This window comes from Pogoniulus pusillus, chromosome 4 (genome assembly GCF_015220805.1).
Source record: "Pogoniulus pusillus isolate bPogPus1 chromosome 4, bPogPus1.pri, whole genome shotgun sequence".
Lineage (NCBI taxonomy): Eukaryota > Metazoa > Chordata > Aves > Piciformes > Lybiidae > Pogoniulus > Pogoniulus pusillus.
The window spans coordinates 16890150-17155232 of record NC_087267.1 but is presented as its reverse complement, the minus strand read 5'-3'; the positions used below and the strand labels follow the sequence as shown (position 1 = coordinate 17155232).

General features: G+C 43.9%; 3 protein-coding genes and 1 long non-coding RNA gene across 14 annotated transcripts; 3 read left to right on the top strand and 1 right to left on the bottom strand.

The window, feature by feature from the left end:
• Window positions 1-64317: 64317 nt before the first annotated feature.
• On the top strand, window positions 64318-217102 carry FAR2 (fatty acyl-CoA reductase 2). Of its 9 annotated transcripts, none has more exons than XM_064142263.1 (13): window positions 64318-64516; window positions 65163-65219; window positions 127591-127814; window positions 171173-171348; window positions 174544-174723; window positions 180721-180898; window positions 182239-182283; window positions 187553-187671; window positions 190874-190941; window positions 198288-198459; window positions 207131-207260; window positions 210096-210223; window positions 211760-217102. In XM_064142263.1, the coding sequence occupies exons 3-13, from the start codon at window positions 127626-127628 to the stop codon at window positions 211920-211922; spliced, it is 1548 nt and encodes a 515-aa protein (XP_063998333.1). In that variant the 5' UTR covers window positions 64318-64516; window positions 65163-65219; window positions 127591-127625; the 3' UTR covers window positions 211923-217102. The 9 variants fall into 9 exon arrangements, with proteins under 9 accessions (XP_063998333.1, XP_063998332.1, XP_063998336.1 ...); XM_064142262.1 differs by having other exon boundaries at window positions 65148-65219; XM_064142264.1 differs by lacking the exon at window positions 64318-64516 and adding an exon at window positions 64581-64596.
• Window positions 217103-220454: 3352 nt separating this feature from the next.
• Window positions 220455-231070, top strand: LOC135175039 (uncharacterized). Its single transcript, XM_064142867.1, has 6 exons — window positions 220455-220915; window positions 221913-222010; window positions 223499-223619; window positions 227033-227224; window positions 227347-227450; window positions 229602-231070. The coding sequence occupies exons 1-4, from the start codon at window positions 220455-220457 to the stop codon at window positions 227079-227081; spliced, it is 729 nt and encodes a 242-aa protein (XP_063998937.1). The 3' UTR covers window positions 227082-227224; window positions 227347-227450; window positions 229602-231070.
• Window positions 228908-261328, bottom strand: TBK1 (TANK binding kinase 1). Of its 3 annotated transcripts, XM_064142260.1 has the most exons (21): window positions 261272-261328; window positions 257430-257550; window positions 255606-255746; window positions 254701-254830; window positions 253900-254081; window positions 252880-253040; window positions 250976-251086; window positions 249092-249271; window positions 247259-247455; window positions 246038-246096; window positions 242927-243018; window positions 241453-241554; window positions 238349-238427; window positions 236819-236940; window positions 236616-236692; window positions 236236-236275; window positions 233976-234077; window positions 233783-233879; window positions 232651-232757; window positions 232242-232313; window positions 228908-231451 (listed from the first exon to the last, which is right to left on the bottom strand). In XM_064142260.1, exons 2-21 carry the CDS (start codon window positions 257514-257516, stop codon window positions 231397-231399), a joined length of 2193 nt encoding a protein of 730 aa, XP_063998330.1. In that variant the 5' UTR covers window positions 257517-257550; window positions 261272-261328; the 3' UTR covers window positions 228908-231396. The 3 variants fall into 3 exon arrangements, with proteins under 3 accessions (XP_063998330.1, XP_063998328.1, XP_063998329.1); XM_064142258.1 differs by lacking the exon at window positions 228908-231451 and having other exon boundaries at window positions 232109-232313; XM_064142259.1 differs by lacking the exons at window positions 228908-231451; window positions 261272-261328 and adding an exon at window positions 260797-261205 and having other exon boundaries at window positions 232109-232313.
• Window positions 234063-237656, top strand: LOC135174743 (uncharacterized). Its single transcript, XR_010302069.1, has 2 exons — window positions 234063-234879; window positions 236428-237656. It is a non-coding gene; the product is annotated as an uncharacterized LOC135174743 (long non-coding RNA).
• Window positions 261329-265083: the final 3755 nt, after the last annotated feature.

Genomic DNA, 265083 nt, shown 5'->3' with positions numbered 1-265083 from the left:
CAGCCTGATGGATTCAGGATTAGTCATGATGATTCACCTCATAAATAGCAGTTCTGGTTATCGTAAACTTCCTATATCTAGGTATCCAGTTTCCTTCAGGGAACCTATAGTTAGTTGAAAACAGAACAAATCTAGGGCCTCAGCCTTCATATTTGAGGCTTGATATTGAGTGACAGTTTGTGGCCTCTTACTGGCCAAGGATCTGTAACTTACTTTCTGTGGGAAGTCCAACAAGTCCCTTCTGACTGTGACAACCGTTAATTTTCACAGCCCTCTATTGTTCTGCATTCCCACCAGGCACAGAGCACTGTGGTCAGGATAAGTTCTGTGCTGGTAAAGAGGACTGCAGAGTTGTTGTTTGATAGGATTTTAGTTCCTCTCCTAACATGTATGGTTTTCAGCATGCAGCCTCTTTTTGTTTCAGCCCTAGGGTTGGGTTTTCTTTCAGGCATTAGTTGCTTGATTCAGTCGTCTCCATTTCTCCTATACTTTATGATACAGTTGCCTGCATCAAAGGGAGTTGGGTTTCCTTCATGGTATGTTTCTAATGTGGGATTGCTTTCATAGTATATTTTTAAATGTTTATCGACTTTGACTTCTTGTTCTTTAGAGTGGTTTGAAAAATGTATTTGGTGCTCATGAAAGGTACCAGACCGTGACAGTACTGGAGACAGAAATCTTCTCTTTCTGCTACCTTTAGAGTACCTATTTGAATCCTGCAGCAACAGGCACTTCTATAAAGTTCTGCATCTTCACAGCTACCTCAAACTCTGTTTATTCCTCTACATGTTAAGAAAAGGCTGGTATCTTTTACCTTCATGAGCAAACCGTGTGGAGGTAATTAAGAGTCAACTATTATAAAACAGCCAAAGTCTGTGCATAATCCAAGTTTTCCAACTATTCAGAAAAGAAAGAATTTTAATAGTGAATTATTTTCTGACAGCAAGTAGCCACAAATGCATCCCAAACATCTATCTTGTCTTCTGTGGTAAGCATAGAGGACAGGACTAAATGTCTTTTGCCTAGTAAATTGCTCTTCCCATTACTATGTGTGAAGCTTGGAAGAAAGTCCCCATTTTTCTTTGCTCCAGTAAGTCTTTAAAGCCTAAATTACAGAGGTCTGAGAATAGTCTGAGAGAACTCAAGGAGAAAACAGAGGAAGGAGTTATGATAAGTGTAGCATAGTATGCTTCTGTTTGGAGACCCTGTGTTACGACACAAGCCAACATGTGTGCCATGGACCTCGTGTGTCATTTCTCAGTAGAAAGAGTCTTCCTTTCAGGGGGCTGGGACCACCCAGGCGAAAGGGAAAGCACCTTGGGATATATGGTCACTTCAGACAGGCTTGCTGAATAGCATTTTCCCTGCTGCTGCTGAGAATTGAATTCATATTCATAAAAGGCTCTCAAGACAGGAGATCTGGACACCCAAGCTGGAGGAGGTGCCCTTTCCAGGAGTTTCTTAGGACTCACTTGTGTAATTCAAGTTTCTGCTTACATACCACCAGTGAGAGTAAAGAGCAGCTGTTAATTTTTTTCCCCCCTGTGTGTGAGTAATAAAAACTCCTGGTTTACCTGGAAGCCCCTCTAGCTGACTCCCTAACACTGCCAGTGAATCCTATATAATCCTGCACTCTGCCTGCTGGGAAGTCAGCCGTGGAGTCAAGCACTGCAGGGCTTTCCAAGTCTCTGCGGTCACCCTATTCATTACTCATGAAAGAGACAGCGAAAGACCTAGATCTCAGGGGATCCTCTCATCTTTGCTTTACTCTCTTTGTTTGTTTGTTTATTTTGCCACAACACAAGCAGTAGCCCAGGTGGTCTCAAGGGATACCACTGCTCTTAAGACCAGGTTTTCTAGAAAGAACATTCAACTTTTGGGTTGCCACCGGCCTTGTTTTTGAAGTAGCTCATCCAGGATTTTCCTCCCCTCCACCACCTCTCCTTTCTTTGTGTGAAATCTAGTAGAAGTGAAGTAAAAGTATCATAATTTATTTGTTTAATACTTAAAAATAATAATAACACTGTACATAAATGAAAAGGAAAGGTACTTCCTGTAAATTTCTGCAAGCTTCTGAAAATAGTCCTAGGAGTCAGCCAACATTAATACTGCTGTGCAGCCAGAGTTTCCATGAAAGCATCTGTACCTGGGTGTCTGGACAAGTAAAATTGTGCAAATAACTACAGCTTCTTTTCTGGCCAAAATTCTGCTACATCTCAACAAATGAACTCTCCTTTTTTTTCTTGCTGGAAAAATGGCAACAACCTCTTTTTTTTCCCCTTCACTTTTCCCCAAACCAGCTCTGATAGAAAGAAACAATTTGTTGGTTCATTAAGACTGTTGTTGCCATCATGCTGTACTCGGGGCAGTAGCCAGCTGCCACCACTTGGTTATTCAAGGCATAGACTCATGTGCACTGATGGCCATCTGGTAGGGTTTGTTGCCAAGCAGAGGGAGTGGACACATGTCCATGCTCATTTCTGTGTCTTCAAAAACATATAAGTGCAAGTTTTCCTTCTCCAATAGGGTAATAGGTGAAGATGATGTGAAGCAAGAATTTTCAATCCACTCTTTTACCTCTGCCACAGAGCAGCGTTGCCCATGGGAGAAGCAGCATCTCAAACTGCCAGAGCTCACACATAGAAGACTTCTCTGTCAGTGTCCAGAAACAGATGGGTTGTTAAAACCCATGAAATGAACTGTCCAGAGGCACAAGCAGAGCCTGTGGCACCCAGAATACTGACAAAGGGGTAGCACAGTACTGCACATGGTGATGTGCTGCTCTAGAAAGATTTGTGTTGAGAAGCCATGGCAGAAACTTTCTCTACAGCCATTCCCCTCCACTTTCTGAACTACCAAGGTCCCTCACTTGACATCAGATACAGGCTGTACCATCAGCTCTCTGATGTTTTGCTGTGCATTCTCAGTGGTGGTACTGCTGCTACTGTTGCTACACACTGGTCTCTGACAGAATATTTTTGACAACTTCTGTTACCAGAGGATGAGTTTGATTTTTATTTTTGCCCCATTTGTACTTACTTTAATAAACATGAGCAAATAAATATAGATAACTCCCTAGGCAAATAGAAACTCTTCCTCCTAGCTGTTTTCATTAAAAGTTGAGTAACCAAATGGGCATCCTGGCACATCTGAAGTGGGTCCTTTGTCCTATTGCAGGCAATAGCTCTCTAGGTCATCCAGTCATGATTCACATCCTTCATGTACAGAGGACAATACTTCAGCTAAGTCTCTAGGTAGCCCTGACATCACAAACAGTTGGCTCAAAACCAGAGGCTGGGCTAACTACTTACTCTCCTGCTGTACTTGCAGATTTACATTTGGGAGCCCCTCCTCAGCTTCCCTATATATTGTCCATGTCAGGCACATCTGGCAACATTCACTCTCTGGGAAGAAGGAGCTCCATAGTGATCAATGACAGTGACTGCTCCTTCCCAGCTGAGAGATCAACAGCTTCTTGTGCAATGCTGTCTTTCTCTTTACTGTGCAGGAAGAAAGAAAAAAAACACAGACAAATATGTTTAAGAATCTTTTGTGAAGATCAGCCCTCTTGTGACAGACTCTTTGAGAGGGTATGAGGTGAAGGAAGGTGCCATGTCACAGCATATCCTTTCCTTGCACTTTTTCATCTGATGCTGGATGAGAGGACACAGACACTGGTGCTGGTGCTTTCCTGCTTGAAGAACCTCATTGGGGCCAGGCAAACATCTTGCAAAACCCTACTAATTAGCATGGGATGCTTTGGTCAGAATCTGAAGGATGGGGAAGGGTGTGCTGTGTATAGCATACTGTTTGAAAGGAACAGAAAATCATGGTGGTTTTCCTACCCTCTGACAGGAGGTTTTTTGTTTATTTGTTGGCAGCTTATTATTTCTTCCTTGGAACACATCTTTAGCATGGAGTGGTTGGGCAACAGAAAGGGGAACTGCCTCTTCTCGTTGTCCTGACCACTGGACAAGAAATAAAGTGGGAAGGTTAGCCATTCCCTGAAAGTATCTGAAGCAATATATGCTGGGACAGGGAGATTGTGAGCATCAGCTCTGAGAGGGGTTGAAAATGTTAAGAGCAGGAAGCAGACACAGAGCCAGGTCTTGCCAGGTGATGGAAAGAAAGGGATTGTTCCCAGGGACCTAGAGAAGCCTCTGCAGAGATGCTGTATCCTGTGAAGCAGAGGTTGCACATGAAAATGATATTGTGCTATGAGAAAACCTGAGAAAAATGGTCACCTTGCACATCCAGAATGGAGAATTCCTGTCAAATTCCTTTACTTTTATTCAATTTAAGCTGAAGATCTTATTTCTCTACTTTGTAAAAAGATCCTTACTTCAGTTTAGGTTCTCATAAATCCCAGCTTCAGGAAAATAAACACACGAGACTCCCTCAAATGTCTGGCTGATTGAGGGTCCTGTCATAAGCAGTTCAATCCTAGCTTTGGCCAGGTCTAAGTCTAAAGTAAAAGATTGTTGTGGTTTTTGCTAAAAGAGTGGTGAGAAATTGCTACCCTCCAAAAACACGTTGAGAAAATATCTAGCACTGTAAAGAACTCGATCTTGCTTTGAATTCCTTCTCTTTGTAGCAATGCTGACTTGAGAATCTGCTTCTCTAATTACTCAAATAAAAGTCTCCAGTATAGGCCATTCCTGAAGGTGGCAAAAAGCCTTCTACAAAGACATACTAGAAGCTGAAGTTAGAACTTCTTTCATTTAATCTGTAGAACTTGAAACTGGTGTGAGTGAAATAAGTGCTTAATAACAACACCCAAAAACAAAGGAGGGGGGGGGGGAACTGACAAAAAAAGTGTGCTGCTGCTGCTGCCTTAAATATAGACCAAACAAACACTCAAAAACTAAGCAAATAAAAACGAACCACATCGCCCCCACCCCAAGGATTTGGTAGCTATGACAGCAAGAAAATGAGACTGGACAAAATGGTCTCTTAGTCCCAGGCTCTTCTTTCTGGCACTGGGCACTTATGGAATCATAGAATCAACCAGGTTGGAAGAGACCTCCAGAGAGGAAGCTCAGGAGTGATCTCATTGTAGTCTACAACTATCTGAAGGGAGGCTCTAGCCAGGTGGGCATTGGTCTCTTCTCCCAGGCAACCGGCAATAGAACAAGGGGACACAGTCTCAAGTTGTGCTGGGGGAGGTCTAGGCTGGATATTAGGTGGAAGTTCTTGACAGAGAGAGTGATTTGCTATTGGAATGGGCTGCCCAGGGAGGTGGTGGAGTCGCCATCCCTGGAGGTGTTGAAGAAAAGCCTGTCTGAGGCACTTAGTGCCATGGTCTAGTTGACTGGCTAGGGCTGGGTGCTAGGTTGGACTGGATGATCTTGGAGGTCTCTTCCAGTCTGGTTGATTCTATGGGCATCCAGGACATTGATTCAGAAGGACATCCAGAACATTCACTCAGAAGGACATTCATTTGTGTTCAGAAGGGCATCCAGAACATGTATTCAGAAGGAGGAGCAGAACATTCGTTCAAAAGGATGTTCACAAGTTATGTTCAGAAGGATGTTCAGAATGTTCACTCAGAAGGACATGCCACACAGAAGGAAAAGTCTTTATCACAAAGACAGTGCCAGAAGACTGTTGTAAAGGTTTGACCTTCAGCCGTTCCCTTACTGTAGATGCACAGCTGCAACCTGACTTGCCAAGGTTTTGGTTGTAGTTTGAATGGTAGATTGCAAACAGGACACTGAAATATGCCAACCTGGAGAATCAGTGAGCTATAACTATCTTCTGAGAGGAAATTTTCATTTGGCAGGAAAGCCTGTGACAACTGGAAAAGATTTCTGGAGTGTCATAAAGTTAAAAACTGTTCCCCAAATTCCTTGGGAACTAGGAAATATGCTTTGAATGGAGGAACAGCAGCTCTTGGGCAAGGGGAATTCACTTGACAGCATTTAGTGGCTATGCTGCAGAAAATATAGCACACTCCCATGATGAAACTGGAGAGAAAAAGGATAATTTCTTATTTAGTTTCCTTCTTCTGGCCTCTGTTTGCTCAGGAGGAGTGATGGGACCTTCTGGGGACTTAGCTTAAAAAATAAATGATGCCCTTTTTTTGGCATTGTTCTTCAAAAGTTATTAAGCACAAAGTCAAAAAGTTCTCCTTGTTATCTCTCATTGAACTGGACCACTGTGAGTGTTGTCAGAATATCAGCAGAAAGGTGCTGAAGCAGACTGCAGCTTGCAGGCTCTTTCTCTGCCCACTGGTGAAAGGAGGTGATAGGGCTCTATCAAGCAAATGTTTCTTATTTTTCTTCTTTCTGTTGTCTTTGTGACTAGGAGGAAGGGGAGAAAGGGGCTGATGTTTCAGATGGACTCAAACAAGGAAATACTGAGTGCAGAAGGCAGGCACCCCCAGGTGCAAGTAGAACAGAGCCCCCTTCTGCTTCTCTGCCAGTGTGCCAGTGTGAGGTCCTAGACTGGCAAGCCCAGGGACTGGGGTCTCCTGCTTAGCCACAGAAACATGACACTGAGGGGTAGCTTGCTGGTTTAAAGTAAAAGAACCACAACACTAGAAATACTTCAAATGAAGATGAGGGACAGAAGAGTGGAGAAGAAGGAATTGTACTGAAAGATTAAATCAGGTACAAAGCAGTGGGAACCAACGGAGGCAGGAGCAATCCTGTGCAACATCCTCAGTGGCGAGCTGAGAAACAGGAGCAGCTCTACCATGTTCACCAAGACATGGCGCAGACAGGAAGGCAATGCAGGTGGCCAAGAACGCTGCAGGGAGGGCAGGGTGGGCTGTGGGATGAGGAGCTGCCCAGGAACACGTGATTCAGCGCCACCCAGAGCAAAGCATTGGGCAGACAGGTGAGAGAGTCACGGAGGTTCGCAGGAGTCAGCGTGGTTCCACCCGGTGTGTGGGAGAGCAAGGCAAAGCCAGGTTTCTCCATGCCCTCCCCGAGTGCTGCACTTTCTCAGCCTGCTTGACAGAAAGGAGCAGTTACACGGGAGGCAGGCTAGTCCTTGGAGCAGAGCTACAGATGATTAATTGTATCAAGAAAAAGAAACAGTGTCTCCTTGCTGAGCTTTGTAACAGGCTTCATATAAATTTGCGTGAAATATTATGTGGGATTACTGCAACCAGCCAGGAGTTTGGCTGCAGGAGCCAAGAGCAGGATGGGAGCCTGGCCAACAGGAGAAGCAGGAGATGAAGTGGATCCTGTTTGCCAAGGCTAGGAGGAGAGCCAAACCATAGCTACAGTAGCATAGTAATGAGAAATGGGAATTGCATTCAGCATCAGTTCTTCTTATCAGGATCATTGTTGCTCTCAATGTTATTGTCCTGCCCTTTTCCCCACCCTTGCTGCAGGGCATAGCAGAATGTAAGATTAGCAGCAGAAGGTAGAGAAAACAGCATCAAAAACAGTTCAAACACAATCCTGCTGCAGCCAACGGCTGGTGTGCATGGAACCATTTACCCACCCATAAGTGCAGATTAGACTGCTGTAAGACATGCTTCCTGGCCCAAGAGGGTTGTAGGGATGGGACTAGTGGGAGAAGGAATAGGGGTGACACCAGCTGTCATTTTCCGGGTAGATGCTCACCATGGCACGTTAAGAACCATGAGGGAGAATCAGGACTTCAGGACCTTGTTGGACCCTCCTGCTTCTTCCCACTTATGCACGTTTAGTGCTCATTTGCTTTCCTATCTTGCTTCCTATTCATGCCCAAAGTAGCTCCTGCCCTTCAAGGCTAGAGAGGGCTGCAAAGGAAGCTGGACTGCTGACTGTTGTCCTGTCCCTGCACCTGAGGAGTCCCGGGTTGATTTAAGCAGAGAGGTCTCGCTTGGATCTCCACATCTAGGTGTGGCAAAGTATGAGGTGCATATCTCACCCTTATTTCCTTTGAGGAACAGATTGCAGTCCCAGAATCCTTCCCAGGAAGCTTCCTCTGGATCCAGACTTGCCATCCTCAGCCTGTAATGGCCTGATACCAGCCATTTACCCCAGAAACAGTTCAGATCCTAGAAAGCTTTGTGCTTTAGAACTCTTTCTAGGATATCTGGTTCTGCGAGGAACACCTTGGTCTTCATGGAACTAACAAGGGGTGAGAAAAGCCCCAGCCAGACTTTAGAAATGTGCAAATTGTCACAGCTGAGCTGCACACTGGAGGTGCTCTACAGGCAGCAGCCCCTCTTGGCAAGCTCAAGGGGAACTTCAGCCAGTGGTGCCAGTGGAGTGGCACCAAGCCTACCCTAGATAAGTATCACACTTTGCCTGTGTCTGAGACCTTCGTGCTGCAGGATGTGCTGCTTTCAGCTGGGCCTGAGCCTGTCTCAGCAAGGGTGGGCAGCGGGGCATGCTGGAACCAGTGTGAAAGATGCTACAGTCCCAGCCTGTGTGCACAGACACCCTCCAGCCTGGCTAAGAGAAGGGTGTTTTTTCTCTCTCTTTTCCCCTCCAGCTGGAATGAAATGTGAAATCTTCTCATAAACCCACACTGAGAGATTCTTGTTTTCTCGAAGGACACAGGGCAAAGGCTTGAATTTCTGCTCACAGCCAACACTGAGGGAGTTTCCCTCCTGGAGGGAGGGTGCTTGCCAGCCTCGTGGGGTGTCAAGAGTGCCTGGAAAGGGCAGCACTAACTGCTGCGTCCCACTGCCTGGGGTATTCATCTCCTTGCTCTCCAGCGGTACCTCTGCACCACCTTGGTCTCCCATCATATGCCCTGGGCTGTGTGGTTCCTCTCTCACCCTTTTCAGGAATAAAGGCACAGCTTTTCTGGTGCGCCAGCTCTAGGCTTTATTTGAGATCACCACTGTCCAGGGAAGCTCAGAAGAGATCACACACTGCTTTCATGGCATGTTTCTGGAACTGTTGTATATCCACGTGCACAGAAATGTGCATTAATAAATTGGCCTGCAGCACATGTGTAGTCTCACTAGGGACAGAAATGAAACTGTGAATATGTAGGAGAAAAATCTGCCACTAAAGTAGCTCCTCTTCAAAAAAAAAAAAAAAAAAAAAAGTTTATTTGAAAATTGACTGGTTTGAGGTTAATGAAAAAGATTCCTTGTAGTAGACATCCTGAAAGGCTAGGATATGCATGGGTGGGATGTGGCTCTTGTTTCATTTTCATTTCCTTTTGCAGTCATTTTGCATTTTAAGAAGTTAATTTGGGTACTGCAAGCCAGAGTCATGTGTGTATCCGTGTTCACCAGAGTATCCAGGGCTCTCCCCATGCACAAGTCAGATCAAAAGCAAAGCTGGAGATGGGGAGGTTCAGACTGGACCTGAGGAGGAAGTTTTTCACCATGTGGTGAGACCCTGGAATGGGTTGCCCAGAGAGGTGGTTGAGGTCTCATCCCTGGAGGTGTTTAAGGCCAGGATGGAAAAGGCTCTGGCCAGCCTGATCTGGGGTAGGGTGTCCCTGCCCGTGGCAGGGGTGTTGGAACTAGATGATATTTGTGGCCACTTCCAACCCTGACTGATTCTACAATTCAATACCAAGGTGCATAGAACCACCCAGGCTCTGGTAGTGGTGATTCTGTTATGTTCATTGTGTTCTACCCCTTTCAGGAGAGTGAGTTTCTTAAGTCACTCTGAACTGAGACAGAGCAAAAAGTAAATTGTTTGCTCTTTCACTTGAGGCTGAGCCCAGAGTTTTGTTTGCTGAAAGTCTTCAAACGAGCTTCAGGTTTGGCGATGTGGCCAAATACCATGATCTCTATTTCTGTTTAACAAAAGAGAATTCTCTTCCACTCCCTGAATCTCTTGCCCCTGCTCAAGGTAAATAGATGTGTTTCTGTCCATCAGCTAGCAAACAGTAAACTTTGTTTCCATTTCCCTGAGCGCCTTACCAGCAGCCATCTAGCCTTCCTCTCTTTCTTCTTTTTGTTTGACAGCCATGTGGGTGGGATTTCCAAAGCCAGCACCTCTAGGTAGCTCAGGTCCTTTTCTGCACATCACAGAAAGGTTTAGATTGGAATCATGATGGAATACAAGTAGCAAAAATCAACTCTGTCTTCAAAGTATCTCCTTGCCCTTCTAGCTTTGCCCAAGAAGCAAAAGTCTTCCCTTTTGCCTGTGCAACCCATCAGAGAGGAGTGTCTCTACTGCTGGCAGGCAGCAGCTTGATACAAGCTGATCTGAGCTACAGATAATCAGAGTTGAAAGTTGAGTAAGAAACTCATTTGTCTGGGCTCCTCCATAAGTGAGCTGCTGCTGTGACACAGTTGCAGCCTAATGGCGCTTGAAGGGGTTAACACACCTGGAAAGTGAGTTTTCAAATTAATTCCTTTTCCTCTTGGCCTCAACATAAGGCAGTGCTCTATTAGACTTGACCTTTCAGTGGAACAGGATCCAGAAATCAGAGTCGCTTTCCTTCTCATCCATGCATTAATCTAACAAAAGTGAAAAGGTGTCAGGAAGGCTAAGAATAACTGAACAGATCTTGTTCCAATGCAGAATAAAATACAGGACCCTCCAGAAGTGGAAGTAATGTGGTTACTTCTCAATTCAAGGTATGGCAAGCGTACAGAAAAACCCCAAAACACAGGCATGGATGGATTGAGGTACTGAATTTAACTCTTTTTAAAAGTAATTTTTGTTTATTAATTAGCTCATCATTTTGGTAAGACAGACGAGAGGCAATAACAAAGTATCTCTCTGGAGTATACATTATATGTTTTCCCTCCTGAAACAGGTTTGCTCAGTGACTTTAATATGTAAAAGTGTCCCCCTGCCCTATTTCCACTACTGTCTTGGGAGGGTTTCCACCTCCATTCCCCTTGCTCAAATATGTTTCATCAATCTTGTCACCTTGGTCCTACCCTGTCTCATGAGGTAATGGATGGAGCCCAAGTAGACATGAGGATGTGCCATCCAGGAAACCAGACCAAAACTGGTATGTTTGAAAAGGTGTTTGAAGAGAGCACAGGATGGCTGAGGAGGGAGAGGGAGCGAAGGATGTTTTTCAGCCAATGCTTTCCTTCCCCCCTTCTCCTCACAGACGCTTGCTGTTGTCCAGCAGCCCAGAGAAAGCAATGTGTGTATGTCTGTATATATATATATATATATGTGTGTGTGTGTATGTGTGTATTTCTTCTATGGTGGGGGGTGGGAAGGAGGAATGATAACCAGATCCTCATGGCACATCTGTCTTTGGGTCCTCATGGGAGCCACAGCTGTGCAAGGAGGGGAGAGTGAGAGGAAAGGGGTGGGAGAAGCGGTGTCCAACTTCAACTTTCTAGAGATGGAGTTATTTTAAGCAATATCTGGGAAACAAGAAAACATGTGTTCTCCCTGCTGCAGCGCGCCGGGCAAGGCTCAAACGCCAGCCTGGGTTGCCCAGGGTCGCAGGCCCCGCCAAAACAAACAGAGAGCTCTGAGGTGGGTCTGAGGCAAAGCCGGTCAGCAGCGAGGGGCGGCATCGCGGCAGCAGAGTGCCCGCTTGGCAAACAGGGGCCGCAGTGTTGGGCGCCCCCCGGCACACGCTGCCGCCGGCAAGCGCTCCGTGGGCTGTGGGTGAGGCATGAGTCTCGCCTGCTGAGCACCAGCTCGGTGTGCCCTGCGGGCTGGGACTCGCTGGGGTTTGTCTGCCAGGTTGTGGTCTGTCTGGGCTCAGCTGGGCGCTTGGACAGTGAGGGCAGTGGTGACACGTTGCACCCTGCTGTGGCGCCACACGGCCCTTCTGGCCTCTTTGTGACCACGTCCAGCTGCACCCTGCTTCCTGGGCTGGCAGTTCACACCATCACCTCTTGGTGCCTCTTCTGCACCCGTAAGAAATAGCTCACACACGCCCGGAGAGGAAGCGTTTAGCTGCAGGGCACAGGTCTGGGGGTTAGTTTCCTCGAAGGGAAGAGGTCATTCAGTTGTATCTCTGAAAGACAGGCGCTTCAATTGAGTTTTAAAGACAGTCTGGGCCAAGAGAGGCATTAAGCTTCACTGTCAGTAGAAATAAAGCAGTTTTTGCTGGGAAAGCAACAAATACCTGCCCCACAAGGGCAGCTGTTGTACTGTTTTTACCCAGGTAGAAAATAATGCTCACCCAGCACCTTGTGGAGGAGAACTAGTTTACATGGGAAGCATTCACATCCGCCGGTGGTTTCTGGAGTGCACTCACATGCTGCTGAAGCTCTTGGGACTGAAAGATGCATATAAGGGAGAAGAGGAGGCTGGAGATTGGAGAAAGCTGTGGCAAAATTCTCACCCTCTTTTCCTTCCTGGTGGCATTCTTGGAGCCACATAAGGACATTTTCATGTGTTGGGGGAGTAATCAGGAGAAAATAAATAATCCCTGCAAGTTTTGGTACTTTAAGCTACAGATCTCCAAGTATGGCATCTATCACACAGATAGACAGGTGGACAGATAGATAGAGCTGATAGGTGCAGCAGCAGTTGAGCTTCTTGTGATAAGGGTGTTTGCATTTCTGGAAATGTGCAGGCTGTGGAATAAGGCTACGTTCAGATGGGTTTTGTTCCCTACGTGGTTATTTTACATGTGAATTTGCTGAGTGCCCAAAACTCAGAGGCAGTGGGGAGCAAGGGGTACTCAGCATTCCTGAGAATTAGCCCCAGGATGTGTAAGTATTGCATTAAGTCTCCTTAGCATTTTACAGATTTGGCTGATTTTCAAGTTCTTTAAAGCATGACAACATCCATTTGTCCTATTTTCCCCTTTGGTGTGGGCGTGTGCCCATGATGGGAGTGTTGCTATAGGAATTTACCTCAGAAACAACCTTTAAATGCAGCCTCTTGTTTTCCCAGGGCTATTTGTTTACATGAAAGCCTTCGTTATGGCAGGAGGCACCAATGTGTTTGAAATACTGTCACACAGTAATTAATTTATCCTCATTGCACCAAGCTGTTAGATAGGTTAGCATTACCCCCATATTAAAGGGAGAGAGGTGAGGAACAGAAATTAACCCTTGAGGGGCCTGAGGAGACTGTAGGAGAGCCAGAAAAGGAACAGAAGTTCGCAGAATGAACAAGCCAATGTCTTAACCACATGAACGTCTTTCCTAGGGTTTTATTTGTGACCACATGTTCCAGTGAGTTCTTTGGGGGCCAGAGAATGCTCTCACAGATGGGTACCCCCCTCTGGGTACAGTTTCAACACTTTGTTATAGCTCGAATACTAAAAGCATAAAGAGAAAGCTACACTGGAGCTCAAATACTAAAATCATAGAGAGAAAGGTGTATGACAAGGAATACCAAGTAACTCTATTGATCAAAGAGCAGGTTACAGTCACCCTATCCAACTGACCAGCAAAACTCCTCAGATGCATAGATCACAGGGCTGGCAGGCACCTATCTTCTTAAGGTAGGCATCCCCACCAGGAACTGCACCATCGTGGTGGTAAGACTGGTGCCACTCCAACCCAGCTCCCTAGGCTCTTGGTATAGATGGGGTCAGAATTCTGTGACCTATGGCCAGGATGCCCCAGGAGGCTGAGCCAAGCAGAACCAAGCTCCTCTCTTATTTCACAGTTTATGTAATGACTTTCCCTGCTGCCCATGCACATTGTTGGCTTCGGTGGTTATGTGACCCCCTGGCAAAGGGAGCCTTCATTATTCTTCAGCTCCCTCTGCAGCTGGTTGTCCTCTGTGGAGCCTTTCAAGGTCAGTGCTGGCTCCACATACTGTTTAGCCAACACCACGTTCCAGCCTCTGATTACAGAGATGGTACTTGCAGGCCCTGTTTATCACTTGAGAGCTCGAAGACCCTGTAGTTCCCAGGTCTTATCTTCTGTTAACCTGGCAACAATTGGCCTGTTGACTACTTCTGATCAAACACATACCAACTCTTTTCTCTTACACCATATCCTTTTTCTGTCTGGTCACTTAGGGCAAAATTACCTGTATCTACATAACACTGGAACTAAGAATATTAATTCTGTTGTAGCATTGTAAGCATATAGCATGGCAACTTCTGAGAAAAAGACTTCTAGAGATCAAGAAGAAAACAGGTAAGAGACAAGTGTAGAGAAGGCAACAGCTGTGGAGGGAAGGAACTTTGGGAAGTATCTGCAAGATATCCAGCTAAAAATACTTCTAATTATTCAAGATTTTTCTTGCCACTTCCCTCCGTGCCCCTTGGAGCATTTGTTTTAATCCTCACCTATGATGCATGTACATGCAAAGATGTGCCATGCTATTTCTTTAGCAGGAATTCAGCCACCTAGTTGGAGAGGCATGGTCTAAAGGCTGCAGGAAGACAATCAGATCTTCTTTAGTTTTTTGGTTTTGCCTCAAAATGCAGCTTTGCTCTAATTTTCGAGTGACTGCAGAGCTGAAAAAAGCCTAAGGCTTGATGGTTTCTCTGTAGTCTTTGTAAGCGTGAAGAGTACAAGACTCTATACACCCTGCTGTCAACTCAGGCCAGTTTTGAAACCATTTCACAGTGACAGTTTCAGACCTGCCAAGTCTCACAGTCTCTGCTTGAAGATGCACTCAGCTGACTTATGGCTCCTGTCTCGCAGCCCCTTATTGCAGGGCTGCCACTTCACTTAGCATCATATCATAGCTCTCTGGTTCTGGCAACCTCTTATACTGGATGGAGTCAACTGGCCTGCCGACCATCCAGTCTGGGATCTGTGCTTCCAAACAAGAGTGATCCATTTTCCAAGACTGCATCCCTCTAGCTCTACTATCCCAGTCTCTTCCAAGGAATCTGCATAGAGAAAAACACCTTTTGTGTAGGATGCCTTTAGCTATAGCAAGAAAAGCCTGCCCTGCCCCTCTGTTTCTGTCATGCTTTCACTTTGCAGGAACCTGAGTTGTGTTTAGATGTCTTGTTATGCATTGCTCAGTGCCAGAGCCTGCAACTTTGAAATGAAGGCTGCAGAGAAGAGTGCATGCAAGCTAAAGTAACCTTCCTTAGAGAAAAAATAGGATCCAATTTATTTTGGGGTCCTGAGCTGTAATTTGCCTGAGAGCAATGGCTCCCAAAAGCATGCAGTTCTGGTTTCAGAATAGGTAGTGGCTGTCACATACATGCGTGAGCAAGGGGAGACAAGAACACATTAGCTCCTTGACAAATGCCTCCTCACATACTGCACACCCATTGCTCACCTGGTGGCCTGGCTCTGCTGTAAGGGTTTTCATAGCAGCCACAGAACAGCTGGTAGCATTCTGCAGTAGTGTAACTTGGGTGGAAATTTTGTACTAATCGTTTGATCTAAACCAAGCCAGGTGCTAGCTGAGATAAAGCCCTAGGTGCATGCTTCTTTGGGTAATCCAATGGACTCACTGTCTTCAGATCACCAGGATCCCTGTTTCAGCCTGCAAGTAACCGGCAGGGAGCACACCCAGCATAGCACCTGTGGGATGCAGCCCACTAATTCACTTGCAAAGTTTATCTTAGCATCTAACCACCAAATAAAACAGTTGTCTTTGCTTAGGAAAGTGTAGGGCTTAGAGGTAATTGCTGTGCTAGCAGCTCTGATGTCATGGATAAGAGTAGCTATAACACATTTCCTCTTGAAGCCAAGGTCCTAGACAAAGTATATGAAGAACTGAAATAAACCTAATTATAGGATTCAGCTAAGGCTTTTAATGGGTGTGTTTCCATTCATCATTAAACTCAAGCCTTTCTCTACCATACAGAAAGCAAATTTGTACAAAAGTGCCTAAATACATTATGGAAGAAGTTTAGTATCCTTTCATAGTCAGCACAAGGTTTGTTATAGACAGAAATGGTGGGAAAATCCTCAATATGGGGCTACCAGATTTTAGCCAAACTCATATGGCTGTGAGCAGCAAATCACTTGACTGTTATGTGTGAATGTTCCAAGATGTGGGAAAGATGAGCAGATCTCGTTTAGCCTGGAGAAGAGGTGGCTGAGGGGAGACCTCATTGCTGTCTACAATTACCTGAAGGAAGGCTGTAACCAGATAGGGGTTGGTCTCTTCTCCCAGGCAACCAGCAACAGAACGACAGGATACAGTCTCAAGTTGTGCCAGGGGAGGTCTAGGCTGGATGTTTGGAGGAAGTTCTTGACAGAGACAGTGATTGGCATTGGAAGCACCCAGGGAGTGGTGGAGTCGCCACCCCTGGAGGTGTTCAGGAAAAGACTGGATGGGGCACTTAGTGCTATGGTCTAGTTGATTGGCCAGGGCTGGGTGCTAGGTTGGACTAGATGAGCTTGAAGGTCTCTTCCAGCCTGGTTGATTCTATGAGCTGAGCCTTTTAAAGGTGAACCAGAAATCCACACATGTAGGTCCCTGGTCCTTTAGAAGACATCCAGTGAAACAACCTTCCATCCCATTGAAAACATCCCCCCTCCCCAAGCTCTGTGACTGGCAGCAAGCAATCTGGGGGCAGTAGATAATGCTGTCCTTCAGTAGGAACCATTCATGCATAGTTAGCAGGACTGGAAAAATAGAGCATAATGAGGGTTTTGTGTCTGGGTGGATAATGAATGCTTTTTTAATGTCTACAGGGCTTTTACAGGTGAAATTTGAGCCAGAAATTGGCATTATTCCAAACCCAGCTCGACTCCCCTCTCAAACTAGCTGCAAGGCACAATCATATTCTCTGTTCTTTCTCTCCCCTTTATCTCTTGAAAGGATAATTCCTGAAAATTCACATTAACTGGCAGACTTGGGCAGGGGAGTGGGTAGGGGGCTTGCTTGCTTACTTTCTGGAAACTGCTTAACTTGAGATCTTCTATCTCCTCTCAGGAGCTGTTTAGAACTCATTTACTTGACAAAAGGAGGTGGGAAACAAAATATTCTAATATTACTTGTTCTCTAATCTATCTAAACAGACTAGGGCAGAGCATCTCATTTCTTCCTCAGGATCTGTTTTGCAGAGCTCCCTTCACTGGCTTCTGAGAAGATGATACCATGGTCAGAGCTAGGAATGGAAGTGATGTGGAGAAAGAGGGATATTGCTTTCCAGTTTCACAGTTACAACTAGTGGGTATCATTGTAGGTACTCCTTGGCAAGGTCGTGTCATGTTGTTCAGGGCTCCTGTTGGACATGAAGCCTAGAAAAAAATTTCCTCCAGGGACAGAGGCTCAGAAGAGATTGCAGGCACATAGTCTTCATGTGAGGATGGTACATACCTACCTGGATGCATCTTGTTAGCTGCAATGGGCGTGGTGTTCAAATCAACACTTCAGATGTTCCCAAGGGCTTGCAGGCACCTTAAAGAACTGACCTGGCCAGAGTATGAGCCTGGAGCAGGTACTGCTTTGCTCTTTGATCTTCTGGTGGGGCATGCCTGGTGGTGTACAGGCTCCTAGAAAACCTCCCACTGCCAGTGCTTCGCAGTGAATGCTACCCACATTTTCCCTGGCACGGAAACTTAGCCAGCCTGGAAATGGGCATTATGACAGAAAAATAATGGCTTGGCATTTCTGCCTTGTTTCTGGTACAGTGGGTTTATTTTCAATGTGCCATGGGATGAGCAGGAGATGTAGGGCTGCTGAGCTGTGCTTTACACAGCGCAGTATCATAGGAAGGCTTCATGCCCTGTGGATGTGCCAGCTTGACAGAAGCAGCATGAGCTCTTCTGACGTGTGCTGCCAGACTGCTACTGACATCCATGTTCACGCCGTTGCTCAGAGTCTCTTCAGTACCTCTGCCCCTCCACAGCAGCAGCAGAGCAGCCGTGGCTGCCATTAGAAAAAGATAAGCAAGGGCTGCACAGTTTCCCTTTCTTCCTTCTGTACCAGCGGATCTGAGATTTGGAAGCCTCTGTCCCAGTATTCAACCTCAGTTAGTCTCACTGTTTTACCAGAGGATTTAGTCACTTCAAAGTCATGTTTTATGAGGTAGGTGGACTCTCCTGGGTTTTGGGGGAACTTCATTATAAATGTGACACAGAAGATGGCTGCTTCGAGACTGGTTCAATGCCGGGAACATGAGTAGAACTTCAACCTCAGATCGGAAAGTGGCAATAACTAAGTAGCTTTCTTTATAGCTCCTAGCAGGTTTGTGTGTTTCTGAGACATTAAACCATCTGGTAACCTCTGTGTAGGAAAGCTTGAGGCTTCAAACACCAGAAGAAAGCTTCTCATGTATTGTCAAGGTTGGTTGTATCTGTATGCAAACTGTCCCAGGCTCTTGCTGCTAATCCTACCCTTTCCTGTCCTAGCTAATAGAAATCAGGCGATCCCCATGCGTGTCCAGCTCTGGGCGGGGTGCTGCCTTTGTGGTCTGAAAGCCAGTCAGTTTGCTGTCTTGATATGGAAGGCATTCGACGTGGATGGAAACTCTGTTTCTGAACCATGTGTCTGGTTCAGGAAAAAGAATTAGCTTTTGAGCCACATCCCCCAAACAACATGAAAAGCAGCTCAGAGGTCACTGCCTTCTGAACTGTGTTAGAATGAATTCTTATTTGAGCTCTTTTGGCTTTGACTTCTGTGTCTCCCTACTTGCATCATAGGGAGTGAGGTTTTCTTTTGTCCCCAGGGTAACCTAGAGGTCTAGAGTAAATAAAGGAGCCAGCATACAGACAACAGAAGTATCTGCTAACCTATTAAATTTCAGCTGAAACTACTCAGCAATTGCAGTCACAGAAGCTTCACAGCAAGGAAGATTGCACTAGGAAAACAATTCTGGCTCCAACGTCTAGGCGTGTTCAGCTCAGTAGCTTTGTCCACATTGTTCTTACTGGGTTTGTTCCATTCTTGATGTTTGACAGCTAGATGCAGGTTTTTCTGTTTTGACATCGTTTTATTTCACATGAATTTAAACTGTTTTGTCATAGATGCTGACTTCTCTTTATACTTATGAGGTGGCCAACAGCTCAGCAGTTTTCCCATAGCTGTCCTGCCAGGATGCCCTAGGCCCGAGGACAGAATTAATTGCCTATCTCATTCATTCTCAAGCCACTAAGTCCACACAACTATTTCAGAGATCCTTACATTTTAAGGACCCAAAAAGGATTATGCTGTATATTTATTCTCACTATCTGCAGTGTAGGGTGTGAAACTATAAAAGTGATATGACCAGTAGTAACTTCTGCATGGGTTTTTCTGCCTCTTTCTCCACTCTCAATCCCAGGCAGCAACAACAATTACAGTATAATGTGGCAATGTAATGTAAACACTACTGAGAAACTGCATATAGACTTCAGTGGTCATTATGTAAATGGGCTTAATTTTCTCAGTGATAAAGCTATCATTATATACAGCAGTGATGGATACCTTTCCAGGTTTCCATTCATATCTTTGTCTCCAGGAAGAGGAAAGCTTCTTGGGCTGACAGCTTAGTCCAACAGGAAATACAGAGGGAAAGGCAAAGAAGCATTTGCAAGAGCTGTTGTTCAGAGGCATTTCAGGCACATGTTTCCTCTGTGCTGGCACTTCAAAGAGAAAGAATAGCCCATGAAGGAGACCTTGAAGGGCTACCTCCTTCCACCTGATCATGATAAGGCAAAATGAAGGAAAATTGGATATTCTTTAAAAGTCAGAAGTATTTCATAAGCAGAATGTCATAACCCTACAGAGCATCCATGGGACAGAATGTAGAAAGCTCTGGGTAGCTGAAGCTCATGAATGGGAGGAAATCTACCTTAAAAGATCCTCTGTCAAAAAGGAAAAGCCCTACACACCTGGGAACACCAGAAGGGTTGCTGTATAGCTAGTTGCTGACCTGCACGTATAAAGGTGCTAGAGAAGCACATTGGTGAAGCTGACATGTTTCTTTCAGGTCTGGCATAATAATCCTGACTTCAACCAAAAGACATCCCAAAATCTTTAAATGCAGAGATTACAGCAACCTAAGTAAGGAGTATGTCTGGCTCTGATGGACATTCAGGTTAGGCTGTAGGGCATTTAGCTTACACCTCTGCTGTGATAAAGAAAAGTGGTCTTGCCTTTAAGGGGCAAGGAGGGGAAACAGAAAAGTATGATCTGACTCTGTAATTCCCAGAGACATGGTTTCTTGTTTCTGTCAAGCAAGAATTCTACTGGCTACATTGTTCCTTTGCCATCCATCCAGGTTTTCTTCCCAGTCCCAGCCAGAAAGTACTTAAACTTATTCCTAGTTCTCCCATTTTAGGTTTGCCTTCTAGCTGGAAATAGTTGTTTCCTGAAAACAGATTTGCTCAAAACATCTATGCACTCCCATCCACAAAGGTGTTGTGAAACATTGTATTTACTACCTGTTGTATTGATACAGGCATGAGAAGATGTGTTGAAGGTGTATGGGTGTCATGCACAATTTCCAGTATTGCACCAAAGTGAGAAGTTATTGTCACTTACTTGCTTCTGAGCCTGGTGCTGGCGACCAAACACTGTATGGCTTAGGCTCTTGTGTGATAGACTGCACTCTGGTGACAGCAGATGACAGTGAGTGTTAGACACCCAATACAATCAGGTGTATTGAGCCCTGATAAAGGATCTTCTAGGAAGCAAAGCATCTCCAGGGTAAGATTACAGTCCAAATGGGTTTTATTATTAAAAATGCATGGTAAATTATAGGCCACATATGCTCCTGATTTCACTGATTTTAAAAATAGAAAGTGAAAGCTCCCAGCTGGGGGCACAGCTGCTGCTAAATGCTAGAAGTGTCACTTGGTAAGTGCAGCAGGCTACAAGTGAAGTGGTGGGAGAGTTTTGTTTCTCCTTAGTCTACAGCTGAATCTTGGAGGGAGGGGGTGTCTTCCGCAGTGCCTGAAGGGTCAGCTTCTCTGAGGCAGATGTAGACATGTTTAGCTGTAAGATTCTCCAACATTGGCAGTGCTTAGCCAAAACTGTACTTCCAGGAACCTGCTGTTACTGCTACTGACTTCTTTTAAAATGGTTCAGGTTTGAGCTTTTTAGAAAGTGCATCCATAAGGACTGTCAGGCTGGAGCTGGGCTGCAGACTTCATGACAGCAGGTGGTGTTGAGAAGAGGAAGGCCGACTGGTGGAGACAGTTGAGGGCAGTTTTAATGAGTTACAGAAACGGTGAAGGGAAGAATGGAGGTAAAGAGAGGAATAGAAAGAGGGTGTGTTGTGCCTTTTGTGCAAGTGCCAGCACCTTCCAGCAGCGATCTATGGGGTGAAGGCTGTCCCGTATAGGCTGTTGAGAGGGACAGCCTTGGAGATCAAGCATCTCCTTTTCCAGAAAAGAATAGCTTGCACTGAGTCACTGTAGAAAAACCTTTCCTCTGCTCACTTGCCCTTTGGTTGTGTTGTTTAAAATGCACCTATTTATAAAGGCTTACAAATACCAAATTCAGCTTCTTTCTGGTCTTCTGTACAAAGTGGGAGTCTTTTGTATAAATAGACTTTAAAATGCAAATGTAAACAGTCCTTTAGCCTTTTCCCTTTTAAAAGAGAGAAAGACTGAAACTGTGGAAAGTGTTTTCAGCCTGCTGGTGAGGCTCTGTGCAGGGTCTGTGAAATGAGAGACTCCAAGGAGAACAGCTGCTGCCTCTTGATCTTTCATGTCTGCAGTGCTCCTGACTTGTACAGCAGGGAAAATAAGTAATGCTATCTTGTTTAATCATGCTGTCTCCTACCTTGCTTAGCATTTAGCGACTGGACTGGACCACCTAACTCGAAGACCTTCTTTAAAGGCAAGTCTTTGATGGCAGACCCCGAGTGCGGGCATTTTTGAAGCAAGGGCACCCTCTGATGGAAACGGGAAGCAGAGAGCAGCCGAAAGCAGCTGCAGCAGGGAGCACATATATTTTTTCCCTCCGAGTACATACATATGCTAAGCTTTGTGCAAGAATCAATTCCTCTTCTGTCCTCAAAGGAATTGTTTGATGTTCAACAGTTTTTAATGTAAAACGGAAAACAGATTTTTTTTTCACTGTAGATCAAAGCTTACAAAAAACAACCACCTTCTGCTCAGAATTAAAAAAATCACTTCACCCTGAGAAGCTAAACAGCATCTTGGCATCTTCTGGTCCCGAGCTGCAAGCTAACACAGGAGCAGTCAGTTCCAAGGAGGCCAGAGCCCACCTTTAGGTTGGATGCTTTTCTTCCTGCAAACTGTATCAGTAGCAAATTGGCTTCTCCTGAGCTTCTGCTGGTGCTCGAAGAGAGCAGTAATTGTCACAAGACATGGGAGGACACAGTAGTTGCTACTCTGTGGGCACTTATTCTTGCATGATTAGTCTAAAGAGTTCTTTCATGTGAACCAGTGTAGGTGCTCAGTGTGATTTGCACTCAAATTGCTAAGGCTATGATGTGGCTACAGGGAGCTAAGAACTTTGAGAAACACATTTGGCCTTGGTTCGTATGTCCTTAGAGTATCAGAGGGCTATTGAAGAGTGCCACTGCACATGTTTCCATTTAATCATTAGCGATTCGATCTTGCCTTGAGTTCCCACAGGCCTGTGTGGCACAAAGGATATGCAAGCTCTCTGAAACCACATCAGACAGAAGCAGTGGGTGATGTCCAGGCATGCCGACTGCACCTACTGCATGGAACATGCTCCAGCATCTCCTAAAAAGGTCTGGTGAGTCAAATCAGGCCACAGCACATCCCAGCTGCCTGCATCTGCTATTTTTTTTCTGCTGCATTACTGATCAACAAAACAAGGAACACTGCCTCAGATTCAAACCCTACACATGTAAACAGATCAGTTCTGTGTCTGTAGCACAGCCTCCATGTGGATGCTGACGTAGTATTGTAGTTAAGACTGCAAAACAGGTTTTGCTCCAACTTCAGTGTTTTCCCTTGCTCCTGAGTTTCTGAAAGGTTCCACTTTCTAGGCTGAATTTTTCCATCACTGTGCTCAGTCAGTGGCTTTTGGGAGAAAGTCTGAGGAAAATCCATTTGACCATTCTGTGAAACTAGAAGATGAAACAAAGCTTCTCTGGAAAATCATTTATGAATATAGTGCACATCCAGTGAGGAAAGCAAGAGCAGAAAATGTGACTGGGCTTTGATTAGGGAGCTGATTAGAATGTTTCCAAGGGATGACTCCCTCTTCACTTGGATTTACCCTGATGTGTCTCTCCTGATTTCATTCTTGGCACATCCTGGTTTAGGTGACAGTGGAGTTTGATGCTGGTTTACCCTGGCATTAGAGTTTTCTGCTGGAATGTGCTGTGAGCACCAACATGTTGTTACTTAGAGGAATGTGAGTAAGCAACACAGACAGTCCTTAGCCTTTGGCCTGTGCCATGAGGTGTAGGAGCTGCCCTACTTCATGACACCACATATCTGCCAAAGAAATTGTCCTGTGGAAGTAGTCGTTCAAAGCCTGGAGATCCAGGGCAAAATTCCTTCTAGATGAATTATATCTAGTGCTGAGCTCTCATGTATGAGAAAGTAAGTATTATTTGGTATGTTCTTAATGTCTTAATGTTTTGTATACATGCTTATGTTATTGCTAGGTCATGAAGAGCAAGAGAGGCAAAGAGAAACTTCTACAGAACAATACTATTTTGTTCACATTCTACGTCTCAGTAACAGACACACACAGTGTCTTCTTTTCCTCTGTTTGTGATCCAAATCCAATATTCAGATGACCCTAAACAAAACCAGTGAGTTTCCCACACCTTGATTTTGGTCCTGGTACCTCTCGGGTCACCCATAGGTGGCTGTGGTATAATCCTTTGCTTCTGCAGACACTGTGGGTCAGGTCTGCAGTAAAGCTGGGCAGGGTAATGCTGACGAATTGCAGCAGCTGGGAGTCTGGCTTGCTGCTGTATTTCGGAACTGTGGTGACAGAGGTGACTAATGTGTTGTAGTGTTTCTCAAGCTCTGAGTCTGAACATCCTGAGGAAACTCTGATCTCAGAGCAAACCTGAAGGAAGTGCCTTGTGTATGTTGTGGGAGCGGAAAGCTAGGAGGATGGATGAGAAGGAAAGGATTTTTTAGGGGATTTCTAATGCTCAAGACTTGGCAAAACCAGATCTTGGGACAAGCTCACATTAATAAACAGAGCTTGTTTTGCTGAGTCTGGAGAAAAACTGACTTAGTGAGAAAGAAATCAAAAAGCTCTTCTCTTAGAAGTTTGAAGTTTTCATAAAGGAAATAATAAAACCAAACCAAAACAAAGAACTAAACAGGCAAAAGTTCACATTTCCACATCTCTTCTTTCGGCATTTTGTCTCCTAATCTATAAACAAATGAGCCTTTTCCAGAGAAGCTAGTTAGTATTTACATCTTGGGACCAGGAACTGTGTTATGAAATCACTCCATGGAGCTAACTCTTACTGTGTGGATCCTGGGCCAAGGCCTTTGGTGTGGCTGAGCTTTCTTATCCTGTGGACAAACTGAACAGACAAGTGGGCTGCAGGGGTTTTGGAACTCTTTCCTGCTTAGTTTGGCTCCTTCAAAGTACTCACCACAGTTAGTCCTATGCGACGGGGAGATAAGGTGAATAAAACACTGGCACTTGGTTTACCTGGGGCAGGGAAATTGCTTGGACCAGTGACTCAGGTAAACTCATTTTTCAGTCCTCTATTGCACTTTAAGAATAGCATCCGATTTATCTCCCAAGAGTTTCAAGCTTGGAAATGTCAGGAAATGCTATAGGTCAGGAGAAGATGGTGTGATGGAAAAGACATAAAGAGAAAGATTCACTGTTATCTAGCTCATAAATTGCCCACGGTAGCCACTATGATTGGCTCACAGGTCAGCAGTTCCCCCCTGAGCTGCGTGCTGAGGATGTAGCTGAAGGGCCGAGGCAGGCGAACGAAGCCCCTCACAGTTGAGCAGTGTCCCCCTGAGCTGCGTGCAGAGGATGTAGCTGAAGGGCAGAGTCAGGCAAACGAAGCCCCTCGCTGGTACCAACGAGCGGAGCGTTCCGCACCGGACCGCTGGGCCATAGGCGCCCTCCTGTGGCAGCTCTCTGGAAGGCTGATTTTCGCCTGCGTTAAACGGTCTCCAGTAGCATGTTGAAGTCCGAGCAGAAAGCAACACAGCTATGAAAGAAACGTGGCTCTTTGCACGGTGGGTGCTGAGTGTCCGTGTCTACACAGCTACTAAAAGCTAGCAAGCAAGCCAGCCGCACGTTGCTTGTGTTGGGCAGATAGTTAAATTTAGCCTGGCCAACCCCATGATAACTGCTGTCTACAGCTACCTGAGGGGTGGTTGTGGCCAGGAGGAGGTTGCTCTCTTCTCTCAGGTGGCCAGCACCAGAACGAGAGGACACAGCCTCAAGCTACACCAGGGGAAATTTAGGCTTGAGGTGAGGAGAAAGTTCTTCACTGAGAGAGTCATTGGACACTGGAATGGGCTGCCCAGGGAGGTGGTGGAGTCGCCGTCCCTGGGGCTGTTCAAGGCAAGGTTGGACGTGGCACTTGGTGCCGTGGTCTAGCCTTGAGCTCTGTGGTAAAGGGTTGGACTTGATGATCTGTGAGGTCTTTTCCAACCCTGATGATACTGTGATACTGTGATAGAAAGTTCTTCACTGAGAGAGTCATTGGACACTGGAATGGGCTGCCCGGGGAGGTGGTGGAGTCGCCGTCCCTGGAGCTGTTCAAGGCAGGATTGGACGTGGCACTTGGTGCCATGGTCTAGCCTTGAGCTCTGTGGTAAAGGGTTGGACTCGATGATCTATGAGGTCTCTTCCAACCTTGGTGATACTGTGATACTGCAACTCAGCACGTTGAGCTTAACCTCTTGTTTATGTGAGAGGTTTGAAGGCAAGGTATGCGCTCTTTGTGCCCAGAGTGTTGAGGTGAACCAGCCAGCAGAGGAAGGACGAATGCTGTATGTGAAGTTAGCCCTGAAAGGAAGTCTGACCCAAATCTGATGCGTGGCTTAGTCACGTTGATGGTGTGGTGAATTTGTGGACCATGTTGAGAAGTTGGGTGCCAACGCTCCCATTGGGTGTCAGTGTTGGTACTGCCAGGTGAGGCTCATATGGTCACACATGGCAAAGCACTGCAAATTAAGCCAAAGGAAAACTCTCTTCAGGGATTGGCACCCACCCACCAAGTTTGCTGAGTGCTAACAGGATTTACAGCTATGATAATAACTGTCAAGTGGCACAGAATGGCAGCATGGGGGGGCTGCTGGTGTCTTGTTCACAGTGTTTTGCAGGGTTTTGTCACAGCTTCTTGTGTTATGGACTGCCCCATGGGTTTTCACTGGAGATTACAGCTATGGCCATCCTGGGTGGATCGTATTTGTCAGCTGAGGGTACAGAAAAATAATCCCACCATAAATAGTGGTTTCTTGTATTAGTGAATAGAGAGAGGGCAGGACTGACCCCTTGAGGAGCATCACACATTTGAAAGCACAGAGGCTAGTCATGAATCCGTTTCATGTCTGCATTGTTACGCACAAACTACCGTGCTGGCTGTATCCTATTAACCGTAATGTGTTTTAACTGAGACAAACCTTTATTAATTAGGGTACTTCACTAAGAAGAAGATTCCCAAAGTGTCTCTCTGAAGTCAAGAGTTTTGGAATAGTGATGCCCAAAGTTTAAAAAAAAAAAACAAAGTGAAATTGGAATGAACAAACAAAAAGCCTTTTGAACAGTGGTGACATATATGGCCACATAGTGCAGATGTACACACTGGTTAACCAGCAGCCACTTTCATGCAGGTTCCAGACCATGTTCTGAAACCCACTTGGTTAAGCTAGAGCCTAAACAAACATCAGTTTGCTTATTCAGGGTGACAGCATCCAAAGGGCTGAACCTCAGTGTAATCATTGTGTAAGAGGCTGTGTCCAAGAATTCTAATGTAAGGGACCTGCTTTTACCTTAGGTGCTTGAAATAATAACATTGAGGTGCAACACTAAATGATGATGATGATCAAGTAGAATCATTTCTCAAATCTTAGATGCTGTATTAAAGAATATAAAATTTAGCTCGACCGTAAAGAAATGCTTGGGAAGATATTTTAACCTCTCTGGGTTAATAAGTTCAAGTCTTTGGTAAAGCTAAATGTGAAAATCAGTGAAGGTAAGATTCTGCCTGTTGTTGTGGATAAGCACATGAACAAATATGTACCTACAGACAGACAAAGAAAAATCTCTCCACTGCTGTTTCCTTTTAGCTACATTTTAATTTTTTCTTCCTTGCTCTTGTGCAAATATATCTTGAGGAGAAACTCATGCATGAGGAAATCATGGGATCATAGAATCAACCAGGTTGGAAGAGACCTCCAAGATCATCCAGTCCAACCTATCACCCTGCCCTATCCAATCAACTAGACCATGGCACTAAGTGCCTCATCCAGTCTTTTCTTGAAGACCCCCAGGGACAGTGCCTCCACCACCTCCCTGGGCAGCCCATTCCAATGGGAAATCACTCTCTCTGTGAAGAACTTCCTCCTAATATCCAGCCTATACCTACCCTGGCACAACTTGAGACTGTGTCCCCTTGTTCTATTGCTGGTTGCCTGGGAGAAGAGGCCACCCCCCACCTGGCTACAATGCCCCTTCAGGTAGTTGTAGACAGTAATAAGATCACCCCTGAGCCTCCTCTTCTCCAGGCTAAACAACCCCAGCTCCCTCAGCCTCTCCTCATAGGATTTGTGCTCCAGGCCCCTCATCAGCTTTGTTGCCCTTCTCTGGACATGTTCCAGCACCTCAACATCTTTCTTGAATTGAGGGACCCAGGACTGGACACAGTACTCAAGGTGTGGCCTGACCAGTGCTGAGTACAGGGGAAGAATAACCTCCCTTGTCCTACTGGCCACACTGTTCCTGATGTAGGCCAGGATGCCATTGGCTCTCTTGGCCACCTGGGCACACTGCTGGCTCATCTTCAGCTTACTATCTATCAGTACCCCCAGGTCCCTTTCCTCCTGGCTGCTCTCCAGCCACTCAGCCCCCAGCCTATAGCTCGGGGATCACTGATGGTTCGTTGTTAGGGGCTTCAGTGAAACTTAACTACCGCTCAATGCTGAGGGGTGAGTCTGACCTATAGTGAACTAACATGGCACGTCTTGGTATTTGGGGACTGGCAACAGCTGGCAAGTTAACAGTCACCTTCTGTGCAAGCCTAGGACGTTTTTTTTCCCGAGCAAAGTTTGACAGGGCTTCCTATTCTGAATTCACACATGCTAATAGCGCAATTACACGTCTTGTTTGCTGCCACTGCCTAATTATAAAATATAATTTTCCTCTCCTAACAGAGAAGAGGAAGTGTAAATATTTTTATAAACATAAATCCCGATTACGCAGATTGATGTTTACAAAATTAGGGCTGATGATGCTGTTGTGTAAGGACAACTTCCCATCACAAAAAAACCCCAGTGAATTTAAGTGGAAAACTGGAACGGGCTGTAGTATGCTGACAATAAAGGAAATCCTGCAGAGAGACTAATGGCTCTAAAGGGTTCAGCCAGGAGTGTTCCTCTTTCCCTTGTCCAGGCAAAATTCTTTCTGAAAGGGCTTTTTGATATATATTCCTCTCTAAAAAGTCTTCTAAAACTGTGCAATTTTGTGTCAAGATTTTGTGATTAAAAAAAAATAATAAAACAAAATTGAATTTAAAAATGAAAATGCCAAGGCCAAGTCTTAAGGTGTGAGCCAGTTTTCAGTTCCTTGCAGTGCTGCAGTGACTGACATTTGGCCCAGTCTTTTTGATATATGCAACATCATCTCCTTCACACCTTCTCTGGACAATTGTACAACGAAGATTTGACTTACAATGTTATTGGGGAATAATTACTGTGATCAGACGTGACCTTGTTAACTGCAGGATAAAGCCAGAAAAAGCCATTTGGCTTCCAAGAGAAGAAACTCTGTTGCTCATGCAAGTATCTTTAATAATATTTACTTAGAAATGTAACTTACTGGCAAAGAAAAATGTTAAATGTTTTCGTTTCTGCATGTTTGTCCCAGCATGAAAGTCCTTCTTTAATGACTTGCTACAGCTAACTCCCTGCCAAGAGAGGTGAGGAGGGTGGGGGAGCAGACATAGGAAGGAGATCTATTTTAGGAACTATGAAAAAGTTTGCAAGGCTCTTTTCCTATTGTTATTTTGCTGTGATTTTGCTTCTTGGGAGGTTCCAGGGCAGGATGGGCTCTTTGCCATTCTCTGTGAGCAAGGTATCGAGCATGTCTATGCTGCCAAGGAGAGCTCTCACCCTAGCTACAGCCTTGTGCTTCCTTCTCATTCTTTTTCACTGTGTGTTTCTGGAGACTTGAGAAAGCTCAGTGGCTGTTCTCCCACAGTCTGTGCTAACTTCAGAGACTCATAAAAATGAAAAGGTTTTTTTCTGTTGAAAAGCCCCCTGAGATCATTGAGTTCAGTCTAACACCATCTAACACCGTCATGGCCGTTAAACCATGCCCTGAAGTGCCATGTCCACACATTTCTTGAACACCTCCATGGATAGTAACTCCATCAGCTCACTGGGCAGCCTTTTCCAATCCTTGACCACTCTTGCAGTAAAGAAATGTTTCCTAATATCCAACCTAAACCTCCCCTGGTGTGACCTGAAATTGCTTCCTTTCATTATATCACTTGTTACTAGGGTGTAGAAACAGACCCCCAACTCTCTCCAGCCTCCTTCAGTGACTTGTAGAGGGCAGTGGGGTGTCCCCTCAGACTCCTTTTCTCCAGACTAAACAATCCTACTTCCTTCAGCCACTCCTCACCAGACCTGCTCTCTAGACCCTGAATTCACCAGCTTTGCTGTCCTTCTGTGGACATGCTTTGGCATCTCAGTGTCTTGTAGTGAGGGGCCTAGGACTGAACCCAGTATTCCAGGTGTGGCCTCACTGTTATTGAGTATTCTCCCTCTGTGGGCATGATGACTTCCCTACTTCTGCTGGCCACACTATTCCTGATCTAGACTAGGATGCTGCTGGCCTTGTTGGCCACCCGAGCACACAGCTGGCTCGTGTTCATCTGTCTGTCAACCAGTACCCCAGGTCCTTTCTGCCAGGCAGCTTTTCAGCCATTCTCCTCCAAGCCTGGAGCATTGCATGGGGTATTTGTGACTCCAAAAATTACCAAGGCTGAGCAGATGCTGCAAAGCCCCTCAGTGCCACCAAAACTGCAAGGCTGGAGCTCCTTAGCCCCTTGCTGAGTTTCAGCAATGCCAGCTCCCTTTACAGTGGTTTTTAACAGGCTGCATGTTTCTTCTTTTTGTACAACCTGTACTTTCAGAAGCAGTAATGTATTTGTGGGTGTCTGGCAAAGGGATCTCAAAGGCCCAGCCAGAATGTAAACAAAATACAGTTCTTCAATAAAATTCAATAAATATTGGCCAATATAAACCAGAGGGGGGAAAAAAAAAGTCAGGCTGTGCCATGCAACATTAAACCTTGTGAACTGATGAAATCCCTCACTTGAGCCCTTTTTCAAAGCACCAGAAGAAGCAGAGCCTGATGTACATGAACACACAGAGCCTGTGTTAGGATGGGGTGCAGAGACCAGTTAGTGTACTTGCTTCATTTTTCAGGGAGCAACTTTTTGAATCTGTCTGTGCACTTAGAAGGTGCAGTCTGTACATTCCAATTCTATTGTCAACTGCAATGTCTTTGGAAAATAAACTGCCCTGGCTGCCTCTGGGACTGCTCCCAAATTCAGCTTAGTGCTCACTTCCAGATAACTGCAGTAGAAAATTTAGACCAGCTAATGTAAACATTAGCATCTATGTCCATAGAGAGAAATTCTGTGTAATAGTAACGGGTGGGCATCACTCAAACACTTCAGTGATAGAATCTGGGGCTCTTTAGCTTGGAGGAGACTGAGGGTGACTTCATGAATATTTATATATATGTAAAGAGTGAGACTCAAGAGGATGGAGCTAGACTCTTCTCAGTGATGCCCAATGACAGGGGCAATGGGTGGAAGTTGAGGCATAGGAAATTTCATGTAGACATGAGGAGAATTTTTTTCCCTGTGAGGGTGACTGAAGACTGGAACAGGCTGCCCAGGGGGATTGTGGAGTCTCCTTCTCTGAAGATATTCAAGACCTAGCTGGATGCATTCCTGTGTGATCTGCTGTAGGAGATCCTGCTCTGGCAGAGGGCTTCAACTGGATGATCTTCCTAGGTCCCTTCCAGGCCCTGACATTCTGTGATTTCATTTACACAGCACTGAAAGGTGGCTTATCTGAAAAACCCAGCTCGACTTGGGGGGCAGCACTGCTCCACTGGCACTTGTCTAGGTCCAAAACGAAAGTTTGTTTTGCCCAGACCCCATGGAGGCCATTTAAATGTCATACATCCAAAATTCCTTTGGGAAAACTTGCACTTCTGATTATACACTAATTTTTTTTAAGAAGCAGCTTGTGTTGCAGAGGGAGAGTCCCCAGTTGGGGCAAGGTATATATAGTCAGGCAGAGCAGGAGCTGGAGACAGCAATCACTGCTTACTGATAGGGCTACTCATCAGAGAGTACAAAGATCTAACTGAGCAGCTTTGACTCCTGAACAGAAATGCATCTGGACAAACTCTCTCAAATCACTACTGAAAAAGCAGTGATGGAGCAATTTCTGCGCACAAGGAAGTGTTCAGTTGGAAACACTAAGGGAGAAAAATAAATAGAAATTAAATGTATAGGTTTCAGCTGACAGAACAAAGAGAAGTTCTTCCCTCAAGCAGCATCCTAACAATAAGCACAGCTATTGTTGTACAGTAGTGATTGCCGTTCTGTCCACATATCTGCCTCTGTGCTCATGATCTGCAAGGTGCAGCACGTGGGGGTTGCAGCAGAGTTGGGGAATGTGGCAATGTAGTGGAGAGATGGACATAAGTTCCTGGCTGCACTGTGGGAGCACAGAGCAATCTGCTTTAACCTGTGGCAAGGACAGCCCAAATCCTGGACCTAAGCTCCGTGGCCACTGGGTCATTTGCACTGTTTGTCTTTCTGCTTTAGCGATCCTGCACACCTTGCTATGGCTGCTCTCCATGGCTAAGTTTTGCAGGAAAAGCTGCACTTGTACTATGAGAAGGAAAGGCTGTGGTATCTGGCCATAGAATCATAGAGTCAACCAGGTTGGAAGAGACCTCCAAGAGCATCCAGTCCAACCTAGCACCCAGCCCTATCCAGTCAACCAGACCATGGCACTAAGTGCCTCAGCCAGGCTTTGCTTGAACACCTCCAGGGACGGCAACTCCACCACCTCCCTGGGCAGCCCATTCCAATGCCAATCACTCTCTCTGGGAAGAACTTCCTCCTAACATCCAGCCTATACTTCCCCCAGCACAACTTGAGACAGTGTCCCCTTGTTCTATTGCTGGTTGCCTGGGAGAAGAGGCCACCCCTCACCTGGCTACAACCTCCCTTCAGGTAGTTGTAGACAGCAATGAGATCACCCCTGAGCCTCCTCTTCTCTAGGCTAAACAACCCCAGCTCCCTCAGCCTCTCCTCACAGGGTTTGTGTTCCAGGCCTCTCACCAGCTTCATTGCCCTTCTCTGGACACGTTCCAGCACCTCAACATCTCTCTTGAATTGAGGAGCCCAGAACTGGACACAGTACTCAAGGTGTGGCCTGACCAGTGCTGAGTACAGGGGAAGAATAACCTCCCTTGTCCTACTGGCCACACTGTTCCTGATACAGGCCAGGATGCCATTGGCTCTCTTGGCCACCTGGGCACAATTGCATGATAGCTTTCCAGTTGTCATGAAAGAAAGGCTTCACACACGTGAATTGTATGGTAGCTGTACAGAAAAGGTTTCTTCAGCCTGGAGAAGCGGTAATGGGAAAGGAGCTGGAGGTGCTGCAGGACAAATATCTATCTAATGGTGGCAGGAAAGGAGCTAATTCAGAATTCATTATTTGCTACAAATTGAGATACTCCAGCTTTATTCTACTGAGGAAACTCTTAAAATATCTCCTGCTCTCAGCTGTAAAAGTTTGACAGAGTAATGGTTGCATCCATCCTTGCTCTGGTCTGAGACTATTTCCAAAGCATTAACTGTGGGACAATAGCAGAAACAGGACAGTGTACTGCCTGGACCTTTGGTGTCAGCACCACAGTTCATTTTCAAGGCAGATGGTAATTATTTGTATTTTCTTAACCCTCTAACATTTAGGTACAATTGGGAAAGAAAATTTTAAAGGCTTTTTTTTCATTATCTATTTATAACCAAACAGATGTTTCCTCTATTTTTTTTTCAAGGAAGACTCATAGAATCATTTAGGCTTTAAATAATCAGCTCTAAGCATTAACCTAACACTACCAAGTCTACTGCTGAGCCGTGTCACTAAACACAATGTCCATGTGTCTTTTAAAAGTCACCAGGAGTAATGACTCAACCACTTCCCTGGCCAACCTCTTTCAGTGCCTGACAGCCTTTTCAGTGAAGAAATATTTCCCTAGTGTCCAATTTAAACCTCCCCAGGCACAGCTTGAGGCCATTTCCTCTTGTCCTATCACTTGCTACTAGGGAGATAATGCCAGCACCCACCTGGCTCAAATCTCTTCTCAGATAGGTGTAGAGAGCAATGAGGTCTGAGAGCAATGAGGTCTCCCCTCAGCCTCCTTGTCTCCAGACTAAACAGCTCCAGTTCCCTCAGCCACCTCTCATACGACTTGTGCTGTAGACCCAGCACCAGCTTTGTTGCTCTTCTTTGGACAGCTTGAGCATCTTAATATTATTCTTCATGGACTACGGGGTGGGGGGGGAACAGGACACAGACAGTCTTCCTTGCTGTCTTCACAGGCTGCAGGTGGCTTCTTCCTCTCCTCCTTCACTGACCTTGGTGTCTCCATGGTTGTTTCTTTCACATATTCTCACTCCTATCTCCAGCTGCAATTTCTGCTCTGCAGCAATCTTTCAGCTTTCTTAAATACGTTATCACAGAGTTGCTACCACCATCTTTGATTGGCTTGGTCTTGGACAGCATCTTGGAGCCACATGGCATTGGCTCTGTCAGACACAGAGAAAGCTTCTAACATCTTCTCACAAGAACCACCCCTGTAGCCCTCCTGCTGCCAAAACCTTGGCACACAGAGCCATTAACATTTAGAACAAAAGCATCAGGTTTCTTTGGCAAATTGAGTGCTGCTGGTGAGTGCTTGGAGTCAGCTGGGTCTCTGCTCATGCTATCTTGAGAACGTGCCTCTACCCTTGATGCCTCTGGAAATGAAAGACAACTCTGGAATGAAGTCCTTCTCTCTGAGGAGGAGTCACTTGAATATTTGCAATAAATATAGATACAAGGATCTACTCTCCTTTTTCTCTCTCTTTTTTTTTTTTTTTTTGGTGGCTGATAGCATTACTCTTTTATTGACTCACCCAACACAATGCCTGGGTTTGATGTGAAGAAATGAAAAATCTCTGGCTGAGCATATGGTTTGCATAATTTTTTGTGGCATCTTGTTCTCTTTCCTCTTGTTTTCTTCCATGTCAAGGTTTTTTCCCCTGTTTTTCCCCAAGTGCCATTGCCAGACTATTAATTAACTACAGATGTCCTTGTTTATACAGATTCTGACTGCTACTTAACATTTATTCTTTCTCTAGCTCCTGAAGGTGTCAGGACTGTTCTCCCACTTGGATACACATCTAAGAAACAGCCTCTCACCCAATGACTGCATTTTGAGCAAGGGTATCTATATTTAGCCTGTATCTGGAGCTAAACTGCAGCAATTACTCTATCACCTAATGACTAAATTAGTTCAGTGAGCTTTTTGGGCCAGGGGACTGTCTGTATGGATAGAGATGTGTGTGTGTGTGTGTATGTATGTATTGAGAGACAGGAAAAGCTAAAACAGTGTGGTGATTTAGGTGTGATGTAAATGTTATGGCATAAGAAGTGGGATACTGTCCTGGTTTGGCTAGGATCGAATCCCAGGCCAGCCACAGGCTGCTGACCATCAGCCAGAACAGCTGACTTGAGTTGGCTACAGGTGTGTCCCAGACCATCACCATCACACTCAGTAAAAAGGAGAACTTGTGAAATAAGAGGAGTCTCCTACTACAGCCTCTTGCTTGGGCTTCCTGCCCTGGTCCTTGTTCTTTTCCTGCTCCTGAGGCCTGCTTTCCTGCTTAGGGTGAGTGTAGCACTTTGCTGGGCTGAGCATGGCTTTAACTGCTTTGTATTGCCTTCAATGCCAGATTGGCTATCTCACTGAGCCCATTTTCAGTTCAACCTGTGGGCACTCTCTCCTTTTCCTGATCCCCTTTCTCTGGTGGAGAGGGGTCATTTGGTGACAGTAACTGTTGGAGCTTAGCCCCAGATATGGGCTGAAGGCAGATAAGTACAAAGAGGGGAGTTATCATGTGTGAATTAGAATGTCTGGGTTTTTCACCCAGGAAATTGCAGTGTTGTTTAATTTGTGATGATTTAGGATGCAGCACACCAGTTAGTTACAGTCTTAAGGGATTTAATTTTCTGTTTGCATTTATAGGATTAGCATTTGAGTAAGTTGACTCTGATTGCCAATGACTGGGAAACACTGAGATTATTTTATGGATGCAAGGGATGACTGAAGCAGAAAAGTGGGTTTGCATCACACTCTGCTCTTTCAGCAGCATTTTGGTTGCTCCCACCTTCTTGTTTGGCTTTTCCCCGTTGTTTACCTCCCCTGGAGGTTCATCCAACCCTCATCACGTTTTCTTGTTCTTGCCCTGGCATTTGCATTACAGAACTACTTATTCCTTGTACGGGGAAGGTTGCTTCTGGGTACCTTGCCAATGAATTTCCTGTTGAAGCTATATTGAGAGCAGCTGACACTTCTGAGCTTTGGACTCTGTGTTATGGCTTGTCTAGCAGCATTCACAAGGGATGTGCAAGTTTGCACTGGTGTGACTGTGTTGGTTTCACTTACAGAGTGCTTTACAAGCGGTTACTGAAAGGTATGGTGGCTGTTACTGGTGTTCATCACCTGTTACATGGTGGGGTGTGGGAGTGCATTACTTAAAAGAAGAGATGTATCTGTCACTGATGTTTCATTACTTGTCTAGTTCCTCTCAATTAAAACTGAGGCTTGGCCTTTTAATAACAAATGTTAAGAATAATATCTCTTTGTTTGATGCACATCTTTTGCTGCATGGAAAGGTTTGTCTGCTCTACTAGCTTACACTATTTTCCATAAGCATGCAGGTAAAGAAAAGAACCTTCTAATTGCAGACTAATGAGTTCAAAACTCCATTTTATGCTCAACTATGCTTCTCCCTATACTACTCAGTAGCATAAGATTTTGTCATGTACTCTGTCTATAAACTTAACAGGAAGAGCTAATACAGCAAATGAGCCTACTGAATTTCATCCCCAAAACATATCTTTGGTTTATTGTGGCTCCAGTCTTAGCAGTTTTCTAAGAACGATGTTCATGTATGCTCACAGTCATGGAAGTGAGGGCTGGAGGTCTAATGAGATCTGATGGCAGAATGTGGTGGTTTGGGTGTACTTTAGATGGCCACCTTGATGTGACCTGATGCAGGAGTAAAGATGAAGAGATGATACATGGCTTGCAGAATGTAATTTCTTGTATGTCAGCTCTTCCTTCCACTTGTGTGGAGTCTGCTGCCCTGTGCTTCTTTCCTGCCTGTCATGAGGCAACTCCTGCTTGTTCAGTGTGTTTTTCTGTTTCTCTGAGGGCTTCTCTTGATCCTTCATAAGGCTTTTCTCTGTTTTTGGGGGCTGTATGTGTGTCATTTCATTGTTCCTCCTCTCATCCCCATCACACACATCCTTTAAAGAAACTCTTCATGTTTGGCTTTTCATATGCTGCAGGTACCAAGCTCAAATCAGGAAAATTAAAATCGGGGCTCTTAGGCTACATTCAGCAGCCTACCAAAATGCCTTGAGTCTCTTGTGGGTTATTGCTGGCCAGTGTGATACCAGACGTTTTGATGGTGGCAAGCATCCTCTTCTTGCAGTATGTCTCTGCTAATAAACAGAAGAGATAAGGTGAACCTCAGAATAAGAAAGTCCCTGAACACATCTTAATTAAAAACTAAAATAAAATGGGCAGCAGTTTCTACATCCCTTGGTAAAAAATCATCTTAACTCCTTCAGTGCCTGGGTAGAATGTCCCAAAAATGTTTGTCTTTGCTGCTATTCCAGGTGGCACACACACAACAGGCAATGGCAATGCAAGCAGCATGTGCTGTGTTGCTGTTGTGCTGCACATGACAGGCTAAGAGTTCTTGTTGGAGCAAAGGAATCTTCTGAACATCATTTAGAGAACTGGTGGTAGTCTGCACTACCCCTAGACAATGCCCTCACTCACCTGATCTGTTTGAGTCTTGCCTTCCTGTTGAAAGGTATTTACTTCTGGGAAAGCTAGCTACAGAGCCTGCATGTGAGAACAATCTGTCAGCTACCTCTAATCCATTGGGATTGTTAGTTGGGATGCAAGCCATACAACTTTTCTCACCACCTCTGCCCATCAAGTGCATTATGTGCCGACAGCTCAAGCTTTTAACCCCAGATTAAACAAGAATTGCCATATCACTGCCATTTAATGGCTAATTATCTAATACAAGCACCCCTGAGTGTTGGGGTATTTTTTTTCTTGGCGGTTGTTTGTTTTGTTTGCTTTGGTTTCTAAACAGCCACACTCTGAAACCCTGCATTTCGTTCACCCTCTTGTGTCCTCAGAATAAGCCACAGACATCAAGCAGGGTTGCTTTAGCATGTCCTGAGTGTTGCAAGGGAGGACAGATGTCTTGTGTGGGTTTTTTTCCCCTCAATGTATTTTGTCATGAATAGTTTAATTGAACCTTACTGCAGCAATTGGCTGGGCCAACTGTGTTGAAAGATGAGGGAGCTAGAAGGCTGGTGATCTGTTTGAGCTGGAACTGTTTAGTTGACACTGAGGGAGTTGCTATCACCTTTCTGTTGGGGAGGGGAAATTAACTGATGCAAGATGATATTTTCCAAAATGAATCTTGTTTATTAATTTTGCTATTCAGAACTCTCACCACCCCTGACCACTCATTTTAACAACATTTCAGATCTTACACAGTCATGGAGAAACATTCTGTGGATAATATCTACATCTAGTAATAACCAGCAAAACATAGAAACAGTAATTGAACTGGAAGAGAAGGTTCCCATGGTCAGATGCCTCTTGCGGTCAGTATGCTGCTTGCCCAGTAGATGGGCTCAAGGAGCTCTTTCTGCTCATGGCAGAAGACAATGGAGAATTACAAAGAGGCATTTAAGCATTTACTCACAGATTATCATTACCCACTCGTGGGGGCCAGCCACAGTCCAGACAGTGCTCAAATGCTCTCAGGTGACTCTGTCTTGTTGGACATTGAGGCTTGAATCTTCCCATCTTCTGGGGAAAGGACACAGACAATCTGTGACCTTGTCTCCTGGCTTCTCCTGGATGATCTGTATGTGTCCAGGAATTCTAGGCAGAACCTTCAGGTGCAGCAGGCAGATGTCATGCAGTCTCAGCACGATGTCACGCTGGCCACACAGGCTGATCACGTGAAGGCATCAGGGTAACTCGTGGCAGTGAAGTTTACCAGGCAAGCAATAAGGCAGTGTGCAATAGCAGCAGGGCTGGGCACAGCAGAGAGCAGGGAAGCAAAAGCAGGTTGTTCACCTGCATATCTCCTTTTATCAATATAGGCCGAGATTAATTGCCCTTTGGACACAGAACAGCCAATCAGGATGGCAGTTAGCCAAACCTTACCATGTTAGACAAAGCCACAGGCTCACTTTTCCCTAATTTGGGAAAAGCACAGGCCTTGCACTAGGCAGGCACAAGCTAAGTGTGTGTACCTTACACCACAGGACCCTGGGCAGGCCAGGCTCATCATCTCCCGGTTCTTTTGTGTCCGTTTCCCACGCTTTCCTCTCTGGTGGAGCAGAAAAGCATGCCTAGGCAAGGCAGGGCATGTATAAGCCTATTTTGGTCCTATCAGGCCTACCACAACACTTTCTCATCCTTCATTCACATTTCTTGAGTGCATCTCCAGAGCTATGTGATCCAGTAAGTAGTTCGTTGGTGAATCCTCTGCATGTGCTGTGGCTACACTCCTATGTGCTGATGAGTAAGATGAGTTACCTCTCCTATGTATGATCACTTGCATTTACAGCGCTACTCATTTGTGTCATTGAATCATTAAGGCTGGAAAAGATCTCCAAGATCAAGTCAAAAGAGCCATGAGGACGATTAGGGAACTTGAGCATCTCCCCTATGGAGACAGACTCAGACCTGGGGCTGTTTAGTTTGGAGAAGAAAAGATAAATATATGAGGAGTGGGTGTCAAATGGACGGCGCCAGTCCCTCTTTGGTGGTCCACAACAATATGAGAAGGAGCAGCAGCTACAAACTAGAACACAGAAGGTTTCACCTCAACATGAGGAGAAACTTCTTTACAGTGAGGGTGACAGAGCCCTGGAACAGGCTGCCCAGAGAAGTTGTGGAGTTTCCTTCTCTGGAGGCTTTCAAAACCCACATAAATGCATTCCTGTGTGGACTACTCTGGGTGATCCTATTCTGGCAGGGAGGTTGGACTTGATGATCTCTGGAGGTCCCTTCCAACCTCTGTGATCCTGTGAAGGTCCAACTGTCAACCCAACACTATCAAAACCACTAAATGACATCCTGGAGTGCCACATCTACACTTTTTAACAGCTCCAGGGATGGTGACTCAAATTCCCTGGGCAGCTTGTTCCAATGCTTGACCATTTTTTCAGTAAAGAAATTCTTCCTGATGTCAAATCTAAGCCCCCCCCGGTGCAACTTGACATCATTTCCTCTTGTCTTATTGCTGGTTACTTCAGAGAAGATGAGCCAGCAGTATGCCCAGGTAGCCAAGAGAGCCAATGGCATCCTGGCCTGTATCAGGAACAGTGTGGCCAATAGGATGAGGGAAGTTATTCTTCCTCTGTACTCAGCACTGGTCAGGCCACACCTTGAGTACTGTGTCCAGTTCTGGGCTTCTCAGTTCAAGAGAGATGTTGAGGTGCTGGAACATGTCCAGAGAAGGGCAACACAGCTGGTGAGGGGCCTGGAACACAAACCCTATGAGGAGAGGCTGAGGGAGCTGGGGGTGTGCAGCCTGGAGAAGAGGAGGCTCAGGGGTGACCTCCTTGCTGTCTACAACCACCTGAAGGAAGGTTGTAGCCAGGTGGGGGTTGGTCTCTTCTCCCAGGCAACCAGCAATAGAACAAGGGGACACAGTCTCAAGTTGTGCTGGGGGAAGTACAGGCTGGATGTTAGGAGGAAGTTGTTGCCAGAGAGAGTGATTGGCATTGGAATGGGCTGCCCAGGGAGGTGGTGGAGGCACCGTCAAGAAAAGCCTGGCTGAGGCACTTAGTGCCATGGACTACTTGATTGGACAGGGCTGGGTGCTAGGTTGGACTGGATGCTCTTGGAGGTCTCTTCCAACCTGGTTGATTCTATGATTCTAAGAGACCAACACCTACCTCACTACAACATCCTTTCAGGTAGCTGTAGAGAGCAGCAAGTTCTGTATTCAGCTATCTTGCATGTTCAAAGGAACCAGTACTGTAGCTCAGAGGAATATCCTCACCAGAAATTATTTGGGAGGTTTAAGCACTGAGCCTTCCACCTGTGATGAAATCTAAGCAAACAGCTTGTGGTGCAGCCTAGTGCACCTTGCTTTGAAAACATACAGCAAAAAAGAAAGTTTGGCTCCTCAAACCAAAACCATTTGTGAAGCAACTGTAAATTACCATAGGCTTCAAAGGTGGTGTGCCCTACTCCAGAGCTATCAAAACCTGCTTTTGATGATTTGTGCAGCAGCAGCATAGTCATCTCAATGTTCTGCTGAGGGAAATTTGGCTGTAATTAAAAAGAGTTCAAGAACAGAAGTAGGGAAAAAAGAAGAGGAAAGTATTTTGTGCCATTGCTTTGTACCTTTGCTGAGGTAAGACACTGCTGTTCTTTCTGAAGTGTTTTGCAGTGCTGTAACTGACTGTGTTGAGTACATGGAAGCAAACAATCCTTTTAAGAGAGGAAAATAAAAGGAGAGAGACAGTCTACCAGAGCATGGTAATCAGCTGAAAACACAGTATAAAAGAAGGATCTGGCAGATGAGAGCATCCTAGAAATCCTGTGCAAGGGAATCAGACCATGCAGTGCAGTGCAGGATCTATGCTGTCACCTAACAGAGGTATCTTGTATGTGTGCGTAGCTGTGAAAATGGAAAAGGGCCATAAGACTTTCACAGCAACTAACTTTGGACCTGCAAGGACAATCACTAGGGCAGTGTTCTGGTTTATGTGTTGGTTTTTTTCTTTCCCCAGTTTCTTTTGCTTGCAGTCCTTAATTTCTCACTGGAGGTGCAGAATGCTGTGAAAAGGCTTGCTGCTCTTTGGTACACCTTACAAGTATCTGCTACATGGTTGAGGAAGAAAAGAGGTCTGCTCTGTCTAAAGCTAACCATGGCAGGTGGGGAAGAGTCTAAGTAGACCATTATCCATCCTAACCATTCACTCTGCACCTGTTAATGCACAGACATGGGCACCACCACTGCTTGCACCCCTTGCCTTCCCTGAAAAGGAAAATGTTGCTCACAGGTTATCTACATGGAAATTTGGGTTTATCTGAACGACTGACAGAGGAGGGTTGTCCTACTTTGTTCTTCTAGGATTGTGTGTGTGTGTGTGTTTCACTTCTCAGAATAGAGGTCTCCATAATCCCTTGGATAAGACAGTCTCTTGAGTAATCATGCTTTGCAACAGTTTGGATATTCTCTGCATATGTGCAATTAAAGGTGACCTTGCTCTTTCCTCAGTGCTCTGTAGCACTGCTCAGAGCTTTGTAGCTTACCATACAAAGCCAGTATGGTAAGAGGCATAAAGAAGCTGAATAGAGATTCAGAGGTGAGATTAAGTGGCTGCAGGGAGACTTGTACGATTTCAAGGGCTCTTTCCCAAGGAACTTTCTGAATTAGTTCCTTAAATAGGCTGAAGTCTGCCCTTTGGAAGTCCAGTGTGGAGGTTTTGTTGATGCCCCTCCTGGTTTCTCCATGTATTGAAAACTCTATAATTTCATGGTCACTGGACCCCAGGCAGCCTCCAACCACCACATCTCCTACCAGCCCCTCTCTATTTGTGAGCAGCAGGTCAAGAAGGGCTGCCCCCCTGGGAGGCTCATGTAACAGCTGGGATAAGAAGCTGTCTTCCACACGCTCTAGAAACCTTCTAGACTGCCTCTTCTCTGCAATGTTTAAGTCCCAGCAGATGTCTGGTAGGTTAAAGTCGCCCACCAGAACAAGGGCAGGTGATCTTGAGGCAGCCTCCAGTTGTTTGAAGAGTAACAAATCAACCTCTTCCTCCTGATTGGGTGGTCTATAACAGACTCCAACCAGGATATCAGTTTTGTTGGCCTTCCCCTTAATTCTCACCCATAAAGACTCAACTCGGAGGTCTCTTCCAACCTGGTTGACTCTATGATCTTGGGTTATTACTTTTCTGCTTAGGAAGATGTATCAGGCAATTACTTGTGAGAATTTGGATGCAAATGCCATACACTTCAGCTGAGGAAACTTGCTGAGCCAGAACTGGGAGGAAAGAATCAAGAGTGAGCAAACCAGTTAAGAGGTGTACACTTCAAAAAAGCTGTCTTACAGAGATAATATTAAGTCCAGAAGTAGGTTTAATTTTTAATGCACAAGAGTTTTAGAGTTTTTCTGCTACAGTGAACTATTTGATCATTTCAGTGTCATCTTATGATATTTGACTATTTGAATTTGTACTAATTAACTACTGTAATGATCTTAAGAAGACAAATACTTTTCCCCTTCAAAATACCTACAGAGCTATGCTGTGTGTGATGGTTTGGGTGTTACTCATGCCCCCACACTTAGGAAAATCACCCAGACTAGACTCAGTCGATCTGGAAATTGAAGAATGAAGCTATATTTACAGCTTAGCACAATATACAAGCAGATAATTTACAATATATACAGCTATATATAGAAATATACCAGTTAAAAAGTAATACAGAAACACAACAGCCCTCCCAGAAACCAAAGTCCCCAGGACAGGGTCCCAATCACCCTTCCACCTTCTCCCCATCCCTCTACCTTACCCCAGACTTTGCCTTACGTTCCAGATGAGTTTGGAGGATTGGCCAGGGGAATCAGGAAGCAGATGGATTAGTCACACAGACAGCAGGTTAGTTTAGAGAGAGAAGATCATGCAGCCCCAGAGACAGAGACCCTGTTATCTATATTTCTGTTCCTGTTCTTATACATCTCAGCAAGCCTATGAGTGAAGTAGACATCACCATTGTTTCCTTTTCACAGCCTATCATCTAATTCTTCTCTTCAAAATATCCCATCTAGGCTCAAACTAGCACAGCCATAGTAGTACTAGTAACAAATGGTCTGATGGCCTAATATAGAATTACTTGGTTTAAAGAAGGTATTTTAGTCATGAGAAGACAACCACCTCTAATGTTTAAACTCTTCTACTCTTATTTCATGTGAAGTTAGATCATTGGCAGTACTTCTGGTCTAATGTTGCTTCTGTTACTAACCAAAAATCATTAATACCTTTTAAGATAATGTAGTGTTCTGGTTGACACCTCATAATTCAAACTGCACCTCTGAACATGGCACATTCCCTGAAGCAGTTTGCTTTAATGACAAACGATTTTTCACTCCAAATCTGAACAAAGCCAAACATAAAAATCTCATCAGAAAACAGAAATACAAATTTCTGTCAACTTTACTAACAAATCTCTCTGGAGCTCTCTATTATACAGCTTTATTATATGATCCCTTCCAGCTCTTTTTATACAGAAGAGCTGCAATAAACTTACCACTTGTGAAATGCCCTGAGATTTACACTGGGGTTTTGTGTGATGAGATAAGAAATACAACCCAACCTTTTAAAATTTATTGACAACCACAAGCTAGATAGAAATTGCCTTAAATACCTGAAAGTTTTATCACCCTTTCCCTTCCTGTAATTGAAATAACAGAGATTGCTAGGAGAGTGGCAGAGCTGAGTACAGAAAGCAGGTATCATGACTTCCAGATCTTTGTTTCTTGGTCCAGTGGTTAGATTACAGGCAGTAAAAATCAAATGGGCCACGAGGAAGCTTTAATTTAAACACAGTAGCTCAAGAAATAAATAGGAGTTGTATTCCAATTTGGTGAAGGTGCCTTGGAGTTAAATAGATTCAAAAGTGGTTCAGTTGAAATCTTTCTTCTTTGAAAAGATTTGTGTGGATAGTATTGAGCTTTTAACACTCATTATAGTGTTGGTAACTCCCTACTGGGATCCAAGCTTTAGTGATAAAAGTAATGCAGTGTTTAACACAGTGTCATGAAACTATTTGTTAGATGAATAAGGGAAAGAAAGAAAACTGTTTTATCAAGCAGAATTCAGTCTGGCATTTTAAACATAACTAACCAGTGCATTTTAGTTTTATATTCATGCCACTTCCTTTTCCTCTCACCATCTCCACTAAGAATGTACAAATGATTGAGTCACATAAAATGTCCTTCCTAGCAACCAGCAGAACAAGGAGGGGGAGGGGAAAAAGAAGTTAAAATATTAATCTAGAAAAGTGCCTTCCTTGGAGCCCTGTTCTTCCCTGTTCTCCAATTCTACTGCTGGAGCCACGTTCTTCCGTGTTCTCCAAGGGTAGAATTAGAGACTAGGGCAGAACAGGGCTTCATTGGAAGAATTGTTCATTGGAACATGTCACAGTTTGTGGGGAGTGGGTGCCTAAACACTGCCACTGATGCAACTATCTGAAAGGAAGTTGTAGACAGGTTAGGTTGGTCTCTTTTCCCAGGCAACCAGTGAAAGAACAAGGGGACACAGCCTCAAACTGTGCCAGGGGAGGTTTGGGCTGGATGTTAGGAAGAAGCTCTTCCCAGAAAGAGTGATTGGCATTGGAGTGGGCTGCCCAAGGAGGTGGTGGAGTCACCACCCCTGGATGTGACACTTAGTGCCATGGTTTAATGACAGGTAAATTAAGTGATAGGTAGATCTTGAAGGTCTTTTCCATCATGGTTAATTCTGTGATTCTGTCATAGCTGTTTATTTAACTTGCTCTGTTAATTGTTCTCTTGAAACCATGGCAAAAATTGAAAGGGCTTTTTTATCTGGCATTTCCTTTTGGGACTTGTTGTCAAGATAAGCATCTTTTCAAGCCTGTTTGTTTGTTACACATTTTCTAGTTTTCCTTAATGTATGGAGTGGTTTGTTTGGTTTTTTTATTAATCCATTTAGTTTTGACTTGTGTGGAGTAGTCTCCTTTTTCAAACTGCCAAATCTACCAGTGGGCAGGATTTTAAAGTCTTGTTTCTAAGAATCATGACCAAGGTTTTGGTCAATATTTTGTTAACATTTCCACTAAAATCACAGGAATTTTTTACTGATCTTTCCTTAAAACTCCGCTGGGACACATGCCCGTGTATGTTTGCTGTCCTCCCATGGAGGTCATAGTCAATGGAAACATAGAATCAACCAGGTTGGAAGAGACCTTCAGGATCATCCAATCCAACCTAGCACCCAGCTCTAGCCAATCAACTAGATCATGGCACTAAGTGCCTCGTCCAGGCTTTGCTTGAATTTCAGAATTATATAAGATATTTCCAGTAGTTTGCAAAAGCTGAAGTCTGGTAGCTTGGGCATATGGACAGATTTTACTTGGATGAAACAGAGGTAGTCTTGCTTATTAATAGCAAATTGTTTGTAAAAAGAAGTTAGGCTTTGATCCAACAGACCTCTAAATCCATGTGAACTTAAAGCTTGCTGCAGAGTTCTAGCTAATGCATTTGTCAGTACACTGCTCACAGTTGGGTGTTTGCCAGGAAGAGCAGAAGTAAGAAAAAATGCCTGCAAGCCTTCATGTATATTTTTAGGCCGTTCCTAAAGCGCTGTTGCTTTTAGTAAATACAGCTTAAGAAAATAAACTTCGAGGGACTATATTCACACTTGGAGAGTAATTTTAGAATTTTCCTCTGCTTCAAGCTATCTGTTCAGCTGGAGCAGCACATTTGAAAGTGGCAGGCAGCCACAGAAGAAAGGTTTCTGCTAAATGATCGCTGAAAAGTCCCATTCTTTTATCTGCCATTTGAGGGTTTTTGTAAAAGCAGCTTGATTAATCCTTCTGTCACATTTACAGGACTGGTATTTTAATGTAGTCATCTTATGGAGAAAGAAGCTGACATTTAAATAAAAGGAAGTGAGGGGAATCATAGGAGAGGTGCAACAGCCTTTGCCTCCCCACTCACCATATAAAAGGCTCTTCTGTGCTTGAGAATGATCTAAGCTTTGGCTGCCAGTCAGACAAGCTATAGGTTAGAAGCAATTCTTTGTGAGCACGCTAACCAAGGGCATATTTTCATCACAGCACAAAGATGTTATTGCTTTGCATCCCCAAATACTGACAGCTCATCAGTAGAGAGAGGTAGGAAATGCTGCTCTGGAAATGGCAGAAAGCTTGAAGTGAAGTGCATCTTTCCCAGCGGACTGACACCAGCAGGGCCCTTACTAAAGCTACTGAAGGCTGCATCATAATCTTGCAAACCACCGCTGTGTGTGCACTGCTGTGTAGCATGATGAAAAGTGCTCTTTTACATGCAGGAAGTTCTTACTTTTCTCTTGCACATGGCTTTGACCTTTGCAGTGATGAATAGAGAAGGCAGACATTTCCACTGCAGTTTCAAGTCATAGCAGGAGTGTTCTTATTTTCTCTACCTTCAGAAACCCTGGAAGCATTATGTGAAATTTTCCTTCCTCTCCTCCTTGGGACTGCAGCACTTCACAGATGTGCTCTGAACCCTCACATTTTTATTCAAGCAGTAGTGATGATAAGAATTTAGCACTGGTATCACTTCATGTGCATGAATTCCATTTTGGAAGTAGTATGAATGAAGAAAGGCTGCTATTAAGCATCTTAACTTATTTTTTTTTACATTGCCAACACAATCCTAATTCTCTACTGTTCCATATGAACATTTCAAGTGTAAGATGCTAGGACAATTTTGTAGCATACTTAGCTTTAAGTGGTAATCTAAGTAAATGAAGCTAGAAAAAATTACAGATTTTATATAGAAAATAGTTATCTTGGTTAATTTTTCTCCTTCCTTCCTCTACCTCAGAAGCTCAATTTTTGTATCTCGCCCTGCCCCCCCTCCCTCACCGTCAAGTTCCCTTTATGAAAAAAATCTTGTCAGTATTTGTAATGAGAGGAGGGAAAAAAGGCTACAGAAACCATATGAAATTCTGCTGAACTACCTGAAGGGAGGTTGTAGCCAGCTGGGGGTTGATGCCTTCTCCCAGGCAACCAGCAATAGAACAAGGGGACACAGTCTCAAGTTGTGCCAGGGGAGGTCTAGGCTGGATGTTAGGAGGAAGTTGTTGGCAGAGAGAGTGATTGGCATTGGAATGGGCTGCCCAGGGAGGTGGTGGAGTCGCTGTCCCCGGAGGTGTTGAAGCAAAGCCTGGCTGAGGCACTTAGTGCCATGGTCTAGATGACTGGATAGGGCTGGGTGCTAGGCTGTACTGGATGCTCTTGGAGGTCTTTTCCAACCTGGTTGATTCTGTGATTGTGCTATGAACACACTGAATAATGACGGCTTAATGTTTTAAAGCCCATGCCAAAAATGGCTGGTAGGGCTGAGGATTGTGAGGAGGCTGGGAAAAGAGAGGGGCTACTGTTGCCAAGTTATTTCCCCCTCACGGTAGAAAACTGTCATCCTGCTTCTGTTAAGACTTCCCTTCCTTTCTGCCTAATGATGATGAGCAGCCAAACAATTCTTCTCAATATTTTGGGGGTGCAGTAAATATAGAATGTCTGCAGGTGTCTGGAAGGCTTTTATTCCCTCTGCTTCATCTCACCATTACAGGAAAGGTTTAGATGATATTCAGTCCCTGGTGTGCAGAACCATCTTTTTCTTTTGCTTTATGCTTCAGTATTGCTGCCTTCAGATCCAAACAGCTCTCAGTGACAGAACAAGAAAGTTGAGTCATGCAATGTATTTTCCTTCTGAGGAGCAGGCAATTGTTTTCTTGTACTTCTTTTCAGAACTGGATGATAAATAACCCTTCTTTTTGCATCAGGCCCCATACCTTCAGGTGGGACAGCTCTAGGCCTTTTACATTGTGGATTTTAAGGAAATGATTTCTAAGCCACATTTTGCAAAGTTAGACCTAGCTGTGGTCTGAACTAGAAGAGATGGATGGAGCTGGGGTACTCTTGTCTTTATCAGATAATAAAAATCCATCAGTTATCCCAGGAGGGGTCTCAAAGCTTCTATGGGTTTTTTGCAGTGCACACACACACACACTCCCTAGTTAAGTCTGTATTGATCCCTTGATTCTTGTTCAATTCTGGCTTACATGTTGATCTTCAACAATCTTCTCCTTGGCCAATAGGCACAATAGAATTTTCTTTTGAAAGACTGAATCCAACTGTTTTGCTTTCCCAACTGAAACCTACTCACTGGCAGCTGTTGGATGTTCAGTGCTGAACTGGGAAGAAAGCTAAGGTTACTTTAGAAGCATAAGTTTAAACTCAAACTCTTTAAGACCATTGAAAATTTTGGAAGGCAGTAGTGAATGTTACTGGAAATCCTCCTAACAGCTTTTTTGTTTATGTTGTAATGGTATTTAAAAAAAAAAAGGTTAACAGAGGCACTGTATTACCTTAAATAGTTGATGATGGTGTACTTTAAATGAAGCAGTCACATCTGTTGCAAATGTTAAACTTCACTCCCGAAAGAACCTCTGTCCCAGTGCTAACTCCCCCACCCCCGGCCTCATGCCAGGACAGATTTGCTGTGCTGTGATGCTGGACTGCTTTCTACCTCTCTATTGAAAACACCTGAAAGACACAAAGTTAACCCTCTGTCAGCTGCCTTCTGCAGGGAGGTTTTCCAGCAAAGAGGAAGTAAGCTTGTCTCCCCTCTCTCAACAGAATCATAGAATCATTGTGGTTGGAAAAGACCTCTAGGTTCATAAGCTGTTAGCCCAACAGCACCGTGGCCACTGGGCTGCGCAATAGGATCTGTATGTGAGGTATGGGAAGGTTTACAGAAGCACTCAGCCTGGGTCTAAAACACACCAAGAGGACATGTGTGACTGACATAGTCTCCTGAGAAGGGTAACTTCAGATATGCATTCTGGAAGAGGTCTCAAAGAGATGTATGCTTACGGAGGTGGGACAAGCAAGGGCGCAGCACAGACAATGCTCTCACATTGAGCCAAGTGTGGCTGGAGCTAGAAATCAAGCTGATGCAAGAGAAAGTTAAATTCTTACTACCACCCCCACAAAGAGAAGAATGCCCCCATTCTGCAAGGTTTGAGCTCAGAGTAAGGGCAGGTAAATGACAGCAGAAAGGATGAGACATAAGTGCAGGCATGATGAAGGTTCCATGCTGTGTCCTTGTATGGCCACAGTTACAGGAGCCAGCTAGAACAGCCTGTCCAGCATGGGGCAGCCCTTGAGCTCTTCTCTTACAGAAGCCATCTCTGCAGTCCCTGCTGTTGCCTGTTTGCAGGTTTAGGTGCTGGGCTTTTCCTCTGGGCTGGGTGCTGCATGCTTGGGTGGGGGGAAGTGTTTTATTGCTGCCTTCTGCTGCTGCTTTTTGCTGTGCTTCTCTGCAAACAGGCTGAGGTAACCATGCAGTGCATCATTTGCAGTTAACTCCTTACGTCAACCCAGAGTGGTGTTTTGTGTTATTTTCCCTGCTGCTTGTGTGTGTGTGGACACTTCCTCGTTAAAGCAGATTGTGCTAACTCAGGACAATTAACTAGTTCAAATATAAATTAATCTTTAATACCAAGCACTAGATATTTCAGTAATTCCTAATGCCTAACCATGTTGTAGTAATTAAATAGAGCAGGTGAGAAGAGAATGAAGTAGCTAATGTGGAATGGAGCTATCACTGTATGCCATAGAATCAACCAGGTTGGAAGAGACCCCCAAGATCATCCAGTCCAACCTATCACCCAGTCCTATCCAGTCAAGTAGACCATGGCACTAAGTGCCTCCAGTGATGTTTTGTGAAGGCAAAAAAATGGTTTGTTGATAGGACACAAAACAGTGCTAGTAGACTAAGGAAAAAAATCAAACAAACCAAGAAATCTTAATATCTGTAGCTGTGATCTTGTTGAACTCAGAAGGCTGTGTCTGTGATGCAGTATGTGAGACTGAAATGCTCTTATAAATTCTTTCCCTCACTGCAGTGTCATTGAGTGATGACTTAAAAACAAATCAACTGAAAAACCCCTCCAGCTCACAAGTAACTCCAAGCTATCCAGTCATCTCTTCATCTTAGTCCAACTGTCCGAATTGCCACTGGTGTCTGAGCTTTTCTGATCTGTCTTAGTTGTTTGATTGAGTAGGATTCCCTCCTCTTGTCCAGGGCATCTTAATTTAATTTTCACAAGGTCAAAAGCAGAGCAGTTCAAAAGAGCTGAAATAGCTGAGAGGCCAATCTGGATTCTAGAAAACTGCAAACCAAACCCCTCTTAACCTCAACTGTATACCTAACAAATTATTTCCACAGTCCTGAATAATTAGCAATTTAAGCCTGCAGCTATCTTGGTTCAGCTCTGTTTGCTGTGATCTGTGCAAGGACTGGATATTTTACTGTAGCAAAAGCATTGAATGAAGGAAGTTCAGCTGCCTGAAAATCTGGCTTCTTAAGTTCAATCATGCTTAAAGGTTTTACTTAGCTAAATTCTTCAGGAAGCCTAAGAATTTGACTGTTGGGATGCAACTTAAGTTAGCAATTGTCATTGTCCCAGTAAAAGAAAATGATGAGCAGTGCTGCATTAGGGTGTCCCTTAAAACACACAAACACAGTTTTCCACTGATTTAGGTGACCTTTTTTTTTTTTCTTGTCAATAACAAAAGATAGTAATCTGCTTGAACATATCTATTCTTAGTAGCTGCCCAAGCTTACTCTTTAGTAAGGAGAAACATCTCCAGGGCCAAAGGGGCATCATAAATCTTCCTGAGAAGCATACAAGCCATTAAGCTATAAAACTAAAACAAAAGCTTCCACTTCTCAGTCCTTTATTCATCAAGCTTGTCACCATTTATGACCACAGGAAAGAACAAAAATTTGCTTCTCCTGCTGTAACCTTTTGCCAATCAATTGCTCTTATTTGAGCAACTTCTCATGTCCAGAGTCTCTGCAAGCAGCATTACACTTTCAGTTACACGTTCATCACTTATTGCCTAATATTGATAGTAGAGAGATAGACCAATGTAACAGTAGGCTAAACACCAGTACACCTGCCACTCCCCAGCAGGTGGGAGCTGGAGTTGTTTACCCTGGAGAAGAGGAGGCTCAGGGGTGATCTCATTGCTGTCTACAACTACCTAAAGGGAGGCTGTAGCCAGGTAGGGTTGGTCTCTTCTCCCAGGCAACCAGCAACAGAACAAGGGGACACAGTCTCAAGTTGTGCCAGGGGAGGTCTAAGCTGGATGTTAGGAGGAAGTTGTTGGCAGAGAGAGTGATTGGCATTGGAATGGGCTGCCCAGGAAGGTGGTGGAGTTGCTGTCCCTGGAGGTGTTCAAGCAAAGCCTGTCTGAGGCACTTAGTGCCATGGTCTGGTTGATTGGACGGGACTGGGTGGTCTTGGAGGTCTCTTCCAGCCTGGTTGATTCTATGAGTGCCAGCTGAACAGCTGACAGTCTGAAGGGAAACTGCTGGCCTGTGCTATTTATAGAGAATTTTCCCTCTTGCTGAGTTGCCTTCTGACTTCATGGTGTTTCGTCCTGAGATCTTACACTTTTCCATGTTGCTGTTTTTCCTCGAGTCCCTACCCCTGTCTCAGTTTCACTTTCAGTCTTTCTTGTCTTGCCTCACCTTGCCTGGGATGCTCTTTTACAGCTCCACAAAAAACTATTTTAACTTTTTTTTTGCAAAGCCAGCTGAGGTCACACAGCCTGTGCTGCTCAAAGGGGCCGCTGCTCAGGGGTAGGTGAGCCTCTGTACTGCAGGTCATGCAACAGTCCTCTCTTCTGGAAATTCATAGTGTGCTGGAGCCTGCTCATTAATAATATTTCCCAGATAATTGGTTTTAAATCTCACTTCTAGTGGTTTACTCTTTGTTACTCTTCAAATACTTTTGCTGAAATGCTGGACAGGCTGGATCAATGGACCAAGGCCAATTGCCTGAGATTCAACAAGGCTGGCTCTTGCACCTGGGTCACAACAACCCCAGGCAATGCTCCAGGCTTGGAGAATAGTGGCTGAAAAGTTGTCCAGCAGAGAGAAAAATCTGAGGATGTTGATCAACAGCCAGCTGAACATGAGCCAGCAATGTGTCCAGGTGGCCAAACAGATAAAGAGCATCCTGGCCTGGGTCAGGAATAGTGTGACCAGCAGTAATGGGGCAGTGATTGTTCCCCTGTACTGAGCACTGGTGAGGCCACACCAGGAGTATTGTACTCAGTTTTGGGCCCCTCACTACATGAAGGACATTGAGGTGCTGGAGCAGGTCCAGAGAAGGGTAACAAGGCTGATGAAGGATCTGGAGAAGAGGTCTGTTAAGAAGCAGCTGAGAGACCTGAGGTTGTTTTGTCTGGAGGAGACCTCATTGCCTGTACAGCTCCCTGAAAGGAGGTTGGAGTGAGGTAGGTGTTGGTCTCTTCTCCCTAGTAAAAATTGATAGGATGAGAGCAAGTATCTTAGGAAGAGGTTTAGGTTGGACATTAGAAGGAACTTCTTCACTGAAAGGATTGTCAAACACTAGGACAGGCTGCCCAGGAGGTGGTTGAAGCCCCATCTCTGGAGGTGTTTAAAAGATGCGTGGATGTGGTACTAAGGGATGTAGTTTAGCACCAGACTTGGCAGAGTTGGAGAATGGCTGGATTTGATCTGAAATGATTCTATGGAATCTGCAAGAGCACTCAGCCTCCGAGTGATGCTTCTACTGACTCACTCCTTGGTAGTTCCAACAGACAGGTCTTTCTGGGCAAGCCTGCAGGAAGACATCTTTTCCTCTTTTTTCAGCTGTCTTTTGTGCTACCATTTACTCTTTTTTGGCCCTTATTTTGCCATGGCATTACAAATATTACAAGCATCTGAGAAGGGGCTTTCAGACCCATCACACATGACCTAATTTGAGACCAGCATGTTATTGGATTGTGATCTCCTTGTTAGTGCTGTCCTGTCCTGCTTTCAGCTTCCTTTACTTCTCTGCATCTAGCTTATCTAGACACCATTGCACTGGCATGGATGATGGCTGCATTGTGGGCAACAACCACGTTGTCTAAACATGGCACTGCTGCACCTCTGCCTTCAGCTTCATCACTGCTTCTCTTCCAGATCTGGAGCTATGAAGGGCAGGTAGCAGATCACTACAAGTTGGACTGTTTTGCCTTTGCTCTGTGGGACTCTTTCATAGCTGGTCTCAGTCTCACTCGCCAGTTCCTTGGTGGCCTTGAACACTAATCCCCTTTGTTGCAAAACAGCTGCTCATGGCCAAGGGTGCAGACAGAATGATGCAACACTGTGCAGCAATCGTATCAGCAGATACGATGCACTTGCTTCAGTTTGGTTACCACAGTGCTTGGCACTTTCTCCCGTTTTCCCAGGGAACACCTGGCACTCCATGCTGTGACCTAGGCAAACTTCAGCAGGGAATGTTCTCCGGCTCCCCAGCACATCCGAAGCGTCTGACCTTCTGCGGAGTACCACTAGGTGTCCTTTCATAGTAATTTTACTCCTCTGGATCGTGTTGAGGGATAGGAAATTCCAGTCAAATGAGTAAAGCCCTTGGATTTGCACACCCCAGAACTGATTTTGGCTTGGCTTCTGCAAGGGTTTTGAAACTCAGTTTCATATCTGCAGCAATAAATATTGGGGCATTGTCAGCTCACACTTCTGTGCAGTATTGATCTGATTTTTAGCTTGCATTGGTATGGATAAAGATCAAAGTAACTTGGGGAAATAATGGAAGACATGCTGTAGCAGAAAACCACTGTCTGTCACCTGCAGATTCACAAGTCAAAAGGATCAGGAAATAGCCAATTCCACATCTGTATTCCTACTAAAATGCTGAAAGATTACAGTACAGGAACTGTAAGGCTTCTGGTTAAAAAAAACCAGCCTTAAGGCCCATGTGACAGAAGACACTATTTCTGGCTGATATCATTCACTTCATGCAAAGTGGCTTGACATTTTGTGACATGAGGGACTTCAGACACACACAGGCATAATCTGATCTGAAGATGTGATGTATTCATTAATTCTTTGCAGCATTGTGATGTTTCACTGCTGGTTATTCAGTGCTCGGTGCCAACACTGCATCAGTGACAACCAGCAGCTAATTTCAACCCACAGAATCATAGAATCATTTAGGTTGGAAAAGACTTTTAAGATCATTCACTCCAACTATTAAACTGACATTGTCAAGTCCACTACTAAGTCCTGTCTCTAAGCACTACACCTACATATCTTTCAAATACCTCCAGGTATGGCAGCACAACCACAGCCCTGGGCAGCCTCTTCCAGTGCTTAGAAGCCCTTTCAGTGAAAAATTTTTCCTAATATCCAACCTAAACTTCCTCTGGTGCAATTTGAGGCTTTTTCCTTTCAACTTTTTACTTAGGATAAGAAAATGGTCCCCCATCTCACTGCAACATCCTGTCAGGGAGTTGTAAACTAAACAACTCTGGTTCACTCAGCTACTCCTCATAGAACTTGTTCTCTGGATTCTTCACCACCTTTGTTGTCTCTATTTTGGACACCCTCCAGCACCTCAATGTCTTGGGGCCCCAACCTGAAGCATCTGAGGTGCAGGGCAGTCCTCATTGCTGTCTATAACTACCTGAAAGGAGGTTGTAGCCAGGTGTGAGTTGGTTTCTTCTGCCAGGCAATCAGCAACAGAACAAGGGGACACAGTCTCAAGTTGCACCGGGGGAGGTCAAGGCTGGATGTTAGGAGGAAGTTGTTGGCAGAGAGAGTGATTGGCTTTGGAATGGGCTGCCCAGGGAGGTGGTGGAGTTGCCGTCCCTAGAGGTGTTCAAGAAAAGCCTGGATGAGGCACTTAGTGCCATGGTCTATTTGATTGGCTAGGTCTGGGTGCTAGGTTGAACTGGATGATCTTGGAGGTCTCTTCCAACCTGGTTGATTCTATGAGTGCCACCTGAACAGCTGACAGCTATAAAAATTCAGCGTAACAACAGCACTGGGTGATCTCAAGTGGGGAAACTTGAGCACTGGTCTGTTGGTCAAAAACCAAAGTGGTTATTCTCATGCCTATGGTACAAAGGATGTTGGTCAGCACTGCAGCTAAAGCCAGGAGATAAAGAAGTCTTTATCTGAACTGAGGACCTGCCTTTGCATTCTCACACAGATGAACTTGGGAAGAGGAGCAGATTGCATCTCCTGCCACGTTGATACTCTTGTTCAGGTTGAGGCCTCCTTGGTTTAATTCTAGTCTTGGGTAGAGAAGCAGGAGGAATTTGGGTTGTAGCAAATAGGATTCACATAGGTATTAATGGCATGTAAATGTTAAATACTTCCTTGGATGGTGTCAGATCTTCTTGACAATGCCATGTCCACAATAACAAATTCAGTCTGTGAAGTACTCACCTGGGACAACGCCTGCTTTCCAGAATAATCCAGCTAGATTTCCTCAAGGAAATCTGTTGAAATGAGGCATGGAAAAGGCAATCTTAAAAGAAACTGTTGAAGAAGGTTGAGTGTAAGTAAAAAAGAAGGGATGAAAATAAATTTCAGCAGACAACTTGAGGGATTTCTACTAGGAAAATAACCAATAATGTTAAAATGGCTGCTGAACCTTTATCCTTGGATTCCCTCAGATTTCTGATATGTTGATAGTTCTAAGGATAGATCTTCTAGGCTCTTGTGCTTTCTTCAGACTAAGCTGCTTTGCTTGTGTTTAAATTAAAGCCCTGTATCTATGCTTATTATATCTGTAGTTGTTTGAAAGATTTGGGGAGCTAATATTAATTCCATGTTTGGAATAACAGCTAATCTGAAAATAAGCAATACTATTTTTCAAGAGCTAGTCATAAATGTTCCAGGCAACGTTTTAGGACTTGAGGTGAGTCCTAAACTGGTTTTGGCTGTTCAGGCAAGTGAGGACACCATACAGAGTTACTGCATGTAATAGCAATGAAATTCTTTAGTGCTTCATCTACTAAAAGACATCAGCATCACGGTGGTTTTTAATCGTCTTTTGTGTGGTTTGGGGTGTTTTTCTTGTAGTACTGAGATATGCCATAGATAAACTGCAACTAGATCAGTTATTTGACTATAAATTACAGTGATTTCTTCAGAGATACCCGCTAGGGTAGGATTCTGTCTCTAATGGCCTGTGAATGACTTGAAGTTTGTGGTTAAATGCTTCAGTTATTACTCTAAGTTGTTCCCTGGGTTTGTCCTCCTAAGGCTCTGTTGACATTCACTTGAGAGTTCTGCTTTTGTTTTTAATGACATAAAGGTGAACAAATGGAGTCAGAGCAAAAATTAATGTCTTGAGGAGTGGTTCCTTTTCAAAGAGACAATGCCTGCAAAAGAGGTAGGCTTAATTTTGAATCCTTAAGCTATTCAGTACAACATGTTTCGCACCTAAAGCACACTCCTGAATTTGGCGTATGAAGGGAGAAAGGACAGGTCCTCACCAGGCTATGTGTGCGCCTGGCCCTCTGTTGAAATGACACGCTGGGTAAGACTAGGCCAACAGGTTACAGCCCACAAGAAGCCGACAGGCAGCATTGCACCTGGTACAGATCTGCAATTACAACAGAAAGATTGAGGGACCTTGCTGCAACAAAGCTGCTTCACCTCCCCTGATTTCTGTGAAATGAGTGTAAGGTTCCTTAGTTCATCATCTCTGAAAGATGAGGGGTTCTGTATTCTCATCTGTCCCAAAGATACTCAGTTAGTTGTTTCAAACATTCAACTCTTCCATCGTGATCTTCTGCCCCTTAGTATTCCATTAGACATAGTTAGGGCAACTCCAATTTTTCCAATAATAGCTTCATGGACCTTCATCAGGCAGTTTCCTTCAAGCAGTTTTTTTATCAAGTCCTTCAGTGGTAATCTGATGTCAAATTTAACTTTCTTACTTTTACATCTTCCTTGTGCTGCATCAGAAATTCAGATGTGTGCAGTCTCTGGAAAGGTCAGTTTGATTCAGGCCTCATCCTGAGTACACCAAAGTACTAGGTTGGCAACAGCTCTTTCTCCATCTCAGTCCCTGCAATCAGTGGTGGAATTAAAAGAGTTACTCAAGACAGAGTGATGAAGGCTGGTATCTCTCAGTTTTCCCTGGAGGCAGTTCACATTTCCCTGTGAAGTTTACATTTGCAACCCCTTTTAAGCATTTACAATGTACTACTTCAGCTAGCTGAAAGGCCTTGCTTTCAACCAAGCCTCTCAATATACCCCAGCCCTGGGGGGGCATGCAAGACATGTTTGAGAGCTGCACTACCACCTTCAGTTCATCAGGTCAAAGGGAAGCCTTTTCAGATTGGCACTGTTTCATGATCCTTTCTCATTTCTTCATCTCATTAACCAAATTACCCCTTCTTATATTTGGAGTGTTCTGAGAAGCTGTCACGAACTCTCTGAAACGCTACTTGTTTAATGTCCTCACTGGTTGTTAGTTGGGAACTATTCTTCAAACCTCTCTGCTTTTCCAAACTTCCGTTTCTGTAGGTTTGTAGATATGAACGTACTTTGTCTCCCATGAAAGGGAGAGCAGGAAGGCCTGGATACACTGGAAGAGTGAGCCAATAATATCATGAAGGACAAGTGTAAGGTCTTGCACCTGGGAAAACAGGAGTGCAGCACAGACTGGAATCTACCTGACTGGAGAGAAGTTCTGTGGAAAAGGACCTGGGTGTGCTGGGTCGCATCAACCAGCAGAGATAAAGCCATTACCCCATTCTGTTCAGCACTTGTCAGGCCACATCTGGAACACTGTGCTCAGCTTTGTACCCATTATACAAAAAAGATGTGGACAGGCTGGAGAGGCTCCAGAAAAGGGCCACAAAAGTGATCAGAAGGCATCACAAGGAAAGGCTGAGAGTATTGCATTTGTTCAGCCTCGAGAAAAGAAGGCTTAGAGAAGACCTTACTATCACGTTGAAGTATGTAAAGAGTGGCTCCAAAGAAGATGGAGCCTTCCTTTTTGCAAGGTGTCACCTGGAAAAGAAAAGGTACACCTCTTTCCACCTGGAAAAGAAGAGGGTTACTCCTGGGGAGACTCTGGTTGGACATGAGGATTTTTTTTCTGGTTAAAACAATCAGCCATTGAACAACCTGCCCAGGGAACTGGTGGACTTCCCAGCACTGGACACTCGTAAGATTTAGCTGCATGGTGCTGGGCCACCTGCTCCAAATCATGCTTTTGACAAGAAAGGTTGGACCAGATGTCCCAAGATGTCCATTCCAACCTAGTATTCTGTGATTCTGTGGTGCATTAGTTCTCCCTCATTCAATGCTTCTCAGAAACTATCCTAGTTATTTTTCAGACTGCAAGATGATGGGGTTTGCACAAAGCCAGGCCTGACTGCTTGTTCTACTAATTCTTACCTTTGTCTACCTGGTCCTAGTTTTGGTGCCAAACAGTTGTCTTCAGCTGGCAGTTCAGGTATGGCTTTTGCAGTTTAGATCAAGGCAGGTGTTTATGTTATGCCTGTCATGTAGGTAACCCAAATCATATTTACTCAGAATTATATCAGCAATCATCAGTCATTCTTTGCAAAAATCAGGATAAGAACCACTTCTTGTGGGTTCTCTATTCTCAAGTTCTCTCCCACTATGTTTTCAGTGAATGAATCTGAAACAACTTTGCTAGAACCATGCAATCATTGAGGTTGGAATGGACCTTTGAGATCAACTTTTTATGTTTGCACTTGATGTTTTCCCATAGAATCATAGAATCAACCAGGTTGGAAGAGACCTCCAAGATCATCCAGTCCAACCTATCCCTCAGCATGTAAATGGAAAAACAAAAATCATAGAATCATAAAACAGCTTTGATTGGAAAAGGACTCCAAGATCACTGAGTCCGACCATCAACCCAATACTACAGTGGCCATTAAACCATGTCTTGAAGTGCCATGTCCACTCATTTCTTGAACACCTCCAGGGATGGTGACTCCACCACCTCCCTGCGCAGCCTCTTCCAATGCTTGGCCACTCTTGCAGCAAAGAAATTTTTCCTAATATCCAACCTAAATCTCCTTTGGTCTAACCTGAAGCCACTTCCCTTCGTTCCAATACCTCACTTCAGTCTCCTTTTTATAAGTTGTAGAGAGCAAGGTTTCCCCACGGCCTTCTTTTTTCCAGACTAAACAACTCCAGTTTCCTCACCAGGCCTCTTCTCCAGGTCCTTGACCAACTTTGTTGCCCTCCTCTGGACATGGTCCGGATGTCCCTCATGTAGTGAGGGGTGCAAAACTGAACCTGGTATTTGAGATGCAGCACTGAGTATAGGGGCATGGTCAATTCCTTGCTCCTGCTGACCACACTATTCTTGATACAAGTCAGGATGCTGTAGGCCTTGTTGGCCACCTGAGCACACTAGTAGTTCATGATCAGTCTGCTCTCAACCAGCACCCTCAGTTCCTTTTCTGCCAGACAGCTTTTCAGCCACTCTGACCCAAGCCTATAACATTGCATGGGGTTGCTGTGACCCAAGTGCAGGACCCAGCACTTAGCCTTGCGAAACCTCACACAACTGACCTCAGCCCATCAATTCAGCCTTTCCAGATCCCTCTGCAGAGCCTTTTGACCTTCAAGCAGATCAGTGATCCCACCCAGTTTAGTGTCATCTGCAAACTTACTGAGGGTGCACTCAATTCAGATCACTGACAAAGATGTTAAACTGCACTTGTCCCAAAACTGAACCTTGGGGAACACCACTGGCTGGCTGCTGAGTGGACTTAGCTCTGTTCACCACTCTGAGCCTGGCCAGACAGCTATTTTTTTTCCCAGCAAAACTGAAGCCAGAGCTTCCACTCTCCTGCTGAGTTCTAAAATCCACTAAGATCACATCTACTTCCTTGTGAAGGCAGCAGCCTTTCTTCCATCTATGCAAATGATTAAGTTCATGCACTCTACACAACATCTCTTTGTGTAGGTTCAAGTCCCTGAACACTTCTGACCTCACACATAAACACTGCTGCAACTCCACAGGTGCAGCATGGAGATAAGTTAACATAGGTCTTTTGTCCTGACTCATTTGGACTTTCATCCTCCACACTGGTCTTAGAGCTTTATGCCCAAGTGTCACAAGTACAAGCTAGAATACAGGAGGTTTTACCTCAACATGAGGAGACACATCTTTAAGGTGAGGGTACCAGAAACCTGGAGCAGGCTGCCCAGAGATGTTGTGGAGTCTTCTTCTCTGGAGATATCTAAAACCTGCCTGGATGTGTTCCTGTGTGACCTGCTCTAGGTGATCCTGCTCTAGGAGATCTCTGGAGGCCACTCCCAAGCCTTATCATTCTGTCATTCATAGAATGGTTTAGGTTGGAAGGGACTTTAAAGATCATCCAGTTCCAACCCCCTTTCCCCCCTGCCCCCACCATAGGCAGGGACACCTCCCACTAGAACAGGTTGCTCAAGGCCTCATCCAACCTGGCCTTGAACACTTTCAGGGAGGGAGCATCCACAACCTCTCTGGGCAACCTGTTCCAGTGTCTCACCACCCTCACTGTAAAGAACCCTTTCCTAATGTCTAGTTTGAATCTCCCCTCTGTCAGTTTAAACCCATTACTCCTCATCCTGTCATTACAAGACCTTGTCAATAGTCCCTCCCCAGCCTTCCTGTAGGTCCCCTTCAGATACTGGAAGGCTACTATAAGGTCTCCTCGAAGCCTTCTCTTCTCCAGGCTGAAGAGCTCCAACTCTTGTATCCTGTCCTCATAGCAGAGCTGCTGCAGCCCTCTGATCGTCTTCATGGCCCTCCTCTGGACTTAGTTCAACAGTTCCTTGTTCTTCTTGTGCTGAGGGCTCCAGAACTGCACTCCAGGTGGGGGTTTGAGAGCAGAGTAAAGGGGCAAAATCCCCTCCCTTACCCTGCTGGCCACACTGCTCTTGCTGCAGCCCAGCACACAGTTGCTGTCTGGGCTGCACTCACACTGCAGGCTCATGTTGAGCTTTTCATCACCCCAGACCCCCAGGTCCTTTTCCTCAGGGCTGCTCTCAGCCATTCACCACCCAGCCTGGATCTGTGCTTGGGATTGCACCAACTTAGGTGCAGGACCTTACACTTGGCCTTGTTGAATGTCATGAGGCTGGCCTGGGCCTGCCTCTCCAGCCTGTCCAGGTCCCTCTGGATGGATCCCTGCCCTCTAGCAAGTCAACTGTGCCACACAGCTTGGTGTCACCTGCACACTTGCTGAGGGTGCACTCGATTCTTCTGTCCATATCACTGACAAAGATGTTAAACAGCACTAGTCCCAGCACTGCCCCCTGAGGAATGCCACTTGGCACTGGTCTCTAGGTGGACATTGTGCCCTTGACGACCACTCTCTGCATGCCATCATCCAGCCAGTTCCTTATCCAGCAGTGCCCCACCGATCCAGTCTGTGTTTTTTCCAGTTGGATGACCAGGATGTCATGTGGGACAGAGTCAAATGCCTTACTCAGGTCCAGGTAGATGATGTCAGTTGCCAATCTCCTGTTCATTGTTGCTGTGACTTCATTATAAAAAGCCACTAAATTTGCCAGGCATGATTTGCCCTTGGTGAAGCCATTGCTGGTTACTACCAATCACCTCTGCTTTGTTCTCCACTTGCCTTAGCAGAGCCTTTGAGAGGATCTGCTCCGTGATCTTGCCAGGCACAGAGGTGAGATCGACTTGTCTGTAGTTCCCTTCTTGAAGCTGGGCCTTATGTTTGCCCTTTTCCAGTCAGCAGGAACTTCACCAGTCTGCTGTGACCTTTCAAATATGATGGACAGTAGTTTAGCAACTTCATCACAGTATCACCAAGGTTGGAAGAGACCTCACAGATCATCAAGTCCAACCCTTTACCACAGAGCTCAAGGCTAGACCATGGCACCAAGTGCCACGTCCAATCCTGCCTTGAACAGCTCCAGGGACGGCGACTCCACCACCTCCCCAGGCAGCCCATTCCAGTGTCCAATGACTCTCTCAGTGAAGAACTTTCTCCTCACCTCCAGCCTAAATTTCCCCTGGCATAGCTTGAGGCTGTGTCCTCTCGTTCTGGTGCTGGCCACCTGAGAGAAGAGAGCAACCTCCCCCTGGCTACAACCTCCCCTCAGGTAGTTGTAGACAGCAATAAGGTCACCCCTGAGCCTCCTCTTCTCCAGGCTAAACAATCCCAGCTCCCTCAGCCTCTCCTCGTAGGGCTGTGCTCAAGGCCTCTCACCAGCCTCGTCGCCCTTCTCTGGACACTCTCAAGCATTTCAATGTCCCTCCTAAACTGGGGGGCCCAGAACTGAACACAGTACTCAAGGTGAGGTCTAACCAGTGCAGAGTACAGGGGCAGAATGACCTCCCTGCTCCTGCTGACCACACCATTCCTGATGCAGGCCAGGATGCCAGTGGCTCTCTTGGCCACCTGGGCACACTGCTGGCTCATGTTCAGGCAGGTATCGATCATCTGCCAGTTTGATCAGGACGTGTGGGTGGATCTCATCAGGCCCCATGGACTTGTGCACATTCAGATTGTTTAGGTGCTCACAAGCATGATCTTCAATTACAGTGAGCAGATCTTCCTTCTCCCAGTCCTTGCTTTTGCCCTCTGGGACTTGGACATTGTGGTTGGAGCCCTTGCCATTGAAGACTGAGGCAAAGAAGTCATTGAGCATCTCAACCTTATTCATATCCTTTGTCACCAGCTCTCCATTTCCCTTCTGGAAGGGTCCCACATTCTCCCTAGTTCTCCTTTTCTCAGTAATATACCTGAAGAAGTTCTTGTTCCCCTTACTGTCCATAGCCAGAATCAATTCTAGCTGTGCTTTAGCTTTCCTAACCTGAGCTCTGGCTGCAAGGACAATCTCTTTGTACTTGTCCCAGGTTCCCTGTCCTTGCTTCCACTCCCTGTAGGCTTTCTTCTTGCGTCTGTGTCCAGGAGCTCTCTATTCATCCAGGCAGGCCTCCTGGTGTTTTTACCTGCTTTCCTCTTTTTTGGGGATGCATTGCTCCTGGGCCTGGAGGAAGTGATCTTTGAACCAGTGCTCCTGGGCCCCCCTTCTTTCCAGAGTTTTTCCCCGCGGCACCCTGCTAAGGAGATCCCTGAAGAGGTTGAAGTCTGCTCTTCTGAAGTCCAGAGCAGTGAGTTTGCTATGCACCCTCCTTCATGCCTTTGAGGATCTTAAACTCTACTATTTCATGGTCACTGTGGCTAAGGCTACCCTTCAGCTTCACTCCACTCACCAGCTCCTTCTTGTTGGTGAGGATTAGGTTGAGCATAACACCTTTTCTTGTGGGTTCCTCTACCACTTGGAGGTGGAAGTTATCATCAGTGCATTCCAGAAAGCTCTTAGATTGATGGTGTTCTGCTGTGTTGTCCTTCCAACAGATGTCAGGGTGGTTGAAGTTCCCCATGAGGACCAGGGCCTGCGAGGGTGAAGCTTCTCCTATTTGTTTGTAAAGGGCCTCATCTGCTTTGCCTTCCTGATCAGGAGGTCTGTAGCAGTCTCCTACTACCACGTCACCTTCTCCTGCCTTCCCTTTAACCCTTACCCATCATCTGTCTGTTTTTGCATTGCACATCCCAAGGTGGAGCTCCATAGGCTCTAATTTATCATTTATGTAGAGGGCAAACCCCCTCCCCTTTTCCTCTGCCTGTCCTTCCTGAAGAGTCTATAACTGTCTATCCCCCAAGCTCCAATCATGAGATCCATCCCACCTTTCATTAGGAGTAGTGGGATGTGTGCTAGGCAGAAGGAGGTGAAAATGTGAATGCTTTGGAGACTCCACCTAGTCTTAGGCTTTAACTACTAGTGTCCAGTTGTGCAAACAGACTTGCACAAGGAGATCTCATGTGGAAATGGCAGGCATCGGAAATGGCAGGCATCCGTAGTCTTTTGAGCTTCTGGAGAAAGGAGCTAGAGACTGCAGAGCTGCGAGTGGGTGTAGCTCCTAATCCCTTTGTGTTTGGAGGTTTGCTGCCATCTCTGACATTCATTCAGTCATCAGCAGGCATCTTACCCAATCTCTCTGGGGCTGGCTTTTTTTCATCCCTAATAAACTGGAGATAATAATTAGACGCAAGTGTGTAATTTTAACATTTGTACATATCACAAGCTTAATAAGAGGATATAAAAGCACTGTACTTTGCTGACTGTCATGTTGGCTTGGAAAGATCTCTCTAAGGGTGTTACCTGCGACAGCTGAAGTGAGAAAATTCATGTTCGTGGCACAGGTAGGTATTGGTAGCTGAGCAGTAGATATTGCTGCATGGCTTGGTTTTCCTCGGTGTTTGTAAGACAAATTGTGTAATTGACTTTCATAGTTCTTATTTCTGCGTACAACATTCTTCCTGATCGTTTGAAACAGGCAGGTACATTTTGCTTTAAGCTGAGAAGGAGGTGTAATAACCTTGGAGGACACTCGAGAGACCGTTTACCCTGCCCCATCGCCATGGATTTTAAAATCTGCGGGTTTTACCCCCGCTCTCTGGCCATCTTCCCTCCCGGCCGCAGGCAGGGGCTGCAGCCCAGCCCCGCCGCCCGCTCCCGCCCGGCGCTGCTGCTCTCCGCGGCTGGTGGGAGAACGAGGGCCGGGCGGGGGCTCGAGGAGGCGCTGAGGAGCCGCCGCAGCCGCTAGCCCCCTGCGCCCCGGGGAGCCAGGAGGCGGTCGCACCGGCAGAGGAGCTCCGCTACGCCGGTAAGGAGAAAGAGCCCTCCGGGAGGTAGCCTTTTCTCGCCTGCCTTGAATTCCTCTGAAGGCTCCTGCGGCGTGCGCGGGTACTCTGCGGCACAGCTAACGGGGAGAGCGGCTGAGGCAGGCTGCACAGGGAGGGGGTAGCCAAACGTGGCGTTGCTGGGCAAAGCCGGCAGCGGCAGGAACGGAGGAAGAAGGGGCGGCCTGAGGCAGGACCAGACCGAGTCCTGCGGGGATGACCCCCTTCTCGCCCGCCCTCGGTGTGCCTGACTCCCTCTTGCAGAGCCGCTCCGCTGCGCGCTTCTCGTGAGTTCGGCAGCACGGAAGCGGGGCCAGGCAAGGCGGAGGACAAAAGCTGAGTGCGGGCGGCCTGAGCCGGTCCGCATCCCTCAGAAGGCAGCCACCTCCCCGGGAGCCCCCGGCCGCAGCCGCTGAGGGTGAGAGGCGGCGGAGGGGGAAGGCACATTCGCGCTGCCGCTCCTCCCTCCCTCCCCCGGCCGGATATATAGTACCAGACCCAGAAGGGAAGGAGAGCGTTCTGGGTTTTTTTTTAACATTTTCTTTCTTTCTTTCTTTTTGTTGTTTTTTTTTTTTTTTTTTTTTTTTTTGGTCGCCTCCTTTTCCTTGCCGGGAGTTGTTTGTACGCTAGGGAAGGTGGGGACAGCGTTTTGGAGACAGGAATTGGTTGGAAAAGCGGTGATTGAAGGTAATAAATCCGCTGGGATCCATGTCAGGGGGGAGGGGGGCAAACACATGAAAATAAATAAATGGAGGTGGGGGAGAGGAGGCGACGCTGTGGAGGATGATGCCCAGGAGGTGAGGAAGGCGGCAGGGGGGCGGCCGGCCGGGGCCGGCTGCGGCTGCCGCGGTTGTGGGAGGCTCGCGTGGGGCCAGGCCGGATCGCGCCGGGCAGGTACGGCGAGCCCGAGGGAAAGCTCCGACCCGTGGCTGTGGGGAGCGGTGCGCGGCGGGCGGAGAGCTTGGGGGGAATTCGAGCAGGGCTGGGCCGGACCCCTTGGCACTGGGCGATGCCCCGGGGGGGAGCGGCGGCCTCATCTCATCCTCTCTGTGGCAGAGTTGAAGCCGGGGCGCAGCCCAGCAAATGCGGAGCGGATGTGGTGAGCGGCTTCTGTTCGCTTTCACAGCAGGGTTTGCTCTGGGTGGGGACGGTCTTCGGTGCGGTGTTACAGAACAAGATAAATAGGGAGATCTGGCGTAATTGCAGGAGAGGTTTGCCTTTATGTCTCTCCCTGCTATTGGGCCCGTCTCATTTCTTTCATAAAGAAGCGTGTTATTGAACAGAAAGAGAGTTTTAATCCTATGAGGGGTGCTCCTTATTCTGAGCCTTGGTGTTGTTTTCTGTCTCTTGATTGGGAAATCGCTGGACGCTCCTGCTGCCCACCCACATGACACCACAGAAATTCAACTCCAGTCTTGTTGAAGGAAGGCGTGAGGATATCCTCGGTTTTCTAGAAAGTAGAGATCGTGCCCTTGTCTTGTGTTCTAGAGCCCTTCGCAGGCTCTGTTACTCAGAACGATTTGCTTTTACGTGTTTTTCTCTGAGCCTTTTAAGGGCATAACCAGACAGGCGAATAAATAATGGCAGCCCACTAACAGGCAGTAGGAAGTAGTAAAACTAAGTAAGAGTTGCTTCTCCCAGAAATACTGCCTTAGGAATTCAATCGAAAGACTAGTTTTGCATCGTCATTTAGGCTTCTTCTGCTATCAGTGAAGGCAGGCTAGCAAAATGTGTTCTGAAATCTACATTTGCCCTAATCCTGGTTCACTTGAATTTGTATTAAAATAAGGGTAAAACTGAGCTACTGGGCAGTCCCTAAGATGTACTACGATATGTGGCCTTTCAGGAGCTTTTAACACCAAAGCTTACTTTGCTTTGGTGTGTGTTACTTTTAGAGTGCAACTTTCTGCTTGTGCTGGTGTTCTCAGAACCTTCATGTGCACATAATTAGAAGCTGGTGGCAGTTCAGAGATCTGCTGCTGGAGTTTGGATTTTTTTGCATCTACTATATCAAAAGCATCATTATTTCCTGCTTACCTGTAATGTTCTTGAGTAGGGCAGTGCAAGTGCTGTTCATTACGGCGTAACGTGCTCTTCTTCAAAGTAATTACAGAGTTTAAAAATGACACTGATAGTTGCTTTAGGAAAGTTGTAAAGTCCCTGTTACAGTCTCTTTAATCTCCATATCTGTTGCGTTTTCTCCCCTTGATTAAACTATAGTTGTGCAGAAACAATTTTTTTTCCTCTTGTTTTGGGGTGTCCGTCAAAGTTGAAGTCACTATAAACATCCATACCTGGGTGATGATAATAGAAAATTTGAGAGGGAGAGGAGAGGTGCACTCACTCAGAAGTAGTATCTGAATTAAACATAGCAATAGCAGATTGAGGACAGACTTTTACTATATTTAGAGGATGTTCAAAGATGCCTCTGATACTGTAATGAAACTGCAAATTCTTGCCAGTTCGAGTTTCAATTCTAATCCTTATTAAGACTTGTTTCAGTTAGTAGGGTAGAAATGTACTTTCAAAATACTTTGATGACCATATGAGAAAAGCCTGGCTAAATAGAATCTGTAGCATGTCAGCTGGGCAAAGGAAAAGAAGAATCTAGAGACAGACTGTCAGAGAAGCAGGGAGTGACCTGTTAACAGAGCCACCAAGTTTGCGGCTTTGCTATGGAGACAGCTTTGACTGATGAACTCATTGTGCATTCTCCAGGCAGTTCGGATCTGACTGGTCACAGACTAGATGCTTACAATTTAGTTTCTAAAGCTGTGTTTCAGTCTTACCCAGATCTATCTTTTTTTGTGCTGAAAGCTGAAAGGCAGTTTTATCATGTTATAAGTCAGGTCAGTGGCAGAATTGTCCCAAAACCTTAATTCAGAGCTCTGTGTTCTGATCAGAGGAGGTGGCTGTTTACCATGTAAGAGTAAGACCCCACTTCCTTCAAGAATACACTTACTTAATTGTTTTGCCTTAAAGTTTCCTCCTATGCTTAGTTTGTCAGGCCCTTGATTATGTCCACCTTTATAAAAATTTTGGTTTTCACTGCTGTTTCTAAGATGCATAATTTTGGGCCAGATGGACTGATAATTGCTGCTTCTTGTTTCATCTTCCTCAAAACAACCATATGCCCTGATTTGAAGGAAATAATGTTTCCCTGATGTTATCTACAGAATGTGGAATTATTTTGCCTTAGATGGTTAAGAAGGGCCTTTTCTTACACAGAGGAGGCTGAATGTGAGTTCACTGTAGTGTCACACCCTCTATGGAATCTTTCTTCAGAAACTGTCTTGGTACTGAGTGAAATGATGAAAATGTAGCTTTGTTGCAGCCTTGTAGGCAATGCTCTAGATGAACAGTAAGGAAAAGATTCTTCCAAAGCTACATACACTATATTGAAAAAACAACAGTAAGTGTTACATTGATGTTTGGCCAAACAGATGTGTTTCTGGGAAGAATCTGTGTGGAGTTTGAGATACTGTGTAGGAAAGGGCCCAGCCCTTTTCAGAAGTGTTGGTTACAGCACACCTTAGTGAATCCTACAAGAGGGATTCTTAATTTATTCACAAAATATGTTGGTGTTAACACAACAGTCTTCTAAGATGTTTTTTGTGATGAGTGTGCTATGAAGTTAACAAGGAGCTGCACAGATGGATTTGATAGCAGCCAGAAGTGGTGCCATTTGACTGGTTGTTTTGGTTTGGGTTTTTTTGGATGGTATATGAAATTGGCCCAGGCATCTTTATAGGTGTGCTGTGATACCTCAGAACAGCTGCAGCGACTTCAACTAGTGGTGGGCTGTGGCTGATGCAGCATGCAGAAAACCATGGCCTTAAGCTGACGCTATTTTCTCTAGGAGTGGCTCTTTGCTCCCTAAGCACAATAACATGGAAAAGGTTGTGGCTGCAGCAGTCAGCTCTGTTTTAGCCAAAGGCACAACACCCATCTGGAACTATACTTTTCTGTTGCTACTTTCATTAACATAGGAAAGAATTTCTTTGCCTGCTGTCTTTACCTTGAAGTATAATGTGAATAATCATGCCCTCTGAGCTTTGTTTCCCATGTGGCTAATGACATAAGTTTATTCATCATTTGTGAAAATTGGTTTGGTTATGCAGAGTTGAAGCATCTGAGATGCCTCCTCCTTTATCACCAAGGCCTTCAGAAACCAGAGTTAATGCTTTCAGCAGAGGTGTGTACTAAGAGGCAGGTGTTTATGTCTGGATTCAGCACTGGAGCATTTAGTGATGCTCACTTTCAAGTGCCTTTCTCTGGTGTGGTCAGAAGTAACACATTCTGAAGCAAAAAATGATCATGTTCTATGGCGAATAACCACAGTACTAGACTGCTGAAACCGGGAGCATTGCCTGCTCTGTTCCTAGTTAGGACCAGCAAACGCAGGTGATTTTGTGGCCCCTACGAGATGACCACGCAGCTGCTCAGCCTGTGTCAACAGCTTGCATTCAGCTGCAAGGAAGAAGCAATTTGAAGTGGGATGAAGAACGTGAGTGAGCATGCTTTGCCAGTCTCATCCTGGCCTTGTGGCAACCACCAAAGTTTTCTTGAGTGAGGTGAAGAAAGAAGAGGAAGCAAACTGCTTATTTCTGCCAGAATCCTGCAGAGTCACTATGTCAGAAGAGCCAGGGACTGATGCAGATCTTTTCAAAACCATCTGCTTTTACCACCTGTCTTTGCTTATTCACAGACAGTCTTATTGGGCATCAGTATTCAAAAGCTTTCTCGTTAGGTATAAAACCAAGTAAGTTTCTTCTGATATTCTTCTGTTACATGCCCATAGCTCAAGTAGGAGACTATAAAAGTGAGAGATAGAGAGGGGGAGATAGAGAAAAGGACTTGCCTGCCCAATATAAACCACTTTGTGATGTTGTACACACTCACAGTGCTGTCAGTAAAACTTATTTTGAATATTAGCTGGTCTGAAATGGATGACATGATTCTGTTTAAGCCTATGCTTAAGGACAGTTTTGAGGGTGAAATTTTGTTGCAGAAGGAATCCTTAGCAAAACTTCTGCTGCATGCACTGACATCAGCTTATTTGTTGCTTCTCGCTTTAAATCAAGGGAACCGTCTCAGTCCTGAACTGCTTCTAGATTTCCTGTGGCTGTTGAAGTGAGTGTCATTGCTGTAAAGCATCCAAGTTCTTTGATGGACAACAAAATATTTGAAGAGACTGAAACTGTTGGTCCTCAGACCATTATTAAGACACCTAAAATCTCATGTAGTTGCATTTCTAAACTGATTGTGGCAGAATTATGCTCTTAATTAATCCTCACTTCATGTAACTTCCATGTCATTGCTTTACTTCTGATCCTGCAGACTATGAAGAAACAGTTTGCAGACCTGGAGCTCTGGTAGCCATGTAGACTATCACTGCACGTGGTAAATGCCAGTTTGTTCCGGTGACTGCAGTGCTAGCTTCTCCACAAAGCTTTTCCTGTGCTCTATGATCCTTCCTCCTGTAACATAGATTATTGCTTTGATGTGGTTCTGCTTGTACTTCCCTGTGGAGCCCTTCCCTTGCCATCTACGGGAAGAAATGAAATCCCAGATCACTGAATGACACTGTCTTCTACCAGTGACCTCCTTCTAGCTGTCATTGCTGCTATCTTTATCAGATACTCTAGAACAAACTGGCTAAGCTAATATATTTCTAGTATAGAACAAAATGTCAGTGATCCCCTCTGCAGGTTTGTGGGGTTTTTTTTGTGTGGGTTTTGGGTTTGCTTGGGTTTTTTGTTTGTTTTGGTTTTGTGACTTTCTTGTATCTGAAATAAACTTGATGACACTCTGGCAGAGAGGAGAGGGCAAGGAGCCCAGAGATACCAGAGTGTTTATGCCATGCGCTGTTGTGTGTATCGAAACAACCATCATATCTTGCATCTAGATGTAGTCAAACCTGTCAACTCAGTGGAAAACCTTTGGGGTTTTGCATTTAACCAGTTAATTTTACCATAACACTGTCTGGCAGGAGAGTGTCTAATTATTCATTGTTCTTATGCTCAAGCTCAGTGACTGCTGCCTTTCATCATGTATCCTCAAAACAGCCTGTGGGTTTCTACTGTACTTGAACTGAAGGTTTCAGAGAATCCTAAAGAATGGGCAGATTTGGTGGTAAATGATGGATGCTGATGCATTTTTCAGTTAATATTTTGTTCATCACCTCTGTTTCCTAATCTCCTTGTTCTCTGCCAGGCATTTTTTGTTCTGCCTTCACTAAGCAGATAGGGGAGATAAGGAATATCTGTGTTTAAAGACTGATTTCACCTGTAACTTCACCTGTATTTGACCCATCAGGGACCTTTCATTGCTGTGCAGTCTCAGGCAAACTGCTGTGTATTAATCCCCATAGCTCAGAAGAAAATTTCTCCCCTCTCCACTGTGTTCTGAAGCTCTCTTGTATTTATGCTAAAATTAGTGCTTCACAGGCACTTGGCTTAAATCCTGTGTGCTGCTGTTTGCTACCGGGTCCAAGTCAGTTGATATGCAGGGAGGGGATGTTCAGTTCCTGGTACTGGAATGCTCCATGCTTGGGGCATCAAGTGTTTTGGTCTAGCACTTTTTTCAGTGGAATATTTCTATTGGATCATGTGCAACTGAGATGCAAGCAGTTGTTTATCTGCAGAGAGTAAGGCTGAATTCTCTACCAGGGGAAAGCCTTTTGCTTTGGTTAGCTCGCTGTGTTTCAAGAACCCCTTAGGCATTGCTCACTGCTGCCTGCTGCCCTGCAAGTGTTTCCAGCAAGCAAGTCGGGGATCATGTGAAACTATATGCTTCCAAGATGTGAACTAAACTCTGATCTGACAGCAGGTCAGTCACAGCATTAGCAGCTCATACGCTGCCACTTGGAGGGGAAGGGGTCTTACTTCTCATGTTACTATTGGAAACTTTTTGCCTCTTAATGTTACATTTACTGCAGCTCTGATTTTCAAGTAAAAAATTATTTAATTTTGACACTCACCTTTCTGCTGGTGAATCATACACAGGTGGAAGGTTCATGAATACTGAATGCATTCCTGTCATCTTTCTGAAAGGCTGGATTTCCCCAAGACCAGGCTGGTGACATGTAGGAGGACAAGTTGTTTCGTGACTGCGTCTGCTTCGCCCTTTAAGTTAAATATGATTGAAAATTACCAGTCTTAAAGGTTATGGAGTGTCTAACTATCAGTATTCCACCTTAAAAACTGGATATTATTCAAAAAATTATATGGAGTGCTGGAGTTTCCATCATTTCCCATGGATTGCATCCTTGAAGATGGGCAAGTTCTTGCCTTCTGAAACAAAAATATCAGGATTTGTCAAACCTCAAGTATCCTACTTGTCACTAACATTATATTGCTGTGGCAACTTGTGGAACTTTTGTTCGGGAAGATGAAGTAAGGTGATCCAGACCCCTTCATAGGAACGCCTCTCTGATCTAAGGTTCATGTGTTCAGTGCTGTAAAAGTAAAGCTGTCTTTCACTAAATGACAGGGTGCCAGCAAAGAGAGTAGTTCTCTTGTTTTCCACGTATGCCTACACCTGATGTGCCTGGTGTGACTGTGAGCCCTGAAAGTGCTATGTGACTAAAAAGTAGAATTACAGAAGTATATCTTCTGCAAGTATAGAAACGCAAATGAAAGTACAAATACCTAGATGCATATCAGGAAACTTGTTTCTTATCTTCTGTGTATGAGTAAGCTAACTTTATTATTGTGATGGTTTAGGTGTTGACCCGCCCCCCCCCCACCTTGGAAATCACCCAGACTAGACTCAGCCAGCTCTGGGAATATGAATGAAGCTTATATTTGCAGCTAGCACAATATACAAGCAGATATTTACAGTATATACAGTTATAGACAGAAATGTAAAAGGCAAAAAAAGTAATACAGAAACACAACTCCCCTCCCAGAAACCTGAGTCCTCAGGAGGGGCTTCCAACCGCCCCATCACCTTCCCCCTACCCCTCTCAACCTTACCCCAGTCCCAAGGAAGAATGGAGGTTTGGCCATGGGGTTAGGAAGCAAAGTGGATTAGTCTAAAATGGAGGGTGAGGTTAGGGAGTAAGATGCAGCTCAGCCAGCAGAGTGGTTATCTATGGTTTTATTTCATATTCCTATACATCTCGGCAAGCCTATGGGGGAAGTAGACATCACTGTTGCTTTCCTTTCACAGCCTGTAATCTAGTTCTTCTCACCAAAGCATTCTAGCCTGCTTCAAACTAGCACAATTATGCCTGCTAGTTGAAAGTAGTCAAGACAACAGGGTTTTTTTTCATCTGATGCACACAAGTCCTTGTATGTATTTTTACTCGTGTATCTTTTCAGTGTGTTTTCTGTATTTTCAGTTGAGTAGCATTGATGGTGCTTGGTGTTTTGCTCCACGTAGCTTTGTGTAAATAACTCCCAGACTGGTGGCTCGTTTACACTCCTTACACCTCCTTACACTCCCCCACACACACACACTTTTTGTCTTTGGAATTCTTACCTGCCATGTGCAACCTTGCATTCTGTCTGTGAAGAGTATAGTGCCCCAAATGTCCTGATTTGGGGTAATCTGAAGTGCTCAAAACTTCTGGCTTCTAACTGCCAGCAGCACCTTCCTTTGACCGTGGAATATTTGCTGGGGTGTCCCGTAGGTAGTTGGGTTTTTTATTCTGTATTGTGCAAAAATCTTACCAGAACAGAGCTTTCCACTTGCACCAATGGAGTTATTTCATCTATTTGACAGTTGTTTTGAAGGTTGAGAAAGATTAAGGCCAGGGAAGTAAATTAAGAATGACTGTACTTCTCTGATGAAAAGGTCATACTTCATTGCCTTGTTTTTTTAAATGCCATCTTTCCCATTCTGTATGGAAATTTACCTTCTTTTATTTAAAAAGCAAGTTCTGAAAGAATCTGGCTGAAAACTTAAGGTAAACATATCAGCTTCATTTTATTTGTCCTGCTTATAAACTGTAAAAGTACAACTGCAGAAGCCACTTTTTTATTTGTGTTGAATGTTTCTTCCTTGATTAAATGAGCTGTTTAATATATTGCAAATAAGTATCTGGTCTGGTGTTAACAAGGGAACATCTGTTCTGATGTCTTGGAATGAATGCAAAAATGGTACTAATATATCTCCCTCAGAACTGCATGATATGGGAAAAACGAAAATGTGCTGGGCAACAGATGAAGTGGTTTCTGTCATCTTGAGAATGATTTCTGCCAGAACATGTTGGTTTTGTTGATATAGTAAGCCTCTTGGCATCTGTACTTTGTGTTTACTAATACTCTTGTTGAAGGTGTGCTTTTCATAAAATAACAGGATCCCCTGGGTTGGAAGGGACCTCCAAAGGTCATCTATTCCAACCCCTTGCAGTAAGCAGGGAGGTCCCCAGCTAGATCAGGTTGCTCAGAGCCCCATCAAGCCTGACTTGGAACATCTCCAGGGATGGGATGGGGCCTCCACTGCCTCCTGGGACAATCTATTCCAGTGTTCCACCACCCTCACAGTAAAGAAGTTCTTCCTAATGTACTATCTAAATTTACCCATCTCTGTTTTGAAACCATTGGCCTCTTGTCCTATCACTGCAGGCCTCTGGAAGCAGTCCCTCTCCAGCTTTCTTGTAGGCCCCTTTCAGGTACTGGCAGGCTGTTCTTTGATCTCCCTGGAGTCTTCTCTTCTCCAGGCTGAAGAATCCCAGCTCTGTCAACCTGTTCTTGTAGTGGAGGTGTTTCAGTCCTTTGATCATTTTTGTAGCCTCCTCTGGACCATCTCCATCAGGTCCATGTCCTTCCTGTGTTGAGGGCTCCAAAGCTGGACATAGCACTGTGGGTGAGGTCTCCCTAGAGCAGAGCAGAGTGGTAGAATCGCGTCTCTTGATCTGCTGGCCATGCTGCTTTTGAAGTGGCCCGGGATGTGATTTGCCTTCTGGACTGCCAAGTGTGCACTGTGTTGGCTCATGTCTAGTTTTTCATCTACCAGTACCTTCTATCAAATCCTCCTCCAGCCCGTATTAATAATAAGGATTATTATTAATAATAATCCTCATGTGCAGGACCTTACGCAAGCCTTGCTGAACCTCATGAGGTTCACCTGGGTCCACTTCTCCAGCTTGTTCATCTTCCAGATGCCATCTTGTCCCTCTGGTGTCACTCAACTCAGTGTCATTTGCAAACTTGCTGAGAGTGCACTTGATCCTACTGTCTATATTGCTGATGGAGATATTAAATAGTACTGGCCCCGCTATGGACCTCTGAGGGACACCACTTGCGACCCATCTCTATTTGGACATTGAACCATTGAGCGCTACCCTCTGTATATGACCATCCAGCCAATACCTTATCCCCTCCTAGTCCATGTGACGCTGAGGCATTAGTACAGTTAGTACTGGAAAGCAGAGTGGATAGCAGAAAACATGGGTGCCAATCCATGGTATGGTGTGTGGAAATCAAGTAAATCTGGGGTCTGCTGGTGTTCCCAATGATGAGCAAAGAGGAGCAAGATGGTGTTTTGCACTTGCATTTCACTGTCAACAATTCAGATGAGATGAGCACAGTACAGATGCACTGCAGTAACATATGAGGTAGGGAGTAGTGTTTGAAAACCACATGTGGTGGAAATGGGTTGCCTTGACTGGGGTGTGTCTGAAGATCTCTGGAAGGAGTGCCATAAGAGCATTTGGGCCCTCTTGTTTCTTGACTTAGAAGTAGGGACAAGTCTGCAGTAGATTGTAGGTCTCTGATAAATTCAGAAGAAAGGATATCACAAAATCATCTGGGATCCTCTGAGATCATGAAGTCCAGCTATTTTGCCTGCTCCACTAAGTCTGTCACTACACCATGTCCCCAAGCACCAGATCTGTATGGCTTTTAAACATATCCAGGGGTGGTGATTTGACCACCTCCCTGGGCAGCCTGTTCCAGTGCCTCACAACCCTTTCCATAAAAATATCCCTAATGTCCATCCTGAACCTCTCCTGGTGCAGTTTGAGGCCCTTCTCTCCTGTCGTTAGTTAGTTATGAGAAGAGACCAGTGCCTGCCTTGCTACAATCTCCTTTGAGGTAGCTGTAAAGAGCAGTAAGGTTTTTCCTTTTTTTGTAGACTAACCATCCCCAGTTCCCTCAACCACTCTTCACAGGACCTGTTCTCTAGGGCCCTCACCAGCTTTCCCTGTCCCCACTCTATTTGCCTTGATGTCCTTCTGCAGTTCCCAGAACTGAGCTTAGTGCATGAGATGTGGCCTCACGAAAGCTGAGTTCAATCACTTCCCTGCTTCTGTTGGTCACACTCGTTATAATACAGACCAGGATGCTGTTGGCCCTCCTGGCCATCTGGGCACACTGCTGACTCATATTCATCCTCCTGTCAATCAGTCATTCTCCCGTTCCCACCCCCCCAGGCTTTTCCCAGCACACAGCCATCCAGCTGTTCTTCCCCAGGCTTGTAGTGTTGCTTGGGGTGGTTGCGTCTGAGGTGCAGGACCCTGGTGATAGGTACCAGCCCCTCAGTGAGCATTCGGGAAGGTAGCCTGGCAGGTTTGTCAAGACAGCAGTGAGATCTGTAATGTCAGTGAGGAGCACTTAATGGATCTCCCTCCTTCCCCTGAAGGAACCACATCCTAACAGAAGCCAAATAGTAATTTTAGTCCTGTTAAGTGAGTGTAAGGTCATGTGTCAATACCTCACTTGTTTTACTTCATTCCTTTAGTTATTTTGGAGGTACTGTTATGAGAAGGGTAAAAAAGTTCAGCTTTGTACTATGGATGTTTCTTACACATCTTTTCTTGTAGTGTTTAGAGGCCTTGTGCTTTGAATTGTGCTTTGGATTCTCCTCTTTCCACTATCTGCTTGTGAGACGTACTTTTTGCTAGGCACCTGCTCATGAAGATCAGGGAGCGGGGCACTTTCTTATTTCAAAAGGGTGAAGTGAGGATAAATGCTGTGTTTTTAGAACCCAAGCAGTGTGAAACTGAGCATGTGCGGGCAAGAGGGAACCTTCTTGCAACATGACCCTCCAAGAAAGAGGCATGATAAATTCCTACTCTAAATATGATTTTGTACAAAAGCACAGATTGCCTAGGGGAACAAAATTAAGCAGTGCTGCACAGGAAACAAAGCATGTTCTACTCTTCAGATGTACTTAGAAAAGCCGTTTACGCTCAGAGCGTTTGGGTTGGGTGAGACTGATGCTAGGGTGCTGAACGACATGGGTGATAAAACTGCAATTCTGGTTTCTGTGAAAAGAGATAGCAGAGAAGTCATTGAAGACTAGGGAAAGGCTATCATTCCACCCATCTTCAAGAGGAGTAAAAAGGAAGTTCAGGGAACTTTGGTTAGCCACCTTTACCACGGTCCCTGGAGGTACTATGTATCATCTCCTCGGGGACTTACTTTCAGGCTGAGAAGATAATCAACAGTTGCCTCAGATGTAGGAAAGGGCATGTTGCACTTTGACCAACCTGAGTTGCTTTTGCAATTGAATGACTGTGTAGATATGGAGATAACCAGTGGGTATAGCATTTCTTGACTTTGACTTCAGTGAGGGTTTTGTTGTCATCTCTCATTGATTAAGCTGTGGAAATCGGGTTGGACATATAGATTGTTAGAATGATTGAAAACTGCACGGATATCTAGGCTGAACGAGTGGTCTTCAATGGCTCATTGTCTCATTAGAGACAAACAACAAGTGGCATGTGAGAAATTGGGTCAGTAGATAGTTACCTAGATGGTGGGACAGAATGCACCCTGAGAAAAGTTATAGATCACATTAAAGTGATGGGAGACTTTAATAAACCAAATGGTAGAAATGCAACTTCAGCTGGATCTTGAGGCACCTGAACTTGGGACCAACACAAACCTCATCAAGTTCAGTGAGAGTAATGGTAAAGTTCTGTGCATGTCCCCAAATGTGCTAGGAACTGTAGATATGTATAGAAATCTGTTGTTCAAACTAATTTGTCAAAAAATCAGAGAGATGAGGAAAATCAGCTGTGAGGATCACGACAGATCTGTTTGCACAGAACAGTGCTGCTGATTGTTTGTTTTCAGTTGAGGTGGTTCCTCCTCTTAAATTTAACTGCAACTGTGAGCACTGCAAGATTTAATTGAAGGGGCCAACCATGGAAAGGGGAAAAAGCAGTCATCTAAAAGGCAGGATAATTTGGAGTATGATTTTATCAGTAATCCAAAGTAGGAGTGGAGACAGAATGGGGTCAAGCTTTGCACAAGAAAGAGAGAAACGCCCAAGTTCCAGTTCCCCAAACCCACAACCAAAGCCCCATTGTTGGAAGCCTGTGGGTGGGAATGTTGCAGAGTGTGCCTCAGGCACCAGGCCTCTTCTGGGACTGGCCAGAAAACGATGTTGCAGTCATCTGCTGGTCATCCTTTGTGGATTTGCTGACTCCCAGATGAACACCAATGCCAGCTGCATCAGGGCTAGGGCCATGTCGCTTCAGGGCCGATTTTGCCTCAAAGCAGTTTTATTTCTTCCAGTTAATGTCCAAGCAAGAAATCCTGCAGACCTGAGAGTCACACCAGTTTGGAGGTATCAGATCTCACTTAAGTTGCTCATGACTATATAGACAACAGGAGGAAAAAAAACAATCCAAAACATTTTGTGTTCTGAATCTAGGAGGAGTCAGTTTGGAAAAGCTTGGATTTAAACTCTTGGCTTTAGCTGATGTAAGCTGATTCATGGAACAGCCCTCAAGTAACTAAAACAAACAAAACCTTATTTAAGACGTGGCCATGGTCTTTTGTTTCCTTGTTCAGTGCATTTCTGCAGAATACTTCTCCAGCCTACGCCTGTGTGATTAAAATAGGCACCGCCACTGATTTACTGCCCCCTGTGCTGCTGGAGTGCTGTGCCACAAAAATAACACCATGTGGAAAAAATGCTCTTGAGTAAATGTGGATTTCCTTCCTGTGGTTGGTAGCGCTCTGGCAACACTTCCCTCCAAACCATGACTGTAATTACAGCAGCTGCCATTGATCTGGGACGTGGTGAATGATATCTGTATTTAGCAATGAACACCCAGAGTGGTAACTGACAGAAAACTTGCTTTTCCTGTTCAGCCCTCGCTCCCCACCCTCCACCTCCCACCCCCCTCATTGTTATTTTAACCAAATAATGTTATTTTTAGGAAATTTCCTTTATTGGTTTTTCAGGAAGTTGTTGCTAGACGTGAACAGAGTTTCAGGGTTTTTTTTCACTCTTGGGATTTAATACTTTTGTTGCAGCCTAGTTTAAGCATCGGCATTCATGGCAGTTTCACTGGAAAGATTTTTGGCAGGGAAGTCTCTGCTTCTGCTGGATACATTTTCACAAGAGGATAATTAGGACCTGGTGTGGGTCTCTGGGGAGACAAATATGGAGAAAAAAAAGGAAATTATTTGCACGTTGCACGTCAGGAAAATATATTTCAGAAGAGAACACGTTTCTGACAAACATTTCTCACATAAACTTAACTCTTACTATTCATGCGGTAGGAGGATGTGTGTTGATATTTGCTTGCAGTTCACAGAATCGCACGATGTTAAGGGCTGGAAGTGACCTCGAAAGATCATCCCGCCCAGCCCCCCTGCAGAGCACGATCACCTATAGCAGATCACAGAGGAATGCATCCAGGCGGGTTGTGAATATCTCCAGAGAGAGACTCCACAATCCCCCTGGAGTAGAAGCACCCTCCCTTCAGAAGTCGAAGCGGCAACCGGGGAGTAAGCGTATGCACAAGAGCTGTCTAAATTGAGAGCGTGGGAAGTTAATCGGCACCAAGAGATTAGATTTGTTCTAGTGATCTTCACTGAGGGGTTCCAAGTTTTCTTATGCAGGCTTGAGCAGTGATAACTTCGCTGAGAAATGTCGGTTTCCTTGTGAACTTCATTCAGTACTGCAATGGCAATGCAATAGTGCAGTGAAACAACCCCCTGAGAAGGCTGCGTTACTCAGCTCTCTGTTTCAGATAAACCCTGCCGTGGAGGCATGCTGGCTCCCGTGTGTGCTAACTCACTGCAGTGCCATGATGATGCATCTCTTAGAACTCCGGGGCCAGTGCTTGCCCAAAATTAGTTTGCAGCTTTCCCCTGCAGTCGGAGCCAAAGCTTTCTGCCAGCTGGGGAGTTTCCATACTACAAGGGGCAAAATGCAGATCTGCAGTTGTTCTGTATTGATCTACATGTCAGCAGCCCTTAGTGGAGACCAGTAAGTTCAGCCAAAATTCAGGCACTTCTGCAGTGTGCTTTGGTTCCTGGGGACTGTAATAGCTTGGGGCTCTGTCAGCTCTGGCACTGCATCCAGGCAAGTGTCTTTCAGCAAAGCTAAAGCTGGGAGCAGCTCAGTCACTTCAACAGGCATCAGCCTGCATTTGACTGGGTTTGCCAATTCATCTGTGCTGCCTCTCCTCCTTTTTGGGTGACTGCACCGCTGTGCCTAATGTGCCTTTTACCTATCATCTTGGATATGCTGCCTGAAAGTGAGCTATATTTGCCTGGAGTCAGCGAATCCGAATCATGTTGTCAGACTGCATATATAGACCCCCCAGCCCATTGATATTAGAGTGTAGAAACCTAATTCAGATTAAACCCTGCATGTTATGCAAGAGCATTTGTGAAATGAACTTGGAAAATACAGAGCGACAGTGTCTCAGGTACGAATGCAACAGCCTGTAATCACAATTTGACCTAGAAGATGAAGGATCATTGTTATGAAACCAAAAGCAGAAACCTGTTTGAATTCCTTGGATGTGATCTGCTCTTCCTTCCATCTCTGGGCAGCCTAGCTGGTTAATGCCAGCTGGTTTGGCAGTCATGAGTGATGGACATGGAGCTTTGATGTACATTAGGACTCTACCTGGTTTTCTTGCTCCCAAGTTTTTTCTTGTGGTATGTGGCTGTTGGTTTGGGCTGCTTTGAATTCCATTTTGTGCTTAGGCTTTGGACTGGGTTTTGCTTGAAAGGCTCAAGGCCCTTGAGCTGGGACATGGATACAGTTTACTGAAGGACCTTTGTCTAGATACTACAGGTAAGAGGTGTTCCTGGACCCCTTATACCAAAGTGACGTGGTTAACATGATCCCACTTCTGCTGTCTGTTTGCAATGAGTTAGCGAGAAACAGGCTCATCCAAACCTCATGTTGGAACTTAGTTGCTCCTTTACCAAAATTGTTCCTGCCAGGTGTCCTAAACCGCTAAGAAAAGACACTTGCTATGCCTTAAAACAGAGCAGAAGTAAAATCACTGTGTTGCTGAAGACAAGGAGAGGCAGTGTAGAACATGGCTGTCGTTTCAGTGTCTGGGACTATCACATTATGCAGATGATTTTTGTGTTTTTGAACCTTGAAATGTTTAAAAGGAAGGTGGTTGCTGTGTGATTAGCGGCAGCACCATGTGAACATCTGAGAGTTACTGAAAGCACAGTAATGTCTCTAAATCTTGCAGTTAAGCTAGTTAGAACCTAGTTAGCACAGGAGTCAGCATGGACTTTGTAATAAGCTTTCAGTCTGCTTCATGTTTGAAGCACTGTCCATAATGGAATATGTCTATGAAGAGCAACCTGGCTTGACAAAGTATAACAGCATTGTTGACAACATTTTTAATGAGGAAAAATGTACTAAAAGTGAGTCCCAAAGGCAGTAAGCCACCTACCACAGGCCTGTCTCATGCTTGGTGTGTTAAGACTTGGCCCATGAGTCTCTCTTCCCTGAAATTCTGTATCCATGGATAGCTTCTCTCCAGCTCCAGACTACAGTTGGTACTGAGACTCGGTAGGGTTGGAGAGGCATCATTTCATGGGACTGTTGCAAGCCAGATTTTACCTCCCAGAAAGCCTACCTCTGTGATACTGGGCATTGAATGGTCACTGTCTAAACGATCTGAAAACTTGATGGATGCATCAGAGCATTCTGATGGATCATATCTTTTCTCCATGCTAGCATAGAGCTGGTCTTTCACATTGGTGTTGGAATAACCTAGAATCATAGAATTGTTAAGGTTGGAAGAGGCTTATAAGATCATCAAGTCCAACTATCAACCCAACACCACCATGGCCGTTAAACTATGTCCCAGTATGCCACATGAAGACATTTTTCCAAACACCCAACCTAAACCTCTCCTGGTGCAACTTGAGGCTATTTCCTCTCACCCAGTCACTAGTTACTTGGGAGAAGAGACCAACAGCCTCCTCATTGCATCCTCCTTTCAGGTAGTTGTAAAGGGCAAGACGGTCTCCCCTTATCCTCCTCCAGACTAAAGAACCTCAGTTCCCTCAGCCATGGGAAGCTGGATCATCTTATGTAATATTTCATTAGTATTTTTAGGAGACATAGATCAGATCTGCAGTGGAAGTTCAGCAGAGTGTATCATCTGCATTGGTTTATGGTAACTAAAGGGGTTTTTTTGTACTTTGTGCTTAAAAAGAGGTGTTCTCTGCAGCTGGGGAGAACTTGATGACCAGGCTACAGAAATCTTCTTTGTGCAGTTGTGCAGGATGACTTAGAGAAGCAAATGAATTATGTGTTTGTTCAGATTTCCTGCTAGAGAATACAATATTCCAATTTCAATATTGTGACTATAGCAATGGTCTTCTAAGGACTCTAGCTCTTACTACAAAAGGTGGGGCTCTGTGTGTAAGTTTTGCTCTGCTCACCACACTTCTCGGTTATGAATTCTGGCCTTGTCAAGTGGATTGTTTTCATAACTGCTAAGCAACGGCAAAAACCCAAATCACAAAGCATCATTAGAGCAGGAATCTGCGTTTTTGTGGCCTCCTGGCATGAAATGGAGTCAGCCTGCATGCCGCAGCTAACTGCAGAAACAGAGTCGGGCAAAGTTGGAAGGCAAAACTTTGATTGTCTTCGTTAGACTGCCTTATTAAAGCTCCTGATTACGAAGGCAGTCAGTGTGTTTTTATGAGCCAGAATAATTGAGAGCTCAGTAAAGGGAGTGTACTGTCCTGCCTGGTAGTTAAATGGGTAGATTCAGTGCCTCGCAACTGCCTTGCACATCTACCAAATTCCAGCAGGTAATAAAAAGTTGCTGTATGCTGCAGATAGGAAGGTTGATGTGTCACAGTGCTGCATGTGGCTTAAGTGACTCAAGAGTGGTTTTCATTTAGGTATTAAACTGGGTCCAATATAGTACTTCAGGGTTCCTTTTTAAGTTGTTGAAAATGCACGATCTTCCAGCTTAAACGAATGTATGGGGTGCTGTGTAAATGCAACTGGGCAGTAAGCTGCCACTTTTTAAAACTTGTTCACTGTAAATTTTTCTGGGTTTAAGGAAGCTGTGAACTGAGCAGATGAGCTGGAGGCACATAACCTTGGAACACTTCCTCTGTGCCAGACTCAAAGACATTCTGATTTCGCTTTAGGGGTGATTCTCCTTGGATTCTGTATTCCTCCAGTAGCACTGGTTTTGCCAGAAAATGTGGCTTATTTTATCTTCTGAGTTATTCTTGGTGCAAAATACAGTACAGCTGACCCAAAAAGACTGTGACAAAGGACAGCTGCACTCTGTATAGTTTTCACTTCAGCCTTTCTGGTTTGTTTGGTTTAGGGAAAGCTAAGTACCTTGTTTCCTTTGAGCACAGTGGACTTTGCCTTGGTGGTGCTAGCTGATGCTTATAACCAAGACTGGATTTCTGATGGGATACAGTCATGTGCTCTTGTGAACCCTAGACTTTGAATCCTTTTATGTTAGAAGCAGAAAAGGATGAGGAGAGCTGGTTGTTGCCAGCTGGTTCACACGTGAGCAAAAGCCTTAATTTATGATTCTCCTTACAACCCATTGTTTTTCTCTGTTTTTGTTAGGTTGCCAAAGGTGGAAAGGGAAATTCCATGAGTTTTACCCAGCCTGTGTGCAAACGTCAGGTCTGAGAAGCGTGAGTCTAAACACCTTTTAGCAGATTTGGCCTTTAGCTTCCTGTGTCTTGTAGGGTGAGATTGTAGTTTTTTTTTTTTACCTACTAAACACCATTTAGCTGCTGCAGCTTTCACCTGGATTAATCCTTAGCAGCTCCTAGAATCCTCTGTTTCAATATAGTCATGGTGAACTTTGCAGTTAAGATTTATCAATCCTCTAAGCATTTCCTGAGGGGGTTGTTTTGTGGGTTGTTGGGGTTTATTCTTTCGTTTTGAGGAAAAAATGTTTATTGTCTATTTCCAAAGAACCTCCACATCTCCTGAGTAGTGTTTTGATTTACAAAACAATTTATTTGCATTTTCTTTACTCCTAAAAAAAAGTTTGAGTGTAATGGGGTTTAGATGCAAATTTCCACCAAGGGTGGTGATGTAACCTTTATTTTAATAGTTTTCCATGGCCTGGGTGAAATGAGATTTTTTTGGAAGCATCTTGATTTTGCTCCCTGGAAAGTTTGCTGGAAGAGAAAGCAGACTTGCATGCCTCAGTAGGAAAAGAAAACTGAAATGGGGAATGCACAGCAGCCACCATTTAGAGTGTCAACATTGGGTTTTTTTCGTGCAAATTCGTGCAGCTACTTGTGGTCTATATCTGATTTTAAAGCACAAAGATACTGAAGTTCCTTTGAAGTGCAGATTACCATAGGACAGTGTTGTGTTTCATTTATTATTTTATGTTCAAGCATATGACCTCTTGAATATCCTCTGCCTTCTGTGTACACCTGCGATTCAGGTTCAGATAAAGCTGTGTTGTCTTGAAGAGTACAATCATAGAATCATAGAATCAACCAGGTTGGAAGAGACCTCCAAGATCATCCAGTCCAACCTAGCACCCAGCCTTGTCCAATCAACTAGACCATGACACTAAGTGCCTCAGCCAGGCTTTTCTGGAACACCTCCAGGGATGGTGACTCCACCACCTCCCTGGGCAGCCCATTCCAATGCCAATCACGCTCTCTGTGAAGAACTTCCTCCTAACATCCAGCCTATACTTCCCCCAGCACAACTTGAGACTGTGTCCCCTTGTTCTGTTGCTGGTTGTCTGGGAGAAGAGACCAACCCCCACCTGGCTACAGCCTCCCTTCAGGTAGTTGTAGACAGCAATGAGGACACCCCTGAGCCTCCTCTTCTCCAGGCTAAACACCCCCAGCTCCCTCAGCCTTTCCTCATAGGGTTTGTGCTCCAGGCCCCTCACCAGCTTTGTCACCCTTCTCTGGACACATTCCAGCACCTCAACATCTCTCTTGAATTGAGGAGCCCAGAACTGGACACAGTACTCAAGGTGTGAGCTGACTCGTGTCTGTACAAATTCTCTTTGAAGTGATGACCTTTTAGAACTTCATCATTTGTCTCCATTTGAAAGATGTAGCTTCAGATGCTGCCCTGAACAGGAACACATCCCATGGATTCTGTGATTCTCTCCCAGCTTATTCCTGGCTATGTTGTGGTGCATGTTACGCCCTCATAATTCTTTTCCTAGCTCATTCTTTCTGAAAATCTAGCAATGATTTTTCAGATATGAGGCCAATGAAATTAAAGGTTTAAGGTTTTTATCCCCATAGGAACTGTCTTTTTTCTCATTTTCCCCCTTTTGCTTATGTGAGCTTTTATTAGTGATAAGCTTAGACATTGAGGATATACTTGAAAAGATCCACTTTATGCCTCAAGGCCTCCACCAGCCTTCCTGAGATAAGCTGCTGCTCCCATCTTTGTTTCTGCTGCATTCTTCTAGTGGAATCAGAGGTAACCTGATGATGAGGTTTTTCCTGGTTTGGTTTGATTGTACTCCAATGGGTAACATGCTCTTGTGTAGGTGTGATGGTTTGGGTGTTCCCTGCCCCCCACACTTTAGAAGTTACCCAGACTAGACTCAGTTGGCTCTGGGAATATAAAGCTATTTATTTACAACTAGCACAATATACAAGCAGATAGTTACAGTAGATACAGTTATAGACAGAAATATACAAGGTAAAAGGTAATACAGAAAACACAACTCCCCTCCCAGAAACCCGAGTCCCCAGGAGGGGCTCTCAACCACCCCTGCACCTTCCCCCTGCCCCTCTCAACCTTACCCCAGTCCTAAAGAAGAATAGAGGTTCAGCCAAGAGGTTATGAAGCAAAGGTGGGTTAGTCCAAATGGAAGGTGAGGTTAGGGAGTAAGATGTTGCTCAGTCAGAGCCCAAGGCAGAGTGAGGCAAAAATGGCAAGAGTGTTATCTAATGTTTTCCTTTCTTCTTCAGCAAGACCTGAGGGGAGTAGACATCACCTTTGTTTTCCTTTCGCAGCCTATGATCTAGTTCTTCTCACCAAAACATTCTAGCTAGCTTCAAACTAGCACAGTAGGGTACAGTCTGTAGCATGCTTGAATTACTTATAGGGCCTGGCAGTTGAGAAGTTTGGAAGATTTTGCCAAAAAAAGTCAGTTTAGAGGAAATATATATACAGGATTTCTTGTCCTTTAGTTGTGGTCAGCAGTGTGTGTAATTAAAGCACAAAACAAACCCTGTGTTTCACTCCAGGAAGAGTGATATATGCTGTACCCTAAAATTCAGGAAACAGTTCCATTAACTGCAAAATTGCATCTCTTGGGTGAGTCTCTGGTGAACCATTGACACTGCTACCTTAACTTGTGGCTGCACTAACTGCCACTCGACTGTCCTTGCTAATTTGCAATTATGCTTAGTTTTGGATGTGGTTTGCTTTGAGGTTTTTGTTTGTTTGTGGGTTTTTCATGTGTTGTTGGGTTTTGGGTTTGTGGTGTTGGGGTTTTTTTCCTTTCTTTCTGCTTCCTTGCCAAGCAGTGCGTTAAAGCAAACCCACTTTTATTTTCAGTTGTGTACACATAGCATGCATAACATGCTTCAGTATGATTTGGGTCAAACAGATGATTTTCCACAGGGAGGAATTCTGCACCTGTAGTCCTTGAGTTAGTAAACTTTGAGTGCCACAGACAATGTCGTGGAATGGGTGTTGAAAGCAACCAGCTTTCACTGGGCAGCACTGCCCAAGGCAAAAATCAAGGGACTGTGAGAAGATGCCTTCCAGCTGATCTGAGGTACCAGAGCACAAGCTACTCTTCCCCTAGGTCGTTGCATGTATTTTCAGTTATTTCTGGCCACAGCTCTGAGAGGAGAACTGGAAGGGTTGAGAGCATGAGTTGTGCTCCTGTCAGCTGCATCTTCTCTTGCTGAGTGCTGGGGGCTGAGGCTCAGGAGAAAGCAGTTGACAGAAACAGCACACTTGGAGCTGCCTCTGCCAAGAAGTGATTCTTTTGAGGTCTGCATAGAGGTGCAACTTCTTGAGGGCAGTTCTGCTGACATGACAAATACCAAACTGCTATTCAAAGCTGAACAGCTGATTCAAACTGGAGAATGCAGTGCTTTGCGAAGTCCATGTACTTAGCTCTCAGAGCTGTTTTTGAGAAGATAAGAAAACAGAGAAAGACTGAAGAGGCCACATCTGCTAAGCTGTATTATTTAGAGTTAAAACTTCACTGGGCTGCACAAGGCCCCCACAGAACCTGGTAAATGTGCATTTGGAAGTTTGAAAGGGCAGTACCCTCCCTATAATTCCTAGCTGAGTTTGGAGTGAAGCACTGCTGTATTATTTCTGTGATTAATGCTAAAAGCTAAAACCTAATAACATTGTGGAACATGGTTATATCTCTAGCAGGCTTCCTTTCAGACAACTGAACATTTTTTCACAGTTACTTAAAAAAATTCCTAAGTCAGGCTCTGAGTAGAGGTAGAAAAGTTAGGAACTCGTATTTTACTAATTTTAAGTAGAACTGTGCAGAAGGACCAATTCCTTAAGCAGATCAGTTTTCAGTTTGGGTTGAAGAAGGTATTGTAATTTAGTTTATGGTGCTATCTTTCTGATTTCTAACTGAACAATTCCTGAATTTAGAAGCATCAAATGATTCCTTGCCACACATTTCCTTTGACTGAGACCTGCACCCCATAAGTGCCAGGGAGAATCAAACAACTACCTTAACTTCAAAGTCACTGTTGTTCAAGGTGTTGCCTTCAAAACTGTTTGGACATTTGTTGGCACACCCCCATTTCTGTGTTTTCCAGCCTAAGCCAATGCATTGCCAATACAGCACAAGGAGATCTAGCTGGAAAAATCCCAGTAAAACAAGGTTTGCACATTCTCTGCCCTGACCCATTGCTGCCTGCCTCCCAGGAGTCTGCAGCTCCTGAATGTTGTTGCTCTGTGGGCAGTGCCCCAGGACACTGGGCTACTTGCCATAGAGAGGAAAAGAGACAAAACCCTGCTAGCAGTAACTTGAGGGGTGGGCTGTGACCTTGGCCCTCAAGTCTGCAAGCATCTTCCCAGCCTGGAGCAATGGAGTGGAAAGCTTTGAGTGTCCTTGTCGAGGATCCTTGACATGCTTAGTAAGATATTTCTGTTTGTTTGGGTTTTTTTTCTTGCAAGGGGCAGAATGAACTAAAACCTGAAATTTCTGGTGTTTGGCATAATAAAAAGAAAAGAAAAGAATTAGTTATTGGAATCTATTAAAAAATACATATTTTTTGAAGGGTTGTAGGGATAGTTTTGTTCCTGGCACCACATGCTGGTCTTTCTGCGAGGGCATCTCAGCCGAGAGTCGCTTGGTGTTCTCTACATCTTGCTGTGAATATACAAAAGAGTTTTAAACAGAAATATTGATAAAAATAAAATTACAGATAATTAGAAAAGTGAACTCTTGGACTAGGAATTACTAACTATTCATGACTAGAAATTACTCCTGACTATCCATCTACCAGGAGCACATTAGCACTGCAAAATAGCACTGAACAGAGCATGACCATGCAGTGTATAAATGCACCTGCCAGGTATGCTAAACATCACCTTCCTGACTTGTGTCACATCTATAAGAAGGTAGAAGGTGAAGGGTTTGATAGCCCTAACAGGCTACTAACCCTTATTTCCAGCTCAGAGGGGTTTTGATTCAGTTGAACAGTTGCTGGAATCAGTGTCTATTGGAATTAGGAAGGGAAGCATCTCTTAAGTGTGCTGCAAGCACGGTGGTGTATGCGGGCTGTAATTACTTTCATCTGCTCTTTAGCAGTGATCATGCAATTTGGGGCATGCTGCTTTGTCTCTCTTATTTGCAAATCTTGATAAAACTTTAATTGTTGTCTTATCCTCACACATCTTGCGCTCTAGCAGGTCTCAGGGATGGAAATGCTCTTGCTACAAACATAAGAGGTTAAACTAGGAAAAGTTTATGTGAATTCTCTGATTTGGATATGCTTTGTGTTTGTTGTGTCTTGTCCATGTGTTTCCTGAGGTTTTGGGGTTCTTTTTGGTACTGGTAAGGGTAAGATGACTAACAAGTATGCTCTATTTTACTGGCTTTTGAAGAATTTTCCACCATAGAAAGAAGAAGGAATATATATGTGTGTGTGTGTGTATGTGTGTATATATATGCCCCCAAACATTATGCAGTAAGAATTGCCTCAGCTTCTGCCAAACCTGGCATTTTACCTTCCTCATGAAAAGCAGAGACTTTTAATATTTATGCAGCATCCCAGCATGACAGACTCAATAGAATTAAACTGCATATGACAAGAGGAACACCATGAGAACTTTATCTTCTGTCTCAGTTGTGGTAATACTTAAAGGTTGTTATGACTTCTCTCTTGGAGAGCCCAAAACAGTCACTCTTGTGCTGGAGTTTTTGTTCATCTTGGAATCTATTTCTGTTTCACAATTTTATCTTATCTACCAAAACAGGAAAATTAGAATATTTTTATTTGTATTTATTAATAAAAGCTGGCACAAAATTGTCCAGGGGAGTTATGTTTAGGTAGGGTATGTGATAACTTGAGAGCAATCTTGAATCATATGAAACCCAAGGGCAAAGACATGGGCAGTTCAAATAAGTGCCAAGCCTTGTCATCTACTCAATTTACTGGCTGTTTGGTGTGTTTCATGTTGCCCCAAGCTAGGGTGATGTGGAAAGGAGCAGAAGGCGCTGGCATCTATAAAATATTCAGGTTGGAGTTTAATGTTGCTCTCCATGCTTTCCTGTCTTGACACCTAGTAAATCCACTCATTTCCCAAGCAGCAAACTGACCAAATTGCCAAAACTGTTTGTGAAGGTTAAAATATATACAACTCTGTATATTCTTTCTACCTCTAGATTGTGGCAGTCATTCACATAACTTCTTAGGAGTAATCTTTGGCCACAGTCTAGGGCGTCTGGATCAGTGGCAGCAAACCAGAGAAGTCATGACAGAGGAGTGTTTTTTGTTGGCTACTGTGATGGTGCCAAGTTAAGAACATTTTTGATGTGAGGTATGCAGAGAGTAATCTCCAGCAGAGAAGACTGAGCAGCTGCTACTTTCCTGGCTCATCCTGTAGAGTCACTGATTTCACAAATCAAAGGCTACTACCTAGAGTCTTACTGTCATTAATGTGCAGGACGAGTAGGTAATGAATCCCGTGGCTGGGAACGGCATGGAATTAACCATTTCAGTCATCTATCGTATTCGCCCACCAGAGGAAAGGGAAAATGAGTGATTGTTTTTTTAGAACTTGAGTGCTGAGCCAAGTTACTTTTGACAGTAGCTGGAGCACCTCTGTGAAAGGTGAATCTTAAAAAGCAGCCAGGCAGCGACAGCTGGAGGCATTTGTTGAATGCAGTTTTAAGATGCTCCATAGCAGTGCAGTGGAAGAGTGGGAGGATTAATTGCAAGTCATTAACAGGTCATAAATCTTTCTTTAAAAAGTAATTCCTTATGTAATTTCTTAATTCTGTCTGGCCAGGTACAAGGACTAGGAACATCTAAAGGTGTCTGAGAAGTGGAAGGTATCCTGCCTGTAACTGGCTTTCTTCCTAAATGAGGTTTCTTTTCGTTTCCTTCCCTGGAAGCCTGTGTGTTGTAGGTTGCTGAACTTGTGTCTCTGCTTGTTTTATTTTGATTGAACAGATCAAACAGATCTTTTATTTTTATCCATGTCTCCCTGCTAGCAAATGCAGAGTATTTACATAGATTTTTATTCCCCAGGTAGATATTATGAAAAGCTTGTGTGATGCTGTGTCATACTGAGGGTACACAGAAGTAATTGCAAAAGCTGCGATACAGGAATTATTGTTCCTGCTGTAAGGCATTAAATAGAACTAATTGGAATCTGTTTTTTCCCCAGATGTCCATACTTTCACTGTTAAGACTTCCTTCCAGCTACTGCTTTAAAGCAGTTGAGCTCTTCTGGTAATGAACTGTCTGCTTGCTTTATATTGGAGCATTTGTAAATTATGAGTTCTGGGCTCCTGGCTGCAGTTTAGCAATGGCTATTGGAAAACAGAGGTTTGTTTAATCAGCTTCCTGCATCATGCAGACAGTTTGGGAAACAGGTTACCAGAGTGAAAACCAGAGTTTTTCTGGAGAAAGGTTCTGTCAACCATAATGTCACTTCCTTTCAGTCTGGATTTGTTTGGGTTCTTTAGAGAGCTTCAACTTCTCACCTTGGAAAATGTAGTTTTACTCCTGTAAATGTATCTATTAAGAAACCAGGTCCTAAATCACCTGAATTCATAGTTACTTTCAGTTGTTACTGAAGTCTGAGTACACACACAATGCTAAGCTGTTAGAAGGGAAGCTTGTTAAGTCACTGAAAAAAATACTAGCACCCTTTAGTTTTGTCTTTCTTCTGAGAAGAGTCTTCAAGTTAAAGGTCTTCTTCGGGGAAAAGAAAGCATATATATGCACAAGTGCACTTTGAGCACTTAAAATCCATATCTTTCTACTGTATAAAATATCTGCCTGACAACTGCTAATCTTCTTCCTTTCCCACCTGATCACTCTGCTAATAAGACTGTAATTAAGAATGACAACAGGACGACAGGAAATGTTTTTTTTTCACGGAAAGAGTGGTGAGCATTTAGAAGAGGGCACCCAGGGAGGTAGTGGATGTGTTTAAAGATCGTTTGGATGTGGTGCCTGGGGATATTGTTTAGGGCTGAACGTTGTAGAGTAGGGGGAGCAGTTGGACTTTGTGATCCCGAGGGTGTTCTCCAACATGAATGTTTCTGTGATTCTGTGAATTCCACACAAGAGAACAACCTGCAGACAGGGGACTCTGGTGGCAAGACAGATGGCAGGGGTGCTGATCTTCAGGAGTCGCTTCCAACCGCTACCATTCCGTGGCTCTGAGGAGCAGCCCGTGCTGATTGAGTGGCACACACATTCCCGTACTAAGTGTGAGAGACTATGCATCCTGTATCAGATATTTATAATATATTCTTCCACCCTTTTTTCTCCTGATGTCAGACCTCATCACTAACAAAGTGATGAGGATCTCCTCATCCTCCACCCTTCTCTGTGTGTCACTGGTTGTTATGCACAGTCTTGCCATTCTATCCCTTTATCAGCTGCTTTCATCACACCCATGATATCAGGCTCAAAATGTTAATCTTCAGCTTGGGTATTGTTGTGCTGGTTGCTTGCATCTGTCAGTAGCACAGTGCCTTCCTTCTGAGAAGTGCATGGCATGGGGTCATGCTGCAGTCCAGAGGCATGCTAGCATGGAGCCTCAGGGTAGCTCTGGTAACAGCAACCATCAGTCCCATATGATGCAGCGGTTTGGTATCCTGCTTTTCCACGATGGGAGAAAGTGATCTGCATGTAGCTGTTGGAAAGAAACTGCTCAACGCAGCAAGAAAGGTTGTCATAACTGGGCTGTGTGTTGCAAACTCTGCATTACAAAGACACTGATGTGTGGATTCAACCACCTGTCTTGGGATTGCTTGGAAGAAAATTGCATTTCTATCTATCTGCTTCTTGTGGGTGCAGCAACACACACCCATGATAAGGCACAGTTCCTAAGGTAATTTGGGGCACTTATGAAACAGGGGAGGATGTAACAAATATTCTAAAGATACGTGCAGACCAAACAAGTTTAAGGCACTGCATGTGAGCTACGCAACTGTATCTGTCTCACTAGTGCTTCCCAGGGCAGTGCTGCAACCATTCTCTTGCTCCGTGCTTCCACATGCCATGTGAAGGGTTCGACCTCTTCTGTTATTTTTCCCGTTGTGTTTCAAGCATGATGGCATGGAGAAGCAATGCAATTAGGAAACCTGCTTCCAGCATTTTCTTCTTCCTGCAGCCTCCTGTGGTGATACTTCTCTTGTATCCTATATCTCTGCTGGGAGGACCTGTGTGCCAAGTGAGGAAAACAGTGCTGGGGGACCTATATTCTGATGGTCTGTGGCCAGCCAGCTGCCTTGCTCAGCAGATGCTTCCCAGGTGTTGGATCTAACAGTTGGGAGCAGGTACTTCATCTTTCAACAACCTTTTCACTGACAGTTATACTAAAATTAGTTTCTCCTCCCTAGCCCGGCCAGAAGTATACAAAGGGAAATAAGTTTAGGTGCTTGTGACACCTGACCTTGTTCCAGTGTTATGCGTTGGAGTGGATTCCTCTCCCAATAACTCACTGTAAATACTGCCCCAGAGAGACAAAATTCACTACCATTCAGGATTTGGAAAGTCAGAAAATGAAATTGTGTTTTTAACAGTTAAACTAAATGTAACAATATAGACAAAATAAACTATTATGGAATATTAGCGACCTTAAAGGAAGTAAGGATGGTGTAAAGCAACAGCAAAAGAGCAGCCAAAACTGTGGCAGAGGGGAGATAGCAGCAAATGCAGCAAAGGGGGAGATACAAACTGTGCTTCCAGATACAAAGTTTTCAGTGTTCCAATAAAATTATATTAACCATCATTGCCATTTTGTGGCCCAAACCTGGCATGTTCACCTCTTCACTCAGAGACTCCAGTACTTTCTACTTTACAATCAGTGTCTAAGGTTTTTCTGTTCCTATTATTTTTGTGTCTGAGCTAGAAATCTAGCTCAAACGGCCACACAGTGGAGGTGAGTCTCACTCTACTTTTGTCTGATTGTTACTTTAGAAAACTCTTTATGTTCTGGACTTAACTGGTTCAGTTTTTTTCCCTTTATGGTTTTTTTTTCTCCATCTTCTGTCTCCATCCTTTTCATGTGTAGTGGCCATAGTTGCTCTTCCTGTCACTTCTTTGGCTGAAGGCCTTGAGACTGCAGCCTTGTCTGTTAAACCCTGTTAAAGGCATCCAAGCCCACCTGGAGCCTCTCAAATCTCTATGCAGTGGGCTTCCCTACTCCGTGCTTTGGGGAGTGCAACACAGGTGTTTGCATGAGGTTGCAGAGTTCCTTCTGCTTGGGACTCTGATGCACACCATGCTGGTAGCACCCTCATGCTGCTTGAGTGAGGGTCTCTACCCATGGAGATCGTCTAGTCAGTGGAACAGTGACAAACGAAGTGACATAAACATTCACCCTCGGCTTCTTGTTAGAGGAGCTGAGTGGTGGGCAAGGGTGTCAGAATGGTGCCACAAAAGCTAGGTGGAACCGTTGGCAATTTAATCACTGTGTAAATGCATGCTGGAGAATGACCTGGGTGTGTTTGATGAGTGTTCTCTTTATTGATCACTCATTTAAGAGGAATGATAAGAAGGAAAGGTTTTTAAATTTCAGATAATTAAGCACAAGATGTAACAGTCAAGGAAAGTTCAGGTGAACTGTGCCATGGTGGCTTCCACCTCAGAGCAACAAAGTGTGCAAGACAGAGGCTGCGCTGGCGTCAAGTTAATATTTAAAGGCAACATAATTGGAGCCAAGATTCACAGAGCTTTACTTTAATAAAGTTGTTGCACCTTTGGAGTCCTCATGATCTCAAATGAGTTGGAGGCCCATATATAACATAAGCCTATTGTTTCAAGAAGCAGAAACAGCGGAAGCAATAGTACACAGTTTGTAAATGTTCCGTTGGCTGAAGGGATGTTTCAGTAACACAGAAGATACAGAAAGGGAGAGCCTGTGCTCTTCACAGATTTTTTTTAAGACTGCAGATGCTTATTGCACATCTGTTAAATGCTCTCCACCTTATTCCACCACTGGTACTTGCTCTGGCAAATAACAAAAGCCTAGAGATAAATGCGGAGGCTGCGTTCTTGTGTGGATGAGGTGGGAGAAGACAGAGCCCAAACAGTTCTTCCATGTTTGGGTTTTCATACCCGTCAGGGCAGGAGTAAGGAACACATTGCAGATGGCTATAGCACAGGCTGGAAATGTTTTAATCTCTTGTTCTGGGTCAGTATCCCCAGGTCTGCTCTTAAAAATGTCTGTGTGTGCAGTTGGGAGCTGGGCAGAAGGCAAAGGAGCTACTTCTGTAAGCCTTTAACATTCTTTTTCCCTTCCTGTGCAAGCAAAAGTCAGAGTAGTTTTCTACACTCTTTTCGAAACATGAAACAAAATAACTGTGTTTCCTACACCCTTTTTCTAGCAAAACTTCATCATACCTTTTGCCCCTTCCCTTTTTGGCTTGGGGTTCCTCTTGCTATATTTTCAGGAGGCCATTGGCTCCTGAGAGCAGTCAAGTTCTACATGAACCAATCTAGGAAGAAGATCCTAGTTCCATTCTGATGAACTATTGGTTTACAGTGGTTAAAGCACTCAGGTTTCTTTAGCAGGAATCACATCATATCTATCTAGGTTTGACTTCCTAGCTGAGATACCTGTTTCCAGGTAAATTAAGTTGGAGAGAGCCCTTGGTATGAGGGCTGACCTGTAGTGACAAGCTTTAACATCCCTTGTCGCTATCCTCTTTAATGTAAATAGGTATCTTAAGCTTCTAACTGCTGCAGTGCAGCCTTCAGAACGGGTTCCTCTAAATATATATTCCAGAAATGAATCAAAACTTCTACTTTTTTATTTTGTTATGAGAAAATCACCAAAATTCTAATTATTTTTTATGTGAAAATAGCATAAACATCCAAAAAGGTAACGGGTAGATTTTCCAGCATCCTCCAAATACCAGAAGCACTAAATACAACTGGATTGTTTAAAAGTCCCTCCCAGTATTAATGCCATTTATTTGCATCTTTTTCTCCCAGCTGCATTTCTCCTAACTGAGCTGCATTTGTTTTCCTTGTGAGAATACTTTGTTCTGGTCCCACTGCCACTGCAAACACTCATACCCACAGTGAAAGACTTCTTAGTGGGCAGAATTTACCCATGTAGTTGCACTCGTTCCCTGATCAGAACATTTACCAGATTCAAATAAAGCTGTGAGGGAGCGAAAAAAAACCAACACAAAAAACCCTTTGCTGTTTAAACTTTGCCTGAATTGCCTACAGAAACGACTGCAAAGAGGAAGAAGCACCACCACCACCTCTAATTCGTTTGGCAAACCCCTGGCAGAATCTGGCAAGATGTAGTTTTCTGTGTGCTGCATTTTTTTTTTTAGCTGTCTTTATAAAACTTTTCTCTTTGGTGTTGCTGGTGAACAGAGTGTGCTGACAGGCAGCAAGGGGGGTCCAGGAAATGACACAGGCATGGAGTTCATTTTGATGGCTTTGAAGGGTAACATGGTGTTGCCTGGTCAAAGGGTGGTTTGACTAAAAGAGTGAGTTAAAATTAAGGGTCTTGCTGGTCATGAAAAAGAAGTTGTCCCCCTGTTGCACAGACGCATTTCCCTGAATGTGGAACAGTCAGAATAGAGCTGCCCACAGCCTAAAGTCTTTTGCAGCCCTAGAAGTTGTACATATTCATGTTTGTGTTCTCTCTCGGTGCACATTTGTTTTCTTTTCCTGCTCTGGTATTTTTCATGCAAATCCATTATGACGCCGCATACATCCAAATCCTTTGTTCCTCTTAACTGCAGTTTGCTCCAAGTCTGTTTCTTCTGTGACGCTGGCTGAGGTGCTCTCTATCCCTAGTGTAATGTCACTGTTAGATCCAGATGAAAAAACAGGACAGCTAGGAGGCTGTCAGCTGAGGGTACGTCTGTGCCACACAGTGGCCCACTGCATGGAGAGCAGTCACTGGGCTGGTACCTCTGTGTCACAGCAGGATGCTGAGAGCTTAGATACTCAAAGTGTGTTTCAGGGCGTCACTACCAGCACTGCACATGGGCGGCAGCTTCAATGTTGATTAAGGCAGGGAGCAGCACTCTCTAGAGCTCCTCAGTTTTGGAATCGGCTTGGTCTCATAGCTAGGCTGGAATATTGCTGCAGTTTTCTGTTGGAGGGTAGGAGTCTGCTTGTGGGCCCATCAGCAGTCTGTAGTTGTCTTTAGTACCTTGGCTGGTGATTGAGGTGCTGCAGATGGAGGGGTTTGGCAAACACAGTCCTGCAGAAAGCCAGCCTTGTAAGTGGATGGTGTTTTCAGGGTCCTGGTGGTACTGGGATAGCCTGGAGGTATTCGTGTGATTTTTGTGGGCAGAAGGGTTTGCCTTTTCATGCTGGTCAGTTGTTTTCTTACACTGCTGTTTTGGGGGTTTATTAAAATGCAAAAGATCCGATGTTTGTACACAACAAAAGAGCATTGTTTGAGGAGTGCTGTGAAGGATGGTCGATGTGGAACGATGTGTGGGAGTTGTATTTTATTGTTTTGAAGACAAACATGCCCCTCCTCTCTAGCTGGAATCTGCTAACTCACTTGAAGAAGCAAGGTCAGCTTTCATCCCTCATTTCTGGTCCTTTCTTCCTATACTCTAGGAATATTTTGCTCACTGCCAGAGGGCTTCATACTTGCCTTCTTAGCTCTGCAGTCACACAGGGCTCTTGGGTGCTACCCACTAAACCTGCTTCACGCCCCACCACGTTTTGAGCTGAGGCAGATAAAATAGCTTGGAAAGGAGGACACCTGGAGAACAGGTCTTATGAAGGATGGCTGAGGGAACTGGGATTGTTTAGTCTGGAGAAAAGGAGGCTGAGTGGAGACATTATTGCTCTCTAAAGCTCCCTGAAAGGAGATTGGACTGAGGTCACTGTTGGTCTCTTTGCTATAGCAACAAGTGACAGGACAAGAGGAAGCATCCTCTAATTGCACCAGGGGAGGTTTAGATTGGATAATAGGAGAGGCCTTCACAGAAAGGATTCTTAAACACTGGGACAGGCTGACCAGGATGCTGTTCAAAAGACACAGAGATGTGGTGCTGAGGAATACAGTTTAACACTAGACTTGGTAGAGTTGGAGGATGGTTGGACTCAATCTTGAGGATCTTTTCCAAGCAAAATGATTCTGTGAAGGTCACAAGTATGCTAAGAGAAGAGGCAGGGTTGCCAGCAGCAAGAGAGCATTGAATGGTCTCACATCTGTTTGTGTGACAGATTTTAAAGCTGGCCCTGGCCAGTTAGTGGTATGGTCGCTCATATGCAGTTACTTGGGACTTGCCGCACCTCATACTGTGAGGGGCTACAGCTGCTTCACTGCAGAGAGTCACAGCAATTCAGCTGCTTCTGGTGACATCAGATTTCTGAAGCATTCAACTGGTGATCAGCAAAATGAGTGCATCTGATGCATGAGAAGAGGAAAAAACCATGCACCAAGAGAAGACCACTTGAGAGTGGATCAAGGAGGACCTCTGTGCTAGTTTGACACAGGCTAGAATGCTTTGGTGAGAGAAAGTAGATAATTGGCTGTGAAAGGAAAACATTGGTGATGTCTCCTTCCCTCACAGTCTTGCTGAGAGGTATGGGAACAAGAAAGTAAACATTAGATAACACTTTCTCCATTTTGTCTTCACTTTCTGGCTGGCTTCTGGACTCAGCTGCAGCTCCCTAACCTCACTGCCACTAACCTTGCTTCTTAACCTCTTGGCTGAACCTCTTTTCTTCTCAGGACTGGGGTAAGGTTGAGAGGGGCAGGGGGAAGGTGCAGGGATGGTTGAGAGCCCCTCCTGGGGACTTAGGTTTCTGGAAGGGGAGTTGTGTTTCTGTATTACTTTTAACTTGTATATTTCTGTCTATAACTGTATCTACTGTAAATATCTGTTTGTATATTGTGCTAGCTGTAAATAAATAGCTTCATTTATATTCCCAGAGTCCGGCTGAGTTAGCTGGGGTACCTTCTAAAGTGTGGGGGGGCAGGTAACAGCCAAACCTCCACAACCTCACTGAAGAAAAACATACGTAACATCTTCAGTGCTACATGAGCTGTTCTGGACGAGAAAGATTTTTGGTCACCTCCCAGTTAGGTGATTGTTGCACCTTTTGTTTCCAGGCTATTGCAAAACACTGAAGAGGAGTTTGTGGTGGTGGCACATGTCAGGTGGCTTGGAGATAGGGTATGAATCCTTGCATATGTTGAAAGGAGCATTCTTTCACCACTGCATTGAAGCCAGGATTTTTGTTTCTTTGTGTATTTCACCATCTGTTAATCTCAGGAAGTGATTGAGAGAGAAAGCACTGCTAGTACTTTCAGTCACAGTTGAGCATTGTCCGTGGGCAGCTGTAAGATAAGACCATTTTTCTCTCAGGAGCTTCCTGGTCATTGGCAGCCTTGGTGACAGGTGATGGATGACAATGGAGCTGTTGGGGCAGCCAGCAAAATGAGCAGGTTTGGAAAGCTGCCTTGCCCAAACAGATGTTCCTTGCACAAACAGATTTGGAAAACCCCTTTGAGCAGATATAATGTGACCAGATAACTGCCTTTAATGGCTTTAATTTTGATGGCAGAGAAATGAACAATTTTGAAATGGAAAGCTTCTAAAAGTTCTAATTTAATCAACCAGAAACGTAGTAAGCATGCAATATGAAATAAGGGAAAATGGCAAACCTCTTGTAGCAGTTTATCCTATTTCTATTCCTTGCCAGGCACAGCAAGAGTATTATTTTAATGAGGTAATGAGTAGTTTATTTTGTAGTCATATTTGGAGTAGAGAAATTCAAGGAAAGTTTGAGAATACATGCTCAGAGGGAGCGGTCATTACGAAGGAAGTAGGTTATTTCAGCTTTCCAGTGCTCAAAGTATTTCTTGACAAGAGCCACATTCTGCCTATCTCTGTCAGCACTGGTAAAGGAGATAGCTTGCTGCTTGGGTACACTGCTGCCAGCCAAACCTTTGCAGTGAGTTCTACCTGGCAGATATGATCCCCTGCGTTCTGCAGATGTCTGTGGATGAGCGTTACCTTCTCACAGATAGCCCTGGGCTGCAAAGTTCAGTGTATTGCTGTCTGCAGACCGCTAAACACCTAGCCTGTGGAGGAGTTCTTCTGGTCTCTAAGGAACTGGCATAGAATGTTCCCGCTCCTGTTGTTGCATTTCTTTGAGCTTGTATGGTAGATGCCAGGCTTGAGAATTAGTGAAGCAAGGCTCTGATTATTTACTTAAGGATTAATTATTTATATTGTATCAGATTTTTTTAAGAGCTTCCTACTTAACCGTTCCCATAAAAATCCTTAAATGAATCTGACCATTTAGAAAGATGTTTCCCTAATACTGCCAAAAGATTAAAAGCAGCATTTTTCATGTGGGCTCAGTTACTCAGTAAAGCCTGGTTTCTCCAGGCCTACCTTCAGCACACAAGCAGTCTGAGGCATGTCACAGTTTGTGGTTATCCAGCAAATTCTTAGTTCTAAATACATGCGTTTCTGAACTGCAACAGCCACAAGCCCAGGCTGAGATTCATTGGAGTGACTGAGTGGAGAGCATTCCTGGGCCTGTCTGGAGCTCAATTCTGGGTGGGGAACACCCCATGTGAGGGAGTTTGAGATGAATGCCTCCTGAGCAGCTTCGCTGGCACTAAATGTCAGGCTTTTCAACCTTCTTGAGTTTCCAGGTGAATGCTGTCGAACCACTCTTTGTTTTCTCTCTGTTAAGTACCTCCTCACCTTGCAGGCTGCTTTCCTTATCCTTCTGTGATCTCCGTCTCCCCGGCCTTAATTCAGTATCAGTGCTTAATGCTGCATGACAGAGTCCACTTCCCTTCCTGATGTGGGTTAAATCCATCTCATTCCTCACTAAAGGGAGAGGTAGCCTGAGAACAGGTTGATGCTACAAGTGATCTGAGAGAAACATTGTTCTGATGTCACTGGGCCTTAATGTTTTGATTTTGATTTTTGTAGTATCTGCTGTTTTTTCTCATGCCTCTGTTAAGTTTGATGAAATGTGGTTGTATGCCAACAGCCTCTCCGAGCAGGAGTTGCTGCAAGTCCAGGGATAGTATAGATGGTCGATTTTCACTGTGTGTGATGCTGTGCTGTGTTAGCCAGAAGGACAGGTGAGGAAGTCCTCTTTGGATTAGCATTGTTCAGTGTCTGTTGCAGCTGAACACCCATTTCTGTCCTTGCCTTTCTAACTCAAGCACAGCTTTGGGAAGGAGTGGACAAACCAGTATCCACCTTGGCCAGCTGTGATGGCAGTTTTTGTTCTTTTCAGATTTGACAGAAGTAGGGTACACAAGGCTCAGCCTCTGCAACTACAGGATTGTTGTACCTAATATTGGAAAGTTATGAGTCATGTTATCATCCTGTTCCCTTTTTCCTTACTCCAAAGAGATCTGAAATGTTAAGAAGCTGCATGCCTAATGATGCCTTTTGAGTTCATTAACTTTGCAGGACAGGCCCTTTAAATGGTCATTTTACAATTGGAAGATCAATTTTTTTCTGCAGACTTCTCAGAGGTCAGTGACTTTACTTACCCTCCCTTAGCCCCTGAGCTTCATTTAATCCCCAGCAAGCTCTGGCTGCACTCACAGTCACCCTCTCTTTTCCTCTTCTCTTGCTCTGTAACCTTCTGCCCCTTTTGTTCACAGTTCCCCAGAGTGCACAGCTGGTGTGTTAAACTGCCTGCCCTGTTAGCACTTCCTTGTCTTCTGCTTCTCACTCCAGATTTATTCCTCCTCCAGTTTACTCTGGGATCCCTCCTTAAAACCATATTTGTTGTACACCAGGCTTTTCTTTTGCCCAAACTCTCCCAGTTTCACAGCAAGTTCCTCTGCTAGGTTATTGTCCTCAGATTTTTCTTTTCTGTAGTATTGTTCTGTACTGCTGCACAGTCACAGATCTCTCTGCCTTCTGTCCAGGATTTAAACACACAACAACAAGCCTCATTTTACTGCTACTGAAAATGAATGTTAAGATTTTTCTTAACAGAGCAGGTTCCATTCCTGCAAGGGAAATCAAGCCTATTTGGTCTTTTGACCAAACATTGCCTCCTTCAATTATATGTAGATATTGAAAGGATGCAGTGAGCATTTGGAACATGTAAGGGGAAAAAAAAAACCCTAATAAGTTTTTTCCTTTAATAATAACACAGATAATAACAAAAACTGCTCCCTAAATTCAGATGTGTTTGTGGACTGAGGAGTCAGTGTGGTGCTGGTTGTTTAAGTGTGAAATAATACAGAGCTAAGGGGAAAAGCACTCATGGGAGAAGGATCTGCAGAAAAGAAGTAAGCCCAGAGCAGCAAAAGCGTGATGGCCATTAGAAAGATGGAGAATGAACAAGGCAGCTTGCAAATACTCCACAAAGCAAAGAGAAAATATATTTTTATTTCATTTTTACAGGTCAGGGAAATATTTTCCCTTGCAAAAACATTTCCTCAGGACTACGCAGAAAAACAACTTGCTTCTGATGTTTTGACATTTCATCATATCTTCAGTGAAACCTCTTCTTTGTATAGTATCTGTCCAAAGTGTCATTCATTTCTTCTCTTAGCAGTTGTAGGTCAATATTCATGGCAGATTTCATCAGAAAGATTTCCTTTCTCTAAATCCCATTTGTTCTTTTTTCCCACTGCAGCAGTTGATCTTTCTCTTTTAATGTGTGTGTTGAGTTGAGGAGTAATGGTCCTTCATTCCCATCTCCCAGTGAGCAACTCAAGCAGAACAGGGGAGACAAACCTCCTTGAATGTCCTTTGACTGAAAGTGCCTTCCTCGGGTGTGCTCCAGGATCATTATGCTTTCCAGAGCTCTTGGTTTCTTACTTTGTGTACTCTTTCCTCCTCGCCTTTTGGCCCTTTTGAGTGGGGCCAGTGTCATTAACAGTACAGTAGTAGCTATAGCTACTCTGCCTATGAATCTGACGCTCTGCAGAGTTGAGAGCCAAGTAGTTCTTCCTTCTCTTATGTTCTGTCTGGAGAGAGAGTAGTATCCGTTGAGGAGAGTCAGACTCTCTTTCCATCAGTTTTTGCTGCCTTTTTGCCTTTTTCTAATTTATTTTGGGGTCTCTCTCTGTATTGACCTTGAGGGAGCAAGCAGAGTTACTGGCACAGGCAGCCGGGATACTGGCTTTGCATACAAAGGAGCTGCTGCTCATCCCAGCTTCCCACAGAAACCTGCATGAAAATATGACTGGACAAAGAAGAGTACATTTTGGGTTATCATTCTTATAAAACAGCACTTCAGAAAGATTTAACAATCTCCTCCCAGGGTGAAAGGAACAGAACAAGCCAGCTTGCAGGCTGTGACTTCCAAAGAGTGAAGGCAAAGCCTTTTTCTTTCTGAATCAATCTCCCTGCTTGGACACTCCCTAATTTTAGTCATTCAGTAGCTATTTGGAGACTTTGCCAATGCTAGAAAGATAAAAATACTTCATTTGAGTTTTCATAACCCTATCATTAAGCAAGCAATGCTCACTTGATGAAAATAAATTGTTTTCTGGGGAGCAGGTTGAGGCAGGAGCCTGAGACAGCTCAGGAAAGCCTCTCTGGCCAAAATAGTTATTAGGTTCCATGGCAATCCATTGTCCAGACCCAGGATTTGTTGTTCTAAGAAGCTAGGTTTGATTAATGCACTAAGAAAAAAATGTGTAGAGAAGTTGCGTAACTCCATAAACTCCTGGGGAGGGGCTGGTTAAAAGGGCTTGTAGTGACAGGACCAGGGGCAGTGGTTTGAAACAGGAGCAGGGGAGGTTTAGATTGGACATCAGGAGGAAGTTCTGCACAATGAGAGTGATAAATGCTGGACCAGGTTGCCCAGGCATGTGGTTGAGGCCCCATACTTGCGGACATTCAAGATCAGACTCGATGTGACTCCGGGCAGCCTGATGTAGTTGGAGGTGTCTCTGCTGACCACAGGGGATTTGGACAAGGTGACCCTTCAGGGTCCCTTCCTGCCCAGTGCAATCTGTGAAGCTGTGAATGAAATTTAGTGAGTTTGAAGGTGGTTTTATTTCTTTCTGGAAAGAGTTCTTTATGAAGCTTGTTAAAACTAAGTGCTTTTATGCCCATCTATAGTGTCTAAGTTGTTTTTGCCTAAACTACAGGATCATTTGTATTGAGCTTTGATTGTTTATTTTTCATCACCTTCACCAGTATTAATGAAAACTGTTTCTAAGGCCTGCATTCAGGGATGTTTGCTAGAAGTCAGCAGCTTACCATTTACAGCAAGCAAAAACTGAATACCAGCACAGTAAACAAACTGATCTTCAACTATCCTTCCCCCTTTTATGTGTTTGTCTACTTCTTACAGGTCTTTCTGACAAGATAAAATGATGCAAATCATAGTAATCACTAACTCAGATGTTCATAGAATGATTTAGGGTGGAAAGGACTTTAAAGATGATCAAGTTCCAACCCTCTTAGCATGGGCAAGGACACCTTCCTCTAGACAAGGATGGTCAAGGCCCCGTCCAACATAATTCTAGAAACATGGAATTATTCATCTTCCACCTTTGGCAATTATTTTAGTCATGGCCATCCTGAGGATGGTCTTGACTTTTGCCTTTTCTTGTCAGTAGGTCTGTTCACAGTTTCTATGACCTTCCCAAAATACTAGGCTGGTTTCTCCTGTTGACTTGGGCAAGTTTTTTTCACCCACTTTAAATGCATTCCCATCCAGTCCCACAGAGCTGTGTAGCTCTTTTGTGCCTCGCTACCAGGCGCGACATTTTGCTCTCCCAGACTCTGCACCTGGGGGCGGGGGGTGTCTGAGGGCAGAATTTGCAAGTACATTTATATTCCCACACAGTCTTAGCAGAAACGTGAAGTACTTCCTCTAGTGAAGTTATGGTTTGCTATCCAAATAGCTGCCTATGGTCATCTGGACCTCAGCAATTAAGCAAGAACAGAAGAGTAAAGTGATGGAATCCTAATGTCTCAGACTCTGTCCATCAGGGTGTGACATTGCAAATCACCCAAGTTTATTCTCCTCAAACTGGACAAGACCAGCTGTTACTTCATCAGGTTTTTTGGAATGCTGACATTCCAAAAGTGTAGTACAAACACAAGGGCAGAAGAAGGCAGAGGAGGAAATGGTAAACAAAGATAATTAGAAAAAGAAGACCTCTTGTCTTCAGTGTACTTTCACATATTGTGTAAAAATGTGCCGTTTAAAATACTGTATTTTAAATGTAGATGCTTCTATGTGGGCTTGGCCTAAAGAAACTTGCTAAATAGGGGATCTAATTTCATCTCTTAAGTTGCAGGAAACCTCAAATGGTTTTAAAAGGCTTGCGAAACATTTTGGTTTTCTTTGTTGTTTTTTTTTTTCACTTCCAAGGTGAAGATTTTGAGCCTAAACTCCCTTTGCAGTTCTGGCTAATTTTAGTTCTGCGATTACACTATGCCAGGAGAGTGCAGTGCTCAGATTATCTCTTTGTTCTCTGTAGCTTGTGTATTGTCTGCCATGACAGAGCATGTGCCCATCTGAGAGAATGAGCAGTGGATTTTATGGGCTGACTAAACCAATTTCATTTCCAACACAGGCACTCCAGAGAAGGTAAGACTTGACAGCAGATAATAAAATGAAGTTTGGGTTTGTGGCGTGGCAGTGGCAGATGCAGAAATGATGAGGAAAAGGCAGATGCAGCTCAGTGATGACTGGGCAGGAGAAGTGCTCAGTCTGCTGAGGGCGAAATGTGACGTGAAGATGGACACAGTTTCATCTGTTCAGGCAAAGACCTTGTGATGCTTTTCCATAAGGGAGAACTGCAGTGCTCTGTCTCATCTATCTCTGATACTCAGCAAACCAGAGAGAGTTTCTGAAGAACAGCTTAAGGAAAACATTTTGCTGGGAAAGATATATTTGGATAAATTTAATAGTAGAATACATAGCAAGCAGTAATGGAAATCAGCTGAGGAGGAGTAACTAAAGCTGACTTAAACCTCAGAGAATTCTGCTAACTTCAGCATTTATTTTTGTGCTGGATAGGAATTAAAAAAAAAAAAAAGTCTTATTTTTGTGCTAGAATGGGAGGTTATGAAAAAATGTTGAGTTTGCACAAGGATGGTGTGGGCTTCTCTTCTACAAGGCTTGTTTGACATTATGTCTTCTTCCACTGCTTGTGATGAGTTCTGGGAACCTCAATTCAGGGATAACTTCACTGATCACTATGAGCTGGGGTCACTGGCCAAACACATTTGTCTTGGTGAATCACATTTATGTGCCTCTGCATCCAAAGAGCTCTAGTGGAACTGAAGTCACAGTGTACAACAGGATTTGCATGCCTGTGTCTGTGGGGAGATGCAGTCCATTGAAAACTGGCAGCCAGTCAGTAGTGGTGTCTCCCATGGATCGGTACTGGGCCCAATCCTGATTAATATCTTTGTCAATAATCTGAGTGAGGGGATTGAGTCCAGCATCAGTAGGTCTGCAGACAACACCAAATTGGGAGAATGTGTCTATCTGTTAGATGGTAGGAGGGCTCTGCAGAGGGACCTGGACAGGCTGGGTAGATGGACACAGTCCAATGCCATAAGTTTTAACGAGTCCAAGTACCAGGTGCTACACAGCGGCTACATCACCCTCATGCAGCACTACAGGCTGGGGACAGAGTGGCTGGAGAGCAGCCAAGCAGAAAGGGACCTGGGGGTACTGGTGGAGAGCTGAACAGGAGCTAGCAGTGTGCCCAGGTGGCCAAGAAGTCCAATGGCATCCTGCCCTGTATCAGGAAGAGTGTGGCCATTCTGCCCCTGTACTCAGTGCTGGTTAGGCCACACCTTGAGTACTGTGTCTAGTTCTGGGCCCCTCAATTCAAGAGAGATGTTGAGGTGCTCAGTTGTGTACAGAGAAGGGCAATAAGTCTGTCGAGGGAGCTGGAGCACAAGCTCTGCAAGGAGAGGCTGAAGGATCTGGGTGTGTTTATTCTGGAGAAGAGGAGGCTCAGGGGAGACCTTATTGCTCTCTACACCTACCTGAAAGGAGGCTGTAGCCAGGTGGGGTTGGTCTCTTCTACCAGGCACCCAGTGGCAGAACAAGGGGACACAGTCTCAAGCTGTGCCAAGGGACGTTTAGGCTGGATGTTAGGAAGAAGTTCTTCACAGAAAGAGTGATTGGCATTGGAATGGGCTGCCCAGGGAGGTGGTGGAGTCACCATCCCTGGCAGTGCTAAAGAGACTGTCTGTGGCACTTAGTGCCATGATTTAGCTGATTAGATGGTGTTGATGATCTCGAAGGTCTTCTCCAATTTGATTCCATGTGATTCTGTGAAGAGGCCCAGATAGTGATAATGAAAGCAAGACCTACATAAGCTAGAACTGTCTTTTGGCATGATGGCAATACAGGTCAGTGCAGATCAAGGTTGAAATGAGACAAGGTTTGACAAAATGACAGATCCCATTTGACTCTTGAGTGTCTTTGGCAGCAGGAGAAACATTTTGCTTCAGGATTTTTTGGATGGGAAGAAATCGAAATATTTCAACAGAATGATTCAAAATATATTTGTAAATTAATGGGGGGGGGGGGGAGGAGCAGGAACAGAGAATCATTCATCAGTTCCCGAACTGGCTTCTCCATATCAGTAAAGTTATGGCATGTTGTGACATAGTGAAATATTGTCATGGTGTGTGTAACACATGGAGGAAGCTGTGTATGCTCTTCAAGAAAAAGCGTGGTGCCCACGTTGGTCTGGCTAGAAAAAGGTTAAATAGTTTATTGGAGCTTACTGGATTGAAAAATAGGTTTTATCCAGAGAGACTTGTGCAACAGTTGGCCAAGCTCAGGTTTAATTTAGCTGCACCTCAAAGATCTCTAGTTCGGATGTGTACTTCATCTGTTGCATTTATAACTGCCATCAGCTCTTACCCTGCAAGGAATACTTCTGTGGAAGGGGTATTTAGTATTTAACCAGGATGGGCTCTGGGTGAGAAAAGGCCTCTGAAGTAGCTCATTCAGATTTCTTTCTTTGTCATCAGTCTATGTAACATCTGCTGTAGGAGTCACAGTGAGTGCTCATTTCAAGGGTAATGCTGCAAAGATATCAAACTGTTATTTGGCAGTGTTTTAGCCTGTGGACTTGCAGTGACTCCTGCATGAGAAATGGAAGTTGTGTTGGATATAGAATAATGAAGTGGCAGACAGGTTGGAGTTAGTCCCTCAATAAACAGCTTTGCTTGAGTGGAGCAGAGCTCGGCCAAGCTGTTGAGATCCCCATGGGATGCAAAGGCCCTTCCTGGGTCTCTGAGAGGAGAGTTTCCCACACCGATGGGCAGCACAAACCGGAGACCCAGGCTGGAGTTCATTGAGCTCCGCTTTTGCAAAGTAGTTCCTGCCCTTTTTCCTACAACCGCCTATGAGTCAAGGGAGGGGAGGCTTTTTTGAATAGATTAGGAGCTATTCAGGCTTGTTTGTTTAGGGCTGTGGTTTAAGGTCTTTATGTAAAAAAGAGCTTGTGGCTTTTGCCGTGCCTCTAGCTGTGTCAATATTGTCCTTTGCAAGTGAGAGGACAAGTTACACGAGTCAAACACAGGTATTTTCCCTTGGAGTTTACCAAGCTTTTCAAAAAACCTCTTCTGAATACAGCTGAGAAAGGTGTGTCCTCTGGGGAGAGAAAGTCAGGTTTTTTTCTACTGAGTTTCTTCTTTCGTACTGGACTGAGTGGTTTTGCTCTAGGATAGGGCACGAGGAAGAACTACAGCCTGAAGTCTGTCTGCTGAGAGGTGGAGAGCACTGAAGCATCATATTAGACCGTTTCGATGCAAATGAAGAGATAATAAACTCTGCAATAAAGGGGCGTTAGGGAAGGAGCACTAAGTCGTCTTACCAAATGGTGTATGCACTAGTAGTTCTGCTCTCACAGGCTGAAACCTGAGTTAGGAAGGAGCTGTTGTGTGACCGAGTGACTCATCTTTCATTCAGCAGCAAATTAACAAAACCGCTAAGCCCCTTGCGCAAAGAGCAGGCTCCATCTCTTAGGAGTAGCTGTCAAACAAAGCACTGCCCATGTTGCCTCAGCCTAGCTGCTGTGGCAGCTTGTCTATCGGTGTCGCAACTCTCCTCCTGTCTTCTGTAGGGTGCAGTGACTGCCTGTGTCCAGTGTACCTTAGAGCTGGTTTATTTCCTAGTAACTGTTGGCTTCCCTGCTTCCAGCCAGACCTTACAGTACCTCTTTCATAGGAGAGATCTCTGTCCTGTGCTGTAGAGATCCTCATGTCTGGCTGATTTTCCTGGCTAAACTAACTGTGTGCAGGTAAGCTTCTCTTAAGAGCCGATTTTTTTCAGCTAAGCCATGTTCCCATGTCCTTGCTTTTCTACTAAACCTTCAGAGATTCTTCCTTTTAAGTGATCTCCCCAGTCCTCGCTTCTCCAGTGCTGTCTCCTCCTTTGGAACTGTCTAACAGAAGTTGTGGATTAAGGCTAGGCGGCTACCAGGGCTTTGTTTTACTCCCCTCTTCTTGGTGGCCGTGGAGGATGTGATCCTGTTGTAAGCTTCCCAGTTCAGATGACAACACAGCAAGTTGGACTGAAACATAAAGAAAGGGAAAGAAAAGAAGGGATTTGAAGTGGAATAGCAGAGTACTGGCAAAACACTCACAAGTAGCTGAAAAGGTGGCCTGAATTTACTCTGGTGAGACTTCATGCAAATCCTGTGAGAAGTCCCTTTTAACTGTTATGATTGTTACACTGGAAAAGCAGAGTCCTTCCTACAAAGGAAGATGAAATGTTTCAGCCAGGAGGACAGTTTCACGGCACGAAGCCTTGGCACCAACACAGGACAAATGAATTGCTATTTTTTTCCTGCCCCTGCCTCTCATCCCACCACTGCTTCACAACACCCTCAGTGCTGCTGACACAGCTCTTTCTCAAGCCACACTATAAACCAGATCAGTGAGTTTAACTCACTCATTTATCTCACAAGGATTGTTCTTGCACATGTGAAGGGGCAGGAGAAATGTGGCCTAAGATGAAAAAAAATCTAAATAAACTAAAGCTGCTGCCAAACCCTCTGCATTTAGCCACTGTGCAGCACCAGAGATGCGTGCAAGAGGGCAACTGAGGATCTTTAATAGTTTTACTCTGTGAACTACACTGCCTTGATTGCCTCTGTCTTTCTGTCAGAGCTGAGGAGTGTTGCAGTTATGGTTTGTGTCTGTGCACATGGAGCAAATTAATTGACCTGGACTGTCTCTGAATTAAACTTCAGGTGTTTTAAATTTGGAAGGATGAACCTCCTATAAAATGTTGTTCCTCTAGTGTAAAGACAATCTTTGTTATCACCTCTGGGCACCTTTGTGCTGTGTAGTGGTGAGTGACACTAAGAGCTTCCGCAAAGCATTTGCCACCTGGCAAATCTGACATCTCCCAGCCTGCTGAGCAGCCTGGCAGGGCAAAGGTGCCTTCTACTGTGCAGTTTGTCATTTCTCTTTTAGGTCTTAGACAGAAATTTTCATTTTATTTTGCCATTTCTAAAGATGATCTACTTGTTCTATGGAATAAATTAAGATCTTATCAACAGTTATGAGTACTTAAGATGTGCCTTTATATATATGCCTATATATAAAGTTTGTCTATAAATACTTAAAGGGTGAGTGTCAGGAGCATGGGCCCAGACTTTTTTTCAATGGTGTCCAGCGATAGGACAGGAGGTAACAGACACAAACTTGAATGTAGGAAGTTCCATCTGAACTTCTTTACATTAAGGGTGGTAGAGCACTGGAGCAGGTTGCCCAGAAAGGTGGTGGAGTCTCCTCTGGAACAATTCCAAACCCGCCTGGATGCCATCCTGTGCAGCCTGCTGTCTGAAGTGAGTGCCCCTGTCTCATTTTCAGGATGTATTCTTGGGTCTGTGACTAACCTAAATTGAAATTACTCAAAAATTTGAACTGTGGGTTGACTTTAAGAGGCCTGTCTGGGATTCCTTGGAAATAAGAAATACTTTGTTTTGTAGCTCATAGTAGGATGAGAATTGGGCTGTGGGGAGAAGCCAGCATTGTGAAACTGTGGATATTTTTCTTTGACAGATAATGAAGAGTTTAACTCTTAGTCACTGAAACAGACAACACCACAAAACCAATAAAGCCCCTTTATGCAGCATAATAGCATGTAAATTTTGAATGCAGAGCTTCTTAAGGACCAAAAGGTGATTTGTTATTCAGGAAAACATGTGTGTGCTAATTCAAACTGATTACAAGATTATTATATATGAGATTATTGCATACAAGTGCTTTAAACTTAACCTGTTCTTGAACGTTTAGAACCAAATCATCGTTGAATTGTGACTTTCCATTCCCTCCTTGCATTTCAGAGTGCAGAGGATGTATTGGATGATATTAGCACAGCCTGAACATCCTTTTCTGATGCTGCATGTATATGTTTTATTTAGTGCTGGGTTTTTTTTAACTTATATAAATATGCCTTGTCATTTCTCACCAACCTGACTTGTAAATATTGGAGAAGGGGGGAAGAAAAAAAACAGTTCCTGTAAGTAGAAAAGAAGTTAAACCTTTTTTTGCCCCAGCATCTGCCAGCCAAGAGGCATTTTCTATTTACATTTTATTGTCTCTTCTTTCTGGAGAAGTCAGTGTATTTCAGAGGCTCTCCTTGCTGCAAAGCTCTCTGCAGCGTTGAGAGCTGCTGATGTGCTGAGCAAATTTCCTTAATGCAGATGTGAGACACCCCAGGAAATTCTCTTTAGTTTCCTCTTCTTGCTCTTTTCCCTCTATCCGAAGAGTAAATGTTTGTGTTTCTTGGAGAACTTAGGTGAGACAAATTTGCAGACTCTGCTGCCTATCTTCCATAGAAATAGAATGAAGAGATTTAAAGAGTGAATTTTCCTTGCAGTTCATGAGAAAATCTGATTTATAAGAGTATTAATGTTTTGATCATCTGCTTTGCCTTCTTCCACATGTAATTTTCATTCTGAATGCACAATGAGATCTGCATGCTCTTGAGTGACAGGAATAATTGTATGACAGATCAGCCACAAACAAAATGCCAAAACCCACCAGAACAAAACCAACAAACCAACCAAACAACCAATCAACCAAAACAAACAGTGTACCAAACCAACCAACCCCAACACTGACAAAATATTGAAGACTTTTTGTTTACATATGCACATGAGATTGCAGCTCCTTTGGTCAGATGAATGTACCTTACAGCATAGAATAGTCCTTCTTGCTGCTGTGCTCTGTGGCTTGTGAAATGGAAGATGTAATTTCAAAGAACTAAACACGACTCTCAAAAAGGGGGTAGGGGGAGGAGAGTGGCTCCTTGACGTTGCCTCATTACCTCTCATTCATTAACAGCCCCTGTGAATTACCTTGCTTCTAATCATGACAATAATAAAATGCACATCTAGATTATTTCTCTGGAGTATTTCAGAGGTTGTTAGTTAGTATGTGTAGAACAGGCTGTAAGTGAATACACTAAATACAATCAGCAGCGTAAGGGAGGGCTCAGCATTGCTGTGCTGTGTTTGCTGTGTCTGCCTTTGCTTTATAACTGATTTACATACACAAATTCAGAAAAAATACTTCCAGTCTGGTACCTTCTGGATGACTCAGCTGTGATGACAGCCCTGTTCTGACTGGTACAACTGCACCCCATCCCAAAGGGCTCAGGGTGCAGCATATCTGTCACAGAATCATAGAATCAACCAGGTTGGAAGAGACCTCCAAGATCATCCAGTCCAACCTAGCACCCAGCCCTATCCAATCAACTAGACCATGGCACTAAGAGCCCCATCCAGTCTTTTTTTGAAGACCTCCAGGGACGGCAACTCCACCACCTCCCTGGGCAGCCCATTCCAATGCCAATCACTCTCTCTGTGAAGAACTTCCTCCTAACATCCAGCCTATACCTCCCCCAGCACAACTTGAGACTGTGTCCCCTTGTTCTATTGCTGGTTGCCTAGGAGAAGAGGCCACCCCCCACCTGGCTACAATGTCCCTTCAGGTAGTTGTAGACACTACCTGTGTCCTTTCTACTGAAGGGTTATATGTTTCAGAATATCCCATCTAGCTCTGTATTTTCAAGCAACATAAAGACTTGTTTCCCATTTGCTTTTTAGTTTTATTTCTCTTTTCACAGTGTGTTTATCCTGGTAGAAGAAGGAGAGGTGTATTAACTGGAAGAGTCGGAAATCCTTAAACTCCATCTGATAAGGATCAGGAGGCAGCAAAACCACCTCCTGACACTAGCTAAACTCTCAGAAATTAAGAGAATATTTAGTATCAAGTTGAGTTATGAAAGATTTTGTGAAAATGCTCTCGCTTTCAGAGGGATGAGTTGTCTTGCTTGTAGCCCATGACTGGATTTCAAGTAAGGGAAGAGTTGGGGAGATGTAGAAAAGGTTTTAATAGATTCCTAACAGGAAATAAGAGCATGATATCTGCCTTGTTGATACGTTTTAGGAACTGCACCTTTAAACTTTTATCTCAAAATATTATAGCATTGGCTTGTCACGTGGGAAAATCTCTCAGGGACTGATATTGAGTAAGTTTTCCGAGATAAGGTGGTCTCGATCCATTTCCTCTGAACTAGCTCCTGCTTGACAAAAGCCTTCCTCCTCTGCAAAGTTTGACTGGTGCCTATGCTACCTGCTAGCCATAGTATACCAGTTGGCAGATTCTCTGAGAAGTGGAAACTTTACCAGATGCAAGAGTTGCACCTGGTAAAGTTCTAAGTTGTTTTAAATTCCATTCAGCTATTAGTCCTTTCTTAGTCTTAAGGAAACTGTTTTTCAGAAGAGCTCAGTTTCTACATCATCTGTGCTGGAGATCACTGTGATACCACACCCAAGAGGAATTTGGACTCAGTGTATTTAGACATTACAGGATATTAGGGGTTGGAAGGGACCCAAGGAGATCATTGAGTCCAAACTCCTTGACAGAGCAGGACCACACAACCTAGCACAAATCACAGAGGAATGTATCCAGTCAGGCCTTGAAAGTCTCAAGAGAAGAAGACTCCACAAACGACCTGGGGAGCCTGTTCCAGTGCTCTGTGACCCTTACAGTAAAGAAGTTCCCCCTTATGTTGAGGTGGAACCTCTTGTGCTGCTACTTACACCCATTTCTCCTTGTCCTATCCCAGGGAGCAAATGAGCAGAGCCTGTCCCTCCCCTCCTGACCAGCCCTCAGATGTTTATAAACATTTATTAAATCCCCTCTCAGTCTTCTCCAGACTAAAAAGTCCCAGGTCCCTCAGCCTCTCCTCATAAGGCAGTGCCCACCAATCCCCTAATCATCCTCCTAGCCCTCCACTGGACCCTCTCCAGCAGATCCCTGTCCCTCTTCAACTGGGGAGCCCAAAACTGAATGCAGTACTCATGATGAGGTCTCACCAGGGCAGAGTAGAGGGCAAGGAGAATCTCCTTTGATCTGCTGGACACACTGTTCTTAACACACTCCAGGATCCCATTGGCCTTCTTGGCCACCAGGGCATATTGCCGTCCCATGTATAACTTGTTATCCACCAACATTCCCAGGTCCCTCTCCACAGGGCTGCTCTCCATCAGATCACCTCTGAGCCTGTGCTGGTGCAGTTTATTATTCCTCCCCAGGTGCAGGACTCTACTCTTGTCCTTGTTGAACCTCGTTTGGTTCCTCTGTGCCCAGCTCTGTCTGTCCAGGTCTCGCTGGATGGCTGCACAGCCTTCAGCTGTATCAGCCAAGCCTCCCAGCTTGGTGTCATTAGGGAACTTGCTGAGTAGACTCTGTCTGTCTGTCTGTCCCCTCATCAGTGTCATTGATGAAGATGTTGAACAGGACTGAACCCAGCACTGATCTCTGGACCACTCCACTGGTTACAGCTCTCCTGCTGGGCCTAGCACCATTGATCACCACCCTCTGAACTTTGTCTTGTAACCAGTTCCTAATCCACCTCACAGAGCTACTGTAAATGTTAGGGTGCTTTGTATAATTCTGGGCATAACATGGCAAGGCCTCTTGGGTTTGCATAGTTGATTTGTCATGAGATGCAGGCCCAGAGGTAGAAGATGACTGGGAAGCTCTCCGTAAACTCAGATAATAATCACGGAGAGTCCTACAAACTCTTCTCCTTGGTGCTTTTTTGCTTTTTCTGATTTTTGAAAAAGAAGCTACATGTTACAGTCTCAAATTTCTTTTTCTGATGTTAGCAGTTAGCACCCCAAGTATGTTCACTGTCAGCTGACTCATGTTCAGTAAATGTTCTTCAGTTCTCCTCTTTGATCAAACACTGGTTTACTCTGTTGAAAATGCTAGCAGCTACCTTGGAGCTGCCTCTTAATACACATTGCTTGTTTTCATGTGGCTAGAGAAACTTCACCTGGCTTAGCTCAGCTTCTTTATTCCCTGTTAAAATTTCCAGGGGAGGCCCTCTTGCTCACATGCTGTGTTTGTTAAGCCCAACCACATTCTGAGGATGACATTGGTGGTTGGAAGGGGCAGAGGCAAAGCCAGCCGTCTCTCTGTGCATACGCAGATAGCTTTTATCCCTTAGCTCCTAGCTATCCTGTAGCCTCGGGAGAAGCAGCAGGAATCAGCTGTGCATTCTACCTTCATGCTTCTCTTGTCTTACTAGAAGCAGTAGATCAAGGACTGAAGTGGTAGTGAGTGCATCTCTGCAGGGAGAGGCAGACAAAGCAGGGGAAACGTCTCCCAGAGTGGTGAGGTGTAATGGAAGGCAGAAATGCTGCTGAGTCTCTGAAGTGCCTGTGGCTCACTGACTTATATCTTAAGAACTTATATATATATATATATATATATATATATATATATATATATGTAAAGTCTAAGGTATTTTTGCTGTTATATCTCCTGACCCTCTCCTAGAAAGCAGACAAGTGCTGTACTCCTGTCTTCACTGCCTCCTCCCAGCACTCCATAGGTTGTGATGGCATGGCCCACTAAATTATTCTCACAGTGGTTTATGTTCATTTGCAAAGGGTGAATGAGATGTTTGTCAGTTGATCACATTTGCACAAGTCACCACATGGCAGCAACCTGCCAGCTGGAACAGCTGCAGCTTTGCAGCTGTAGCTACCTCGGTGTGCACCTTTACACTGCCTGTGCAAGGTCGTTCTGTTACTGCCAAGGCCTCCAGCTGCAAATATGTCAGTGTGGCATGGTTGTGATCCAAGTAGTGCCAGATTATTTCCAACAAAGCAGGGAATGCAGGGAATTAATGGAGAGGTGGGCACTTCTGCTGGTGTTCTGGCTTGCTAGCAGCATGCACTAAGCAGCATAAAATTCCCTATGGAATTCCTGGAACAAAATAAGCTTTGGCTGCATTTCTTCCTTGTTCCTGAAGGACTTAATCCTGGTTTGTCTGCTGAGAACTGTACACGACAAGAGAATTTGCATAGCAGAAGCGTGGATAGCTTCTGTCCTATTTCAGTAGCTGGACAGCACAGTGAGGCTGCTGCTCTTGTCTGATGGATTTCTGGGTGCCATCAAATCCCCCAGGTGTGAACAACAGAGAATTAAAAAAATTAAATATAATTATAAAAATAATTTGCTTTTTGTTGGTACTAAGCCTGATTTTTGGTGCAAGGGTGAAGTAGATGCACAGGCAGAACTGTAGTATTGCCATTGTTAATACTTCTTGTTAGATTTCAATATGAAAAGAAGACCTAGTGCTGTCTTGAATCTTTGGCTTTGAAAGCATCTCTTATGAGGAGAGACTGAGGGAGCTGAGGAGAGAGCTTGGAGCTTGGAGAAGAGGACACTGAGGCATGACCTCATCGCTGTTTACGAAGATGTAAAGGGTGAGTGCCAGAAGGATTGAGCCAGGCTCTTCTTGGTGATGCCTGATGACAGGACAAGAGGCAGTGGGTGGAAGATGAAGCACAGGAAGTTTCATTTAAATATGAGGAGGAATTTTTAAACTGTGAGGGTGATGGAACACTGGAACAGGCTGCCCAGGTGGGTTGTGGAGTCTCCCGCTCTGGAGATATTCAAAACCCACCTGGACGTGTTCCTGTGTGATCTGGTCTAGGTGATTCTGCTCAGGCAGGGCAGTTGGACTAGATGATCTTTTGAGGTCCTTTCCAGCCCCTGACATTCTGTGATTCTGTGATTTCTATATGCTATAGAGTTGATAATACAGGCTCTCACATCCATCTGCTTGTCCCTTTAAGAAGACTTCTCTTGGTGGGAAGCATTTTCCAAGCATTTTCATCTTTCAAGCCCAGCAGAGTCAGGAGTAGGGTTCTAGGCTACACTTCTTAATAAAACCTGAATATAAAAATATTCAGGCTGCTGAGTGTAGCTTTCTGCTGGAAAGAAAAATAATTACACTTATTTAATTAACCTTAAATTTGAGGCCAAACACAGCAGGTAATTTTTTACGCTCTGTTAGCTCTGATAGCTAATGTGTGAAATTCCATTTGAGCTTGCTGTCACAGGACTTCTAGGCTTCTCAGTATGGTCACCACAGTTTTCTCTCAAGCAACATACACCATGCTACTATGTGATACTGGAGCAAGGAGAGGGCAGCCTCTTCTCTATGGCAAGCGACAGGACCAGCGGAAATGGTTACAGGCTGCATTTGCATTTGCTTTGAACAAAGACATGCCTGTTGTTGAATCTGCACAGGAGTACAAAGCAGTGAGTCTTTGCTATATGCAGCTTCCAGTGGATTTACAGCTATATCTGTTGCATGTAGCTGTAGAAAATGTAAGAGCAGAAAGGCAGCATGGCCAAGTGCCCACTGATGACTGTTAAGAAAGCATTACTGTGACCGCACCCTTGGTGCTGCTCTGCTTCTTGTGTTGTGCATTTTGTAGGTTTTGCCATGCAAACGTAAATGCATGGAATCATGGAATGGTTTAGGTTGGAAGGGACCTCAAAGATCATCTAGTTCCAAGCCCCCACCATAGGCAGGGACACCTCTCACTAGAACAGGTCGCTCAAAGCCTCATCCAACTTGGCCTTGAACACCTCCAGAGAGGGAGCATCCACAACCTCCGTGGGCAACCTGTGCCAGTGTCTCAGCACCCTCACTGTAAAGAACTTTTTCCTAACATCTAGTTTATATCTCCCCTCTTCCAGTTTAAACCCATTACCTCTCCTCCTGTCATTACAAGACCTTGTAAATAGTCCCTCCCCAGCCTTCCTGTAGGCCCCCTTTAGGTACTGGGAGGCCAATGCTCTTCTGCTTGATTTCGTTAAGACTTTTTAAGCATCACGACAGAGGAGGGAGAGTTAAGACTAAAGGAGGAATCCCTTAGGAAGGCAATCTCTCCACCTTTGCATGACAAAGATTTACTTATTGATCCAAGCAGAGCATTGTCTCGTATCACTGCTGACTCAAAATCTTGTCTGAAGTCCATTCTTCTTCATGTCGGGACAGTGCCTTTGTGCAGAGAATGTGGTTGCTGCAACCACATGAATGTTTGCATCACTCCCACCAAGCTCTGCTTCTTTTCATTTGTTACAGAAATAGTCAGCTTTTAGATCCTTTTGGTTGTAGTTAGTCTGTTTTGAGGTCACTATGGCATGGTTTTCGTTGGAGCACTGGAATGTGAAAACTAGGAGGAGGTGGAAGTCCTGCTATTGTCCTTCACAGCAGCTGTGCTGGTTGGACTGTTCCAAAAGTGGGTCTTGAAAAGAACACCAAAACACTTCGGCCTGCTGTTACTTTCAGAGTGTATGCTGGTGTTCTTAAACTGCATCAGTCATGGAATTACAGTGTCATTTAGTCTGAAAAAGACCTCTAAGATAGATGAGTCCATGTGTTAATACAGCACTGCCAAGTCCATCACTAAATCATGTCCTTAAGCACCATGTCAATGTGTCTTTTAAATATATCCAGGAATGATGACTCAACTTCCCTGGGCAACCTGCCAACTCTTGTGATGAAGAATTTTTTCCTAAAATCTAAACTCAATCTCCCCTGGTGCAACTTGAGGCTGTTTCTTCTTGTCCTATCACTTGTTGCTTGGGAGAAGAACCCAACACCCACCTGTCTGCAGCCTTCTTTCACAGTGACCTATCCTCAGTCTAAACTCTCTTTACCAGCTTCATTGTCCTCCTTTGGACATACTTCCAACACCTCAATGTCATTCTTACAGTGAGGCACCGAAAACTGGTGCAGCCTCGACAGTGAGCAGTACAGGAGGACAGTCACTGCTCTAGTCTTGCTGGCCACTCTATTTCTGATTCAAGTGTCTGAGAGGGGACTGCTAGTTGTAGAAATCCCAGTTGGAGCTAAAGAAGAGCAAGGTCATAGTGGCTGTGAAGAGCATCTAGTGGAAAGAGAAGGGGAAGGATGGCCTTTAGAAATGCTGACATAGGATGTCTGCATTTAATTATTCTGAGGCAGAGGAAAATCCCTCTTCTAGTCCTCACCTCTGCACAGCACCTAAGCGTTGATCCTGCAGCCTGTCGATGGCCTTGCAAGATCTAGCTCTAAGGTAAAAGCATATGGGGACAGAGGGCACTGTCACTGCTCCGTATCATACAGTAGGGAGCCTGCAGAAGCTGCTCCTTTGCTGTCTCTGAGAGCTGCTGTTCTCACCAGTGGGTTAACTAAGTGGAGGTGAGGCAGACTACATCTCTGTTTGAGCTGCTAAAACACCTGAGGTGTAAAATCCCATGTCACTTATATGTAGCCATGTTCTTAACAGAACTGCCCTGTCTGAGCTCTAAAACACTTAGCAGCTTGTTTTTCATCACTTTTAGGAGGAGCACAGTGAGACTTGAGAGAAACTAGAAGGCTTCACTGAAAAGTGAAGAGTCTGCTCTTGGATTTCATTTCACTTGGGGCCCTTCTGCTTCATTCATTCTCTTCATTCTTAATGGCAGTCAAACAATTCAGGCTAGTTAGGAGAGTCAACCAATCTGTGAAGCTGTTGAGATCATGCTTAAGCAATGACCAAACCTTGAAATTCAAGATTTTCCCTTGGGTTTTGTTCTGCAGGCAAATCTCTAGCCTAGAAGCCACAGCTCTCAGTGGTTTCTCTAGGATTGAGAGCCTCTGTCCACACGTCATGTAACATTCAGCAGCTTGTGGGATCTGGCTGGGCACTGTGCTCATTAGCTCTTTAATTATGCTGTCACACTGCACTGTCTCTTTAGATTTAAGTGTCATAAATTGAAATGGATTGCAAAGCTAGTGTAACTTTTCAAGTCATGAAGGGTTTCTGGGAGCAATGAGAGTTTCTCCTTGCTTGTTGCTACTTGAGTGTGCTGTTAAAGGCATGGGGCTGGTACTATTGGCAAACAAATTTACTTTAAGTCTACTAGTTGCAGAAAAGTGTTTTAACCTTTGGGCTGCTAGCAACAACATATATATTTGTTGTAAGTTGTTTGGAGCATAGTCACTTTTGTGAAGAGGATTATCTTCAGGAGTTAGTTTGGCTGTGAATTTGCTCATCTTTGACTCACAGAATTTTATTTCTTTGAGCTGCATTAGCATCTATGGTGCCTGTATGAGGCATTCTGTAGCTAAATGAGAGAAGTTTCACCAGGTTGTGGTTGTTGTTAGGTTAGGTGGGGGCTATTAAATAACTATAGATGTTTAGCAGACCATCACAGTCTTTTAACTTGTCCCTTGGCCAGCCATTTTAACATCCTTTTTGTTTCATTTGCTGCCATCAGTGAAATCTCTTTTTGCAGTTTTCTGTGCCTTTTTTGTTCTTTAAGCATGGAATGGAGTGTTCTGTTACTCCAAGAATCAGAAGATTAGAAAATTGCTGGGATGTTGGACTTTGGTCCACAGGAGGTGGTCTGCAGATGTGGAAGTTGTAGCAGTATTCCTGCCTCTTCATCCATGTCTGCGCTGTCCTTGGATTTGCTTCAAAACGTGCAGTTGTTGTAGGTGCATTAGCAGTGGAGAAGAACTGCTTGGTGTTCAAGTATTCACCAGTGGGTGGGACAGCAGTGTGCCTTTGTGACCAAGAGGGCAAATGACATCCTGGGGTGCAGCAAGAAAAGTGTCCAGGACGTCCACACCTGGACGTCCAGTGTCCAGTTTTGGGCTCCTCAGTCCAAGAGAGACAGGGACCTGCTGGAGAGAGTCCAATGAAGACCCATGAAGATGATTAGAGGACTTGAGCATCTCCTCTATAGGGAGAGACTGAAAGCCCTGAGGCTGTTTAGTTTGAAGAAAAGAAGGCTGAGAGGAGATACAAACGTCTGAGGAGTAGGTGTCAAGTGGAGGGGGCCAATCTCTTTTCAGTGGTCCATAGCAATAAGACAAGGAGCAGTAGCTACAAACTGGAACATAAAAGGTTTCAGCTCAACATGAGGAGAAACTTCTTTACAGTGAGGGTGACAGAGCACTGGAACAGGCTGCCCAGAGAGGTTGTGGAGTCTCCTTCTCTGGAGACTTTCAGAACCTGCCTGGATGCTTTCCTGTGTGGACTACCCTAGGGGATCCTGCCTTAGCAGAGGGGTTGGATTCGATGATCTCTGGAGATCCCTTCCAACCTCTGAAATTCTGTGATTCTGTCAAAGTGAAAGGATCAGGTTGTTCCTGCTACAGTTGTTGTGGGATGATTATCTTGCTTGTGATTAACTAACAAGAACTTGCACACAAAATGCTTTGGAGCAGAAAGCAGAGGTTAGAAAGAATCGCTTCTGTGTACGGTAATTGCATAGCTCATGAAGTCTCTGTTATGTATCCTGGAGCAAAAAAAAAAAAAAACCAAAAAACCAAAAGAAAATAATTGTATGAAGATAAATTGTTCAAACATCCACAGTGTTCACTCCATTTTGAACTCAAAAAATAATTAATAGACTGAGGAAGCAAACTAATGACATTGAAATAGTCTGTTACCACTTTGTATTGCTGCTTCTGCCATCAGCCATGCAAGTTCTCTGAAGTGACAGAGGAGTTTTTTTCTTAGCATGTCTAAAGTTAATTGTGGCTCCCCCAGAATCCCAATTAAAGAGAAGAATCTTATATATGATTGGATGTTTCTACCCAGGATTAAAACCTTGTATTCAGTGGTCTTACAGGACTCTTGCTGCCTGTAGCTTTGTTTCAAAACAACGTTCTTTGTCATTAGTTGTGACATTAGCTGAAGCTGGTTCATCACATTAATATGATGTCTAAAAGACTCATTTGAACAATCCAGCCCTTGCTATTTTTGGAAGTTACACCCCTGTGTAAAGTTGTGAGAATGCACTAGACAGGAGAAAACACGTGAAACTTGGGCTGAGGAGAAGGAGATGCCAGAAAGAAGAGTTGTGAATCCAGATGTATATTTAGGAGCATCCTTTTCTCATGCACAAAACTAATTTTTGGTTTTGGTTTGTTGTTTGGGGGTTTTGTGTGTGTGCTATGGATTTGGAAAGGTAAATGCCTCAACAGACAAGCTTCTGAAATGTCCACTAAGTGAGTTGAGGAGGGCATGGAAATCTTAGCACTGGACCAAACGATAGTGAGCATGTTCCAATCTACATGTCCTTTATTGCCAGGGCTCAGTTTTGCCATCTGACATGAACGCCCCACAGCCACAAATGCTCTTTGGGCAGCAGGTACTCATTTAGATAGAGACATCTATTTAGTTTCTGATAGGCATTTCCCTTCCCATTGCTCTGGCTTTGGTAGGTCTCTAGCTCTCAGCGTTATGGTGTTGTAATCTGAGTGCCCCCTTGGCATCATCGAAATATGTAAAGATGAGGATGATGTACTAGGGAGGTTCTGTTAAATGTCAGCTCAGTTGTATCTGCTCTTGCTGGAGGAAAGGTCTCCTTTCACGGAATTAGCCAGGTTGGAAAAGACCTTTGAGATAATCAAGTCTAACCTATCACCTTTACTTTTCTGTTTGCAATATGTGGGCTTTGTTTTGCAGGAAGAAACTCGTGGGCTGGTAGGATTCCCACCTTTCACTTTGGTTGTCCTTTGGCATATGCCCCTGGCACAAGATTGTGGCTTCATTTGTAATGCAGGAGTGTAGTTTGTCCTTTATGTCTGATCCAGAGGAGACTGTTACAGGCATCAGTAAGAGATTTACCCTTAAAGCAGCTTGGGTACTTGTGTCTGCAGAGATGCTCAGTGTGATTCCTGGCTGACTGTCCAAAAGGTGTTATTTTCACACTACAGTTGGCGATGAGTCACCATAAGTGAGATGCATACTGCTGCAAAGATTCTGTGTTCAGTAATTCAGATGGCACCAGTGATTGCTTTCCTGCTCCAATTAGTGCCTAAACCATCAGTGTAGCCTGTAATTACTCACTTGAATTGGGGTTCAGGAAGCCCTTATGTGGGTTCTTCTCCACCATTCAGTGACTTTCTCATCTCCAGTCAGTTCTGGAAGAGACAGGAACCTCAGGCTCCGAAACAGTCTTTAGCCTTCACCTTAATAAAGGGTCAGCTCACTTCCACTGCTGGCCATGGTTCAGACTTCGAATAGTTTTCTTTTACCAGTCACTTAATCTCTTGCAGCTTAATTGACTGGGAAATAGTTTAATGCTCATTATTGCCTGTTCATTCCTTAAAATGAAAAGCAAAGTAAAAGATTCTGGAGGAAACTTTTTTCCCCTTCATTTGACTAAGTGCAGAAATGAATATAGTTCCTTGTATTTTGAAGCAGACATCCCAATGGTCAGGTCAGCAGGTTTTACTTGGATCACAACCTTTGACCTTAGAAATCCTCTTGTTCCTTAAAACCTTCATAAGTTCTGCACTACTTTCTTTATGAATGCCAAGCAAAATCAATTAAAACAGAGAAGAATAAATGTTGTTATGAAATCAGACTCTTAAAAATATAAAACCCAAAGACAGTTTTGGGGAAAAAAAAAAAAGCAGGCAATATTCCCTGAATTAAAAGGAAAAGATATTTGCCACCCTGAATAGAAACTGGAATCCACTTTTGAATTAGGAACCTGGTAAAAACCTCTTTAAATTTGCCTGGGCGGTGAGGACCCAGGTATCTGAATGCAGTAGGTTGCAGCACTGTGGCTTTTGTATCACAATTCCAAAGCATCCATTTGTTTATGCACATTCAACAGGTGCAGAGATATTCTTTGCTGACAAATTAACATGGCATGAGGTGGATGCAAGGTCTTTTCTTATAATGCTAACTTAGCAAAGGACTAAAAAATAAGTGCTGCAAGGCAATGCAAATTTGATCCCATAGTAAGCAAACCATAATAAGCAAACCGAAACAACCCTCATTCCTCGTGGCTCTTTTTCGTGGATGAGGCCCTGAGCAACCTGATCCAACTTTGAAACTGGCCCTGCGAGCTGTACGCTGCCTGAGGTGGGCTGATTCAGTGTAGAAAATGGAAAGAATGTGGTTTTCATGCCTTTTAGCACTTACAAGGGGAGGTCAGTAACTAAGAGGAACAGCTGGTGAGGGGCCTGGAGCACAAATCCTATGAGGAGAGGTTAAGGGATCTGGGCCTGTTTAGCCTGGAGAAGAGGAGGCTCAGGGGTGATCTTATTACTGTCTACAACTACCTGAAGGGGCATTGTAGCCAGGTGGGGGGTGGCCTCTTCTCCCAGGCAACCAGCAATAGAACAAGGGGACACAGTCTCAAGTTGTGCCAGGGTAGGTATAGGCTGGATGTTAGGAAGAAGTTCTTCACAGAGAGAGTGATTTCCCATTGGAATGGGCTGCCCAGGGAGGTGGTGGAGGCACCGTCCCTGGGGGTCTTCAAGAAAAGCCTGGATGAGGCACTTAGTGCCATGGTCTGGTTGATTGGATAGGGCAGGGTGCTAGGTTGGACTGGATGATCTTGGAGGTCTCTTCCAACCTGGTTGTTTCTATGATTCTGTGATTGCTCAGAAATTCAGTTTTCTGTGGCTGTCTCTTGTGTTTCAGTAGTTCTCATACCAGCGTGGTTTGAAAGATGCAGTTGTTTTCCTGACTTTTTGGAGTCTGACATCCACAATGGTCTCCAAACCGCATAGGGAAGAACTGTCACTTATGCCTGCAGCTCTCAGCAGGAATAATGAAACCCATCTGCACTGCTAATTTTAGGGACATTTTAGACTACCCTGATTTCTCTCCCTCCTCCCCCCTGTTCTAGTAGGCATCCAATGTCTGGCCAAAACAAATGAAGCCCTGTTTGGATAACTCAAACACAGAACCCAGCCGAAGCAACTTAATAATTCGATGTTAGCATTCAGAAGTCTTAGCAATTGTTTTTGCAATAGTCTGCAGCTGTAACGCAGAGCAGTAATGTTCAGTGATGCAGGTTGGGTCTATTCTCTGACTGTTGGAGAATTGTGGAAACATTTGGGTTGGAAAAGACCCTCAGGATCACCAAGTCCAACCGATATTCCTACTCTACGAGATTCACCCTGAACCATATCCCCAAGCACCGCATCCAAACGACTTTTAAATGCATCCAGGGTTGGTGACTCCACCACCTCCCTGGGCAGCCCATTCTAATGCCTGACCACTCTTGCCCTGAATTATTTTTTCCTAATATCTAGTCTAAACCTACCTAGTCACAGCTTGAAACCATTCCCTCTTGCTCTATCACTACCACAGAAGTAGTGATCCTAACTGCTAACATCTGAGTCTGTGGCACAAGTACTTTATAGATGTGGAATCTTAAGTGAGGTTAGGTAGAGAGGATCTTCTGAATACAAGTTCAAAGCAGGTATCCAGTGGCTGATAGTGGTCTTATACTTCATATTTTGTTTCCTTGTGTTCAGTATCATTTGTATAGCCTCTGGGGGCAAAGAACTTCTATCATTTTTCCTACTTTTCAGGACATATGTTGTACCAAATTGATTTTTTTTTGTCATCTCCATCTTCACCAGACTAAACTAATATCTGCTTTTGAATTCCCATCTGCTTTCACACACTTTTAGGTTCTACAAGTCCCTGCTTTCCAATTATCACTCAGCTTTTCCAAACCTGAAGGAGATGTGACATTTTATAATAAATAATTATCTAGCAGTTTAACCTGTTTGGCTAACTTCCCAAGTGGCCAGCTCCTTGAAAAGAATGTGTTTTTAATAGGCCTAGATGAGCTTGTTAGGGTCATTTAAATAGTGATCTAGGCCATAGCTAAAAGTAGGCTAATACCCGAATTCACTGAGCCAGAATACCCACAGCTATTAATTTGTAAAATAATGTCCTTCAGAAGTTATGTGCTTGACCCACTTTAGAAATGGTGCCATTTGGCACACCAAATGATTTGTTTCAGATAAAGGAGTTTGGGGGGCTTCATTTGTTTGATGAAGGTGCTGTAGTTCCAGGCAGCGCTGGGAAAGAAGAACAATGTTTTCTTGGGCTTGAGTCTCATTTATGTGTCTGTGCTGTATAGCCTGTTAGAAACATGCATCGTGCCTCTGGCGTAGGCAGCCCAAGGAAGTCGTAGATGGCTTCTGCTTGAAGGTGTTGAGAGCTGAGTGGGGTAAGGCCTTGAGCAGCTGAGTCTATTTGAGAGGTGTCCCTGCCCATGGCGGCAAGGTTGGAGCAGATGAGCTCCAGAGTCCCTTCATATCTAAGCAGTTCTGTGTTTGTATGATTCAGTGCTTCAATGTAGCACTACAGTGGTTGTGAAAATGGGCAGACAGTTAGGAGCAAAGGCAGGTCTGGGTAGCTTCATCAGCAATGGATCCAGATAGTGACAGCATATCAACACAGACTATGGATCACTTTTCACTGCTGTGAGTGGTAAGACCTTGGGCATCACAGCTAAGCACATTGCTGAGCATTGCGATGACTGTTGTACACTTTGTAAGGGTTGTTCTCTCTTGACCACATAGCTGATGGCCAGCTTGCTGGTATAAGACGCCTCACTACATCTTGAGGAAGGCGTAGGCTGTAGGACAAGCTTTATTTCTCTCATGGTCCCGTGTGGTGAAGGGAATTCTACCTGCTGTTGCGTAGAGCCAGGGTTCTCCCAGTACTTCACCCTCTTTGCCATCGTTCATTTGTGTTGGTCCAAGCCAAGGCTTGCAGGGTTTGCTGTAAGTTAGGCTGCTTCACTGTCCCTGAATGGTTTACTAAGTTTCAGAAATGCGAAAGAGTTGGTGAGAACCTGGAGCCTTGAAACACTGCAAAAATGGTGCAATGCTGTATTTCTGTCTTGAAGCATTTGCATTGTATTAGTCTGCAGTTGGCTTGTGTCATGTAGAGAAACCTGAAATAGTCAACAATGTTTTTGAAGCTTCTGCAAGAGGAAAAGAAGTTTTTCTTGGGTGCCTGAAGATCATTGTCTTGCATTTGGAGTACTTGACTGACAGTGTTCAACTGTTCAGTCTCTTTTTGTTTCAGATTTATTAGGCTTTACCCCAAACATTTCTTTACATTTGTCATGAGCGTTTTCCTTGCAATGCCAGTGGTTTGTGCGTGCTGTGATCAGTAGCACTTCAAAGACAGGAATTTTGTATTCATCTGTTGGTCAGAGAGAGAGAGAGAGGCAATTCTAAGTGGAGTCAGTCAAGCCTTGCTTATTCAGTCAATTTAGAGTTTGAATTGGAATGGCTGAGACCATATAGACCTGAAACTGTTGTATCTAATTAAAATACTTAACTGGGCCACTTCATGTGGGAACCTAGGCATGTCAGTCCCCTTATACAGTCAATGATCTCCAAAGGGAAGTTCAAACAATTTAATCCCTCCAGAGAAAGCATATGACTTCTGTGCTTCTTAAACTGGATGAATTTTGGCATTACAGTGGATGGTTATTTACACACAGGAGCGTGGTATTGCTGTCTTGCAGAACAGTGTCATTGCACTGTGTCTTAGACGAAAAACAGCTTTCTTCATGGTTTTACTTCAAGACAAGACAGAGGAAAAGACTGAGTACATTGCTGATCAATGTTTGGCAAGAAACACAGCAGCTCAACACAGTGGAATTAAAATAGAAAAGCAACAGCATTTGTACCTGCAGTGCCTGTGAAGGAGATCCGTTGCTGCTTTGTCTTGTAAGGATAAATGCATATCTGCATGGTGGCCTCTCTACAGTGTGGGAGGTAAATCCTGTTCAGCACTGCAGTCAGCATCTGCTGTCAGGAGTCTTGGCCAGCACCAGTTATGTTCTGAGATGTGACACCTTGGTCTAGCTGTGGTACAACATGGAGGATAAAACTGATCTTAATTTCCTCATTCTCAGATGAACCTTTTTAATTGTTGTGGTGCATTTTCATACTAAAGGCTTTATTTAAAAAAGCAAAAAGGCATTTTTAAAATCACTATTGACTAAGCTAATGTGAGCTGCCATAGCTAACTAGGAAAGCTTATCTCAGACTGTAGTTCCCAAATAACTGTTCTGTGTCTTCATTCAAAAGGCCTTAAAGCTTTTTTTTCTGCATCTTCCCAGGTACCTGCCATAGGAAGTTAAAGAAAGGATAGAACATGTCTTCAGTCTCAGCTTATTACAATGGGAAGACTGTGCTTATCACAGGAGCTACAGGGTTCATGGGCAAAGTGCTGGTGGAAAAGCTCTTGCGCTCCAGCCCTGAAGTGAAAGCAGTTTATATACTTGTCAGGCCAAAAGCTGGACAATCAATGCAAGAAAGAGTGGCCAACATGTTGAAATGCAAGGTAAGTTTTCTGTATTTTATTCTAGAGTCTAATTTGAAATCCATTTAGCTGAGTGAAGCAAAGAACCTCTCTTATGCTGAGTTCATTAAGGACAAGCTGCCATCTTTTGCTGTAACCATTGCGTAGTTTTGCTGTGCCTAAATTAAACAGATTGTAGAAGAGTGAGCCTGTAGCTGCCTCATCTCTTTTTGCATGAAGAGCAGTATCTGCTTCCATTCTGTGATTCCATGAACTCTTTTCCCTCTCTTGCTTTCAAAACTGGGTGTTTGAACAGTAGCATTCAAAGCCGAAGCAGCGTGAATCACCCCCTGCTTCTTGCCCTGGTTTGAGGCATTAATTTCCTAAGAGAAAGCCTGGTCAGAGTGTGTAGTGGGCTGTGCATTGCTGCAGTCAGTAGGGCACCTGCCATCTTTCCAGCTCCCCTGTAACCTCATTTATGAAGTGGTAAAATACTGCTGCATTTGCAGAGGGTGTTTCCAAAGCTGCTTGCAGCGCAACATGAAAGCTAAGACAGACCTGTGAGTTGAAGAGCAGACCCGCACGGCTTCCACTCTTGTGGAAGGCTTGTGGCTGTTTCTGAGCTTTTAGCTTGCCGCTCTGATGAGGAGGTCCAGATCTATAATCTCAAAGCCCTTTGCTGCATTTTATGTAAAGATTTGTAAGGAGAGACTACTAAACCATTTTCTGGAGTTGACTTGTCCTGAGGGCCTCAAGGTCATGAACTTGTGCAGCCTCCTCCAGCTATGACAAATGCCAGAGTTCAAGCTAATGCTTACTGCTGTTGTGAATTTATACACAGCTGATGGGAAGTGAGGGGAAGGGACAGATCTGTCCCTAGTAGGCAAGGAATTACTTGGAATTAATATGAAAAATGTCAGCATATCTTTAGACTATTGATCTAAATCTTTCAACAAGACTTGACTGAAAAAGTACTACTCTTTCAACTGAAGTTAGAGGTTAAAAAGGTCTAGAGATAACTGACTCAGAGCCAAGTAGGTCTGGGAGAAGACATGGATTTTTCCTCCTAATGTTCTGAGGCATCAAGCTAGAAAAGTCTTAATGAAGTCCAACAAGAGAGTTTGATTTTTATTTTTTGGTGTGTTTTCAGCAGAGAGTGAGCTGTTTGCATATTCAGGAAAATGTATGAGTGATATTAAAAGGCTGCCATCACATTGCTTTTTGCAGGTCTGTCAAGTGCACCACTTTTCATTGTTTCTCACTTGTTTCTACAGCTTTCATCGGTGAAGACCATGGGTAATGGTTTTCATGATCAAACAACATGGTGTATTTGCATGGGGTTTTGCCCCCACACCTCTTTTTTTAACTACAAAAAAATTAACTACAAAGAAAATTACAACCCTTGCTATTTTTCAGGATCTCTTTAAGCTCTGTTTGCATTTAATGGTTTATCTCTTCACCTCTCCAGCACAGCTTCCAGGTGCTGTTAGCACCGGCTGGGTTCCCTGCTTGCTGTCACAATGTTGCAGCTGATCAAGATGTACCCTTTCCTTCCCTAGTCTGTGTCAGCAGTTTCAGACGTGCCAACAGCAAATAGGACTTGATAGCCTCCCCTTGAACCTTTGACAGACTGCTTGAAGGTGTTTCAGATGAACACAAGGAGGAGGCAGGTCTCTAAATTATGTTGCTGCAGCCTTGAGAAGACTAAAAACTCTAGGGGCATGCTCAGAACTCATCAGAGCCTTCTTAGGAAGAAAAGGCCTTTTGCAGGCTGTTCTTTTTAAATAAAACAAAAAATCATTTCCTAAGGTATGAGCTCAGCAAAGGTGAAGTCAAAATGGTGACAGCCTCTTTTTTTTTTTTTTTTTCTTTCTACAAGTGAAACTGTTGATTACAGTCACTGAATGTGGTGGCAGATGGTGAGGGCAAGAAACATCATTGTTCATGTTTTTTTGCAGGGTCTTTCTTTCTTCTAGAAGTGAAACTGTTGATTACAGTCACTGAATGTGGTGGCAGATGGTGAGGGCAAGAAACATCATTGTTCATGTTTTGCAGGGTCTTTTTTCTTCTAGAAGTGAAACTGTTGATTACAATCACTGAATGTGGTGGCAGATGGTGAGGGCAAGAAACATCATTGTTCATGTTTTGCAGGGTCTTTCTTTCTTCTAGAAGTGAAACTGTTGATTACAGTCACTGTGATGGCAGATGAAGAGGGCAAGAAACATCATTGTTCATGTTTTTTGCAGGTTCTTTTTCTTCTAGAAGTGAAACTGTTAATTCCAGTCACTGAATGTGGTGGCAGATGGTGAGGGCAAGAAACATCATTGTTAACGTTTTCTGCAGGTTCTTTCCTGTTAAGTTTGCCCCGAGCCTCTTTAATTGGTCACCATCCAGGAGCTACACTTTCATTTACAGTTGTGGTTTTCCTTCTCCAGTTTGGGAAGTCCCTGAGCTATGTGACAAATGAAAATGCAACAAAATCTTATTTGAAGTCTTCAGGCAATGTTCACATTTGATGTTCCTGATCGTGATCTCTGATGAGCAATGCATATATTTAGTAAGCTCAGAAAACTCAGGATGAAATCCCTTCTCTTCCTTATCTGAACATACATAGTTTAGAACCTCTATTGCATAGGAATTCTTCCCTCCCCACCCCCAAACTGTTGGACATGATGCAATGCAGTATTTGTATCTTGTTTTAGGAGGGAGTTATTTATTTCTACCTTATTTAATCTTATTTACTGATCAATCACACATTGACTTTGAAAGTAACATTTTCCTCTTTTACATTGTGCTTTGACTGAGTATTATCTTCTGGAAATTGTTAGTTTCACATCCAGAAGGGAAGTATCCCAGGGACCAGAGGAATAGATCAAAACAGGTTTCTAGCTTTTAAGTATTCTAAACAAACTGGTAAAAATAGTATTTGGGATGAAATCAAATGAAAGCAGAGAAGAAAACTGGCAGGAGTTGGTTGTATTGCATAATGCTTAGATTCTCCAGGTAAGGTCCTCCAGGGTCTCCTGAGTCTTGGTAGTACAAGTTGCTTATCATTTCTGGTCTCTCTTCATATATTGAGACTGGAGATGAGGAAGAAATTCTTTACTGTGAGGGTGGTGAAACTCTGGAATAGGCTGCCCAGGGAGGTTGTGGATACTTCCTCCTTGGTGGGGATCGAGGCTAGACTGGATGAGGCCTTGAGCAACCTGTTCAAGTGGGAGGTGTTCCTGTCCATGGCAGAGGTTTGGAGATGAATGATCTTTAAGGTCCCTTCCAACCCAAACCATTCTATTAATCTTTGAACTATATTGTTCACAGTGTGTGCATGCAAATATGCTGGAAGATGACCCCTGCTAAATAAAAAAGCAGTTGCAAGCCACAAAAGGATGATGAGATGCAAAAGGACAAAATACTTTGGTTTGTGCTTTTGAAATATTTCCTATCTGGAAATTTTCAAATTCTGAACCCAACATAAAGATTAAAACACACCCAAAAAATTTGGTTTTTCATGGCTGTTGAATTGCAGTTCTTCCACTGTGTTCTGGAGTGGCTGAACAGATGGCATTGAAATGTAATATAGTGCTGGTTTTCTTCAGATCTTGTACAATTAGTTGTACATGAGGGTGCGTTATTGCGTTAGCATGAAGTGTGTAATGAACAGATACTCAATTAGCTTCAGCATCAGCTCCAGGATGAATGTATGCATTGAGAAGTGTGTGGCATGTGGTGACCTTGCCTATTTATGCCAGGAGATCTTCTATTTTCCAGCAGTGAGTCTCAAAGGGAATCAAGCGATTGCCCTGCGCTTGATGAAATGCCACGTCTGCGTGACATGGAGCGCAGCTGTTACGCACAGAAATGTGTTTGGTTCACTCTGGATGTGTTCATGCATCACAAGTGATAGTGCTGTTTGCACGTGAGTTGATGGGAGGTGTGTATTTATCAGAATGGTTTCAAGAAGTAGTTTTCTCTTGTCTGGTTCCTCTGTTGCAGAAATAGGCAGGAATGCTTGGGGAGCTTGCCTCAGATTCCCTGGAGGGCAATTCCTGGGCTCAGGCTGAGTCACTGGTAGTAGCTTTTACATTGCCCCGGGAGAGCAGAGCTTTTTCTGTGCCCTGCGTGCAGCAAACCAAGGCTGCTTGCTGCTTCCAGGCTGTTTCACAGTGCTCCTAACTAGAAAGATCAGTCAAAGTGGAGAGTAGAAAGAACTTCTGTTAATGTTTCTGGTCATTCAGAGAGAAAATGGGGAGGCTGTGAGGCTAAGGAAAATGGGGAACAGATACTGCTGGGTGTGACCAGAAATAATTTAAATAAGTTTTACATCTCATCCAGCCACAGTTAACCCTGCCATTTAACTCTTACAGTTACAGTGGGTGGTACAGCAGAGCTTCTCTTCCCTTTCAAGCTCTCTTGAAACCACACATAATGGTGGGGCTGGCCCCTGGAAATAGCTGAAATCCAATGTTACCAGACCCCTTTGGCTCTTCAGTATTTCCTTGTCAAATGTGCTATGCTTATCAAGACATACAGCAAGACCCTCTGTTAGCTGTATCAGTTTCATCAATTCATGCCAGATTGTTTTTTTCCACCTGCCTTGACTGTCCCTTTCTCCACTCCTCACTGGCGCATCTTGCTCATCACCATAAACAGTAAAGGTTCTCCACACCATACCAGTACAGCACCACCCCCTATGGAATAGCATCTCCTAAATCGGTTGTGACTACTGCAGTGCTACATGGATCAGTACCTGAATCAGACTGATGAGGGTTTTCAGTTGATGGAACAAGATCCTATTGCTCAGCAAGAGATCCAGAAACTGCCAACTGCAGTGAAACTGAGCTGAAGGTGTTTTCTGTTCTATTATTTTTTAGCCTCACTTTTGTCAGTAGATTATCAGAAGCCAGTCTGGTATTTGTGTACCAAAGAAACAAATCTGTCATTTTAGCAAAAAAACTCCTTCTTCCTTGACCCCATGATCTGTAAACCACATCTTGAGGTTGGTAACATAACTGTCATGAAAGCAGGCCAGGGTATCAAACCATTCTTTCCCTCTCTCCTAAGCTAATACCATCTGTTGCCCTGTTCCATCTAACTCGCTTCTCTTCTCCAATTGGTGTCTGTTTGAAGAAGACTCATATAAAGTTCTGATTTATATGCCAGGAGTTAATGGCCTACTTTTTACAGTACAAGGAGGGGCCAACATGACAGCTGGTGCTTCCAGCAAGATAACCTTTCACACTGGACAAAATGGAAGCCACTGTTAGCCCTGAGCTTCAGACTCACTTGTATGTCCTAGGTGTCATTTTCTGCTGTTGGGTGTTTGCAGTCATTCTGTTGCTGCTGCTGCTTGGCTCCAGGCTCCACTGGAACGTAGGCAAAGTGCAAGGCATTGCCTTTTCTGGGTGCTGCACCAAAGCTGCAGACTTGTATCATGACAGCTCCTCTTCATTTGGTGGACATCCAACCCATGGCTAGATTCAGGGTGTAGAATCTTACCCATAAACTAAGTTGGGAGATCTGTCAGCCACATCTATTCTTTCACCTGTTCTGCATGCAGAGTCATGGCTACCAGGAGGCTAGTGGAGAAGCTGAGCAGCATAAAGGCCTATCTTAATTATCAATAAACATTGGCAGAAGTTGGTGTCCTGCACCTCCCTTCTCCTTGGCACTTGCACAGCTGTCAGCACAGGCTGCTGCAGAAGTGCTGTGATTGCAACTAGGTGGAAATGTTTTAATGCATTCTCAGATGTCAGAGGAGAAACCATGTTAAGAGGAAGGGGGAAAGAAAGGTGGCGATTGAAATTGTGTCCTCTGCTGTCATTCAGATAAACTTAGGCCACAGGTCTGCTAAGGAGGAAAAATGTCTTTGTGTGAGGGAGACACTTTGTGATGGGCTGATTTTCTCTGGGAAGTGTCACAGCCACAGTGCTTTCTGTCACTGTAGTACACCTGGGTGCTGCACGTTCACCTGGAGTTTCTCCACAGGCTGCATTAAGTAATTCCAGTGTGCACTCAGAGTTATGGATCTAGAAAAATCCTAAGTCTTATTTGTTGTGTGTGGTTTGTTATGCTTATATGTGACTGATGGTAGCATTAGAAAGAACAATAACTGTGCTTTTCTGTAAGCAGTGTATTTATTTGCTGAAAAATGCCATTGTGCCTGGTGAGCCTGATTCATCTTGGTGGCCTTTCACAAACAGATTCCCTTCGAGACACTTCAGTTTAGAAATCTTAAAAATGGGGCACCTCAGGCCAGGGGTCAGCTTGAAAACACTTGCATGTTTGAAGATGTGTTGCTGTGTCCATACTCCTTTCCTCAGAAACACAAACTTGTTCTGTAGGATTCTGTGTATGTACAAACTTTGGGGAAGTATCTATCCACTGCTCTCAAAAGGATCAGCCCTCATTTTTTTTTCAATGAAGCTGGAGAGAAAATGTGGTGACAGGGTTGTGATGCAGATTAGGTATCCAAGGACAGGGAGAGGAAGCAGCCATAAGTTGGTGCTACTGCTGAAGAAAGGACTTCTTTTTAGTTCTGAGAAGTTAGAATCAACATCAAGGAGAGATGTCAGCTAATTTCAGAGATTGCAGAGAGAGAAAGAAGCAGATCAGGAACAGCAGAGTAAAGGGAGACATTTGTGCCATAATGCTGATACCAGTGGAAAGCTTAGTAATGGAGGGAAACCAGTGCAGATGCAGAAGATAAAATGACTAACAGAAGGCTGCAGTAATAAGACAATTTAGGAAAGGATCCTGAAGAAACAATCAGAGGAAAAAAGAGAAGACAGCAGGTCTGCAGAGGCTGCCAGACAGAACATTTGGTAAGGAAAAAACTTTGTAAAAAAGCATCATAATAGAGTGGAGCATTATTGGTGGTGAAAGGGCAAGGACCTGGGAGAGGCTGGGGTTTAGGAGGTAGATGGAGGGGAAAAAGCAATGGAGAACTAGAAAAGGATGTTGGTAGGCAGGAGGAAGAAGAGGGAACCCTTTTTTTCCTGGTATTGCTATTTGATGACATTTGTTTGCCTTGTGTTGGCATTCAGGAGCCACAGCTATGCCAGCACAGCAAAATGTCTTTCAGTCCAAATGGAAATCCTGGTTAGGTCATGAGCAGAAAGGAGAGCCTATGGTAGCGAACCAACGCTGTGACTTTTGAGTGATGAAAAGGATTATGCCTGATTTAAAGCCAAGCCCTTGTGCCTGTTATGCAGCCCTGTTGAGTTCATCATTCCCTGCTGTGCTGATATTTTCCTGATTATTCCAAATTTTGCTGAATATCTTAACCTTCATTGAGCACTTAGGAGCACATGAAAGGAGTTTTTAGGCCTCATTTAAGACAGTCTGTAAAAGAAGTCCTTTGCCTTTTACTTAGATGTTACTTTTTCAGCTACTTATTTAAACAGCAAAGTAATTTTGTTGATGAGTGTCTGTTGAACTACACAGATGTTATTCTCTACCCCTCAGTCTAGACTGTGTTTCAGAACAGAAGAGGTTAAATATGAGAACTTCCCATCCTGTTCTTTCTTTTGTGCAGTTCCTGGAAGTTAGCAGAACTAATATTTTATTTTGCAGAACAAGCTCTAAACTCTTTCTTCTTCCTTCAGCTAGTTAAGTTGTCCATTTTCCTTCTTGTTCTCTCTAGCTGATCCTTGTGGCTGAGTAATTCTCTATCCCTCCCAGCCGCTAATATGAGGTATCTGAAAGAGGTACTGTTTTCCAGTTTCAGGGCAAAATAAAGTCTCCTCCTTGTCTTCCAATTAAGATTGGTCTTTGATAATGTCGAAGTACAGCAGCTATTCCCAGGAAATTTCACCTCCTATTTTAATCAGTAGGGAATATATGATAAAGCTTCTGTAATGCTCTTTATTATGTACATAAGAGCTAATAATTCTATTCACTCTGGTTTCAGCTAGTTTTTTGTAAGCAAACCTCCTTTTCTGCTTTGTTTTTCACACTACTCTCTCTGCAACTTTTCAAAGAGTCTCAGAATTCCCATACTTGACAGAGATCACTGGAGAATGTTCAGTCCAATCTCCTCTCCTGCTCAGAGAAGGTTAGCTATAGCTAACTGCCCAGGACCATGTCCACCTGGGTTTTGGAATCTTCAAGGAGAGAGACTTCACAATGTATCTGGACAGCTGTGCCAGTACTCCATCACTCTCACAGTACAAAACTGTTTTATTTCAGGCAGAATTCCATGTGTTCCAATTCTTTGACCATTGTCTCTTCTCCTGGCACTGTTATACCCCTGAGAAAAACATTATTTAAAATGATCAATGATCTCAAAGTCATTTTGGTTGGAAAAGACCTCTGTGATTCTGTGATTTATCCCCTTCTATTGGGGATTTATAAACATGGATTGGACTCCCCTGAACTTTTTCTTCTGCAGGCTGAACAGTCCCAGCCTTTCCTCATGGAAGAAGTGCTTCAGTTCCGTTATTACCTCACTAGACTTGCATCAGTATGCCCATGTCTCTCATATCCTAGGGATCTCACAGCTGTGCACTGCTCTCCAGATGTGTCCTCAACAGTGCTAATCAGCAGGGAAGGTTAATCATTTGGGTGCTGCAGCTGGCAGATAAGTGTTGGGCTAATCACTTCTAAAGTGCCTCCTTCTGAGGAGAACTCCATCCATGAAATCTGACTTCCAGAGCACTCTATAGATCCATTTAACAGTAGTAATGGATACAGGAGAAAGACTCTCATCAGGAGTTTCAGAGTATCCTGTGCTGTTGCACTTCAGAACCACTCGGACACCAATGGACTTCCTCATGTACCAAAGCTTGGATTCTTTTCTTTGAATGGGGCTGAATAAGGACACTCAGCGTCAGGCAAGCTCAGCTGGGAGCATAGAATCATAGCATCAACCAGGTTGGAAGAGACCTCCAAAATCATCCAGTCCAACCTAGCACCCAGCCCTAGCCAGTCAACTAGACCATGGCACTAAGTGCCTCAGCCAGGCTTTTCTTGAACACCTCCAGGGATGGTGCCTCCACCACCTCCCTGGGCAGCCCATTCCAATGCCAATCACTCTCTCTGGCAAGAACTTCCTCCTAACATCCAGCCTATACTTCCCCCAGCACAACTTGAGACTGTGTCCCTTTGTTCTGTTGCTGGTTGCCTGGCAGAAGAGACCAACCCCCACCTGGCTACAGCCTCCCTTCAGGTAGTTGTAGACAGCAATGAGGTCCCCTCGAGCCTCCTCTTTTCCAGGCTAGATGACCCCAGCTATGTCAGCCTCTCCTCATAGGGTTTGTGTTCCAGGCCCCTCACCAGCTTCTCTGGACGCGTTCCAGCACCTCAACATCTCTCTTGAATTGAGGGGCCCAGAACTGGACACAGCACTCAAGGTGTGGCCTGACCAGTGTTGAGTACAGGGCAAGAATAACCTCCCTCCGCTTACTGACCACACTGTTCCTGATCCAGGTCAGGATGCCATTGGCTCTCTTGGCTACCTGGGCACACTGCTGGCTCATCTTCAGCCTACTCTCTACCAGTACCCCCAGGTCCCTTTACCAGTATCCCCAGGTCCCTTTCTTCCTGGCTGCTCTCCAGCCACTCTGTGAATCATAGGTAAGAATGGAGGCTTACCATTTTCTGAAATGGGTTGTTAATGGAGCTATCAGTCAGCAGCCAAGAAGCAGAATTGCCTATTTGGTCATTGAAAAAAAAAACCATAAAGTTAACCCACGTTTCATCCTTGATCTCTGATTTTATGATATTCTATTCCTACTGCTTCTTCCATTTTTTAAAACTCTGTTCTGTTTTCCCAAATTTAACCCAGACTTTCCTTAGCTGTGTCAACTGACACAGCTGTCAGCTGAGTATGACCAAATTCACGGCAGAAGAGCTTGCAAAGAAGTAACGCTTGTTGTGAACAAAGCATTGCATTTTAAGAAGAAATCCTGGATATAGTGGGGCAGGGGCTTTAATCTTCTGCTTTGGCTTCCCCATCAGGAGCCTCAGACTAGGCAATACTTTTTACAAAGAAAGTTAAAACGCTGAGGAGATCACAGTATCACCAAGGTTGGAAGAGACCTCACAGATCATCAAGTCCAACCCTTTACCACAGAGCTCAAGGCTAGACCATGGCACCAAGAGCCACGTCCAATCCTGCCTTGAACAGCTCCAGGGACGGCGACTCCACCACCTCCCCGGGCAGCCCATTCCAGTGTCCAATGACTCTCTCAGTGAAGAACTTTCTCCTCACCTCAAGCCTAAATCTCCCCTGGCGCAGCCTGAGGCTGTGTCCTCTCGTTCTGGTGCTGGCCACCTGAGAGAAGAGAGCAACCTCCCCCTGGCCACAACCACCCCTCAGGCAGTTGTAGACAGCAATAAGGTCACCCCTGAGCCTCCTCTTCTCCAGGCTAAGGGGCAGAATGCTGGGAGCCTTAGGGCTTCAAAGGACTTATGGCACAGTGGTGCATCTGGATATGGAGTCCAAAGCACTTGATGATCTAGGTGTCCTACCTGCAAAGACCTTTAGCTTGGGCATCATCCTCCTCTCAGCCCCTGGCACTGAGCTCTGGCTGGCAGAATGGAGACAAGGTATCCCTGTACAGCAGACTGCCATTGATTGTTAGAAGGCACTCAAAAGGCTCTTCGTACAGGTACTGGTTGCTGCACTCTCTACCAAACAACTAACCTTACAATTGATCCTCCATTAACCAGACAGCTTAAAAATTGGCTGAAGGTCACCTGTGACTGCAGCAAATCCAGCCTATTGTTTTTATGTCATTTACAAAACCCATGAGGACTGCCAAGTGTATTAGGGAAAGAGGGCTTTCAAAAAATACCAAGTCCTGAATCACATCAACCACACACAAATCAAAATGTCTGAATTGTGCTAAGGAACCCAGGTGTGAAAATGGGGTTATAGTGATTTTCTGAGGGCTTGCACTAAGCATTTTGTTTTCTTCTAAGGAACCTGTGAGTGAGGCTATTATTATAATGTGTTAGCCTGCTGCAAATCAGTTTTTGCTTCCTGAAAGAAAGAACTGCTGTGATGAAGCAGCTCTTGAAGTCATAGTTAACATTTACCTTAATGTTAGCAAAGCTTGCAGTATAGTCTCCAACAGTGTGCCAACATCTGGACTGGAATGTTACAGTCAAGATAGGGAAAGAAACCTGGCTGGACAGTCACACTGCAAAGATTTAATTTCTCAGGCCCTGCCTGGAGGCCAGTTTTAAGTCTAATTCCTCAGAGGTTTATCTTTAATGCAGAATCACAGAATTAACCAGATTGGAAAAGACCTCTAAGATCATCGAGTCCAACCTATCACCTAATCCTTGTAATTAACTAAACCCTGGCACTGGGTGCCTCATGCAGCCTCCTCTGGCTGACCTTAAGAAAATATATTTCCTGGCTGTATTGCCTTCTTGCTGCCAGGCTACTGATATCTGGCTGTGCTTTCAGAAGGCAGATCTTGTTTAATAAGCAGGGGAGAGGAAACAGGGATGACCGTAGTCTACATCTCTTCTGAGGGCTGGTAGCATTCCCTGGTGTTTTTGTACGCCTCCTGCTGGTGCTCAGCAGTGTTCAATACAATGAAGTTTCTGTGTGCAGAGGTCACTCATTAAACAAGCCTTGGTCAGGCAGCTGCTTCTGCGTGCGCCAGGTACATCCTGGTGGAGTTCTTTAGTTCACAGAAGTACTGTCATTGGTGATGGTGAAGCAGTTACACAGCTGGCAGCAAAGGGATAGAGGGGCTGCAGTGTTGCTAACAGTGTTAATATGCAGCCTCCAAACAAAAGTGTTGGTGACACACTGGAGGCCTGCTGTGGTTAGAGGTCTGATTCAGTGATGGAGGTATGCACCAGCTTTGATTTAGCCATGTGAAACATATGTATTGCAACTGTGTATTCCTTCTCCAGACAGCTATCTAGATGAATTGTATTTTCAGTTTACCCCTTCTGTCAAGTCAAGGTATATGACCCTTCCCTGTTTTAAAGAGGGACAAAACCCAGGCAACCAGTGACAGAACATGACAGTCACAAGCTGTGACATGGGAGGTTTGGGCTGGGTGTTAGAAAGAAGTTCTTACCAGAAAGAGTGATTGGCCATTGGAATGGACTGCCTGGGGAGGTGGTGCATTCACCATCCTTAGAGGTGTTTAGGAGACTTGATGAGGCACTTAGTGCCACGGTTTAGTTAATTAGAAGATGTTGGGTGATAGGTTTGACTCGATGATCTAAGAGGTCTTTTCCAGCCTGGGTGATTCTCTGGGTCTGTGAAAACAGATGTAGGGCTTACAGGTCCAGTGTGTCAGAAGCTGAGCAAATGTGAAACTTGCAGTGATTTCCCATTTAAAAAACTTGCAGTGATTTCCCATTAAAAAAAAACAGGATTTAAATAAAATCACTACCTGGGCATTTTCCTGAGGGAAAGCATGACTGATTTGTACCAAACTCCACTCTATCAGCAGAAAGCAAGGGAGCTTCTGACTCAGGACTTCTGACTTGTGGCTTCAACCCAAAGACCTTTAAGACCAGAGTTAATCTTGCTCAGGTTTAGCTTCTAGAGGAGACATTTACTTAAAGGATGTAGTTTCATGATCGACCTGAACCAGTCAAGTCCCTGCAAACTCCACTGAAAAGTGCCACATGATCTGGCTCCTCATCCTGTGTTGTTGCTAGCCCTTGTAACACAGCTATAACAACCCAGGTATGGAACTGTCTGACTGAAAATCCACCGGCAGCCTTCTTCATGCGCTGCACAGAAACCATCCCTCAAACCTGGCACCTAGTGAAAAAAAGCCCAGCCTTTGCCTGAAAGTGCAGCTCCTGCTTGTGTCAGTTCAGCCTCTGATGTTGCCGTCATTGGTAGCAGCAGGCAGGAAGGCACGGGGGAGGCCTGGACTCTAGTGGAAACGTGTTAGGACTTAGAGTCTCATAAGGAATAAAGGTATCTTAAGTACACATGCATTTAATCTCATGCCATTTCAAGAGGTAGCATTTTAGACTGAAGGCCTAGCTTTTGGATGCCTAAAGCTAGAAAAGACAAGTACGTGAGACATGAAAGCAAATAAGCCAGTGAGAGGATGCTAAGCTGGAATGCTTTTGCCTGTGCAGTGTGTAGGTAGAAGCTGCTGTCCAACCACAGAATTCCGCACTGCGCAGTCAAAACTTAACCAGAATGTGGTTTAAAGCCCATTCATGTGGCTGCTTATTCAAATGTGCTCTTGCCAGCTCATTTCACTACCAAAATTCATGGCCAAGATGCAGCTCAGAAGTATAAGGGCAGTATTCAAGTTACCTATGTTTCTAAGAGCATAGAGGTGGACCTAGCAACTTCTTGTAGCCTATGACCGTTGTCTTCACTTGGCATCATGTCACACTCTTGTGCTAGGAGAATGGGATCTTTTTGAGAGTCCTAAACTAACCACGTGTCTTCTCTGAGATACAAAATGATTCTTCTGTGAAAACAGGGCTTGCTATTTTCTTATTTTCACAATAGAAAAGCTAGGGTGAATTTATGGGGATTTTTCTCCCTCCCCCCCAAAAAAAGAACAGAGAATTATAAATACATGCACATGATTCTTGTCATGAAGAGTGTGGGGAAGTATAGAAGTAGACTGCAGAGTCCATATTGTAGATAAGAATATTGAGAGGAATGTGTAACATAGCTAGGCATAGCTGAAAAGATATGCTCAAGGGACTGAGAGACCAGACTGCCCTCTTCATCTCCATCCATTTTCTTTCATCCATCTGTTCCACATTATCATCACAGAAGTTCTTCAAGGAAGGGATTTTCTCTGCATACAGCTCCTGCTATGTTAATTAAAGAGAGGTCCATCAGGTCTTGATTCCCATCTTTCCAATGATTTTTAAGTACTAGTCCCTTTTATGTCAATTACCAAAATCTGTGAGCATCTTTGTAAGTAGTTTGTGAAACATAATCCATTTGAAGAATTTATACCAGGAAAGAATCATAAAATTGTAAAATCAACCAGGTTGGAAGAGACCTCCAAGATCACCCAGTCCAACCTAGCACCCAGCCCTATCCAATCAGCTAGGCCATGACACTAGGTGCCCCATCCAGTATTGTCTTGAACACCTCCAGAGGCTGTGACTCCACCACCTCCCTGGGCAGCCCATTCCAATTCCAATCCCTCTCTCTGTGAAGAACTTCCTCCTAACATCCAACCTATACCTCCCCTGGCACAAAAAGGATGCACAGGAGGTCAAGGCATGGAAGTTTGGAGAGGCAGAAAAAAAGATCTTGTATATAAAGACTTATATGTGCTAAAACTGCATTGTGGCATGTTCTCTGGAGGTATTACTCTCGTGCTGATATCTTTAACCCAGTATATCTGCTCCATTAAAAGCCTGATATCTGCTGCAAATCCTGAATGCTGGTTTTGTAAGTCTCTGTTTCAGCCTGAGCAGAAACACAAGCTGTGATCAAACTCAGTGTATTAGTTTTGGTAGCCATGTCCAAAGGACATCAGGACTCTACACTGTAGCCTGAATATTGAAGAAACAAAGAATAAATCAAGTTTACAGCAATTCAGAATGGTTAATGTAGTGCCTCCATGATTTTGATGGAGTTTTATTGATGGAGAGTCTCTGAGCCTTCAGGGAATGCTAATTAGATTCTTTCCTGTCAGACTTTTCTGTGTGCAGAGTATATTGAGTTGAGAGGACAGTAACCATTCTTGGCAGCACAGAGACCTTGAGCTTCAACGAGGCGTGGAAGCAGCAAGTCATTTTATCATCCTTCCAAAATTCATCCTTTCAACCCTTCTTTTTGAAGCTTGGAGGATAATTCTTCTTTCTACCTTTCCCCCATTACTAATTCCCTTTCTTTCTGACAGGCAGGCTTTACTGCTTCAGGGCCTAGCAAGCCCTTTCCCCACTGCCCACCAGCCCCAGCAATCTCCAGGGCAGGTTTTGATCACTCTGATGTGTGCAGTTCCAGCTGCATCATTACATTTCCAAGACAACTGTAACACAAATCCTGTGTCCAGCCCCATGTCTCATTTGTGTTTAATCATCTGCAGAGCATTACAGCCATCATCTGCTCAGTTCCTTCTTCACATACCTCCTTCAGCTCCTGCCTTTGTCAGATCACTTGTCCCTCCCATGTACCTCAGCAGCTGTAGTCAGCAGTAAGTAAATTCTTTGCCTTTTTCCTTCTTTTTGCATCATTGCAGATGCAGAAAGAGGGAAAACAAGACACAAGTTTGCTGAGATTCAGTGCCTGCCAGCTGTGTGTTCCTATTGAGAGTGAGCCATCAGCATATCTGGGTCATGGCCAGCAGTGTTTCCTAGTTACCTTTCCTCACCAATCTGTATTTCCACAGCTCACTATTCCCCCTCTCAGAGGCCACCCTTTAAACAGGATGGTAGAGCTGCACTCTTCCTTATCAGCAGCCTGGAGATTTAAGTGTGGTCTTTGTGGGTGTTGGAAGAGGTCAGTGTACATCAGTATCTTGGATCTAAACTGGAGAGTGCAGTTCATCATACACAGGTGAAAGTTTGCACCTAACCGGTTGATGACATTGCAGAGTCTGCAGAATGGAAACAAAGTTGCTTACCAGAGGAGCTGACAGCTAGACAGCTTCCTTTGCCACTGCTGATTAGTTTGGGGCTGCTCAGTCTGAATGTGTCTGCCTCTGAGAGTTCCCTGAAGAGCCTTCCTGACTTTTTGATATACTGGAAGAGCTGCTGGCCAGGGATGTTCAGAAGAAGAATGTTTGGTTATGCCTTAGCTTGGCAGTTGTCTCAGCTGGAGCACAATGCGCGTGTGGCCAAAGGTATGTCACACTTGAAACAAGACAACTGAGCAATGGCACTGAAGGGCTGTACCCTGACCTGTACACGTGGCACCATCCACCTTGCTGAGACGCTGCTGCCCTCTTTTCTTTGGCTACAAACCCGTGCCCTGGCAAGGGTCAAATCGTGGTTTTGATATCCCTGTTTGCGAAGCAAGGGGCAGCCAGTAGATCTATTGATATCTTTGGAGGGTTGAGTAAAGCAGAGGAGAATTACCTCAAGTGTTCAACAGCAGCTCCTTGTCAAAAACAAAGCCTTGTAATAGTGATTTTACAGCTGCATCAGACATCTTCTGTAAGACAATGCTAACTCATCTCAGGCTTAGTCTTGTGGATGCTGATTAAAGAGTACCCAATAAGAACATGTGTAGGGCAACCAGACCTGCTGACCGTAAAAACCTCTGGGAAGTGAAGTCCTTTATTCCATAGCTCTTTGTGTGTCTTTTTTCCCTCTCAGCACAGTACACATCCCTTGATCCTAAATGCTTGTCCCTTTCCCCAGATGGGATTCACCTTTTGCTCTCCTTTTCTTCCTCTCTGAGATAAAGGGGGTTTTGTATGCCTCTTTCTAGTACATGGGCAAGCATGCTAGAAAATTGCTTCTTGCCTTCTTTATAGCTTCTATTTTAATTGAGATGGTTTTGATTTGCCTAACCCATATGAACTGTTATAAAAGAGTTGGGGTTGTTCAGCCTGGAGGAGAAAAGTCTTTGGGGAGACCTTTAGAGCTGTATTTCACTGTCTGAAGGGGACCTACAGGAAAGCTGGGGAACGACTTGAAGTGATGGGACAAGAAGCAATGGTTTGGAACTGGAGCAGGGTAGATTTAGGCTGGTCATCAGGAGGAAGTTCTTCACTGTGAGAGTAGTAAAATACTGGAACAGGCTGCCCAGAGATGTGGTTGAGGCCTCGTCCCTGGAGACATTCAGGATCAGACTTAATGTGGCCCTGGGCAGCCTCATCTACACAGAGGTTTAGCAAGATGACCTGTGAGGATGCTTTTCAACCCAGTGCAGTCTATGCATCTTGTTGCCTCCTGTGTTTCTGTGTTTCAGTACAGAGTACAACCATCCACACTGAAGTTTCCGAGTAAGATTTCAGCTAGCATTGTAATCTCCACAAATGAACCAGTTTAAGTACATTTGTATTGTTCAACTGCACCAGCAAAGTGAACCCCATCTTCAGGAGTGTCAGTTTGGTATCTCACTAGAACAGAGGATGATCTTAGGAGGTCCATTCCAAACCAGGTTTTTCTTCATTTATGCCTGTGTTAAACAATGCTATTTGTTTTGTTGGAACACAAGCACAGTGAGACTGCAATCTAACCATGCAAGGTTAGAATGCCATAATATTAAGGCTGAGATCCGTGGTGGTTCTAGGGGCGGAGAGAGAACTAGAATGTGTAAAAATCTATTGCCTTACAGAAAGGAAACCAACGAAACACCAAGTCAAATGCATATCTGAAGTGCACTATAGGTATAGTAACCATTTACCCCATGGACACTCACCAGAGTAATGCCTGTGTTTCACCTTTTGTCCTATCAAGAAGAATTATCCACAGAACTACATCAGTGTCTTGATATTCTGAGCTAATCCCACCTGAGTACCTCTAAGGACTTTTTTGCTTTCTCTTGTGTCTTTCTGGGAGTGATTTAGGCAGCACATAGATGTCTATAATAAGGTGTAGTTGTAAAGATATAGATCAGTTGTTAAACATCCTGATGGAGACAGTTCTCAGTTTTTACATCAGGCAGCTTCTTGTTTCAAAGGTTATCGTTCTACTTGGAGCCTTGAAAGAGAAGGTGTTGCCCTCAGATTGTTGTTTTACTGATGAGGTGTGTATTTAATCTTAATTTTCTGTGAAATATTAACCATAAATAAACTAAAGTAGAAGTTATTGACAGACTTGTTCCCATCTCCTGAGGTAGACTGTAAATATACTCACATCTCTAGACAGAAAGCGCATCACACTGAGAGCTGAAGTGCATAAAATAAAGACTCTGTGTGATGCAGATTTTGCTGCAGGCTTTAAGCAAAATGACAGCTTTCATTTCTCTACCAGTTTCAGTGTTGGTTAGTATCAAGTGACTACACTGTTTTTATTCTATCCACAGTTTCTAAGGTGATATCCACTTAGTTTAGTTCAGGACAGGAAGGTCAGCCCTTGTGATGTTCTGCCATTCCTGGTCAGATTACACGACTGGGAAAGCTTCACCTTTATCCCAGTCAATCTAAGTGGGTTCACACTAGAATAAAATTAGAGCAATGTTGGAATTTGTCAGGACCTCTCTTTTTAATTATTCTGCCATGACATTGTGTCAAAATTTGATAGGCCAGCCCACAAGCCCATGGAGATAAAAATCCTTGTCTGAACTGGGGTTAAGTCAAGCTTTAAGAGCTGCCAGTGGTAATGTTAGGATGCCAGTTAAAGGAGAAAAGGTTTCTAAGCAATATCTCAGTGAACCACAGGGGATCCTATCTATAGGACATTTTCCCTTGCTCTTTCTGCCTCAAGCCCATGTGCCTTTGAGCCTTGGGAGCAATATTTAACCACACAGGATTGCTGCAGCCCAGCCCTCCTGCTTGTGTGCCTGCTGTGCCTTCCCAGCACCCTCACACACCTGCTACCAAGTAAATGGGTAATAAAATAATGTTTATTACCATGAAACACAGGTGTAACAAAGGGCAGTGAGGGAGTAGTACCCTAAAAAGGCAACAAAAAGAGCAATAAAAGCCCACATGGCAGGATGCTTGGAGCCTCTCAGCACACGGGGCTGCATGGCACCTGGCTGGATGGCTCTAGGGAAGTGCCAGGGGCAGGACTGGTCAACTCCCAGTGTCCTGGGCCCATGCAGGTCAGGAGGGTAAAAGGTGGGAGCAGTGGTACCATGAAGTGGTCCCTATCCAGGTTGCAAATAGCTTTTCTTCATCACCACCTCTGGATGCAGGCTCTCTGCTGAGTTACAGTGATGTGCTGATTCTGTCAGCACCCTGTGAAACAAAGGGCTGACATCAGGTACCTGGTTGACACCTCCAGCCTGCACTCCTCCTCAGCCATCTTCCCCAAAGCACCCATCATTTCTGTTCCTGCTTCCTTCATTGTCTAGCACCATGTCTTGAGAGGAAAACTTCTGCATGAGCTTTTGGCAGAAATGGAAAAAAAAGTTACCCTTTCTCCCATTCTTTTCCTAATTAATTAATTTCCTAATTTTCCTATGTAGACCACAGAGGAAGGAATTCAGTCTCCAGATATATATGATAGGATGGAAGGGATGGAAAATGAGATCACAAGTCTGAGGGACATTTTCATAGCAGCCTTTCTTTATTTTTTTCCCCCTTTGGATATTCATAATTTAATAAAGAAAAGGGACAATGCAGACAGTTTGTGCTGCTCTGTAGCAATCAAGGTGGCCATTTCACAAGGTCAGGTCCAGCTCAGAGCAGCCTTGGTGTTTGTGCTTTTACACAAGCAGGGCATGTCGTGCTCCAATTCTGAGGCTATTAAGCCCAATTCATCATCAAGTTGTCGATACAAAACGCAGCCTTTTATCTCTGCTACTGATTGCCATGATTGTGAGCTGAAAGTGTCCTGGAAAATAGGGTGGAAGGACACTGGAGACATTGTGCATGACTAGAAAGAGAAGTTTTGAGCTTTTTAATCAAATGGAGGTGGAAATGTATTACAGAAAGCAGAGGAAAGCGTTTACTAGTATCCAATTTAAATGGGAGGAAAGGGTAGGAGAGGGGTAGATAAAGCATGAGCAGAGGCAGTTGTAGTACAAGGCACTTCTGGAAAAGAACACATTGCAGTCCAGAGAAAAATTACTTACAGTAGTCCAAAAAACTCAAAGAACACTCTCCTGGGTGTCCATATTATATGACTGACATGTCTCAGGAGGGACACTGGGTGTTAGTTGGGCAGAGAGGCACTAGGTCCTAGAAATCTTCTCTGGTGTCCAGAAGATGTTGTTAGTAGTGTCCTTAAAAAGAGCCATACCAACCTTCTGCACTCTTGGAGCAAAATTAGTGCACTTTAGGCTCACATGAATGGCCTAGGAAGAAGAGAGGGGGTCCAACCCCCTTCTTTCTGGGAAGAAAACTACCCTAATTCCCCATGTTTTTTATTGCTGAGGCACAAGGAAAGAGCAAGCAGAAACTCAAGTAAAGAGAAAGTAGGAAGAGCAGCGGTGATACATCTTTGTGTGTATCTTTCATTAAGCATCACGAGCAATGCTTCATTTCTGCTTGTGTGAAAATATCCAGCTGCCCTCTCTTCCTGTGTACAGCCAAGAAGGGACCAGACCAAGGCTGCATGCCATGCCTCCATCCTGGGTCTTTGCCTGCCTCTGGGGCTGGGGCCTGTTTTCTGTTCTGTAGATGCACTCCAGTGCGTAATGCCCCATGTCTTCAAAAAGCAGTGATGTTGGCAATCGATTTTTATTTCTGCAGTCCTCCTCATCATCTGCTTATGCTGTAGCTGTGGCAAACGCAGGTGTCCTAAAGAGTTACAGGATCTCACCTCCCTAGCAGCACATTTGGTTAAAAACCTGCACATAGATTCTTAAACTCCTTCAAGACATTTCCTTTTCAGAACATGTTTGTACTCCTGCAAACGGCAGTGTGGGATCCCATCTGCTTGTTAGGGATAAACAGTCAAATTGTATTTTTATCTCTAGTAGATATTTATCAGCATTTCCTAGGCTCCTGTTTATACAAATCTGGATATCACATTTAACATTTCTTCAAATACACTTGCTTAATTTATTCTTTTTTAGTCACTGCTACGGCTTTTTGAGTCTCTCTTTGTGTGTGTGTGGGGGGGGAGCTGTTTGGGAAATAGTGATTATTTTGCATGTATTAAGAAATCCTTCCCCCTGTGTTAGGATATATGTCAGTAGGAAAGATCAGATGATAAAAGAAATCAAACTGATGGACCAGGAACAAAGGAAGTTGTAGGCTTGGCAGTCAGCCTTCACCAATAGTAGCTGTAAATGTTTCCTTGGAAACCAGGCTGCAAACTCAATTCTCTCCCACTAAATTTTCAATTTAACTGAAAGGCCAATTGTATGTAATATTAACTCTCTGTGTGTGCCATTTTGTATTTCAAATAGGGGTGAATAACCTGCAGTAGGTACACATAAATAAATGGGGCCACCTATCCGTGAAGTTGTAATTTGCCTTTGGTTCAAAGGTGACCATTTTCCTAGTGACAAATGGAGAAAGCAAATAAGTAAAAGTCACAACTTTCACACAGAAATAGGTGTTGCTAAATCACCCTTTGTGCTGGACTGAATCAGCTGCAGGAAAAAAAGGCATTTGTGTGTTATTTGTCAAAATCATAGAATCACAGAATCATAGAATCAGCCAGGTTGGAAGAGACCTCCAAGATCATCCAGCCCAACCTAGCACCCAGCCCTATCCAGTCAACTAGACCATGGCACTAAGTGCCTCACCCAGTCTTTTCTTGAACACCTCCAGGGACGGTGCCTCCACCACCTCCCTGGGCAGCCCATTCCAATGCCAATCACTCTCTCTGGCAAGAACTTCCTCCTAACATCCAGCCTGTACTTCCCCCGGCACAACTTGAGACTGTGTTCCCTTGTTCTATTGCTGGTTGCCTGGGAGAAGAGACCAACCCCACCTGGCTACAGCCTCACTTCAGGTAGTTGTAGACAGCAGTGAGGTCACCCCTGAGCTTCCTCTTCTCCAAGCTAAACAACCCCAGCTCCCTCAGCCTCTCCTCATAGGGTTTGTGTTCCAGGTGTTCAAAGACATGGGTGTTTTCCTTGGGAGGTTCAGAAAGGATGTAACAGCAAATGTGCTTGATTCATTATCTAGCATGAGACTTGAAGGGGCAGGGTAACTGGGAGGGAGCAAATGTTTGTGATGCTAGAGGCCCAGAGGTGTGGCTAAACTGAAGCCTTGCTTAGGTCTGTATTAAAGTGCAAGGATGAACCTCCTGCTGAAGGGAGCATGAGGAGATGAGCTCTAGCAATGCTGAGGCATTGGTTGCCTGCTGCTGTTTATAGCAGTGACATACATTGAGCCTAACCAAACTGAGTCTTATTATGGTGGGTTGGGAACTTCCCTCCCCAGTTAAAATTTGCCAGACCAGCTCAGACAGCTTGGAAGTAAGATGAAGCTGTATTTTGTGGGAAAGCTAAATTTACAAGCATATATACACAATATACTTACATACGTTTAAAATCATGTACCATTTAGAAAAAAATCCAATCTCCCCCACCCCAGACAAAGAAAAGCCCAGAAGGGACCAATGCCACCCTCTCTCTTTCCCAGATAGCACGTGTGAGCTTTGCTGGTTGTTTTCTGTCTGGTCAGTCGAGGTTAGTGGAAGAGGTTTAGAGCAAAGAGCCAGTGCCCAAAAGTAAAGAAGAAGGAATTGATTACACTTCAGCTTTTTGTATCTCTTAGCAAACCAATGAATGATACAGACTTTGTTATTGCTATTCTTTTACACCCAATGATCTAATTTAAGCCTTAAACCACTACAATTATCCATCCTTTTTCACAGAATGGGCAACGTGAAAAGCTCTAGAAGGGTGCTTTTGAGATCTGAGATCGTTCCTGTAAGTGTTTTTCATGTACCACTACACTCCTACATCAGCACTGATTCAGGATGTGTACTGCAGCAGTGAGAGTGACGCAGCTGCCTCTGTGTTGATTTGTGAGTTGCAGAGAAGACTCTTTTTCATTTCCATGCTGGATGCTATATATTTATTTTAATTGGCCAGCATTTGCTTCAGTCACACAGCAGTCGCTCCCTGGTAAACCTTAGATGTGTCCCTTGGGACCAGTTTTCACCACTTTCTTTGTTTAGATGAAACCCCTGGATCTCTGAGTAGCAATTTCCACACTTTGTGACTTTTTAACTGTGCAGAGCAGTTAGAATTGCCACCCCTAAGCAGTCTTTGGTCCAGATAAATGTTAGGCCCTGATTAGAATGTGTCAGAACCAGTTTATTGTGGGGGATGGGGGTGTAGAGAAAAGGCACTGTGAGCAAAGCAGTTAGGTACCCTCACTGTTTGTAAGCTTGGTGCTGTGAAGAGTGATCTTGCCAGCATGCCAGGAGGGAAGCAGAGGCATTCTCTACTTAACAGCGCCTTTACTTTTTCCCCCAAGGGCTGGTACTCTCTGAGGGTGGTGTTAAAGCCACAAAAATGATTGAAGGAGTGGAACATCTCTCCCAAGAGGAGAGACTGAGGGAGTTGGGGCTCTTTGGCTTGGAGGAGACTGAAGGGTGACCTCATGAAAGTTTATCAATATGTAAAAGGTGAGTGCCAAGAGCATGGAGTCAGGCTCTGCTTGGTAATGCCCAACAACAAGACAAGGGGCAGTGGGTGGAAGTTGAGGCATAGGAAGTTCCATGGAAATATGAGAAAGTTTTTTCCCTGTGAGGGTGACAGAACACTGGAACAGGCTGCCCAGGGGGGTTGTGGAATCTCCCTCTCTGGAGATATTCAAGATCCACCTGGCTGTGTTCTTGTATGATCTGGTATAGGTGATGCTCATCAATATTTATACATATGTAAATGGTGAGTGCCAGGAGGCTGGAGCCAGGCTCTGCTCACTGATGCCCAATGCCAGGACAAGGGGCAATGGGTAGAAGTTGAGGCATAGGAATTTCCATGGAAACATGAGGAGGAATTGTTTCTCTGTGAGGGTGACAGAAGACTGGAACAGGTTGCCCAGGGGCGTTGTGGAGTCTCCCTCTCCGGAGATATTCAAGATCCACCTGGATGTGTTCTTGTATGATCTGGTATAGGTGATGCTGCTCTGGCAGCGGGGTTGGAGTAGATGATCTTTGGAGGTCCCTTCCAGCCCCTGACATTCTGTGATTCTGTGATTACTCTGCCTCACCCCTGTGCTTTCCTCCTCCTTGGGGCCTATGGTCTACCTACACTCAGAGAGAAAAACAATGAACAGTGACAGCACATGGCACAGAAGAGATTTTTTTCATAGGCCTGTCACCCAAGTTTGTTAGTATTCACCCCAATGCATCCTGCCTCTATTAAACACAAATTCTTATATGGTCTAGTTGACTGGATGCTAGGTTGGACTAGATGATCTTGGAGATCTCTTCCAACCTGTTTGATTCTATTACAAGGACTGAATACTGCAAATCCTAAAATGTGTGCTGAGTTTTGTTATTGTTGTTAATTTATTAATTGTTGGGGTTTTTTTAAGCCTAAATTTGAATCAGTGCCATAATTTTAATGTTAATTTGGCACTCAAGTGGCAGCTCTCAGGAAAGAGACACTTAGTTAAGGAAATAGTATGGCCTCTTAAAGAGCTTTAAGATAGCTGTGCTCTCCTCCCACTTCTTCCACTGCTTAGTTGTGTGACCTTGGGTAGGCCACTTCACATCTATGTGCCTGTTTCTTCCCCTGAAAAAATATCTGGTGCGTCTTTGTAAAGAACTCACTAAAGAAAAGTCTGTGTAATACTTAGGTATTAATGGACTATTTAATTAAAAAGCTCCAAACCCCAAACTATTGGCAATTCAAAAGATAGGTCTGGAGACCTGTAGTTATCCTTCTGTCCCTCCTGCCTCTAATCTAATCTGGAAGATTCAGGGATGTCTAACTGGTGCCATTCCCTGGCCACTTACACAACTTTGAGATTGCCCTCTCTTAAATTTGTTTTCTGTGTGCCATGTGTCTGTGGGAGCAGTGAGTTCCTTGGAATGCAGGTGCTCTCTAGGAAAGCAGTCAGCTTTGTGTGTTTAACTACGGGTCTCTGATTTACTAATAGATGTTCAAACCCCTGGCATCAGGAGAATCAGCAGAAGGTGAAACCAGCATGGCCAAAGACATATATGCTAAAAATAAATCAAAATAAGATAAACAGAGCATCCAGGAAAGGAGACATTCAGTGAGTACAACAGCAGGTTTAGTGCTAAAGAAAGAAAGACTGTGTAACTAAAGAATAACTAGATTTTGAAATTAATTGTGTATGTTCTTGTTGAGGCAGCAGAAGGAGGCTTCAGGCTGTACTGAACATTTGGCATGGAAAAAAAAGCTATTAGAAGTAAAAGATATATAGGCATATAGATATAAAGACAGTGTTGTAAGTTAAACACCTAAATCAAGCCCTTCCTCCTGTTGTAAACTGCAATGAGACCTAACTGGGAAGATTTCCCAGCAGCCTGTTCAGATTGCTTACAGGTTTGATTGAAACATCCCTTACGGTTGTTGTCAGACAGGGGCTGAGAACAAATGCACCTTAGGTTTGCTTCCACACAGTAGCTCCTGTGCTGCTGGATAATTTCTCTGCCAACACCTCACTTTGTGCTCCTGTTCTCTAACGCACACTGCCTTTAATGTGCTCAGTACTCCTTGTCCCTTCCCCCATTAACTTTCCTTCCAACAGCAAGGGTGGCTGGATTTCGGCTCCAAAGGCAGGTCCCTGCACTGCTAAGGTGCCAGGGCTCCTGAGGCATGATGCTGGAATGAGGAAGTGCCAAGGAATGCTATTCCTGTTCTGAAAACTTGAACATTCTGTTAAAAGAGGTTAGATTTTCCTCTGAGGCCAGAAGCATGCCTCCAGGGAGTTAGATCAGCAGGTCATACTGGGAACCAGCCAGCATGGGTTTAGGAAGGGCAGATCCTGCCTTTCTAACCTGATCTCCTTCTATGATCAGGTGACCCGCTTGGTGGATGTGGGGAGGCCTGTGGATGTGCTCTATCTGGACTTCAGCAAGGCCTTTGACACTGTCCCCCACAGCAAACTGCTGGCTAAGCTGTCAGTCCATGGCTTGGATGGCAACACTCTGTGCTGGGTTAGGAACTGGCTGGAGGGCCGGACCCAGAGAGTGGTGGTGAATGGTGCCACATCCAGCTGGCGGCTGTCACTAGTGGTGTCCCTCAGGGATCTGTGCTGGGCCCCATCCTCTTTAACATCTTCATAGATGATCTGGATGAGGGCATCGAGTCAGACATCAGCAAGTTTGCAGATGACGCCAAGCTGGGGGCAGATGTGACTGAGTTGGAGGGCAGAAGGGCTCTGCAGTGGGACCTTGACCGCCTGGACAGATGGGCAGAGTCCAATGGGATGGGGTTCAATAGCTCCAAGTGCAGGGTGCTGCACTTTGGCCACAACAACCCCATGGAGAGATACAGGCTGGGGTTGGAGTGGCTGGAGAGCAGCCAAACAGAGAGGGATCTGGGGGTGCTGATTGATACCCGCCTCAACATGAGCCAGCAGTGTGCCCAGGTGGCCAAGAGAGCCAGTGGCATCCTGGCCTGCATCAGGAATGGTGTGGTCAGCAGGAGCAGGGAGGTCATTCTGCCCCTGTACTCTGCACTGGTTAGACCATACCTTGAGTACTGTGTTCAGTTCTGGGCCCCCCAGTTTAAAAGGGACGCTGAGATGCTTGAGCATGTCCAGAAAAGGGCGACGAGGCTGGTGAGAGGCCTTGAGCACAGCCCTACGAGGAGAGGCTGAGGGAGCTGGGATTGTTTAGCCTGGAGAAGAGGAGGCTCAGGGGTGATCTTATTGCTGTCTACAACTACCTGAGGGGTGGTTGTGGCCAGGAGGAGGTTGCTCTCTTCTCTCAGGTGGCCAGCACCAGAACAAGAGGACACAGCCTCAGGCTGCGCCAGGGGAGATTTAGGCTTGAGGTGAGGAGAAAGTTCTTCACTGAGAGAGTCATTGGACACTGGAATGGGCTGCCTGGGGAGGTGGTGGAGTCACCGTCTCTGGGGCACTTTAAGGCAAGGTTGGATGTGGCACTTGGTGCCATGGTCTAGCCTTGAGCTCTGTGGTAAAGGGTTGGACTTGATGATCTGTGAGGTCTCTTCCAACCCTAATGATACTGTGATACTGTGAAATACTATGTAGGTAAAGTGCAAGAGAAATTCTTTCTTTAGTGGATCTCCTGTGATCTGAAAACAGAGCTTGATTTTTTCACTCCTCCTGAGTTTTCTGTTGAAGGCATGGCCTGTATTTACTCACTCACTTCTCCACTGCAATTTGCCTTCTTGCTTGAGTGATACAAGTGAAGGTGACAGCTACCCAGGGTGCACTTGATCCTGGTATTTGGTGAAGCATGAACACATAGTGCAGGCTACAGCCCATCTTCTTGTGTGTTGTCTGCATCCTACATGTTGGATGAAGCCCCTAAGATAAGGCTCATGCTTTGTTGTTGTTATTTGGCAGACGTAATGGGTTTAATGCAAGGTGATACTTTCATAACAGATCTAATAGCTTTCCGTTTAATCTAATTAAACTCTCCCAGGCAAACACTTAGTTAAGGTAGCTGGGATGAGTCTGAGTCAGACTGATTAGGTGACTCTTACATGATCACAAAAAGGTCAGAGGCAGAGGAAGGAATTTGGAGAACATCATCCCTAACTCACACATAAACACCCTCAGTAGAATCAGGGCTCAGCCTGTGGAAGGAGGAAGAAAGATGGCACAATATTTTTCTCTCCCTTCCTTATCCCCACATCTTCCCAGGTCTTGAGCTATTGGTACTGTAGCAAGAGAGTGAGCGTCAGCAGTCACTGCAGAGCAGTGAGCTGAAGCTGGTAAATCTGCATCTACATCTCAGGTCAGCATGTTAGCCTCTTGGCCAGCTGCCCTCCCTAAGTGTGGATATGTCATTGCAGGAAAACCCTCAGTATGAGTCTTCACACAGGAAAAAAAAGAACTTTGTCATTAGCTAAAGTAGGTGATGTCAGTGGAGTTACTCCCATTTGCACCGAGCAAACACTGGTACCCACTGAGTGATCAAACTGCCTCCATTAGGCATGAAGGAGAGGACAAAATGCAGCCATTTCCTCACCCAGATGTTTCTCGACTGACAAAAAGAAGCCAGACAGATCTCATTTGTTGCTTGTGATGATACCACTACGTCTTAGAGCATAACCTTTAGGATTAAATTCTGACTCTGGCAGAGTAGACAGGTTCACTTCCTCTACAGAGTCAGTCCTTGAGCAGTGGAAATGGCACATGAATGCTTCAATGATCATAGAATCAACCATGTTGGAAGAGACCTCCAAGATCATCCAGTCCAACCCATCCCCCAGCCCTAGCCAGTCAACTAGACCATGGCACTAAGTGCCTTATCCAGGCTTTTCTTCAACACCTCCAGGGACGGTGACTCCACCACCTCCCTGGGCAGCCCATTCCAATGGCAATCACTCTCTCTGTGCTAATGAACAGTGATAATGATGATAATGAACAAAGCCATGAGTACTTGTGTTGTCTCCCTGAGGACTCATTTCACCTATGTTCCTATAGCCGTTCCTTTCCTAATAGGAGAAACTCATGGTAGGCGTAATTCTGCCATGGTGTGTGGGAGGGGACTCATGGGGAACAGATGGTTCTTGGTGAGCAGACTCTAGTGACTAAGACCCAACTCTCAAAAAAGAATGAATCTAATCAGCTGATTTGCTGAAGAATAGGAATATGAAAGATAACCATAATGTAAACACAAAAGTGAACTACAAAGCAAGGCTGCCTCTTGTATAACTGACACTGGTATTTCTCCCTGATAATGAAATAGCTCTTTCATGGCTTATGGAAAGGATCCTTTAAGCTGTTTCTTTTTAAAATGCTGATGTGTTTGTCACGGAGCAGAGGAGGGCAGAAAACCAGGCAGATGAAACTGGTAAAGAAAAGGAAGAATTGTGCCCTAGCAGAAATTTTGTCTCTAGAGATTCATATCTTTCTACTTGAAGGCGGTGTAGGAAACCATTGAGGATTTCTGATGAAGGTCAAGCTAAGGGTAGCTTTCACATGGTGTCACTAGTGATTGGAGTGTACCTTGCTCAAGAGAGAGAAGCAGCAACATATTTTGTAGAGGTAAAGTAACAATTGGACAGAGTCCAATAGTTTTGATGGGATTTAAGAAAGTTTAGCAGTAGTTTACCAAGGTTCAGTAAGTTTGATGGAAAGATTCACCTTATGAATTACTACGTGGAAGAGAGATACAAAGGAAAACAGAGTTAGAACCAAGTTAGAATGATTCACACAGAATCTGGAGCTGCAAAGGGTGAGGAAGATGCTCCGACGGAGTCTGGACGTTCAGAGTGAGAACCGCAGAATCACAGAATGCATCAAGTCAGAAGGGACCCTGAAGGTCATCTTGTCCAAACCCCTGCAATGAGCAGGGAAGTCTTTAACTAGAGCAGGTTGCTTGGGGCCCCATCAAGTTTGTCCTTGAATGCTTCCGGTGATGGAGCCTCCACCATATCCCTGGGCAACCTGTTCCAGTATTTCACTACTCTCGTTTTGAAGGACATTCTCTGTGTGTCTAACCTAAACCTGCCCAGCTCCATTTTAAAGCCGTTGCCCCTTGTCCTATCGCTCCGTGAGTGGACCCCCTTTTCCATGCTCCTTATAGAGCTGAGGTGCAGTTAGTGTCCTGTCTTAGTTTTAGGATCAGACAGTTTCTCTACAATGTTTAGAATACTATTGAGTGGATTAGCAGTGTGGCATTAGTATTTATGCAGCACACTGCCAGCCACTGGGTATCCATCGCAGGTAAGGGATATCTCTGCCTTGATCAAAGAAGGACCTTTGGAGTAAGGTAAAGAATCTCAAACCTTGCAAGGTGTCCCTGCTGAAGGGGAGAGTCACCTGTCGTGCAGTCCAGCTGCAATTCAGAAAGAGTTCAGACTGGCTTCGTTTTGATGTTAACATTTACTGGCTGGCTGCTAGTCTGTACAATAGACAGAGACAGATGTCTTCATTTTAGCTGTGCTCTCTTGTTCTTTGGTTAGCTTGCATTTTTGGGCTTCAAACCCACTTTTTTTTTTCTTCCCAAGGCACCTTCACTTCCTTCTATGCGAGTCAGAAGCTTTCCAGCTCACAGGTTCATTCTAGGGCATGAGAACCTTCACTCCCTTAAGTGAACCAGGAGCTCTCCAGCTTGCAGGTTCACCACAGGGCATAGGTCCCGTTGCTTCTTAGTGAGTCTGGACCAATGCGCAGCTAGGGGTCAAGTGTGTCTGTCATACATGGTATCTTCAGAGGTCTTGAGAGAAAAAGCAGAGTGGTAAACCATGCTTGGGATGACTGATAGGTACCTTTGAGCCACTGGTAGAAATTCAGATGTTTGCCTTGCCTAGGCTGCCTTCCACAAGCAGTAACACAGGTCTGTTCACTAGACAGCTACCCTGTTAAGTGTATCCTCAAATGTGAGAGGAGTTGAGGCAGCAGGAGACTGTGCTGCATGTCCATCTGAGATGTGTCCTGCTGCAGAGTGGTGGAAACTGCAAAGGTGCGAGGCTGGGAGTGCCTCTCTGCAGCTACCCAAGGAGATGGCAGTTTAGATAAAGAAGGATGTCAGAAAACATCATCCTCTCCACCCACCAAGATGTACAGTTGAAATAGAGACATTTTTCAGTTAAGCTTATTTCAGTCCACAAGTTTTTGATAAAAGCATGTGTATTCTTAAAGGTCATGGCTTACTTATCAGTGTTGATAACAATTGTCATGACCAGTGCAGGACAATTTCTGACACTAGATTGCTGAGCAAGTGGGTTAAAGTCTCTCCCCATGAAACAGAAATTCTCCTACAAAAGAAGTACCCAGTACTGTGGGCTGTTTGCTCAGTCATAATTAGTCTCTTAAGAGCTCCTTGCCAGCCATTTGGTGTGTTGATGTTTCATTTTCAGCATGTTTCATCGTTCCACCAGCTAGGAACTAGATAAGCAGCATCTCAGTTTTACCAGTGCAAGAACCAAAGGTGGTTCAATAAGTGGCACCTTCTTAACTGGCAGTAATTTTTCAGGACTTAGTTGATGACTATTTTGACTGAAATGCAGTGTGATGTCTATAGGCCTGCAGACAGCAGCTCAGGGAAGAAAATTTTGAAGTCCTTCTCTAGAGGGAGCTTTTTAGTATGGAGTGGGCTACAATTAGTGGGGAAATCTCACTCAGCTGTCCAATGTACTCTGTCTACTGAAGCAGACAAAACACAGTTTAAGAGAATGACTTGGGTTTAAGAGGGACTGCACTAAGCAGTCTGAAACTTAATTCTACTTCCCTTTGTCATCACAGTAAAAATATCCACTTTTAAAATAAATGTCCAGTAGATAAAACTACAGAGCAAGAGGCTACCCACACAAAGCATCCTACAGTTAATGTTTCATTTTTGGCATCTATCCTTGTACAATCATATCTAAATTGCCAAGATCTTTCGAGCAGCATGCATAGAAATCACAGAATCACAGAATGTCAGGGGCTGGAAGGGACCTCTAAAGGTCATCCAGTCCAACCCCCTGCCAGAGCAGTCACCTAGAGCAGATCACACAGGAATGCATCCAGATGGGTCTTGAATATCTCCAGAGATGGAGACTCCACAACTCCCCTGGGCAACCTGTTCCAGTCTTCTGTCACCCTCACAGTGAAAAAATTCCTCCTCATGTTTACATAAAACTTCCTATGCCTCAACTTCCTCCCATTGCCCCTTTGTCCTGGCCATCACTTTGTCACTGGGCATCGCTGAGTAGAGCCTGGCTCCGTGCTCTTGGCACTCACTCTTTACATATTTATGAACCCGTTTCCATGGCTGCAACCTCAAACGTTGATTAGCATCCCTTCAGAAGTGGGCTGTAATCTTGGAGATGATCTCCTGAGCATCATTTTCTACAGTGGCACATTGCTGATCTCTATAGGACATAGGTGGTTCCAGCATTGTCGGTGTCATTATTCTTCAGTTGTTTTTCTCTTGGTTCAGACAGTGATGATCAGATATTATTATATAATGTGAGCCTTTTCAGAAGATGCTTTTAGGCGTGTGGGAGGGAAGGAAACACAGTGTTTTGAACAGTCACCTCTTCCAGTGTAAAAGGGAAGAAGATATATTCTTGGTTTGGTACATTTTTACTCTCCCTGCAGTAGATAAAATTGCAATGTTCTTAGTGATTGAGCGAATGATGGGGAGATAATAACTATGCTATTATCCCTGGAGAGAAGATGCCAAAACTGCTTTTCATTTGGAAGGGATGAATTGCCATAAAACGTTCAATGTAAGGAAAATTCCACAGACTGGAGTTTTCTGTGTTTTGTGCTTAGAGCTCCAGTAATATAGTGAGTTAAAGACACTATTGCTGTAAAAATGGGTCTGAAAACAGCATACCTCTGAAGTTAGAGGAATCCATACGTGAGATGCTTCCCCATTAGCCCACATACTACTGGACAATCCAAGACAAAAAAGACACAAGTTCACCGTTAGGGCATGTGTCACCTCAGAGACTCTTCCACAGCTCAGGTACTCCATATAGCTGCTCAGGATTCTTGGAATCCTGGGCAGGTGAAAAGTAAGTGATATTGCAGGATCAGAAAAAGGTACTGTGAAAGCAAAGCACAGGAGAAAGCAGAGGACCTAGAGAGTGTGAAAGTCCCTTCATCACAGTTATGAGTTCAGTGGGGAAGATCAGTTTGTGCTGTTGTGATTCCATCAGGTTGACAGGGATGACCTTGTGAAGCAGTTGCAGAAACTCTTTATGATGATAATACAGGAGTGAGCTTTGCATTTTCCCATACATTTATCAGAAGCAGGAGTGTTGTGAGCTGAGCACAGAAAGTCAAAGAGCACGAAGATCAATGTTTTCTCTTTCTAAGTGCTTTGGAGGCTGTGAATTACAGGTGTCATTTAGTGGGAAGATGGGCAACAGAGACTGGTCGAGTGGGATAGTGCTGTCCCAGTTGATTAATGGATAGAGCTGGGCTTTAAGGCTGCTGAGTCAAAGGCTATACTCATGTGCTGTTCCATGAGTCTGACTCTCCCCTTCAGGCTGTAGGCTTGAGGCATAACTGAATTAAGAGACTGAGGTTTTTAAATTAAGCAATAGAGTGCTAAGAGACTAATAAAGCAATTAGATGATAATTAATCTGGAAGTACACACAAATATAAAGCTACTAATTATTATTCTTAATTCATATGAATCACACTCAGTTGCTATGGAATTGCAGTTCAATCTCCCTTACCACTGTAATTCTGTCCCTACTTTTTCCATTCTTGCACCCACAATTCATTGAGAGAGAGACATGGTGCAGGTTTATCAACAAGAGTCCCTCCAGCATTGCTATGGACTTGAATTCAAAGGTCAGCTTCATCACCATGTGTAGGTGTCCACACTCCTACTGACAAAAATATCATGTTCTCCTTTATTCTGTACCAGATTTTACATCTCCCAGTTTTATATTTGTGGATGTGTCTTTTCACCACCTTTGCACCTCTTTCTCCATCCAAACTCTTCTCAAATAAAGAGTCTGTCCCCAGTCCCTTTTTCTCTAGTTGGTCCAATTTCTGCTGCATCCATACCCAAGTGTGGTGTTTTCTTCAGTGCAATCCTAAGCAATATTGACTTTGCATGGTATTACTTATGTGATGCAGGGGACTTTGGAAGACTTTGCACCCCAAAACTCCCCTACCTGAAATCAGACTGTGTGCCATATACAGACAAATCTGAGAACTGATGGGCTGCTTCTACCCAATGTGGCAGAACAGGTGGATACATAATGTAGTGGTGAGTTGTACTTCCCTCAGTTAAATGTACAGTTAAGATGTGTCTCCTCACGCAGGTGGAATTTGCAGAGCACTGTGTATTTCTTCTTTCTGAAAGCACTGTGTGGGGTGAGAGGTGCATTTAGTAGTCAGTTGTGGTGCGTTTCGCTTGCTCCTTCAGCCAGGGTTTTCCACCAGTAGATTAAAGCATTAAAGTAATTTATAACCTCACAGGACTAGGGCCAAGGACACAGGCTCATTAATGGTAATCCCTGCTCAGACAGATGGGGAGACTTTTGTGTGCAAACAACTTTTTGTTGTTTGACCTAGCTGGAAACATTGCTTATTCTGGTGATAAATGAGCAAGTGATTTGTTACACTCAACCATAATTAGCCCAAGTTATCACCTTTCTGCCTTTTATCTACTGGGTAGCATAAAATTAATAGGTGCAATCTAGATCTACAAGCCAAGGACAGAGCATGCAGAAGGCACCAATTCCATTTCAGTTTAGATGAATTGTCCTATTGGTCTCCATTGGAAGTAGCATGAGCTAAAAATATACTTGCAGGGAAAAGTGACTTTTATATTAGTAGTTGTACAGTATTTGGGGTATTTTGTGAGTGAGATGAAGGCTGCATGTTGGTGTGAAAGTCACTGATCCTCTGATAAGAAAGTTTGAACATTAGGCCTTTGGCCGAAGCAGTTAGTAGCTGTGTCAGAGATGATAAATTGGGTTTACAATGGTTGATTCCCTTCAACAGTCTCTGTCAGATGCCAGAGTGAGCTAAAACTTGAGCTTGGCTTAGGGACACTTAATGTGGCTTTCCTGATCCTCTTTAAAATGCATGTGTGTTTCCTTCCATACTAAAATATCTGAATTTCTCTACTGTTGGCGGGGGGGGGGGGGGGGAAGGAAAATGGGTTTAAACTGGCAGAGGGGAGATTCAAACTAGATGATAGAAAAGGGTTCTTTCCAGTGAGGGTGTTGAGACACTGGAACAGGTTGCTCAGGGAGGTTGTGGATGCTCCCTCCCTAGAGGTGTTTAGGGCCAGGTTGGATGAGGCTTTGAGCGACCTATTCTAGTAGGAGGTGTCCTTGCCTATGGCAGGGGGTTGGAACTGGATGACCTTTGAGGCTCCTTCCAACCTAAACCATTCTATGAAAAGAAGGAAAAGAAGCAGCAAGATAAACTACTGTCTGACTACAAAGACGCATTCTTTTACTGCCTGAAAAAGGGAGAGTCTTACAGGATGCATGAAACATCATCTGGTTTGACTCTTACTTACCATCAGCCCTGTCAGAGCATTCTAGTCAGGTACAACTACGACGGAAGGGTAGGCAGAAAATTGTGGTGTGGCGTGGTGTGACTGAGCCATCTACAGCAACTCTCTGATCTTTGCACCAGGAACTAAACGACATCTGCTCCTGGGAGAAGTGTTACTATCACAATCTGATGTGGTGTGGCCCTCTGAACAACAGGTATCTTTATTTTGAAACAAGACCATGCCTCCTGCTTGATGAGGCCCAAGCTAGTCGAAAAGGCAGTACACGTGCCAGAGGCTGCTATGGACTTCAGGGGCCAAATGTGCCATTTCCTTCTATCACAATAATTTGATACAGTTCAGTGGCGTTGCTTGTATTGTGTTGGGTTTGAGTTTTTTCTTACCCGTGCCAGAAAGTGCATTTTAAGAATGTTTATTACGGGCAGAACCAGTTGGTCCAAGCAGTGTCAAAAGCGGTTTCAGATTCAGGACGAGGTTCACGTGTTGTAGAACATGCAAAGAAGCTGGATTTGGAGGGAAGGTGAGAGCCTTGAATGCAGCTGTCAGGCTTGCATATGGGCGTCTGCAACTGTTTCTGAAGGGTTTCCATGGATTCTTCTGAGAACTGACTGTTCTAAACAGATATTAATTACAGCTGGTCTCTGGTAAGAGCAGTCTTTGCAGAGCCACACTGCACTGTAAGTAGCTGGACACTGTTTGGACAGATGGTTCTATCTTCTTAAAGAAGTTTTAAATTCATAAGCTCCTTGGATGGAAATCAAGGATTACTTGTAACTCTCTACTTTGTTGCTTGCTTGGAATAGTGACACTATAGAAAATGAGTTTATAATGGTGTCAAGGGTTAGGGGTGAGCCAGCCACTAAGTGAGGGACAGATACTTCCAGAAGGGGGAGAAAAAGCAGAACAGATTTAAGAGCTGGAAAAGAAGACTAAAGCAGCTTTAATGAAAATAGTAATAAAATTAAATATATGCAAATATATACAAATCCAGTATCAGAACTCCTTCCTCCCTGATGGCAATGACATCACTGTCACCACTCATTCTGTGAGCAGGCTCTGGGGAAGTTGCAGACAAAAAGAAGAGTGTGGCAAGCAGGTTGAATGAGGCTCTCTTCTGTTCTGCTCTGCCCTGTTGAGGCCTCATCTGTGTCCATTCCTGGACTCCCCAGTTCAAAAAGCACAGGAAACTGCTTGAGAGGTTACAGCAAAGGGCTTTGAAAATGACTAGGTGACTAGGAGCATCTCTCTTACAAAGAAAAGCTGAGGCACTTGGTGCTTTTTAGTCTAGAAAAGACTGCAGGGGGTTATATATCAGTGCTTATAAATAAGAGTCAGAAGGCTGGGTCTGGTCTTAATTCAGTGGCGCTGAGTGACAGGAGCAGACTTGAACACAGGAAGTTCCATCTAAACATGAGGAAGAATTTCTTTACTTTAGAGCACTGGAACAGGCTACTCAGGGAGATGGTGGAGACTCCATCTCTGGAGTCATTCAAAACCTGCCTGGATGGGCTCCAAGTGTCACCATCCTCTTTCCCTGTGTTCTCCCTCTGTTTTAAATGCCAAGCATACCATCAAATGCTGATAGTGATATGTGAGTACCACACAGGGGCAGAGGAAATGTCTGTAATGAATGTAAAAGAGCTCCATATTCTGTCTGTGGCTTGTCCACCCACTCAGAGGATGGTACTGGGGACCACAGAAAGCTTTTCCATGTCTGTCAAGTCCTTAGTGCTCCTGCCTACAATGTCTGGCTCTGAAGGAGTTCCTTTTACCACTGCAGATTGACTTACATGTCACCCAAGTATTCTTGTTAGAAAACAGGAGGCTTTGTCAGCAGCCAGTTTTCAAGGAAATTGGCCATTTAAAACCACATGCTAAGTAGCTGGTTGTACATATTAGCCTTAGCTGACCTATATTGAAATTTACTGCCTGCCATCCCTTTGTTTCTGTAGTCTTTAAATAATCAGCTGTTTTGTTTGCTAGAAGTTGGGCATGGGCACTGTATTCCTACTATGTTAGTTCTACTCAGGGGAAAGCAATAGCTCTAAGTTGAAGCATGAGCCATTTGTTTCCCTTTAATGGGGAGCACTCTGCCTCCTGCTTTCTGATTAGCTGAATTATGTATTATTGGCCTTGAGAAGAGCCATACTCCAAAGCAGCTTTCTTTGGAAGAGGAAACGAGGCAGACTGTGCACAAAAGAGGGAGGTGGTGAATGACCCCTCCTCAAGGCCAATTTGGATGGGGCCTTGAGAAAGCTGGTCTAGTGGAGGGTGTCCCTGCCCATGACATGGTGGTTGGACCTAGATGATCTTTAAGGTCCCTTCCAACCCAAACCATTCTATGAATCTATGAAAAGAGAAGGGTCTATCCCCATTAGTGTTGCCTGAGCTGCATTCTCTTGCATTTCTTGGCTGAGCAGTGCTGTTGTGTACTGCTGGAAATGCGCTGGGCTCAGCACTCATTGCAGGCTCAGTGCTTCACCTCAAGAAGCTGCCCAGTTGCTTCTCCAGTTCGCTGCAATGGCGATTCTAAAAGTAGCTCTGTACCTTCCTTCCTTCGAAACTGTGTTGTGGAGAGCTCAAGTAGGACAAGTTCTTTCCTCTGAATAGAACTGCAGAGACCAGGTGCTTTTTTAAAGAGCTACTTTCATGAGTTTGGTACCTTCAGTCGTTTCAATTTTTGAGTGGCTGCTGGTAGTCATTTGTAATGCTGCCATTGAAATCACAGAGGGATGGAGATGTGCTCCAGGGCGTTCAGTTGTTTATCTTGATACAGTCTGTTCCCTAGCATTTATTCACAAATGCTCTGTCCATAAGAGGGATTTCAAACACCTCATTTTAGAAATGATGCTGTGCACCCAGTGAAAACCACCTTCTTTCAAGGAATTGTTGCCACCCTTGGCCTATGTCCTACTTAGAAGAAATTGTATTTCCTTTACAGAGGCAGTTCATGCTTATATTCTCCTGAATTATGCTAAGCAATTCCTTCCATTTCTTCACCTGAAAGCATGGAAGCTTTTTGCTTTAGTTCTGTTTCTCTTTTCTCAGTTGAACTCTCTCAGCTTTGATCTTCTCAGTAGTTTCTCATACACGAGATACATTTTGTGGCAATTCTCTGTTTTTTCTCCATTTTAAGTGATCTCATATGGCAGTGTCTTGAAATGTGCATGCTATAATCTAAGTTGCCATCTTTGGTTAATCCTTCCAGAGAAGAAGCCTTAACTCCCAGTGCCTAATAAATATGCTTGGCCCCACTGTGCACCAGGGAAGACAATTTTTTACTGGTCTTCCAAAAAAAGCAAACAGCTGGCAACATCTGGTGAAAATAGTGTAACTTGGATGCCTGAATTGGCTGTTGGGTTTGTATCACAAGAGGAAAAAAGGTTACCTCTTTAGGCTATGCTTAAACACTGGGTCGATCAGAAGGCATTTGGTCTTGATCTGGTGGAGGGAGGGCTGTGAGTGCTATCACCAAAGGAGTTACAGTGGGTTACAGACTGCTGTTAATGTGATCAAGAGCAGCAGTTTGCCTTCCCCACAGCATGCATTGCTGGGATGTGTTTATTCAACGCTCTGGAAGATGAACCCTCCACACCAGGGAGGAGCACAGGAAATAGTGTTAGGTTAACTTGCCAAGCAAATAGGACTCCTGCTTTCTCTCCTCCTTGTGTAGCCCACAGCTTAGGCACTCTACTTTTCAGTAGTTTCCATTTGGTTCACTGAAAATGTGTCCTGAGGAAGAAGCAAAGCCTTTGACATTTTACATTGTTCAATGGCTTCTTTATTTTTCAGCCTTGGAGTTCCATAAATGTGCAATTTACCCTTTCTTTGAGTTTTTGTGTATCTTTGTGGTATGGGGGAAAATGACTAGTTAAAGATTGATGGGCAGAACTCTTTCTGAACTGTGACATGTTTTAAGGCAAGAGCAGAGAACACAGGAAGTTACACATGTCCTTTGGGATGTGAGGTCAAAGCTTTAAGTACATAGGAATAGGGAAAGAGATGCCTGTCATATACACTCAAAAATACTGCTGGGAGAAATTCTAGATCACAGTATCACAGTATCACCAAAGTTGGAAGAGACCTCACAGATCATCAGGTCAAACCCTTTACCACAGAGCTCAAGGCTAGACCATGGCACCAAGTGCCACGTCCAATCTTGCCTTGAACATCTCCAGGGACAGCGACTCCACCACCTCCCCGGGCAGCCCATTCCAGTGTCCAATGACTCTCTCAGGGAAGAACTTTCTCCTCACCTCAAGCCTAAATTTCCCCTGGTGTAGCTTGAGGCTGTGTCCTCTTGTTCTGGTGCTGGCCACCTGAGAGAAGAGAGCAACCTCCTTCCAGCTACAACCACCCCTCAAGTAGTTGTAGACAGCAATAAGGTCACCCCTGAGCCTCCTCTTCTCCAGGCTAAACAATCCCAGCTCCCTCAGCCTCTCCTCGTAGGGCTGTGCTCAAGGCCTCTCACCAGCCTCGTCGCCCTTCTGTGGACACACTCAAGCATCTCAATGTCCTTCCTAAACTGGGGGGCCCAGAACTGAACGCAGTACTCAAGGTGTAGTCTAACCAGTGCAGAGTGCAGGGGCAGAATGACCTCCCTGCTCCTGCTGACCACACCATTCCTGATGCAGGCCAGGATGCCAGTGGCTCTCTTGGCCACCTGGGCACACTGCTGGCTCATGTTGAGGCAGGTATCAATCAGCACCCCCAGATCCCTCTCTGTCTGGCTGCTCTCCAGCCACTCCGACCCCAGCCTGTATCTCTGCATGGGGTTGTTGTAGCCAAAGTGCAGCACCCTGCACTTGGAGCTATTGAACCCCATCCCATTGGACTCTGCCCATCTGTCCAGGCGATCAAGGTCCTGCTGCAGAGCCGTTCTGCCCTCCAACCCAGCCACTTCTGCCCCCAGCTTGGTGTTCTGTTTCAAAGTGCTTGACAATTTAAATCACCGAGAGCAGAGTATTATTGCTGTAAATGGGAAGTGTCTGATCATAAAGTGAGAACAATTCAGCAAATTTCTCACCTCTGTCGAGGGGCAGCACAAGCTGTACAGAAACCACAGGCTCTTTGAGGTTCAAAATGAGAGCAGCAGCAATTTGGTTCACTTCCTCTCTTTTGGTCAAGGCAACACTGTTGCCCCTGGGATGCATTGCTCAAAAAGATATCAGGATACTTTATTACTGGTTTGCTTCTGTTTAGTATTAGCTAGCTTGAAATCAAGTATCTTTTCTTCACTCTAATTTTGTGACAATTCACTTTTACTTCTGGACAGTGTTTTCATGCAGCACAGCACATCAGCCCACTTTTGTCCATCCAGTATATTCTGTACTGGCAGATGGCCTCTAAAATTAAAAGAGAGAACAATCCTCAGCCCTCAGGCAGTTGTTGGGTTTTTTTTGTATATGCTCTGGGTGGGTTAGTCAGAACTTAGAGATGCAGTTACTGTTTACCTGCAGACTAAGCATCATCTCTACGTTAAGCATTCCTTGAACTATAGGAAGCTGTATAGAGTAAGCTGTATCTCTTCTGTCTACATCTTCCACTTTCCTGTGAAACACTGACAAGTCTGGAATCTTCAGGTTCCCCAGAAGACAGCAGACTTTGATTAAGCAGCTGGTCCTGTTATCTGATTTCGTGGTGACAATGAACTGAATGTTCTTGTGCTCCAGGAGCTTTCCAAAGCAGTATGCTGATTTGTGAGCTTGCATTTATAAATTGCCTTTACCCTTCAGAGAAATGCAGTGAATCATTGGGGTGAGTGAAAAACTAAAGCTGTTGAGTGGCATGTGGTGGTAGGCAATACCTAGCAGTAGGCAGGGAAACTAAAGGGGGTATTGTCTGCAGTAGGAGTGTCAGAAGGAGAAAGTGTGTTGGCAAAATATAACTTTCCAAGTTAGACCAAGGTGGGCACTGCAGAAATACTACTCTTCTTTTTATATGCCCTGACTGAAATGGAGAAAGGGCTGATTCATTCTTTCTCTGCATCGTTTATGCTGAAGTAAAGCAAATACAAAGGAGCTCTCGTTGGGTAGAGCTTTACACTCTCTTTGCAATAGAACAAATAAATGCAGAATTGTTCCTAGAATTCTTACATGGGTTCTCTGAGAAAATTTTCCGTCCTGTGTCTGACCAGAGTTTGCTTGGGTACAGTCTCTCATGAAATGATGTTTATTTGGACAGCCAATCTACCATCCTCTTATTAGGAGACCAGTTTTACAGTGCTCCTAGGACCTGCTTCCAATGATCAGTCATTAGGAATTGAGTCCACCCATTTCTCACAAACATCGTTGTCCACAATTAGCTTTCTCTGTCTAGAAACTCTGTCTAGAAATCTATGCTCTCATCTAGAGAACATTGCTGACTACTTCTGTAGTGAGGTGCAACTGAGAGAAATTGACATTATCATACCCTCATTTCTGTTAACTTGCTCACCTTTAAGGTTCATGAAGGATTGTGCTAGTTTGAAGCAGGCTAGAATGTTTTGGTGAGAAGAACTAGATTACAGGCTATAAAAAGAAAACAGTGGTGATGTCTACTTTGCTCACAGCCTTGCTGAGAAGTATAGGAACAAGAAATAAAAACATTAGATAACACTCTTGCCATTGCTCTTTCTGGGGCTGCTGGCTGAGCTGCATCTCTCTAACCTCACCCTCCATTTTGGGCTAACCCACTTTGCTTCCTAAACCTCTGCCCGAACCTCTATTCTTCCTTGGGACTGGGGTAAGGTTGAGAGGGGTAGGGGGAAGGTGAAGGGGTGGTTGGGAGCCCCTCCTGGGGACTCAGTTTCTGGGAGGGGAGTTGTGTTTCTGTATTACCTTTTACCTTGTATATTTCTGCATAACACTGTATATACTGTAAATATCTGCTTGTATATTGTGCTAGCTGTAAATATAAGCTTCATTCATATTTCCAGAGCCAGCTGAGTCTAGTCTGAGTGATTTCTAAAGTGTGGGGGGGATGGGAACACCCAAACCACCACAAGGATGTGCAACTGTGTGTCAAAGGAAAACACAGGAAGTCAGGTACAGTGGTGACAGAGTGGGGAGGGCTAAGGATTTCCTTACCATTTCATGCCCAAGAACATTGAGGTTTATCTAGCTTTGGCCGTCAGATAAGCAGAAGGATGGTGATCCCTTAGTTAAACAATAAAATGCTGTTAGCATTGATTTAACCTTCTTTTAGTCTGTTTAATGTATGTCACACGATTTCCGCTCTTACATCAACGTTGGGCAAATCAAAGACAGAACAATCTCTAGGAAAACAAGAGGCCATGATGGTAAAGAGATTTGCAAACTTGGTGTTGCTGGTGAGTAAGCTACAGCGTAGAGGAAACACCCAAGAAAAATATTGCTACTGAGAAACTAGCTGGGCCGTCCTCCAGCTCCAGGGCAAGCTCAGCTACTCCCTGTCTTGCCTGATAGTGCTTATCTAGACAGTTCTTAAATGTTTCCAAAGACAGTGGCCCCCAGCAACCCTCAGCAGTCTTTCCTGGTCCTTAGTTGTTCCCGCTGGTAATCTGGTTACCGTTGAGGTGTTGTTATCCTTTGAGATTATACCTCTGCAGATCCCAGCCTCTCACTTAGATTTGTACTTTCTACCCTTCTTGTGGTCTCTCTGCCCCAAAATGAGGGGAACCTTTTTGAATTCAACTGTTACTACTATTATGGGTGAAGTTGCTCAAATACTGAAGTGGTGGCCAGCAAAACCAAGCCTTTGGAACAGATGCTTCTGAAACTTAAGACGATGTTTTTCAACCCTCCAGCAACCTCACACAGTGTTTTGAAATCCAGGCTTCGTATTCTTTGTCTGTGACATGTACCAAATGAAAGCTCTGCAAGCAGAACCCACAGCAGCTGTCCGCTTTCAGGGCACAAGCAGAACTGCACCCACACCTCCTGTGCTGTGACCAGTGACATGGAGCTAGTTGTTGGTCAAAAATGGGAACTGAGGGAACTGCTGTTTTCATGTAGGCACTTTTCAGGTGGTTTGTGCACAACTGTCATGCTGTGGAGAGGGTACCTGCAATCGCAGGGAAAGCAGGGTAACAGGTGCTGACTTTGGACAAGTCCTCAGACAGAACAATATATGAAAATGTAGGTACCTTCTTAGAGGACAGATGCACAGTCTTGTCATTCTGCAGAAGGCTAGGGAGAAACCACGTGTTGGAAAGAGCTATAGATCATACCAATAAAAAGCAAGGGCTGGAAGACATCTGGAGAGGCCAGCTAGCTGCACACTTGTCAGGCAGAATTGCTGTTGGCAGTCAACAGCTTAAGCTGTATGGGTTACTGAGATTCCTCACCTTTCCACCTCTGAGGCAGTTCCTCGCAGAACTCATCTAACATGAACAAAGTGACAGTGGGCAAGGAGCAGCAAATGAAGAGGAGGAACCAGAATGTGCCTAGTTCCCCTCCTCTTCTCAAGTCCTTGGTAGAACCATCAAGAAAATTGCTAGGTCTAACGCTTCCCAGGCTTTCCCAATCTCTGCTCAGCCATCTCCCTTGTTAGTTCCTTACAGGCAGCCTTTGAGGTCAAATAACAAGTGATTGCAAGAGATATGAAGATAAAGGAATTTCAGTGGCTGTCCCGTGAAATAAGGTGCATAGAAGATTCATTTATCTCTTCAGGACAATGCATTAACTCCTATAGTTTTCTGTTTCTCCTGTGAAATCTTCCTAAGGGACAAAACAAGTGAATGAGCTGTTTCATCATCTCACCCATGTTCTGCCTCCGAAGGAACCAGGCATGCTCTTTCGTGCCGCTTTCATTCACAGATGCAATCAGACTGGCTTCTATTCAAAGCAATCTCTGTAGCCTAATTCTGTATCTGATCTCTCTCTCTTTGTGCTTCAAGGTCTTTGACAGGGTCCGAGAAGACTGCCCTAATTTCCATGAGAAGATTAAGCCTATTAATGCTGAACTCACTCAGCCCAAGCTGGCCATCAGTGCTGAAGATGAGGAGGAGCTTCTGACCCGGGTCAATATTGTCTTCCACTGTGCAGCAACAGTTCGCTTTGATGAACCCCTGAAGTATGTCCTGCTTTCTGCTTTCTGTGTGTGCCCAAGCATGATTCAGAGTGCACAGCAGCCCGTAACACTCCACTCAGTGCACCTCTTGTCTGGCTGTGGTAATAGTGCTCCACTTAACGTTTTCATGCTACACGCAGTTCCATGCGGGATGTGCAGTGTAAATGCTCTGAAAACGTCATGTGCATGTATGCACATCAGAAGTGAAGCATCTTGGAGGATGTCCATAGGAACAGAAGGAACTACTACAAGCTTTGGTTGTAAAATAGTAGTTAAGTGTGACCTAAAATTGGGGAAGGGAAAAACACAGTTTAGGTCAAGAGGGAGATGTTTTGGCAGAATTAGCTGGAGACGGCTTGGAGTGAAACCATGTTGTGCCTGTCTCCCAAGCTAGTGTTAATGGCCTTTCTTTGTCACTGGGTAACTGAAAAGAGAAATTAGATGTTGTTTAAGAAAATATTCTATCACAAGCTTTAAAATACCCACCACTTGTTGTGAGTAACTGTTGATAAGTGCTTGGTTTCTCAGGGAGCTCCCTTGGGAGTGCCTGTCCAGGCAGGCTTTCCATTAAGAAAGAAGAGCAGGAATAAGATGATATGTGTAAATGCTTCTATGCAAACTGTAACATCAACAAGCCCAGATGGATAGTCTGGATTACCAGATCTTCAAAGTGTTTTGAAAAGCACTAAAACTCTCAGAGTAGCCAACATAATTATTAACACCAGTCTTCATTTGCCTATCCATAGGCTAACGAGACAACCACTCACCATAAATAATTGGAGGTTGCAACAACTAATTAAAGAACCCACAAGAAAGGAAGGAGCTCTTGATTTAAACTTAAAGCATGTGTATGAACCTTGCTCAAGATTCAAGTAGTAAGGCACTGCACTGAATTAATAGCCATAGTTGCTTTAAAATCAATACATGAATGAATGTGCCATAAAAAAAACAGCTCCCAATGGCATGTAACATCAAAGGGAAATGGAAGATTTTAATAAGGAGGAGAGCTAGAGAGAAGTGAGAAGAAAAAGTTTAAATGGTCACCTGCTTGCAGGCAGTGCAGAAGCTATTCAAAGAGTGATTGCATGTGATCTGTCAAAAATACCCCTAACAGAATAGTGGAGATCCAGTGTGATTAAATAACAAAAGTACAAGGAGTTGTTAAAATGAAAATATTAATAATAAAAATATATATTCATAGAATCATAGAATCCACCAGGCTGGAAGAGACCTCCAAGATCATCCAGTCCAACCTAGCACCCAGCCCTAGCCAGTCAACCAGACCATGGCACTAAGTGCCTCATCCAGTCTTTGCTTGAACACCTCCAGGGACGGTGCCTCCACCACCTCCCTGGGCAGCCCATTCCAATGCCAATCACTCTCTTTGGCAAGAACTTCCTCCTAACATCCAGCCTATACCTGCCCTGGCACAACTTGAGACTGTGTCCCCTTGTTCTATTGCTGGTTGCCTGGGAGAAGAGGCCACCCCCCACCTGGCTACAGCCTCCCTTCAGGTAGTTGTAGACAGCAATGAGGTCACCCCTGAGCCTCCTCTTCTCCAGGCTAAACAACCCCAGCTCCCTCAGCCTCTCCTCATAGGATTTGTGTTCCAGACCCTTCACCAGCTTTGTTGCCCTTCTCTGGGCATGCTCCAGCACCTCAACATCTCTCTTGAATTGAGGGGCCCAGAACTGAACACAGTACTCAAGGTGTGGCCTGACCAGTGCTGAGTACAGGGGAAGAATAACCTCCCTTGTCCTACTGGCCACATATCATATGGGCAAACCTTTTAGTTTAATGTGATGATAAACCTTCAGTTAAATGTGATGAGAATTATGAATTTTGAGCAGCAACTTGATAATGATGCAGTTAAAAAAATTATTTAAACCCAGCAGAATTACAAAGAGTGCAACAGAATATGTGGAGTTGATAGGTAAGGGAGATGCAGTTTTTGAGATGCTAGTAAAGCAGCAGCAGAGACATTGAATTAATTACTGGCATCAACATGCAAATCGTTCAGGGAATTCTCTAGGCAGAACTCTTGAGGGCAGAAATCTGAGAAATTGTGTTATACTTAAATATTAGTAGATGCAGTTTTAATATAAACAGGAAAAAAGCAGAATGAGACAAATCACCAAATTTAGATGATATTCCCCTAGAAAGCACAAGGAGCTCTGAATGTCTCAACAGAAATCCATGCTGAGTCCTACTCTGAGCACAGTTCTGTTCATCCCCTCTCTGAAAGGTTACAATCAAATAGAAATGTGGACAGAGGAGTAACTTTCATATGAAGGGTAGCATAAGCATAAGCATGAATCCTGCTAGGAAGGAAATACCTAGAAAATGCTGTTCTTTGAAAGTAGCATGCTGAAAGAACTCTTTCTGGCTTTAGACACTGTGATCCAAACTTTCTCAGCTTCTGTTTTTTCATTCATCTGACTTAACAACTTCTCTTTGATGTTAGTGTAATTGATTTCTTTAGCATACATTGCATTTTGTAGCATTTTCATAATCTTGTATGGGTTGTTGAAGCTTCTGCTTCTGGGATGAACAGATTACCTGTTCCTTAGCCTTTTCCATTGTGGGCAAGAAAGTGTCTTTCATCCAATTCAGTGCATGCAATGAAGTTGAATGTTGGTTCGCTGAGGTCCATTGCAAGTAGTCCCTTGGGCAACTTCTAGCTGTGCTAGATGCTTCAAGATCAACCTTGGCAACCAGGACTCTTTTTCACTCCTTAGGAATTCAAGCTGTTACCTCTAATTGTGTCTTTTTTCAGTATAAATCTGCTTCTCTGGGCCCAAGGACCCTTTGCAGTTTACTGGAAGTGTGTTTAGCTGGTTTAGCAGGGGCCCCTTGAGGAGAAAGCTGAATGGGTACTGTAGGAACCATAATGTCTCAGTGCACTGGAAATGTTTGTTCCAGGCTAAGGTGGAAAGTACATGCAATGTAGAGACATCAGTGCAGTGTTACCTCTGATTAAAAGTATCTGGGAGGCATGCTGTGCCCGGAACAGGGAATGCAACAGCATTGCTCTGACAGCTGCCTTAGCCCTTGCATTCCAGCGAAGCTTCCTGCTCTGCTGTGACCCCCTCTTCTTCCCTCACTTGCCTTTTCACGAATTGGGGTTTGGATAGTGCCCAGCCCCAGTGCATTCTTCCCAGTGACATGCGCTTTGTTTCTTTGCCCTGTCCTCCTCAGACATGCCCTGCAGCTGAACGCGATGGGCACGCAGCGGCTCCTGGAGCTGGCGCGGCAGATGCAGAACCTCGAGGCCTTCATCCACATCTCCACTGCCTATGCAAACTGCGTCCGGAAGTGCATAGACGAAGTCATCTACCCACCCCCAGCCGAGCCCAAGAAGCTCTTCGATTTAGTAGAGTGAGTAGGAGCCGCAGCGCCTCTCCTGGCATCTGTTTCACTCTGCTCTGCAGAAGACCTCTGAGCACTCACACAGCCTGGCCTGTGGGATTTCTGCTTGCAGTTGCTGTGATTATTGTGTGGCCTTTTCTGTATGCCCATGCCAGCAGGAAGTGCTTGCTGTAGTAAAAGTGAGACAAGGGAAGAGAGAGCTTTCTTTCAGGGTTGTTTTGAGGGGCAATTTCCACAGAGTGCCACCCAGTGACTCATCTTTACTGGTTTTTCTCTTGAAACTGGCTTTACTGAGGTCTTTTGAAAGCAGTAGAAATAGAGACTCTGTTTTGGAGGCTTTTTATCTGCAGAGCTACTGAAGTCATGCTTTGTAGTCATTTGGTGGAGCTTAACAATACTTTTCTAAATGCAGCAGTGTTAGAAAACAGCATAAGTGATACTTAATAACCCTGTGATTTCAGCTACCTCTGTGTTTTTCCACACAGGGTTTTAGAAAAGGCTGTGATTTCCTGAGAGCCCAGCACTGAACAAATTCTGTACAAGTGCATTTGCTCTCAGGAACAGGGCCATGATGACTATTCCTGTAAGCTCTTTTGCTACCTTAGTAAGAAATGAAGTTTTTCATACACCTCATATTAATTTCTTTATCTCTTCAGCTTCCCATCATTGCTTCCACTTATTTCAACAATCCTGTGGTGTTGAAGTGGAATTGTATGGGGGTGAGTCTGAAACAGGCTTTTAGAAAGACTTCAGTGTGATGCATCCAGGACTTTGAAGAGAAAACCAAGGAAGTTTAACTAAATTTACTGAAAGGAAGAATAGCTAGAGAGAGAATAACAAAATCTGCTGATGGTGGAATCACAGAATGGTTTAGGTTGGAAGGGACATCAAAGATGATCTAGTTCCAATCCCCTGCCATAGGCAGGGACACCTCCCACTAGAATTTGTCATCCAAGGCCCCATCCAACCTGACTTTGAACACCTGCAGGGAGGGAGCATTCACAACCTCCCTGGGCATCCTGTTTCAGTGTCTCACCACCTCACTGTAAAGAACTTCTTCCTAACATCTAGTTTAAATCTCCCCTTTGCCAGTTTAAACCTCGTTCTATTATTGCAAGACCTTGTAAACAGTCCCTCTCCAGTCTTCAGATACTGGAAGCCTAAAGAGCTAGGACCACTCCAGCACTGACACTTGTATTAAGGGAACTTGTTTTGCTGTTATTTGTTAAGATTTAACAAACATGCAGGATTTCTTTTGCTTACAGAACTGGATGCTTCTAAGCTGCAGTACTAGGTGCAAGTTATTAAAATCAGACCTGTAATCTGTATTTGGGACATGGTTTCATAGCCATGATGGTCTTATGTTGATAGTGGGACTCAATGATATTACCTTTTTTTTCCAAACTAAACAATTCTATGACAACTTCCTCTTAGAAGAATCCTCTCACAGCTGTAACTTTGCTCTAATTTCTTTTCTGGTGGCATTACACTTGTGTAATACAAGTAAATAATCTGTGAACTAATAACTTGGATAATCAGAATGAAATATTTCTTTCTGTGATTGAGGGTAATAAGGGATGGGATGAATTCATGTCCAGCAGGAGAAGCACTGAGATCTTATATAAAAAAACATATGTGCAACCCCCCTGATAATTTCCTGAAGCAGTATTCTAGAAAATTCATTACAGATCAGTGTTTTCTTTTTGTAATTTCTCCTTTGGCCCATATCCTTGGACATGTTTACTTCCAGTTAGAAGCCACCTATCAGTTATGATGTATTCAGCAAGTGGAGCTTCATACAAACATGAGAAATGCCTTTGTTCTCTAGAGGAGTGGGCTGCCTGACCTGATAGTGTTCCCTCAACAGTGGCACAGGGAGATGCTGCTGAGGGTTACCTAAACAAGCCTGGGTAATTCTGTAGTCCGTTCCACTTGCAGCCTCCCAGAAACCAGAGCTGTAGCATGAGAGATTCTATTATTTTTGACTCAGTTTTGAATGCAGTAATTTGTTTAATGTCTTTTTGAATTTTCTGCTGCTCTAATGGTTTTGTTCACGCTCATAGTTCATTTCCTCTCCAGTAGCTGCAGCATTGCCCTGCAGTATTGACCCTATTCACTACCTCTGCAGTTCTGTAAGTCTGTACTGCATTCATTCTGCACCTTCTTGGCCGTAGCCCTAGAGTTCCAGTGCTTTTACTGGTTCCTCATACGTTAACTGATCTGTCTCCTTGATAATTTCTTCACCTTTCCTCTCTGTCTTTTTTAACTCCATTGCCTCCCTGAGGTTCAGGAGCCAAACAGAGCTGCATGCAGCACTCAAAATGTGGTCACTCCATTTTTTTTTTTAATTTTAAATAGCTTCAAAATGACACCACTGATCTTGTTCTCAGTACCTGATGATGTCTAACATTTCACTGACTTCTTTGCCTGCTGCTGCTGCTGCTGCTCCTCATTGACCATGTGATAGATTTCTTGACCAAGATGGAGTTTCTTGGTTTTTACTAGATTTTTCATTTTGTTTTACTGCTTTTCCTATGTCTCATACTCCAGAAATCTACCCTCTTTCAGTACTTTTAGTGAGACAGAAAACAGAGCATGCCCTCAGCTAGGATGGCATCTGTTTCTTTATAGTGTTTCAGATAGCACTATAACTGCTCACAGCAAAGACAGCTGTTGCCTTCAAAGGCATTGAAATCAGGTGAGTCTTGTTGGAAGTGAGACTCCAGGGTCACTGTTTTGGAAGGTGTTGTGCAAATCAAAGGCAGTATATGAAAGAGACGCATGGAGCTGCAGAGTATGTGAAGGAGTGGGATGGAGAAAGTCCCTAGGATGGCATGAGGTGGCAAAATAGAATAAAGAAAACTCTGAGGTTGTCAAGGATAGTTACTTGGAGGAAGAGAGAGAAGACAAAGCATGATTGGAAGATGAGAGCAATGCACCTTTTATTATATATCATCTAAGTAAAAGACATAATATATGGCTATCTGGGTACAAAAGGTTTCAGAGAAGGGAGATTAACAGATACAGAATGTTACTTTCAAAAAGGTTTGTGGGGAGCAGACAAGGAGATATAAAGTCCCTTCAAAAAATGGGAAGGAAATACAGGTCATGTTTTGGTTCAGCCAGGTGTGAGAGCTTCCCTTCACAAGCAGTCCTTGTCTTAAAATGCTTTTCTGAAGTGCACTAAGAAGCATGATCACACAACTGGGAACAAAATCAAATCCATTTAATGATGCTTTTGGCCACACACTTGATATATGCTTACGATTCTTTATTTAGCTGAAATCCCAATTAGGACTCCCAGCTGTTTCCTTTTTTCAGTCCTTATCCTCCTGTTACATCCCTGCTTTCCAGTGTTTTGATATTTAACCTGCAAGTAAAGCCTTAAGCTTAATCTGTGTCAACCAAAAGTCACACTTGTAAGTGCTGCCAGGCCAATAAAGGAAACATGTAATCTGCCACATCAAGCAAGGTTTGCTTTAATCTGAAGCTGAGGGAAATCAGCTTTGAAGGGTATGCTGAGGTAAGGAACGCAGTGCACAATGAAGTGGTGGGCTGAAGGAGAGCAGTTTCTGTGCTTGCAGAAAATGTGGGTCCGTCACCACTCTCAAGGAAGAGTTTCTTATTACTGCAAAGTGCCTAATGCAGACAGCTCTGTTTTGCTGTGGCAGGGTAATTTGCTGCATCTGTGTGGTGAGAGGTTACTTAATTGTTTCATCTGAGGCAATCACAGCACTGAGAGAAAGCAGAAGCTTTGTGATTTAGCATTTCAAAATCTTCAAAGTAGGTCACAGAAGAGTAAGAACACTTCAGTTTACTGAATGCCAGCTCAGTGCTCCTCTGATGGTAATGCTGGTAGAGCAGATGACCCGGTAGGATGATATCCTAGAGACAGTCCTCTAGGTGACCACTTAAAAGTGATGCAGGAGCCTGTCTGGAAAGATGGCAACAAAAGGAAATTTCTTCACTTTGTATTTCTGCACCTGTCTTTGCTTCATGAGAATGCTAAATTGTAAAGTCCTTATCTAAAAAGAAAAAGAAGAAGGGAAAGCAACCCTTGTATGCAGCTTAACCTGAGTGCCCGAATGACCCTGGTCTGCCTCCAGGCTCCGCAGAAGTAGACATCTCTTCTAGTAGGCTGGCGATGAGTTCTCGACAGATGCAAACAGTGGCAGTTTAGCTGAGGCTCTGAGGTGTTTGGGTTCAGTCACTGCCTAAAAAAGCTTTGTAAATTAAGTCAATATTGTGCACTACTTAGAGCCACTGCATAGCTCAGCTTCATATCTTATGTGTAAACAGTTTTCCTGCCTTGTTTATGAAGCATGGAACTGGGTTTGCAGATGGAACTATTTGCGCTTCTATAGAGGGTTTTGTGTGGAAAGAAATAATTTCTATATACTTGTCCTGGGTTAAGTTGAATCTTTGCTGCTGCTATTCCTAAGCATCCTGCCTCATGCCAGCTTCAAAATGAAAGTGAATGCAGTGAAGTGTTATGGGGCCTGACTTTCAGCTTGTAATGTGGGAGAGGCTTCCTGGCCTGGCTGCAGCGTTTGGGTTCCGAGTTTTCTGTGCTGGCGATTTTCCACAGGGATAGCAGTGAGAGGAGTGGGAGTGGGGTAGCTGCTGATGTTCTTTTATGCTGGGTTTTTTTTCTGCATTCTGCTGCACTTTTTCTGTAGGTAAGCTAAACTAAAGTAGTTGTGCTCATTTATAGTAAACTCTTAACCTCACTCTCAACCCAGAGGTCGTTTTGTGTGTTGCTTTTCCCTCGTATCTGTGTTGGGGGAAACTGATGAGTTAACTCGTTGCTTAAAACCTGTCAGATTCTTTTTAGCATGTTCCAAAACTGAAAAATTCACTAGATTCATCCATCCCCTGCAGACTCTTTGACAGTTTCATTGAATCAGTGTTTTCTCATGCAAGAGTTTTGTGTTATATTTCCATCTGTGTCTAATGAGAGCGGTGTGCCACCTGAGCCATCAGATGTTTGCATGTGTAAGCTGATATGATCAAGCCATTTTCCAGGTGTGACAGCCTCCACCTCTCCCCTTGACCTCCACCTGTTTCTGAAGTTCAAGATAAAGAGGGGTGAAGGTAGGTGAAGATGCTGTGCCCCTGGAAGAGCACACCCATTCAGTCTGAACTAGAAGACTTAATTGCAAATTGGATTATGTGAGTTAATCTTTGATTCCGTGGTGTGCCACCAGACTGCTGAAAGCCTGTTGGGGATTGGCAGCAGTGTGCAAGGGCTCTGGAAGTACAGCCAGTTCCTGTCCTTTAGACCCAAATGCTGGCAGAACCAGTGAAGTCTTGATGGACTGCCAGGGAAGAGTCTTTGAACTTTAATCCTTTGCTGCAAAACCACAGTGGTGAGGACTACTTTGTAGAAGGTACATGCACACCTACTTCTGGATGTATTAGCTACCTGAATACCTTTAAAGAACAGCAAACAAACAAAACACCAAACTTGTTGGATGTTTTTTGGTTGGTGTGTCGGTTTTTTAAGCAGCTAGCACTGATAGTTTCCTAGTTTCTTATATGAAGAAGCCCATGTGAAACAAGTAAGAAGGAGTGTCTAACACTGCTAGTAGTGCTGCTGGAACAATATCCCTGTAGTACCTTGTTCTAGCTTTCGAGACCTTTGTGACGCTACTCCACTCAATAGCTCAAGGTTACCAAAAGTCTCCTGAAGTACATAGGGACTGTGTTGTCTACAAGTGAGCACTGCCTGGTGAAAGTGCTAAGTTGGAAAGCTCCATCAATCTGTGGGCTGTGGCTATATTTTTATTGCAGATTTCAGTAAATCATAAAGCACACAAAACTGCTCTAAAATGACGTCGTCTACATACCTGAAATTGAGCTGGACATCATATCATGAAGCTCACCAGGGTTATTCTGCACCTCAAAGGAAAAAGTGCCCTTTCACCCATAGAGCTGTTCTAAATCCAAACTAGTTTCCTATTGCATGGTTTTAAAGGCTAATGATATTCTCCTTGTTTCCTGTAGGTGGTTGGATGAATCTATCATTCAAGACATCACACCCAAGCTACTCGGGGCCTGGCCCAACACTTACACCTACACCAAAGCCTTGTCAGAATACCTGATTCAGCAAGAGAGAGGGAACTTGAACATTGCTATCATCAGGCCATCCATCGTGGGAGCAAGCTGGCATGAGCCTTTCCCTGTAAGCATGAACACATAGCAGTTCCTTACCAAGAGCCCTTTGATACAGATGGAGTACTGTCAGGAAGCTGTCCCTCCTGATACTTGTAGTAGTATCCACACGAAAAACAGGCACTGCAGTTCACAGGGAAGCACATGGAAGAGGTGGAGGACCTGTGCTGGTCTTTTTCAGCATCGTTAGGAAAGAGTCACATCCCAAGTGAAAAGAACTCACTTAGGGAATAATAGCAAGAGCTGGGATAGTAATGGTGCAAAATGCTGGGCTTTCAGCTGGCAGTCTTATACACAGAGCAGTTTGAGTACTAAATGGAGAAATATGAGATCTGAGGGTTGCAATCATGCATTGATGCATTGTGTTTTGATGCTTCCTATGTACTAGTCAAGCTATTAATGAAGTCCTGATGAGCACCCTACACCTCACATGGTCCTTGCAAGTGTTCAGTCATGTCAGGTATCTCTGTCTTATGTTGGTAAACACTGAAATGTCTGGTTTCAAACTCATATGGGCCTGTTGCAGATGCAAGTGTCAATCACAGTTATTAAATGCATCTGTACTTTTGGACTGGAACAATTTGCTAGGTTAAATATAGCAGTAGGAATAATATATCCCAATGTTGCAGCCAGATTGGAAAGGCAACATAAAGTCACCTTTGGCTTTCATGCTACTTGAAGAATGCCAGTGGTGGCTGAGATACAGCCAAGGCTCTAGCCCAAGCTCCGCATCCTGGAAAGAGAGACCAAACTGTTGGGTGTCATAACTTGTTTCAGATCAAACAGCCTATCACTGCTTTTAACCCCAGCTCCTACTGGCAGCAGTTTGCTTGACTTAAAGTAGGATGGGATACAGAAGTGGAGTGGTTTGGAATTTTTGTTCTTCCTCACCTTAGAAATTAGCTGTAATGATCAAAACAGTCTTAGTGACATCTGTGTGTTGTATGCCAGAGGATGCACAACATGCTGGCTGTTTTCAGTAAGTGCGACAGCACCAAGACACTGTAGTGTTTAAAGCTAGATTTGATTCCTGTAGGCAGGTTATTATGGGAAAGAAGTAGTTTGTGAAAGCAAAATCAGATTCTGCTGGTGGTGGGTGAAGTGCAGGCAGAATGAGCTATAATACATTGCATCTCCTATTGGAAATCCATTGAGTACTTTGTTATCTCCCTGGTATTTGGGTACTGGTTATCTCCCTGGCAGCTGTCCCAGATAGGCTGGCATCCATCTTAACTGGTGTCTTGTTGCTTCTTTGTCTACACCACAGCACTGTAGCCCTTCCACTGTTTCAAAGGCTGCAAGCAACATGGCATTAAAAAACATTAGTAATCATTCTTCTGTTTTTTGCAGGGTTGGATTGACAGCTTCAATGGGACAAGCGGAATATTTGTTGCGGTATGTCTAGTTTCTCCTTAAGATGCCCTTAAAATGGAGTTTGAGTAACTAAGAGCAACTCTAAAGTTACTCTGCAGCCCCACTGAGAAATTGTGTAGAAAAAACAGAGAATCAGAGCAATTTTCTGAGTCTTGTAGAAAGATGTCACACACCTGCCATACATCTGTATGCCTGTACGACCCAGAAGACGATTTGTGCTGTGCTCAAAAAAAGAGGAGATTGAAAGACCATTCATGTTGCTGGTTCACTACATGTGAATTGCAGTTTCTAAAAGCTTTTTGGGGAAAAAAAAAAAAGTTTAGGACAAATTTGGTCCAATTTTCAAAGAAAGGGCAAAAGATGCATCCTCAAAACCAAGGTAATTCACAGATGTCAAAGCCTGAGTCTTTTAACAGAAGTTAACTTTCCAGGTCCGATTACCATACTATCTGTACAAGGCAGCACTGTTTTCATTTCTTTTGTCTTCATAGGTATTGTTGCTAAGCCTGATGCTATAGTTTGTGACCACTCCACAGTAACTCACTTGTCACTGCTTCATACAGGATTTCTCCATGTGCAGTGTGCACTGAAATAATGCTCCTCACTATCAACTCAGGCTCTGCCAAGAACGTGGAGAATTTCACTGCAGTCTTGCTTAACATTGCTGTCAATACCGACTGTGTGAAACAACAAGGAGCAAGTCCATGAGATAAATAATGAATGACTTGACAAAAACTTCTTTGTAATACAGAAACAATTATTACAATTTAACATATCATAGAACGCGTTGGGTTGGAAGGAGCCTTTAAAAATCATCTAGTCCATACTCCCTTGCAGTAAATGGGGACATCCCCAACTAGATCAGGTTGCTCAGAGCCCTGTCAAGCCTGATGTCCTCCTCCCCACCCCCATGAACTATTTGTCTATGCATAATGCTGTTTAGCTACAGGCAGATATTTTTGTTCATGCATGATTTGTCCAACTTGATTACCTCGGAAGAACTATATTGTAATCAGCCTGATGCTGTGTATGAAAGGATGAGTAGTGTACAATCATAGGAGAGCAGAATAAAATCCAAATATCATCTTATTAAAAAGCTGATTTCTAACTGAAGTTGAGCATAATTAGAAACTATTTCAGTTGCTTCTGCAATCCACAGGACAAGTGAAATTAGTGGATGTGTCCTAGCCACTGCTTTTATTAAAACCCCAGGTTCAGATAAAATATTGGAGTCTGATAATTTAATTCTACAAACAGATTTATTTTACATATTCATAAAATATGGAAGTTGAAGTTGTTCTTTATAGTCTAATTATGTTTCTTTTGCCTGCAATTGCTCCAGGTGCTGTAGGGAGAAGCTTTGTTGATTGAAACCAAAATGAAATTAATTAACCCCCATTTCAGATAAACAGTCAAAAACTGCCCAGTGTATCCTCTGTGTTCACAAAGTGTTGTTAGCTTCAGTTCATGTCAGTTTCCTTTAAAATAATTCTCTCTCGACCTTTTACTCATTGCTGGCTGCCCAGAAAGCTTACACAGCCTCTCTGCTCTACTCCCAGCATCTTGTGCTGTTTTCTTTCATGGCATCTTGTCATCATAATAAAAGTTTTGTAGTTCCTTAATTCATAGAATCATAGAATCAACCAGGTTGGAAGAGACCTCCAAGATCATCCAGTCCAACCTAGCACCCAGCCCTAGCCAGTCAACTAGACCATGGCACTAAGTGCCTCAGCCAGGCTTTTCTTGGAGACCTCCAGGGACAGTGCCTCCACCACCTCCCTGGGCAGCCCATTTTCATGTGACAGATTCTAACTTGTGGAACAAATGTGAGTTGTTATGTTTTTTTCTGATTACATTTGAGCATAAAGGTTTTACTGGGGCCAGGGTTCACATGCACATGCCAGCCTGGATATTTACCTCCAAATTAATTCTATGGAAATGTTGAGATTCTTGGGTCACTCTAGTAAACAACATCATCCTTTCCTTTTTGTATAAAGAGCTTTGACTTGTACTAAAAGACTTTTGAAATAGAGATGGTATATTTAGTTCAGGATTGCAGCTCTGAGGTTCTTCAGTATAGGAAATAAAAAGACAAATTGGTCTCATCTGCAGTGAGCTCTTCAGTGATGAAATATGGTGATTTGATATGTAACTATATTGAGACTTAACCAAGTAAAAAGACAAAGAACAATGACAGTAGGGACAGGGTGTAGAGACCAGGCTGTTTTCCATATCCAATGGCTTTTTTGTCCTGTGGGGGGCAGTGGTTCTGGCTGGCAACAGTCAGGAGCAGAGACTCCTTGAGGTGGAGAAACCAGTGCTGATGGACAGTATATCTCTTATACCATCACCAACTGCTAGTGAACTTAGCCAACCGGTTCTAGTTTTCTGGAAGTGAAAGGTATTCATTATTAGGGAGGCCAAGAGGCTTTTGGTCTTCTGAGGAGGGAAAAACTAAATACATGATTGGAATGAATATGCCAGGATATGGTGAATTGATAAATCCTGCTTGGTAATTTGAACATTAAACCCTGAGCGTGTAAGTCACACATAAATTTGAGTGACTACAACCAGCTGGCTCAGTCAACTGTGTGTATTTATTAGTCATGTGCCTTTATTAGCCTTCATGAAGAATGGGCATTTGTGTGTTCAAGTCCCTTTCATACTAAAATGCTGATTTACCTAACTCAAGCAGGGGTGCAACCACCAGGCTGAGATTTGGTGCAAATGTGGGATCATCTGGGCAGAATCTAAACTCCAGACCTTGCCAGGCTGTTTTGGTTTTTCATTCCTCAGTCACCACTACAATATTTGAATCTGATAATTTAACTCCACAAAGATTTCTTTTAAATATTCATGAAATGTGAGACTTGGAGTTGTTCTTTATAGTCTAATTATGTTTCTTTTGCCTGCAATTGCACCAGGTGCTGTGCAGAAGAAGCGTTGTTGATTGAAACCATAATTAAATTAATTACATTTCCACTGGACTGTAATTGAGGTGTTTTGTCTTGCTGTTCTGTGTGACATGTGAAAAGACCTCTTTGCTTGCAAGGCAGTAAAGCTGGAGGGCAGAAACCCGGAGTAATTCATGTTTTGGACAGTGGCTGGCCCCAAAGCTCTTCAGCTGGAAGGCTGTCCAGAAACATCAGACTCAGACCTGCAAATTATTTTGGAGGCTTCAGTTACAGTAGCTTCTATTTCACCAAACAGAAACAAGTCAGCAACTGTAAATAGAAATAAAGCCATACCTGAAAAAGAAACACATAATTATTTCCAGTGTAAAACGTATCTTAAGAAATTAAACCTATCATCTTTACTAAATGCAGAGTAGTAAGTGTTGAAGTCATCCATATGTGTACGACCATCACACACTACTCTGAATGCAGGCACATTTGCAGCACATCCTAGTGTGTGAAGTGAAACTTCCTAGTTTCAAAGGCGTCAAAAAGGTCTTCAGTGTACCTGTGAAAATGTGGTAGCTGATCACACAGTGGTCTGCAGTGGGCATGAGTTCACTGCAGTGGAAAATTCATAGCTGAGCTTGGTTTGCTCCTTTGGTTCTTTTTTGCCTCCCCTCCCCCCCCTTTTTTTATTTCCCCCAATTAAAAAATCAGTAGTAGCAGCAACAAAACAATCTTAGTGGTGTTGCAAGGAAAGGTTTTAATGACTAAGCATAACTGCAGTTCAGCTTAGGGCGGCAGAAGTTAACTGCATGATACGAGTTTGAAGAGGATGCAGTCATGTGGGGAAGCTTCCAGGGTTGCCTGTGTCTGAATGTTGGTCTGTGATCCCTCTGACAGCTGCACCAAGGATAAAATGTGCCTTAGCTCATGAAAATTAAACCAGTCATAAGTGGTCTTTACTTGCAAGCTTTAAAATGTAACTAAACTGTCTAATTGCAGAAGGGGAAAGGAGGGGGAGAGAGAACAAAAAAAAAACCCCTCCAAGACAGGCAACGCAGTGTCCCTTAAAATCCCCAAGTGACCAGTAAACAGTGGCCTGTGTTTTTCAAGTCAGTATCAAAGCATAAATGCTTTTTTTCATCACACCTTCCTTTTCCCTAGGCTTCAGGCAGTGGCTTTTTCACAACTAGTTGTTGTAATAGTTTGACAGCTGGAGAGCTATTGCATCATGAAATGTCAGTCTCAGTTGGAGGAAAATAATAATCAAAAAAGCTGCAACGTTTCCATTGCCATAACTTTTAAATATCCATGGATCTGTAGAGCATATTTCTTTGCTCCAGCACACAGTCCTTTTTTATGGTTTTGCACAGATCTACATTATAAGAGTTCTTTTTGCCCTCATTTCACTAGCACTTCTATCCTCCTATCTTTTTCACTGAGCTCTCAGCTTCCACATCAAACTCAACTTCTTTGCTGGGTAACTTGATTTCTACCTTGAGTCTGCCACTGGGGGTTCTTTTTCCTTTGCTATGTTCAGCTTTCATACCTGACACACTAAGTAGAGTTCCTTCACCCCATTTCACCTCCATGTTTCTATGTTGCTGAATATGATGGTGTCCTCTGTGGTTCAGCCTACCGTGTTGTTACTATCCATTGCCACGTCTCTTCTCTTCTGGAACCTCTCCAAAGACTAAATGGTCATCAGGGAAACCCCTTGGTAAGCATTCAGGTTAAATATATATGTCCTGGGAAGCCTTATCCCCTGACAACTGCACTTCTAACCAAAGCAGAATTCAACTCTTCTGTGCTTGCCTACCACATCTCTTTGGTTGTCAGTACTTTGTATTTTCTCTCCTTTGCTGAGTTTCATTGGGCAGTGAGCTCAACAAGGCAGGGGTCATAGCTTGACTTCATTTTGTGTGTGACAGACACAGCTTTAGGAAAGAGGCAGGCATGAATACATCCAAAGGCAAGGGAGTAAACTTTTCAGAAAGCTTATTTGTGTCATTTTCAAAGTGACTGCTGTCTTTGAGGAACACGCAGACCTCTGCCTGTGTCACTTCAGAAAGCATAACTTAAGGTATCGGCAGGAATTTTATTTGAAAAGTATTTCTTTCCTAGGTGCATTTCTTCCATCTTGAGTTAGCCAAGAGTCACAGCTTTTCTTGTTATACGTGGCACAGACACCACTGTGTTTTGGGCCTCCTCTGAACACGCAGAATGGTGGGACCCACGTGAGTTCCATGTCTTTTTTCACGGAAACCAAACCACCTTCTGCAGCAGGTGCCAGGCTTGAGAAGTGCTGACATGACGCTTTGTCTTCAGCCCAAGCTGATGAAATCTTAACTGTGGCATTGTGTCAGTGACCATCTTGCTCTGTCCTGCAGGCGGGCAAAGGGATTCTGCGGACCGTGATCGCCAACAACGAAGCGGTGGCAGATATGATCCCAGTGGACGTCGCCATCAACCTCACCCTTGCAGCTGGATGGTACATCGCAGTGCACAGGTGGGAAGGCACTCCTGTCTTGCCAGATGCTGGCATTTGCTACCTGCACCAGGACTGTAAAGGGAACCTTAATGGAATTAATTAATTAATTGAAATTAATTGAAAACCTGTGCAAGAGTCCTTCTTGACTGATTTTGTTGGCTGATGTTTTGTTTGGGTTTCATTTTTTTTCTCCTGGATTGGCAAGGACTAAGAGTACAGAGAAACAATGAAGTCAGGCTTTAGAGTTAGGAGCTCTCTAAAGTTACAGGTGAGACCTGTTTCTCCTAACAGTGTAAGCTCAGCTGTGTCTCTCAGAAGTCACATTTCTTAAGGACAAGAGCTTTACTGCAGCTTCACAGCAGCCATTTTTGGGCATCCTTTCTGAGGATTAAGCATTAAGTCGCTGTTCGAGTGGCTTCTAGAATTTTCTTGGTGCAAATGCTCTGCATGTTTTCCTTGGAAAACACTGCACACTGCATTATGGCTTATATGATAGGGGCTGTGATTTTAAAAACACCCACAACATTCTTTGTGTTGTTAAGAAGGGTGTGCATAAGTGACATTAACGATTTAAGAGCTTTTCCTGTGAACCTCTGACTTTGACCTTTAGTCATTCAGTAGGAAGTGTTACAGAGTAAGCCACATGAATTATTCTGGAGGTTTATGCAACTCTGAGAAGTCAATACCTGGCAAATAAAAAGCAGAAATATTTGATTTTGAAAGACAGAGTAAGCCCTCTGAGATGAGTAGAGGAAGGGCTGCATACAGTAACCTAAATATAAAGAGCCTTAAAAGATCACAGTATCACAGTATCACCAAGGTTGGAAGAGACCTCACAGATCATCAAGTCCAACCCTTTACCACAGAGCTCAAGGCTAGACCATGGCATCAAGTGCCACATCCAATCCTGCCTTGAACAGCTCCAGGGACGGCGACTCCACCACCTCCCCGGGCAGCCCATTCCAGTGTCCAATGACTCTCAGTGAAGAACTTTGTCCTCACCTCAAGCCTAAATTTCCCCTGGCACAGCCTGAGGCTGTGTCCTCTCGTTCTGGTGCTGGCCACCTGAGAGAAGAGAGCAACCTCCTCCCAGCTACAACCTCCCCTCAGGTAGTTGTAGACAGCAATAAGGTCACCCCTGAGCCTCCTCTTCTCCAGGCTAAACAATCCCAGCTCCCTCAGCCTCTCCTCGTAGGGCTGTGCTCAAGGCCTCTCACCAGCCTCGTCGCCCTTCTCTGGACACGCTCAAGCATCTCAATGTCCCTCCTAAACTGGGGAGCCCAGAACTGAACACAGTACTCGAGGTGTGGTCTAACCAGTGCAGAGTACAGGGGCAGAATGACCTCCCTGCTCCTGCTGACCACACCATTCCTGATGCAGGCCAGGATGCCACTGGCTCTCTTGGCCACCTGGGCACACTGCTGGCTCATGTTCAGATCATAGAGGTCAGCTCACCAGCTTTCAGATTTATTTTCCTCAGAGTTTCATCCCTATCCATCAGTGACAGGCAAACCACATGACCTGGGAAAAATAGATACAGCTTCTCTTTACACACAGCCACACCTCACACACGCTTGTGAGAGCCTCCAGATGAAAAGGGCTGCAGCTTGTCCATGGAGCAGAACATGTGCTGACGAGTGGTGTGTCAGCACACCTGTACGCTCCCTGGCTCTGGCCATGGTAAGAGAACTGCCGTTTTGTTAGCTTTTCACTGACAGAAGATACATGCTTTTAATCTGGTTCCTGCACAGATACTTGTTAATTGCACGACTTGATTTAAAGCTTTTGTCTAGTCAGGCACAACCCTGAGGTGAACAATCTGTACACAAGAGTTGAGAACTGAGCCTTCTGTAAATTTAATTTCTCTAAGAGAGTTTCAGGTTTAGGTGCTGCCATCAAGTGTGGCATGTATGGCTTAATTTCTTCTTTTTCAAATCATCTAATTAGAAAGTCAGTGTCCTTCAGGGCAGGTGCCATTACCCAGGGAAATTAGGTTCTAGAACTTTACAAGGAATTGCAGTCTTTGCTGTGTAGTACAGAAGCTCTACATTAGGGGAGTTTTCTGCATGGACACATATGGGATTAGTCCTTAGTGAGTTGCCATACTGAGTTCCTCACATTAAGCACTGGTGCTGCACACTTATGTTTAATGCTCTGCAAGACTTCTACTCAGTGATTCAAAGTCACAGCAGGTCGTGGATTCACTGCTTGGCACATCTATTAGACCTAACCATCCCTTTGAGACTCCTAGGGATTAATAATGATTACAGTAGACAGTCAAATGCCATTATTTCACAGACAGCATTCTTTGAAAAAGCACCATGTAAACTCTACATTATTCATCTGCAGCTTTCAGGCACTACTGTGAGAAATTTCCTATCCCAGTACCTCCAGCTTAAGGGTCCCGTCACCTGGTTGCTTCAGTCACAGGAGTTTTTAGAAGAGAGGTTCCTCACAGGCAGCTTCTTCTAGTGGAGAAAGGCTCTAGCACCACTAGAAACATAGTGCTATATCCTTAAACCGAGCTGTTCAAGGCCAGATCTTACTTCTTTTAGCATTTTGGCAGATAGCTCCAGCTGCCAATCTGGAATAAGAAAAATGCTGTATTGATGACACCTCTTGCACCCTTGGCAAGGCAGGCTTAGAACAAAAAAGCAGTCTATTTCCTGCCTTACAGCAAAGGAAGAAACCAACCCACTATGAACTGTATTTATTTTCACACCCAAATAACAGCCAAACTTTAGTTGGTATTAAAGTAAGAATTCTGTTGAAATGGATAGATTTATAATCACCACCCTAACAAAGGGAATTTCCAAGTAGCACAAACCATACCACAAAATGATTGTGAAATACACAGTGTGTCCCTGAGGCTGATTTGGGCCAATTATTTGCAGTATATGAAGAGAAGCTATAAAAAGAATAAATCAGAAGGTCATCAGTGTGCTTTGCTTACTGCTTTTACAGTTTTTGAAAGGAGATATAAGGATGACTCTTCTTTAGCCCCATCTGTCTTGGTTTAACTTCATATGCTTCCCGGAGTCTGGCTGAACCTTACCAAAGCTTCGTGGTTTATATTTATGAAAAAGGCATTTTTTTTCTTCTGCATTTTTTTATGAGCTGATGTTACAACTTCTTGGGCTGCTAACTGTTGTGCTCCAGTAAGAAAGCTTTGGGTGCTTTCCTTCACACCTTAAAAGTAATGCTTCCTTCTCTTTTCCAGACCGAAAAACACGTTGGTGTTCAACTGCACAACGGGTGGAATCAACCCTTTCTTCTGGGGAGAAATGGGTAAGGTCTAATTTAAAGCTAAAAGGTGTCTAACATCAATAGCAAGGCTTGGGCAGGCTTTGAAAAGGTGATTTCCTATGTTTAAGTGGCATTCAGCATCTGCCATTAAAACTCTGCCCGGGAGGCCCCACTGAGAGTCCTGTGAGAAAAAGCTACTGCTGCTGGGCTTTGAGCTCGGAAAAGCACCTATTCAGTTTTCATTGTGAGTGTAATCACGTAACGACCCAGCAAAGTGTGTACTTTGCTGCACTGAGGTGTTAAAGTGGTGAGAAAAGGAATAGAAAACCAGCCCCTTAATTCTGTGGGAAGATGCTCTGCATAGCTGTAACCGAACGTCTGACTGAGAACCTTTTCTGAGTTTGGGCAGCTTTGATAGTGACTGAAAACTGACGTATGAAGGAAGTAGAATAGCCTTTCTTCCCCTTTCTCTGAAGAAAATTCTGGGGAGAAGCAATTGATGTAGACTCGAGAAGGCTGCCTCAAGGGCACACTGAGCACATTGTGTTTTGCCACAGCCCTGGGGAGGGAGGAGGCTTCGCGGCTGACACTTGGAAGATGCAGCCAGCCTTCAGAATGTGAAGCTTCAGATCTTCTGTGGCTTTTGCCCGGGACTAAATGCAAAGCTCTTCAGGCAACAGCCACCTTAGCACTACTACCTGAGGTTAACCTTTCTTAAACCATTTTGGGTGCACTTTCACTGAAGAAAGAATAATGTATTAATGCATTGTAACTGACCTTACCGTGATACTTGGCTCATCGCTGTGGGTTTTCTAATGAAACCATCCCAGTGCAGAAGAAGTTTGCATAAGCTGTTCAGCTGCGTGATGAGGCTGAAGGCAAAGTTTTCTCTCTGGGTGACACTGTGGGAGCTTTCTCTACCACACGGTGTATCCACAATTTTCCAGAGATCAGCTGGCTGCAGAGGGATACTAAATGTAAGTTCATGAATAGGAAATAGGGTGAAGAGTAAAATGTATGGTTTAGGAAATGAGTTTGGGAAAGATGATGAGGTGCCAAATAAAAAATACGTGGTGGTTTGGGTGTTCCCTGCCCCCCACACACACTTTAGAAATACCCAACTAGTCTCAGCCGTCTCTGGGAATATAAATGAAGCTATTTATTTACAGCTAGCACAATATACAAGCAGATATTTACAGTATATACAGTTATAGACAGAAATATGCAAGGTAAAAGGTAATACAGAAACACAACTCCCCTCCCAGAAACCTGAGTCCCCAGGAGGGGCTCTCAACCACCCCTGCACCTTCCCCCTGCCCCTCTCAACCTTAACCCAGTCCTAAGGAAGAATAGAGGTTTGGCCAAGAGGTTAAGAAGCAAAAGTGAGTGGAAGGTGAGGTTAGGGAGATGCAGCTCAGTCAAAGCCCAGCCAGAGAGTGAGACAAAATGGCAAGAGTGTTATCTAATATTTACATTTCTTCTTCAGCAAGACTCTGAGGGAAGTGGACATCACCATTGTTTTCCTTTCACAGCCTATGATCTAGTTTTTTTCTCACCAAAGCATTCTACCCTGCTTCAAACTAGCACACCAAGTTTTCTCTCTGGGTGACACTGTGGGAGCTTTTTCTACCACACGGTGTATCCACAATTTTGCAGAGATCAGCTGGCTGCAGAGGGATACTAGATGTAAGTTCATGAATAGGAATTAGGGTGAAGAGTAAAATGTATGGTTTAGGAAATGAGTTTGGGAAAGATTTCTTGCATTAGGATGTAATGACTGTGGCTACCCACTCTGAATTTTCAATTGAGCCTCCTACCGATTTCTTTTTGGTAAATACACACAATTCAGAAGTCTTTCTATTTGTGATAGAATTTCTTAACTCTTTCTTTGGCAGCTAGTGTCATGGCATGTGCTTCCACCAGGCCTTTCAGAGCTGTGATCTGTTTTAACTGAGAGTTACCACAGAGTGGTCCACCCCCTGCACAGAATGACCAAACTCAACTCACCATTTCCCTTCTTAGAATCATAGAATCAACCAGGTTGGAAGAGACCTCCAAAATCATCCAGTCCAACCTAGCACCCAGTCCTAACCAGTAAACCAGACCATGGCACTAAGTGCCTCACCCAGTCTTTGCTTGAACACCTCTGGGGACGGTGACTCCACCACCTCCCTGGGCAGCCCATTCCAATGGGAAATCACTCTCTCTATGAATAACTTCCTCCTAACATCCAGCCTATACCTACCCTGGCACAACTTGAGACTGTGTCCCCTTGTTCTATTGCTGGTTGCCTGGGAGAAGAGGCCACCCCCCACCTGGCTACAGCCTCCCTTCAGGTAGTTGTAGACAGCAATGAGGTCACCCCTGAGCCTCCTCTTCTCCAGGCTAAACAACCCCAGCTCCCTCAGCCTCTCTTCATAGGGTTTGTGTTCCAGGCCCTTCACCAGCTTTGTTGCCCTTCTCTGGACACTTTCCAGCACCTCAACATCTCTCTTGAATTAAGGAGCCCAGAACTGGACACAGTACTCAAGGTGTGGCCTGACCAGTGCTGAGTACAGTGGAGCAGCATTTGCTCCTAGCATTGTGTCACCTTCTCTTTTTAAAAGCTGGTTTCCATCTGTGTGTTAGCTCTGCTATTTTTTCAGGGTGAAGTAGTTGAGGCTGGGTCTCTAGCTCCAGTGTTTTCTCAGCTTTTCCAGAGTTTTTCATTTTCTTATTCATGAAATAAGCTGTTTGATGGTAACATACAGGAGACATAGAATCAGCAGATGGAAGGAGAGCCTGTTCAAGGAGACTTGGGAAGCTGAACTGGCACAGGGTCTGTAACTGGTCATTGAGGTGAAGGGTTGTGTGAGAGAGGAAGCTGTTGAGAATCAAGGGTGGGGAGTGGGAGTCATCTGGTATGAAACTGAAAATTTTAGTGCAAATCAAGCGTGGTGTATGCAGAGGGGAGGACCTGGGCTACCTGGTTAGGGAGACTTGCACAAGGGCAAGCTGTAGGAGACCTGAACGCAACAGAATAGAGATTTTTTGGCAGAAGAGAAGGAAAGGAAAAGAGAAAAGGAAAAAGAAAAGGAGAGGAGAGAGAGGAGAAAGAGAAAGGGGAAAGGGGAAAGGGGAAATGGAAGGAAAGGAGGGGAAAGGGGAAAGGGGAAAGGGGAGGAAAGGGGAGGAAAGGGGAGGAAAGGGGAGGAAAGGAAAGGAAAGGAAAGGAAAGGAAAGGAAAGGAAAGGAAAGGAAAGGAAAGGAAAGGAAAGGAAAGGAAAGGAAAGGAAAGGAAAGGAAAGGAAAGGAAAGGAAAGGAAAGGAAAGGAAAGGAAAGGAAAGGAAAGGAAAGGAAAGGAAAGGAAAGGAAAGGAAAGGAAAGGAAAGGAAAGGAAAGGAAAGGAAAGGAAAGGAAAGGAAAGGAAAGGGGAAAGGGGAAAGGGGAAAGGGGAAAGGGGAAAGGGGAAAGGGGAAAGGGGAAAGGGGAAAGAGGAAAGGAGAGGAAAGGAAAGGGGAAAGGGAAAAAGAAGAAAGGAAAGGGGAAAGGAAAGGAACAGAACTGTGACTGGGTAGGGAACAGAAGTGTCTGAGATGGGAACATTTTGAGTACAAAGATGATGAGCTTGGAGGGAGGCAGGAGAATGGGATCTGGAAGAGATTTGTTGAAAAATATTTCTCCACTTAGGAAATTATGCTTAAACATCCATTGCACACCAGTTTGTTACACAAGTCTCCAGATATAGGTAGACCTCTGCTGTTAAAATAGACTTCAACTGTCTTCTTTTCCAAGCAATGCTTATGCTTTGGAATTTTCTCTTATTTTCATGTTATTTTCCTTGCTATTACAAAAATCTGGTCAGACAACTGAATATTAATCTGCAGGAGTGTATTCTACTTTGCTGCAATATACATTCTTGCTGGTCTTACTGTGAAGTACATTTTGTGTTAATGCTCAAAACTAAACCTTGAAACAGGCTTAAAAATGGTGTTCAGCATGGGATCATATTTATGCCTGACAGTCTACCTAGGTGAAACTGGTGTCTGATTTTCCCTTCACTAAATCAGCCTTTGAGTTGTAGAATCAACTGCTGCATTTTGTTGGAGGGGAAAGACCAACTAGCTGCTGCATCATTTCAGTAGCTCCTAGAGGTGATACGTTTCTGCTTCAGGGTTTTATGCCTGCCTGCCCTTTCTGTCTGATCCTTTGTCTCCAAAACCAACTGTTGGAGCATAACAGGCTTGGCATGGTGGTGAAGTTGAATGCTTTCCATGGACTAGGAGACAGAACAATTGTGTTGAGTCAGTGAAGCCAGGGTAAGGGAGGCTTGTGAAGGAAACATCCACAGCATGAACTGTACCGAGTTAAGCAACTGGTGTTTTCCTGACTCCCTTGTCGTATGTGTTATTGAGCTGGTCTCACTGCCACCTTACGTGCATTTTAGAACACCACCACTTTTATCCCTGCCTTTCAGAATTTTTCTTGAGTTTTCAGCATATATCTGATCTCCTCTTGACATATGTGCTTCTTGCACTGAGTAATGTCACAGCATCATGGTGCAGCTCCTTTACGACAGCTGGGTTTCCTGCTCCACACCTTAAGTAACCAAGATGATAAGGGTGTTGCTGTTTTCTGTGAATTTGATGTATGGCCAATGATCTGAAATGGCCAATGATCTGAAATGACCAATGATCTGAAATGACATGGGCTGCGTTTTCCACTTACTGATTAGTCCTTTCTTGCTGTGCAAAGAGGAAAGACGGGCAGTAATGCCTTCAATTTTTTTTCCAAAGGAAGATCTTCTCAACCAGATTAGAGTACCAGATCAGTACTATACTAACATCAGGCTTTGACTGAACAGAGCTGTAAATACATGGTGCAAATAGTATCAAAACTATTGCAACTCCAAAATATCAGTGCTTCCCAGTTAAACTGTTAGATCTCCATTAGGAAATGAAATGACCAAATAAAACTAAATGAACTTAAATATTGATAAGCAGATCAGACTTTGTGAGTAAACTGGATTGAAAGTGCCTCTTGGAGGAGCCTCCTTATAAGGAGACAAGCAGTGGAGTGGTTGCTTTTCTGATCCATGAGCTACATGAATGAGCATAGATGTACAACCCTCTCCAAACTGGGAGAAGAGCTCTTTGCCAACTATTATTTTGTCAAAGTGCAATTGTAGTAAATGTCCATGCTGCTAACAGAGGAAAGAAACTCCTCACACGCTGCTTGCATGGACACAAACTGCCAAGGGATAGGCCAGGACAGCAGCTTCCTTCCCAAGAGCCCATCCCAAATTGCTTATTGTCTCTCCTCTGCCAGGAATAAATTAACACCTTTCTGCAGTAAAGCCACTCCAGCAATCCCTCCCTGACAGGTACAGCTATATAGGAGAGTTTAAAAAGGAGACTGCTAATCCATGCCATTTTAAAGAGAACATGCTGCAAAGGGTAAGGTTTCCATACTGCAGCCCTCAGGGTAAACACAGGATAACCATATCATTGCAGTGTAGCTCTGTGGTGGAGAAGGGATAACAGGCAGTTCAAGATGAGTTTCAGGAGAACTGATCTTCAGCCATTAAACTCACACCATAAGGGTCCAAAAAATTAACCATGAACTTGCACTAAAACTGAACTGCATTGCTTGGAAAGTCTTTGTCTAAACTCAGCAGCTGAGTGCCTAGCCAGTCTCCTCTAGTTGCTGGTACTTGGAACTGCTACAGCAATAGTCACTACTCAAAGTGCAGTAATGAGCAGACCACACACAGATACATGAGAGTCCTGACTGTGTATTATGGTTATCTGCTTATCTGAGGATGAGCTGGATGTTTCTTGTGACTTGCAGATTCTCATCTGATTTTCTATTTGTAACGTAAGCTTAGAGGGTAAACTATAATATGAGCACAGATTGATGTCATAACTCTCAAATTATTTTTTAAAGAAGTATAAAAGCCTCCATATTCTTTGTTGAGCTCACTGGTGCTCAGGAATAGGAGCACCATCTGTTTACCAGTCCCTAGGATGATAGTCATATAGTCGGTCTTATGCTGCAGCTCTGTTAAGCCTCTGCAATATGCAAATGCCCCAGAAATGCACATGTAGATGCCACTTCTGCAGCATTCTGCCATTGCAAGAGCTCAAAATCAGACCCAGCATATACTGTGCCTTAATATGCAAAGGGAGTGGAAAATCACTACCCTAGCACTAGTTTTCAACTTAAGAATGCAAGACAAGTTGTTGCTTTAAGTGCTCATCCGAACGCGGTCTGAGGTATTTGGTGTTACAGTATCACCAAGGTTGGAAGAGACCTCATAGATCATCAAGTCCACAGAGCTCAAGGCTAGACCATGGCACCAAGTGCCACATCCAATCCTGCCTTGAACAGCTCCAGGGACGGAGACTCCACCACCTCCCCGGGCAGCCCATTCCAGTGTCCAATGACTCTCTCAGTGAAGAACTTTCTCCTCACCTCGAGCCTAAATTTCCCCTGGTGCAGCCTGAGGCTGTGTCCTCTTGTTCTGGTGCTGGCCACCTGAGAGAAGAGAGCAACCTCCTCCTGGCCACAACCACCCCTCAGGTAGTTGTAGACAGCAATAAGGTCACCCCTGAGCCTCCTCTTCTCCAGGCTAAACAATCCCAGCTCCCTCAGCCTCTCCTCGTAGGGCTTGTGCTCGAGGCCTCTCACCAGCCTCATCGCCCTTCTCTGGACACGCTCAAGCATCTCAATGTCCCTCCTAAACTGGGGGGCCCAGAACTGAACACAGGACTCAAGGTGTGGTCTAACCAGTGCAGAGTTCACCAGTGCAGAGTTCAGGGGCAGAATGACCTCCCTGCTCCTGCTGCCCACGCCATTCCTGTATGTCACTGGCTCTCTTGTGTCAGATAGAGTTGGAAAGGATGTAATGAATCCTTCTAGAAGCAGCACCCTATGTGTATAAGCAGCCTGTCCCTGACTCAGACTAATACTGACATCAGCCCTTTTGAAAACTTGAGTAGAAGTTAAAAATGTCATTTGTACTTTATGCTAGCAGATCAAACTCTGCTTTCAGTGATCTGAATGCATGGTAACACCAGTTTCTTTTGCATCTACTGCAGGTGAAAGCAGAATTGCAGTTTCTGTTTGAAGCATTTTGAGCTACAACTGCTTGCTTTTTCTAACAAGGTTTTTGTCTGCCTCTGTTAAGCCTAGAGTCAGATTCTGTTTCAAATAGGCAATGGATGGAGTCACCAATTTCAATGCCAGAAGATGATCTTGTCCAACCCCTGTTACATAGGTCACAGAACTCTAGACCGAGCATGTTAAGCACTGTAACTTGGGCATTACTGCATGGTGTCAGTATGGCTGTGCCAGCTGAGCTGACACTCAGTGGCAGGCATTAAGCTGAGTGCCTGTTCCCTTGCAGAGCGGTATGTCATGTCCACGTTCAAGAGGAACCCGCTGGAGCAGGCCTTCCGAACACCCAATACGCACTTGACATCCAACTACCTGATAAACCAGTACTGGGTAACTGTCAGTCACAAGGCACCTGCCATACTCTACGACCTGTACATGAGGCTCACGGGGAGAAAGCCCAGGTAAGATGTCATATGCCTGCAGCTTACTGCACACCTGCCACTGCTCTGGAGAGCAGGTCTCTAACAAGTTCTGAGAAATGGCTGCCTCAGGTGGGAGTCTTCTTCCCGTGTCCTTGTCTTGAGAAGATACTTACATGGCTCCTTTTCTTTTTGAGCACACTGCAGCCTGGGGTTCCCACACTTTGCAGTACCTGAGGGACAGCAAATCATAGAATCATAGAATGATCAGGGCTGGAAGAGACCTCAAGCACCATCTAGCTCCAACCCCCCTGCTATGGGCAGGGACCCCTCACACTAGATCAAGTTGCTTAGAGTTCCATCCAGCCTGGCCTTTAAAACTTCCAGGGATGAGGCTTCTTTAAACTCAGCTTCACACACTTCAGAGGTTGTCACGGAGGGGTATTTTGCCGCCTACACCAATTGTGGCAGAAGGGAGAAATTAATTGGTGTGAGATAACATTCTATAAAAACATGTATTTATTAAACTCAATATTCTGGACTCTCGCTACCCCCAACCACTGTATATTAATATTAAAAGGATTCTACATGGTTATGAAAACATTCTAGGATTAATATCTACAGTAACTTATTAATAACCAGCAAACAATTCAAACTATAAACAGAGAGAGGATTTTTCCCCACGGCTTAATGCTGCTTGGGGTCTATATACTGTTCGCCCAGCAGAGTGGGCTGAAAACTCTTTTCTGCTCTATGGCAGGAGGCAATAGATATTACAGAGGCATTAAAGCATTCACTTACAATTCTTATTAATTATCAGTCACCCTCCAGGGCTACGTCATGGCCTATTACTAGTGTCCAATCTTCAGGGGAGTTTTTGCCCGTGGACTTTGAGGCTGGAATCCTCCTGACTTCAGGGGAAAGGAGAATCTTCCCGGCTTCTGGGGAAAATGACTGTCTCTGACCTTGGTCTCCAGGCAAAGGATGCAATCTCTGCCTTTGTCTCCTGGCTTCTTCTAGATGCTCTGTCCAGGACTGTTGGCAGGACCTCAGGTGCAGGGGGCAGGATGTCTCAGCATGATGTAACGCTGGCTACGTAGGCCGATGGCGTGCAGATGATTCAGAGTCTGCTTCCTGGTAACTCAGCGGCAGTGGCACCTACCAGGCAATGATAAGGCAGCAGACATATAATAGGGTGCACGGCTGCTCAGGAGTCTGAGCTCCGTAGGTAAAGGCAGGCAATACAGGATCTGGTCCTGATAACTCACCACAGTGGCGTGCAAGTGTGCACAGCTGGCTGGGAGACTATGGGCTCCACATATATACAGGCAAGCTTAAATGAGCTCTGCAAGTGAGTACGCAGGCAGGCAAGCGATGGAGGGAGTCCCAGCCATCGGGAGAGCCCGAGCACGTTCTTTACCTGTGTACCCCTATTTATTGAATGTGGGCCGAGATTAATGGCTCCTTGGCCACTAGAATCACCCATCAGGTTGGCAGTCAGCCAAACCTTACCGTAATAGGTAAAAGCCACAGGCCTGGACTTTCTCCAAATATGGTAAACACATGGGTCTAGCACTAGGCAGGCATGAGCTAGGCGTGTGGGGGCTTACACAACATGTTTACAAACAGGGGTCCTGGCAGGCCAGACTTCATGGCACCAAGTCTGTTGTGCCCCTTTTATCCATTCGACGTGTTTACCTCTGGTTTGGGCAGAAATACATGTCCAGGCAGGGCAAGGCATAAATAAGCCTATTTTCAGGCCTACAGGCCCTCCACAACAGAGGTTACTTAGACAGAAGAGGAGGTCTGGTAGTTATACTGCCCTCTCCATAGCAAGGCTGCCACCTTTGTAAATTTCATGCATTAAGGACTTGAGACTGGCAAGATGCAGAACATTCCAGCTGATGCTTCTTTTCCTGTAAATCAGGTATGTCATTAGTTGTTTCTGAGTGTGAATAAATTGAGTTGTATTTATGAGGACAGTTTACCATTACATGACCATTATTTAAGCCTCAACAGAATCATAGAATCAACCAAGTTGGAAGAGACCTCGAAGGTCATCCAGTCCAACCTATCACCCAGCCCGAGCCAGTCAACTAGACCATGGCACCGAGTGCCTCATCCAGTCTTTCCTTGAAGACCTCAAGGGACGGTGCCTCCACCACCTCCCTGGGCAGCCCATTCCAATGGGAAATCACTCTCTCTGTGAATAACTTCCTCCTAACATCCAGCCAACAAGGAAGAACATGGGACATGCATGTCCCATGTGGAAGAAATCCTGGTATAAGTAACAGAACTCAGCCAACATCCTCCTTTACTCCCTGTAACCACAGGGGAGGATTTGTTGTGCAGCACAAGAACAGTATGGCAGCACTGTGTTGATGTCAGCTGCTATATGTTCCTCTGCTGTTTAGAAAGCTGGCTTCAGCTGTCTGCAGGGAAATCCATGGATGATGTATTGCTCTGCTTTCTCTACTGCATTCTGCTGCAGAGGGAAATTAGTCCATGAAAAGACTTATGGTTATGAAGGAGGCAAGAATTAGTCCAGAGATAGAGGTAAACTGGAGATGAGCAGCAATAGGCTGGTGTGGTGGTTTGGGTGTTACCTGCCTCCCCACGCTTGTGAAAATCAGCCAGACTAGACTTAGCCAATCTGGAAACTGAAGAATTAAGCTGTATTTACAGCTTAGCACAATATTCAGGCAGATATTTACAATATATATGCAGCTATTTACAGAAATATACAAGTTAAAAAGTAAGACAGAAACACAACACCCCTCCCAGAAACCAGAGTTCCCAGGAGGGGCTCTCAACCACCTTTCCACCTTTTTCCCACCCCTCTGCCTTACCCCAGACTTAGCCTTACATTCAAGATGAGTTTGGAGGATCGGCCAGGGGCATTAGGAAGCAGGCACATTAGATAGGCAGCAAGTTAGAGAACTGCATGCAGCCAGAGCCAGAGAGCAACTGTGTTATCTATATGTTCTTGTTTTTATACATCCTATGAGTGAAGTAGACATGCCATTGTTTCCTTTCCACAGCCTATAATCTAATTCCTCTCACTAAATTATCCCAGCTAGGCTCAAACTAGCACAGCTGGCATCTCCAAACTCTTTTAAAACAGGCTGCAGTAAGATCTTGGTGCTGCCATTGCAATTGATGTTTCTTTTCATAAAGCTGATTGGCCTAAGCAGCCAATGGGTATTGCCTGTGATACTGTACTTAAATTTCAAATAGAGCTCAACATGAACTCATGCTGAGAAAGGTATCTTCTGATTTGCAACTTGAGCAAACATGGCTCAGCAATAAACTTCAGTTAACAGAGTCTTTATTTTTCCTTTTAAAAAAAATCCTTGATGTTTTTGGTTGGTTGATTTGGTTTGGGGGTTTTGAGTATTTTGTTTGTGTTGTAAGTATAATTTCCCATTTTCTTTTTACACACTACATAAGCTCATCCAGGTATGACTGCAGTGTCACAGTGTCACTCATTCTTTCTTTCATCATGGCCACCTAAATCATTGAATCACCCAGGTTGGAAGAGACCTCCAAGATCATCCACTCCAACCTAGCACCCAGCCTTATCCAGTCAACCAGACCATGGCACTAAGTGCCTCATCCAGGCTTTTCTTCAACACCTCCGGGGACGGTGACTCCACCACCTCCCTGGGCAGCCCATTCCAATGCCAATCACTCTCTCTGGCAACAACTTCCTCCTAACATCCAGCCGAGACCTCCCCCAGCACAACTTGAGACTGTGTCCCCTTGTTCTGTTGCTGGTTGTCTGGGAGAAGAGACCAACCCCCACCTGCTACAACCTCCCTTCAGGTAGTTGTAGACAGCAATGTAAATGTAAGACCTTATGGTGTAAATGTTACACCTTATGGTGTAAGGGCAGTTAACCACATAAAAACAAACAAACAAACAAACAAAAAAGGCTGAATGTGTCACTGAACCTGCTTTAATATTTCCCTTCATCCCTTTGCTTCAAACAGAGCACCTAGGCTTAACTGTCTTTTTGTCATGCCCATCTGTCAAAGTACAAAGCCATCTTCATGGCAGTTACTTGAATCTCACCATGACCCTAGGTCAGATTTGCAAGCAGAAAGGACAAAGTTCTTTACCTGGACCAAGACTTGGGCTGTTTCAATCCTCTGCTGTATCCATGTTCACCTTACTGTGAAGTGATGGGCTGCCATATGGAGTAGTTTATCTGAGAGCTGGTCGTGGTTTTGCAAGTCTAATGCTTATTAAAGGCCAGCCCATGACCTTCAGTGATTTGAATAGCAGAGTTGTTTGGGGGGAACTGGGTCGTAGTTCTTTGTCTAGTTATCACATGCAGTACCCCATCTACCAAAGGGTAGGTACAGGACTCGTCTTTCAGTTCCAGCCTTTTATATATTGCCTTTCCTGAGAAGCTTACTTTAAGTGCTGGCACATTCCACATAAATTGCCAGCTGTCTAGCAAAGCTGCCCTAAATGGTTTACTGCACATCCATCCATGACTTGGGAAATAATGTGCTTTATGTCATTAGTAGTCTCCTAGGGCAATCCGTTGCACCTGAGAATCAGCTCATGCAAGACACAGTATGGGAGCAAACAAATCATTGCTGTAAACAGTTTTCTGGAATACAAAATTCATTTCTGAAGTCTAACTCATAAGGCTATCAGCTAAGACTTGCTTTATTCCTCTCAATTCCTTCACAGTGGAGAATGAGATTTTCCATACTCAGTTGGTATTTTTCAGTAGACCATTCCTTCAGCCAAATCAGTCAGTGTTTTGAAAGTAGTCATGTTTGAGCTCAGTTATCATGAAACAGTTTTCCTGAGTGCCTTTTTGGATGCTTCATTTCTCTTTTTGACTCTTAGTCACTCAGATATGGTCTTTTGGGTAGATCTTCAGTCGGAGCTATTCTGCCCACACTGGTAGGAGGCTGTGGGGATAGTCTGTTTAAAAACAGAAGTAGAGATGCACAGTTGAATCCTGATTTTTTTTTTTCTGACTGATTCCATTAGCTCTAAGCACTTCAAAAACTGATAGTTTTGGGGATCTGGTTTGAGGGGCAACTTCAGATCTTTGCAAACTAGCCATATGCTTTGTTTTCCAAGTTCCTAAAAGACACTAAAAATACTCACAAAGCTTTGCCCCATCCTACTTGCCTGCACAGGCAAAACTGGGGACATTAATATGGAGTAATTTTGAACTAGTTTAGGTTAAATACATTCAACCAGTGTGCACATAACTGTGCAGAGTCTGGGTTCTCTTAATCTCCTGGAGTGCTTTGCTTCTCAAATGAAAGCCACCTTAATTCAAGAAGGGCGTAGAGCTGCTTGAGAAAGTCCAGCACAGAGCCACAAAGATGACTAAGGGAATGGAACATCATCCTTATGAGGAGAGACTGCGGAAGCTGAGGCTCTTTAGCTTGGAGAGGAGGAGACTGAGGGGTGACCTCATCTATTGGCATATAATCCGGTGGAGCACCTGGGTACAATGACTCTTTGTTCACCAATATGGTTAGATGGTCATAGTCCACTTTATTTCCGTGATACAGAGACTTGTATGCATTCTAGCACGAGGCGTGCTCCACCAAGATTGGTTACAATCAGAGGGTACAGGGTTACTTGTAAGGCATGGATAGGTCAGTATACCATAACAATCTGAGGGTCAGCCTCTGGGGCTGGCTAAACTCTGCCCACCTGCAGCTACACTCCACCCCCTGCAGCTGCATGGCAGGGGGAGCCACCCTGTGCCTGGTATCTAACTCCCAGGATGGATTCAAGGTCTTCCCAGCATGGGTTGCTCATGTTTATCCTTTCTGTGTCCTCTGCTAGCAAGAATTTCTCCAACACTCATCAATGTTTATACATATGTAAATGGTGAGTGCCAAGAGACTGGAGCCGGGCTCTGCTCACTGATACCCAATGACAGGACAAGGGTAGAAGTTGAGGCATAGGAATTTCCATGGAAACATGAGGAGGAATTTTTTCCTCTGTGAGGGTGACAGAACACTGGAACAGGCTGCCCAGGGGGCTTGTGGAGTCTCCCTCTCCAGAGATATTCAAGATCCACTTGGATGTGTTCTTGTATGATCTGGTATAGGTGATGCTGCTCTGGCAGCGGGGTTGGAGTAGATGATCTTTGGAGGTCCCTTCCAGCCCCTGACATTCTGCAATTCTGTGATTTAATTCTGAGTAGCAGTGCCTGTGTAAGGTTTTGATGCTCTTAGAGTTTGTTTTGGGTAAGCTGTGCAGTTCTCTTTTGATGTACTCATTGTGTCTTTTCTGCTGTGCTTAGTGCTGATCGTCGTGGCAGTCACATCTGCACCCGGAGAGGCCAGCCTGGCACCATTCTTCCCCAGACTGCCGCCTTTTATTTGTCACAGCAACTGTGCAACCCTCTGGGCAGCTCAACATTTCTCATCAAAATAGCTCTGTTTTTCTAAAGAAATCAGCCTTTTGATGCTCTCTCTTGCCCGTACCCAGTCTGAGAGAACATGGTGTTCTCTCAAAACCGACCAAGTGCTGTACGTCACGCTTCAAAGCAGCTGCCTCCCAGAGCCATTTTGTACTCTGCCCATTGGGAGAACTGGAAAACAATGCTGCAAGGCAGAAGGGCATTACTGCCATCCCCTCTCATACACAAAATGGCCCAAGACATCTGAGAGACCTGAACTTAATTTCCTAAGTCCCTGTTAAGCAGACATACCCCTGAAGCAGCTTTCATCTCTACCAGGACAGAAAGAAATTCAAAGAGTTCCTCATACCTCCCAAAATAAATGCCTTGGACTTGGATTTTCAAGGTCATACACTAGGAGCACATACTGTCAGCCCCTTTATGTATAAAGATGGACACTGCAGACTGACACTATCTTATACAGGCAGAGGAACAGCCTCTAAAACTAAGATATATTCTTTGTAAGAGATCAAAGAAACCCAAAGACATGAAAACCATGCCACAAAGCTGAGTGGTGTGGGTGTAGTCCAAAGGCAGAGACCTTGACAGGCTAGAGAGCTGGGCCCATGTGAGCCTCAGCAGGTTCAATAAGGCAACCTGTAAGGTCCTACACCTGAGTCAGGGGAGTCCCAAGCACAGTTACAGATCAGCTGACGAGTGGATTGAGAACACACCTGCAGAGAAAGATTTGGGGGCATCAGTGTCTAAAACAAATGAGTATGAGCTGGCAAGGTACACTCAGCCCAGAAAGCCAACCACATCCTGGGCTGAATCAAAAGAAGTGCGACCAGCAGATCAAGGGAGGTCATTCTGTCCCTCTACTCTGCTTTTGTGAGACCCTGCCTGGAGAACTGTGTCCAACTCTGTGGAGTCCAAAAAAAGACATGGACCTGCTCAAGCAGATCCAGAGGAGGACCACAAAGATGATTAGGGGCTGTGGTACCCCTCCAGTGAGGGCAGGCTGAGAGATTTGGAGTTGTTTATCCTGGGGAAGCCTCCAGAGAGACCTTACAGTGACCTTCTAGTACTTAAAGTGGGCCTACAGGAAGGATATGAGGAGCCCTACAAGGAGTGTCTGAGTGAGCTGGTGTCATTGAGTCTGGAGAAGGACGCTTAGGGTAGATAATATTGCCCTCTACAACTATCTGAAAGGAGGTTGTAGCCAGGTGGTGGTTGGTGTGGTGGTTTGAGAGTTCCCCTCCTGCAGACACAGTTCACCAGACTAACTCATCTGGCTGGACGTTCAGGATGAAGCTACATTTTCCAGTGCACAGACCAATTTACAAGCACATATGCACAATATATACAGGTATTTTCAACTATATACAAGTTAGAAGTAATTCAGAAATTCAAAATCCCTCCTGAACAGCCAGACTGCCCAGGAGGGCTCCAAACTAACTCCCTTCCTTCTTCCCACTCCCTCCCTTATCTCAGAAGGCTTACATGCAGGGGCAAGCTGCAAAAAGTAAAGCCAACATAAAGGAGAATGATGAGATCAGGCTACACGGACTCAGGCAGGACAGTTAATATGACAGACAGCAGCCAGAGACTGACTGACTTTATTACTATTTCTTGTTTCTTATATATCTAAGCAAAAATAATGGGTGATACAGACATCACTATTATTTTCTTTTTATAGCCAACGATCTAATTTCTCTCATTACAATGTTCAAATTAGCCTCAAACCAGCACAGCTGGTCTCTTCTCCCAGGCAACCAGGGACAGAAGAAGGGGACACAGCCTCAAGCTGAACCTGGGCATGTTTAGGCTGGATGTTAGGATGAAGTTCTTCATAGAAAGAGTGATTAGCATTGGAATGGACTGCCCAGGGAGGTGGTGGAGTCACCGTCCCTGGAGGTGTTTAAAAGGAGGCTGGATGAGGCACTTAGTACCATTGTTTAGTTGATGAGAAGGTGTTAGGTGATAAAGGTTTGACTCCATGATCTGGAAGGTCTTTTCCAACCTGATTAATGTTGTGATTCTGTGATCGATAAGGACTTTTTATGAGGGAGTATAGTGATCAGAGGAGCAGTAATGGTCTTAAACTGAAAGAGAGTAGCTTTAGACTAGATATTAGGAAGAAATTCTTCCTGGAGCAGTTAGGTTTGCTCAGCAACTTCTCAGCCTGGTAAGCACCAATGCAGTGCTCATCAGGAACTGCAGTTTCTATTCTGGAGTGGTGAAAACACATACAGAGCAAACCGACAGCTTTTGCATAAGGTCACATTGCATATCCAGCTCTGATGTCCTGCTCTGTTTCAGAATGATGAAGATTATCAATCGACTGCACAAGTCTATGATGCTCCTGCAGTATTTCTCCACCCAGTCCTGGGATTGGTCTTCAGATAATATGAATATGTTAATGAGTCACCTTAACACAGAGGACAAAAAGGTAAAGTATACCTGGAATATGGATTGCTGATCTCCAGTTCTGTTCATCTGCAGCAGTTATTTTTGGTGTTTTGTTGAGCTTTTAAATGACATTCACATTAGTGGAATTGCCTTTAATGTGAAATAATTTATTTCTCCCTTTTTTATTAAATAACTTACCAGGAGCCTTCTATCTATTACAGTAGAATATTTTCTCCTGAGGTGTATTGTTCATTCTTCTGAGATAGCTCAGTCACTGAAGTCTTGCCAGTTAACATAGTAGTTGTGGTGAACATAGTAGTTGTGGTGGATGAGCTGGGATGGAAAATGCCTGAAAGGTTTTAATGGGCACTGATCAGGGAAACTGCATTAACTGCATTAACACACAGACTCTAACCCTGAACACTAAGAAAAAAAATAATCCTGTTTTAAGTCCCCAAATAGCAATTAATTTGCAGGATGCCAAGCTCTGTTTTAGTCTTTATAGGTTTCAAATACTATTCCTCAAGAATGGGATTGTAACTGAAAGACTGAAGGAGTATGAAGAGGGGATTTGTGATAAGCTCGAATGCAACTTTGGTCAGTATCTGCTTGCAAAAAGGTACTTGGGCATTCACATCAGACTGATGCAAACATTGTGAGATTTTTGCAGATGCCTAGGAGTAGAATCAAGAGTTTCCTTTTCTAACCTGCAGAGAGAGTACATGCAGCAAATTCTAAGGGCACTGGCACTGATGTGAGTACAGCAGATGTAAAGGGAACCTAAATGGCATGATAGGAGTGTATCAGTTCTAATTTAAATTTCCAGAGACTCAAATATATTTAATAGAACCATTAACAATTTTTTAGAGTGCCCTTCCCTCTTTCCCCTTCTTTCCCAAGAGAAAGGAATTAGACGATTAGACGTGGAGAGAGGAAAAAGGTGAGCACACCCAAATAAATAATCTCACTCTGATTTGGAAGTTAAAAGGAAAATTTAACAATAAATTTAAAAAAAGGTATCTGAGGTGGGAAGGTTACAAAGGTATAGGGAAGAGAAAACAAATACCACCAGATTTTTTGATGGTTATGGGTTTGTCTGCCTCATTGGTGATGGCCACGTGGTAAAACAAAGAGAACCGGGAAGAGAGTGGTGATGCTGGTAAGCAGGGAGGCAGGGAGCAAGAACAGCAAATCCCCCAGCCTTTGGTAGACCTTTAGACAGGAAGGAGGAGTGGACTAACCATGAATCACCTGCTGGTGTTCAGACCCACCCCTGGTGGGAGGGGTCAAGACCACCTGGGGTCAGGTTCAAGGTCACTCCCCCTGGAGGCTTAACCCTGTGCATAGGAGCTAATTAAGAGAAAGATTAAAGTAAAAAATGAGCATCGAGGACTTCAGAGAGCTAGAAACTGTTCCAGTCTTGCCAAGCTGCTTATGATAACTTTGTGAAATGCATGTGTACTGTAAGCAGTATTCAGGCTTGATAGTTTGTGGGCAGCACAGGTTTCTCTACAAATCTGACAGACACAGCAGGATCCGTACAGTAGCTAACCCCTCTCCACTCAAGTTATTGCTGGACTGATACCAAAGCTCTTGCACCAAAGCAAATGGCTTGGCTTGGATTTGTTGCAGAAATCTGTTTAGCTTGCCACAGGAAACGTGGTCGAGGCCCCACAGACCAATGGATCAAGGTGATGCACATGGACTCCAGACGATTCAATGTGAAATATGCCAGAGACCTTTATTGATCATTTCGACTCTCTATATATACCCTCAGGGCCACAAGGCACATGCCTACACACTAGCATAATTAGTCAAGGAGAACCCACTCCATCAGCACAAACCACGCCTTGAATTCATCATTAACGTTATCTATCCCTTCTGAGATAAGTTACCCAGCTGCTTGTGAGAACCAAGGACATGAGCTGTCTGCTATTCATAGAATCATAGAATCAACCAGGTTGGAAGAGACCTCCAAGATCATCCAGTCCAACCTATCACCCAGCCCTATCCAATCAACTAGACCATGGCACTAAGTGCCTCATCCAGTCTTTTCTTGAAGACCCCCAGGGACGGTGCCTCCACCACCTCCTCCTTCACACATGGATTGGCTTGGGGGTGAGAGTAGAGTCTTGTTCTGAGTGTCTTCCATTTGAAGACTCTGTAAGTAGGAAATGCCATTCACTTCTCTCATTCATTTAAATAATAATCATCCTTCTTGACAACAAAACTTCTCCCTCTTTGCAAGTCTTTTCCTTGCTCTCATAGACAGAACAACTGCCCGAGAGCTTACTAGCTTTTTTTCCCAGTATAAGCATCTGAATTTAACTGGAGTAACTTTAAAAAAAGAAAAATCTCATTGCAGAGCTAATGCCAAACACCAGAGTAACCTATTCCTTGGGCTTCTATCAACCTAACTGCTGAGGGAGAGTGTAGTACAGCAGAGAGTAACGCTCGTGCAGAGGCATTGACACAATGTCCCATTTGTTTATTTACACATCATTCTAGTGACACATTAAAAAACTGCATGGAGGTTTTCATATGAATCCGCTGACCTGGGTGGAATGCCATTTTTCTTCCACAATTTTGTGTGTGCATATAAAAATATATAACTGTATTTATGCAAAAAATGCCACCTGAAAGACAAACTCATCTTTTTTCTCTGCCAGCTAGCAATAAATTTCTGCGTGTCTTGCCCTAATCCCCAGCTGGTAAGATGTTAATTGACAGCTCTGTTAGTTCTTGGAAACTCAGTGGCTTTAACTTCAGAGAGGGGAGCCTTGTCAAGAATGGAGGCCAGTGAAGCATTTTTGCTTAAATTGAGCTTGTTTTGAATGTGGGTATGTAACTATTGGTTTTTGTCTTTAAATCCTAGTTATACAACTTTGATGTTCGTCAGCTGCACTGGTCAGAATACATTGAAAGCTACTGCCTAGGTGCTAAGAAGTACTTGCTGAATGAGGACATGGCTGGCATTCCAGCAGCAAAACAGCACTTAAGAAAGTAAGTCATACCCAGTGATAAGGGCAAGAGTTCTTGGCTACCTTGAATGACTTTGAAAGAAAATTATTCTACCTGCATTAAACTGATTCTCGTTGAATGATGTGGAGATAAACATAGCATAGTTGTAGATATTGTTCCTTCCCAACAATGGAGCTGCAGTGCATCAGAGGGAAAAATGAACACAGAAGACCTTTGTCATTCAGAATTACGATAGGAAAGGGCCTGATGTAGATTTTGTGAAGCTCTTAGAAGTTTTTTAGCAATTCAAAGGCAATGCATAAAAAGTTCAGGATTTTTATGATTTTAAATTTCATTTTAATGTTCAAGTGTCTAAATTGCTTGGGGAGGGGGGAATGGGTAAAAATTCTTCCAAATCAGTAGAGAGCTTGTGCATTCAGTCCTTGGTGACAGGGAATCATAGAATCATAGAATCAACCAGGTTGGAAGAGACCTCCAAGATCATCCAGTCCAACCTAGCACCCAGCCCTATCCAGTCAACTAGACCATGGCACCAAGTGAGTGTCTGAATGAGCAGTTTGAGGCTGTCCTTCTATTCAGGTAAAGACTGTGCTCCTCCTGTCTTCTCCAGACGTTTCACTGAGATGTGCAGGCAAAATGAGAAGGAGGAGCTCCGTCAGAGTAAGCACCTGGTTACTGCCTATCAAGAAAACCATTCTTGTGCACTGTAAATGCTAGAAGCATAAATGAGGCTGTTGCCAAAGCAAGGAATCCTTTTGTTCATGGGTCACCTTTAAAAGATTTACAAGAACCTCTGTATCAAGCCAGTTACTCCCTCGTAGCCCAAACTAGCAGTCTAGTATAGTGCAGGGATAACAGCTCACCAAAATAAAGCGCTCTTACAAAAATCAAACTGTGGACGTTAAGGTACAAAGCTTCCTTCCCTTGGTCAGGCACTGGGAATGCAAGAAATAGAGAGCTGCAGAAAATTCCCCCTTGATAGGAGGATGGCAAGATGATTAGCATCTTCAGGACTCAATAATACCATTTAAATAGATGGTGTAAGGCATACACACACCCCCTGCCCAAAACTTCAGTGCTGCAGTACTGCAGAGGGGAAGACCCTTTATGATTATTGAGTAATTTCACAACACGAAAGGCAAGGATTCACCCTTATTCGTCAGCTCCTGCAAAGGTCCTCTAGCCTAGCACCAATCCTGCAGAATAAAAATAGCCAATATACCAAATCAAAGCAAGAAAGTTTTGGACCTAGGCTGTCACAAAGAAAAGATCCCTCTCAGTATGACTTCTTTTCTAGTTTGGAATGAGAGTACACAGAACATGAGAGACTTGCAATGCAGGTATTCCACCTTTTCCTTTAGCTACACCCCAACTTCAACAAAATCCTTGGCAAGAGAGTAGGGACATATGAGGCGCAGCGTCTTCACTCCAGCAGGAACAGCAAAGTGCCCAAGGGCCACTTGTTAAGGGGATTTTGTACAGGGTTACCTGTGGCAACCGAAGCAAGCTTTTGTTGTTGTTTTCCTCCTCTGTGAGATGCCTCTTTCTCTTCCTCAGGCTGAGGAACATCCGATACGCATTCAACACCACCCTTCTTGTGATCATCTGGCGCATTTTCATTGCAAGGTCACAGATGGCTCGAAACATCTGGTACTTTGTGGTGAGCCTCTGCTACAAGTTCCTTTCCTACTTCAGGGCGTCCAGCACCCTCAGGCACTGAAGCTGTCCGTCAGCAACCAGCCTCTTCCAGAAGGACCTCCATCTCCTCTAATCAGCAACTATGGGCATCAGGGTCTGAAAGTAGCAGAAAAATCCACTCCCTCCAACAGCAGCCTGCATTTATCATGCACTGTTATTTGTTCACCTTAAACTAATGCTTTAATACATGGTGGTCTTTCTTCCATAGGACGATGCCAATTTTTAAAGCCATAACTGAAGCTTTAGGAACAGGTCAAGCTGGAACCGTTCATCTAGAGTCTGATGTACAAGAGTAAGGATTAACCAAAGTCATTGTCTTCCCATGTACTACCTAGGCTATCTTAATCCCATCTTCTTCCTCAAAAGAGGCAAATTTAAAGCCTTGGGAGAAAAGAATGCCATCAGATCAGAGAAGACCTATCCAAGGAAATTAACCTGCAAGAGGTCTTCCTAAGAGGCTATTCCTTCATTCTCATGCAACGAAATGGTATGTTATTGAACAACATCATTTCACATTTTCAGTTTATCAGAAGAGGAGGGGGGAAAAGGCAATTACTGTAGGCCAGTGAACACTCTGAACAGTTTTCAGATCTTGTCTCATATTGCTCCTGAGGACTGATACTTTCAAGCCATAACTGAAGACAAGTATAGAATTCATATATCTGTGTTAACTCTACTCACTCACAGGCTACTTTCTCATGGAGAGGTATTTTTTGTCTCTGTGGTTGAGGTTGCAGTCTGTTAAACCCCTCTGTTCTTTTATTTGTCACTTTTGCCTGGATTTTTTCTTTTTGCTTGAAAAATGCTGTATTTATTCTGAGAATGAAGAGAAGACTTCTTAAAAGACTGGAAAAAAAATTAAGAAACTCTATCATTTTTGAGGAATAGGTCTTTCCCCCTCCTTCATTTTGTCTGCAGAAAGCATTTCTCCCTGTTGAACGAAAACAGCCTAACACTGTTCTTTGCACTTTCATCACAGCTAAATCACTTTGCAGTTGATCACTTCCGCTGGCAAAGAAAGTGTAGACACATATGGAGGAAATCTCATTGGGCTAATTCTGCTGGTACTCCTGTCAGTAGGAATTTAAAAGTCAGAAACTTGTTTTTTGATGAGAACAGTAAAGGTTTTTGTTGACTTCTGTGTTAAAATCATCATGCACTGTGAAAGCAAAGCATTTTGTCCTATGATGCAGTTTAGAATGGAACCCAAGGATCTTCCTGATGCTCATAGCTATTTGAGATACTTGTTCCACCAAAGTATGAATTCTTGCAGGAGGAGAGAGAAAGAGAGAGAGCTTTCTGCAAAGTAGCTGGTGCAACAAGGGCCTTAGCCCAACAGCAACAAATGTGTCATGCTATCAGACTGTCAAAGGCAGATCTAATACTGGAATATTCTTTATGCAGACGGCACCAAATAAGTACTTTTAAGATTACCAGACTTTAAAGCAGCTGGGTTTTGAAGTAATGCAGTATCCAGCTTCTCTAGTCTTTTGTCATACAGCTGTCTGGAAAAGTAATGTTACATCTACAAAAGAATGACAGTTGCTCTTTTGGGAGCTGAGAATAGCAGAGTATTTACAAAGCTGGCATTCCTCAAAAAAATGTATTTGTTTTTGGCAGTGAAGACGAGAGCAAGTTTTGGTGACAGTATATTTCTGTCTTAGGCCTCCAGGCTAGTACAAAAGTCTTTCTAAAAGGTGCAAGGAATTAATCTTCCTCCATATGCTCCAGAAATCTATTTTCAAGCAATTACCAAAGGATGTCTGCAGCAGAACCTGTCCAAAAACATGGTGTCCACAATGGCAGCACTCTGGCTTTCCCTAGGAAAGGCCCCAGTGTTTGTCATCTATTCCTTCTGATCTGTGCTTAATTAGGTCAGGCACCAAATTTATAAAGATGGAGATTTTTTTAAGCTCTTCCCTTGAAAACATATTTCTAAAATGAAACTTTTCTGGTCATTAGAAGAGCTGTTTTCCAGCTTCAGAGAGCTGGCAGTGCGTGCTTTGCATTCAACACTGGCAAAGTGTCACTGCCTGGGAAACTAGGAGCTGCGGGTTCAGGTGCCAGGGACCAGGAATTCACGTACAGTGTTTCTGTAGCAGTGTATATGGTAAAAGTTAGCTGCATTATACTTTGTGACCTGGCAAGGTGAGGCAAGTTCCTCTAGAACAGACTGCATTCTTTCAAGTACATGATCAGGTCATCAGCCAGCTTCTGCTTTTCTCCTGTGAAAGGTGAAAAAAACCAAAACAGACTATTTTGAAACAAACATCTATTAAAATCAGTAAACAATTCTAACTCACATCCTAAAAGTCCTTTTAAGTGCCTGCCTTACATACAAAGAGAAGCAACAGCTAAAGGGCTCTTAAGTCTTAACGCTGTGCACATGACAGACAAAAACTTAGGTCTCATGAAAAAGTCCAAAACTGCAGACCTGCTGCACCTACTATGTCTGGTCTATATCATTCAGCTCTCCTAGGAGAAAAGTGTCCTGTCTTCCGAAGTGCTAGTCATGCCATGCATTCCTCACATGTCCCTGTAGGCATTCACAGTTCTTTGACAGGCTCTAGTGTCCCAGCAAGTAAGAGAGGTACCACTTCTCACCTGAGCATATCCAGACCTGTTTCCTGCACATACAAAAAGATGCTTCAGGTTTCACTCAGAGCAATGGTGGTATTATGTTTTGAAACTCTTCAGCGTTTTGCTGAAGGTAACAGCCACAGCAAAGCTACCACTCAGCCCTGAAAAGACCCATCAGGAACTGCTTGGGATGTTGCAGAAACGCTGCTGCAGATGCTATGTACTCTTCTGGAGACCTTTCATAGCCCACACAGCACTGACAGCAGCTGGCTCCAGAGCTCTGGCCTTGCCTGAGGGGAAATCAAGCTGTTAGCTTTTCTCAACACAGACATAGCATGCAGTGAAGCTTAATTCTTTTATCCATTTTCTTGTGGCTTGAGATGTTTTCATGTGGTTGGCTGAACCACAAAATATTTCAGAGAAACCTCACTGGTGCCTGGTAATGGCCTTTGGGTGGCAATCATGACTGGCATCATCATGGAGAGCTGGACCTGGTGTAGGAACTTGTTCTCACCTTAAGCATTGACTTAGCTTTGATGTTTTAGTCTGTGCTTCTCAGTGTATTTGTATGTGCTCTGAAGAAACACAAGCCTTGAGGAAAGTATCTGAAACAAAACAATCAGTGACAGCCTCTCCTTTCCTTCTGTATTCTCTCTCTTGCTCTTTCATGTACACTCACCAGCTTTTGACAAAAGCCAAATGTAGTTGTTAAATCAGAAGTCCTGTGGTGACCATGTACCAGTTAAGACAAACAGCTCAGAAGCTGATATTTGGATATTGCTCATGGCTGAAGGCTAAGACCTTTTATTACCTGTAAGATTGAAACAAGACTCATTTTTTTTTTCCTGTGAAGGTAGCATGGTCAGTGCTATGGGGAGGAGAGAGGAATAGGAGCCCTTCTGCAGCCTTTGCTGGTCAGCAGAAGCATTGCTAGGCATGGAGCATCCAGCTCAACTAGCAAAGGGAAACTCAAGGAATCAGAGAAGTATGAGTGCCAAACTCAGGACTCTGCCTACCAAGGAGTGGGGGGAGAGCTGGATCAGCATTTTGTTATCAGCTTGGGTTCTTGTAATAACACATTTCAACTAAAAGGCTCCTAAGTTCTTCCCCCAGATACCAGCAGGCAGCAGAGAGGACAGCACTTAGCAGTCATTCCACACAGCCACAACAGAAAATATCTGCAACAAGACAGTGTAATGGGGTTATTTGTTTGTACCCTACGAACTTGCAGTGTGCTTATCCCCTCACGATGGCAGAAGCCTGGAGTGCTCCTGCAGAAACAACATGTACCACTGCTGAACCCCATGCACCGAGGCATTGTTAATGTTCTCCATGCACACCTGGCTGTAGCAATGAACTGCTGTGGGAAAGCAACTGTCAAAGTTGGGCATAACCTTGTAGTTAAGAAGTATCTTTTTTTTTTTTAATTGAATTGCAGTAACAAACCCACGTCCCTAAAATGAATCCAAATTTAAACAGCCTGTTGACTGACAGCCAAAGGTGTTGATCTCCAGCATGTTTTACCCACACAACAAAACTTCTCACCCCCTCCACCTTCTATTCCAATCACTTTGTCAAGACAATTCTTTCTTGGCAGAGATGGGGGTAATAGACATAATGGTATATTACAGGTTGCTTGCCTGTTACCACCTCCTCAAGAAATCTGTTACTTTACATTCAAAGCATGATTATGTATGCCTGTGTATATAGTTACATCCTTCAGCACCAGTCTTGTCACACAACATACAGAGATGGAGAAAGGTTAGTGGCGCTCCTGCTGAAAGGCCGGGCTTTGCTTGCGTGGTATGCACTGTTCCAATTCAGTTTCAGATGAAGTGTTTAAAACCTATCCCCTGACTCTTACCTTTCCAGTGTAAAAGAAACCTAACCTGTAGTACTATTAACCAAACCATCATCATGAATAAGCAACTGGGAAAAGAGGGAGGGGGGCATTCTTTTGTTTGTAAATAAGCTACAGCTTCATGGTCAGAAGCATGCTGTTGCTTTTCCAGCATCGACGTTCAGCTGCAGAAAGCAAGGATAAACTTTAATTACAATTGGATCCTTTATTCTAGTGCAGAGTAAATAACATACTGTACATTCCCCAGAAGCTAAATGGTGAATATCCCATTACATGGTGCTAAATGTCGGTATGAAGGTGGTACAGACTTACTGAAGAGAATTTATATATATATATATATATATACACACACACATATATGTATTTGGGGAATAAATAAAGATGTACTATCCCACTTTTCTCTATTGCTTAAAAGTCAGCTATGATATGAGTTGGTTGGTTCAGATTAACATGGAAAAGCTTCTAAAAGGTTTCTTGTCCTTACATCATCTTGGAAGACCCGTTTATAGCAAAGTAGGTACTCTCCCACTGTCCAAAGTTTATACAGTTCTATCTTCTATTTCTATTCTCTTGTTAGCTAGGAGACAACTTACTGTTATAAATCTTAATGACAAAATTTCTAATGTTAAAGTGTAATCTTTTGAGCTCTCAAATCAGATAAACCGGTGAAGTCATAAATTATGAGAACCTCAGCCATAAGATTGTTAATATGATGTTTATGTTATTTTAAACATTTAATAAACCAAAATATTTTAAAACTATGATCACTTTGCGTCGCTTAGGTTGCTGCAGGGTTGCTGCATCTGCACCACAGCTGCCACCATCCCGGCATGCGTGGAGTGGCAGCCCCACCTATTGGCAGCTGCCAGCACAAAGACCTTTTGCACAGGCAAGGAGGAGGAAAGCAAGGAAGGAAAATCGCCAAGTTTTGAAAGTGAATGTGAGACCCAGACCCAGGTACGTACGGCCTGGAAAGGTCTAGCTCTGATGAGCATCCTCCAGAAAGTGATAGTGACAGTTCTACATCAAGAGTAAGTTGGTAATAGCCCAATCGACTTTCTCAACAAGCTGAGACTATTACCCCCCAGTTCTTATTTTTACAAGGTAAAGATTCTAATTTACACTTGGTGTTAACATCACAATGCTTTTTGTGAAGGGCTTTAAGAGTCCATAGAACTATGGCTGGATGTTAGGAGGAAGTTGTTGGCAGAGAGAGTGATTTGCCACTGGAATGGGCTGCCCAGGGAGGTGGTGGAGTCACTGTCCCTGGAGGTCTTCAAGAAAAGAGTGGCTGAGGCACTTAGTGCCATGGTCTAGTTGACTGGATAGGGCTGGGTGCTAGGTTGGCCTGGATGATCTTGGAGGTCTCTTCCAACCTGGTTGATTATATGATTCTATGGCATGGTTGTATTTCAAGACCCTGCCATACAGCAGGACCAGTTTAAGGACGGTTTCGCATCGGTGCGCGTGGGTGGGAAGTAATCATGGTTTAAATGTGTTTCCAAGACAATAATGCTCCAGGCTGTTGGCTAAAGCTTTCATCTAGCAGTTCTCAGCATTGCCAAGAACATTCTGACTATGACAAATACTTCGCTGTACCTCAGATGATGTCTCCAAGGCCGTTTGGAAGCATTGGCACAGTAAGATAATGAAGTTCCCTTCATAAATACCAGAACTAACTAGGAAGTTGTTTGCTTTATAAATAGAGCAGTTCTTAACCTTTCCCCAGTTTGGGGGGGTGGGGGTGGGGCAATTAAAACTCCCCCAGCAAATAACCAACATCCATCTTGTTGAAATAAAATCTTCACAGCTGGGAACTTTAATAGTCAATGAATCTTCAGCTGCCTAAAGCAAAGGCACTATCTCAAGGTCTGGGTTCAGGTATTCTATCAGAGTGTCTGCAGATAAAAAGAATGTCGCAGTCTTCAGAGGTCTCTTCTATCAAACCTTTAGCGGGGGGAAAAAAAGGTAGCATTTAAAACCACCACTCAACAAAACCCACCCTCAGTTTTCCCTGAGCAGGGTAGGCAGAGAGATTTGCAGAGGGTGCTCAACAGTGTTCTGGAACATTCCAAATTCCTTTCTTCTCCCCCCCACCTCCGCCCTGCAGGCTTGAAGGGGGAACTGTGAGCTGTGGGCTGGTGGGAACCAAATGCCTTTTTTGGGGTGAATAAAAAGGACTGGGGGTATGGGTAAGCCCCATGGGCTGCAAAAGAGCAAGTGAGAGAGAGATAGGAGCAGTCCCCTGCACAAGGGTGCTTGCAGCCTTCAATGCTGAAAATACTTGGAGAGGATTAAAAAACATTTAAAGCTGTAAGTATAAATGTGAGGTACTCCAGTAGAGGAAAACCTCTCCTTTTTATCTAGATATTAAAGAATTGTATTAATTTATATGTAAAAAAGATTTTGAAATGCCCTGCCCTCTGTATCTCCTCTACTATATAAAAGCTTTCAAAATGTTTTTTAAAATCGTGAATAGAGCCACATAGAGTTTTGAAACATAAATATCGACTGTGTATATGTAAATTTAAAATAGTGCATTTTCTTTCGTGTGCGTTGTTTGGGGTTTGGGTTTTTATAGCTTACATAGGAAAAAGCCGAGCTGCGCCGCTCAGCACGCACGGGGGAGTTGTCAGTGCTGCCACCCTGTGTTTCACTGTGCGCACTGCAGGTCTGCAGCCGCCTGTGCCGCCCCGTTAGTGCTCGCTGCTGCCACCGTGTGATGTGTTGTCGGTACTGCAGGTCTGCAGCTGCGTGTGTCGCCAGGTCAGCGCTCAGTGCTGCCTCTTCGTTTTTTATCGCTGTTGGTGTTGAAGTCGTGCAACGGCGTGTGCCGCTCTGTCTTCGGTGCTGCTGCCTCGCTTCTAAATGTCCCGAATGCTCGAAAAGCCTGAAAATTCTTAGGGGAGAGAGAGGAAGGGGAAGATTAAGAATTATTTAAGCTTGTAGGTATTACTGTGAAGAGTTAAAAAGACAGAAATCTCGGGGTTTTTTTCATAGATATTTTAAAACAATTAATTTCATAGAATCAGCCAGGTTGGAAGAGACCTCCAAGATCATCCAGTCCAACCTAGCACCCAGCCCTAGCCAGTCAACTAGACCATGGCACTAAGTGCCTCATCCAGGCTTTTCTTGAACACCTCCAGGGATGGTGACTCCACCACCTCCCTGGGCAGCCCATTCCAATGTCAATCACTCTCTCTGCCAACAACTTCCTCCTAACATCCAGCCTAGACCTCCCCTGGCACAACTTGAGACTGTGTCCCCTTGTTCTATTGGTGGTTGCCTGGGAGAAGAGACCAACCCCACCTGGCTACAACCTCCCTTCAGGTAGTTGTAGACAGCAATGAGGTCACCCCTGAGCCTCCTCCAAGCTAAACACCCCCATCTCCCTCAGCCTCTCCTCACAGGGCTGTGTTCCAGGCCCCTCACCAGCCTTGTTGCCCTTCTCTGGACATGTTCCAGCACCTCAACATCTCTCTTGAATTGAGGGGCCCAGAACTGGACACAGTACTCAAGGTGTGGCCTGACCAGTGTTGAGTACAGGGCAGAATAACCTCCCTTGTCCTGCTGGCCACACTGTTCCTGATGCAGGCCAGGATGCCATTGGCTCTCTTGGCCACCTGGGCACACTGCTGGCTCACGTTCAGCTACTATCTACCAGCACCCCCAGGTCTCTTTCTTCCTGGCTGCTCTGTCCTCAGCCTGTAGCGCTTACAGTTAAGAACGCAGCACCCACTGTGTTATAAAGACGACTTAAGAATATCCAACCCTGTGCTGCAGCGGTGGGAGCGCGTTCTAAGCGAGTTGGCGCATGTGCCACAGGACCTCTGACTGCGGCGGCACCGGAGCTGCGCGTTGCTACGGACTCCGCGCATGCGCCGCACAGCGACGCGTTGCTATGAAGTCCATGTTCTCGTATAGCCGCGCTGGCTGCGGGCTCCGCGCATGCGCTGTGCAGCTGCGCGTTGCTATGAAGCCCAGCTGGCTGCGGGCTCCGCGCATGCGGTGTGCAGCTGCGCGTTGCTACGAAGCCCAGCTGGCTGCGGGCTCCGCTCATGCGGTGTGCAGCTGCGCGTTGCTACGAAGCCCAGCTGGCGGCGGGCTCCGCGCATGCGGTGTGCAGCTGCGCGTTGCTACGAAGCCCAGCTGGCTGCGGGCTCCGCTCATGCGGTGTGCAGCTGCGCGTTGCTACGAAGCCCAGCTGGCTGCGGGCTCCGCGCATGCGCTGTGCAGCTGCGCGTTGCTACGAAGCCCAGCTGGCTGCGGGCTCCGCGCATGCGCTGTGCAGCTGCGCGTTGCTACGAAGCCCAGCTGGCTGCGGGCTCCGCGCATGCGGTGTGCAGCTGCGCGTTGCTACGAAGCCCAGCTGGCTGCGGGCTCCGCGCATGCGGTGTGCAGCTGCGCGTTGCCGTGGAAGCGGCGCATGCCGGGGGCTCGGCCTTGCAGGAGCGCAAGCGCCGTGAGGCGCAGGGCGGTGTCGCGCATGTGCTCTGCAGCTTGAGCCGGGCCCCGCGGCGGCGGTCGGAGGGGATCCGGGGCGGTCGGAGCCGAGTCGAGCAGAACCGAACCGAGTAGGTAGCTGAGCCCGATGGGGCCGGGCCGGGTCGCGCTCCCGGGTGCCGCCGGCGCGATGGCGCTGCCCTGGGAGCAGAGGGGTCCCGGAGAGTCCGATCGCGGCGTCGGAGCGGCCCCGGGAGCCTGCGCGCCGCCGCCCTCTCTAGCGGAGGGGGTTCGCGCAGGGTTTCGGCAGGCCTCGCTCTGGTTTTTGGGGTCGCTGCAGGCTCGGGACCTCCAGCCATGTCTCCTTCGGCAGCTACAGGTGGTCTGAAGGCCTCTGGACGGGTGTTGGGTGTGATACAGGAGGTCTGGAGACATACAGAGTCTGGGATCCTCTAAAATAGGCCTGGGGATCTCGGACGGCCTTTTTGGATCACCTGAAATGCTCTGATGGCTTATAGAGGCGTCCGGGCGCCTTCGGAGGATCCCCTGGGAGCTCCCGGGGCGTTTCTGCAGGGCCCCGAAGGAGCTCGGTGTGGGGGGAGGGTCTCAGTGTGGTTTTAGGGTCTCTTGTCGGGTCCCCACAGTGTCCGGGCTGTTCCGTGGCGTTGTTCGGGCCTCGGCGGCCTAGCGCCACGGACTCTCGCGGTCACCGCTGCCCCCGTTTGGGCACGATGAGCTGCTGCTTGCTGCCACCTGCTGCGAAAGGGCCTGAGTGGCTTCTAAACGGGTTTGGGGGCGTCTAAAGTGGATCGCCTCAGACCCACTAGCCTCTAGAGGCTCCCTCTGGACGGTCCCGAAGGCAGTGGGAGGAGGGGGTTCAGTGAGGTTTAGGGGGTCTCTAGAGGCTTTCAGGTTTTGGGGGCCCACAGTACCTGGGGAGGTCTCACTCTGGTTTTTGGTGTCCTTATAGGCCTGGGACCCCCGGCCGTGTGCCCTCCAGCATGTGAAGGGAGTCTGGAGGCACCTAAAGCTCTGAAAGCAACAGGGTCTGGGTGCATGTATAGGTCGCTGGGCATCTAGAGGTGTTCTGGGGGAGATTCTGACAGGTGCTACATTCCTTTTGCACAGGCAGGTGGTGAGGCTCTGCTCAGCACCTTGGAGTGGCACAGCTGGATTAGAGAAGTCATATTCCTCGCAGTTCTCTCTCCATTTCAAACAGGACAAAGGTACAGACCATTTCTCTGTGGTTTGGTAATACTGATGAGGTTCAGCAAGACCAAGTGCAGGGTTCTGTACGTGGGCCAGAACAGTCCTCACTATCAATACAGACTGGGAGAAGAGGTGACAGGAAGCAGCCCTGTAGAAAAAGACTTGGGGATGCTGATAGATGAGAAGCTGGACATGAGTGTGTGATTGCAGCCCAGAAGACCAGTGACATCCTGGGCTGCATCAAAAGCAGCAGTGGCCAGAGATGGAGAGGTGATTCTGCCACTTTGCTCTGGTGAGACCTCAGCTGGAGTACCGTGTTCAGGTTTGGAGCCCTCAATACAGGAAGGATGTGGATGTGACAGAGTAGGTCCAGAGGAAGACCATGAAAATTCTTTTCATCAAAAGATGCAGTGCCAGCAGATCCAGAGAGGTGATTCTGCCATTTTGCTCGGGTGAGACCTCACCTGCAGTATGGCATCCAGCTCTGGAGCCCTCAATATAGGAAGGACATGGATCTGATAGAGCAGGTCCAGAGGAGGGCCACAAAAATGGTCAGAGGATCTACCACAAAGACAGGCTGACGGAGCTGGGATTGTTCAGCCTGGAGACCTAATTGCAGCCTTCCAGTACCTGAAGGGAGTATACAAGAAGGCTGGAGAGAGACTGTTTACAAAATGTGGTGATAGGACGAGGGGCAGTGGCTTTGTGATGGTTTGGGCTCTTACCCGCCCCCCCACACTCTTGAATTTGCCCCAGCTAACTCAGACGGACCCTGGGAATATAGATGAAGCAATTTATTTACAGCTAGCAGAATTTACAAGCAGCTATTTACAATATATACAGTTATATACAATTATATACAGAAATATACAAAGGATAAACAATACAAAAGCACAACTCCCCTCCCAGAAACCTGAGTCCCCAGGAGGGGCTCTCAAACCACCTCAACACCTCCCCCGGCCCTCTCAACCTTACCCCAGTTCTCAGGAAGAAGAGAGGTGCAGACAAGAGGTTAGGGAGCAGGGTTAGAAAGCAGTGATGTTAGAAAGATGTGTCTCGGTCTAAGGCAAAAGCAAGAGTGAAGAACCAATATGGAGAAAGTTTACTTCTTCTTCCCAGAGCTCTCAGCGAGACTGTGAGAGAAGTTGACATCAATTGTTTTCATTTCACTGCCTGTTGTCTAGTTCTTTTACCAAAACATTCAAGCTTGCTTCAAACTAGCACAGGCTTCAAACCAGAGAAGAGCAGATTTAGATTGGATGTTAGGAACAGGCTCTTTACTATGAGGGTGGTGGAACACTCTTAACAGGTTGCCCAGGGAGGTGGTTGGAGCCTCATCCCTGGAGGTACCCAAAGTGAGGCTCAACAGGGGCTCTGGACAACCTGATGTAGTTGAGGCTGTCCCTGCTGACTGTAGTGGGGGTTGGTCTAGAAGACCTTTGGAGGTGCCTTCCAGCCCAGACCATTCTGTAATGCTGAGCTAAAATAATGCTTTCTTTCCAAAGCCAGAGCTACCCAATTGGAGAAGGAACATCTCTCATGGACATATTACAGAGGGCTTCTCAGATGCTCAGAACACCCAGCTCAAATGCCAAGGGGAGACAGACAGAGCCGAGCTGAACTCAGGTGAGCTGGATGGATCCACGGGGACACAGATAGAGCTGAGCCAAGTGGGATGGAGCCACTGTCCTTTCAGAGGGGAGGGAAGACCTCTGGCATTCACTGAGAGACTGTTCTCTCTTACACGAGGATTCAACAAATCAGTTGATCCGATGTGATGGATCTGAGACACATTTTAGAACAGCTTACGTAAGTAATGGACTTTGAAGTTGCTTTGGGTGTAGCTTCCTTTTAGTTAGGAGAGAATTAAAATCAGAAGAGAGCAGTCTGCACTTTCTGTTACATAGTCTGTGTGAGCAGATACTCTTTGCAGCCTAGAGACTCCAGAAGTGTAACTAGAAGACTAAGCAGGAGTAGCATGGTATCTAGTTGTAAGGTTTCTAAACTGCCCATAAATGCTATTAACAGCAAGCATTTAGAACCTTGATCCTCCCCTCTAAGTCTCTATCTCAAATGGAGAAACCCTTTCAAAAGCCCCTGCTTCTTCCTCTTTTCCCCTCCTGATTTGGGGCCTCACTTCTAGTGCTTCCAGTAACCCCCAAATTTCTTTTACAGTGCTCCAACTGTGGCCCCACTGTCCTCACAGTACCTCCCAGTATCCTGTAATCTCTTCCCAGTGCTAGCGTTAACACCACATGCTGCCCAGTCTCTCCCACTGCTCCCAGTAATATCCAGTGCTCCCCAGTCCTTCCTAGTAAAACTCAAATTCCCTTCCCAGTGCTCCCAGAAACATCCAGTGCCCTCCAAGTCTCTCCTATTGCTCTGAGTTCCTCCCAGTAACTCCAAATTTCCTTCCTGGTGCTCCCAGTGCCCTCCCCAAACCCCATTGCTCCCAGTAACTGCAAAATCCCATTCAAGTGCTTCCAGTGCCATACCTGGAGCTGTTCAAGGCAGGATTGGACATGCCACTTGGTGGCATGGTCTAACCTTGAGCTCCATGGTAACAGGTTGGACTTGATGATCTATGAGGTATTTTCCAACCTTGGTGATACTGTGATACTGTAAGTGCCCTCCCAGTATGGCCCCAGTGTTCTTCCAGATCCTGCCAGTGCTCCCAGTAACTCCAAATTCCCTTCTTAGTGTTCTCAGTGCCCTCCCAGGTCTTCCAGTAACCCTCAAACCTCCTTCCCAGTGCTCCTAGTGTGGCCCCTCATGTCCTCCCGATAGCCCAAACTCTCTTCCAGTACTGCTTAATCTCCACCAGTGCTCCCAGCAGCACCCAATGCCCCTTAGTGCCTTCCAGTGCTCCCCGACTTCCCAGTACTTTCCCAGCCCCACCAGTGCTCTCAGTAACTGTTGAAATCTCATCCCAGTGCTCCCAGTAACACTATGTGCCCTCCTGGTGCTCCCAGTGTGGCCTCAGAATTGTCCCAGTCCAGCCCAGTGTGGCCCCAGTGTCTTCACAAGTCCCTCTCGCTACCCCAAAATGGATTTCAGTGCTTGCAGTAAATACCCAAAGACCCCCAGGCCCACCCAGTGCTCCCAGGATGGTCCCAGTGTGCTATCATAGAATCATAGAATCAACCAGGTTGGAAGAGACCTCCAAGCTCATCCAGTCCAACCTAGCACCCAGCCCTGGCCAGTCAACTAGACCATGGCACTAAGTGCCTCAGCCAGGCTTTGCTTGAACACCTCCGGGACAGTGCCTCCACCACCTCCCTGGGCAGCCCATTCCAATGCCAATCACTCTCTCTGGCAAGAACTTCTTCCTAACATCCAGCCTAGACCTCCCCCAGCACACCTTGAGACTGTGTCCCCTTGTTCTTCTTCCTAGTGCTCCACTATCCCCAAATTCCTAGTGCTCCTAGTACCCTCCCTCTTCTCCTCGTGCACCCAGTAACCCACAACCCCTTCTCAGGGCTCCCAGTGTGACTCCAGTGTCCTCCCAGTATCCCAGAACTGAGCCCGTTGCTATGGCGGTGGCGCCGCCGTTGCTATGGGCGTGTGCTGCACGCTGTCGTGCTCGCTGCTGCCGCCGTGTGGACATGGCGGGAAACTGCTCTGGTTTGGGGGACTCCAGGGCAGCAGGTAGCCACAGGCTGGTGCCATGGCTCTTGGCTAACCAGGACCCACAGGGAAGGGAATTAGAACGTGTGAGAAATTAAAGGGTAAGGCTCTTGTAAAATGCCGTGGGATTTTTGTTTGGTTTCTGTTTCTAAGATTGCTTCTTTTTTTTTTTTTCCTCTCTTTTTTTTTTTTTTAAGTTTAGTTTGAGTTTGGTTGGTTTTGGTTGTCTGTTTAAGGGAGCTTAATTGTTTTGCCTGAAACCAAGTTGCAGATTTGTATCTGGCCTCAGTCACAAACCCTGACAGTAGGGATGGTTTGATACTAAAATGTGGAAATGTTGGAAACCCAATTTCTCGTTGCAAGTGGCTCAGAAATGGATTTCCTTTGGAAAATAGAGGCAAAAATATCTGTGTGGTACATTGCTGTGAAGTGCCAGTATTGGGGACCAACCTCTAACCACCTGTAACTTCTCACTCAGAGCTTGCGTGGAGGAAATTAACTTCTCCATAGGCTTGTTATGGCTCCACTAGCCCCTGTTGTTCTCCCATCCTGTGACTAGATAGCTTTAGCTTGGGCTAGCTGTTAAGCTTACTACCTGATGCAGAATGTACTGCTCTGTGTTCTGAAGGGGCAGCTTCATCACCAAAACATTTTGCATATTCAGGGTGAAGAATTTGGCCACAGAAGGTGCAGTAGGTTTTTAATATTTGGTTTTGTTTTCAAACACTCAGGCACCTGTGGCTCACCTGTGTGTATCTGCCAAGGAGAGTAACACAGAGCTTTTTTAAAGCTCTTTACAAATCCTGATGCTTGTAAAGGATAAAAAGATCAGGATGTGAGGTAATTACAATTCAAGGGAATTTTCAGCTCCAGGGAGTAGCCTCTGCCCCGCTAAGACTGATCAGCAGTGTTGGTTTACTGAAGAGCTCCGGCATGGAGTGTTTGCCTTTATCGTAGCACTTTTCATTGAGTGGGTAGCAAGAAATAAAAGCTGACTGGATCTCACAAATGTGGTGGACAAACCAGTTCAGATATCAGCTGAGCATGCTGCCTTCTGGTCAGGGTTGTCATTTTGAAGATAACTGATCATCTCAGCAGACTGTCACAGAGGTAGTTTTTATTTGTGGAGTCAAGCCTTTAATTCTTGTTTATTAAATGGTCAAAATGAAGGGAGAAAAATTGCAGTGCAAGGGCGTTTTAGCCTGTGCTGGGTTAAAGGTGGAGCCTGTGTTTCCTGTAAAAGGCTTTTGTGTGTGTGGGTTTGTGACTTTATGTTTTATTTCTGGGATGCATTTAACATCTGTTCCTTCCTACTTTCCAACTGGAGAGCTGGTACTTCTCATTTGCAGGACACTCTTTAAGGACAGGTAACTGAATTTCATTGTGGTTAAAGCAATCTGTTGTTGCTGCAGGAAGCTGTGGCCTGGAGAGCCTGAGACGCAGCATCTGGCAGGCTTCTGAGCAGCCCTGGGTGCCATCCCCTCTTGGGGGAAGCAAAACCACTCATGTTTCCCGGGAAAGGTTCAGTCTCTTTCTCACACAAGGAGTCAGCAAATCAATTCCTCCGATGAGCCTGATCCAAGACATGTTTTAGAACAGCTTCTGTAAGTATCTTAAGTATTCCTGAAAAGTTGGTGCTAGTTAATGTAGAGAAAGACATACTGGATGGTTTGTGTTGCATCTTCCAGCTACTGTATTCTAAAATGTCTCTGTGTTGACTTTGTAGATTGCATCTGTGGGAAGTGTGAAGGGAACTGGGCATCATGTCTGCCGAGACACAGAAAACAGTCTTGCACGTGGCAGGAGAGTAGTGAAGCTGCAAAGGCGCAGGTGAGTGAGATGGGGACAGCCTCCTAAAACCAGTGCTTGCAGCCCTGAATGGTTGAAACCCTGAACATTCTTGGGGGGGGGGGGGTTAAAAAAAAATTAAACTCTGAGTATTAGTGCAAGGGGTTACAACAGAGAAAAAGCTCTCGGGTTTAACTAGATACTGACAATGGTATTAATCTCTATCTAAGGTAGAGGGGTGGAAGGGTGGTTGGGAGCCCCTCCTGGGGACGCTGATTTCTGGGAGGGCTGTTGTGTTTCTGTATTGCCTTTAACTTATATATAGCTGTATGGATTTGTGATATGTTGTAAATATCTGCTTGTATACTGTGCTGAGCTGTGAATATAAAGCTTCATTCCTGCCAACTGAGTCTATTCTGGGTAATTCCCTAACAGTGGAGGTCAGGTAATTCCCAAGCCATCACAAAAAACTCACAAAGGTACAGGCCTGCAAGAGGGCCAGTGTGTCCAGGAGGTGAACTGGGAAGCGTATTTCATAGCCATAAGTCCTGCATCCCTATAAAACTGACCACAGTTTTCTTCTCTCCTCCTTGGAGGACATGCTTATCTCCTGTGAAGGAGTGAGGCTAGGTCAGACTTGGAAAAGCTCCCAGTTAGGCCTGGAGTGGCCTAATAGGGGCCTGGAGCTGCCAAGCTGAATTTTAATTGTTTTGGTATGGACTTAGAGAGGCATTGAGGGGTGGGGGGGAGAGTGGCAGCATTTGAAGGCCTGAGTGTGTTGTCCTCAGTTAGAGAGAGGTGTATATGAAGCATGGCAGAGATGTACTGTGGATTTTTGGGTATCTTATATGCTTTTCTACTGTTGTATGACTTTAAACTTTCCAATCCTGTGTGTGAAACATTTATCTTTTACCCCTTTTTGTAAAAGAGCATCTGTCTCACTTTAAACTAAGACAGACAGGCTGGTAAGGCCAGTTTTCCTCTGCACAGACTAAGGTGTAGGTGTCCACCCCAGTGATTTGCAGGTCCTTAGCTAGAAGCCATCACTGGTTTAGCTAACTAAATGTGGCTTGCCAAACCAACTGCTGTGCCTCCCTTGGCAGGGATTCCTGGCTATGCAACTACTTCATGTGTTTAATTTTACTCAAAAAAGTTCATACAAGTGCAGTTTTATTCCACATCTCCTCTCCTCTAAGCTTCAAGCTTTAAACCCCCCAGAGATAATCTTTTCCATTCAGCCCAAATGATTCACGTTACACTTCTAAACTGGCGCTGATTGGCAGCAGAGTGGTTAAATTAAAAAAAGCCAAGGCTTAGTGGCTCTACCACAGAGCCTGTGCTGGCGATTCTGTTGTCCAGGATGAGCTTTCTGGACAACTGGCTAAGCTGGAGTTTGCACCTTCAGATTTCAGGCTTTGTATTGTATTTAAATAAGACCTATAAAGGTAACACTGAAAGAAAGCGGAATCATGGGAAGACACAGAAGCAAGCACACACCGTACAAGAAGTGGTTGATGATGTATTTATGTCTTTAAGTCATTCACTCATGCATTTTTGCAGTTCATATGAAGACAGGCTTATTCAAATAACAGACCAGTAATATAGTAGGCTGACCCCTCCAAAACAGTAAGGCAGCTTCAGGAGGAAGAACCATCTATCACTTTCTGTTATTTCTATTGGCAAATCAGTTGCATGACTGATAGTATCAGGATGCTTAGATTGAGCCAAAAATTGATGGTACTGTATGCTACACTATGACTTTGAAAAGACACTTCCTTCATAAGAATGGAACCAGTAGATTATCAGCTGATAACTTCAAGTTCCTTAGCTGCTGCTTAGTTAAAACTGCTTTAGCAAAAGAAATGTTAAGGAGATTAAGATTGCTGATGTATTTAGCAACACTAAACGTAGCAATGTTTAAAGCAAACATAAGAAAACATTTTCAGCCATGTAAAAGAATGTGGCACCTACACATAGAGACTATACTAAGAATAAACAAAAGTCAGGTACTGCACTAACTTTGTTTTTCAGACAGCTTCCATACAAAGAAGTTGAAAAATATACATTCCAGCTAACACTTCATTTCTTTCAGAATTAAGAATCTTTGAAGTTACAGGCATAAAACAGTAAAAAATAACAATTTAGGCACAGTTTGAGACACCAATTCAGTTTTTTTGTTTAACACTTATGCAGGTGTTCTAATGACAGCGTGGATGTGAATGAACCAGTGTACCAGCAGGCCTAAAAACATTCCAGTTGGACATGATTCTGGTGTTTTAAACCAAAACGTTAAGAATGCCACAGCTTGCCAAGGAAAGACACATAACAAACTTGCACTCCATTTGCATAGCTGGATTTTTCTGGGGAAAAAAGCCTGCAAAAAAAAAGAAGCTGCTCACGTGAGTATGGAAGTGTAAAAATATCTGAATTGCCTTTTAATATTGGAATCTCACCAAGAATAGCAGAAAGTGGCTCTCAGACATCAAAGTAGTGAATTTCCTTTTAACAATGAAAGAATCATGTTGTTGGTTTTTTTTAATGCAATAAAAATCCTCTGACCTGGAGAGATAAGCAGGGAATAAGCATCACAAAACTATAAAATGTTCCTGCTGTTCTGTTTGTACCTAAATGTTTGACTGTTAATCATGGAAAGTCCTAAGTCAGACCAGCTCTTCTAACAGACAAACATAGCAATTAGAAGTGGCAGTGGACGTCACTGAACGTCAATGGCCTGGTTTCCACAGGGAAAGAAAAGAGTCCAGTCATATTTGGACACTTTTCATATGAAACACATCGGTAGATCTGTAGTATCCAAAGTGACAGATGTTTTCTGAGTTTTTCCTTTGTTTTCCTCTTTTCTTTCTCCTCTTCTACATACTTTGAAGCAGACTCCTTCATTCTGCATCTCTGCAACCTGATCATATAGTGCTGAAAGCAGTAATTAGTGATACTGGAAAACAAGTATGTAGGTCTTAGTAAATTTTCCACCTCTATTTGGTATCTTGCTAGTAAGTCAGCAGTGAGGGTGGTACCTTTTCCAAGATCTAGATCTGTCACTTACTTTTCCACTATTCAGTTACCACTCAGGCATGCTGCTGTCTGGTCTACTGACTGCCCACAGATTCTCCCCATGCTGACTTTTAATCTCTTCTAGAAGTTATGCCCTCCAGCAGGACTCTGAAAAAGCTATCTTGTTTTAAGAACGCAGTTCTCTTGTGGTGAGCAACAGGATTTCAGGGGAATCCTGAAAATGCTGTACTCTCAAAGAGCAGTTTTTTACATGCAGTCTGACAACCTGGAGTGCAAAACCTCCATGTGCAGAGAAGTCAAGTGATTACAGAAATGGCACCAAATATGGAGAGGAACTTAAAAAGTTAATGTGGATGTGTTTTCTCAAGTAAAAGCAAACAGTTTGGATGCAAAAGGAAAGCAAAATGCATTCCTACTCTGTCCTATCTGCGCTCTTTGTCCCTGTTCACATTGATTTTAAAAGACTTGACTTAAAAAATCATCCTGCTCTGTGATGATCACTCCTTCAGCTAGACTCCCACATAGTATCAGTCATTAAAGGAAATCCAAAGCACACTTTAAAGACTATTCCTAATGTTGAGCTCTGCAAGTCCTCTTGCAATAAATACTAGACTGCATTCTAGAAAAAAAAAGGGCACTCTTCAAATCCAACAAATGTCATTTGCATCAGCAACACTTTTTTTTTTTCCCTTTAGAACTTTATCAAAAAACCTCCAAGGAGTTAAATTCCCTGCCAGGAGTAATTCTATCCTAACACTGACCCCCCCACACCCCCCAAAAAAAAAGATAGAGATTTCTCTTATATTTACATATTATACATATTTACATTTTTTAATACTACAGTTGTAGAGGGGAAAACCCCAACTGGATACAGATGTATTATCTGCCTTTCAGTGTCCCAACAGTACTTCCCCTTTGACAAAAAACAATTACAAGTCCTTTTCAGGTCCTTTGAAAGCTACATACAGTCCACGTTCCGACGACCACCATCCATAGTAGTCAAAGCACCAAATCTAAAAGGCAAAAAAAGCATTTCTTAGGTGATTGACTACATTACAGAATCAATCCTCAATTCATTTTAATTTTTAAAAGGGTTTTTACTTTCCCCTGCCAACTGTCAGCACATGCATTTGGATCTAACTTTTGTATGTGAAAATAGAAGAAAGATGAATACTATGCTCCAAGACTAGGGGTGGAGAAAAAAAAAACCCACATAACCCATTCAGCTTGAAGACAAATTTGAGCTCTACCAACAATTTCCCCATAAGCTTTCAGGAGATGACTCTCTTTACAGAGTTCATCTTCACAGGAAATAAAGCAAAGTCAGTCTGTATGAGATAGTGACAATACCTTCTCAGGATTTTAAGAAATACATTGGCTTCTTTCTCGTCACTTTATTTAACCAGTATGAAACCTGCAAAGTCTTTTCATTCAGACTGGTATCATTCCACAGCTGTTAAGTATGATGTCTAAACATGAGAGGAGCTAAAAGACACCACTGGCTTTCTGCACCACAGTATTGTGTGTAAGTACAGAATTAATCTGTGCAACAGATACTTTTGTTAGCTAAACGTAAGTGGCATGAAACAAAAATGCTACGTTTGCTGTGTTAGAATGATTTTACAGTAATGCTTCAGGGTTTTGCCTAAGTTTTTTGGTTACACTTCATTTCAACACTTCAACAGTGTATTTACAGTTAAAGAGATTATGGAATCATCCCTTAGTTTAAGTTCTGGATCTACAAAATGTATCAAATTAAGTGCCTTCCTAGTATCAGCCCAAAAAGGGAAAACAATTGCTTGCCTTTCCAAAATGTGATTGTTCTCAGCCAGCTCTTTAACAACCCCTTCCATTTCCTCCTTTAGTTTCTTCATACTGTAGTAATAAGATGTGAAAGAAAAGTTACAAGATTGTACAGGGACAGGTATCTCCTTTGATCACTCACCACCAGACAGCCTTCTTGCAGCATGCCAATACATAGAAAATAAGGGATAGGAAACAGGTTAGTTATTTCCTAAAAATGATGGAAGAAACATTAGTGTTGTCCCTTGTCCCCTACTACTTAGAAATCTGCACCACTTTAGCAAAATAAAAGCTTTTTTGCAATATGATATTGTTGCTCTTGAAATAGCAATCACTATTCATGTAATTAATTCATCTGTATAAGTGATATAGAACATTACACCAATCAATCTGAATAAGAAATTCTCACCCAAGAGTCATTTCCACCAAGGTGTTTGAGCTTGGGTAGACTGTATTCATTGTATGTTTCATCCCAGTGGAAGCTGCAAACATTTTTTGAGGCAGAGAATCTTGTACCTGGAGTAGATAAAAAGAAATCTAAGTTATAGTCTAAGTTGTTTTATGTAGCTTGATATCCACCTTAAAATCTTCTTTTAAATTCTCCATTGTTCTGATGCCTCATAAAATCATTACAGTAGTAAAGCAGCTGCTATTCCCCAAGTTGACATCATCAGAAGATGTTCTGTACTGTCAGAACCTATAGTTCCCTGATTTGTTCCATCTTAATAACTGTCTTATACTTTAATAATAAATGCCAAAAGGAGGAATTATCTGCCTGTTTGGAGATATCCTAAGGCAACAGAATCCTAATAAAAACCTGACACTTGTAGTGCTCCTAAAATACAAACAAGTAAGTAAAATGCTAATCTACCTTTCCTTCATAGCTTTTACACCTACCAGGTGTTTCACTTCTATTTCCTCTTTAAATAATGATTACAGTGTATGAAAATGGGGGTTATTCTTTCAATTTTAAGGTAATCTGTCAAGCTTGCATCCTGCAAAGTCACAGCCCCAATTTTAACACATTTTCCTTCACGTCACCAGCAGCATTAGTTTAGCACATATCCTTAAGGAGGCATCTCCCAACCTTGACTATGGAAGCAGTAGTTCTATTATTAAGATAATCTTCTGAATGCTTAGATATTATTATGCTAACAGTTACAAAGAACACTTCTTAATGAACCCAGATCCATTTGCACAGATTCTGGGAGGAAAATGCTAACACTATAAGAAAAACAAACACAAAACCAAACTGCAAACAACCAAAAGCAAACCTCAAAACCAATTCCATTAAAAAAAAGAAGAAATTTTTAAAAAAATTAAAAAAGCCAAACTGCAAAATCAAGTCAGGATCCAAAAAATGACACTACTCTCTACGCCGCTCTGACATCAGCAATGAAGCCACCATAGACCAAATCCTACACTCATGCAGACCTCTGTTTTAGCAAGAGTGCATTCATGTTAGACTCCCTATAAACAACACTACTGACATTAAACACTGTGGAGTGGTCTTATCTGTACATAATTTTGAAGTATTCTACCTCATTTATATAGTCCTGGTATTTGGATACCTCTTCTTCAATATCAAAACACTGGTTGGTAAGAGCCAGTAACTGCTTCCTTGTGTGAAGCATTTTCCTAAAATGGAAGAAAAATAAAGTTATTCTTGAAGTGTTTCTTTTATGAAAGTAGTGCAATGAATATTACCAAATATTAAAGAACTCAACAGCTTGCCTTGACCAGTCCTCAGCCTTGTCCAAAAATGCATCATACTTGCTGACACATTCATCTTTGAATAGAGCTATGGCTTTTGTAGCATGCAAATACAGCTTCTGCCTGCAACAGAGAAACAGCCAGAACAGTGTTAGACTGCTTTCAAAACCCTGTTACCCTTAACTTACTGTCCAAAACCTGGAGAAGAGGTATGTGGACTTACTTCATCCACCTTTATTCATGCTGTTGTAATGTGTATGGATTCAACACACTGCATCAATTTTGACAGTTTATGTTTCAAAAATATTCTCTATCAGGGAGAAAAAAATATTTGAAGCATTTAGTTGCAATTATGTCTATAGAAACAAATGGTCAAAAGCCTTCTCCGAGACAGCATTTATCTGAGCAGGTATATTTAAGGGAAAGTGGTTCTGAGTGGCAAGGGCAGAAACCCTTATTCCAGCAGGTATGAATAATGCATTATGCTGAGTAATAGGCATGCAACAAAAAAAGCAGGATTTTTGTGTCTGTAAATTTATAAGAAGATTAAAAAAGGAAGGAGATAAGGATAGGAAAGCAAAACCAAACTGAATTCTGCTTAGTGCTGCAGACAGCAATCCCAGTGCAACTGCCTTACTACGCTATCCACTGCACCAGTAATGAAATTAAAGGATGCTGGGACATTACAGCCTAGTGCCTGCTTCTGGTGTTAGTCATTAAGTCTTGCATGATAGCTGTTGGTTAATCCAAATTCTGGCTGGAGTGTAGCTAGATTGTCCTCTGACATGCATGCTTATCATTCAACCAAAACAAAATCCTAACCAACTGCTGCATCCTTGTCTATCTAATGGTAAATACTGTGAAGATTCCTTCCCTGGAGACATTGAGAACCCACCTGGATGCCATCCTGTGCAGCCTGCTCTAGGTAAACCTGCTTTAACAGGGAGGTTGGACTAGATGATCCCTAGAGGTCCCTTCCAAACCTTACCAGCCTATTTACTCACCTATTAATGCAAGGACACATTCCGAGTAGTAGGAAAAGCTCTACAACTTCTTTAACCTGCCCAAGGGAGTTTTAAAATGAGCTACAGATTGTGTCCCAGTGTTTGGTTATATTCCAATGATATCCTTAAGTCTGTATGACAAAATTACTGCTCACATTACCTCTCACATGAGGTTCAGGCCCTCGCTGTTGAGGGGCAACGATGTGTCCAAGTCTCTGTCAGCTTATCTTAAGAGATTTCCTGCCCCTACTGTCCTTTATCTTAAGGCAAGCTCCCTTCCACTTCATAGTTACCCCATTTAGCTTTCACTGTGGGAAAACCCAAGTGTCATGGCTATGAGTACATCAGTGCCTTCTGCATGTTACCTTTCTACCTGTTACTGTTAAGCCTCACCAGTGGTAGCAACAGCAAGAATTACAGGAGCAGCATCTAAATTAAGACAGCACTCAGCAAAGTCCAGGGAACCACTCAACTGATCAGCTACCAGGATAGTAACTTAATTACTTACACATAAACACCTGGTATCATTTGAGATGAACCAGAATACCCTGCCCTGCTCTGGACAGTCTATCCAGAAAGATACCTCCCAGTCACAGAGCATCGCCTCAGGTGCCTAAGAGTAACTTACACAATATAAGGCATCTGCATATGGGGAACTGAATCCACACTGAGATAAGGACAGCAGTATGAGCAAAGCAGCTGTTTACAAATACTCAACTGCAGAGTCAGTGGAGCCTAGTGGGGGTCCAGACACCCAGGTGACATACAGATGCTCAATGTGGACACCTCATAACTGACAGTTTTAAACAGGTATGGAGAACTGCAGTAAAACTTATTTTGTATGCTTTGTTTCCTGGTAGATCAGATAGTCCATATTTTATTCATCTGCAGGAACTATCTCCATCTTAAAGTCACTTTATTCTTACTGAAGGCTTTTTTGTCATTTCCCCCCTCAAAAAAAAAAGTCAGGGAAATAACCTTTCTGTATGACAGTTGTCCCCAGATAATGAACAGTATTTCAAGCCCACATTCAGAAGTACCCATGAAGATACTCCAGAGCCAGAAAGCAGGTGCTTTAAAGCAGTGCTTTAAAGGAGGTGCATTATCATATGCTGGCACTACTATGTATTTTAAGATATTTAAAGAAATCGGTTTTTTTTTTCCACAAAGCAATCCTAAAGAGGTTATAATTTACAATAAAAACCAATAGAAGAGGTTATTGGCAGGAACATGTGAAAGGAGCCATGGTATTTTCCACAGGTAACTTCAAAACTTACTTGTCAAACTTGTGGATTTGTTCTTCATTGTAAGGAAGTCCTAGGATCAGAGCAGATGACAGACATTACCACTTTCATTCTGTTAGTTGTATTTATGTAAAGCTCCAGTAAGTTTACCCATTTCCTATATGGTTTATGTCTCCTATCCTGATAGGTAAAAGTGCTGATTTACTTTTTTTTCCTCCTTTCCAGTCCTGCAATTCGAACTTAGGAGATGAGTGGTGGTGTTTGATTCACAGAGGCTTTAAGACAGTATCTTGCTTAGAAAGACCAGTTCCTGACTAACTCTCCATTCCTATCACAAATATCCTAGTAGAACAAAGACTGATCTGTCTTTGCATTGTAGTTCATGCTGAAAGTTAGTTGAATAAGTTACTTACTCCGTTCTGCTTTGTCTTTTTTGAACTGATAATAAATATCTGTGATGAATCTTAGCAGCGCTTGCAGCCTTTCTGGACTGGAGTGACAAAAGGAAGAAAATTAGATATTTTATATAGAAATTTAAGTCCTGTTAATGAATTTTATCACTTATGACTCGATATAGAATTAAATACTTATTAAAATAACTAACACAGTTACTCACTTTCTGTCCTTTGGATGCATGCCTTCCTGATTTGCCCAGGTGTCAGCCAGTAAGCCACCAGGAGACAGTTTGGATTTGATATCTTGAAGACTAGTTTCTATCGTGCCCTGAGAGCTGGAGAGCTATTTAAGAGCAAGAAAGTTCCATTTTACCACTGCATAAAGTGAAAAATCACTTGAGGCTGAAAACAGACTGAACACACTGATACTATAGACCCATTTGTTTTGCTGACCCTTCCTTAAAGAATATGCCAAAGAACTATCTGCCTAAGCTTTACTAAACACAGGGTAAGGCATGATATTGTTAAAGAATGAATCACCTTTGATGATATTTCTGTTAATTAATGTTTTTATTTCAACAATAAGTTTCTATCTTTATAATATAGTCACTATTTTCTCCTACACTTTATAATATAGTCACTATTTTCTCCTACACTTGCTCATTTGGTTTGTTAAGAATTTGTATGACTATTGACATAATAGACACTTTTCTTACCCTGCCTTTCAAAATAAAACCACACTAATCCCCTTTTGCTTTTTGTACACTGATCCAGGATATTCAGTGTGTGAAGTTATTTTCAATTCTTCCTTACTTTGTCATAATGCACATTTCAAAGCAGGTCATTCTGAAAAGTGCTTGTGTATATAACATTTTAGAAAGCCAATGAAGCAGCTAAGAATACTTCAAGGAAATGGAAAGAAAGACTAGGAAACAAAATACATTTAATGGTGGCAATTTTTTACTTAAGCATTTTAGAAAACAAGAATGTATTTTCAGGAACTTACATTTTCCCTACACCATGCTAATAAAAAGGATTTACCCTGTTTTCAGAAAGATATCCACATCTCAGTCTGGGCATTTTAACAAAGTTTGGAAGCCTATGAATGTGAAAATTCAGACTTGTTATTCTGTTCTCCTCCCCCTCTACTCTGCCCTAGTGAGGCCCCACCTAGAATACTGCATCCACTTCTGGGCTCCCCAGTTCAGGAGGCACAGGGATCTACTGGAGGGCTACAGGGATGATTAAGGGACTGGAGCACTGCCTTACAAGGAAAGGCTGAGAGATCTGGGGCTGTTTAGTCTGGAGAGGAGAAGGCTGAAAGAGCATCTATTAAATTAATATAAACAGATGAGGGCTGGGTGTCATGAAGGAAGGGACAGCCTCTGCTCACTTGTGCCTTGTGACAGGACAAGGGGCAATGGATGTAAACTACAGCACAGGAAGCTCCACCTCAACATGAAGAACTTCTTTACTGTAAGGGTGACAGAGCCCTAGAACAGGCTCCCCAGGGAGGTTATGGAGCCTCCTTGTCTGGAGACTTTCATGCCCTGTCTGGATGTGTTCTGTGCAACCTGTGCTAGATTCTATGGTCCTGCTCTGGCAGGGGAGTTGGACTCGAAGATCTCTGGAGGTCCCTTCTAAACCATAACACATCCTGTGCTTCACTAAACCCCACTCTTTTATTTTATATATGTGTTTTTTTTAGCAACACCATTTTGAGAATGATAGAGACTTTGTAAGATACTTACACGCAAGAGTTTTGTGTGTATCTCTGAAATTTCATCCACTTCTGATGCTTCCAAGTTGACCTGCATCAAATTCTCATATCTGACCACAAAAAAAAGCACAGTTAAAAAAGCAGTGAATACATTCAACATTTTCCTTGAATCTCAGGTATATGAAACACAGTAGCTGTCAAGCAGCAACTACAAAATGCTGACAACCTCTAGTGGCAAATAATACTGCAAACATCTTGGTTACAGAAAGAAGTATTTTTCCTCTACATTTCAACTGTTAAATGTGATGGTTTGGGTGTTCCCTGCCCCCCCACACTTTAGCAATCACCCAGACTAGACTCAGCTGGCTCTGGAAATATGAATGAAGCTTATATTTACAGCTAGCACAATATACAAGCAGATATTTACAGTATATACAGTTATAGACAGAAATATACGAGGTAAAAAAGTAATACAGAAACACAACTCCCCTCCCAGAAACCTGAGTCCCCAGGAGGGGCTCTCAACTGCCCCTTCACCTTCCCCCTACCCCTATCAACCTTACCCCAGTCCTAAGGAAGAATAGAGGTTCGGCCAGGGGGGTTAGGAAGCAAAGTGGATTAGTCCAAAATGGAGAGTGAGGTTAGAGAGTAAGATGCAGCTCAGCCAGCAGCCCAAGTGAGAGTGGTTATCTATGGTTTTTTATTTCTTGTTCCTATGCATCTCAGCAAGCCTATGAGTGCAGTAGACATCACCATTGTTTTCCTTTCACAGCCTGTAATCTAGTTCTTCTCACCAAAGCATTCTAGCTAGCTTCAAACTAGCACAAGAAATTCAGAGCTTCCATTTCTGACTTAATTCTATTGTCACTACTTGTACTCAACAGGCAGTGGAAAACTATTTCCTCTCATAAAATAATTTTTGAAGGGGTAACAAACCAGTTACTTAAAGCAGTCAGTGACACAGACTAAACAAATCAATACTCCAGTGCATCAGAGTGCACCTAGGGAAACTTACTGGAAAGATGGAGTTACCAAAATCTGAAGAACCATTTCCTATTGTTCCTACTGATACTTTCTACATGACCACAGCTCATGTGCCATATAAATCATGACATTTTTTGCCTGGTGAGTCTCATTTTCTTTTTTTAAACTACCATCAAAACCAGCTCAGCTGCTTTCAAAAAGCCACATGCTTTGCTCAAACTCAGTACCTTACCTTTTCAAATAAAACCTGTGCACTGTCATATTTTGAAGTACAGCCTTGAAAAGGGAGGATAAACAAGAGGAGAGGATGTGTCCTTTGCTAACTCTGTTAACAGTCTTCAGAAGTCAGTTAAACTGAAAATCCTGCCCCTGTGTAAGAGGCTAAAAGATCATGTGCAAACACATTGCAAATTTCTGTTCTTGTGTCAACCACTCCAGTTTGCAGGTGAATGTAATTCTTTTACACTGCTTCTCTGACATACTGCTGAGTGCAGTATGTCACAAAGCAGAACCTGCAGTGGTTTCTTTGGAGCTCTACTTGGCTTTCTTCTGTGGAGACCTGGCAGACTACAGGAAGAAGCTATCTGAATCAAACTGAGTGAACAAGAACCAGTCCTGTCAACTAGTGTAACACGGCTTGAAGAAGAGGTTGAATTATAGCTCTGATGATTTCTATCTAGGCTACACAGGTTGCTAGTTACCAACTTTGCCAGCTTCACAGTAGGTAGTTGGGTGTTGGGGTTGTTTTTGAAATCAAGTACCTTAAAGCCCAGGTGTATCAGTCTGTACCCATTTGGCATGCACACTGCAGATCCAACAAATCCATAATGGCTACATACAACCAGTGCAATTTGCATGTGTGTAACAGCTCCGATAAAGCTTAAGTCTACTCTGCAAACTCAGTGGCTCCACATGTAGCCACTTTGTGGGTACCTGCATTTTCACAGCAGCCTGGAAGCAAGTTTAGAGAATCCTATAACCAAGATGCCATTTGGAGGAAAGGAGCAGTAGGCTGAAAAAGAGAACAACTACCTATAGAAGAATCCTCTGAAGAGCTGAGGTTTAAAGTTTGTATCAGATCTCCTAACAATTGCATGTTTTAGAAACTAAGCCAGTGCTAGTTTGTGGGAAGATTGAACAAAACACTGTAAGACGTGACTGAGAACTGAACATTGAGTAAAACTCAAAGATGAAACAAAGGTCAGGAGAGAGAAAGAATGAAACCTGGAGGGAGAATTCAATGGTGCAATCCCATCTCCTGCAGACACTTGACTAAAAGAGGTAGGGCAGACGAGTCTGTCCACTACAGAACATTTGCTTTTCTTGGAGTGGAAGCCAAGAGAAGTAAGTCTCATGTGTTGAAAGAACCCAATTCTGTAATTGCTCCTTGTACATTTCGTCAGTTTTAAACAAAGTACTCAAGAAAACCCTTGCTACTATATAGGAGATCTGCACTGGCAACAGTGAGACTGTGCTCCAGACCTCTGCCACTTGACTTAACCAAAACAGACAAAAATAACATAATATCTAGGCATTTAAAAAAATTACAGAAGTAGAACTTCCTGGGCACTTTACTTTTGGCATCCTTATGTACTTGCACTGTGATCTAGTGATAGCCTAATGCAGCTTTGTTTTTTGGTAGTGGTTTTTTGCAGCTGCTCTACTTTATAGTTCAACATTGAAATTCCTTCCATGCAGAAAATGTTATGGTCTTAAAGCTGTGAATGGGGCAGTATTTAGAGGCATCCTTAATAAACATACAAAAGCAAACTCGGTGACAAAAGCATTGAAGCACTAATGAAAGGAAAGCTACTTCATTCTTTGTTCAAGCTTTGTTACAGTTCTAAAGTCAACAGCCGACAAGCTGAGGCAGAGAAGGAAAGAGAAAAAGAGCAACGTAATACAAAAGACCAATACAATCACTACTTAATAGTAATTACTTGTTCCCACTAGGTCAAACAGCAAAATTAGCACTGTGAGTAAAGCATATTACTAAATCTGCTTAAGTCACTGCCATCAGCAAATTCATGCTGGTTGATATTTGATTTTTAATATGCAAGAATCTTGTAAATAAACATAACTTAAAATACCACTATCATTAAAGATGGTAATAAAAAAAATCAATGTGTTCAGTATAGTACTTTTACTCACATTTTCTCAGCTTTCTCAATGTTTCTGCTGCAGAAATCCAGCCTGATGACAACCTCTGTCTTTTTATGAACCAGTTCATTATAATCATCCTTGATTATTTCACTAAAAAAGCAAAGCATTAGTCTATAACAAAAGTATTCAATTGCTATCCTATCAGCAATCAGAAATAGAGTAATATATCTACAGCAATAACTGCTAGTAAGAATTGCTTTAAGTTAGAGATCCATTAGTACAATCCTCATTTAAAACTATCTTATCCAAGCTGCTCGATTGTACCTGCATATTAATAGCAGAGGACAGACTTAAATTATACACAGAAGAAAGTGAAATTGCAAAAACCAAGACCTTATTGTCCTTAAAAACAGAAAGAAAGAAAAAAATCAGAAAGCCTATTCGTATTCAAGGAAGTAATGAAAACCTCCTAAGATAGTAGTATCATAGTATCATAGTATCATCAGGGTTGGAAGAGACCTCACAGATCATCAAGTCCAACCCTTTACCACAGAGCTCAAGGCTAGACCATGGCACCAAGTGCCACATCCAATCCTGCCTTGAACAGCCCCAGGGACGGCAACTCCACCACCTCCCCGGGCAGCCCATTCCAGTGTCCAATGACTCTCTCAGTGAAGAACTTTCTCCTCACTTCAAGCCTAAATCTCCCCTGGCGCAGCCTAAGGCTGTGTCCTCTTGTTCTGGCGCTGGCCACCTGAGAGAAGAGAGCAACCTCCTCCTGGCCACAACCACCCCTCAGGTAGTTGTAGACAACAATAAGGTCCCCCCTGAGCCTCCTTTTCTCCAGGCTAAACAATCCCAGCTCCCTCAGCCTCTCCTCATAGGGCTTGTGCTCAAGGCCTCTCACCAGCCTCGTCGCCCTTCTCTGGAGATCACAGCATTATGTATCAATAATCACATTATATCTCAACTACTCCATGCTGGTGAGACCCCATCTTGAGCCCCAATTACAAAAAATATGTGGATGTACTGGAACGTGTCCAGAGAAGGGCCAAACAGATGATCACAGGGCTGGAGCACCTCTCCTATGAAGACAGACAGAGAGCTGGGGTTGTTCAGTCTGAAGAGGAGAAGGCTCCCAGAAGACCTTGTTGTGACCTTTCAGTATCTGAAAGGGGCCTACATGAGAGCTCGTGAGGGACTTTTTAGGGTGTCAGGTAGTGACAGGACTAGGGGAAATGAAGCAAAACTAGAAGTGGGTACATTCAGATTGGATGTTAGGAAGAAATTCTTCCCCATGAGGGTGGTGAGACACTGGAACAGGTTGTGCAGGGAAGCCCCATCCCTGAAGTTTTTCAGGTCATGCTGGATGTGGCTCTGAACAATCTGATGTAGTGTGAGGTGTCACTGTCCATGGCAGGGGGGTTGGAGCTGGATGATCCTTCCAGCCCGGACAATTCTATGATTCTGTGATTCTATACAGAATTAAAAAAGGCACAATGAAATCCAACCAGATGCTTACATGAGCCATCGAATTCCTTTTCGCATCAGCTCCTGGTAAAGTAGCAGCAAACTGGCAACTCTACAGGCATAGCATACGATACCTGTTACTGCCTAGTGGGAAAAGCAAACACCATTAGTGCTGATCAGCCCTTCTCTTAACGATTGTTTCAAGTCAATTAATCACAACAAAGCAACACAGATTAAAAGAAGAGCGAGCAAGATGAAGAATGGCAGTTTAAAGTGATTAAATTTGCCCAAACTCCAGTCAGGAGATAACCAAAGGCTCCTAAAGGAGGGAGAAGTAAATGTGGTATTGAGTTTTTTTTCCAGTGATGCTGAAATACCTGTCAAGCATGAACACAAGTCTCTTATAAACAAACATTACACCATTTACTCTCAGAATGTATTTTACAGTTCTGGAAAGTCACAAGTACATTTCTTTAGAAGTTTAGGCATTAACCACATAACATTAAAAGAAGCATATTAAAAATTACACACTTTTTTATGTTCTAAGGCTCTCCTCATTCACCTAACTGCATTAAAAAGTTTGCTGCATTCCCTATAATTTCTGAAACTGTTCAAAATTCTAATTCACAATATTTGACATAATTCATATAAACTGATGGCTTTCTGCTTATTAATTTTTAAAGACTGTGTGTGGTGGAAGGTCCAAATTACACCTAGAATACCTATCCAAGACATGTCCTAAACACCTAGCTGAACACCCGCCCTGGCACCCCTCCCCTCCTTCTTCCTGAGTGGAAGAAGCTCGGGAAAGCAGACAAAAGATTTGGTGCCTCTCAGTCTATCACTAAGACACCATATTTGGCCTTATTTTGTAGCCTTGGTAAACACAGGTCAGGGATGCTAGGCATGTGCATTTCCTTTTTCGGTGAAATAAGATTGGTTCTAGGGGTATTTTTAACTGTTGCTGTTGGTCAAAGACACTTTGCTTAAAAACCTAGCAAACTCGTTTGTTTGATGCTGCTGCTGCCGCCTTTGTTTTGTCCGCCAGCCGTTTGCCTTGTGTGCCTTGCACCACGTAGCTGGAGACTTGCCTCCCCCGGGAACGGCAGACCTGACCCTGCCTGTCTTTGCACTGAGCCAACGGACTGAAACGTTGCTGGCATGCAGCTGCCCACTTGAGCTCAGCCGAACTCGAGTCTGTTTGACTCGTACCGAGCCTAGGTGACGACCTAGCAACACCGGGATCTGTCGGTCCGCCGCTCCCGCCCGAGGGACAACTCCTTTGCTATACACAGCACCCGTTCGGACTGCTCCAGCCCCTAAACCTGGATCCTGCTTCACCCAGGACCACTTCGACTTCCTACTTCGACCACCCCGATGACCTCGGGAGAGCCACGGAGGATTTCCCTCGTGTCCGTGGACCTTCTCAGACAATGAACTCCATCTGCCCCGCTGCATCATCCCCACGTGGAAGGCCACCACGTGGCTGGGACTGTATCTTTCCTCCTTTACGCTTCTACCTATACTTTTAGATTACAAGTATTGAGACTCTGACCAGCAAGTAAACTAACTCTCTTTTCTGAAGTTTGTGAAAGTTTATGTTTAAGCTTTAAGCAGCAGTTTGTGCTGCAAGACTCTCCAGTTGCAAACATTTTCTATCATCTTCCAAAGTCATTTAAATTTAATCTGACTGTATATATACATTCCACAAGAATAGTTTTACCAAGCACATTACAGCATCTGTGTGTGTTAATTGTAAATAAGTTTGGGGATTTTTTCTTTTATATATTTAATATACGATTTAATACTTTATGTGTCAGCCTCGTTACTGTTCATTTCTAACCCAGATTCAAAACCCCTCCTTAACACTCTGGTAATTCAAAGAGACATGTGCTTTCTCGACTACCATGCCTGAATACAAGGCTCTTCCAGCCAGTATTTGAAAGGCACAATGTAAGGGGTGGCCACACAGGCAAAGCAGGGCTGATATAAGAAAAATCAAGGAATGCTGGTAAAAAGGTCTCATAGCCCAGATGCTCATTTTGAGGGTGTCTGTGACAAACTGTAAAATACCAGATATAGAGATGTTTGTTTATAGTAATCAGTGGATAATCTGCAAACCTGAACAAGGGCTACTGTAGAAGTGCCTGCAGCTACTCATTGGAGAACTGTGATAAGTAATCTTGTAAAGACCCAGGCCTGCAGTGACTAAGGAAAGCAGGAAGGAGGTAAAGGAGAAGCAAGGATATCCTGACATTAGCAACAAAGAAGGGTCTGCTTAACCAGAGATGAGAAAGACCCTGGAAGGAAGACTGTGTAAGATGTTCATCACAGATAACCATTCCAGACCACCAGGGTTGGAATTGTTGGAATTGGGGCAGAGAATGGGAAAATACTCATGTTAATGAACTCCAAGAAATAGTTGTAATAACCCTACCTCCTAATATGAATATACATGCTCTCGTGACATAAACTGTGGCTTGTGCCAGCATGGGGTGTGCAGGATTAATGGAGCAATCCTGCCTGCACCCATCACTGTAATAAAACATACCTACTTCATAAATCTGCATGAGTTTTGGGGTTCATATTGCAGGGCAATGCATATGTTCAGTAGTTTTAGAGAAAAAAAACACAAAAGAATGAAATATCTACTTGTCTCCTACAGATTCTGAAATTTGCAAGGTAGTAAATTCCACTCTCCTGCAGAATCCTACAGACTCCTCTCAAGAGAAAGATAAAAGTTATTTTTCTTATGTTGAGGTTTGCACCATCAGAGGGAATGTGATGAAACTTCTAACTAACTTCAGGGCTCCAAAGTGGCAGGCTTCTTTTCTCCCATCATGACGAGTCCTCTAGCTAACTTAAGGACTCCAAAGTGACAAGCTTCTTTTCTTCCCTCACTGAATTATGTGGTAAAAAACACCTGGACTTTAGAAGGCTGTTCTGGGCTTTTGTTCTTTTAAAAATAATATAGATCCAGACATATTTTGTATACGAAGTATGGCTTTAACATATTTTTGGAGTTCTTGTCAATAAATACAGTTCTGTCAATCAGAATCCTCACCAGCAATTAAAAATAGTGTCACTAACATTATCAATCTGAAATTCCATTTCAGTGTCATTATCTGAGACAGGTATATACATTTAAATCATAATTACTCACTTTAGCCATACTGGCATCGCCATCCAAATCGTAACGTTGATGTACTTTAGGAAGCAAAACTGAAATGTAAAAAAAAGAATAATCTCTATTTCTTTGTTCTCCATAAAAGACTTTGAAGTTCAGTCTGTTTCCCCTCTCCACCCTCTACAGTTTCAATGTGTATTTACTTGGATTTTCATCTAATCTGCCAAGCCTTTTAATATCGTCTGGTTCACTTGCACACCTTCAAAAGCAGCTTTTGTGCTCTAAATAATGTGATATCTTCAGCAATCTGCCCTTCAGTTCCTTTTCCAGACTCACTTCTGAACATGCTGTAGAGTGCAGCTTTCATGCACGCCTCCACTAGCAATCTCTCTCTGTTGAGAAACCAACCATTTACTGCTCTTCTTCAGCCCTTTGTCCGGGAGATCATTCTCTTCTATTTTCTGGCTGCTTAGTTTCACCGAGGTTCTTAAGGGCGGGACTTCACCAAGCAGCTTTTAAAAACCTAGAGTATAGCTTCCATCAGTTAAATCTCCTTTGTTCTCATGCTCATGGACTCCTTCAGGAAGCTCTGACACGACAGAAAGGCTCTGTCGATCTTTTACAAGTAGCTTACCTTCCCACACTCTTTAGCACCTCTGTGTGACTGCCAGCTGGCCTGAGCAATTGCTGTGTGGAACACAGCAACAAAAGCAACACCGATGTCTCAGCTGAAGGCATGTCCTCCAGCTCCTCTCTTACAAGCAGGGCTCTGGCACAGCAGCCTCTAAAAGTCTCTCAATGATAAATGGAATTTCAAAAACTTAATTACTTTTCTTTCCCTCTTATGACATTACCTTAACTTCTAAGCAAAGGTAAGTTGTTAAGACCTCCTTTGTTAACCGAGAGGCTAGACAAAAAAGGTAAACCTTCAATTTCCACTTAATAATGAAACAAGAGTCAGCTATGACTTAAATTCTGTGACGTTCCTTTCTATTTGTTAAAAGTGCCATGATTCAAAAGGTTTGTTTCACAGTTCCATGTGCACCACAACGTCTCAACACACAAACACTCAGGTTCACAGCATAAGGAACATCAAAAGCAGCTCGATGCTTAGCATTTTTGAACTGCATACTCAGAACTCCAGCTATCAGCAGCAAAATTTTTCAAATGCTATTTCTAAGACATAAAGTGGTAACTAAATAACCTAAACTCCTTACAAAAGATAGCCACAGGAAAGGGAAAATGAATTTCATATACCTTCTTCATAGATTAATCTAACGATGTTCACAGGCTCCCTGCTCACTACAAAGATAGGATTCTCCTCAGTTGTCCTGGGGAAGTGCTGTGCCAATCTGCCAGGCTCTAGTATCAAGCGACGACCTTCATATAAGAGTTCTTGATTCTGAGATGGTATTTTTGTCTGTTTGTAGACCAACTCATGAAATATAGCAGCTCTAGAAGACAAGCAATACATTCATTAGACTCGTTACAACAGTTCAACAATTCAGATTTTGCATTACTTCTGACTAATTAAGAAAGGGTTTTACACATAAAGCATCTGACTTATAAATGGAACAAAAAACAGCATGCTGCCTAAGGCTCCAGGTTGCTCTGTTACAAACTATTTCCTGAAAAATATCAAACTTCCCTTTCTATCTATGATCTTCCACCAAAGCAACGTCTGTGTAAGCAAATCTGCTTTGGCCTGAAGTTGGAAGGTCAGTAAAACCAGGCAGCACCAGATGAGAGGAAGGAAGCATGCTTTCTTTCATTTTCTCAGGCATGCTCCTTTCTTCAAAGGAGATGGATGATTGCTCCAAGAGAAAAAAATGCTAGTTTACTTGTCAAAAAATACACTTTACATTCAGCCTGTAAAGAGACAGGCAGATTACCTCCTAAACCAGCAGTACTAAGGAAGACCAAAGACACTTTGGTATTTTATTTCCAGTGATCGATGGGTATGAATTTGTAACAAATCTCCTCCCCACAAAAAACAACCACTCAACAGTATCTCCCACAAAGAAGAAAAATCTTAAGCACGCTGAGAAGAATCAATTTGTCTCCTGCAAAGCATTAGTACACTGCCAACACAGCATTTGGTATAAGTGATCATAAAGATAAATAATAATAAAATAAATTTTAAACTCTAGTATGTATATAGCAGTTTGAGCCTCTTGAGGCTTTTCTGCAAAATAGTATTTGGGGGTCTTCAAGAAAAGACTCGATGGGGCACTTAGTGCCATAGTCTAGTTGACTGGATAGGGCTGGGGGATAGGTTGGACTGGATGATCCTGGAGGTCTCTTCCAATCTGGTTGATTCTATGATTTGGACTCTCACAAAACAAAAGTGACAGGAAAAAAACTGGGAAAAGACAAAACTGTATTTAAATGTTGGACAAAATAATTCTATCTGGTGGCCTATTAGAGAACAACACATGCTCTGTATTTTCTGTAATACAGCAGAGAATGGTCTGGGTAGGAAAGGACCTCCGAAGGTCATCTAGCCCAACACTCTCTGCAGTAAGCAGAGGTGTCCCCCACTTAGAACAGGTTGCCCAGAGCCCTGTTGAGCACTTACTTTTGTATCAAACTGTAAACCAAACTTCACAACTTTTAACATCAGCACTTAATGACCATTAAGGGAATTCCACGTAACTCAAGATCCTACATTATACCAATTCCAACTTCAGAACCACTGTGAGAGTTTTATACAAGACACAGATGATGTGTGCAGTTTGTATTCTTGAGGGCAAGATAAGTGAGAGCTGAACAGTCTCTGGAAAACTACTTTGCAAATAACATATACCAATGGGAACGAGTTGTTATTCGTGAAGAACACAGATACATTGTAACCCATCAAGGATGAAGTCTGTTCTGGAGATTAAGACCAAATTTAAGATCAGTTGATTTGACTTTCAATTCTTTTATTTTTTGTCAGTGTGCTTCTATGACTATTACTACACAGAGAATTACAAGCTTTCACTTCCTCAGACAAAGTGTCAAGGAAAGGTTACTGAATCTGTAAATGTAGGATTATGAGGTCACAGTAGTCTGGCTAAATGAGAGCATGAAAACAGAGAGAAGACTTACGTGTTATAGCTGTGAATATAAACTTTGTGCAAGGTCATCTGCTGCAGTGAAAAGATGTGGACTATTATTCGGTGCAGTACGTCACTTGTCTCTGCAAAGAACTGGTCAAACCCCCAGCATTTTTCCTGATCTGCTTCAAGAATATTTGCAAGGACAGGTGTGAGCAGTACTTGCAGACCCCTAGAAGACGGTAGGAAAAGACAAGACAACCTGGATCTACTTGGATATTTTCACCCTTGTAACCAATTGCAATACTTCATTTGACTTGTCTCATGAATGCAAATCTATTATCCCTTGAAGAATACTCCAGTGCCTTTTGTAGAAGAACAAAATATGTAATGTCCATTGTTTTTTATCAATATACATAGTTCTACCCCCTTCCTTTTTAGGCTCAGCTAGCAAATATTTTTTTCCTGTTGTACCTGACAAATTTCATGGGCATGCAATTTGAACAGTTTACATTGTAGAGCTAAGGTCACCTTAGCTACTTTTACCCAGCTCACCCCGCACACTCGCCACAGTTTATCACTTTGAAGGAAGCTACTCCCATGTATGGTTTGCTGGCTGAGCTGCTTGTGTGAGCACACTATGTTGCTTTCAATCAAAATCAGCTGGGTTAGCAGAGACTCACTATTTAAATTGCTGACACTAACAGAATTCATCCAGACTGAGATGAGGCTAAGTGCTCCAGGCATGCAGCTCAACTGCTGCAACAAAATCTGTGCAACTATTGATTTGCAATCATAACTACTCTAGGGGAAAGGCCAGCTTAAATTTCTTGTGTTGCTACTTTGAGAATCTGAATTGCAGAGGACTTCATGGATGCTACTCCTGTGTTACCATGAACAGTTTCTTCAAAGTTCTAATGTTATGTACACTTCAAAACCTGGATCCAGCAGTAAAACTGGTGACATTCTGAAGCAAGCTCCAGTGGCTTACAAGCACACCAGCGGCCCTGTTAGAGCTCAGTGCATTCTGTGCTCAAACTCACTTTAGTACTAAATTTGTAAGAGTAAATGTTGTTTAAATCCTACTTGAAGATATCACTGTAAACAGGTGTTAAATGAAAAAAATCTGCTTCATTATTTCAGGCACTTAAACTATATGGAATAAGCAGGGGAAACAATTGAGAAAAATATAAATATTGTGATTTCTGCATACCATAAGCTAATGAGTCTCATATAAATGAGATTTTCACTTTACACCTCTTATGGATCTATTTATCTGGCTTTCAGAAAAGTTTGTTTCTTCACAGAACAATTTCTTTCTCCCTTTACCTGAAAGTGTAGTAACTTTAAAGTGCTCAAGAAATATCAGGAACAGCTAAATGGGTTGTGGGAGCTATTTTTAAGATACAGGAGATTAGGTCTTCCATAGCTCTTCCTACTGAATACACAAAGCAAAAGTATTATCATTAAAAAAGGTAAAAGATACTATGAGAATATGTTAAAATATGCTAATATGATTTTTTTCCCCTGAATACAAATCTCTGAACTACCTTTTCTTACCATTTTCTTCTCACTGCCTAATCTTTGTAGTGTCTGAAATCAGTCTTGCAAGAAAGGGGGGCCATCAATTCAAAGTTTATTAATTCTTCCTACTCTTTCCTGAGGATGGAGAAAATAAAGTAACAATCTTCCTTCTGTTCATATCATTTCACATTCTCAGATGCTTATTTGTAAATTAGCAGTCACAAAACTATTTGAACAGATGGTAATTAAAAGCACAAAATAAACTAATAGCAGACTGTACCAATCTGCTGGAGAGTTGAAAGAAAACAACTGCAACAGTCAGTTCCCTCTTCCAAAGACCCAATCCTGAAAGAGTAAGTGAAAAAGCCAAATAAAATAGCATCAAAACATTCTGGGAGAAGTTCAGACTTACTTGGAAAGACTGCAAGAAACAGGCATCTCCCAGCTCCATTCAATTGGTCCATTTTCTGCTTTCTGTATTCCAGAAATAGCACCAGAAGGCTTTCCAGTGATTATTTTATACCTGTGATACATTATAAAAATAGAAATCTGAGACTTCAACTATTTTGCATGCACAGGTCTAATAATCCACCTTCAAATGAGCATCAATAATATAAATCTAAACAACAAACTATGCTAAAGTTGTCAGCCTAATTATTTGTAATAGTTAGGAAGCGTCACTTAGAAGCTGATGGTGGCTGAAATAGTAAGCAATGAAAAGGAAACGTGTTAGGCTTAGCTGGAGAAGCAACTTCATCTACCTCATGCCTGGGATTAAAAAACAGGAGGTATTTCAGGTGTCACTGAAGGAAGTAGAAATTTTCTCACAAGTGTTAATTAATCCGAGCAGACTAATTCAGTTATTTACATGATTAACTTTTAGCAAGAGATGGCATACAGCTGCCAAAAAGTCATCTGGGGATAAGGAAGGAACAGGAGGTGAGCTATGAGAAATCACTTTGACTTGGAAACATCCAGCAATTGGGATGTAATCTGGCACTGTCTAACTTTGCACTGAAGTGCTAATACTTTTCAAGTTTCTCATGAAATGAATCATGATCAATAGGCTTTTTGCAACAGAAAATTTCAGTTTTGCTTTCCTTTTCTGGAGGATGAGGCACACAGAAAGCATATGTTCCTTGTTTATTTCTCAAGCAAAGACAACTGCCCCCACAGCATTTCCTTAAAATAAGAAAATGGGAGTTGGCTTTGTAAGGAGTAGCAGAACAGAAGTTTTTGGACTACTAGAGTTTCCAAGTACCACTCTGCTTTGTTTTAAATGCAATACATACGAAAAAAAAAGGATGGAATTAGGCTAAAATGAAACTGGAGTAATTTCCAACCAGCACCTCACAGACACAACTTCTGTTTCCCATTCAGGAGCTACCCCTGTTATATTCTGTCACAGTCCACAACTGTACTACTCAAAAAATGCTGTGCTACTGCTGCACTCATGGGTAATGCATGCATTTCAAGACTGGCTGGAAAGGACAAAAAAAAAGAGAAAACATTTTGGAACACCATAGTTTTGCTTCAATACCAAAGCTGTATTTGCCACGTTGCAACAGACCAGCCCAGTGTCAAGGGGAAGAAAAGACGTATGAAGAAATACCGGTATATTGGGGGAGCTCTGATGTTTAATTCAGGTCTTTAGGTGCCATACACTAAGATCCTTGCCAAAGCAGAAAGCTTGTAATGGTTTTGGCTGGGATAGAATTAATTTTATCCACACTAGCTCATATGGTGCTGTGTTTTGTTTTTGTGACCAGAAGAATGTTGATAACAGGGATTGTTTCAGCCATTGTTCACACTGTGTTTATACAATACCAAGGCCTTTTTCTGTTTCTGACACTGCCCTGACAGTGAGTAAGGTGGGGGCAGGCAAGCAGATGGAAAGGGAAACAGCCAGGACAGCTGACCCCAAGGGATATTCCATACCATATGACAGCATGCTCAGGAACAAAAGCTGCACGGGTTAGGGAATTTCCCAGGGTGGCAGCTGGCCAAGAACTCACTGGGTGGGGTTTTTTGCCGGTTTTGTCTTTGCTTCGTTTGTTTGTTTTTAAAAATGTATTAAACTGCCTCGATCTCAACCCTAAAGTTTTTGCACTTTTACCTGTCCAGTTCTCACCACTGCTGGTGAGTGTGTGAGCAGCTGTGCAGTGCTCAGCTGCCTAATGAGGTTAAATCACAACGAAATTAAATAAAACTAAATATTTCCAGTATTATAATGTTTGCTCTGTGTATAGGATAAAATGCATTTAAAGGACTGACTTAATTTACAAACGGATAAAATTCCCCTTCAAAATTACCTACATCACTTCCTTGTTTCTACGAGGTCCTTCAAAAGGTCGAAAAGGCAAACTCCCTGTTGCAGCATGGTAAAAGGTCACTCCTATGCTCCACAGATCAACTGTTGCTCCATACTTTTTCTGATGTTCTTTCCTCAAAACTGCTCGTTCATACATATCAGGATGCTAAAGAGAAGCAAACAGGAAAAAAAAAAAAGCTAGATCACTTTATGAACACTATAAAGAACAAAACTACAAACTATTGTTTCACAGGAAGACAACTTGTAATTCAAAGCTTTTCAGCTCTTTACTCCAAAAGTAAAGTCAGCTTGTACCACAAAATTTGCTTCAGTTATTCTGACAGGGTATCCAAAGGCATTCCTAGGTAGGAGAGTCATTTTTGTTACTGGTGTGCAAAAAGTGTTTAAAAGATTGACTACAAAAATAAAACATCACTAGAAAGTCAGTATTCCTCTGGATGATTTTGGAGCAACAGAAACCAAACTGGAAAGAGACTCACAGCAGAGGAGAGTATCAGTTATTATACCGCATGCAGGAAAACAGGGCAGGAAGAAATTATGCCTAAGATGCTTGTGTACTGATCACAGAGTCACAGAATGTTCAGGGTTGGAAGGGAGCTCCAGAGATCATCACATCCAACCCACTGGCCTGCCTCCCTCTGATTAACTAAGATGTCATGAGAATCTTAAGTACACCCAACAACATACAATAGCTAAAATACAAAACAAAAAATACCTAGAGATAGAAAGACAATGACATTCCTAACTAAAATACTGTTGTTCTTCCTTTCACAAAAGGCAAGAGTGGAAGTTAGACCTGGAAATTATATCAAGGCTACTGTGCTCAAATCAACAGAACTGGCATGACTCAAGGTGAAATAGGTGTAAACTTATAAAATCAGTTATAATACAAAGGTTTAACTACTAATTCCCAACAGTCCGATCTTCACCTATTCAGCTCTCATCACAAAGGACCCTGGGCTGCAAACAGGTCTTCAACAGAAAGTGAAATCATATAGGCTTACTAAATACTCTTCTGTGCCATAGAGAGAAACAAATTGCTCATCATCTTCAAGCTCTCTTGCAGCACCAAAGTCTGTAAGTTTGTAAACTGACTGCCCATCTTCACCGATAACACGCATTATGTTGCCTGGTTTGATGTCACGGTGCACTATGCCATTCTCCCGGAGGTGATTCATCCCAGCCACTTCAATGAGAAAATGCAGAATTTATATATACATCTTGAAAATAAAATACAGAATTTATGTATTCATCTTGACAAAGACTGTAAAATCACTGAATTATAACTGAGGCTAAGAAGATATAAGTGTTTACTTTCTTATTGGGAAATGGAGATGAGTAGGAATACTCAATTAGTAAAAAGATCAGAATTAAAGAGTATTATAAGCATTTTTGCCTTTTTCTTTTCCTTTCACCCAGTTTAATTACAGTATTCCTTGCTCTCAGCAACATCTTTCCCCTAAAATAATGGAGGAACATACTATAATAAGCAGAATCAGATATATGTCATTATTTCTCTTATTGACTTTTCTGAAATTAATTATCACTAGGAATCAGTTCAACATGTGACAAATAATCCTTAAACAAACCAAGGATTACAGCAATGACCTAGACAGAAATGGCATCCTAATGCAGCTATCTAGACCAATATAGGCATAAATAAAAGATGGGACTCCACATGACCATATTATTTTTTCAGTTAGCTGATAATCATTCAAAGTCCTCATCTCTTGCTGTTTCAAGGTAAACAAAACAAAGGTTTGTTTCAGTCTGACAAACAAGACCACAGAACAAAGTCTACATACCCACATCTCTCAACACAATTAGGAACTCAGACTCTGGCAAACCAAAGGCATTAGATGGCTCCTCCAGAACAGTGTATAAACTTCCACATGGACAAAATTCCATAACTAATACTTTGTGTCTAGTTGTTGTCTGGAAAGAAAATGAAAAAGGTTAAGTCTTGACTATGGTGAAAACAATGCCAGATATTGTCTGTAACTGAGTTTCTCCTTTGTTTTAAGGTGGGAGCCTGTAACCTGTAGCTAGATCATAAAACCCATTCTGGGCATCTTCAGAAGAAGCACAGGTGAAATTTTACATTGCTTTATGTACTCTTGACTTGGAAAACAGTGGGGAAAATTAAGAAAGTCTCAAGCTTTAGGTACTTAGGTTACTGACAGCAGTATTGATAGGCAGACCAATGACAAACTACAGCACAGAAGAGCAGAGAACAACAGCTGTCCCTCTGTTTTCTTTACTGACCTCAGCCTCTGTGTCATTCCAACTGATCAGTCTCAGCATAACTACTGCAATTCATACTAACATAAAGTTTATATGTTCTATTATCTATATGTCATATTGTCTGTATGTCATTATTTCAATTGGTGGTGGTGCAAAAGGATAAAATTGTCAGGATTATTGAAACCCCTCCAACTAGCAATATGTGTTAAACACTCATACATTTAGGTATCATAAAAATCATAAATCAAGACAAAGCTTAGGACTGAAGAATCATAAGCTGTGCCAAAACACTGAAAAGCAAGCATATTCTTTTAATAATAATGAAAGGAAAGGAAAAAAATGGTGGTGGTTTGGTCAGAGTATTTATATCATTATATAGTTGTCATTTTTTAAACTCTAGTTAAAAAAATAGATGAGGATAAAGCAAAAAAAGAGAGTGTGTGGTTACTACCATCCATTTCATTACCTCTTCTTCAATGGCAAACAATTTGACAATGTTCTTATGATTTAGTTTCTTCAGTACTTCAAACTCTCGCATCTGGACATCCACAGGACGAAGGAAACTTATACTGTTGAATACTTTGACAGCATATAAATCCCCAGTTTTCTGCTCAAAAATTAAAAAACAATGAATAAAACAGAAGCATAAGACTGCAAATGTACACACACCTATTATCCAAACATTCTGAGACCTTCTGTTGTGGATACAAGCATATCCAGATTAGGAATAGTTCAAAACAGTATTTTGTGTGAAGGTGGAAATTAAGATGCTACTTATATATATATAGGTTTAGTTTAATATAGACTAGAAGCAACTAAACTAGCAGAATGGAAACTCAACATTAGCCCACAAAATCTAAGTACTTAAAAAAAAGAATAGTGTAAGAAAGGCTGCACATTTAAGAAAGACCCAAAAGCTTATCTGAAAAGTGAATTTTCAGCAAGAGGTAAGCCATTTGCACAAATCAGTACAAGACATGCAAAAACTCCAGTTGAGTATCTTGAGTTAAGCCAGTTAAGAGACAATTTGTAGGAAGTGAATGTTGCTTTTCCTTTATTCTTCTGTTATACTAATAAAGGAGTATTTTGTTCTTTTTCAAGGAAGGCAAAGTTGAGCACTGTATACCACTTGTGCAAATTCCTGAAGCAGTTCAAACCCACATAGAAAGCAACAGTAGCACAATCACGGGCTTAACTGGAGAGTTAAGTTCTCCAAGTGGAACTAAGACCCAGCACACTCAGGCGTACACAGCGACAATTGAAAGTGCAACTCCTGTCCCTTTTAGGGTGAAGTACCTCCCTGTGCCCTCTCTAAGAATAAGCTTAGATTAGCAGTCTTGTGTGAAACAAACTCTTTCTAAGGACAGAGCCTTTCTGTGCTTAGACTAGGTGTGTTGAACAGCGCTTGTTGTACACATATTACTGGTGCCCAGGTAAAAGTTGTCAGGTCATGAGCTCTGACTAGTGTGGATAATGAGAGGTGCTACCACAAAACCATAAGCTTTAGGAGGGAATCACTCTATGTTAAAATTCACTTAGCCAGGAAAGCATATCAACTACTAAATTATTGCTTAGGGTTGTTTCATGGTTAAATGTGGAATGTAGAAAATACTGTAGCTTGTATGTAACTTCATACTGATTTCACACAGACTGTCGTTACATTACAAAGGAACATTACTTTCATATCCAGGCTATTTATTTGATTTTGTGAGACATAATGTGAAATTCATAGAAGGGAATGACCTACCCAAGTTAAGGCCATTTTAGCCCCCTCACTCAGGTTGTAACATACACATCAGTGTATCATTTACATGGCAAAATGACTCGAAGATGGATTCTTTCGTACTGATTACTCAAGGCATGGCACGAAGATGATGGTGTCACAGACGTGCATGAAGCATTGACTTATGGACAAACATCCCTTCCATCCAATACAATAATATGTTAAGAACAGTTCATTTATGGTACAAAATCATAAAAATCATCCAAAAAAAGAAGTTTTAAAAGAACAGGGAACACTATGAAAAGATAATTTAGCAAAGAAAAAAATAACATAGCATGTAATAAAACCTGGTAAGACTTTTTTTGCTATTTAAATTCTTAAGCAGAGAGTATTTTTCCCACAAAACTGAAAAATGGAGGAATAATTAATAAGCTAACATTTTGTAAGGACAAATAACACAGTATTTAAAAAAAAAATCAGAAATAACTGTATAGAACTCCAATTCAATGGATGAATATTAAAAATTTCAGTTTTACATGTTACTCAGATTGGTAATTCCTCACAAACCTTATGTCGTCCTCGAAAAACATTTGCAGTAGCTCCCTGTCCTAGGATGTCTGACAATAGCCAGAGGTAATTTGAAGTGCTCTGCATCTTTGCTCTTTGATTAGACAGTTTTCTTTTTCACCTTAAAAACAAAAGGTTAAATGTGTTTAGTTTAGCAAAATACACAATTACTGTTATTAGAATGTAAAAAACCCCCACAACTTCAAACACATATAGAAATAAACTGGAGGAGTAAGAAATGAAACAAAGAAACAAAAATAAGCTCAACCATCTAATACTATAGCCACATTTCTCTGCATAAAAAAAAAGCTATTTTTACATGAGCTAGATAAAAGTCACAATTAACACAAGTATTTACTTGCTAGAACCACCAAGTACTACTGGAAGAAATTAAGGTATGTTTCTTATATTTCTAAAATTTCACATCTGGTACATCACATCATTTTGAGACAGCCTGGCTTCCTGAAGTGCAAACCATCAGATACTGCAGTATTCACAGATTCCAAAGAAGGAGGATTTTTTTTAAAGTAATTTAAAGCATTAAAAAAAACCCAAAACCACATTAGAACTGCCAGATTTTCCCCCTTGCCCAAATAACAGGAACTGTAGATGAGTAACTTGACATTTTTCCTTTAGTTAAAGCACTGATTTTGCCATTAAACCTAGCAAAAAAGTCCAAGATCAAAGATCTTCCTGGATCTAGAGATCCTTAAGAGAAAAATGGTCGCTAGTGCAGCAGTAGCCTTTTCCTCACAGCCTGGCAGGAGACCCTGCATCTGCCTCTGTTAATTTACAGGAAGCTCACTGATACTGAAAAGAATCAAAACATGATTTTCCTGTAACTGCTAGAATTTCCTGTGCATGCTTATTATAAAAAGGTGGCTGGCACTTTTTGAGGACTCCCTGGTGCACAAGATGACCACCAGAAGCCTCACGCTGTGCACTCTAGGAGAGCTGCACGCCAGCCACTGCAGCACTACTCTCCTGTCCCACTCCAGCAGTCAGCTGAACCGCTTGATTTTTGCACCTATGACTCTACTCACACCACACTGCCAAAAGATAGAAACTTCCTCTTGTCTTTGAACACACTTCTCTATGCATAGCAACTGAATTTAGCTCTTCACTCATGCAAGATGCGGAGTTTCTTGCAAAGCTGGCCCAAAACACCCAGGCAATGACATGTAGCATACAGAAAGACCTGACATTAAACTAATTCATAGTCATGCAACAAGACCATTTAAAAAATCTAGATAAATTTCTTAATGCATAGGGAAGGAATGGAAGGTTTTATCTCAAATATGAACCAAACCCTTTAGTACCATACCCCAAACCATTATAATTTTCAGTTAACTCCGATGACAACTTGCAGTAGTAGAGAACTTCTCCCAGTTGGCAATTATGACAAATGCCAAAGAGCTACACAGTCACAGAAGGTGAGGAAGAGGCATGCAAAGGAATACAGTCACAGAACCTAGAGGTTGGAAAGGACCTCCAGAGATCAAGTCCAACCTCCCTGCCAAGGCAGGATCACCTAGGGTAGTTCGCACAGGAATGCATCCAGGTGGGTTTTGAAAGGCTCCAGAGAAGGAGACTCCACAACCTCTCTGGCAGCCTGCTATAATGTGTAGCCCATTCTGCAGACCATTTGTAAAATCTCCAAGTTAAAGAATTCCTCATAAATTCTTCACTGATGTCTATTCAAATATTTAAAAATTCAGCAGCCTATTACAGGCTGAATTACATTTCCCAAAGTGATAAAGATGAGGTAGATTATGTATGAGATCAGCTCTCTTCTTTTACCTTATTACTTCCTAATTAAATTTGCATGAAGGTCACTAGGTAAAAACAAAATGAAAGGAAAAGTCTGCCATAGATCAGCTTAAATAATATTCAATGGATTAAAAAAATTCCCAGCAAGTCACTAATGTGTTCTTAAGGTTTAGGTTTTTTTCACTTAAAGTATAAATACCATTATGCCAGCATTAATCCCAGGGTATATATCCAGTGCCAAACCAGTCAATGTTGCAATATTGTACCTTTTTTGTCAAAACATGAATTCTGCAATAACGAAGTCTACACTTTTTCAGAGTCTTCACTTTTAAGGGGTAAAGTCTCATCCAGCTTTAATTTTAATCTTCAATTATAACAATCCAACAACTTAAATGCTGTGTCAGACCTCCTGTTATTACCTTTCCTTAGACTGACTCAGAACTAATCTTTGCTAAACACTCAGCACATTAAGTGTTCTCCTCATCTTTTCCATTATCTTCCTAAATCAATTAAATATTTAACATTAAAAAAACAAAACGAAATGTATCCCTAACTGCACAACGTGTCCTGTCACAAGACTTAATGATGAACTTTCTATTTCTTCATCTCACTTACAGCCATGAAGTCTGATAGTAGAGGACTCCTAAGTTCCTCATACATATGTAAGGCTGGCCCTCCTACCAGCAGTCTGACTTATTGTCCCCTGTGACTTAACAGTACTTCAAGGGTTTGGTGGGACGCTTTTGGTTTGGTTATTTGCATTTTAAAAGTATTTTCCTGCTTCTGGGGTACTTCTGCTCCTTTCTTCATCAGCACGGAGCACTGCAACAGAAAAAGACTGCGCTGTTGATGTGGTTTTTGCTTTTTTTAAACTCCCAGTGCTTTGCAGCAGGAGCACTGGCTGCTGCCAATTCATAGGAAGAAGTCCGCTGTTACCTTTGGCACTTGACTAAGCACGCCAAGTAGGTACTTCCCCCGCTAGCAGCTGCAAACGGAAAGTTCATCAGGCAAGCAGGGACAGACAGTGAAAACGTGAATGCTCTGTCTACAGACAAGATCCTATAGTCCACCGAAGCCCACAGACAAGGCGCTGAGGTTCTGGATAAACGTTATGTTAGCACCACACAGTTTGTTGAATCAGAAAGATTTCTAGTTTCCTGCCTAGAAAACAAATTTCTCCCCCTGAAGCTCCTGCTTCTTACCCCTGGTTTCTTCACCTAACCTCTTTCTGGGACTTTCCAGTCCAACGGCTGTCTGAATTAGTGAAACACCCTCTCTCAGAGAGGCCACAAGGTGCTGCCGCAATCTGTAAGAAGCAGCACAGGCTCTCAAAGACCCGCAAAACAAACGCAAAGCCTGGTTCCAGCGCTGCTCAGCGTTTCCCGTCCGTAATGAGGGAAAGGACTCGGCCTCGGGCAGGGACGGCAGCTCCTGGAAAGCTATGGAGGGTCCCAGGCTCACCTCAGCGACCCAGACACCCTACATTCAGGAACATGGGGCACCGAGGGCACAGTACTGGAGCTCATCTCCACAACAGGACATCCTTCCTGAGAAGCAAGTTTAGTAACTTCTGCAACCGCGAATGCGATGGCCCTACCTGAGGGAAGCCTTATACGAACCCCTGGCAAACACAGACTTCGCTCGGCTTTTTTTTTCCTTTCCAGTCACGTAAGTAATTTTGACTGGCTGCATCAACTGCGACCTGCCGACATTCAGGGGCACAGCAGTCACAGACAGCGAGGCAAGGGACGAGCCCCGGCCAGTCATGTCGCCGAGGCCGCAGGTCTGCCACCGCCTAGCCCTTCCAGGCCAGGGGCGGCCCCGCCGGGCGGCCTGCGCAGCCGGGCCCGCTGCTGCCTCAGGGGCACTCCGCCGGCGGCGACCCTCCTCAGGAGTCTGTAGCTGCCGGAAAGGCCCTTTCTCCGCTCCGGGAAACCCTCCCCGGCGGTGCGCAGGGAGCCGCTACCCTCGCCGCGGCAGGCGGACAGCGGCTTCCTATACGCTGCCGCTCGCCTCCGCTCGCCGCGGCCTCCCCCCGCCCTACCCTGCCCACCGGCCCCAGCCCCACGCACCGAGCCGCCTCACGCCCTGCCGGCCCAGCGCCACGGTCGCTTCCGGCTTCCTGCCGCGGCGCTGGAGAGGCGGAGCGGCAGAAGCACCGCCTCGGCGCCGGGGCCGCCCGGGCGGTTCCAGCCGCACTCCACCCAGAGCTGGCCGGCGCGGTGGCAGGGCAGGCTGGCGGGGGCTGGCTGAGCGGAGCGGGCGTCATCGCCGTCCGCTCTGTGAGCGGGGGGAGGAGCGGCAGCTGCCCCTGCGGCGAGTGAGGCATTAAACACGAAAAGAGCTGGGATACGGCGAAAAGTAGAACCAGTAAGTGCCCAAAAAAAGGGTCGCGCTGGCTCTTTCAGCTGGGAAGAGGTCCACAGCGAGCGAGCTCCCTCCGCTTCCGGCGAGGATGGCTGGGGTGGCTTTTTTGCTGCGTAACCGCCTCAGCCCTCAGTCCGTTCCACACTCCCCTCCTCCGTGACCCTCGCCTCAATTCCTTTTCCAAGAGCCAGGCTGTGTCTCCACTCCCTGCTATCGCGCTCCGTTTAACCCTTTTAAAAGCTGACGAAGGAGTGGTAATGTTCATACCTTGTGCTCTCCCCCTTACTCTAACAGACGAAAGTGAAGAAGAAACTTCCGTGCTGGTCTTTCTTTATGTCTGTCCGGGAGCGGTGCAGTTCCAAGAACTGGTCTGTATAGCTTACACAGGGAATAATATCGGTAACTAAGTTACATTATGCATATAACTGTTAAGTATTGGGACGAAATAATAAAAACAAATGTTTGGTTGTTTTTTTCCTTCTCCTTCCCCAGCACTTTTTTTTTTTTCCTGCTCCTCTGCAGTCCCTGCTTCTCTGATCTTAAGGAGTTGATGCATAAAACCTTACAGGTTTTGTTTATTGTTATGTTACCTGTCTTGAGCAGAAGTCCACATTGTGGTTTTTTTCTCCTTTGGGGCCAAAATAAAGATGTGATGGTTTGGGAGTTACCCCTGCCCCTTCTTGTGAAATCACCCAGACTAGACTCAGCTGAGCTGAAAATGAAGAACGAAGCTTTATAGTTACAGCTTAGCACAATATACAAGCAGATATTTACCGCATATGCAGAAATATACAAGTTAAATAAATTAATACAGAAAGACAACAGCCCTCCCAGAAACCAGAGTCCCCAGGAGGGGCTCCCAACCACCCTTCCATCTTCTTTCCACCCCTCTACCTTATCCCAGACTTTGCCTTACATTCAAGGTGAATTTGGAGGATTGACCAGGGAGGGTGGGAAAGCAGAAGGCTTAGTTACACAGACAGCAGCTTAGGGAGAAAAGTGCAGGCAGCCAGAGGAACACAGCAACTGTGTTACCTAAGTTTGTGTTCTTGTTTTTATACATCTCGGCAAGCCTCTGAGTTAAGTAGACATCACCACTTTCCTTTTCACAGCCCATAATCTAATTCTTCTCACCAAAATATTCTAGCTAGCTTCAAACCAGCACAAAAGGATACCAAGCTTCTTCCAAAATTCTGCTTTATACATTTTATGCTGTTTATAAAAGCTTAAGATTTGCTAGCATCTGAACTTTATTTTGTAGTACGTCTGCATTACAGAGGGAGTAGTTCTCTGCCATAGTCACATTCTGCCCTTATAACTTAAAAAATGCTGCAGTGCTGCTCAAAAGTCGTTTATTTCTGCCACCCTCTCCTCTGTATCTAGCTTCACAAAACTTTTTTCCAATCACATGGATGACACACATGAGTCATCAAATCATTTGGCACAATCAGGACGCCAGTGAACTTCTGTCTGTATCTGGAATCATAAAAACATAGAATGGCTTACGTTGGAAACGATCTTAGAAAGCATCTACTCCAACCGCCCCAGCATGGGCAGAGATGCTTCTCCACCACACTCAGTTGCTCAAGGCTTCATCAAACCTGGCCTTGACCACCCCCAGGAAGGAGATATCCACAGCCTCTCTGGGCAATCTATTCCAAAGTCTCACCACTTGTGTACTGAAGAATGTGTACTTGCTTCCACTTCTGAGTAAATCCAAGTTGTCAAGCTCCCTGGGTTGATACTTTTTTGGTAGCAGCTGTTTTAAATCACAGTCTCATTCAGGCCAAATGGTCTCTGGTCCAACCTTAAAGCAGGGCCAGTGCTGACATCAGATCAGGTTCCTCAGGACTTTATTCCCCTAGGACCTGGACTACCTCAGCTCCAAGGTCACCGTGCATTTGGGTCTGGCCACTGACCTCAGTCACAGCAGTTGCCAGTCCATGCGCTTTCCCCGGCTCTCAAATCAGTGATGATGATTCATACGGGTCACATTATTCAACCTGTCCTTTTTTTTTAGGGTATATTTGTAACATATTCACTGATCTTTGTGAAAGAAGGATCTATTCTAAATGTTTCACAGGATGAATCACAGGGAAAAATATTTAGAGTAAGAATAAGAAAAACAGGCACCAAAATGGAAAGTGTCATTACAGTTTCACTCTGGAAAATTCTCCTATGCTTCTGTCCAGTTCCTTTCAATGCATTAGTAATAGTTTGGGTATTGCTCACCTCTCTTGAATTTGGATTCTTGTTCATCAATTCAGCAGCCTATAGCTCTAAAATACTAAACCTCTTTGTCCTAACCATACAGCTGTAGGAATTGAAGGCAAAGCTAGCATGTTCTATACAGTCTTCTCATGTGTAGCTGTTAATGCCAGAACTCAGAAAAGATACTTGGAAAAAACAAGGCAAACTGAGCATAGTCAGAACTGAGAGGATTAAAACAAGCAAAATACAGTATCTTGTTCTAATCTTTTTCTTGAGAGCCCCTGAGCAACCTAGCACCAGTGACATAAGAACAGAGGAGAGTGGCAAACAAACACAGTAGATAATTCGCTGAGAAAAAAAAATCCAATAGAATTATTTAATTTTTTTTAACACAGAGTGAAAAATTACATCTTATCAAACTTAACTAAAAAGACAACTGCTAACTCTACTAGTAAGTCAGGTGAGAACAGTAACTGTAGAAACTCCTAAGAAAGTTAAGCATTGCTTTTCCTATCATTAACACATTTTCTAAAGAAAACTAAAGATTTTACAGCATTTACTTCTACAGTCAAATTGCTTTCTGTATTTGCTTTAAATATGTAGGAGGCATCACAGCTGAACCAAAATAAGCCAGCCTATTCAGCAGCCAGCTTCAGCTGGAGCTGCCTTTCATAGTTCTGTGTTATCTAAGCCATTTTGTTTTCTGTAGTTCTGCAGAGAGAGAAGGGAAGCAATTCTGAGATGTAGTATGGTTCTTACTAGCTTGATCTTGTTTCCAGCTTGCCACTAGAGAATTCATTTCAAAGCTTTTTACAAAAAGTACAGATAAATGCTTAGAAGCAGACTTTAGTCTCAAAGCAGTCCACACATACTCTTCCTCTTGTCCTATAGTTACAAAGCCATTTGGAAGAGTTCAGTAGAGTTTTGGCTGATGTTGATAGTAAAGTCACACTATCAGATTAAAAAAAATACTATTCTGGAGCTTGATGTCTCTCACTTTTCTGAAATGCCTGAAGTATATACATAGTAAACAACTAACATGTAAAGAAAAACACAGAAACAGCATGTGAGAAGGAAAATACTTTGTGCTGGAGCCAAAAATGCAAAACCAACCTGCCAGTCTTCAGAATCACCAGGGCATTCACATAACCTGCAGGTAAGTACACACCTCACAGCAAACTGGAAACACCAAATTCAACAACCCAATACAAACTGTGGACAAATACAGCCACCTATGCCTTTGTCACAAGAAATTTAGAGAGCCACTGGTGAACAGGAAGATCCACTGAAGATTAAGAAAAAAATC

Excerpts from the sequence above, each read along its gene's own strand:
- FAR2 (XM_064142266.1), top strand. The coding sequence starts at position 127,626 with ATGTCTTCAGTCTCAGCTTATTACAATGGGAAGACTGTGCTTATCACA. Across the intron at positions 174,724-180,720 it reads AAGCTCTTCGATTTAGTAGA|GTGGTTGGATGAATCTATCA; the intron begins GTGAGTAGGAGC and ends TGTTTCCTGTAG. Across the intron at positions 198,460-207,130 it reads CTCACGGGGAGAAAGCCCAG|AATGATGAAGATTATCAATC; the intron begins GTAAGATGTCAT and ends GCTCTGTTTCAG.
- LOC135175039 (XM_064142867.1), top strand. The coding sequence starts at position 220,455 with ATGCGGTGTGCAGCTGCGCGTTGCTACGAAGCCCAGCTGGCTGCGGGC. Across the intron at positions 222,011-223,498 it reads CCATTTCAAACAGGACAAAG|CCAGAGCTACCCAATTGGAG; the intron begins GTACAGACCATT and ends TTCTTTCCAAAG. Across the intron at positions 223,620-227,032 it reads CAGAGCCGAGCTGAACTCAG|GAAGCTGTGGCCTGGAGAGC; the intron begins GTGAGCTGGATG and ends TTGTTGCTGCAG.
- TBK1 (XM_064142258.1), bottom strand. The coding sequence starts at position 257,516 with ATGCAGAGCACTTCAAATTACCTCTGGCTATTGTCAGACATCCTAGGA. Across the intron at positions 251,087-252,879 it reads CGTAGAAACAAGGAAGTGAT|GTATAAAATAATCACTGGAA; the intron begins GTAGGTAATTTT and ends AATGTATCACAG. Across the intron at positions 232,758-233,782 it reads ACCAGGACTATATAAATGAG|GTACAAGATTCTCTGCCTCA; the intron begins GTAGAATACTTC and ends TATCTACTCCAG.